At 49.2% G+C, this 280,435-nt stretch overlaps 12 protein-coding genes, 1 long non-coding RNA gene and 1 pseudogene across 31 annotated transcripts; 8 read left to right on the plus strand and 6 right to left on the minus strand.

Moving 5' to 3' along the window:
• The first annotated feature begins 14,660 nt into the window (after positions 1–14,660).
• On the plus strand, positions 14,661–76,207 carry ITGAE (integrin subunit alpha E). The gene is made up of 31 exons (XM_036341288.1): positions 14,661–15,218; positions 32,153–32,273; positions 39,173–39,264; positions 40,758–40,825; positions 41,138–41,255; positions 41,457–41,651; positions 42,058–42,173; positions 42,766–42,917; positions 44,378–44,531; positions 45,099–45,249; positions 45,718–45,785; positions 46,500–46,635; positions 47,179–47,321; positions 47,627–47,767; positions 48,388–48,612; positions 49,879–50,009; positions 51,345–51,475; positions 52,737–52,900; positions 54,412–54,540; positions 58,485–58,555; positions 60,967–61,099; positions 62,763–62,861; positions 63,353–63,432; positions 64,312–64,389; positions 64,898–64,961; positions 65,038–65,145; positions 68,548–68,604; positions 68,807–68,902; positions 70,689–70,784; positions 74,743–74,853; positions 75,801–76,207. Exons 1-31 carry the CDS (start codon positions 15,185–15,187, stop codon positions 75,930–75,932), a joined length of 3,594 nt encoding a protein of 1,197 aa, XP_036197181.1. The 5' UTR covers positions 14,661–15,184; the 3' UTR covers positions 75,933–76,207.
• On the minus strand, positions 28,709–28,812 carry LOC118672592 (annotated as a pseudogene).
• Positions 56,132–68,811, minus strand: HASPIN (histone H3 associated protein kinase). 2 transcript variants are annotated; one of them, XM_036341291.1, is made up of 2 exons: positions 66,011–68,811; positions 56,132–57,569 (listed from the first exon to the last, which is right to left on the minus strand). In XM_036341291.1, the coding sequence occupies exons 1-2, from the start codon at positions 68,323–68,325 to the stop codon at positions 57,560–57,562; spliced, it is 2,325 nt and encodes a 774-aa protein (XP_036197184.1). In that variant the 5' UTR covers positions 68,326–68,811; the 3' UTR covers positions 56,132–57,559. The 2 variants fall into 2 exon arrangements, with proteins under 2 accessions (XP_036197184.1, XP_036197183.1); XM_036341290.1 differs by lacking the exon at positions 56,132–57,569 and adding an exon at positions 63,898–64,620.
• Positions 76,208–87,238: 11,031 nt separating the features above from the next.
• Positions 87,239–101,457, plus strand: P2RX5 (purinergic receptor P2X 5). Of its 3 annotated transcripts, none has more exons than XM_036341310.1 (12): positions 87,239–87,701; positions 91,397–91,547; positions 92,103–92,174; positions 92,492–92,567; positions 92,648–92,744; positions 93,048–93,128; positions 93,402–93,540; positions 94,022–94,158; positions 94,621–94,714; positions 94,835–94,900; positions 97,091–97,173; positions 99,329–101,457. In XM_036341310.1, exons 1-12 carry the CDS (start codon positions 87,679–87,681, stop codon positions 99,399–99,401), a joined length of 1,092 nt encoding a protein of 363 aa, XP_036197203.1. In that variant the 5' UTR covers positions 87,239–87,678; the 3' UTR covers positions 99,402–101,457. The 3 variants fall into 3 exon arrangements, with proteins under 3 accessions (XP_036197203.1, XP_036197201.1, XP_036197202.1); XM_036341308.1 differs by having other exon boundaries at positions 87,241–87,754; XM_036341309.1 differs by having other exon boundaries at positions 87,244–87,754; positions 99,373–101,457.
• A 2,243-nt stretch (positions 101,458–103,700) lies between these two features.
• On the minus strand, positions 103,701–105,414 carry EMC6 (ER membrane protein complex subunit 6). Its single transcript, XM_036341322.1, has 2 exons — positions 105,261–105,414; positions 103,701–105,098 (listed from the first exon to the last, which is right to left on the minus strand). Exon 2 carries the CDS (start codon positions 105,059–105,061, stop codon positions 104,729–104,731), a length of 333 nt encoding a protein of 110 aa, XP_036197215.1. The 5' UTR covers positions 105,062–105,098; positions 105,261–105,414; the 3' UTR covers positions 103,701–104,728.
• Positions 105,415–105,489: 75 nt separating this feature from the next.
• Positions 105,490–110,931, plus strand: TAX1BP3 (Tax1 binding protein 3). The gene is made up of 4 exons (XM_036341321.1): positions 105,490–105,668; positions 108,544–108,663; positions 109,081–109,158; positions 109,461–110,931. Exons 1-4 carry the CDS (start codon positions 105,630–105,632, stop codon positions 109,596–109,598), a joined length of 375 nt encoding a protein of 124 aa, XP_036197214.1. The 5' UTR covers positions 105,490–105,629; the 3' UTR covers positions 109,599–110,931.
• A 348-nt stretch (positions 110,932–111,279) lies between these two features.
• On the minus strand, positions 111,280–128,244 carry CTNS (cystinosin, lysosomal cystine transporter). Of its 8 annotated transcripts, none has more exons than XM_036341312.1 (13): positions 127,904–128,243; positions 127,555–127,627; positions 126,865–126,944; positions 122,377–122,455; positions 120,875–120,959; positions 119,545–119,648; positions 119,310–119,441; positions 116,008–116,107; positions 115,801–115,920; positions 114,642–114,812; positions 112,813–112,930; positions 112,491–112,605; positions 111,280–112,160 (listed from the first exon to the last, which is right to left on the minus strand). In XM_036341312.1, exons 3-13 carry the CDS (start codon positions 126,923–126,925, stop codon positions 112,046–112,048), a joined length of 1,200 nt encoding a protein of 399 aa, XP_036197205.1. In that variant the 5' UTR covers positions 126,926–126,944; positions 127,555–127,627; positions 127,904–128,243; the 3' UTR covers positions 111,280–112,045. The 8 variants fall into 8 exon arrangements, with proteins under 8 accessions (XP_036197205.1, XP_036197206.1, XP_036197204.1 ...); XM_036341313.1 differs by lacking the exon at positions 127,904–128,243 and adding an exon at positions 127,727–127,889; XM_036341311.1 differs by lacking the exon at positions 127,555–127,627 and having other exon boundaries at positions 127,904–128,242.
• Positions 128,245–128,452: 208 nt separating this feature from the next.
• On the plus strand, positions 128,453–147,670 carry SHPK (sedoheptulokinase). Its single transcript, XM_036341306.1, has 7 exons — positions 128,453–128,680; positions 132,348–132,489; positions 137,670–137,853; positions 138,293–138,445; positions 139,370–139,545; positions 143,008–143,208; positions 146,902–147,670. Exons 1-7 carry the CDS (start codon positions 128,510–128,512, stop codon positions 147,312–147,314), a joined length of 1,440 nt encoding a protein of 479 aa, XP_036197199.1. The 5' UTR covers positions 128,453–128,509; the 3' UTR covers positions 147,315–147,670.
• Positions 147,671–156,170: 8,500 nt separating this feature from the next.
• On the plus strand, positions 156,171–180,397 carry TRPV1 (transient receptor potential cation channel subfamily V member 1). 2 transcript variants are annotated; one of them, XM_036341062.1, is made up of 16 exons: positions 156,171–156,457; positions 157,494–157,660; positions 157,733–157,885; positions 158,345–158,485; positions 158,635–158,933; positions 160,874–161,053; positions 162,798–162,956; positions 164,025–164,120; positions 165,308–165,378; positions 166,848–167,013; positions 167,417–167,483; positions 170,753–171,072; positions 172,019–172,146; positions 172,730–172,845; positions 176,566–176,587; positions 179,684–180,397. In XM_036341062.1, the coding sequence occupies exons 1-15, from the start codon at positions 156,171–156,173 to the stop codon at positions 176,571–176,573; spliced, it is 2,358 nt and encodes a 785-aa protein (XP_036196955.1). In that variant the 3' UTR covers positions 176,574–176,587; positions 179,684–180,397. The 2 variants fall into 2 exon arrangements, with proteins under 2 accessions (XP_036196955.1, XP_036196954.1); XM_036341061.1 differs by lacking the exon at positions 176,566–176,587.
• Positions 180,398–185,428: 5,031 nt separating this feature from the next.
• Positions 185,429–223,119, plus strand: TRPV3 (transient receptor potential cation channel subfamily V member 3). 8 transcript variants are annotated; one of them, XR_004972959.1, is made up of 20 exons: positions 185,435–185,619; positions 188,324–188,444; positions 195,381–195,485; positions 195,646–195,732; positions 196,476–196,630; positions 197,381–197,557; positions 201,523–201,663; positions 203,264–203,544; positions 205,917–206,093; positions 207,031–207,189; positions 207,860–207,961; positions 208,266–208,412; positions 209,142–209,215; positions 211,239–211,404; positions 213,368–213,434; positions 214,713–214,987; positions 218,169–218,281; positions 219,357–219,436; positions 219,714–220,075; positions 220,630–223,119. XR_004972959.1 is itself a non-coding variant. In XM_036341323.1 (19 exons), exons 2-19 carry the CDS (start codon positions 188,326–188,328, stop codon positions 219,809–219,811), a joined length of 2,523 nt encoding a protein of 840 aa, XP_036197216.1. In that variant the 5' UTR covers positions 185,435–185,619; positions 188,324–188,325; the 3' UTR covers positions 219,812–223,119. The 8 variants fall into 8 exon arrangements, 7 of the variants coding, with proteins under 7 accessions (XP_036197223.1, XP_036197222.1, XP_036197216.1 ...); XM_036341323.1 differs by having other exon boundaries at positions 219,714–223,119; XM_036341324.1 differs by having other exon boundaries at positions 185,439–185,619; positions 219,717–223,119.
• On the minus strand, positions 194,645–202,404 carry LOC118672021. Its single transcript, XR_004972960.1, has 3 exons — positions 202,203–202,404; positions 199,125–199,197; positions 194,645–194,944 (listed from the first exon to the last, which is right to left on the minus strand). It is a non-coding gene; the product is annotated as an uncharacterized LOC118672021 (long non-coding RNA).
• A 3,859-nt stretch (positions 223,120–226,978) lies between the features above and the next one.
• On the minus strand, positions 226,979–242,850 carry ASPA (aspartoacylase). Its single transcript, XM_036342055.1, has 6 exons — positions 242,480–242,850; positions 239,535–239,730; positions 235,388–235,481; positions 233,300–233,407; positions 228,769–228,878; positions 226,979–227,760 (listed from the first exon to the last, which is right to left on the minus strand). The coding sequence occupies exons 1-6, from the start codon at positions 242,710–242,712 to the stop codon at positions 227,563–227,565; spliced, it is 939 nt and encodes a 312-aa protein (XP_036197948.1). The 5' UTR covers positions 242,713–242,850; the 3' UTR covers positions 226,979–227,562.
• Positions 242,851–248,559: 5,709 nt separating this feature from the next.
• SPATA22 (spermatogenesis associated 22) lies at positions 248,560–261,575 on the plus strand. Its single transcript, XM_036342032.1, has 7 exons — positions 248,560–249,075; positions 251,863–251,991; positions 253,962–254,022; positions 254,146–254,241; positions 256,209–256,551; positions 258,929–259,058; positions 260,921–261,575. The coding sequence occupies exons 1-7, from the start codon at positions 249,027–249,029 to the stop codon at positions 261,082–261,084; spliced, it is 972 nt and encodes a 323-aa protein (XP_036197925.1). The 5' UTR covers positions 248,560–249,026; the 3' UTR covers positions 261,085–261,575.
• An 11,705-nt stretch (positions 261,576–273,280) lies between these two features.
• On the plus strand, positions 273,281–274,225 carry LOC118672382 (olfactory receptor 1E2-like). The gene has a single exon (XM_036342033.1). It carries the CDS (start codon positions 273,281–273,283, stop codon positions 274,223–274,225), a length of 945 nt encoding a protein of 314 aa, XP_036197926.1.
• Positions 274,226–280,435: the final 6,210 nt, after the last annotated feature.

Consider the following 280,435-nt stretch of genomic DNA (forward strand, 5'->3'; position numbering starts at 1 on the left):
CGTTTTTCATTCCCCCCAGCAATATACAAGGGTTCCAGTTTTTCTACATCTTTGACAGCAACTTATTTTCTGATATAAATTGGTATCTTGTGGTTTTGATTTGCATTTCCCTGATGACTACAGATGTCGGCTATCTTTTCATGTGCTTCGGGATGAACTTTCTGTTATTTCTCTGCTTAAGACCTTTTCCAAAGCGTCGCCATTGCCCTTGGAATAAATCCCAAACTCCTCTGATACTCACACGGCTGGTCGAGACCTATTCTCTGGCACTGTTTCTGGCCTGTTGGCCTGCCCTCCCCTGCCCTCTGCTCACTACTTCCCTGGGCTCATCGTTATCTTCCCAGCCTCCCAGGCTCTGCTCAGTGCTATCCTCCCGCACTGGCACCCCCTGGCCCTGTCCCCTCCTGCCTGGCCTTCTCAAGGACTTAGCGACCCCTCCACGGGGCTATCCCAGCTCCCAGAGCCAGAGTCTGGGTCCCTGCTTTGTGCCCCACGGGACTGCCACATGGAAGTCTTGGCTTACTCCCAGGTTAGAGTAGAATATCATACCCAGGTAAACACTGAGTGTAACCACAGTTCCTCCTGGAAACCCTGAGGACCAGCATCAGGAGGCCCATGATGAGTGCATTGCTCCTGCCCGTGTGGCACAGGTCACAGTGTCTGTGGTTGAGCACCAGGGGAAGTGTCAGGTCTGCGCTGACGGGCCATAGTCCCACTCAGGTGAGAAGAGGCGCTTGGTGGCTGAGAGGCCACAGGAGCAGCAGAGCTTGAGCTCGCCACCAGCCCTCCTGCCCTCTGCTGGGTGAAGGGAGGGCAGGCGGAATGGGCCAAACGATTTAAAGTTATTTCCCTTTTTCCTTGTCTCTTTTTCCCCAGACAAATGCCACAGTGTTTTCCTAAGTGAAGTGTATGATAACCAAAGCTCTCTCTTCTCCCAAGCCTGCCCCCTTTACACTGGATTGTAGTTCCCGGTTCCTAGTTTGTCTTTTTGCTAGACTGTAAGCTCCGTGAGAGCAGGGACATGTCTGGCTTGTTCCTGGGGTTTCCCCAGTCCTGGCACCATGCCTGGCACCTGACAGGCCCCCCACGGACAGGTGCTGGGTGTGCACAACCCCCACTGCAGGAGCATCTCCCTCCGCTGAGGCCTGGCTAGTCCTTGTTTTCCTGCCTTGTACCCACCACACTTCATCTTTGTTTTACTGTCCCTGCCAGCCTGCGAGCTCTCAGTGAGCAGGTGTCTTCCTGTTGTCTCCTCTGTGTCTTCCCAACATGCTAGAGTAAGTGGCGCCTAAAGAGTGTTTGGTAAACGGACTGTGGTACCTTTGTCTCCACGTCAGTCTACTTTTAGTAAAGACCACCAGATTCAGAGGAAGGTTGCTCAGCAGTGCATACTTGTATAACAGAAACATCTCATTAAAACCTTGATAAAATTCCCATTTTGGTGATCTGGCCATAGCTGAGCAGAAACTTACCCAGCTCTTTGAAGAGTTTGCTAGAGAATTACGTAAGCAAGAAGGCAGGAGAGCCAGACAGGAAGAGGGCAGGTGGACGGAACCCATAGAAGGACTGCTGGGACGGCCTAGCCTTTGGTCCTGTTGGGGAGGAATGGGACGCAGCCCAGAGAAGGCGAAAGGAAGCAGCTCTCTCCGCAGCAGCCCTTTGCCTCCAGCAGCATTCCAGATCTCACACGGAGCGTTCTTAAAATGATGGCGAAATGCTGACAGACTCTGTGGGCTAAAGTTAACAGCAACTCGTGGCTTCACAGATTCATTAATTGCTACACAAATAAACTTGATGTATGATTATTTGCATTTAAACCTTATATAATAAGAAGTAAATTAGAAGTTAAACCATTTTTTCTTTTAAGAACTAAAAAGACCAAATTTTTTTTTATAATCTTGAGAATAGCACACTTCAAGGCAGATTGCTATTATGTAATCTCACCGCCAATAACCTAGAACTTTTCTTACATGTTTATAAAGTGAGTCTTAGAAGAAAAACTACTGTAGCATTTTTAAAAAATGAAATTTATGAACATTTCACAGACTTTTGATGTTTCAGGAGCAATTAGGGAAATGCCAACTCCAAGCCTGTTTTAAATAGTTGTGAGGCATCGAAGTGGGATTTTGCTGTGGTATAAGTAAAACTCCAGAGTGTGGTTAGTGTTTAATCTACCAGTCATACCCTGCCTGGGGCTCTTAGTTGTTTTGTCTGAGCAATTCCAGAGGCCCTAGACCAGTGTAGGTTAGTGAGGGCAAAAGGCCCACACAGTTGGCAGGAGAGAAGACGTGGCCTTCCCATCTCTTCCTGGGGTTGTGTGTGTTTAATCCTGTGATGTGTCCTTCTTGTCATTGGTAAGGGTTCCTCAGGGGGCCTGTGAGCAGGATGCAGCACTCCTGGCTCAGGTAGAGTGTCTTTGGGGCAGAGTCCAATAGTATGGAGGCTACAGCTGGTGCTGGAGCCCAGGGAACTCCCTTCGTCCCATGTACAGATAGGAAAAGACGAAGCAAGTCCCTTCACCTCTTGGGACCTCAAGTTCCCCATCTGTCACATGAAGGGATCTCCAGTTTTAGTGTTAATGTGAGTTGTGAGCCCTTTGCTGTACTTTCCCAGGGAGCATCAGGACTGTAAGCTGGACAGGAAGGAGGTGGGGGCAAGCAGGAGGTCTAAGACCTTGGACCCTTGGTTCCATGACTCAAGTGCAACCCCCAACCCCCTCTCCCAGCCCCTCAGTTATGAAAAGCCAAGAAGATCCTCTCTCTTGCTCCCTCTCCACTAAGCCCCCCTTCCCCAACACACACCATTCAGTGTGTTATTTGGGAGGTATTTTTAGGAGGTGGCCCAGTATATTAGCTTGAGCTGTCATAGCAAGAGGTGGTGGCTTCAACAACAAATTTATTTGCTCACAATCTGGAGGCCAAGATCAGGGTGCCAGCATGGTTGGGTTCTGGTGAGGCCTCTCTTCCTGGCTTACAGAGAGCCGCCTTCTCATGTGTCCTCACATGGCTTTTCCCTGCTGCCTGCACTTGGGGAGAGGGATCACTTTCTCTTCTAAGCCTGTTGGATTAGGGCCCTACCTTTATGACCTTAAATATCTCCTAAAGGCCCTATCCCCAAATATAGTCAAATTAGGTGTTATGGCTTCAACATATTAATTTGGGGGCTCAGGGGGACACAGTTCAGTGCATGGCACCCAGTGATGCAAGTATCCCAGCATGTTTGTGGAATGAGGTCCCTGCTTTTTAATAGCTCATGATAGACCCTTGGGTCTGAAGGCACCAGCTTTTACTGGTTCAGAGTCCTGGGTCTGGAGAAGATAGACCTGGTTGAGTCCCAACTCTGCTACTTACTAGCCATTTGCCTTGGGCAAGTTCCTTCACCACCTTCTCTGAGCCAGCACCCTCGTTGGTGAAGTCGGATGACCCAGCAGGGTGCCTGTGAGGACCCCATGGGGGCTCCACGGAAGGCCCTTGACACTGAGTCTGCGGCTTCCTCCTGAGTGCCCGTTCAACGGGGGTGGTGACTGCTGCTCTCCAGTCATCCCCCAGCCCCCTTCGCCAGCCCTGGCCTCCACTGCAGTCCTCTCTAGTCTCAGTAACATCCTCACTCTTCCAAATGCTCTCCCAGGACTCAGAAGGCAAGCGGGGATTGGACACATTTCCTGAGGCTGGGGCTCTGAGGCAGGGCTGTGGGAACACCCTCATCCGCTGGTGCTTGGACTCTCAAGACAGAGTAGCTAGTCCTTCTACGTCATGCTGAACACGGCCCTCCAGCCCTAAAGCTGAACACGGACCCTCCAGCCCTAAAACTTTTCGTTTGAAATTACAGAACAGTTTCAAGGGTAGAATAAAGAACATTTTGCCACATTTTCTCATTCTTTCCCTGCCTCTCCCCCTTCTTCCCTCTCTGAACTATGAACTATTTGAGGGTTACTTACACAGTCGTGTCCCTTACTCTCTAAATATTTTAGTGAACATTTCCTGAGAACAAAGATATTCTCTCATAGTTATGAGAGAATAATATAGTATAGTTATCAAATTCTAATTTGATAAATATATAATTTTATCTAACCAGTACAGTAGTATCTAATCGGTAGTTCATGTTTCAATTTTGTCAACTGTTCCAATAATGTGGTTTCCCAATGTGTTTTTATTTTTCCTTCTTTTTCTTTTTTAAAATATATTTTCATTGATTTCAGAGAGGAAGGGAGAGGGAGAGGTGTTATGCCCAGATTTCAAGATTCCCAAGAGCCCACCAGGGAGCCAGCGAGTCCGATGCAAAAGCAAAGAGTCCTTTATTTCAAACCTAGGTCTGGCTCCCCCACCCTCCTTACTGACACAGCAGCAGGTGGCAGAGAGAGGCCTAGCCCGATGGAACGAGTTTTATAGGGGGGTGGAGTAAGGGGTGGAGAGGTGACTGTGGGTCCTGCCGATTGACCAGGCGCAAGTCGGTACACAGGATGTGGTCATATTGATGGCGTGCACTTCCCTTGATTATCATTGGTTAGTCCAGAGAAATCCTGGGTGTGGCCAGCAGAGGCTTGGGCTTCCGGGAAGAAGCCTTGCCGAGCACATGGCTCTGCCCAAAAATGGAGGACCCAGGGTAAGATGGAGGGCGTAGTCCTTGCCCTTTCATTCCCCCCTTGTCTTGGAACTTTCGGCTCAATCATAAGACGGACTGCATTTCTATTCCACCGTTGCTAGAGGCCCCATACTGGGCACACAGAACTATCAACTGAACTATCCCTATAAGCTTAACAAATGGTCCGGTGGAAGGGAAAGAAACCATTTTAGATTTAACGACTTCTATTGAAATAGGATTTTCTTAAAATTCCTCCATGGCTATCAAAAAGCCAAATCAAGATTAATTTATCTACTGTACTATTTGCCTTGAGGAGGCTTAAGCATTCCTGTTTGTTAGGCTAGATTTAAATTTAGAGTCTGTTAAACTAAGCCTTCGTTTTTCTGGGTACCATTTTCAGCTGGACCAAGTCTCTTCTGTTATTTGGTTCCTGATCTGGGCTGGGCATGGGAAGCAGGAAGCAGCCATGGGGACAGGAGACCTTCCTCAAAAGGGGCGAGTGTTCAAGCCCCTGCACCATTGGGGGGGTGAGGATCTGTGCCCCACCTCTGTTGAACTCCCAAGTTTTCTCCTACTGGCCCCTGGCAGTGCCTGTCTTAGGTTGCCCCACCCTGTGGGGTCTTACCCGTCATTGACTACCAACCATCTCTGGGCCAAGTAGGGTGATGTGAGGTTCAGTTCTGTCTCCTTGTTAACCTATGTCCCTCTGGCCTCCATGCCCAGCAACTGCCTTTGGATCCCCTCGTCTGCTGGCGGGGCCCCGGCATTGATCATGGGGAACCCAGGTTTCTTCTCCAGAGAGGACCCAGCTTACGCCATTGGGCAAGAGACAGATCCATGGTACCAGCTTTTCATTAACCCAGCTTGAATGGAGAGCTCAGACAACAGCTGTAGACAATTGGAATCCTCTTGGCAAGAGAGGTCAATACAGAATGCTTAAGTGCCTTCCCAGGAGGGAACAAATCCCTTCATGTATTGCCATGACTTATTTAGCATTGCCAGATTTCGGAGGAATTACATTAGGAGAAAAACATACTGATCTACTCTAAGATTTTCTGACTTTCCTTGCTAATTCCTTTTCATGGATTTAAAACAAAACAATAACTGTTGGTATAAAACCTTCTTTCTATGCATAACAATGCCTCAGACCTTCTATTCTAAACAGGCTTTTTCCAGCTTTACTACCCCGGACATGGGCATGGTGACTCAGGCCTGCAAGACAGTATTACAGGCTGCCAACTGTTAGCTGTCTCTCAACAGAGACCAAAACCTGATGGGCACCCTTCCCTGCCCAGTTGGGCACCTGCCCTCTTGGCAGCTAGACACCCTTTACTTTTGGGGGTCACCCCACAGAGCTCCCTTCCAGGACAGCCAACATACATTCAAACCTGCAAAAGAATCAAAGGTTAATATAACATATCAATACAATGAAACATAATATTGGCATCATGGCCGCTTCAGGCAGCCAAATCTTCTGCTCCTATAAATTGTCCTTGTCTCTTTGGAGCCATGTCCATGAAGATGCAGGCATTATCTAAGTCTATTACACAGTATTGTGGGGGCTCCTGGTGACAGGAGTGATCGCGAGCCATGTTACCAGCATCAGGCAGGTCGAGCACGCCATAGCTTGAGCTTGAGTGGGTTGCGTTGATCTTGATCGATGCTCCATTTGGTGATGAAGTCTTTCTGGGTCATGGATGGATCCGCTGACCGGACGTGAGTGTGATGGACCCAGGTCGCGACGCCGTCTACCTTGAGAGCGGTGGGGGTCGTCAGCACCACAGTGTAGGGACCCTTCCAACGTGGCTCTAGGGTCTCCCGGCGGTGCCTTCTGACGTAGACCCAATCTCCTGGTCTGTGCTGATGAGGAGTTGGAGTTGGGCTGGTCTCGTAGATGGCGCGGAGGCGCGGCCAAATGTCCTCATGTGCCTTCTGAAGCCCTCTCAAGGAAAGAGATAGTTCTTGATTTTCAAATTCAGCAAGAAGGTCAGCTTTAAGGTTAGGAATGATAGGGGGTGGCCTGCCAAACATGATTTCATAGGGAGTAAAGCCCAGGGTGTATGGGGAGTTCCTTACCCGGTAAAGGGCATACGGTAGGAGAGCCACCCATTCCCCACCAGTCTCCATGGTTAATTTGGTAAGGGTCTCTTAGAGTTCTGTTCATCCTTTCTACCTGACCTGAACTCTGGGGCCTATAAGCACAATGTAATTTCCAATTTGCCCCAATAGCCCTGGTTACTACCTGTGTTATCTGTGAAATAAAGGCTGGCCCGTTGTCGGACCCTATCATAGCAGGAAAACCATACCTGGGTAAGATGTCTTCCAGCAGCTTCTTGGCCACCATCTGAGCTGTTTCATGCTTGGTTGGGTATGCCTCTACCCAGCCAGAGAAGGTATCTATAAATACTAAAAGATATTTATAACCATACTTCCCTGGTTTAATTTCAGTGAAGTTGACCTCCCATTGTGCTCCCGGTTTGGTGCCTCTGAGCCTGGTCCCTTTTTCATTTGATCTGACTCTCGTGTTCGTGAGTTGACAGGTTTTGCAGGCAGACACAACCTGATCTATCTTGGTATTCTGCTGGTGAATCTTGATCCTGGCATGTCGGACTAAGTCCTTCATTTTCCAGGTTCCCAGGTGAGTGGACCGGTGCATATGTTCTAATACCGTGTCCCCGAGCCAGTCTGGCAGTATAAGTTCCCCTTCTAGTGTATGCCATCATCCCTTTATTTCCTGGGCTCTGGGGAGCTTTCTGATACATTGCAATTCTTCCTGGGAGTACTTGGGCTGGTCTGGTAAGACTGGGTCCCCTGGGTCTGGGGGTTGTAAGGCCATGGTAGGGACCGAGGTAAGGGCTGCTGCCTTCGCAGCCTGGTCAGCCTTTTGGTTACCTCTTGCTACCGGGTCATCGGCTTTCTGGTGCCCCTGGTAGTGGATTATGGCTAACTTGGCAGGAAGCCATAAGGCCGCAAGCAGATCGAGAATCTCCTGCTTATTTTTTATTGTCCGTCCCTCTGCTGTCAGTAGCCCTCTCTCCTGATAGATTGCCCTGTGGACATGAGCTGTAGCAAATGCATAACGACTGTCTGTGTAAACGTTTAGCCGTTTCCCAGCCCCCAGCGTCAGTGCCTTAGTAAGGGCGGTGAGTTCTGCTCGCTGGGCTGACGTCCCGGAGGGCAGGGCCTCCGCCCACACAGTGTCCATGTCAGTGACCACCGCTGCACCCGCGTACCTGCACCTGTCCCGCACGAAGCTGCTTCCATCCGTGAACCAGGTGGCCTCTGCATCAGGGAGGGGCTGGTCGGTCAAGTCCTTCCGGAGTCCATGTACCTGCTCTAGAGTTCCCGCACAGTCGTGTAGTGGGGCATCTAAGTCAGGGTCGGGCAGCAAAGTAGCAGGATTGAGGGCCGCACTGGGGTAGAACCGCACTCTTGGAGGGTTGAGTAGGAGGCTCTGGTAATGGGTTATACGTGCGTTACTCATCCATCTATCAGGAGGCTGCTTCAGGACTCCCTCAATGGCATGTGGGGTTGTAATCCAGATTTCCTGCCCCAGGGTCAGTTTGTCAGCGTCTTTGACTAAGAGCGTGGTTGCCGCGATAATTCTCAAGCACGGTGGCCAGCCGGCAGCTACAGGATCTAACTTCTTAGACAAGTAAGCCACTGGGCGGCTCCAGGGGCCTAAAGCTTGAGTCAAGACCCCTTTCGCTATCCCTTTGTGTTTATCTACAAAGAGGTGAAAGGGCTTCGTAATATCTGGCAGGCCCAGGGCTGGAGCACCTAGAAGGGCCTTCTTTAACTGCCTAAAGGCAGCTTCATCTTTCTCAGTCCAGTCAAACACCCTTCCCTCTTTGGTAGCTTCATATAGGGGCCTGGCGATTTCGGCAAAACCCGGTATCCAGAGGCGGCGGTAGCCGGCCGATCCTAGGAATTCCCTTACTTCTCTTCGAGAGGTGGGAGTAGGGATTTTCAAAACAGTCTCTTTTCTGGCATCCGATAACCGCCGCTGCCCGCCCTCTAGGATGTATCCCAGGTAACTCACCCTTTCTCGGCATAACTGAGCCTTCCTCGCGGACGCCTGGTACCCTAAGGCCCCCAGGGTGGCCAATAGATCTTGGGTCCCCCGCTCACAGTCCTTGGCTGTGTCGGCAGCAATCAGGATGTCATCTACGTACTGGAGGAGGGTGAGGTTGGGTGTTCCCTTCTGTACTCACCCAGGTCCTCGTGCAGCGCCTCGTCGAAGATGGTGGGCGAGTTTTTGAACCCCTGGGGTAGGCGTGTCCAGGTCAGCTGTCCACTGAAGCCCTCCTCTGGGTCATGCCACTCGAAGGCGAACAGGGGCTGACTTTGAGGTGCTAGCGGTAGACTGAAGAAGGCATCTTTCAGATCTAATACCGTGTACCAGTCTTTAGAGGGCGCCAAGGAGCTCAAGAGAGTGTACGGGTTTGGGACTGTTGGGTGTATGTCCATAACTCTTTTATTTACTTCTCGGAGGTCCTGTACTGGCCTGTAGTCGTTTGGGGCTTCTTTTTTTTTTTTAAGTATATTTTATTGATTTTTTACAGAGAGGAAGGGAGAGAGATAGAGAGTTAGAAACATCAATGAGAGAGAAACATCGATCAGCTGCCTCCTGCACATCTCCTACTGGGGATACGCCCGCAACCCAGGTACATGCCCTTGACCGGAATCGAACCTGGGACCTTTCAGTCCGCAGGCCGACGCTCTATCTACTGAGCCAAACCGGTTTTGGCTGTCTGGGGCTTTTTAACCGGCAGTAGGGGAGTGTTCCACGCAGACTGGCAGGGAACTAACACCCCCAAGCTCTTCAGTCTCCTGATATGAGGCTGAATTTTCTTCTGTGCCTCCTGAGGCACAGGGTACTGCTTGATTCTTACTGGACCTTCTGGTTTTAGTTCTACCAGGACTGGGGCCCTGTGGGCGGCCAGCCCCACCCTCTCGTCACTGCCCAAGCTGTTGGGAATTCTTGTAGCCATTTATCCATACTGCCCTCTACTGGGGAAGCCTTCTGGTAGAGGCGATACTCATCCTCTAGCCTCATGGTCAGGACCTGAATGGGGCGGCCCTTCCCATCGGTGACCTGAGGCCCCCCTTGTCTGAAAGTTATTTGAGCTCCAATTTTGGTCAGTAGGTCCCGTCCCAATAGTGGGTAGGGGCATTCCAGTATCATCATGAAAGAGTGGGATACCCGGCCCATTCCTAAATCTACTGTTCTTCGGGTAGTCCATGAATACTGGCTCATACCAGTTGCCCCTTGCACCCAGGACTTTTTGTTCGCCAGTTTTCCTTGCGGGGTGCTGAGGACCGAATGTTGTGCCCCGGTGTCAACAAGGAAGTTAACAGGAGTCCCCTCCACTCTGAATTATCCTGGGCTCAGGGAGGGGGTCCGAACCCTGACTCCCCTAATCACTCAGTTCACCCAGCTCTAAGACCTTAACTCGGTCAGTCCTGTCTCCCTTCTCACCGGCCTTCTTCGGACATTCTTGAGCCCAGTGCCCTATTTCCATGCAAAATCTACACTGACCCTTCTGCAGCCCCCGCCTCCCCTCTCAGGTGGTCTGCTTACCTCTTCCTTTATTGCTTGCAAGCTGTCGGAGGTGACGGTCTTGCTCCTTGGGGGAGTCCATGGTCGTAGCCAGCAGGACCCTAGCCAGGTCCCGAGCTTGCCTACTGCTGGTGGCAGCCACAACGCGAGCCTGCCTGTCTTCTGGAGACTCTCGGTTATTGTACACCTTCTCTGCCACTGCCAGTAAATCCTGTAAACTCTTCTCTCCCAACCTATCTACTTTTTGTAGTTTCTTTTTAATATCCATGGCTGATGGGTTTACAAAGCTTATGATCACAGCTGCCTTGTTTTCAGGAGCTTCTGGATTCATGGGGGTGTAGGTGCGGTAAGCCTCCATGATCCGTTCTAAAAAGGCAGCTGGAGACTCATCCCTTTCCTGCTGAACATTCCCCACCTTGGCCAAATTAGTTGGCTTTCTAGCAGCCATTCTGAGACCCCTCATTAGAGTCTGGCGGTAGACCGAAAGCCTCTCCTTACCTTCTGCCGTGTTGAAATCCCATTCAGGCCTAGTTAAGGGAAAAGAGACATCTATCTGGGACTGGTTGGCAGTTGGGTTTCCGTCCACACCTGGAACCACTTTCCGGGCCTCATTGAGGATCCTTTCTCTCTCTTCCGTCGTGAACAGAACCTGTAAAAGCTGCTGACAGTCGTCCCATGTGGGCTGATGGGTGAAAAGAACAGAATCTAGCAAGTCAATAAGTCCCCCGGCTTCTCAGAAAACTTAGGGTTTTGTGCCTTCCAGTTATAGAGATCGCTTGTTGAGAAAGGCCAATAATGATGGGGCTGGTTGCCGTCTGCATCCCGGGGTCCAGCGGCCCGGAAGGTCAGGGTCTTGATAGTGGAGTCGGGTGCTGCGGCAGACAGTTCCCGCTGAGCTCTCTGCCGGGTGAGAGGCGGGCCTCCTACTGGAACCGTGGCCACTCCCAGAACTCCGCCCCCAGCCACTCCCAGAACTCCTCCCCAGCCACTCCCAGAACTCCGCCCCCCAGCCACTCCTGGCGTGGAAGGATCGCCCCCCCGTGGGCTATATGGGGGAGGAAAGATTAGTTCTTTATTTCCCCCCTGCAGGACAGGGTGGGGGGGCCGAAGGCTGGGTGAGATTCTTCTTTTTCTCCTCCTTTTCCGTTCTCTGCAAGGCAAGAATGGGCTTTGGCCCAGGAGGGCGTGGAGGTAGGAAGGGCCTGAGCCAAGATGGCGGGTCTTCCACGAGGTCCTGCCAAGTAACAATGTAAAAGAGTTGACCAGGATGTCCCCCCCTAAGTTTGGAGACGACATCCCTGACCCGGCGGATGGTGGGGAGGTCAAAAGTCCCCTCTGGCGGCCATCCGATGTTAAAAGTCGGCCACTCCCTGGAACAAAAAGTCTGCCACCGGTCTTTCCGAACTTCCGCACTGAGGTTGCTGGCTCTTTCCCTTACCTCTTTAAAATGATCGACCATAATGCTTAAAGGAGTAGTTTGAGTCTGTCTCATAATGTCCGTCCAGTAAGTCCACAAAATAAAACCGAAAAAACACAAACACAAACAACAAACGGGCCCAAAAATACAGTCTTCCAACTCCATGGAAGCAGAACCAAAACAGGCTTCCAACTCCATGGAAGCCAAACCCGAAAGCTAGACAATGGCCTTACGCCAAACCGGCGGGAGCAACCCGCCTCGTCTCAAATCCGAGAGGGGCATACTCATCCCTCGTGAGGGGCATATCCATCCCTCCTGGGGAGCGGAACGTCCTCCAACTCTCCCCCGATCCGCGAGGGGCATACTCATCCCTCCTGGGGAGCGGAACGTCCTCCAGCTCTCCCCCGATCTGCGAGGGGCATACTCATCCCTCCTGGGGAGCGGAACGTCTTCCAACTCTCACCCGCCTGTGGTCTTTCACGGTGCATCCACCTAGACCCCTCAGGCACTTACAGATTCCAGAAACGAGCTCGCACAGAACAGAACACACAACAACACAGACACCTACCGCGGTCAGTCAGACTCTTCAGATCGGGGGTCCCTCGATGGTCTTGGGAATCCCGGACGAGCCCCCAAATGTTATGCCCAGATTTCAAGATTCCCAAGAGCCCACCAGGGAGCCAGTGAGTCCGATGCAAAAGCAAAGAGTCCTTTATTTCAAACCTAGGTCTGGCTCCCCCACCCTCCTTACTGACACAGCAGCAGGTGGCAGAGAGAGGCCTAGCCCGATGGAACGAGTTTTATAGGGGGGTGGAGTAAGGGGTGGAGAGGTGACTGTGGGTCCTGCCGATTGGCCAGGCGCAAGTCGGTACACAGGATGTGGTCATATTGATGGTGTGCACTTCCCTTGATTATCATTGGTTAGTCCAGAGAAATCCTGGGTGTGGCCAGCAGAGGCTTGGGCTTCCGGGAAGAAGCCTTGCCGAGCACATGGCTCTGCCCAAAAATGGAGGACCCAGGGTAAGATGGAGGGCGTAGTCCTTGCCCTTTCAGAGGGAGAAGGAGAAAGAAATAGAATCATCAATGATGAAAGAGAATCATTGATTGGCTGCCTCCTGCATGCCCCATACTGGGGACCAAGCCACAACTCGGGCATGTGCCCTCGACTGGAATCGAACTGTGACCTCCTGGTTCATAGGTCACACTCAACCACTGAGCCATGCCAGCCAGGCCCCAATGCTTTCAATGAAAATAAATTTCAGCTAGAGTTGATGCCTTCTGTGTAACTCTCCACAGTCATACCCTTCACCTCTCATCTTTCTGCCCATAACCAGAGACTGGACTTTCTGGTTATCATTCCCAGGAATGGTATGTTTTGCTAAATTAATAATGTTTTTTAAAGCAAATTGTTTTTGTTTTTGGTCTCGGATGCAATCCAGTGTCGTGCACTACATTTATTCTTCTTTAATCTGGAACAATTCATTAGCCTTTCTTTGTCTTTTATGATATTAATATATTTGAAGAGTTCAGTCCATTTGTGTTGTGGAATATCCCTTGAGTTGGCCCTCTAACAGTTGTTTAAAGTCTTTTTCACATTCCTTTTGGATACGTATGTACTTGCTGAACAGCCAGGTTTGTACACAGTCCTTGGGACCTTAAGTTGTGTTTGTGGGGACAGCGACGCTGTCAGATGGGTTTGAAGGGCCCCTGTGTACGCTCATGCTTAGGGCTCTGCCATGCTGGCATCAGCAAGCTTGGATGAATCCTCATTCTAAACATCACCAAAGATGCAGAAAACGGCCCTGTGCCTGGTCCAGCATCCAGGCACAAACCTCGCCTGGCCTCCTGCGGTGCCCAAAGGTCACACTGCAGATGTGAAGTCCTGCCTCCCAGAAGTCTGGAGCAGGCTGCAGTCCTGGGGTCCAGCCTGCCCTGCTGCTGGTCTGCTCCGGCTCGGTGTGCAGAGGGGCCTCCTGTGGCTCTGCCAGGTGCCCCTGATCCTCCAAGCAGGGGCACTGTGGTGTGGAGACGGGCCAGGCCTCCCCTATCACATGGGTAATTTGATAAATGTATAATTTTATCTAATCATTACAGTAGTATCTAATCTGTAGTTCATATTTAAATTTTGTCAACTATCCCAATAACGTGGTTTCCCACTGTTTTTATTTTTCCATTTTCTTTTTTAAAATATGTTTTTATTGATTTCAGAGAGAAAGGGAGAGGGAGAAAGAGATAGAATCGTCAGTGATGAGAGAGAATCATTGATTGGCTGCCTCCTGCACACCCCACACTGGGGACCGAGCTGTGATGGCTGGTCTTGATCGTGGTCCGGGAGGGAGATCATCAGACCTGGAGCTTTGCTTTCTGAGCTGTTTAACTTCTTTGTTTGATGGCATGTGGTTGTGGTGTGAAAATGATGAATTGTCATCTGTGTAATAGCCATGTAACATCAGGGAACTATCTTACTAGTCGGTGTTTGGTCAGACCAAAGCAGACAATGCAAAATGTTTTAAGTGTCACCAAACTTTACAAGACTTTGGCAAAGTGAGCTTTTAATGTGAGAAACTAAATAAAATTGATTTTCACCGTCATGAAGTCAACACCATTGTCCTCTGTGCTTTAACACTTATATCCACACTTCAGAGTACTCTTCCTCGAGATACAGTCTTTCCTATGAGAAGAAATATCGAGTCCCCTGCCTTTTTGAATGTAAATTAATTAAAATTAAATAAAATTTAAAAGTCCGGTCCTTGGTGGCACTGGTGACGGGGCAGGGCTCAGGTGCCACCTGTGGCTGGTGACGGCCATAGGACTGAGCACAGAACGCCGCGGGGGACAGCGCTGCTCCGCACGGCAGCCTGGGACTCGGGGCGAGAAGCTTCCTTCCACAACAGACCACAGACGTCACACGGAGAACCTGGAGTTGGCGTTAAACTGTGACTGCAGGCTGCTGGCTGTGTCCTCCGGGTGCTGGGGCGGGTCAGAGAGCTGGGGGATCGATGGGATCTTACATGTGCTGTTCTGCCAGCCCAGCGCTCTGGTGAACTGCTCTGGCATCATGGCGTGGTGGCCAGAATTTACTAGCAAAGAGCAGCCACAGCTGAATTGAGGAAGTGATTGCAGCCAGGGGCTGGATCTTTCCCCTCACCTGGCCCTCCATGGCCAGGGCCGGAGTGCGGGGCTGGTGCAGGAGCCCAGCTTTGCTGTGAAGGCACTTCCTGTCGCCCAGGAACCATCACCAAGGGCCCCGAGGGAGTGCTGGGCTGAGGTGTCCTGGAGGTGTGTCTGAGGCAGGGGCTGGGACTCACATGGATGATAAACAGCAGTCGGGTGAGCACTGCTCCTGGCTGAGGACACCGGAGCTGTTTCCAGGCCTCGGCTCAGCTCACCACTGCAGGAAATGTGGTGACAGGTGTGTCTCAGCTCCCAGGACTCAGCCACCACTGCCCAGGAAGCCAGGCCACCAGCCGGTACCAGTGGGAGCGCCTGTGTGTGCTTGAAAACACCTGTCTGCCTGTGGGTCCTTGCCTGTGTCTGTGTGTCTGTCCCCGCCTCCTGGCGCCCCGCCGAGGAGGGGAAGCTGAGCTGGCCCAGGCACACTCCGCGCCGCAGCCTCAGCTAGGATGTGGCTCCTCCGCACTCTGCTCTGCGTGACCAGTAAGTCAGCCTCGCCCCTGCCCGGAGGGCTGCTGTGCCCTCTGCAGCCTGTCTGTCCTCTGTCCTCTGTCTGATGGGCTAAGTCAGAGCCAGGGGCTGGAGAAAGTGGGAGACTGTCTCCATGGAGATGCTCTTCCTCCGAGGGTGAGGGTCCCCGGCTTCCTCTGTAGGACACTGGGGGCTCAGGGGCAGTGCTGACAGCCTGTGGCTTCGGACTCCAGAGCTCTGCTGCCCCGTCCCTTTTCCACCCAGCCTGTCCCCACCCAGGCTCCCTCCCCACCCAGCCTCTCCCCACCCAGGCCCTCTCCCCACCCAGCCCCTCACCCCACTCAGCCTCCCTCCCCACCCAGCCTCCGTCCCTACCCAGCCCCTCTCCCCACCCACCTCCCTCCCCACCCAGCCCCTCTCCCCACCCAGCCTCCCTTCCCACCCAGCCCCTCTCCCCACCCAGTCTCCCTCCCACCCAGCCTCCCTCCCCACCCAGCCTCCCTCTTCACCCAGCCCCTCTCCCCACCCAGCCTCTCCCCACCCGGCCCCTCTCCCCACCAGCCCCTCTCCCCACCAGCCCCTCTCCCCACCCAGCCCCTCTCCCCACCCAGCCTCCCTCCCCCCCGCAGGCCTTCTCCCTATGGCACCGACTCTGGGCAGGTCCTCGGGTCTGGGCCGAGTTTGGTCTCAGAGTGGAGGCACTGTCAGGTACCTCCCTTCCCCCAGCAGAGCACCCATCTACAGACCAGGGGTTCCGCTGGTGAGGTGAGGGCCCTGTGAGGATGTGTTGACCAGAGACTGGGGTCGTGTCTGCATGGCAGAGCTGACTGCATTGGGGAGTCACCTTCCTGTAACTGCTGTTGGGGCCAGGATGGGAGCATGTGTGCGTGGTGGGGGAGCGGGACTTCCTCTTCCCACTCCCTGGAAGTCCCGTTCTGGCCTTTAAGCCTCCCAGGGAAGCCACCTGGGGCAAGCCGAGCCCTGAGCCTGCACCTGCCCGCAGGCCGCAGGGATGGGACTGAGCACAGTCAGCCCCTGGAGACTGCTCGGGCCACGCGTGAGGCTGGGGTGGTCCTGCCTGGTGATCGGGCGGGCATCCTGGGGTCTCCTGCTCTGGGCAGCAGCTTGACAGGAGAATGAGATGGACACCAGGCAGAAGCAGTTCCCCCTGAGGGACCGGCCGGGGCTGCAAGTGAGCCCCAGTGTCTGAGTGCTGAGTCCACGCTTGGAGGGGCTCAGGATGAGCGCCCACCACGGGCCGAGCACCCAGAAGCAGGCCAAGCCTGTGCAAGGCACCAGCGAAGCAAGTATTTTGGGACATGTTTTAATACAGTATTACGAAAACATCAAAGCCATGGAAAGGTCAGAACTTGGTTGGACTTTCTTTTCCTTATATTACAGTTTACACTTTTATTTTCAGTTTTATATGGTGTCAGAGAGGCTCTCCCTCTTCATAGCTTATGGCTTTGACCCTCCATCACCAAGAATGTCCGGAGAAGATCTTAGATTCTGGTTCTCCCCCTCCCCCCACCCCCCACCCCCACCCCACCCGCCCAGTGTGGAGGAGGTAACTGAGGCCCAGAGGAGCTGTGACCGTCCAGGGTTACAAGCAAGTAGTGGAAACGAGGGTCCAGCTCAGGCCTCTTGTCCTGCCTCCCAGCTCTAGAATACCCCATGGCCTGGGGCCTTTTTCAGACATGTCAATCCAGATGACATTTATCGAACCCTCCTGAGGCCCAGCCACTCCCCAAGCTGACGGACAGCAGAGAGCAGGAGGGAGTGGGCTTGCTTGAGATTACGGAGCCCACAACTCGGCTACGTTATGGGAAGGATGTGGGAGCAGGGTCCCAGCAGCTCCAATTTGGGTGGGGGAAATGAAATTGTGACAGTTCTACTCTAAGCTATGATGTCCTGAGATAGGATGGACTAATCCTGGAGAGCTTCCTGGAGGAGGTGAAACTAGCCCTGAGCCTAGAGCAGCGCTTCTCAACCTGTGGGTCGCGACCCCTTTGGGGGTCAGACGGCCCTTTCACAGGGGTCGCCTGAATACATCCTGCATATCAGATATTTACATGATGATTCATAGCAGTAGCAACATTACAGTTATGAAGTAGCAACGAAAATAATTTTATGGTTGGGGGTCACCACAACATAGGAAGGTTGGGAACCACTGGTCTAGAGGATTGGGAAAAGTCTGAGAAAGTGACAAGGAGGTGCTGGGGAGGGTGGGAGGAACCCCCTCAGACCACCACCCCAGGCTCAGGGCCCTGAATCCTGTGCCTGGCTGGGCCTCCCTAGGCCACTGGCCTGACCTTGACCTTCCACTCTTCCCAGGCCACCCACTGTGGGGATGCCCACTTCTCATCTGTGGGAGCCAATGAGATGGCATTAATTGTCTGAGAGGTTTCGAGTCAGGCGCAGATGCCAGACATACTGCAGCTGCTCATACCCCCGCTTCTAGCCCCAGCTCAGGCTGCTCCCCAATGGCCTGCTGACCCCAGGTCACTCCATCCCTGACTCGCTCTGTGGCCACAGCTGCTCACTGTTCCTCCTGGGGCCTGAGGTTGAGTCTACATCCCTCATGTCGAGAAGGGAACTCTGCTGTCAGCCTACAAAGCCTTCCCAGTGGCAAAGGAGCCAGAGTGCGGGCGCTCCTGCCTTCTCGCTCCTCTGTGGTGGTGACCTTCAGCCTGGGCCCCTCCGGGGAGAGGAGGCTGCAGACCCGGCTCTGTCTAGGGGGTGGGGTGGGGGGGCTCTCTGTGTAGGAAAAATGGTATGGACAAAGAGGTGGGTGTGAGGAGTCTAGGAAAGTGCAGGGTTAGGTGTGAGTGGTAGCAGAAAGCTGTCCGCTCTGATGTTGCCTGTCCCCCCACAACCAGGACATGGTGCAGTCCCTGTCCTGGAGCCTCTGTGTGAAAAGAAAGCAGGACACACCACACACACACACACACACACACACACACACACACACACACACACCCCTTCGCCCCTCTAGCCCCAGGCCAGGGGTGGGCAAACTTTTTGACTAGAGGGCCACAATGGGTTCTTAAACTGGACCGGAGGGCCGGAACAAAAGCATGAATGGAGTGTTTGTGTGAACTAATATAAATTCAAAGTAAACATCATTACATAAAAGGGTACGGTCTTTTTTTTTTTTTTTAGTTTTATTCAATTCAAACGGGCCAGATCCGGCCCGTGGGCAGTAGTTTGCCCACGGCTGCCCCAGGCCGAAGGCCCCTGAGGCTGCCTTCAGGCCTCACATGAGGGAGAGGAAGGACCTTGCAGGCAGAGGTAAAATGTCAGAGACGTGCATGCCTGTGGGCAAGACAGGTGGGGAGTGCAGGCCCTGTAGGACCTGGAGTCTCCCACCGTCTCTGGGGGGTTGTCTTGTAGGCTGCGTATGGGGGGCATGTGGGTGGCCACAGGGCCAGGCTGAGGGAGCTGGGACCTGGCCTGGGGCAGTGGGAGGCCACGGGGCAGCGCTGAGGGGTAGTGACAGTGAGACTGGCGTGCTGTGTGAGCCGGAGTCCTGGGGAAAGGGCCGGCCGGCAGGACAGTGCTGCTGGCGGGACGATGCTGGATGCTGCCAGGGCAGGTCCAGGGGTGCTGGGCAGGCAAGCGTGTGGAGGAGGAGCCACTCATGAGAAATAGGAGGAAAATCGGAAAATCCCCAAGCACTGAACACGGTGCTGGCACAGTGAGCGCCCCAGGCCTGATGGCCACTGTTAGGTGGACTGATGGTGTCTGAGGCCTGGGAAGACCAAGGTGGGTGGGCCGAGGGGTGAGCTGCACCTGATGGGCACCCTGCAGGCGCCTCTGAGGCATAACCTCCCCCGAAGCCCACCGGGGTGTTCTGGGTGGGTGTCCGCACACCTGAGTCTAGTCCCAGGTCCACAACTGGTTCCTTGTATACATTGGGGCAGACCATGCCCCCCGGACCTCAGTTTGCTAAAGCAGAAATGGGGCTGCGAGACGTATATTTAAAATGCCCAGCCCTAATCGGTGTGGCTCAGTGGATAGAGAGTCGGCCTGCAGACTGAAGGGTCCCAGGTTCGATTCTGGTCAAGGGCATGTACCTTGGTTGTGGGCACATCCCCAGTAGGAGGTGTGCAGGAGGCAGCTGATCGATGTTTCTCTCTCATCGATGTTTCTAACTCTCTATCCTCTCCCTTCCTCTCTGTAAAAAGTCAATAAAATATATAAAAATAAAATAAAATAAAAAAATAAAATGCCCATGTGGGGGGAGATCCGGGCGGAGGGGGCGGGCAGTGGTGGCTGACAGGATGGAGGGGGTCGCAGTCTGACTCAGCAGGTCCCTGCGGCTGGGAACAGCGTGGGGGCGGCAGCCTGTGGGTGGTGTGGTGACAGACACCGTGCAGCTGGGCTCACGGCTGACAGCCGCGGGGGGCTTAGGCGGAGGGCGAGGCTGTCAGAGGCCTCCCTGTGGTTACAGCGCTGGAGCATCGCACCCACATGCCGTGCGCCTAGCTCGGTGTCTGATGCTGGGCCAGGCGTTGCCTCATTGGGTCTGCACAGCCCCCCCGTCACGGATGGGGAAACTGAGGCGGACAGGCCTGATGCCCTTCAGCAATTCCATGGCAAAGTCAGTATTTGAACCCAGGACCGTCTCCCTTGGGGACCGATGCCATTTTTCCTGAGCCCCAGTGGGCAGTGAGAAGGGAAGAGGCCACCTGAGCAAAGGTTGTCAGGGGCTTGGGAGGGATCTACTTTGGCAAATGACTCACCCCTGGCAGAGCCTGGCATGGAGGGGCTGGCGGCTGGTGCCTGGGAGAGCTCAGCAAATACGGGGACCCCCCCCCAACACACACACACACACACACACACACACACACACACACACACACACAGGTCCTCGCTGACCTACTTACCAGCCTCTAAAGCAGAGCTCTGCCCTGGCTCGGTGAGCTGCTGGCACAACTGGGGGCCATGCCCAGCGCCGGGGCTCCTGTGACCTGCTCTTGGATTCCATCCCTCAAGCTTTTAATGAGGCTTTGGACTCAGGCAGACCTGGGCCCAGACACAAATATTTAATTCCCCCACGGACCACCTTCGAGACAGCAGGACTGGGAGACGGTGGGCCTGGGAGAGGGTGGGCCTGGGAGACGGTGGGCCTGGGAGAGCTGTGCTTGTCCACTCCCGGTTCCGCCCTCCGGTCTTGCATCAAGTTCCCTCGGTTGAACAAAGTGAAAATGGGGTCGAACGGGATGGAGGGGGCGGGGATCCGGATCGGCCCGCTGATATTTCCTGACACCACTCTGGGCCTGACTCTGCTGAGCTGGCTCTTCGCCGCAGTGGGCGTGGGGGTTGTCATGGGTGACTCAGAGCAGATCACCGTTTGAGGGACACAGACTTAATCACAGATCGCTCTGACCCAGACAGGACTTAGTCAGAGCCAGACGGAGACACCACAGGATCCCAGGGGCTAGGAAGGGGAGCCCACTCACCCCCCGCAGTGAATGACTCTGGCTGGGGATCTGGGTTGGCTCCTGGCGCCAGGGTGCCTGAGCGGGCCCCCAGGGGTGGCAGAGTGGGCGGGTGCTGAGGACGGTGGCTGGGTGTGGACCCGCTTGTGCAGAGACCCAGAGGTGGGAAGGGTGAGATGGTGTTCAGGGAGGGGGTGTAAAGGAGCTGGGCAGGGCAGTGCCATGGATGCCCGGGCAAGGACCCTGGACTATCTCAGGGGTTTAAGTCATGTCTCAGTTACACAGTAAGAAGTGTGCCGACGTCTACTCTCACCGGCCTGGCTGACCTGGAGGCACAGGGCTGGGCACAGGCCAAGGAGTCCCAATTCCCTGTGGACTTCCTTGATCCAAACTGTTCACAGAGGACAGGGCGCCCCCTTCCCCACTTGGGGTCTTGCTCTGGAGCCCTTGAGGGTAATGGATAGGCCACAGGGAATCTGTGAGGCCCCTTCACCCGCCCAACACCTGGCCACAGTCTGGGCCCTCGGGGATCCCTGGTGGTGGGGGAACAGTCACAGGCAGTGCGTACGCAAGAGATGAGCAGGTCGTTTCCTGCTGGAGAAAGGCTGGCGGGGCACCGAGTGGCCAGGCGGGGGCCTGGGGGTCAGGGCGGCTTCTGCAAGGAGGTGCATGCTGAGGATGTGGAGGGGCCGGGGCCAGCCTCCAAGCAGAGCCCTCGGGAGGCCAAGATTTGTGCAAATGTGCATTTGAGGGGCTGGGAGGGTTCTGATGCTCCCCTCAAGTCTGCAAAGGGATGCAAGGCCCCAAACGGAAGAGCTCACGGTTGCATTGTCTGCATTCTACTTTGGGGCACGGTGGGAGGACATGAATACCAGGCCCGGGAAACGTGGGGTGCAGGTTTGTTCACTCGTGTCTTTTTTTCTTCCACCCCACCCTGTCCCAGTTCATTCAATGTCCTTTTTTAAAAAATTTCTTTATTAATTAAGGTATCATTCAATGTTCTTGCTAAGAGAAATTGTTTTCTGTCATTTTCTGCTACACTAGAATAGCTTTTGAGTTTTCTGCCCCAGTTTTGTGGATGCTGTGAATGACATAACTGATCATTTTAGTCCTTATGTTGAGTTCGAGAAAGTTCAATTATTTATGCATTTATTCCACAAATAATTGCATTACGTGCCTACCGTGTGCCGTGCGGTGTGCAGAGGCGAGCGCTGGCCCATCATAGAAAGTGCTGGCTCTTTGCTACACAGGTTAGTTCTCTCTTCCTTCTGTTTTGATTGGCTCCCTTCTTTTTTTTTTTTTTTTTTTTTACTTTTTTCTATTGATTATTTCCCTTCTGTCCTTTTTCTAAAATTCCACCTGCCCCATTATTTTAAAACACACTTTACCTTCGTGTAGGGTGTCTCTGATGAGCCACCACAAGCCATGCGGGGGAAGGCAGAGGTGCGGAGGGAAGGGTGAGGTCCAGGTGCCCCTTTGTGCCGGCTCAGGAAGAGATCCGCCCCCAGGCCCTCTCACACTGCCTCCTTCCTGAGCCTTTGGAAGGTTGGTTTTTAATAACAAATTTTAAGGATGTACCAAAGAAAACAACAATGATTAGCCCAATATACCCATCACACAGGTGGCATTGTTATCAAGCGTTTGCTACTCTTGTTGCATGTATTTCAATGTCTCCTGTTGTTTCTTTTACCAAAGCAGTTTTTTAAAAAAATTGATTTCGGGGGGGTGGGGGGGTGGGGGGAGAGGGAGAGAGAGAAAGAGAGAAACATCAATGTGAGAGAAATATCAATCAGTTGCCTCCCGTACATGACTCGATTGAGACCCAAACCCACTGCCCGGGCAAGTGCCCTGACGGGAATCGAACTGACGACCTTACAGGGCACGGGATGACGCCCAGTCGCTGAGCAACACCGGCCAGGGCTCGCCAAAGGTTTTAAGGCCTTGCTGCTCAAAACCTGGTGTGGGGACCAGCACATGGCATCCCTTAGGGCAGGGATGGCGAACCTATGACACGCGTGTCAGAGGTGACACGCGAACTCATTTTTTTGGTTGATTTTTCTTTGTTAAATGGCATTTAAATATATAAAATAAATATCAAAAATATAAGTCTTTGTTTTACTATGGTTGCAAAGATAAAAAAAATTTCTCTATGTGACACGGCACCGGAGTTAAGTTAGGGTTTTTCAAAATGCTGACACGCCGAGCTCAAAAGGTTCGCCATCACTGGCCTAGGAGCTGGTTCGCCCCATGCCCTGACCCACTAACGCGGGAGCTGCATGCCAACAGGAGGCCTGGGTGAGTCGTCTGCACATGAATGTTTCGGAAGCATGACTTAAAAACAAATCCCAGCACCCGTCCTTTCCCCCCACAGCCTTCGGTACACATTTCTGTCATGTGCGGCTGTTCTGTGGTAGAGCTGCAACGTTCCTGCCGCCTCACCAATGGCCAGCCGCTCCGCGGCCTCGTTTACTGCCCGTCCCGACGCAGATCCTCCTGTCGTCCTTTGACGGTTAGTTGGTTCAAGTGAAGGTCCAGAGGGGCCGCCTCGCCCAGCCCATCGTGTGGCCCGTGTGCCTTCTCTAAGTCCTGGCTTTCCGGTAGGGCTCGGTACTTGTCCTAGACGTAGACCATCTCCTTCAGGGTTTGCATGTTGGCTTCCCCTTGGTGTGGTTTGTTCTTCTATCCCTAAACATCCCCAGACCTGGAAGTTGGAGCTAATGACTTCAATTAAATTCAAGGTAAACCCTTTTGGCAAGCGTACGCTAACAGTCCTGAGGATTTTGCCATCCCTCCTGCTTCTTTTTGTTTCCTTCGCCAAAGTATTTGACACACTCGCTACTCAAAATGTGGCCTGATGACCAGCTGCATGGGTGTCATTGAGCACTTGTTAGAAATGTAGCCTTGGTCTCTGTGCCTTTCCTGGGGTGTCACACCAGGAGGCACACATGCTGGGGACCCATCTGGGGACACTAAGGTTTACTAGTGGTCTGGGCGGGGGGGGGGGGGGGGGGGACGGGATGGGATGTCGGCCTAATTGTCAAGTGCTCAACCAAACTCGTCAGTAGCTTCATCTGCTGATGATCATGGCCCGAGTTAATGATATAATGGCTTGCAAAATTGTGTTTTGTGATTTTATTATGCCTCCCACATTCATTAGTAATAATTCTTCTGTAAAGAACTTTTTCTCATCAGCTAAGACTATTTGGTGACCGTAAGATGCAGCTCATAGGAAAGGCAAGAAAATTGCTTAGTACTTTCCTTTTAATAGTCAATTTTCAGAATAAGGGATGGTTCCCTCATTACTTCCAACGCAGCGTTTTGATTTATTCTCTCTCTCTGGGGGTGGGTGGCTCTGGGGAGAGAGCTGAGAGGACAGCTGCCAGGGTCCCTGTGCTGAGTCATGCCCCCACAATACAGAAGCCCCCCACAGTTTTGATTTGTCATATCTTAATTCTCTTTCAGTTCAAGATATTTTAGAATTTCTGTTGTGATTTCATCTTGGAACCTAGATTATTTAAAGTGCATTAATTTATAAAACACTCAGATTTTTAAAATTTTGTTATTGATTTCTAGTTTAATTCCAGTAGAGACTGAGAATATATTCTGAATTATTTCAAACTATTGCAATTTATTGAGGCTAGCATGTGGTCAGTTTGGGTAAGTGTTTTACGTGTATGTCAAAAACTGTTTATTTTACCATTGTCAGGTAGAGTGTTCTGTTAGTCAATTAACCCAAGCTTGTTAATTGTATTGTTCAGATCTTTTATATCCTTACTGGTTTTTTGTCTGCTTTTAGAGCTACTATGAAAGACTTGTTAAAACATTAAAGTGTCCTATATTCATTGTTGATTTTTATATTTTCCTTTTAATTCAGTCGATTTTTGCTATGCATATTTTAAAGCAATGTTATTGGTTATATACATATTTTAAATCGTTATAACTTCTTGATGGATGAAGAACAACATGTTTGTATGTGTATATTTCCTTCTCTTATGTAAAATACTAGAGGCCCAGTGCACAGATTCATGCACTGGTGGGGTCCCTCAGCCTGGCCTGCGCCTTCTCAAAATCTGGGACCCCTGGGGGGATGTAGTAGTGCGCAAAGGGGCAGGCAGCTGGGGGCTGTGCCACTCCCACTCATCCTGGCCCTGCTGTGCCTGCACCGCCACTGCTCTGTAGCTTGCTGCCACTGAGGCGGGAGAGGATCACGCTGCAGCTGCACTTGCTAGCAGTGAGCCCGGCGTCTGGCGCCCGTCAGTCAGCTTAGTGCCGCTCCCGCTGTGGGAGCACACTGACCACCAGGGGGCAGCTTCTGCATTGAGCGTCTACCCCCTAGTGATCAGTGCACGTTATAGTGACCGGTCGACCGGTCGTTTGGTCATTTGTTTGCTTAGGCTTTTATATATATAGATAGCATAGTCTATAAACCTGTACAGTGGGGCCTTGACTTATGAGTTTAATTCGTTCTGAGACTGAGCTCGTTAAGGAGCTCATTAAGGAGCTCGTTAACTCAAATTACTCTCTCAACTCAATGCAAAAAATCGGCCCAGAGGCAGCTGGTATCTCAAAAAACTCGTTAGTCAGGACACTCGTAAGTCAAGGCCCCACTGTACTTTGCTTACTTACTTTTATTTGTGCCTAAAACTCTACTGCTAAGTGAAAAGCTATTCTTTGAAAAACATACTTCCTTCAATTTCAGTGAAAAATTGTGGTGCAGTCCATCCAACCCAATAGCCAAACAATTTTTACTGATGGGAAATTTTATTAACTGACCAATAAATCAAGTTTATATTTTTAAAAACTCAGTAATACAAGTATAAAGATACAGTTTATATATAAAACTTACTGTACTGAAGGTTTATTGTGCCCATTAAAGGAGTAATGAAGGCTTTTAACATGGGTGGTGAAAGATGGCTGTGAGGGAATCGTTACTGAGAAGGTGCATAGTTCTCTCGACACCATTTCTTCACTGTTTTTCAACCACCTGGAGACTTACGGCTATCTTACAAATTTCTACTTAAAAATGAAGTTATAGCACAGAAAAATGTCTTGAGGGCAAAGGAAGCCCTTTGAAACACATGGAAATAGCTTGTGTACTCAACAGAGCACAGACTGTGGAAGCCGCCTCTGCAGCCCTCCGATGGGCATGTGCAAAACAAAGCACATGGGATTTACCCGAACCCGGCAAGCAAGGCAGGTTTGTTCCCTAGGCCAGTGGTTGGCAAGCTGCGGCTCGCGAGCCACACGCGGCTCTTTGGGCTCTTGAGTGTGGCTCTTCCACAAAATACTGACTTCTGCGCATGGGCCGCGAAGTTTCAATCGCACTGTACATGCGCGCCTGCACGTGGTATTTTGTGGAAGAGCCACACTCAAGGGCCAAAGAGCCGCATGTGGCTCCCGAGCCGCAATTTGCCGACCACTGCCCTAGGCCATCACTGGGCTAGAAACGGTTAGATTCTGACACCCCTGAAAGTGTGCTGTCAGAATGTCACTCGTTATGGCATGTTTATTTGGTACATTCAGGGAAGAAAAAATCATTATACTATAGTGGTATTGTTACAGAAAAACTGGAGAAGAACCAAGCAACGCTTAGAGAGATGGAGTTACATTTATTATTATTACGCGCAGGCCCAGAGGAAAATGCCTCTCAAATCTGGGCGAAATCACACAGGAAGTTTCCTGTATTTATACCATTTTACCTTCTTTGTCTCCCAAATATGGGGTTTTTCCGGTTCCCTTTGCAAGTTCTTAAAGAGCCCCTATGTGCTGGCGCTTTGAGACCTCGACCAAAGGCTTGGCCTGATGCCAGTCCTGATAACTTCGTCTGGAGAAGGTTTAATGGCCTCTCTGAAATGGGGGTAGTCTTATTTTCCTTATTATTTAAGCCAGCAAGCATCTACAGAAGCCAGAAGTAGCAGGGTTAAAATTTCAAACAGCAGTTTTTATATAAGATGGATGCTTCAGTATAAGTTTTTTAAGAGTTATTATGGCAAAAAGTTAATTGAACAGATAAGTCTATAGACTGAACTTTACCTGCCTTTTTCTATGTACATGGAAAGTTTTGAACAGCGGAGTAGCATGGCCAGACCATGATTTTTAAGAATTCTTTCTGGCAAGCCCTGGCTGGGCAGCTCAGCTGGTTAGAGCATTGTCCCATACAACAAGGTTGCGGGTTCGATCTCCAGTCAAGGCACATGTGGAAACTAACCAATGAATGCATAAATGGTGGGACAACAAATCGATGTCTCTCCCCGCCCCTACCCCGCTTCTTCTCTTTCCTTTCTCTTTCTCTCTCTCTCTCAAAAAAAAAAAAATCTGTCTGGCAGCTGGTTGAGAGAGGATGTAGCCAGAGGGACAAGTCTTAGAAGAGAAAGGTCAGGGCACTAATGAACGTGTCCAAGTAAGAAACAATGCGGTCAGTTGGGCAGAACTGAGTCCCGACAGAGGCCCAAACGCGTATGAGGATTCTGAGAACGAGAGAGGTTGTGTTTCAAATCTGTGGGAATTATGTTGAGATCATTTCATTTGGGGGAAGAAAAGGTCAAGGTGAATCTCTGTTTCAATCTACACACAAAAATAAAACCCAGATGAATCAAAGGTAATAATAAGAAATGAAACAAAATATCAAAGAAAACATTGAGTGAATTGAAAAAAACAAACCTCTGAGTGGGGAAGCATGACACAAATTTCAAGAGTCAGAAAGGAAAAAAAATTGACTCCATAAGACGTGTAGACGTGGAAAACATATAATATGCTAGTCAAAGGGCTAAGTGAGAAACACTGTTACACTGACTATTTCTTTTGGATTCAAAAAACTGTAATGAATGAGAAAACAATAAATGCCTCATAAAAATAGATAACGTATATGAATAGGCTTTAAATGAGCTGACAAGAGGCTTGACCTCACTCACAATTAAAAAATAGTTTTTTGCCCCACTGGCTTTGCTCAGTGGTTGAGCGTCGACCTATGAAACAGGAGGTCAGGGCACATGCCCCGGATGTGGTCTCAATCCCCAGTGTAGGGTGTGCAGGAGGCAGCTGATCAATGATTCTCTCATTATTCTCTTCCTCTCTGATATCAATAAAGATATATTTAAAAAAAAAAAAGTTTTGGGCCCAGCCAGCCTGGCTCAGTGGTTGAGCATCAACCTATGAACCAGGAGGGCACAGTTTGATTCCTGGTCAGGGCACATGCCTGGGTTACAGGCTTGATCCCCACTGTGGGGTGTGCAGGAGGCAGCTGATCAATGATTCTCTCTCATCATTGATGTTTCCATCTCTTTCTCCCTCTCCCTTCCTCTCTGAAATCAATAAAAAAGTTTTGGAACAAAATAACGAGATGCTCCTTTAAAACAAGAACGACAAGGTTGCACACAGCCAGCTGAAGCAGTGCTGGGCGGAAGCAGGCCTCCCACTCTGTCGTCGGAGTATGAACCAGCACAGCCTCTTTGGGGGGCAATCTGGATATATCAATTTTCCCTTCAAACTTTTTTTTTTTATTTAAATCTTTATTGTTCAGATTATTACATTTGTTCCTCTTTTTTTTCCCCCCATAACTCCCCTCCTCCCAGTTCCCGCCCCACCCTCCGCCCTCACTCCCCACCCACTGTCCTCATCCATAGGTGCACGATTTTTGTCCAGTCTCTTCCCGAATCTCCCACACCCCTTCCCCCCCAGGAATAGTCAGTCCATTCCCTTTCTATGTCCCTGATTCTATTATGATCACCAGTATTCTGTCATCAGTTTTCACTTGATTCTTAGATTCACTTGTTGATAGATGCATATTTGTTGTTCATAATTTGTATCTTTACCTTTTTCTTCCTCTTCCTCTTCTTAAAGGATACCTTTCAGCATTTCATATAATCCTGGTTTGGTGGTGATGAACTCCTTTAGCTTTTCCTTATCTGTGAAGCTCTTTATCTGACCTTCAATTCTGAATGATAGCTTTGCTGGATAAAGTAATCTTGGTTGTAGGTTCTTGGTATTCATCACTTTGAATATTTCTTGCCACTCCCTTCTGGCCTGCAAAGTTTCTGTTGAGAAATCAGCTGACAGTCGTATGGGTATTCCCTTGTAGGTAACTGAGTTTCTTTCTCTTGCTGTTTTTAAACTGATAAGAACAGATACTACACTTGATCTTAGCCAAAAGGCCGAGAAGCGATGTCTCTTGCTGTTTTTAAGATTCTCTCTTTATCTTTTGCTCTTGGCATTTTAATTATGATGTGTCTTGGTGTGGTCCTCTTTGGATTCCTTTTGTTTGGGGTTCTCCGAGCTTCTTGGACCTGTAAGTCCATTTCTTTCACCAGGTGGGGGAAGTTTTCTGTCATTATTTCTTCAAATAGGTTTTCAATATCTTGCTCTCTCTCATCTTCTGGCACCCCTATAATTCTGATGTTGGTACGCTTGAAGCTGTCCCAGAGGCTCCTTACACTATCCTCGCATTTTTGGATTCTTTTTTCATTTTGCTTTTCCGGTTGGGTGTTTTTTGCTTCCTCGCATTTCAAATCATTGACTTGATTCTTGCGCTCCTCTGGTCTGCTGTCGGGAGTCTGTATAATATTCGTTATTTCAGTCCGTGTATGCTTAACTTCTAGTTGGTTCCCCAATATAAGATCGAGGGTCTCATTAGTTTTCTTGTAGATCTCATTAAGTTTATCGGCGGCTTCTAAACAGTTCTTGAGAGACCTTAAAAGTGTGGTTCTGAACTCTATATCTTCCATTGACAATTTTGTCCTGTTTCTTTGTCTCCGCATTTTGTTATGCTTCCTTGGTGCACCCCCTAGTGGTCTTTGTTCGCAGTCTTATAGTTAAATCTTGATTGTTGTAGCTAATTCCAGGGAGGGTTTGACCTCCAGGCCAAGTGGCTATGAGAATCAGCTGTGTCAGCAGTGAGAGAACTTCTGTCCTCTAGGGAGGTGCTAATCTGGCGTTTGCCTGAGGCTATCCGGCAAATGCCTGTGTGCGGGGCTTGGGCGGGTTGGGTCGCACAGGATCAACAGGGTGGGCCGGAGAGAGCAGTTATGGCGGCTCTCAGTCCTGTCCCCAGGGGCTCTGCCTCTCTGAGTCCCAGCACCCGCTGCAAAGCTCAGAGAGAAAGCTGCACTCGCTCTGACCGAAGCCAGACAGTCCCGCTTCTCCCATTTGAGTCTGGGTCCCTAGAGACTTGCCCGGATCTGGAGCTCAGAGTCTGCGACTCCCTCCCGATTGAAAACGCCAACTGCGCCCTCCGGCGCCAGCCCGCTCCGCGCACTCCGCACCTCAGAATTTGACTTCAGCACTGCGCCTCCTCTGAGTGTCCGTATGCGTTTCTCTTTCCTCCTAGTTGTACGACTTCCACTCAGCCAGCGTTCCTGTGGTTCTGGGTGATGTCCCTTCCGTTTTTTGGTTTCACTTTTGAAGTAGTTGTTCAAAGCAGCAAACTCCGGCGTTAACCTATGCCGCCATCTTGGTTCTCCCCAATTTTCCCTTCAAACTTTTAATGACAAGTTTCAAACATAGAAAACTTGAAAAAATTATATAGTGAACAACCACACATCACACTTAGATTTTACAATGGTCAACATTTTATTTTTTCACGATCACACATAGTATATATAGTATATGTAGGGTCTCAAAAATGTATACACACTTGAACAGTTGACAACTCACTTAATTTTCATTCCTTTTTAGGTTTAAATGACTTGAAATAATGGGTGAAGCCAGACTAAGCTTGGAACAAAGAACATTTATCCTAAAGCACCACTAGACATTTTTATGGGATACATTAAAGATAAAGTTTATAGGACAAAACTGGCAACAGTAGATGAACTGAGGGCACACAAATATCAAATGAAATGATTCTTGATGTTTTTGATTCCATTGCTTCACGTTATCAGCGGTGCCTGGACCAGAACGGTCATCAGTTTGAAAACAGGCATTGACAAAAAATTTATTCATTTATGTATATTCCTTTAAATTTTGAAAATGAATGTGTATTAATAAACACTGACTTTATAATTATTCAAAGTGCTTATACATTTTTGGGGAACACCCCATATATATATTATTTTTTTTGAAAAAAGTAATTTTAGAGAGAAAGAGGAAGGAGAGAGAGAAAGGAGGGAGGGAGAAAGAGAGAAATATTGATTTGCAGTTCTGCTTATTTATGCATTCATTATGCCCTGTATGTGCCTTGACCGGAGATCAAACCTGCAACCTTGGTGTATTAGGACGACGCTCTAACCAGCTCTGCTACCCAGCCAGGGCTATATTTATGTTTATATATTTATATTATATATTACATAAAACATATATGTATATACTAGTATATATCCACCCATATATGTATCTGTATCCATCTATCCATCCATCAACTATCTTATATTTCAGCGTATATATCAACTAGAGTTCAATATTTACAAAGGGTTGTTTTTTCAGGTAAAATTCACACAGATTTTAAGTGGACGACTCAATGTGTTTCTGACAAATGCACACACCTTTGTAATCCAAACTCTCCAATAAGATATACACTATTTCCATCACTCCACCAAGTTCCTTCCTGTCCCATTCCTGCTAATCCCTACAGGCTATTTTTTTAAAGATATGTTTTAATTGATGTCAGAGAGAGAGAGAGAGAGAGAGAGAGAGAGAGAGAGAGAAACATCAGTGGTGAGAGAGAATTATTGATCAGCTGCCTCCTGCACACCCTCTACTGGGGATCACGCCCACAACCCAGACATGTGCCCTGACCGGGATCAAACTGTGGTTCATGGGTAGATACTCAACCACTGAGCCACACCAGCTGGGCAATATCTTTTACTATAGGTTCGTTTTGCTGGTCCTAGAACATTATGCGAGCGGAATCATACGGGAGATACTCTTTAATGTTAGGCTTCTGTCACTCGGCGTAATGATGTCTGTGACTCACCCACTGCTGTGTGTGTCAGTTGTCCACTCCTTTGCACTCCCAGGTAGTGTTCCATGGTGTGGGTAGACCACGGGTACTTTATCCCTTCCCTCAGGGACGGGCATCTGGGTGGTTCCCAGTTTGGGACTGTTACAAATAAAGCCGCTATAAACACTCTTGTGCAGGTATTTTTGAGGACATGCTTTCTCTTGAGTCACTTGGGGTACATAGCCTGAATGTATGCAGACCCTCACCCTGGGACTTACTATTTTCACTTCGGTACAAAGACTCGGTGATGAGCGTGTGCTATGTGACAGGTACAGGAAGTGCGTGGTGAGAAGTGTGAGAAGTGTTTCTGGGGGGGCCCGGGGAAGGCCCCCTGGAGAAGGGACCCTGGTGCGGACACGGCGGGGTTCAGGAGGAGGATCAGGGCCCTGGTCAGACACACCTGTTCCAGTCCTGTTCCCCTGGGCGGGGGAGTCCCCGGGAGTCTTGCTTTTCTCATCTGTGTGGTGGGGATGATGACACGGCAGGGCTTGATGGGATAACTGGCGAAAAGGCCCCGCCATGGCTTCACCGGGTGCCTGTTTTGTTAAATATTTCTTTTTTCTTCATAGGCCTGGTTCCTCTGGGGGCCTTCAACGTGGATGAGAACTGGATCCGGGTGACGCCGGAGGAACACGGGCCGTATGTGCTCAGCTCCCTTTTGCACCAAGACCCCAGCAGCAACCAGACCTGGTGAGTGGGGCCCGGCACAGGCAGCCTGAGGACCGAGGGGGCCCCAGAGAAGGCCTTGGCAAACCCCCCTCCCCCGTCCAAGGCTGGGGAGAGCCTCCGTGCACTTCCCCAGGGGGTGGAGGAGAGGGGGAAGGAGAGGCTGTGAGCCCCAGGCCCCCCTGGCCCCCCGCCCTGGCCCTCTCCTCACCTGGCCCCTCTTTTCTTCATTGCTGAGGTGAGGAGGGGGGAGGGCCTTCAAAACTATTTTAAAATAAGGGTTTTTAAGGTTCCTTTGTCTCTTACAAAAATACCACATGCTCAGTGTAGGAATTTTGGACAGTGACAAAAATATTTTTAAAAAAATGGAAATTCTGGCCTGTCCGGTGTGGCTCCGTGGTTGAACGTCGACCCACGAACCAAGAGCTCGCTGGTTCAATTCCAGGTTGGGGCACGTGGCCAGCTTGCAGGCGCGATCCCCAGTAGGGGGCGTGCAGGAGGCAGCCGACCGATGTTTCTCTCTCATTATTGATGTTTCTATCTCTCTATCCCTCTCTCTTTTCTCTCTCTACAACCAGTCTAAACATAATTTTAAAAAATAAAATAAAAATGGAAATTCTGAGGCAGGAGGGGGTGGTGGCTAAGAGGCAGCTATGGGTCTGGTGGCAGCTTCACTCTGTTTCTGTAGCGACGTCTCCCCCACAGCCTCACTTCTCGTCTCTCCAACGGGGCAGGGTTCGTTCGCCTGCCTCCCAGGGCTGATGCAAAGACTGCTGAGTTCACGCACATTTTAAAGGGTTTAGCATAGTTTCTGGCCAAATTAAAGCTCAATCACGGTATCTTATCTTTTGAAAATCTCATCTGTACCCACTCATTAGACGAGCAAAAACCTAAATCTGATGACATTCTGTTGGTAAGGATGTGGCTGTACAGAAACTTGCGAGGACGTAAACTGGTGAAACCGCCCTGGAGAACAAGGTTGCCACGTGTGGTCAGACTGACGATGCCTGTGGCCTTGGGCTCAGCGATGCCACTCCCAGATGCCAGCCCTGAGGATTCTCGTCGGGGCAGGGTGTCTATGGTAGCCCTGCTGGGAGTGGCGACAGACAGGCATGCTCATTGTTCCGAAAATGGAAGAAATACGCTGTGAATCATGCGATCGGCACTAGCAGCAGGTCAAATGAATGAGATGTGTGCAGTGGCTATTTTTTATTTTTTTTAAATATATTTTTTTGTTGATTTCAGAGAAGGAAGGAGAGGGAGAGAGAGAGAGAAACATCAGTGATAAGAGAGAATCATGGATCGGCTGCCTCCTGCACGCCCCACACTGGAGATCCAGCCTGCAACCCAGGCATGTGCCCTGACCAGGAATGGAACCCCGACTTCCTGGTTCACAGGTCGACGCTCAACCTCTGAGCCACTCCAGCTGGGCAGTCCTGCTTGTTTTTTAAAAAAATATATTTTATTGATTTTTTACAGAGAGGAAGGGAGAGGGATAGAGAGTTAGAAACATCCATGAGAGAGAAACATCCATCAGCTGCCTCCTGCACGCCCCCTACTGGGGATGTGCCCGCGACCAAGGTACATGCCCTTGGCCGGAATCGAACCTGTGGGACTCTTCAGTCCACAGGCCGACGCTCTAGCCACTGAGCCAAACTGGTCAGGGCTTTGAAGGTATTATAAACCAGGCACACAGTAGGTGCACTATTATGTTAGGCGTCTCTCCCTCCACATAGCCTGTGACTTCCCCCAGGGGCTTGCCTGAGGCTGGGGCCTCATTCTCGTTGCTAGAATTGGCCCATGTGACCAGGGCTGATGGAGGCATTTGGGCTGTCCCCTGGGCTGTATGAGTGGCAGGGCCGGGCCCTTTCTCCCAGTGGACCCGTGCCCCTCCCTCCCTCCAGCACGTGCCCAGCACTGGAGTTGCTGGATCAGGCTAATGCGCTGGCCTCGAATTCAGTTTCTCAAACTTCGCAGTGCTTCTGACCGGGTGTCAGTCTGAGTGATGGATGCCCATCGCCCCCTGGGTCCCCTTGCACCAATGCCTGGGCGGGCCCCCCCCTCCCCAGCTCCTGGCCTGGCAGGCGTAGGGCTCCCTCCCTCCGCAGCTGAAAGGCCTCTTCGGAGGAGGGGAGTTGGAAGCCTGGGACAGGAGCTCTGAGCCCACCCAGGGCTGGGGCCCATGAAGGCCCTGCACACCTGCTGAGGTGGAGGGGCTCACGGAGGATGTGGTGGGAGGTGGTCCTGGGTTCCTGCCACAATGACAACAGAGCCAGAGACCACCGCTGCGGGGGCAGGAAGTGCCCCGTGGGCCACCAGGCCGCAGAGAGAGGAGCAGGCCTCCCTGCCCTGCGTGGGAGGCCAGGGCCCCTCTCCCTCATGCTGCGTCTCCCTAAAACATAGCAGCCAGGCTGGCAGCACCACGGGCGTGGCTGCCACAGTGGGGATGCGGTGGGACAGAAGGAAGGCCTTCTGGGGGGCCGGGGAGGGGGTGTGGGAATAGGCTGAGATGAGAGACAGGTTCCAGTTGGGTGAATCCGTCAGGTGGGTTGTCAGCCGATGGCAGGTTCAGTTATGGCTTAGTTAGTTAATCAGTTACTCAGTCAGCAAACCTGGAGACCCAGAGGCCACCCACCGTGGTGGGGCGATAAGGAGGTGGGCGGCAGAGGCAGCTCAGACTGAGCCCCGGGCCCCAGCCTTGCGTGCCTGATGCGAATGGCCACCTTGCCCCTGGTGGTCCCGGTGGGAACAGAGCCAGGGGTGGGATGGGTTCCAGTAGTCAGGCCCCTGGCCGGCTTGGAGGTCACCTTGCTCCTTCTTTGGGGAAGGCTTCCTGAGGAGCTGGTGGGAATGACTCGGCAGGAAGAGGGAGGGGAGGGCACTGCAGGCAGAGCAGGCAGCTGGGCAAAGGCTGCCGGAGGAAGGCTCGCACCTGCCCCACCAAAGCATGGCCGGGGCAGAGCGCAGTCCCGAGGCTCAGGCTGGGGAGGAGCCTGGGGAGGGAGAGAGGCAGGGATGCGGAACAGGTGACCTAATTTGGGGGCTCAGCTGCAGAGCCTGCAGAGTTCAGCTGCACCCACTCTCTACCCCTCAGCCCCGCCCAAGATTAGTCCCCTCACCTGCTGCCTGGGCTGTCATTTCGTCGTCACTCGGCAAATACTTACTGAGCCCTTGCTCTGCGCCAGGCACTGTTCCAGACCCTGGGAATAAAGAGCTAGACAAGATCCTTGGGGAAGTGCCAGGCCGCTGGGAGGGACAGACAGAAGCATGTAAACATGTAAACAGGATACTACAGAGGGGACAGGCTCCGAAGGAAATAAAACAGGGGGTGCCCTGACTGGTTTGGCTCAGTGGATAGAGCGTCGGCCTGCGGACTGAAAGGTCCCAGGTTCAATTCCGGTCAAGGGCATGTACCTGGGTTGTGGGCACATCCCCAGTAGGGAGTGTGCAGGAGGCAGCTGATTGATGTTTCTCTCTCATCGATGTTTCTAACTCTCTATCCCTCTCCCTTCCTCTCTGTAAAAAATCAATAAAATATATTTTTAAAAAACAAAAACGAAAACAACAGTTAGGATGGTATTACCACAGATCAGGCGGGAGGATGGTGGTCAGGATGGTGGCTGGGGAGGGAGAGAAGGAACGCGCTCTGTTGCTGCTGCTCACCAGGTTCCCATCTCTAAACACACGTCCCGGTCTCTCCTAGACGCTGGGATTCTGACCCACCAAACATGGGTTTTTTTGGTTGGTTGCTTGTTCTGTTTGGTTTCTGCAACAGCCTCACCATTTTTAATTTGTTTTTGTTTTAAAATATACCCCCATATCTCGTATTTTCCACTTTCTTTTTGTTCGTTTTCAAAGTGTACAATATTTCTGGACTTAAAATTTTCCGCTTAAATGTTAGGAAAAATGTCACATTTTCAAAAAATTCTGACTGGTGTTTGTTAAAATAAATTTGTAATATTGACAGATTGAAAAATGAATAGAGAAATGCTCTCTAGATGTAGGCTGGAGAAAGAACCCACAGGCCTTACGCGTGGATCTGATGTGGGGCGAGTGAAAGGTGAAGCGAGGACGCCCCGGCTCGGGGGCCTGGACTGTGGTGGCTGCTGGGGAAGGCGGACAGGGCAGGCTTGGAGGTCAAGACCCTGTGTTCTGCTTTGGACATTTCCAGTTTGCAGTGCCTGTTAGACAACGGGCAGTTGGCTGTTGTATTCGTTTCCTGTTGCTACTGCAGCAAGTTATAAAACATTTACTAGCTTCAAACAATACAGATTTATTACCTTTCCGTTCTGAAGGTCAAAGTCTCCAAAATGGCCACAAAGTAGTCATGGGGATGTGAAGTACGACATAGGAATTATAGTCAATAATATTGTAATAACTATGTGTGGTGCCAGGTGAATACTTGAAACATCAGGGAATCACTTTGTAGAAGTGCATGATTGTCTAACCACTATGCTGTCCACCGGAAACTAATCTCTCTATATAAAAGCCTAAGCCACCAACCAAGCAAACGACTGGTCACTATGATGCACATTGACCACCAGGGGGCAGACACTCAATGCAGAGGCTGCCCCCTGGTGGTCAGTACGCTCCCACAGCCAACCTCCCGCGGCCCCTCCCCCTGGCTGGCCAACCTCCTTGGCCCCGATCACAGGGCAGGCAGAGGGACCCCACCCGTGCATGAATTCGTGCACTGGGCCTCTCATACAGGATAACATTGAATGTAAACTGTAATTGAAAAATAACCTTTAGCCCTGGCCAGTGTGGTTCAGTAGTTAGAGTGTGGGCCTGCCCACTGAAGGGTCATGGGTTCGATTCCCAGTCCCTGTTGGGGTGTGTGTGGAGGCAACCAATTGATGTCTCTCTCTCTGTCTCTCTCTCTCTCTCTCTCCCTCTTTTCAAAAATATCAATGGAAAAAATATCCTCCCGTGAGGATTAACAAAAAATAAAAAATAATAATAAAAAAGACAAAGTTTTGGTCAAACATAAAAATTAAGACATTCCTCAAAATAAAACATTTAAAAAAAGAAGAAAAATAAACTTTAAATTAAAAAAAATCCAGGATAATCTTCCCATAAGACCCTTAACTTAACCAAGTCCACAAAGTCACTTTGACAATGAAAAGTAGCATAGTCCCAGGGTCTGGAGATTAGGACGCCGACATCTGGCGGGGAGGTGGGGCGGGGCGGTGGATATTATTCTGCTTTCTACGGCCAGGCTAGTCTGCCTCGTGCTGGAAGGATGCTAGGCCTGCAGGTGCCGAGGTGGGAATCTCAGCATTTGTGGGTGGATGGGAGCCGTGGGGCGGCGGGGGGCCCCTGGGGAAGCTGTGCTGGCAAGGAGGCAAGACCAAGCCTCAGGACTCCGGTCAGAGGTCAGACAGCGATGGAGCCAGCGAAGGGGCCTGGGGAGGTCAGGAGAGAGGTCGGAGGACGTCAAGGAGAAAGGGCAGCAGGAGGAGATTGTCACTTCTGCCCAGGCTGCTGAGAGGGTGAGGAAGATGACGACAGAAAGGTGTCCATTGGCTCTGGCCATGTGGGGACCACTGGGGACCTCGGGCGGAAGTCAGCTTGGGGTGGGTTAAGCTGGCGGGGCACACACACCGGTGTAGATGCTATTATTGTCCTATCAACCGTGGAGATGGGTGAAGGATGTATTTACACTTCCTTAAATTTAATAAAGTTCATTCTTCACAATGTGCAGCTGGGGCGTCCCCACCCTCGGTGTTTCTGGTACATGACTTGAGCTTTGTGCTTTGAAGCTAGGTTAGTCAGTCCTTACTAAGGAGCCCCTAGGGCTGTCCTGGCCCAGGAACTGGGGGTCTCCAGTCTCTCAGAGACAACAGCTGGGGTCACGATAGGCCTATAGTTGGGAACTTCCTTACACGGCTTGTCGTGTGTTGCTTTGTCAAACAAGACTGGTTATTGAGCTTGCCCCGAGCCTTGCCTTTGGACCATCCTTCCTTCTGGCCTTGCCCCAGATTTGTTCACTGGGTCTTTGTCTTTCTTGGCCGACTTCCCAGCATCTTTCTTCTTCTTCTTGTCGTCCTTGGGCGGCGTAGAGGCACTTGAAGAGCAGCTGCTACCACTGCTGCCTGGATAAGGTGTCGGACAAAAGGGCCATTTTATAATTTTAAAAGATGTAGATCGATGGGAGGTGAGGAAGTGGAGACAGTACCTCCTTCCTGCCCTCCCCCCAACCCACTATAGCCTCATTATGACCTTTCAAGCCGTAGACTAATTTTGTTCTTCCCTTTTATAAAGCCCTCTGTGGCTTCCTACTGCTGTTCGCTGTTACCAAGCCCAGCCTCAGGGCCGCTGCCCCAGCACCCCTCCCTCACAGCCCTAGGATGGGGAGCCCACTCCCTGTCTCAGGCAGCATGGGCAGTGAATAGGTTTAGGTGGGTGGGTGGGTTGCGGGGCAAAGTTTGCTGTTGGGCCTCACATCTTCTGAGGCTTAATCAGGCTGAGGCGCCCACCCCCGACCTCTAATTCTGACTGACTCATAGGATAGGGGCACCAGCTGGGGCAGCCACTGAAAAGCCGGCACTGCCCCCGGTATAACCACGGTGCTGCTGGTGGCTTCCTGGGTCCCCCCACGGCCACCACCCCCACCACCCACCGAAGAGCACAGTCCTTGTTTACCAGCACTATCACCCTCTCGGGCAGGGTGGGCCATTAACCATTTCCTGCCTGGAGCTGTGCAAAGGTAGAGGCTGAGCCATGGCTTCCACGTAATGTGGTGCCTGCCACCCTGGGCGGGGAGGCTGCCGGCCTTTCCCAGGTCTGTGCCCGCTCCGTGGTTTTCCAGGCGCGGAGCCTGGGAGCCCGGGGGCCTGGGGTGGGCAGGCAGGGCGTGGGCGGGCAGGGGGGAGGAAGGTATCAGCAAGCGGCTCAACTCTGCGGTCTGCCCTCCCCCTCAGGCTCCTGGTCACCAGCCCCAGAACCAACAGGACAGCGGGGCCCCTGCATCAGTGTTCCCTCACCCGGGATGAGCTCCTTTGCCAGCCTGTAGGTAAGTCAGGCCCAGCTCCAGGGAATGCTCCCAGGACCCTTTTCTAGGAGTCCCACTCATCCAGCCCAAACCATTCCAACCCCAGCCCCATCTAACCAGCCCCTCCCCCCAGGCTTCACCTCCCCCCCCCCCCCCCCATGGCTCACTTTCTATCCCAGTGCCCAATCCCATCCCAACCCAACCCTCATCCCCGCCCACCTCTCCTGACCCAATCCTAACAGCAAAAATCTACCTAACATGTATTGCGTGCTCCTAAGTACTTCTCCATCCGCTTTTAACCCTCAAAACTGTACCATTTGACCGAAGGGGAACCTCCAGCTCAGGGAAGTCCTCTGGTTACCAGTATGACTAAGGCCACACAAATAGCATTGGGGGCACCACAGATGCAAACCCAACTTGACCTGGTTCCAAAACCTCACCTGTCCCAACTGGTCACACCGCAGTGGCATCCATCCCTCCCCGCCCCATCTAACCGTGGCCACCCCAACATCCAGCACATATTAGGTGCGCAGTAAATGCTGTTTGAATAAATGAACGAACAAAGGAATGGGCCATATTCATTTATTAACCAAACTCTGCCCATCCCACTCAGTCCGACACACGGCACACACTCGCTGGTGGCCCCTCGGCTGTGTATGGCAGAACCCTTGTCTCTGTGAGGCACCGTGTTGAACAGCCTCAGAGGGGGACACAGTCCAGCAGGGTGACAGGGTGATCCAGTGGTTCAAAATGAGACCGTGTCCCCAGGCCCACATTGGGAAGGGAGAGGACGGAGCGACCGCATCTGCCCCTGGGGCAGTAAGGTTCCCCAGAGACGGCCTTTGAGACTGGAGGGTCCATCGTTCCTATAGCCAGTGCCTCAGCATCCTGCACACCTCCCCCGCGCTGCACACACTCACTCCTGCTTCTCTACCCATCTGCCCCGTCACACTGGGAGCCCTGGAGGAAAGCCCCAGTTGTGCCGGGCCAGCACAGCCAAGGGTTCGGTGAGCCTGAGGGGGGTGGGGGGTGGGGCGGGGGCAGTGAAAGATGTAGAAAAGACAGACAAAGAGAATAAGCTGGGTCTAGCAGGATCTCCTGTGCCTGGCTGAGGCCACAGAGAGAGAGACCCAGAAGGCAAGCTGAGGCTTTATTTTATAGCTAAAGGTAAACAAGGTCGTGGTCACCATAGTTACAATGTTCTTGGGAGTTTCACTTGTTTTGGCAGCACTTGCTGCACCTCCCACAGCCCATTAGCTTCCCAGGAAGGATCTAGGGAGCGTCATAAGGTCAAGCCTAATTATGCTAAGAGGGCTGTGCCCTCTAAGCTGGGACTTGTTTGTGGCTTTGCCAACAGGTCAGTCCGAGGCTTAACCCTATAGCCGCTCTACACCCCGTCTCAGTTATTTCTAAGTCCCCATCACCATCTGGCCAAGCCCTGTGTCCTCTCTGACCTGGGCTCCACGGCGGCCTTCCTGTGTCCCTCCCACCTTACCTGGACTTCACTGTTTCAGAGCATGTCCCCATCCCGAAGGGGAGGCACCGGGGCGTGACCGTTGCCCGGAACCACCACGGTGTTTTGGTGAGTGTGCGTGGGCAGGGGGCTGGAAGGCCTCAGGAGGCGGGCAATGACCCCTGTGGCAAACCCGTGTTCATGCCAGTCCTGACTGGCATGCTCTTCTCAGGGCCAAGGCCAGGTGTCTCCCTGGTGCCAACTCCAGGGCTGATCTCAGCTCTGACCCTGGCACCAACGTCTGCCCCTGGTGAGCGGTGAGCAAGCTGTTCCTGCATTCCCTGCCTGGTTGAGGCATGTGGTTCTGGGCAGCTGTGACTCAGGGGCCTGGGCTGGGGGTGACCCAGACTTTCCCTCTCCCTTACTCCCTCTCTCCCCCAGATCTGCATTCAGGTGGTGGCCCGGCGGCCCCACAGCCTCAGCTCAGAACTCACAGGCACCTGCAGCCTGCTGGCCTCCAACCTCAGTCACCAGGCCCTGGTCCCTTTCAACGACATTGGTAAGGATACTCGCTGGCCTTGGGCAGCTCTAAGGAGGTTTCCTTGAGTCTCCAAGAAGGGGCACCTGCCCATGGCAGATACGGAAGGACACAGGCCCAGAGAGGGCAAGTTGGGCCTAGGCCCGCCGTGGGCTGTGAGCTTGCCCCGAGGTGAACAAGGAGGCTGTCTGACTCTGAGCTCTTTCATGTGTATTTTTAAAGAAAATCTCCTGGTTCCTGAGGCACATGCGGATGCTGGAGACTGCTACAGGAACAAAAAAGGCAGCACTGAGAATACAGCCAGGCAGCGCCGGGCTCTGAAGGCCAAAGAGGAGGAGGAGGAAGAGGAGGAGGAGGAAGAGGAGGAGGAGGAAGAGGAGGAGGAGGAGGAGGAAGAAGAGGAGGAGGAGGGAGCTGGTGAGAAGAGGCAGATCTGGGTTGCTCTCTGAGGCTCTCAGAGCTGACGCCTAGGCTGGCAACTCCAGGGGTGAGAGCTGCCTAGGTCTGGGAGATGGGGAACAGTGGCTGGATTCTACAGGCCTGACCACCCCCAGCTCTGCCCCCCTCCATCTTACCGATGGGGAAACTGAGGCCCAGAGAGTGGGAGTGATGGGAGTGGCTCGCAGAGTCAGAGCCTGAGTAAGTCCTGGCTTTCTGGCAGCCTCTGAGACAAGGCTTCGCTGTTGGGAGCTTCACCAACTTCTTCCCTGAACGGAGCCCTTGGGGCTTGAATGGGGTGGGTGTCCTATAGGGCAGGGCATGCCACCCTCACTCCTGCCCCAGTTGCATGCCCACTCCGGACCTGCTCCCCGTCTTGGCCCAGGCACCGAGATCGCCATCGTCCTGGATGGCTCGGGAAGCATTGATCCCCCCGACTTCCAGAGAGCCAAAGACTTCATCTCCAACATGATGAGGAAGATCTATGAGAAGTGCTTTGAGGTGGGCTTCCCTAGAAGCTAGGCGCACACAGTCTGTTGCCGTCTATCGCTATGAACAAACCACCTCGAAACAGCTACCACTGATCTGCTCACAGTTCTATGGGTCAGCTATTTGGGCTGGGCTCAGCGGGGCGGTTCTTCTGCTGCTGGTCTTGCCTGAATGTTTTCCTGGAGCTGCAGGTGTCTGGTTACTTGACTGGAACTGGTTGGCCTCACTTGTCTGGCCATGTGTGGTCAGACAGCAGGTCAGCCCAACATTTTCATGGCTGCAACATTCCAAGAGGGCAAGACCTAATGCACACAAGCACTTTTCATGTCTCTGATTGTATCCCATTTGCTGATATCCCAAAGGCCAAAGAAAGTCACATGATGAATAGGAAGGGGAGAGGGCGTACACAAGGACATGGGTTCAGGGAGAAGTCTGCGATCCACTGGGAGCCGTCACTGTCACATCTCCCTCTGCTTTAGCACCTCCTCTTGCCTTCAATAAGGAGGAATGAGTGGATTCTTCCTCAGCATCCAGGGGGAGCCATTCAAGGGCTTTGGGCATGGCGACCCTGCCAACCTCCTCCTCCCTCTGCCCCTCCCTGCAGTGCAGCTTTGCCCTGGTGCAGTACGGAGGCGTGATCCAGACTGAGTTTGACCTTCGGTACAGCCAGGATGTGATGGCCTCCCTCAGCAAAGTCCAGAACATCACTCAAGTGAAGGAAGTCACCAAGACAGCCTCTGCCATGCAGCATGTCCTGTGAGTGTGAGGGCAGCGGGAATTACCTGAACACCTACTGGGTGCTGGCTGGCATCCCTGCCCAGAGGCTTTGAGGTGTCATGCCTGGAGAGGTGGCAGGACAGAACGGTAAAGAGGAGAGGATCAGGGTTCTAGCTCCTCCTCGGTTGAGAGGAGAACGTGAGGTCTTTCAATCCAGCCTTGGCTGATGAATGACACCCCAGGACAGTCCTCCAGAGAGCCTTCTGTGCTCCTCTTGAGGGGGGCAGTGGAGCACAGTGCAGACAGTAGGGGCCTCAGTGGCCGGGCTGCCTGGGTCCACATCCCAGCGCCAGTCTGTACTTGGAGACCTGGGTGCCTGACCTCTCCCTGCTTGGTTCTCGCGTGTAAAATGGGAATAATAATAGCCCTTGCCTTAGAGCAGTGGTCGGCAAACCGCGGCTCGAGAGCCACATGCGGCTCTTTGGCCCCTTGGGTGTGGCTCCTCCACAAAATACCACGTGCGGGCGCGCACACGTACAGTGTGAAGTTGACTTAAAACTGTAAGTAAAGTTTATTAAGTTAATTTTAGGTTACGTTGTGGAGTGAAAGAAGATGTAGTGTCAAGGACTGTGAAAGGTATGTTGAGATAGTTTGGACATACAGAGAGGATGAACGAAAGGAGATAGACAAAACAAGTATACAAGATGAGTGTGGATGGGAGAGTTGGAAGGGGTCGACCTCATCGAACGTACCTCAATCAGATTGAGGATGTTTTTAGCAAAGGCCAGCTTAGGAGTACCCTAATTAAGTTAATAACAATGTACCTACCTATATAGTTTAAGTTTAAAAAATTTGGCTCTCAAAAGAAATTTCAATCGTACTGTTGATATTTGGCTCTGTTGACTAATGAGTTTGCTGACCACTGCCTTAGAGGATTCTGTGAGGATTAAATAGGTTAAAAACGCATACAGGGCCTATAGCAGCACCTGGCACATAAGTGCTTTGTAAATATTAGCCACTGTTCTTTTTTTAAAAAAATATATTTTATTGATTTTTTACAGAGAGGAAGGGAGAGGGATAGAGTTAGAAACATCGATGAGAGAGAAACATCGATCAGCTGCCTCCTGCACACCCCCTACTGGGGATGTGCCCGCAACCAAGGTACATGCCCTTGCCCTTGACCGGAATCGAACCTGCGACCCTTGAATCCGCAGGCTGACGCTCTATCCACTGAGCCAAGCCGGTGAGGGCGCCACTGTTCTTAATGTCATTGTTATTCCCACACACATTTATTCCCTGTGCTGTCCAGCACCTTTCTGTTGGGAGCAGGTGCCCCGCCCCCACCCAGCCCTGCTGTCCCCACCCCTCCTTGGGCCTTTGTTCCCCTGGGAGGGCACCTTAACCCTCTCCAATTCTAAAACAGGTTTGTGAATAAAATCTCCCCAAGCTCAGCCGTCTCCCTGGCCAAGTCCTCCGCTTCCTTTACTCTCCCTACTTAGAGACAACATCTTCTCACCAAGCCACGGCTCCAGAAAAGAGGCCTCCAAGGTCATGGTGGTGCTCACCGATGGGGAGATATTCATGGACCCCCTCAACCTCACGACTGTCCTCAACTCCACAAAGATGCAAGGTGTTGAGCGCTTTGCCATTGGGGTAAGAGCCGGGAGCAGGGGGCGCCTCCTAAGTCTCTGTAGGGGAGGAGCCAGGGTTCCTGGGAGGGGCTTCTGTAAGCAGCTTACCAAACCCTGTGCTGTGCACACTCACCAACTTCTTTTCTCCCGCCTCACGCCCAGGCAGCACACCCCTCCCACAGAGGCTCATTTCCCCAGCATGGTCAGAGCTCACTTGCTCAGAAGTGATGGGGAGAGCAGTGGCAACCCAGGGAGCCCACATGGGGGTGGGGTGGGGGGGTGGTCCTAGAGGAGCTGGTGGTGGGCTGAGCCTTGGAGGACAGACAGGAGTAACTGGCCGAGGGTCCAGGGGAGGAGGGGAGCGCGCTGCAGGCAGAGGGAACAGCGTGTGCAGAGGTGAGAAGGAGCCTGTGTGTTCAGGACAACACATGTAGACTGGTAAGACGACGGTGTGTGTTTGGGGGAGAACAGGGAGCAGGAAAAGTAGGGGGCAGGAGGCCGGCCCTCTGCTTGGGCCTGGAGAGGCCTCGGGGTTCAGGAAGCAGCCAGCCCTCAGGTGTGGATCCACTGATCTGGGGCCTCTGTGCAGGTGGGAGAGGCATTTACGAAGCCTAAGACTGAGAAGGAGCTGAAGCTGATCGCCTCGCACCCCCCGGAGACCCATGCCTTCAAGGTGACCAACTACGCGGCGCTGGATGGGCTGCTGAGCCAACTGCAGCAAAGTATCGTTCCCATGGAAGGTGAGGGCTCCAGGGCCTCGCCACCCTGTGGCTGCCCCCTCGGCATTCAGCTGGAGGTCCGAGGCCTGCCCTCCAGCCCCACCCCGGGGCTCCCTCCTTGTGACACTCAGGGCAACTCCCATCACCTCTATGAGCCTCGGCTGTTCCACCTCTAAAAGGGCGACCGTATCCCCAGGCCTCTGCCCTTCCCTGAGTCTCCACGCAGCTCTGATGAGCTGACCTGGTGCTGGAGAAAGAAGGATGACTGGGGCGTGGAGACCCAGGCCCCGAAGGAGGGAGGGAACTGCCCAGGCTCTCGTCCGGTAGCTGCTAAAGCAGGACCCACATCTCTGCTCTCAGCTTGGTTCTGTTCCCATCACACCAAACGCAGTTCCGTCTGGGAGTGAGGCCAGGCTGGACCCTTCCCTGGCTTGGTTGCTCCCTCCACCTTGCCCAGCGCAGTGTCTCACTGGGTGTCGTGGCTTCCAGGCACGGTCGGAGAAGCCCTCCACTTCCAGCTGGCACAGGTCGGGTTCAGCGCCCAGATCCTGAATGAGGTACGTGGCCAACTCAGCATGAGACAGGCTCGCCATGGAGGAGGGCCCAGCAACACCCAAGGACTAGGGGCCCTGGGCACAGAGCAGCTCTGCCTCCTGGTCCTGCCTCTGAAGGAGCCATGTTAGGATAACGGAAAACTTCTGCTTGCTCGCCCTCTTCTGGGACCCTGAGGTAGACAAAAGAATGGCCGTATTCATCCCGGGGGTCGTCTTGTTCTGTGTGCTCCAGGATTGAGCTGTTCTTAAAATACACACTGGAGCAGGCTTTGGCCTGGGCCAGCTCGCCAAGTTGCCTACTTCTCCCCACCAGAGGCACTGTTCCCACAGGTGGGCCGAGATGCAGGCACGGAGGGCAGGGCGTGGCCCTCGCGTGGTAGAAGCACGGTTAGGACTGTCTCTCAGCCCAGGCTGGGCGACCTGGGAGGAAGGAGACAGCACTCTCTTCTCTGTCTCCTTTTAGTGCTTCCTTCACGCCTGGGCCAGGATGGCTTCTGCTCTGGGGTTGGTATTAGAGGGAAGGGTCATGGGTTCAAGGCAGGAACCAGTGTTTGCCATCTCACCTTCCTCCTGCATGGCTGGCCAGGTGGGCCTGGGGCCACGGAACACCCCTGTTTCCCCCACAGCACAAGGTTCGCTGTGCTGGCAGTAGACCCGAGGTCACAGCGGCTGACCCCGGGGCACCTCCAGTTCAAATGGCCTCCTCGTTCCCTGCAGGGGCAGCTGCTGCTCGGTGCTGTTGGGGCCTTTGATTGGTCCGGGGGCGTGTTGCTCTATGACAGGCACAGCTGCCGGGGCCGCTTCCTGAACCAGACGGTGGTGGACAGCAAGGCTGGGAAGCACAGCTACCTGGGTGAGGGCGGGGCACGGAGACCCCCTGGGTGAGGGTGGAGCCAGAGACCACCTGGATGAGGGCAGGGACACTGAGGTTTCACCTTATGCTGCACTAGGCTTCCATGGACAGAAGGATGGACCCTGGTTAGGGATCTGGAAGCTGAAAATTAGGGCTCCTGGGAGGCGACAGGGCCTGCTCAGTACCGGATTCAAGGGGTGGTCCTGGATGGCTGCCTAGGGAAGGCGGGGCCTCCCTCCACCCCTCACCTCAGTCCTTACGTACCGGGTGTGCGGATGTGTGTATTTAGAGCAGAGCTGCATACATGATGATGTGTGTATGTCACATCTGTGTGGTGGGCAGGAGTGTGTGACCAGCAACAGTGGGTAAGTGGGAGAGCTCCCTGATGCCAATTTTAAGACGATGAGACTGACAGTCTCCTTTTTGTCTTCCTGCGCGGGGCCACTTCGAAGGCCTGGCTGGGAAGGTGGTGGGGGAGGGGGTGGGGGGCAAAGGCGTGGCCCGTGGAAGCCTCTGATCACAGCCACACCACCCCTGCCCCAGGTTACTCGCTGGCCGAGCTGCACAAGGCCAGTGGCTCCTCCTACGTGGCGGGGGCTCCCCGGCACAAGCATCGAGGGGCCGTGTTTGAGTTCCCGAAGGAGGGCGGAGAGAACGACTTCGTGCCAGTGCTGGAGGGAGAGCAGGTGCCTGCCGGGGAGGGACCGCGGACCCTCCATTACAGATGGGGATCGGAGGCCCGAGGGAAAGGGATGGGCTCCAGGGCACACCGTGGGTGGGGGGCCCAGCCTGGGCAGACCTCAGCGCCTCTGCCCTGGCCCGGCGTGTCCGACTGCCAGCGGTGCCCGCATGGGGGTCGGGCTGCTCTCCCAGGCTCCTGTGTTCCCCTGGAGAGCAGATCCATCTGGAATGACCCAGAGTTGGTGGCCTTGCTGAGGGGCGGGGGCGGGGCCTCCCGCCGCCCGGTCAGCGAGCTCTCCCTGGGCCATAGATGGGGTCCTACTTTGGCTCTGAGCTGTGTCCTGTGGACATCGACATGGATGGAACCACGGACCTCTTGCTGGTGGCGGCTCCGTTTTACCACGTTCGCGGACAGGAAGGCAGAGTCTACGTGTACCGCCTGAACGAGCAGGTGGGAGAGTCTCCGTCTTCGCACGCTTGTGCAGGCTGCGGCCACTGGCCTGGCCCAGGGGTGGCAGAGGTGGAATCACCCTGACCGCACTCTTGCCTGGGAAGGCAGTGATGGAGAGGTGCTCAGGGTGGACAGCGGCTCACTCCCCCACCCCCGTACCCCACTTCCTCATTTTCCCCACCTCATCATCTCCTATTGGTGGTGACAACACCCGAGTGGCAGCAGCTGGTAAAGCATAAAGCAGGCTTTGCCTATTAGCTCGCCTGTTTCTCTGGCACCTGGAGGTAGCTGTCACTCACACCTTACAGGTGAGGAAGCGGAGGCCCAGTGATGCTAAAACTTGTCCAAGTTCACATACAAGTGTGGGGAAGAGCCAAGACCAGAACCCCGGCCTCCCAACGGCCAGGCCAGTGCTGCCAACTGCGGGAGCAGAGGGCACAGGACCCGGCTCTACCACTCGCCCACTGTGCCAGCTTGGGAAGGCCCCTGCCTTTTCTGAGCCTCAGACTCCCTGCCAGGGACTCTGCGTTGACAAGCCCAGGGAGCAGGCCTCCCGGGTGGCGATGGGCTGGGCCCCTGCGTGCCCGTCTGGAGGGCTGAGCTGCCTGCTTGCTTTGCAGGGCGGTTCCTTCTCCTTGGCACGCACGCTGAGTGGGCAGCCTGGGTTCCCTGATGCCCGATTTGGCTTTGCCATGGCAACAGTGGGGGACATCAGTCAGGATAAGCTCACGGACGTGGCCATCGGCGCCCCCCTGGAGGGTTGGGGGGCAGGTGATGGCGCCAGCTTTGGCAGTGTGTACATTTACAACGGATGCCCGGACGGCCTCTCTACCAGCCCCTCGCAGGTAACCCGCAGGGCTCTCTCCTGCCTCTCCTCTGGGACAGTGACCCCCCCCCCCCCCAGATGTAATGGCCTGAGCCCCAAGTCAGCTCCAGGTCTAAGTGCCAGGCAGTCCCACGGGGTTGGGGGTCCCCAGTGCAGGGCAGAAGTCACTCAGGCTGGTGGGAGGTTCCCGGCGCATCCGGGGGGGCAAGAGCTTGTGGCAACATCTGACTACCCTGACCTGTACCTCCCTTCCTTGGCATTCCCGGCTGGGCCTGCCTCAGCCCCTCCTCCCTCTCCGGCTGGCCCTTCTCTGGCTCCTAACCCCGCCCAACCCTCCGTGCCTGAGCGCTCACCCCCAGGGCTCTGTTGCCAACCTCTCATGCTATATCTTTTTTAAGTAAAATGATAGACACATACTTGTTTTTTAAAAATATATTTTTATTGATTTCAGAGAGGAAGGAAGAGGGAGAGAGAGAGAAACATCCATGATGAGAGAGAATCATGGATGTGCTGCCTCCTGCAAGTCCCCCACTGGGGATTGAGCCCACAACCCGGGCATGTGCCCTTGACCGGAACCGAACCTGGGACCCTTCAGTCCTCAGGCCGATGCTCTATCCACTGAGCAAAACCGGCCAGGCTCATGCTGTATCTTTTATGGCACTTTCACCCCCTCCAACTGGCTTCTCTCCTCAGCTTCAGTCCCATCTGTCCAGCTGCCTCTTGGGCACCTCGCCTGGGCGGCTCTGAAGCAGGTAACTCTCCTGCTGCCCAACAGAAAGCAGCCTCTTCCCCTGAGACCTGCGGCTCCTCTGCCCCCCCCCCCCCCCCCAGACACCCAGATAATCCCAGGCGCCCACACTGGGCACAGTCTGTCAGCCCCGTGTGCATCCCAACATTCCAGCTCTCTCCCAAGCCTGCCCTCCTGCCTCCTCCTCATCTCCTGCCTCCTCCTCATCTCCTGCCCTGTATGTGATTAGACACCCCCAGCCCCACATCAAGCCTCCTTGCACCCAACTCCCCTCTTGTTCCCAGCACTGGCCCCCAGCTGTTTCCTTAGGCCACCCTGCTTGGCCACGCCTCTTCCTGCACCTCCCCTGTCCAGTCCCACACGCCCTTCCCGGCTCCATCCAAACGCCTCTTCCCTGGGAGACCCTGCCCTGCTCTTTCCAGCTTCTACATAATCGAGGGGTCCCCTTGAGAGGTGGGGACTGATGCTGATTTGCTGATTGAGTCACATCCAAAGGACTCTTTTCCCTCCCCATGCCTTGCGTCTCTCCCTCCACAGCACATCAGAGCCGCAGCGGTCGCCCCCCGACTCTACTACTTCGGCATGTCTGTGGACGGTGGCCTGGATGTGACCGGCGATGGCCTTGCTGACATCACCGTGGGCACCCTTGGTCGGGCGGCTGTGCTCCGGTAAGGGTCTGCCCTGCCTTCTGGGGTCCCAGGCCCCTGCCTCACCCACCTGCTCTGCCCTACGGGATCCCATGAAGATGCCAGGCACTGATGGAAGAGAGTAGGTGGTTAGGGGCCGGGCTCTGGAGTCTGCCCATCTGGGTTTGAACCTCCGCTCTCCCTTCACGCTGTGTGCTTGGGCAGTTGGTGAATTCTAAGTCCCAACTTTCTCATCTATAAATGGGAATAATAGTAGCACCTACCTCACGGAGTTATGAGGCTCCATTGAGAGAATCCATGCCCAGTATTTAGCACAGTGCCCCATGGTGCCTGCCATTATTGTTATTGTGAATGTCAGCGCTCCTGTGCCCGTCCCTGAGCGAATGACCAAGTACCATGGCGACAAATAAGCTGACGGGGCACGATCTGCCCTGTGCTCTCCACTGAGCCCCAGACGTGGCTCTCAACTCAACACCCTCGTGTTGTTGCTCGCAGGCATCTCAGAGTCAACATGTCTACAGCGGCCCTCGTCTTCTTAGTCTCCCCCAACCAGCCCCTCCCTGGGCTGCCCATCGCAGCAAATGACACCATTTGTTCAGGACAGAAACCCAGGAGTCATCCCTGATTCTTCTTTTCCCTCCCCTGCCGCCCGTCAACACGTTTTTGCTGTCCCTGCCTCGCAAATACCTCCCCCTACAACACACTGTCACCTCTCGCCTGGATCGCCGCCACGGCGTTCTCCCCTGCCCCCCTCCCTGTGCTCCATTCTCCACGCAGCAGCCAGCGATCCCTTCATTCTGCTGCTTAAAACCCCTCAATGGCTCCCACTTAGAGTGAAACCCAAATTCCCTACCACGGCCTGCGAAGTTCTCCACAACCTGCCCTGCCCCTCCTCCCTCCCCGTCTCTTGATACCCTCTGTCTCACTAGCTGCTCCTGTCATGCTGACCCCTGTGTTCCTCAAACCCGGCTCCTTCCTACCGCAGGCCCTTTGCACTAGCTGTGCCTCCTGCCTGGATCTTTACATAGCTGGCTCTCTCAGATCTCAACTTAGATGTCTCCCCATTAGTGAGGCTGCCCTGACTACCCAACCTAAGGAGCCCCCAGTCTCCATGACCTTATCCTCTTTTATTTTTATCATAGTCTTACCTGAACATAGTATTTTACTGTTTCTTCTTGTTTATTTGCTTGTTGTCTATTTTCCCACTAGAGCAGGGATTTGTCTCTTTCCCTGAAGACTCAGAACAGCAGTGGCCCATGAGAGTTGCTCGATAGTATCCATTGAAGGAATGAATGAGCCAGCACTGATACAGAAGACTGCGGTCACTTCTCACGGTCCTCTTTGTGTCTCGTTTAGCTCAAGACCTGTGGTGCGCCTGGCGGTGTCCGTCTCCTTCACCCCGGAGGCGCTGCCCATTGGCTTCAACAGCAGCGTGAACGTGAATTTGTGTTTTGAAATCAGCTCTGGGACCACAGCTGCCACGTCAGGTAACAGGCAGCCTAGCTGGCCCACCCAGTGCTGGGGTCATTCCTTGTTGGCTTCGGGGCAGGGAAAGAGGATGGGGTGGGTGGGGCTATGTGAGTGATGAGGTTCTGGGGTTTGAAATCCCTCTCTTTGGAGCTTAGCTCCTTTGACATTAGGTTCCGTTCAGGGTGAAGTGCCCTAGAAAAGGGTGACCTGCTGGGGAGTCCGCACTCTGCAGGGGTGTCTCTGACCCCATTGGGAAGAAGGACCTTGGAGCCCTTCCTCAGGTGTGAAGGGTTGAGTTTCTGAAAAAAGATTCAGGAAAGGGCAGCCGTTTCTCCATCCCCATCCACGGTGCCCACGGGTGTGCAGGGGACCCTGAGAAGGGCCCTTCCTCTTCCTCTCTGATTTACACCTTCGCCCCTGCCCTCCTCGCTATGTCTCCCTGGCCCAGGTGGGATGGGATGACCTGCCGGAGGTGGAGGCCTGGCCTCTCTTCCCATCCCTTCCTGGCACTGGTTGGGAGATTGCTTCCAGGAGGCAGAGGGTGGGCCCGGCTTTCGCAGCCCAGGAACTTCCTGGCAGCCCCAGAGCTCCTCTCCAGAGCCACCCATCAGCAAGAGTCCCCAAGGTGTTGAGACTCAGCAGCAGTCCCTGAATGTCTCTGGTTCCTGCAAATAAGAAAGCCCTCTCGGGGTGGGTGGCTTTCCTGCAGAAGGAGGCCGTTATCACATGCGGAGAGGAAATGACGGGCCTATCGGGTCCAGCTGTACAGGCGGAACGATTCAGGCCGCGGAGCCCGCACGGCTGCTGCTGAGCAGCTGTGTGACATAGGCAGGTGTCTTTCCCTCTCTGGTCCTGGTTTCTGTTCTGTACAGTAAAGGAGTTGGCCCAGGTAATCTGTAAGGTGCTTCCAGCTCTGCTGTCCAGGTGTTACTCTCTGGTTTCTCTCCCCATTCCGTGCTGTTTCCTCTCCTCCTCCATTTCTCCCCGAATCCCAGCCTCCTTCCTGAGTCCTCCCTCTCCTAGGGAAGAAAGCCCCCGCCCTGGGAATGTGCTGCTCTGGGTTGGGGGTTGGGACACGGAGGGACGCTAGCCAGGTGCCAGGAGACCATGAGAAAAGACCCTTCGAAGTGAAGAAACTCAGAAGTCCAGCCCCAGGGAAGCACCTGGGCGGGGCCACACGCTGGAGGGGCTCCCGGGGAGCCTCAGGCGGGCTGGGGGTGCTGTGTCTGGAGCTGGCCCCTCCCAGCCTCATCGGGAAGGTCTGGTCTTCACTCCCAGGCCTCAGAGGGACGTCTCTGAATTTCACGTTGGACGTGGATGTGTTGAAGGAGAGGAAGAGGCTGCAGTGCGCGGACCAGAGAACTTGTCAGAGCTGCCTTCGGGAGTGGGGCAGTGGGCCCCGTCTCTGTGAGTCCCGCCTGCTCAGCCCCACAGAGGGAGAGGTGAGTGAGGGGTTTAGGAAAGTCCAGAGGGGTCTGTGCTCTGATACAAGAACTGAGGGGTGTGCAATGAAGGGTATGTATCCGTCCACACAAACTAGACAATTAACATAACAGCCCAGCCAGTGTGGCTCAGTGGTTGAGCATTGACCTATGAATCAGGAGGTCATGGTTAGACTCCCGGTCAGGGCACCTGCCCAGGTTGCAGGCTTGATCCCCAGTAGGGGGTGTGCAGGAGGTAGCTGATCAAAGATTCTCTCCTATCATTGATGTTTCTATCTCTCTCTTCCTCTCCTTTACTCTCTGAAATCAATTTAAAAATATTTTAAAATATATATATATTTTTTAAAAATGATAGATCAGGAACCACATAATAGCAATGGGTGATGAAGTTAATTATGTTAGAAATCCAGATTAAAGAAATGTGCTGAAATTGAACACTAACTATATCTCTGAGCTTCCTAGCATCTGAACAGAAAGAGAAATATTCTAATTGCTGTTTATTCCTTTCCCCTGTCAGCTGACTTAAGAGTGGGGCTGAGGGTCCTTCTTCAAATCATTATCAGAAAAACTGAATGAGAGAAAGTAGAAATAGAAGACAAAAGTTATCATTTACGAAGGTTTCCACCTGACAAAGGTGTCTACAAACACTCACAGAAAATGTATGTCAGGACCCAGGGCCTGACTGGCCCTAGAACTTTGGACCTATAAGGATCATTTATTCCAACAACCTCATACGTTATGCTTCTAACCACACATCTGTCCCCACATCTGTTCCAGTTGTTACTAGGAAAGAGTTTCCAGTGAATCTGTGGCCTCTTTAAATAAAAGCATAACTACTCCTTCCACCGGGAGTCATGCTCACCTACTCTTCCTGGCTCGAAGCTTCTACCATGGCTCACATACAGAGAAGGGCAAATGCCATCCCCTCTAATATGTCCTTCATGCTGTTCTGTAAACACAGGTGTGACCATGAGTCATCCCTCAGTGCCTCCCGTTTGCTCTCTGAATAAAATCATCAAGTTTTTAAAGAATATATTGTTTTCTTAACATATATTTTTATTGATTTCAGAGAAGGGAGAGGGAGAGATAGAAACATGTATGATGAGAGAGAACCAGTGATCGGTTGCCTCCTGCACACCTCTCACCAGGGATCAAGCCCTGAGCATGTGCCTTGACCGGAAATTGAACTGCCACCTCCTGGTTCCTAGGTCAATGCTCAACCACTGAGCCACACAGGCTGGGCAAAGTTGTCAGTTTTTAACTCCTTAGGATTGGGGTGGAAACCAGAAGGAGTTATGAGATTTGAGAGCAGATCCAGGGATTTTTCTAATGCTCTTGGCAGCTTGGTTCAATGACAGCTTCCCTTCAGCCTGGCTTGTTGGGAAGAGGCTTAGGACTTCTGGCTCTCCACTGTCACGGTTTATTTCATGACTACACCGAAGTTAAAGGCATTCTCCTTGTCATCTTCTGCCCCACATCCGACTGCAACTCCACCTTCCTGGTGACTGCAGCTCTGTGAAGAGGACTGCTTCTCCAACATTACTGTCAAGGTCAGCTACCACCTCCAGAACTCCAAGGACCAGAGGAGCCATTCCCAGCCTGTCCTGGACATCTACAGTGAGCCCTCCGCCATCTTCCAGGTGACTGTACCCACAGCTGGGACCAGACCCTCCGGGGCACCATCCTCCAAAGCACCTGCTCCCCTAACTTCAAAGAATGTTAGAATTGGGAGGGTCTTCAGGCAGCATTTGGGCCCCTTATTGCACCCAAGGGCCTCCCTGGTGGGTAACCACGTCTCCAAACTAGTTCCTTTGTGTTCAGAGTGCTTGCTACATAATTAATGAAGCATTTGAACACACTGCCTGACTTGGCAAGGGTGTCTGATGACCGGGCGGTGGGGTCCCATGTGGGGACTGGACTGGAGCCACCCTGTCCTGCTGGGAGAGAGGATGCCCTTTGGCACAGCTGTCTACCCAGGTCCCACCTAATTTGCCCCTAACGGGAAGGTAGTGTCACAAGAAACTTTTCTCATTACTAAGGGAAACCAGAGAGGGAAAGCAAACAGTCATATTTCCTGACTCTATGATATCTAAGGTGATTTTTGCTTGTATCCAGGCTCTGGAATATTCTATCTGTCTACATTTAGAGAGTGTTACGGGGTATAGAAACGTCAGCAGGATCAAAGAAGTGACAACGTGAGCCTTAAAGAGTAATAATTACAGTCAGTTGGGATGAGTTGAGTCTCCAAAATTTGAACTATAAAGCCAACAGCTTTTCTGTTCATGTGGGCACAGAAAAGCTCAGGTAACTTAGTTCTAGGTAATCATAGGACAGTCCAGACTGTCCAGTATTTTTTACCCAAATGCTCTGTTAATTAAATTATATAAGATTTTAGCTCCAGTTTTGGTCAATAACTAATGTATTAATCACAAATAGTAAATAGAGCCCTGCCTGGGTAGTTTAGCTGCTTAGAGAGTCATTGTGATACTCCAAGTTTGCGGGTTCGATCCCTGGTCAGGGCATATACAAGAATCAACAAATTGATGTCTCTCTCTCTCTCAAAACAAAACAAAACAAAATAGTAAATAGAAATAAAAGAGTAACACAATCAGGGTGACTGTTTTCACTGCTCATCTGCCCAGGAATAGAGGGAATCAGGTTTGTCTATGAACAAAGACTGACATCTTAATTTTTTAGGCAAGAGACTTTATTTTAAATTTATAATAGTATATTTATTTTGTAAAGAATTAAAAATTTTTAATGTGTTTTTATGGATTTCAGAGAGGAAGTGAGAGGGAGATATAGAAACATCAATGATGGGAGAGAATCACTGATCGGCTGCCTCCTGCAGGCCCCAGTGTCCCTGATGCGGAATTGAACCGTGACCTCCTGGTTCATAGGTCCATGCTCAACCACTGAGCCATGCCGATCAGGCTAAATAATTTTTAAAAAAATTGGTATTGACAGCCCTGACCGGTTTGGCTCAGTAGATAGAGCGTCGGCCTGCGGATTGAGGGGTCCCAGGTTCAATTCTGGTCAAGGGCATGTACCTTGGTTTTGGGCACATCCCCAGTAGGGGGTGTGCAGGAGGAGGCTGATCGATGTTTCTCTCTCATCGATGTTTCTAACTCTCTATCCCTCTCCCTTCCTCTCTGTAAAAAATCAATAAAATATATTTTTTAAAAAGACAGCAAGTTAGATGAAAAAAAGATTGGGAGAATTAATGTAATAAAGTTTTGTCAATAAGCAGATGATCACTAATTATATATATATTTTAAAAATCTTTATTTTGGATTAAGTTGGTTTACTATAAAGTTATAAGCACACTCCAAAATAATCCCCATGCATTCTTTTTAAAAATATATATTTTTTATGGATTTCAGAGAGGGAGGGGTAAGGAGAGAGATAGAAACATCATTGGTGAGAGAGAATCATTGATCAGCTGCCTCTTGCACGCCCCACACTGAGGATCCAGCCTGCAACCCGGGCATGTGCCCTGACCAGGAATCGAACCATGACCTCCTGGTTCATGAGTTGATGCTCAACCACTGAATCATGCTGGCCGGGCTCCCCATACATTCTTTATCCAGATTTCCAAAATGTTAACATCTGCACGTCTTGTTATTCACATTGCTTTACCATTCTTTCTCAATATATATAGACAGTACATATACATATATACAAATTACACACATATATACATTTATATTTCTGAACCGTTTGAGAGTAAGTTATAGATTTGATGCCTTCCCCTCCAGTATTCAGTATCTACTTCCTAAAATCAAGGACATTCTCTTACAAAACCTCAGTACAATGATCAAAATCAGGAAATAATAATAAAATACTATTACCTAATTTATTTAAATCTTATCAGTTGTCCTATTAATGTCCTTTATTGCAAAAGAAAAAACTTTTTCTGCCGGTCCGGCATCATTTATTGCATTTTGTCATCACTTATCTTTGCTCTCCTTTAATTTGGAGCAGTTTCTCAGTCTTTAATGACTTCAACATTTCCGAAGGATACAGGCCCCAGTTATTTTGTAGAATGTTTCTCAACTTGAATTTGTCTGATGTTTCCTCACGATTAGATTAGATTGTGCATTTTGGGCAAGAATATCATAGAAGTGAAGTTGGTCCTTCTAGGTGTCATGTCAGGGGCACACTGCTTTGTCACACCACTGGTGCCGTTTCCCCTGGTCATGAATAAGTATCTTATAGGCGATGCTTGGCGATTATGAATGTATCCTGTTTAACATCCATTCATGATTCTTACCTGAATCAATGATTACTTTGATGGTTTGGCAAAGACATTTTTTACTCCACTGATAAAATGGACGAGGAGGCGTGATTTGGTATTAGTTTAAGCACACAGATGTTTTCAGAGAATGAGTTCTAGCTGGGAGCTTAAGGTAGTTTAACCTTGCTCACGCTCACTGGGTTTGGGTGAAAGAGAGCAGGCTACTTGTCTATATTAAAAACAAAACTAGAGAAAATCCAAAAAACTTTGCCCCAAACTATTGACCCAGTCGGAGTGTCAAGCTCTGACTTCTGCAAATTGCATCTCCAGTCTCCAGGAAGTGGGAGGTTTCCTTTGTAACTCTGGCTCCATTCCCGCTTCAGGCCCTGGGCAGAGAGTCCTTGCGTAAGCTGCTGATGCGGTCACTGGCTGCTGGGGAGAGAAATGCAGAGATTTCCCAGTTAAGGAGCTGGCTGTGTTTCCTCATAATAAAAAATGAACCCACCCCTAGCTGGTCTGGCTCAATGGATAGAGTGTCGGCCTACGGATTGAAGGGTCCCGGGTTCGATACCAATCAAGGGCACATGCCCAGGTTGCAGTCTCCATCCCCAGTGGGGGGCCTGCAGGAGGCAGCCAATCAATGATTCTCTCTCATTATTGATGTTTCTCTCTCTCTCTCCCTCTCAGAAATCAATAAAACAAACAAACAAACAAAAACACCCGGATTCTTTAGAAACTTTGATTTTCAACCTGTATAGGGCTTTTCAACTTTGACTGGGCCTGTGGACCCTCTGTGACTCTCTGAATTAGTTTGGTTTAGTGTCGGAATGATTGCAAGGGGAATATTTAACCCCCAGAGACTACTCACGGAATCAGAGGGTGTGCAGGACTGGATCTTGACAATATCTAATTAGGCGTCTTCCATTTGTGCCCCTGCGGTTCCTTACCTCTACTTGAAAGGACTAAGAAAACTCTTCTTCATATAGGTTTTCCTCCCCAAAATTTCAAAGTACACAGTGAGTTGTGAGTGTTGGAGCTTCATTCTGCTGATAGAAATGTGACAGGCTCTCCCACCATTCCATGGAGGTCACCCCATTTTTTACCTTGGCCAGAGACCTGACTCATGGTGTACCTGTGTTGTAGGACCGAGCACACCCCCTACCTGACAGGCTGTCACTTGCCATCTGTTACCTGACTGTTCCTCCTACCGCTGCCAGAGCAAGGACTGTCACAGTCACAGCCATGTGGACGCAGCCCAGCCTGTCCAGCATGTCCTGCGGAGATCACCAGGGAAGGCTGCGGGGATGGTGGGGTCCCTGGGCTAATCCTGCCCCCGTCTCGTTACAGCTGCCCTACGAGAAGGCCTGCAAGAATAAGCTGTTTTGTGTTGCTGAGTTACAGCTGGCCACCACCTCTCCGTGAGTCGGATCCAGTCATCACAGTTTCTGTAGTAAACTTCCTCCTGACTTACCTGCACCGACCATTCCCTCTCCTTCCCCTCATGGCCCACAAATGGCTTTGCATTTATTATCTCATTGCTTCCCCAGCCATCCCATAAGGGAGGCAACACAGAGATCTGCTTTCCCATTTTACAGATTAGAGAACAGAATCAGTAGTTGGGAGCCCGCGTGGGGTCACAGGGGTCACCTCGTAGACTTGAACCCAGGTCTCCGACATCCTGGGAAATGCTGTTTTCATAAGCCTGTGTCAGTTAGAGGCAACCTCTTCCCCGACTCACCTCTTAATCAAATTACTTAATTCAGTAAATGTTTATGGAGCGTCTACTCTGTGCCAAGCACTCCAGGCGCTGCAGATACAGCAGTGAACAACACAAAGAGCCCTGCCTTCCTGCTGCTTTTAGGGGGAGAAGATAACAAATAAGTAAATATTATGTTGTCAAGATGTACTATGAAGATAAGGTAGGGAAGGCGGGAGGGAGTACGGGCTGGAGGTGGGGTGGCAGTTTTGAACAGAGTGGTCAGGCAAGGGCTCGCTGAGGAGGCTTTTTGGTACACCCAGGAGGTCGAGGAATGACTATGTGGGTATTGGATGGAAGAGCAAGTGCCAATACCCTGGATGGGAGGAATGGCCAGGACCTAGCAGTGGTTGCAGTAGCATGAGGAGAGAGAGGCAATGTGTGGGCAGGGGACGGTCACCCCGGGCTGCACAGGCCTTCTTCCATGGGGCTGTTACTGGGAGCTGGGAAGCCAGAGGAATGGATGATCTTTCATTTGTCACCGGGTCATTCTTGCTGCTGTGTTGAGAATAGACTGTAGGAGCAAAGGTGGAAGCAGGGAGCTAGCAAGGAGCTCTTACAATAACTCAGGGGAGAAGGGATGGTGCCTTGGGCCAGGGTGGTAGCAGTGAAGGTGTTATGTTCTGAAGTTAAAGCCCATAGGATTTGATGACATAGTGGAGGTGGGGAGTGAGGGAAAGAGAGGGGTCTAAGAAATCTTTCAAGGCTTCAGCCTGAGCATCTAGAACTGTGCTGTCCAATTTTAATTTAAATTAAATAAAATTAAAATTTTAGCCCCTCAGTTGTACTGTGCACATTTCAGGTGCTCAGTACCCACGTATGGCTAGTGATACGGCACAGCACAGCAATAACCACTCCCATGACCGCAACAGTTCTAGGACGGCAGTGATGCCAAGAACTGAACTGGGGAAGCCTTTGGAAGAATGACTTTGGAAGGCAGGGTGGGGAGGAAGAGATCACGAGTTTGGTTTGGGACGTATGGTGGTCTTAAGTGCCCTCCCAGCTACCAGTGCTGCGTATATAACATGGTACTGATGGCCAGTGCCTAGACGTTTGCAAGACTTGTGTTTCAGATGTGCATGGCTTAGTGCTGCCCATCTCAGTTGATAAGGATCCAATTCAAGACGTCTGAGTGCTTTGGAATCCAGCCTAACAAGCAGACACAGCTGCTTCCAACAGGGAATTAATGAAACCAAGCACTGCCCTCTTAGCCAATGTGTGTGAACTAGAGACACAGCACACACAGCTGGCCCTACATCACCCCCTAGTGTACATATGTAGCAAGCAGCCTCTTTGTTTTTCAAAAGTATTATTAAGCCTAATCTTTAGCATCCAAACACTTTAGTGGTTTTTGACCTTGAGGACATAGATCACCCAAAGAATCTAAGGCAGTGGTCCGCAAACTGCGGCTCGCGAGCCACACTCGGCTCTTTGGCCCCTTGAGTGTGGCTCTTCCACAAAATACCGACTTCTACACATGGGCCACGAAGTTTCAATCGCACTGTACGAGCACGCCCGCACGTGGTATTTTGTCTGTCTCATACCCACTGTCACTTTAGTGTTGTGAGTGAGGGAATCTGGCACAGGGAAGCTACTCCATAAATAGATATGAAATGGGTGGATTTGTGTAAGGGAGTGCCTTGCCTATGGTCACAGAGAATTGGTAACAGAAAGAGGATTTAGATCCAATTCTCCCAATTCCTTTTTGAGGTTGTTAGATCTCAGGCAAATTAGTGAGCCTCTTTTGGCTTCTGTTTCCTTCTCTATAAGATGAAGAATAACTGTCCTATTTCATAGGGTTATTATGAGGATACACTGAGCATGTGAAGCATTTAGCACAGTCCCTGGCACATGGAAAGGACTAAATAAATGGTAGTCATTATTATTATCTCACGCAGCAACTGAGGTGGGTGTGGAGGTCCAGGTGTTTGCTTATGTTAAGGGGAAGAAAATCTAGGCTAAATATATCCTTTAGGCAATTTACCTAAGAAGTGAGTTGAATGTGTTATTGCACTGCATCGAGGTTTTTACAGAATGAACTGGTAACACTTATCTATTTGCTACCCTGTGCAGGACGGAATTGGTGGTGGGTGTCACAAAGGAGCTGACAATGAACATCAGCCTAACTAACTCTGGGGAAGATTCCTACATGACAAACATGGCTTTGACTTACCCCAGAAACTTACAGTTTAAGAGGATACAAAAGGTAACTATGACAGCAGTTTGGGAAACATGCCACTCATGGCTTTTCCTCCCTGCATACTCTCTTTTTCTATGGCAACCTCCAAACTGCCTCCAGCTTCATCTTGGTCCATTCAACAAATGATTTAAATCAACGGGAGTGGCTCAGTGGTTGAGTGTCAACCTATGAACCAGGAGGTCATGGTTCGATTCCCAGTCAGGGCACATGCCCGGGTTGTGGGCTTGATCCCCAGTAGGGGGTGTGCAGGAGGCAGCGGATCAATGATTCTCTTTCATCATTGATGTTTCGCTCTCCCTCTCCCTTCCTCTTGGAAATCAATACAAATATATTAAAAAATAAATTAAGTGGATGAAGCCCCTCCAACCAACTACATGTCATGGATCCAGTCATGCCATTCTGTCTCACAAACCTTCAATGGTGCCATTTGCCGCACAATCACTCCTCCCTGCCGCAGCCTTTCCTAACCCAGGTTCTGAGAGAGAAGTAATCTCTAATAACTTAGCTGGGACTAAAATGTAAAGTCTGCCCTGCCATTCATCAGCCTGGGATTGCAGATAGGAAGCCAGCTGCAAGATATTAGGAAATGGTATTTTTCCCAAGGACACCCTGCAGCTATATATAAAGTATCATAACATTGAGCAACTGTGTTCTCTAAAGTCTTTGGAAATCAGAATCTTTGCTGTTTGAAGTTGTATCTGTAATTATGAAACCGCCTCACGCTTGCCTGGAGAATCTAAGTCACTTTGACAAAGAGAAGCAGCCTGTATCGTCCTGAGGTACAGAGCTGCACATATAGCATTTCTGGACAAAACTTTTCACATCCATCCGAATAGTTCCCAAGGACATGGGTCCCTGGCTCCACTCCGCAGTGCAGACCTGATGTTGAGTGACCCTTTACACACAGCCCTGCTTTATTTTTAACCTATCAAAACACTGCTTCATTGACATCTCACCTCACCACCACCCTTCCCCAGAGTCCTTCAGTAACTGTCTTTTCCTTTGTTTGGTAAGACACACCAATGAAGTTTTCCTCTATAATGAATCAATAAACCCAGCTTTGTCAGACTAGTCTGTCCCTGAAGGTCTTAGTCTATTTGGCCTAAGACAGCATCCATTATATGGAAAGAATGAAATGATCTCCTGAGCATCCAGAATGGAACTGGTGATGCACCCTCCTTGGAGAATTAAGAAAATAGTAGTTAAAAAAAAAAAAAAAAAGCAGATGCTCAAATTATTCTCTGTATTCAGTGGTCCCAATGAGGAACCATGATTGAAAAAGGCAGCGTGGTGGTGCTGGGGCTCATGCTAGCCTTCTAGTCCATCTGTTATGTTAAACTTGCATTGGCCCGAGGCCCAATTCAAATGTCTCCTTCCCTAGGAAGACTTTCATTCATCCAAGTTGAAATTCATCTTCCTCTACTGCTGTTCTCTGTACCTCTCTCACAGAACCACTCCTTAGGCCTAGTATTTAAATTCCTCAACCATCTACCACTGAGCCCTCCTGCCCAGCTTGCGAGGAAGACAGGGACCAAGTCTGATTTGTGTCCTCAGCTCTGGGCAAGGTGTCTTGAATGAGGAAAAAAAATGAGCAAGTGATGCTAAATTGGTGTGAGAAAACTGCTTTTTCTTTTTTACCTTTTAAGAACAGTCTTTTCTGTGTTAACAGCCTCCTTCCCCAGATATTCAGTGTGATGACCCTAAGCCAGCTGCTTCTGTCCTGGTCATGAAGTGCAAGATTGGTCACCCCATATTCAGGAGGGCATCTGTGAGTGTTTTGATTGGCTGACTTGTCTCACTACCCTAGAGCTGGTGTCTTCTACTTTCCTGTCTCACTGGAATCTCAGTTGTGGTCCCATGCTTCCCTTCACTGTACAGTCAATCCATAGCTGTGCTTAGAACTGCCAAGTCGGCTCTGAAAGTAGGGAGAGGTGGGTGGGGGAATACAGCCAGACAAATTGTTGGCTCACTACAGAGTGAAATAGCCCGTAGTATGGAAGGGTCATCAGACCCGAAGTTGTTAGTCCTGAGGTGAGTCCCTGATGTGCCACGGAGGATCTCTGTGCTGTGAGAATCTCTGATATGTTTGCTCAGTTGTAAAGGGGAATAAGAAGGTGACATGGAATAGCAAATGTGGAAGCCTATGATACAAAAATGTGAGCAATATAAATTATTTCCCAGGTCTGTCTCGTTAGTAGGAAATAGTTTGAATTGTGAGTGGTATAGAGAAGTGACTTTTTTTTCTTTTTTTCAAAATAGGCAAACTTTTCAGTAGTTTGGCAGCTAGAGGAGAGTGCCTTCCCAAACAGGACAGCTGACATCACTGTGACAATCACAAAGTAAGTAGTGTCTGTGCCACAGCAGGCCCAGGCTATGGCCCTGGAAGAAATCTTCCTCCCACGTGCCCGAGAAGGGGACTTCAGTGAGCCCAGAGAAGGCACCTGTGTCCCCATGGTTATCAAATATATTTAAACATTCTTTTATTGACACACAAAGTAAAACTATGGTATAGTGTGGAAAAATGAGCCTTGGACTGGAGTTCTAATTCTGGTTCATTTAATTTTGGGGAAGCTTTCCCCTGCAAAACCTCTATGTTTGGGGGTAGGATAGGATATGGTGTTGGGAAAGGGTTCTTGAATACAGGTGATACTGTCCCTCAGGGGCAATTCCTGAAGATATATATTTAAAAAAATATTTTTATTGATTTCAGAGAGGAAGAGAAACATCAGTGATGAGAGAGAAACATTGATTGGCTGCCTCCTGCACACCCCACACTGGGGATTGAGTCCGCAGCAACCCAGGCATGTGCCCTGACCAGGAATTGAACCGTGCCGTCCTGGCTCATAGGTCGACGCTCAACAACTGAGCCACGCCGGCAGGGCTACGTGAAGATATTTTTGACTGACACGACATGGGGGGGTGGGGAGGGGTCCTACTGATATCTAGTGGGTAGAGACCAGGGAAGCTCTAAACACCTTACAATATACAGGACAGCCTCTCACAGTGGATTATCTGGCCCAAAATGTTAATATTGTTGAGGTTGAGAAACCCTTCTAAATCAATTTCTCCAAGTCTGGACTTCTAGCAACTCTTCTGCACTCTGCTTATTTCCAAGAGTCTTTTCTTATCTGACCCCTGATGACCCTGGGAAGCCAAGGTATAGAAGCAGCCATATGTACAAAGCAGGTGTGCTGTGCACTGACACTCTTATTTCTTAGTGCCAATGGAAGAAGCTCTTTGGTCAGAGAGACCCACAGACTTCACTTCAAGCATGCCTTCATTGCAGTTCTTCCCAAGTAAGCACCTCCAAGGGGCCAACACCTGGGGGACAGTTTGGAGCATTCTCTCTTGTGGGTGGAACTGGTGGGCAGGCTGGAAATGGGGACTGCCTTTCTTTGAGAAGAGGCTGCTTAAAACCCAGGCTCCCATCGATCTCTAGGACACTAACAGAGGTTCCTAGAAGCCCATGGTAGTAATCAAAGTAGTACTGTCAACTGGTCTTGCTTCAAAAGGGTCCTGACATGATGCTAAGAAGGGAAGAAGAGAGGGGTTATGGGATTGAAAAGGAAGGAGAAAAGTAAGGCAACTCTGAAGAATGATAATTAGATAAAGAACCAGCCCAAATATATACTACTCAAATATTCTGCCCGCTCCCAACTGCCCTACCACCAATTTACATGTTAATATTTAGCTTTGATTCCTCTTAAGGATCCGGTGCTCTGTCCTAATGTACCCAACTAATAGCATTCAGGTTCACTTAAAACAAGGGGGCCTTGAGGCTAACACATGTCCTCTCAATTGCAGACCAGCAGTGATGTACATGAACACAAGCCAGGGGCTTTCTGACCACAAAGAATTCTCCTTCAATGTAAGTGCTTAGTACTTATTATTGCAAAGCTACAAGTGGCAAAGCAACACCAACTCTGACTTCCTACTCTTTGCAGATCCATGGAGAAAACTTCTTTGGAGCCGAATTCCAGCTGCAAATCTGTGTTCCAATTAAAATACAAGGGCTCCGGCTTATAAGAGTGAAGAACCTGACAAAGACACAGGTACTCAGAGGCGGTTCTTGACTCTATCACAATTGTATCTCTTTTCAGAGTGACTACAGATTTTTAAAGGTATAAAAACTAGAGTTCTAGAAAAAGAGTAAAAACAAGACTAGTTAACCTGAGAACACATTAGGAGTAAATTATCAAAGTCATGTTCAGAAGGATTATCAACCACCCACCTCTTAAAGCAATATTTGTTTACTTCCTTTGATAAAAAATAAGCAAAAACTCAAAACTTCTTTAGTAGCCATGGAGACATTTATTTTCCTATTGAAAATTGTTAAATCCTACTTCTCTGTGACTGGCAAATGAGCTTGATAAATATGTGGCATTTCTTGCATGTCTCCTATAAACTGTCTTACCATCTTCCTTTTCTCTCTCCCTCCAGTCTGTCTGTCTTGGTCTCTGCTTTGCTACTGCCTCTTTGCCCTCGGTTGACTCCTGAGCTATAGAATGGTTCCCAAAGCCAGCCTGCCAATACCTATCGGCTCTGATTAGTATGACAGCTGAGACCTTGGGCTTTCCTGAATTTTTTCCCCCCTTAGGGTACATAAAGTGTCAAGGCTCAAAAATGAAAAAGTGGAGAGAAACCTACAGAATAGACTCTGCTGGCAGAAAGAGGGCTTAAAAGTTGTAAACACTGGTTCTCACATATAGTTCATTTTTAAAGAATGTTTGTTGTTTAAAGATTTCCACAAACATTTCAGTTTCCACTTGGAAACAAAATTCTTGTTTGAAAAGCTGATTAGAATAGGAATTTCACCCTCCCCTGGGGATAGAGATCGAAAATAACAATGCAGGCTTTGCGGACTTTCAAGGCTAGTGGTCTCTCTCCCTTTCGGGCGGTAAGGCACCTTTGACTTACTTAAATAGACTGTGTTGGCAGAGCAGGTCAGTGGCAGAGCTGAAGTTCAGCATTGTCCCATGGAAATGTACGATGTCTTTCTTTATTTGCTTCAAGGCAGGGGTGTTACATTTCCTCTTGAAGACCATTTCCTTCAGAATCTTATCTGTGAGGTAATGTAGCCAGAGCACATTACTGTAAGGGTGATATTCACCCCAGCAGTTGTTGTTCTCCTTCTTCATTAGCCTGTAGATCTCAAACTGGTAGTCACCTTCACCTGTAAAAAGGTCCTCATCCTTGGAAATGTCACAGAAAACCACGACCCCATCCCGCTCCAAGCGCGACAGGGTGTAGTCAATGATGTTGACTTGCAGCCCACAGGTGGGGATAGTACCTGTCTTCCCGCTGAGAGTGTAGTGGACTTCCTTGAGGCTGGTTTTCTTTAACAGCACATTCCCCCAGTGTAAGTCTCGGTGCTCAAAGTGCAGCGATGCCTCTGCAACGGCAAGGGATGCGGTGAGCTGGTGCAGAATGCTCTTTGCAGTAGCTATGGAGGACAACGTCTTTCTCCTTTGCTCTAAATCAGTTCCTCCAAATTCAAATTCAAGCACAATGAAGAGCTGGTCTTGGTCGAAAAAGTCAGGCCGGTCATTTGCAGACCCTCTGGTTGAGTTATAGTGATCCCAGGCTTTGAGGAGCAAGGGAGGGTAAGGTCCACGAACACAGTGCACTGAGTTCAGCCCAATGAAGCCATCTGTGCGGTGGCATGCAGCATCAGACAGGAGGCTCAACTCTTTGGAGATGATGATCTCGGGGAGGATTTCCTCAAAAGTTTTCTGGTGGGCTCCATTGACTAACTCCGGTCCTTCAATAGCAATGATTTTTAGGGCTACTGGTGTACAATTAGCAGTTGTTTGAAACACTTCCCCAAACACTCCTTCCCCAATCTTCTCACAGCTTTCCAGTTCCTCCGTGGAAAGGCAAGCGCTAAAGGGGATAGGACCCTCCTGGTCGCATTCCCTATAAACCTTTTCAGCATCAGATGCCTTTTGGTCTGCGACATGCAATGTCTTTAAGGGGGTGAGCAAATACATGGAAGAGGAGTGCCAAGGGGACGGGGCACTGCTTGTTGTTTTGTTCAGGACAGGAGGGTTTGAATATTCGGACAGGAAGGACCCTGGGGGAGAACTGGTAGTGGCGTTGTTGCTCACTTCTGACACAGCGGTCACGATCTTTTTCTTATGGAAACTGAAGGAAGCCCTGGCTTTGGTCCAAGAGCAGTCATTCTGTAATGGAGTCAGGTCCTGGGTAAGGAGTGAATCTCTGCCCGGCCTGTGGCCCTTTTTAAACTGGTGGTGATGGAGGAGGGAGGTTTCTACTGCCTCCCGATGTTTCCTTTTCTGGCCTGGCCCAGTTCTCTCAGGCCTGTTGGTGTTCCCGGGTCCTTTGCAGCTCCAGCAACCACTGGCCTCCCCACCTTCTGTCTGGACAGCCCCTTGAGCCCCAGTCTCTCGACAAGAGTCCTTGTCTGTGGCCCTCTTCCTCCGCCTGCTTGACAAAGCTGGGCTCTCCAGCCTCTTCCCCATCAGTTCCCTTGCACAGCGGGACTCCCGCATATCCTTCCCGCCGGTCCCAAACTCAGAATCCTCAGGGTTCCCCGAGTCCGTAAGGCTAAAGAGAGCTGACGGGAGTCTTGCACGAGCGTGGCGGGCCAAGCTGGTGAACCCGCCTCCTCCTGTTGCTGCTTCCTGGGAGCAGGAATGAGGTGCGTGGTCCCGAGAGGTGGCATCCAGAGAGGTAGAGGGGCCGGTAGCTATGACACTGTCTCCCGGCGCTGGGGATCCGGGGCCGGGGCCGGGAGAGGCTGGGGAGCTAAACAGGGAGGCGCTGGTGCCCAGCTGGCCGCCGTCGCTGGGCTGGCTGCACACACTGAGGTCCGGGCTGAGGCGGCCCGGGGTGCTGCTGGGGAAGGGAGGCGGCCCGAGTGGGCTGCAGGGCGTGCTGCACTTCCGCGGCGGCCGCGCTCGCAGCCTCAGGCGTCTCGGAGTCATGATCAGGCTCGGCGGGGCCTTGGAGGTTCGCCCGCCAGCTCGCCTCCGCCGCGGACCCACCTCGCTGCAGAAGTCGGGGTCGTCAGAGTCGTCGGAGGCGGCGGGCGGCGAGGGGTCGTCACTGCTGGCGTTGCTGCTGCTGGTGCTGCTGAAGAAACGCTTTGAATCTTGAGGCGCGAACCACTGCGCGCCGGCCCGGCCCGACCGCCACCGCGGCCCCCCGCCGCCCACAGCCCCATACGTTCGTAAGAGCCGGTTCCGGGGTCGCGGGACTGGCTCCGCCATGGCTCTCACCCGCCAAACTGTTCAAATGCAAACATCGCGAGACTTCCGGAGGACGCTGGCGTGGACGTAGACACGCCCCCCCGGCCGGCCGGCACGTCGGGTCCTAGCGCCCCCCCCCTCCTGCGCGCATGCGTATCACCCCGGGCTCGCGGGTTTGGCAGGGGGCGCTTTCTCACGGCGGTTTCGCGTCCTCATTCGTCGCGGCGATGGCTCTCGTTCCAGGCGCACACCGTGTGCACCCAGCGTCCGGAGCGCGCTTGTGGGAGCGAGGCGCTTCAGGTGAGCGCGGCGGCGCCGAGAGGCCAGGGAGGGAGGAGGGTCTGAAGCGGGTGACGGGAAGGGCCCGGATACAACTTGCCCGCAGTTTACCCCGAAAGCACGTGCAGGGCGGCCCCAGCGCCCTCCTCGGTCTCTTCCCCGGGTCTCGTGTGCCGAGGGTGACAGTGACAGGGATGGTGCTCACCCGCCTTTCCGTCCCCAGCCCGTGGAGGAGTGGCATTCGGTGCGCTGTGCCATCGCTTCCGACAGAGAAAACGTGACGGTGGCAGCGGAGCTCGCCGCGAGTCAGTCTGAGCAGGTACTTGAGGCCGCGAAATGCCCCAGATGGGCTGGTCCTGCAGCTCCCGGCACCTGTCTCCCCTAGAAAGAGCCGTGGCTGGACCGCGCATCTCCAGTATCACATGCCCTTGGCCCCCCTTCTGCCCCAGCCCGCTCCTTACCCCGTTACTCAGGGCAGCTCACCTCCCCAGTTACTTTCTAGGAACTTCTTGGGCCTCCTCCCTTTCTTACTGGCGCATGTCTGTTCCCACAGCAAACTCTCATTCCACCTCCAAACTACATTCTAAGTCCGTTCACTCCTGCTTGGCCGCTGCTACCCTGTCGTCCAGGCTGCCCTCTTTGGCCCAGACTGCTGCCCCAGCCTTCTGTCTGCTCTTCTCGCCTCTGCTCTTGCCATGCCCTGCTCCGAACATTCCTCACAGCCACCTTTTATTTTGTATTTATTTTTATTCTTTGTTAATCCTCCCCCTAGGATATTTTTCCATTGATTTTTAGAGAAAGTGGAAGAGAGAGGGAAAGACAGAGAGAAATACTGATGTGAGAGAAACGCATTGATTGGTTGGCTCCTGCACGCGCCCTGACCAGGGCCTCGGCCAGGGAGGAGCCCTTGATCAGAATCGGTCCCCAGGCCGACGCTCTATCCACTGAGCCAAACTGGCTAGGGCAACAGCTACCTTTTAAAAACAAACATGCTTTTTTATACATTTGTCCTAAAATTCATACCTTTTCAGTAGTCTGCAAGGCCCTGCGTGATCTGGTCTCCGATTTCTTCTTCGACTTCATCTCCTCGTACTCTCCTCTGCCCAGCTTCTTATGCTCCAGCGGTTCTGTCCTTTCTGTGCCTCCATATTGTTCCGTGTTGTTCTGGCCACAGGCCCTTTGTACTTGCTCTTCCTTCTCCGTGACCTTCTTCTTCTCCCAGATCTTCATGTGCGTGGTTTCTTGTATTTAGCTCACATGTAACCTTCTTGGAGAGGCCTTCCTCGAATACTCATTCGAAAGTGGGAACTACAGCCCAGTGTAACGTCTTGCAGTGACCCAGATGACTGATGAGATCGAAACTGAAGAAATAGCTATGGGAATGGAGGCAAAGGGACAGGTGCAAGAGAGGCTCAAAAAAGGAAAAAGGGCCCTGGCCAGTGTGGCTCAGTGCATAGAGCCCATGCATCAAAAGGGTGGCAGGTTTGATTCCTGGTCAAGGGCACATACTGGGTTGCAGGTCCAATCCCGAGCCCCAGTCTCTCTCACATTAATGTTTCTCTCCTTCTCTCCCTTCTTCCCCCACTTTCCCTCCCGCGCCTCCTTCACTCCCTTCTACTCTCTAAAAATCAATGGGAAAGATACCTTCGGGTGAGGATTAACCAATAAATAAATAAATAAATGAATGAATGAATGAATGAGGATTAACCAATAAATGAATGAATGAATGAAAGAAAGAAAGAGAGAGAGAGAAAAGGAAGGGAAGGGAAGGGAAAGGAAAGAAGGAGGGAGGGAGGGAGGGAGGAAGGAAGGAAGGAAGGAAGGAAGGAAGGAAGGAAGGAAGGAAGGAAGGAAGGAAAGAAAGAAAAGGAAAAATGGTCAAGAAAACTGACTTGGGCGGGGTGGGTGAGGGTGTGACATGAGGTAAAGGGGAAAGTTGCGGAATAACCACAGGTTTTTTGTTTGGGTAACTTTGTGGTTGCTGAGCTCATTAACTAAGCTAAGGAATACATAGGATGGAACACATAAAAGAAGGGATGGTGAATGCTGTACAGAAACAGTAAGTCCACGTCTAAAACATGTTTTCTCCCCCTCTGCCCTTATAGTTCCTAAGAGATGTAACTGAACTGCAGATCCTTGGTGAAATTTCTTTCAACAAATCTCTGTATGAGGGTCTGAATGCAGAGAACCACAGAACGAAGGTAAGCCCTGTCTTCGGGGTGGTGCCCTAGGAGAACTGCTCAGCCTTAATGTACTCTGCTGTGACCCTGTTCCTGTTTTCAGTCTTATCACCTCTGATCTTGACTCTGCCACCAACTGCCTCTGTGACCTTGAGCTAGTCAGCTTCTGCCTCAGTTTTTCCATCTGTGAAATGAGGCAATTACATAAGAGGCTTAAGCTGAGGATGTCTAAACTGTGAAATAACTAAGCTGGAACCATAAGCTACAGATGCTATGATTTGAAAAGGTATTTAAAATTTTTTTCCCAAAGTGAGAAATTATTGTTTGTATGCATGAACTCTCTAGTGTGTAGTGTCAGAGTTTAATTATAATATTAAGCAGTTACAATACTCAGAGTGCGCACTTCTTTGACAGGCCTTAGACTCAGTACTGGAGCTCCTGGGGTTTGTGTTGCTGAAGTCTGACCACAGGTCAAACGGATGTCTGTGATCTGTGGGCCAGATGGAGTGTGTGCTCCCCTGAGCTGTCATTCTTGTTGACACTCACCTAGATGTGCTGCTGGCTTTCGAGATGCTCCATCTGTGAGCTGGTAGTTCGGCATGGTTCATTATTAGGAGGAATGTTAAGAGAGAGACTGGATTGCTAAATATTGGGTCCTCTGATTTTCTTCTGGAGGAGGACGAGAAAGGAACAGTTCTCTAGACGTGTCAGGAATAACATTTCCCTTTATTTTTAGGCATTTCTAATACAGAAAATGATACGAAGAAAGAGAAGTGCCCCGTTATCCCACTGCCCAGATTTTTAAAAAATCCAGTAATGCTTAGAAGAAAATCCAAGGCTTATAGAAAGATACCAAATGAAAAATGATGAGTCCTTTACTTCCCCTCTTCCCACATCCCAACTTCCTCTTCCCAAAGGGAGGTTATGTTAACAATTTCTGATAAGCATATTCTTAAATTATTTAGGTACTTCTTCCTCTTACTGATATTTTTATTCTACAGTATAGATTCCTTATAATTATTTTCTTTAAATTTGATACTGTAAGCAAAGTATTAAGTAGTTCCTGACAATAAGCCCCTGACTTACAGTGAATCTATGAGTATAAGTAGCAGTATATCCAAGTGCATGTCAGCTGCAGTACCATAAAAGGAGGGAGGCAGACCAGGGTCAGTGGTCTGGCTCCTTTGTCTCATTGGCAAAGGGGGCAACTAGTCTTTGTCTTGATTAGCTTAGACCAGTCATGGTTCTGAACAAAATCTGAAAGGAGAGAATGGCTGTGCAGGAGGCCCCCATCGGCATTTGCTACAAGCAGTGGTGTCCTGTGTCCTGCTTCTCCCTTCACCTCCACGGGCAGCCCTGGGGCACGTTGGAAACCTGTGGGTTTGGGAGAGGAAAAGGGAAGAGACTTAGAGAAATAGGAGCGTTTCGTCCACTCAGGTCTGGTCTGGTTGGGGCTTCCTTTCATCGCTTTCCTTGTCCTTCCCCCTTCGCTTCCACAGAAGGAAAAACAAGCTCCCTTCCTGGTCTTCCTCCCTCTCTGTTGCTTTGCTCCCCGCTCACTGTCAAGGCCGAGAACTAATCCTTGTAAGGCCGGTGTGTACATAGTGCCTGGAGGGTCAGCCCTGGGAAGTAACCACCGTCTGTAGCTCTATAGGAGGAGGCTCACAGATAAATCCGTCCAGCCTCCACCCCGTACAGAATTTCCCTCCGAAGCATTGCTGACCTGGGGGCTTAAACACTTGTGTGAAAGGAGCTCACTGTTTTGGGCAGGCAAAGCTGGTTTTTTTCCTGTCTGTTTGTTTTATATGGTTTTTTAAAAAATTGATTTTAGAGGGAGAAAGAGAGAGAGAGAAACATCAATCTGTTGCCTCCATCCGTGCCCGGACCGATAACGGAACCCACAGCCTTTCGGTGCATGGCATGTTGCTCCAAACAGCTGAGCTCCCTGGCTGGGGCCAGGCAGAGAAGCTTGGCTGGCCCTTGGCCCCCCTCAAGTCCTGGGACCATGGTGTGGTGTGTGCTGGCCACACCTTGGGACGCTCCTGTCTGGGTCTCACTTGGGAAGCACATCCCTAAGCTCCCAGCTGAGTCTTGTTTGTGAAAAGACAGCTTAGACTCTGAAGTTGAGACAGCAGTGCTGGGGACGGCTTCCATAGGAAGAGCTCTACAGGCTGTACACGTGGTGCTGTTTTGCGTTATTTTCCCGTCTCAAAGTAACATATACTCTAGTCTGGTGAGGAGCAGAACAGTGTGTTTGTCTTATATTTCGGGTGAGGGAAAGTGTATTACCAGACTTTAGGGATTTGTGGAAGCTCAGAAAGAGCTGTCAGAACAGAGCTGGAATGCCCTAACCAGTCTGGCTCAGTGGATAAAGCATCGGCCTACAGGCTGAAGGGTCACAGGTTCGATTCCGGTCAAGGGCATGTACCTTGGTTTTGGGCACATCCCCAGTAGGGGGTGTGCAGGAGGCAGCTGATTGATGTTTCTCTCTCATCGATGTTTCTAACGATCCCTCTCCCTTCCTCTCTGTAAAAAGTCAATAAAAATATTATTTAAAAAAACAGAGCTGGAAGATCATTTACAAAAAGTCATCATTTTGAAGGTGAAACTTGGGGATCAAGGATGTATAATGGCATAGCTGGGTGTAGAATCTTAATTTTCGGTCAGTCTTTAAAACCTGAAGACCTCAATCCCGTGGGACCCTCTGTTAAACTGTCAGAGAATCCTTAACAGGAGGTCACAGTCTCCTGACAGACTTAGCTCTATTTCTGCATTACAAATCAAAATAGTTTCTATAAAGTATTTTGGTCATTAGATCATGTTACTGCGCTCTTTTTTCCCCTTCAGTTTTTGTTCTGTTTGCTTTTTGAGGATTCTATTGATTATCTAGCTCAGAGGTTCTTTGCTTAGCCAAGTTCTGTCTACAAATGAGCCATCAAAGGCATTCTTCATTTTTGTTACAGTGTTTTATCTTGAGCATTTCTTTTTGGTTCTTGGGATTTCCACCTTTCCACTTCCATTGCCTGTCTATTCTTTATCTTTGTTCTTATGTGCTGTCTGCTTTATCCATTAGAGGCCTTAGCATATTGATCATAGCTGTGTTAAATTCCCCATCTGATAATTCTAACATCCTTGCTATGTCTAGTTCTCATGCTTGCTCTTGTCTCTTCAAGTTGTGTATTTTGCCTTTAGGAACTGCTGTAAATAGGCCTTTAGTAATGTGGTGAGGTATGGGGGAAGGTGAGTGTATATCATCCTATAAGTAGGTCTCAGTCTGTTAGTGAGCCGATGTTCTGCTCTCACATTGATGTTTCTCTCTCTCCCCCTCTCCCTTCCTCTCTAAAAATCAATAAATTATCAAACATGAGTAATGTTGCTTAAAAAAAATAACAGTGCTCTGGTGTATTTCAAAATGGCATATTTCCTGTTGGGAAGCCAAGAGATTTTTCTCCAGTCCTTACTGTGGGAACCTGGTCAAGCTCCTGGAGGTAAATCTCACTGTGGGGGGGGCCCCCTTATGACTGGGTTTCCTGGCGTTTTTAACTCTGAGTTGTCCACACTGAGCCTCCAGCAGTTCATCAATTATAGTTCAGGTTTTCTTTCCCCCCTTTTTTTTTTTAAATCCTCATTCAAGGATATTTTTTCCATTAATTTTTAGAGAGAGTGGAAGAGAGAGGGAAAGACAAAGAGAAATATTCATGTGAGAGAAATACTTCGATTGGTTGCCTCCTACACGAGCCCCAACCAGGGCCTGGGGTGGGGAGGACGCTGCAACCAAGATACGTGCCCTTGACCGGAATCGAACCCGGGACCCTTCTGTCTGCAGGTTGTCACTCTATCCCCTGAGCCAAACCGGCTAGGGCGTAGTTCAGGTTTCCTATCCCAGCACTGTAAGCTTCTACTCATATTTTGCTCCTTAAAATAATGTGTGGCACTTTTTCTCATTTGCTTGACCTGATACAACTTTGTCTTGTTCTAGATCATGGTCATCTTCCTGAAAGAGGAGGGGTACCTTCCTTTGCCTCTCATCATCGGAAGCAGTGTCGCTGGCTTTCTGGTTTTGATAGTGATTATAGTCGTGCTATTCAAGGTCAGTTCTATCGTGTTTATACAGGCCCTGGGGTTGGGCGCAGTACTTTCGGGGACAGCCAGCCCCTGACTTAGAACAGCTGCCTGGCTGTGTGGCCCCTTTACCCTCTTCCTTCCAACACACATCTGTAGGCAAATGAGTGAGACAGTTTCTGTCTGAAAAAAATACAAACCGAATTGAACTATTGGAGTAAAGAGAGATTTTCCTGAAACAGATTGGTGGTGGTTCCCTGTTTAAATCCTTCCCTTCCCTTCCCTTCCCTTCCCCTCTTTTAATATTCAAACTTTATCTGCTGTTCAGGATTCTCACTCCCCGGCTTCTACCCGCTCACCCTAAGTCTTGCTTTTTTCTCCAGAGTTGAACTAAATAGGCTTGTGTCTTTGTGCTGGCAGTTAAGCTGTCCACCCCACCCCCAGGCTGTTTTTCACGGTTTCACCGTGCTCACACTCTTCCCTTAAAACCCAGCCCAGGGAGGGACTCCGGAGTCCTCTGAGCTGAGGTGGAGCTTTTCCTGTGAGCTCCCGGCTGGGACCCCAGAAGTGGCACTGTGTGTCAGTGACTTCTCGTTCTACTAGATGGTGCGTTTCTTGCTGTGGGCACTGTACTTGATCACCTAGCCTCAGCATAGTGGGCTGAGCACTTTTACAAAATAAGATCCAGCACAGCCCAAACTGTAATACTTTGCACAATTAAAAGTTAAAAAGGTTAAAGAGCTCCGTGGTTTCAGGGAAAGGTCAAAAGTCACTTCTGACTGGGGAGTGAGCACCAGGAAGGCTGTGGAAAGGCAGCATTTAGGACGCTCTTGGCAGACTGGGAACTGGGAGAGATTCAGGGGAGCCTGAGAAGCCAAGGAGTGTGGGGGCTCTTTTGGCAACAACCAGGTAAATGGTTTTCTGGGGCAGATGGGTATCTTCGGTCTGAAATTGGGCTTTCCCCCTTTGTTTTAGTGTGGCTTTTTTAAAAGAAAATACCGACAACTGAACTTGGAGAGCATAAGGAAGGCCCAGCTGAAATCAGAGAATCAGCTCACAGAAGGTGAGGACCAGCCTTCTCGTCCACTGGGAGAGAATGTCAGCTAGTGCTCAACTCCTGGAGACTTGGTGTCGTACGGATGACCTGGTCTTGTAGGAGGGTGCAGGGCAGAATCTGATAAATTGTCAATACAATATTGTTTTTCAATAATACATCGTCTCAAGAGTGCCTGTGCATGTGCAAAAATGAACTTGGGAAAGATTTGGTGTTTATTTAACTGTTTGGTGTTAAACTGTTTTCTTTACAAAAGCGTTTTGAATATACACATATAATATATTTTGAATTCTTTTTTCCTCCCAAGAAATTATATAGCATTTCTCAACTTTGTGTAAAAATGCATTTTTCTCGTCATTACTGTTGATATCTCCAAAATCGTGTCCTATGAAGTTTATCCTGCAGGGACAGTGGTTGAAAGCGGTTCCTAGTCTGGTATTTCAACATCCTCAGCTCTTGCCTGTTATTTCAATTCAGGCCACAAAAAGCCTCCCAGAACAAATGAAAAAGTATAAAAACAAAAGTCATCAAAACAGGCACTAGGAGGAGAGGCAAAGACAAGACTAGGATTTTATTCTGTAGCTTCATTTTTAAAAAAATATATTTTATTAATTTTTTACAGAGAGGAAGAGAGAGGGATAGAGAGTTAGAAACATCGATGAGAGAGAAACATTGATCAGCTGCCTCCTGCACACCCCCTACTGAGGATGTGCCCGAAACCAAGGTACATGCCCTTGACCGGAATCGAACCTGGGACCCTTCAGTCCACAGGCTGACGCTCTATCCACTGAGCCAAACCGGTTAGGGCTGTAGCTTCATTTTTATTGTATGTATGAACATGTCTATTTACTAACATGGCCAATCCTTTACCTGGCTTCCTACTTAGGGAATTGCTCAGAGAGACTTCATTCCTTAGTAAATACTGTCACCAGAAGAAAGCACTGGTCCACAGGGGATGGAACCTGGCCTGGGAGAGGGTGGGGGCACAGAGATTAGGCCGTGATTATAGGCTAGCCTTGCTCTTAGTAGCTTATTTTATTGTTATGGCTGTTAAAGCTTGACCACATTTTTCCACTTCTAAAAACATTGTTTTCATGAATTATAAAATTATTGCAAAAATGTAAACAGTGCAGAAGTATATAATGTAGAAAGTAATTTGTATGACCCTCACTAGTCTTCTTTGTCTAATTGAGATGATTTCATTATTATTCCTTTTAAATTTTAACTTTTTTTCTGACATCTATGAGTTTATAAGGTGTGAATTGAGGATTTAACCCGAGTATGTTTTTCCCAGAAGCATAAGTGATTTCACAGCATCACTTACTGAAGTACCTATCCACTTCCTCTGCTTATCCACGTTCTCCCAGAATCACAGGGCCCAGAAGGCTTTAAACGTCTGAACTCCCTGGCAGTGGGTTTCTAGTTCAGGTTTTCCCAGTGAGAACCCACTGGGAGTGGGCAGATGGGGGAAGCCTTTCTCCTGGTTCTGCAAGCAGTGGCAGCAGCAGATGGGCACAGGCCTCTGAGCAGCAGCATGACAGCGTGGGCTCCCATGGTGGTGGCTTCCTGCAACCCCTGACCTCTGGGTGACACTCCTTTTATTTTCCAGCCCTTTCGACAAACTTGAAACTTAGCTCTCTGTGTTAAATCTCTTTCTGCTTGAAATACCTAGAGTGGTTTCTGACAACCTTGAATCTGTTATTTCCAAATGATTAACAACTTGTTTTTAATCATTTGTTGAAAATGCTCACTGCTGATTTGAGATTCTGCTGTTATCATTTATGCAATTCCAATATATGCTCATATATGAAGTCTAGAAATTAAGTTTTGTTTCATGGATCTCTTTGTTCCTGTATCAGTACCACGATTGAAGGAACAATTTTTTTTTATTCCAGTAATAAACTCAAAACAGCACAAAGGTATCTAAACAATGAAAAGTTCCCCTTTCCTCTCCCACTTTAATCTCTTTTTCCAAAAGCAACCACTGTTAATAGTTTCAGACATTTAAAAAAAATATTTCTGTGTGTATCAGCATAAACTTTTTAAATGTGCAAGTGGGATTAGATTATTTATAGTGTTCTGCCCATAGTTTTTTTCATCTAATGGACTTAGTCATCTTTAAGTAGCAACATCTGAAGACCTACCCCATTCTTTTAACAGATCTATAATATACTCTATGTTATAAGTGGATGTGTCAGAATTTACGTAACAAGCCTTATAGGTGGATAGTTAGGTTATTCTCATTTATTTTTTTTTATTACAAAGAAAAGATGTGATAAACATCTTTAAACGTGTGCTGAGATGCTTTTCAGGTATATTGATGGTTAAGTCCTAGCGCAATTACTGGCTCAAAGGTTATGGGCATTTACAATTTTGATAGATGATGGCAACTTGACCTTGAAAATGTTTTTACCAGTTTACACTCCCACTTAGAATATGTTTAAGTGCCACTCTGTGCCCTGAGCACCACCAGATTAAGTATTTTGCTAATCTAATCAGTATGATAACTAGTATTCTGTTTTGGATACCAGCTTTCATTTGTAACTTTGCAGCCCAGGTATATGCCTTTGACTGGGAAGAGACCCTTTGGTCTGCAGGCTGATTCTCTAACCATTGAGCCAAGCCAGTCAGGGCTGGGTATTCTATTTTTTTAAAAAAATATATTTCTTTATTGATTTAAGAGAGGGAGGAAGAGATAGAAACATCAATGATGAGAGAGAATCACTGATTGGCTGCCTCCTGTGTGGCCCCTACTGGGGACCAAGCCCGCAACCGGGCACGTGCCCTTCGCCAAAATCGAACCTGGGACCTTTCATTCCACAGGCCAACACTCAATCCACTGAGCCAAACCGGCTAGGGCTATTCTAATTTTTAAATATGTTTTTATTGATTTCAGGGTGGAAGAGAAAGGAAGAGAGAGAAACATCAATGATGAAAGAGAAGCATTGATTGGCTGCCTCCTGCATGACCCCTACTAGGGATCAAGCCTGCAACCTAGGCAAACGCCCAGACTGGGAATCGAACCATGACCTCCTGGTTCATAGGTTAACACTCAAACACTGAGTCACATTGGCCTGGCTACTCTGCCAGACTTTAATGGGAGCTTTGCATACCCTCCTCTGTCTGCCTCACAACCTGCCCTTGGCCCTAGCCCCTTTGGGAAGTTTCTCCCTCCCTCTTGCTCTCTCTCCCTCTTCCTCTCTCTAATCATGTCCTACGAGGTGAGGATTTAAAAAAAAGTCAAGTTAACTGAAGTGTGTGTATGTGTATCCTATATGATAAAAGGGTAATGTGCAAATTGACCCCAATAGTGGAATGATTGGGAACAACCGGTTGCTATGACACAGACTCACCACCAGGGGGAAGACGCTCAACACAGGAGCTGCCCCCTGGTAGTCAGTGCGCTTCCACAGGAGGAGCTCTGTTCAGCCACAAGCCGTGCTGATGGCTGTGGTGGCAGGAGCCTCTCCCACCTCCTCCACAGTGCTAAGAATGTCCAACTGACAGCTTAGGCCAGCTCCTTGGTGGGCCTAAGCTGTCAGTGGATATTCCCCAAGTGCTCCTGGACTGCTAGAGGGATGTCTGACTGCCAGGTGAGGCCCAATCCCCTGGGGAGCAGGCCTAAGCTGGCAGTGGACATCCCCTGAGAGGTCCTGGACTGCGAGAGGGTGCAGGCCGGGCTGAGGGACCCCCACGCCCCCAGTACATGAATTTTCGTGCATCAGGCCCCTAGTATACACACACACACACACACACACACACACTACATACGTACACAACACTTTTTTTATTTTGGTTTTTTAAGGATCATATGTTCTACCATTTGTGACCTTTATCAAGGAATGATTTCAGAAAAAAATGGGTGAGAGTGGGATAGGGAGAGGTAGTATCTTGGGCTAACATGTCTATGGGGAATTAATAAATTTGTACAGCTCTTCACCATTTGTAAAGAAGCCCTTTCAGCTTTTTCCAAAAGTGGACTGAAAGGTATTTTTGTAATCGCTATGCTGTGCCAAATAGCTTTCCAGAAGGACCAAACCACAAAAGATAGGTATCAGCCACAAGAACATGTCCTGGGACCTCCGTTTCACTTCGCTTGTTTTTTAATGGGTATGTGATCATAGCTTTGATTGACAGCGAGACCGTGTACCTTCCTATGAAATAAGATGACAATTTTTTTGCTTGGGACTTTACTTTTTCTGTCTTGTCCAGTTAAAATGTGGCTTTGGCTTTTTCTCAGCTCTTTCTGAACTGGGTCATCTGGCGTAGAAGTGCATTTTTCCTTTTGAACTTCAGAGCCTCTGGGCAAGTAAGGGATTTGGCCTAAGTAGAATCAGAGAGCGATGCGCCCTCCAGGATGGGGGATTCTGGCAGATGTGCTGGTGGGCATGAGGAAGCAGTGGGTGTGGTTTCTGTCCAGGCCTGGGCAGCCCTGCCCAGAGCTCTGGCAGGTGTTCTTAGGCTCCGGTTAGCATCCTACCCTGGGGAATCTTTCCTCTAGAGCCCTGAGGTCTGTGACTAAGGTTGGAATGTTGGAGGGAGAAAACAGCCCATGTGGGTGCTGCTAGCTTTCCTCGCCTAGGAGAGGGCTACCAGCCTAATTCCTGGAATTCCACACTGCGGCTTGGGGCCCTCTGCCTCCTGGATGAAGGCTCCTGGTGGACTGGTTAGCTTGTTAGGGCCACTCGTACCTCTAAGTGAGGGGTTTCTAACTCGTGTGTGTGCCATAGGCCCCTTTGGTGGTCTGGTGAAGCCTAGGGAGCCCTTCTCATGATTTCCCAACATTGTGCTATGAAAACGTCCAAATATACAGAAGAGTCGAATTTTATGGTGAAGACCTGTCTACCCACCACCTGGTTTCTTCCATTAACATTTTACTATGCTTGCTTTATCGCATATTTTCCCATCTAGTCATCCATCAGCTTGTTTTTAAATATATGGAAGTTTACAAAGAACCAATTATATTGAACACAATGATCAGAATATTAAAAAAAATTATGATATGGAGATACATGTGTTTCTTCATTACTGCACTAAGCAGCAGGTCTAGTAACTATGCTGCTTTCAAATCATGATGACCTTAAAGTGTGTTTTGAGGTATTTACCTGTAAGGTGATGGGAAAATACCTGAATTTCTATTGATGTTAAGTATAGGTACTGCTAATCCTACACTGTTGCCTACACTTTTAATTGAGGAAATGTTAAGTTTCAGTTAAATGTTAAGTTTCAGTAAACCAAAGAAGGAACATTTTTTCCATCCAACTTCACAGACTTCCTTCTGTACATACTCAGGTCCATTTAATAAAAGCATATGTCCTGCCCGGACTTTGTACTTTTGTGGCAGATCTTGGTCACTGCGGGCAGTATTCCCTCTGTTTCATAGAGGAGGAAACCACTTGCCAAGGCCACAGGGCTTGGTAGAAGGCAGAGCCATCTTCCAGTAGGAAGTCTTTGGATCTCCAGGTCTAACGGCTTTTCCACAGCAGCCGTGTTACACACTGGGCAAGGCGGAGCTGACGGAGTGTGGTGGTTCTCAGGCTTCGCTGGGCAGGAGAGTCAGAGCGGAGCCGAGCTCTTCAGGTTCCCTGGCCTCACACACTAAGGATGCTGATGCTCAAGCCTGGCCTGGCCCGGGCACCTACTCTTTTGGCAAGCACATGAGGTGACTGATGCACGAGCACACCCTGTGAGGTGCTAGCTATGAGATTATGCTTGAAGTCTTGGTGACTAAGAAGCTGCTTCAGGTGACAAATGTAACTTCATTCTCTGGTAGAATTATCTCTTAAAATCTTATATGAATACTAGAGGCCCAATGCACAAATTTTCATGCACTGGGGCGGGGGGTCCCTCAGCCTGGCCTGCGCCCTCTCACAGTCCAGGAGCCCCTGGGGAATGTCCGACTGACGGTGTAGCTTGGGAGCAGGTCTAAGCCGCAGTCTGGCCTCCCTCTGTGGGAGGTGACTGGTGGGCCTATCACGGGACAGCACTGGCTGGTGAGCGGCTGGCCCCACTCCCCATGCTGCCCCTCTCCCCCCCACATTGCCGTCCCCTCCCTCTGCCTGCTGCCACCCGCCTTGGCTGGCCTGGTGCCACCCGCTTGCTGGTCCTGCCTCCCCATCTACTGGTCTCCCCCCTTTAGTCAATTTGCATATTAGGCTTTTATTATATAGGATACTCGCAAAAATAAAGGCTTAGTCACCCTACCCCAGACACTTTAAATACTCAGGCTAGTGGCAGAGGTAGGGTGATCGGAAATCAATCCATCCTCCCTTCCTCTCCTCCTTCCCCTTCCTATCTCCGTCCTCTTTTCCTCCCTCCCTCCTCTTATTCTACAAGCTTCCCCGACTGCCTGCTTCAGGGTCCTTTGGCAGAGTGGTAAAGCCCTTTCCTGCCCTCATGGCCCTAAACAACCCGTCAGAACATACCCAACTGTAACTGTAAATCACACAGATCCTGTCCTTTAGAGATTTAGAAAAAGAGACCCAGGAGGCTTTCATGGAGATAGACCCCTGAAAGCTGAGCCTCGAAGCCATGAAGGGCTGAGGGGAGACCAGCCGGTGCAAAGGCACGGAGGCTGGGAAGGGAAGGATGTGATAAAGCTGGTGAGCCAGGCTCTGAGCCACGTGTGTGTTCCGGGGCATGTGGCTGAAGGGCAGGGGGGAACAGAAATTGCAATGGAAAATGAGCATCTACAGAACTGTGTACAGGAATTATGGCCACACCACTTGCAGTGTTTATGTGGAGATTTCCTGCTCATTCTTGTTTCATTACCACCAGAGTCCTGTGGACTTGAGAGTGGAGAGGAGGGGATGGGTGGGAGGAATTTCACGAGGTCTGGTAGGAAACTACAAGAAGCAGGAGGAAGAACAAGGTGAGCTTGCGCTGGGGTGTCCATGGTTGCTACTCTGTGGGTGTGATGGCCTGAGTTTGAATCTTTATCCTTTTCAGAGGCCAGTGGAGAAGCAATCTTTACTCTTCAAGTGTTTGCAACCTCAGTAGTTTTTCCCCTGGTGGAGCGAGAACTAAGGAATGAGTAACAACCCGTCAATTAAGATGGGTCACGGGTGCTTTGATGGGCTTGGGAATGCGTCCCAGAGAGGAGCTTTTCTTTTTCCTGTTGACTGTATCGAAACGACATTAATAATGCATCTGCTACTTCTTAAGTGGACCAGTAATGTCTATTAATGGAATGTGTTTATCGTAGCAGGACTGCCAGAGCAGAAGAAAAATTAAAGGGTAATTTGTGAAACCCTTTCCACACCTTGCCTTTCCCACTCTTGTCCCTCTGGGCCACCCAGGATACTTAGGACTGTGAAGGAGTGCGGCTCTGTGCCTGGTCCTCGAAGGCCTGTGATGGTCTCCTTGTGTGGCCGGGAACAGATTCAGTTCCTCCCTCCAGGCCTTGCACGAACCCTCCTTTAAGGTGGAAATAGAGGCACAGTCACTGTGTCAGTAACATCTTAACCTCTATCCCAAGAACCACAGTATTTGATGGGATTTATGGGGTTTCTGTGTCCTTCATTTTGCTTCCTTTAGTTATTGGAGGACCTTTTTTGAATTGTTAGCTCTCAGGCTAAGGGAAAGGCTTTAGTACCAGGGGAAGTCCTTACGGGCTGAAGGAGGAACTCCTGTGTCTTTGGAGGATGCAGGGTGACCAAGTGCCACCTCCAAGCTGCTTATGGAAACACAACGATGCCATTGGCCATTATCCTATAACCAACAGGTTCCCTCTTGGAAACTTCCTCTCATCCCCTAGAGCAGTGGTTCTCAACCTGTGGGTTGTGACCCTTTTGGGGGTTGAACGACCCTTTCACAGGAGTCGCCTAAATACATCCTGCATATCAGATACTTACATTACGATTCATAACAGTAGCAACATTACAGTTATGAAGTAGCAATGAAAATAATTTTATGGTTGGGGGTCACGACAACATGAGGAACTGTATTAAAGGGTCGTGGCATTAGGAAGGTTGAGAACCACTGCCCTAGAGAGTGGGGATTGAAGGAGTGATCTTATGATTCTCCTGCCTCCAAAGGCTCACCCCATTGCACTATATTTCCTCCTTTGAAATCTATAAAATTAATAAAACGAACAGAATGGTATGGGGGGAAGGTTGGAGTCAGAGGCAGCAGGGTCTGTTTCCCCCAAGTAGACCTGCAGCACGTTAGAGGGGGCGGAGGGGTAGAGACCCTGGAGGATCCACCATGGTTCTTCCTAGGACTGTCCCAGGACCCAGAGCACACCTAGTTGGCCCTCGAAGTGTATCCAAACCACACAGAACAACAGACTTAGAATGTTGGCAAATCTTAGGAGCAAGTCAGATAAGAGAGGAACACCCTTTCTAAGTTTATTTCATAACTAGAGGCCTGGTGCATGAAATTCATGCACTGGGGGGGGGGGGGGTGGAGTCCCTCAGCCCGGCCTGTATCCTCTCGCAGTATGGGAGCCCTTGGGGGATGTCCGACTGATGGCTTATAACCTACTAGTCCAGCTTCTCAGATGACCTCAGCCTCCTTCCACCCAGTGAAATGGACGGGACAGCTACATCTCCGGCTGGGTTCACAGAGTGAGTCAGCTAGGTGACGTGGAAACTGAGGCACTGTGCCCGGCTGGAGTGGCCCAGTTGCTTGAGCATCATCCCATGAATCGAAAAGTTACCGGTTTGATTCCTGGTCAGGCACATGCCTGGGTTATGAGCTTGATCCTTGGCCCGCAGGGTGCAGCAGATAGATATTTCTCTCTCACATTGATGTTTCTCTCCCACTCTCTCTAAAACCAATAAAAACATTTTAAAAGAAGTTACTAAGGCAGTGTGCTCATAGTGAGCACAGAGAGGATTGCTTAGCTGGGGAGCCAGATGCTCACCAGTGGTGTGATCACAGACACATCTAACCTCTTAGGGGAAAATCAGGGTGATAATTGTACCAGCCACGTAGGGCTGTGATGAATGAATGAGTCAGTGCTTGGCAAGTGGTAAGTACTGATGAGTGCTCGCCATGGTAATGGTGGGGAAGGTCCCTTGGACAGTGCCTCGGGCTCTGAGACTGCTGAGAGGGGGTTAGGTAGAAACTGGAGAAACCACTCAAAAGCAGCTGGCAATTTTCTCTCACGGGGAATTATCTCATTTGGTTTTAGGAACATCTCTTCCTTGGACTTTAAATAATGCAAATGTAAAAGCAAACGCCCCTTCTCCTGTGGGTATAGTGGATGTTGGACCTGACCTTGTGGGGTGATGAGCTGGCCCCAGCCATGTGGAAGTAGATTGCAGATATGGGGGTTTGCAACTTGTGAGAAGTATTATTCATGTTGCTTTGACCATGACCCACAGAAATATATTCCACATAATGATGTCACTGTACACACTCATACATCAAACAAGTTTCACAAAACCATGACCACCCTCACTTTCTTAAATGCACCCTGATGTTTCTCTCTCTCATCCCCCTCCCACCCCCCCCATATGTTGGTTGTAACTCAGTAAATTGACATCATGATGCAGCAATGGATCTGGACCTGGTAGTCTAAGAAGCTGTGCTGTGAGGGAGCCCAGGAGGATCTAGCCCAGCCTGACAACAGCTTTCCCTCTGGCCACCCCTCATGGGTCTCTAAAGCCTGGGGTGGTTCAGGAGGGGCTGCCTACACTTGAGGGCAAATGAGAGCCCCTTCTCTAAGGCCAGAGGGGCAGTTAACAAGCCACAGGGCAGGGAGCCTGGCCTTTCAGCATCTCCAGCAGCACACAGTAGGTGCTCAGTAAAGGTTTAAGCCACAGCAAGAACAGGGGAGAGTGCCCTGGACTGGGGCTAGTCATATGCTCTCCCCTGTGGCCCGGGGCCTCAGTTACTCCACCTGCAAAATGAAGGCCTGGTCTCTGGGGGATCCCCAGCAGAATAGACGGCCAAGCCTGGGACTCCCTTGGGGAGCGGACACCCAATGTGGCACCATCGTACATGCTGCCCGTGCAACGCGGGGGCCCAGCCTGAGCTCTTCCCCAGGCCGGACCGCAAGATCCTGAAAGGCCACCGTCCGCCCTAGGCTCAGCTTGGGGGCGTCTTCATACATGTCACTCCATTGAGGCTGCAACTCCTCAGTGCGGGAGAACCATGTGAGGGAGGCTGAGGAAGAGGCTGCAGGAGAGCGAGGAGGGGCGTCTGGCGACAGTTCCCGAGCCTCTCGTCCAGGATGACCTCAGCTTCTAAAATCCTCGTCATGACAGGGATGGATGGCAGCTCCCAGTCCTGCCCTTATTTAAGAGTTGGGCCTGAGCTTGTTCACTCAACAAATGCGTCCTAAACTATTGTATGGCAGGCACAGCAGTGGGCACGGAAGCAGAGGTGTCCGGAGGGGAGGTGGCCGCCCTCCCGGAGCTCTATGTGAGCTTAGTGGTGGGTGGGGAGTCAACAGGTAAAGGAGATCATATGTGACGTGCTCTGAGGGAGCGATAATGAGATAGAAAGTGACTGGGGGGAAATGGCATTTGAGTTGAAATAGATGAAAAGGTACAAGGATCTGTGCTTCCAAAATGTCAGTTGAGAGCAAAATACAGATTTCTAGGCCCTATTTAGCAAATAAAGACATTAGGGCCCAGGAATCTGCATTTTCCTCCCAAACGATTCCAATCTACACTGAAACTGGAGGCCTTCTGCCTTCCAGAGAGGACCATACCTGGTGGGCTTCAGGGTTCCTTTCGACTCCCAGAGCCCATGGCGGGCTAGGGAGAGGAAGCTCTCAGTGCGTGCACGTGTGTGTGTGGGGGGGGGGGGGGGGAGGGTAGGGGAAGCTAGGGAGAGGGGCAGGGTTCCGGTTGGGTGGCAGGAGGCATTAAATGAGCACGCACAGCTCCTCACGCAAAGGGAGAGCTCCCCAGGGCCCCCCTCTCTGCGGTGGCCTCCCTCATCCCTGCCCCACTCCCTCAGTTAATCAGGGCCATGAGGGTGCAGTCTTGGCAGCCTAGGCTAGGTCTAGCTCGTGCTTTGGGGACGTTTCAAACGGCTGGCACAGGCCCTCTCTGAGGCCCTCTCTGCAGATGACCCTGGGCCTTGGTTGCCGGTGCCTCCACCCCAGCCCACCTGCCCCAGGTGGGTGCAGAGATGCAGGCTGCAGGCACTGCGACCTGCCCAGCGACAGCCGCCCTGGGAGGGGGTTACAACCTGCCACAGCGGCCACAGGAGCGCCCACTGGGTACCAGCAGGCGCGTTTGTCAAATCTTCCTTCTCTCCCAGCCCGTAGTGGGCCCGGGCTCTCCCCGGGAGCAAGAAACACCTGTTGTGTTCACCTGCACGTGCTCTTTCTCCCTCTTCACATCCGCTTCCTGTGCAGCAGGTCCCTCCTCCAGGCCTCCGTTTCCCCATCCATCCCCGGGAGGAGCCGCGGGACTCCTTGCGGAGCGGGGGGGGCGGGGGGGAGGTTTGCTTCGGAAGAGCCCTCCCCCTCTCGCCCCGCGACTCCTCACTCCTCCCGACGCCTCCGGACGGTCCAGCCGCTGGTGTCGCCGTGTCAGGCCAGGGGAGGAGGTGGCGGTAAGGTCGCAGTCCCGCCGGCGCCGCCCCCGCCCGCTCCGAGTGCTTCCAGCCCCACGCGTCACCCGCGGCCTGCGCTCCCGCAGCTCCGGCGCCGCAGCGGGGAGCGGGCGCCCAGGGCGAGGGGCCGGGCGGAGGCGGAGGCGCGGACGCGGGCGCGGGCGGCTCCCATGAGACACGCGCGTGGCGGCGCGGTCCCCAGGCCCAGGTGAGCCGGCGCCATGGGGCAGGCGAGCTGCAAGGGGCTCTACCAGTCGCTGTTCGACTACAAGACCGAGAAGTATGTCATCGCCAAGAACAAGAAGGTGGGCCTGCTCTACCGGCTGCTGCAGGTCTCCATCCTGACCTACCTGGTGGTGTGAGTGCGGGCCCGCGGGGGGCGGGGCCGGGCGGGGCCTCCCCGGGGTCGGGAATCGGCCTGGGTCACAGAGTGTCTCCTGGGGTGGGGGTGGGGGTCAGGGTGGGCGTAAGGAGGGAGCCCCTCCTCCCGGGACCCCGGCTCCGGAGGTGAGATGCGGCAGGGGATCTAGGAGGCTTTCCGGGGCAGCTCCCTCCTCCAGGCCTGGAGCCCCCGGCGCTGGGCGGTGGGAAGGGGCCAGCGTGCAGGGGGCTGGGCTGCAGCTGTCGCCCCGGAGCCTCCCACACAGGGAGGTTATTTATAATCACTGAGCTCAGAGCCGAGCCTCCGGCGGGGGCCGCTCATGAGGCTGGCATGTCCCTCTGGTCAACTCACCCCACCGTGGCAGGCCTCTCCGGCATCCAGCTGGGGGACCTGCCCAGTGGGCCCCCCACATCTCCCTCCCACCTGGCAGAAGCTGGTGCCAGCAGCAGAGGGGCAGCTCCTTGGGGCGGCTCCGCCGGGCAATGCCCAGAACCCTCGCCCCTGAGTAGGGAGGGGGCAGGTGGAGGGAGGGCATGACCGTGGAGGACTGGGATGCAGGTGCGTCTCTCCTACTCCTCCAGTAAATGCGGTTTGTCCCTCCCATTTCCTGACTCGGGAGGAGGCCCTGATCCACCTGGCATTTCCCCAGCTTCGCCCTCATGGCTCCTGCCTGCGGGCCTTTGAACTCGCTGTTGCTCAGCCAGGGGTTCCTCCTCCACTTGGGCAGTGTCTGCTCACCTCCTTCCGACCTGGGACCTCCCACAACTCCCTCTGCTTTCCTCCCGCGTCACACAATTCCCCACAATGTAATTACATGCTTGTTTAGAGGCTCCTTTGCTTAATGTCTGTGTCTGACTCCCCATCAGGCTGGAACATCATGAGCAATGGTTCTCAGCCTTGGCTGCACATTAGAATCACCTGGGAATCTTTTTAAAATCCTGAGTTCTGGGCCTCATCCTCTGGAAATTCTGTTTCTTTGTTACTAATGTTGTGGCCCCACCCCATAACAAAGAAACAGAATTTCCGGAGGATGAGGCCCAGAAATCAGGATTTTAAAGATTCCCAGGTGATTCTAATGTGCAGCCAAGGTTGAGAACCGCTGATCATGAGGAAGGGTCCTGGCGTCACCTAACCCAGTGGTCGGCAAACTCATTAGTCAGCAGAGCCAAATATCAACAGTACAACGATTGAAATTTCTTTTGAGAGCCAAATTTTTTAAAAAACTATATAGGTAGGTACATTGTTATTAACTTAATTAGGGTACTCCTAAGGCTTAGGAAGTGCCACACTCAAGGGGCCAAAGAGCCACATGTGGCTCACGAGCCGCAGTTTGCCGACCACGGAGTCCTAACCACTCGGGCAATGGGTGTGAAATGAATGAGTGAATGAATGTTCCTTGAGTATTTGCTGGATGTTTCTGTCCAGGTGGAGCCCAGTGTGTCCCTTCCCAAACGGCTGGTTGGCTCAAGGGTCACAGCCCTCTGAGTTCCTTAGCGACAGGCCAGTCTACGGCCCAGGACACGCCAGCTCTGCCCCCAGAGATGAAGATGACCCCAGCAATGCAGAGAACCCTTACTGGCCCCCTGGCAGGTGCAGGGCATCCCACACACTACTGCATGACCTCTCCTGGCTCAGTTTCCCCAGCTTTCCCAGGGTTCAATGAACCTGCACAGCCTCTAATATTAACAGTAACACCAGCAATAAACTGATGACTTGTATTCAGTGAGCTCTTCCTCTGTGCCAGGCACTCTTCTGTGCTAAGCAATTTACATGCACCATCTCAGTCCTTAATATTTTTTTTGTATTTTGACATAATTTTAGAAAAGTTACAAGTAGTAAAAATGCTTTTTAAATGCCCTTCAGCTAGATTCTCCAAATGTTATTTTACTACATTTGTGTTGTCTCCATATATATAGGCATTATTTTCTGTTTGAGTAGCTGGCAAACACAGTCCCTCTTTGCTTCTGTATACTTCATTGTATATTTCTTAAAAATAAGGAATTATCTTATTTAACCAAGTACAAGGAGGAAATTAGCATAGAAATGATACTGTTTAAGCTATTGGCCTTTTGTAAATTGTCCCAATAATGTGCGCTCACGCCTTGCACTCACTGTCATGTCCCCTTCGGCTCCTATCTGGAATTGTTCCTGAGTCTTTCTCTGTGTTTCATGACACTGCCAATTTTTTAAGAATACAGAATTTTTTATAAATCATTATTAAATTCAGGTAAAATATACATAGTATATAATCCACCATTTTAATAATTTAAAATTATACAATTAAGTGGTTTTTAGTATATTCACAATGTTGTACAACCATCACTACTACCTAATTCCAGCACATTTCTATCATCCCCCCCCTCAGTCCCCCCTGCAAAGAAACCTGCATCTATTAACAGTCAGTCATCATTCTCCCCTACCCCTAATCCCTTGGCAACCACAAATCTACTTTTTGCCTCTATATATTTGCCCATTCTGGCCAATTCTTAGATATCAAATCATACACTATGTGGCTTTTCCTTGTCTGACTTATTTGGCATAACGTGGTCAAGGTTCATCCATGTTGAAGCATGTGTCAGTACTTCAATCCTTTTATGACTGAATGACATTCCATTGTATGGATATACCACATTTTGTTCATCTACCCATTGGTTGATTGGCATTTGGACTGTTTCTACTTTTGACTACTATGAATAATGGTGCTAAGAATATTCATGTGCTCATTTTTGTGTAAACATGTTTTCAATTCTCTTGAGTTTACACTTAGGAGTAGCATTGCTGGGTCATAAGTAACCTTTTTGAGGAACTGCCAAACTGTTTTCCACAGCAGCGACACCATTTTACATTCCCAGCACCAGTACCAGTTTCTCCACATTCTCACCATTTGCTATTTTCCATTTTTTTATTATAGCCATTTTATTGGGTGTGAAGTGATATCTCATTGTGGTTTGTATTTGCATTTCCCTAATGACTAATGATGTTAAGCATCTTTTCATGTGCTTATTGGCTGCTTGTATATCTTTTTGGAGAAATGCCTATTCATATCCTCGGCACATTTTTAAACTGGGTTGTCTTCTGGTGTGTTGAATTTTAAGACTTCTTTATATATTCTGGGGTCTAGGTCCTTACTAGTTATATAATTCACAAATGTTTCTCCCATCTTGTGAATTATCTTTTCACTTTCTTGATAGTGCATTTTGATGCATAAAAGTTCTTAATTTTGGTAAAGTCCAACTTACCTAGTTTTTCATGCTCTCGAATTTTATGGACTGCCCCTTTTGGGTTTGACTGAGGTCCCCCCATGATTGGTTCAGGTTATGCACCATGACCTTTAACCCTCCTCACACCTGGAGGGAGGCGCTGTTATCCTGTTACCCCGAGCTCAGTGGCTTGCTGGAGGTCCTATAGCCAGTTCCAGGGTGAGCAGGTTTCATCCAAGCCCCACTGAGAGCAGCGCACTATTACCTGGGGTTGTCACCTCTGCTGCTTGCAGGATGGGGCTCCAGGCAGCAGTGGGAGTTGTGACCCAGTCCAGGAGCTGGAGGGCAGGGTGGAGCCTAAGCCCGCCCCCGCCCCTCCCACCCTGGGCTGATGCCCACTTTGTTGGCCCTTGCGCAGTTGGGTGTTCCTAGTGAAGAAGAGTTACCAAGACACCGACACCTCCCTGCAGAGCAGCATCATCACCAAAGTCAAGGGCGTGATCTTCACCAACACCTCGGAGCTGGGGGAGCGGCTCTGGGATGTTGCTGACTACGTCATCCCGCCCCAGGTCTGCACCCCGGCTGCCCGGGCTGGGACCCAGGGACCTCCATTCATTGTCTCCCGTGGCCCAGAACAGCTGCCAGGGTTTGTACATAGAGATCCTACATAGATCCTCCCCCCAAGTCCAACTCCTGCCCTCCTTCCTTTTCGGTGCCTCATGGAACTGCTCTGCTCCCAGCAAACCCTGAGCCTATTGAGACCAATGGGGCTCAGGGAATTTCCAAGTTGGTGTGAATCCCTTAGATCAGCGTCCTAGCTTGATCACAGTCTCCCTGGGCCAGGGCGGAGCTGCCCATTACTGCTCCTCTCCTCCCAGATCTGTGCTTGGACACCAGGGGCTGAGGTCAAAATAGGGATTTGTGGGGCAGGGGTGATTTGTGGGTGTGGGTCTGCGAGGAACTTATTAAAGGACTTAGGACAGTGGGCAGATGGGACCCACTGATTTTATGGCTCCACTGTCCTCAATACCCATGCCGAGGCCCCGCGCCCTGCCAGGCAGCCCTGGGAAGGAGGGTTCCAAGAGAGCAGAAGGAGGTTCCTTAACTCCTCTCTGGTTTCTCAGGGGGAGAACGTCTTCTTCGTCATCACCAACCTGGTTGTGACCCCCAACCAGCGCCAGGAAACCTGTGCTGAGGTTTGCTTTGGTGCCAGAGCTGGGAGGCGGTGGAAGACCCCAGCACGGGGTGGGGGGAGGGAGGGGTTGGGCTTTTCCCATCTCCAGAAGCAGTTCTGTCCCCTCCAGGGCCCTTGGCGGGGGTGAGGGGGGGGGGGGGAGGCGGGGGCGGGAGGTACACAAGTGCATGTACCTGTACTCTTTCAGGGAGAACCAGGTTCTCAAAGGGTGTGTGGCCCCAGGCAGGGGAGGAGCTTTGTCCTACCCCTGTGGTGGGACCAGCTGAGCTGGGAACCTGCAGGGGAGCCCTTACACAGGCGCCCCTTCTCTCCTGGCAGAATGAAAGCATTCCTGACGCTGTGTGCTCCGAGGACAGTGACTGTCCTCCTGGGGAGCCTGTCGTGACTGGAAATGGTGAGGCCTGGATGGCCAGGACTAGGGGGTTGAGGGGCTGGGGCCTGGAGGCTCCTGGCACTACTACTGTCCCCCTGCAGGCGTGAGGACTGGCCGCTGCCTGCGGGCAGAGAACATGCAAAGGGGCACCTGCGAGATCTTCGCCTGGTGCCCAGTGGAAACAAGGTCCAGGCCAGAGTACGTGGCTGTGGTTTGGGACCCCAAGGGGTTTCCCAGTCCTGGGCAGCGGGTCCAAGTCTGATGGTAGAGACAGGCCACTCCCGGACCCTCATCCCAAGGACACCCACAAAGGCCTGAACTCCCCACCATGAACGAGTTAACTGTCCTTGGCAGAGGCTCCAGGGGACCCTGGGAGCAGCAGGCCTTGGCCCACCACAGGCCTGGGGGTGGGGGTGGGTGGGTGGGTGGTGAGGGTGGTGGGGGTGGGGGGGTGTGTGGAGGGCGGGCTTCCTAAACAGGCTGTCCTGGCTGGGTTTTCAGGAAGCCCCTCCTGGGCAAGGCTGAAGACTTCACCATTTACATAAAGAACTTCATTCGTTTCCCTAAATTCAACTTCTCCAAGTATGTGGGGCTCTGCTATGGGGACCCAGGGCTGGGGCCATGGCTGGCCCTCCTGGTGGCTGTGCATAGGCCCCTGTGTATATGTGTGTGTGAATGGACCGCAGGGGGATGCTGGGCACCCCTCCCTGCTGTGGGGTGGGGGTCTGTTCTTGAATGCGGTGGGATGTTCTCGTGGATGTGGTTGGGGCTCCGGCCTAGGGCTAAAGTCAGGGACTAAGCCTGGAAACAGCGGGTCTACCTTCATTTCATTGTCTGTTCACGGCTGCCCCTCAGGACCAATGTGCTGGACACCAAAGACAGAGCTTACCTGAGGTCCTGTCGGTTTGGCCCCAAGGACCCCTATTGCCCCATCTTCCGACTGGGGTCTGTGGTCAGCTGGACGGGGAGCGACTTCCAGGAGATAGCCCTGCAGGTGGGTGGCGTGCCCTCAGGGAGCCTTCCTGGGGCCTCAGGGGTCTGAACGGGGAGGGGTGTGTGGGGGGGCCCATGGGGTGGGGGTGGCCCTGCAAAGTCACCTGCCCCAGGGACTTCCTGTTTTCAGAATTCGCTGACAGCCGGCTGTGCCTGCGCTCGGACCTGGCACTCAGTGAGGGCACTCAGCATAGTCGCTGGGCAGCAGCGGAAACTGAACCAAAAGGAGCCCCACGGGCGCATCCTGGCTGTGTAAGGTGCCTGCCCATAGTGTAGTCGGTGCTCACCGGGGAGTTCTCGTCTTCTCTGAAGCAGGAGGCCGGAGGCGGCGGGGGCTGGGGGCTGTCGGCAACACTTTCCCCAGCCCCTCCTGGGCCTTCCACCTCCCAGGACGCTCCAGCCAGGTCTACCCCTGGCCTCAAGGCATCCCCAGTCTTGTCCAGCTGTCCATCTCCCAGACACGATTCCTCTTTCCCATCCAGGGCGGTGTGATAGGGATCCAGATCGAGTGGGACTGTGATCTTGACAAAGCTCCTTCTGAATGCAACCCTCGCTATTACTTTAGCCGCCTGGACCGCAGGTTTCCTGGAAACTCTGTCTCCTCCGGGTATAACTTCAGGTAACAGACTGGGCCTGCTGCCTATGACTCTGTCCATGTTTCGTGTCCTTCCCTGGGTGCCAGCACTGTGACACCCCTTCCAGGGGTGTCAGAGGAGGTACAGGGAGAGACAGCTGGGGAGAGAGGGATGGCCTCTGGGAGGGGAGAGAGGGTGGGTCATCGCCCTGGGCTCCCGGCGAAGCTGAGGCCTGACTTCTCAGCTGGCTGAGCTCTATCCGTTCTCTGGTGGCCCCAGGTTGGCCCAGTGTGCAGTGGGAAAGGCCCTGCCTCTTGGGGATGTCTGACAAGGACTCAAAGATCTGGATGAATCTTAGGCATGTCAGCAAGAGGGTCTGCAACCTCTCCCGGGGCTGCTGTGAGCGAGGTCCTGGGATGCTTATAAATCTCAAAAGCAGCTGAGTCTGTTGCCAAACAGGGAAGGCCCAGGAAGGCTGAGGTCTCCCCTGGGCTGTGTCTCCCCAGGTTTGCCAAATATTACCGCGATGAAGCCGGGGTGGAGTTCCGCACCCTGATCAAAGCCTACGGGATCCGCTTTGATGTCCTGGTGAATGGCAGGGTGCGTGAGCTGCGTCTCCCCTTGGGAGGCTGGGCAGGGCCAGGGCGGGGCAGGCATGTTGGGAGGGACCCTGCTATCCACCTGCTCCCTCACCCTGCCTTGTCTCTCTCTGTGCTTCAGGCAGGGAAGTTCAACATCATCCCCACAATCATCAACGTGGGCTCAGGGGTGGCACTCATGGGTGTTGTGAGTACCTCTCCCCTCCTTCCCCTTTACCCTCTGCACACTGGTGGGGGGAGGGGGAGTTGTCCATATGCCCCAGAAACAAAGAACTGACAGGTCAGCGCAGGTGCCAGTAAAGAGGGCTTTCTGGGACTTCACGCCCCTCCAGTGGCCCCAGGGGGCAGAGAACTGCCTGAATTTCTCTTTCTAGAGCCAGAGGCATCTGCCTATTTCTCCGGAGCTGGGGGTTCTCTGGGATACAGGATTAGCCCCTGAATTTTATTTATTTTTTATTAATGACAGTTACAGATGTCCCTGTACTCCCTGCCATTTGCCCATCTCCAGCCAGCCCCCACCACCCCTCCCTCTGGCCTTCACCCTACTGCTGCCTGTGTCCATGGGTTATGCATATGTGTTCTTTGGCTAATCTCTTCACCTTCTTTCATCTAGTCTCTCCCACTACCCTTCCCTCTGACACCTGTCAGTCTGCTCCATGTATCCATGCCTGTGGTTCTATTTTGTTCATCAGTGTATTTTGTTCATTAGATTCCACATATAAGTGAGACCATATGGTATTTGTCTTTCTCTGACTGGCTTACTTTGCTTAGCATAATGCTCTCCAGGTCCATCCATGCTGTCGAAGAGGGTAAGAGTTCCTTCTTTCTTAGAGCTGCATCGTATTCCATGGGGTAAATATACAACAGCTGGATTAGCCCCTGAACTTTTAAATTCTAAAAAGAGGTAGGGTCCACCTATGACTCTGTGGAACAAGAGATTGATAAAAAAGCATTTCTAGCCCTGATCGGTTTGGCTCAGTGGATGGAGCGTCGGCCTGTGGACTGAAGGGTCTCAGGTTTGATTCCGGTCAAGGGCATGTACCTTGGTTGCCGGTACATCCCCGGTTGGGGGTGCGCAGGAGGCAGCTGATCGATCTTTCTAACTCTCTATCCCTCTCCCTTCCTCTTTGTAAAAAAAATCAATAAAATATATTTAAAAAACACACAACATTTCTAGCATCTGGGGAGAGAAAAAAAAAAAGGTGTGCAGAGCCCAGGGTCAGAGGACTAGGTTCACCTGTGGCCCATCCATCAACTCTTCCCACCCTCCACCCTTATTCTGGAAACCGGCTGTGTTGAGGTGGATTCGCCCTCTGGTGGAAGAGACAGGTGTTGCACCACACACTTTTGCCTGAAGTGTATGTGCTCAGGTGTCAGCAGGTCCCAGCTGGGTTAGCACAGTTGCCTCATCTTTCCTTGGCCATCGCTGCAGCATCTATTCAGATCCCCTACCACCCATCTCTCACACTGATTCCCAGAGGGATCTTTTCAAAATGCTGCAGTTCTGTGTTCTGCCCTATTCAACGCCCTCAGTGCTGCCGAGAGGATGAGAACCAGTGCCTTGAAGACATTTCAGGAAGCGTCACAGGCTGGCCCCACCCAGCTCTCCAGAAGTGTCTTTCCTCTTCCCCACAGCCTTGTGGGATTTCCCAGGCATGACGAGCTTGTTCCTGCTGCTGCAATGCCCTTCCTGAGTTTTTGTATTAATTCCTATTTAGCCCTCAAGACTCAACCCAGACTGAGTCAAGTCCTGCCTTCGCTCTCCTTGCTCCTCCCTCTCCCCATCATAAGACACATCGCCGTGTGTCATAAGTTGCATGCCTGTCTCTTGCACCAGAGAGGGAGAGTCCTCAGAGGGTCTCATTGCCTTAGTCCTCCCTGCACCCCAGGGCAGTACCTGGCACGTGTGAATGCTCAGCAAATGTTTGTTAAACATGATTAGATGGACTTCAGGCTCACCGGGGCTCTACTGTGGACCAGCTTTGTGACCTTAAAGGTCCCTTAAAAAAAAAAAATAGATATAGTAGAATATATATATATATTTTTGAGAGGAAGGGAGAGGGAGAGAGAGAAACATCAATGATGAGAGAGAATCATGGATCGGCTGCCTCCTGCACGCCCCTCACTGGGTATCGAGCCCGCAACCCAGGCATGTACCCTTGGCTGGAATTGAACCTGGGACCCTTCAGTCTGAGGCCGATGCTCTATCAATTGATCCAAACCAGCTAGGGCAAAAGGCACCTCTTTCTGATCTGTTTCCCCATCTATGAAATGGGACGATGCACGCTTCTGGGATTGTTACAGGATCAAACAGGATACTTCTGTCGGCTCTCCAGAAGTCTAGGGTCTGAGTCAGGGACCCCCAACTCTTTTGCAGGGGTCTTTCTTCTGCGACCTGATACTCATCTACTTCATCAAAAAGAGCCACTTTTACCGCAACAAGAAATTCGAGGAAGTACGGTCAGTTATGCTTCCTCCCCAGTGGTCCCACGGGAACCGTGTGGAGCCAGCCTCTCCCTCTCTGTCTTAGGACCTTTACCCTGGGTGGAGGCTGTGCCTGGTGGGTGGAGGCAGGGGTGAACATGGGGAGCCGCCCCGGAAGGGAGGGAAGATGGACTGTTCTGAGTACATGCTCTACAGAACCAGACTCCTCCTCAGAGCAGCTGGCAGAGGGAAAAGCCACCACATACCTGGTGGGCAGAACTGGTTTCCAGGTCTCCTTGGGCCTCAATTTCTCTCTTTGCAAAATGAGAGAATTGGTTTATATACAGTGACTTGTTGCAGTTACAATTTAGTATTCTTGGACTTGGTGGTCCTGGGCTGGGGTTGAGGGAGGCTGGAGTGGTAAGGGAAGAAAAAAATGGATTTCCTTTTTTTTTTTTTACTACAGGAGCCTATTTCCAGGCTCTCCTGGCTGTGGGCTTGTTGGCTGTGTGTGTCTGTGGGCGGGACGGAAGGGGCAGGGGCTCTGGCCCAGCCGTTGGGAAGGCTCCCTGGAGGAGCTGGGATTAGAATGGGGAATTTCAAAGTGGTGATCCCTCAGTCCCATCACAACCTGAGACAGCAGGTGGCCAGCTCGTATCATTCACCTGGCTTGAACCCCAGCCTGGTTCATAGGCTGAGCCCTGAGCCCTGACGGCTCCTGCCACCCCAACTGAGCTGCTGGAGGAAGAGGGGCACCGTCGGCAGGGCCTGCCCCACCAGTCCTTGGGGAGGCCAGGCTGTGCAGGCCAGGTTAACGGCAAGTCCTGCCCAAGTGCCTAGACATCCTTGCCCTGTGGGCAGAGTCCTAGCAGCAGAACAGGGTCACAGAGACTGAAGGAAGAGGGGCCTGGGTGGCTGGGCACAGGACGAAGGTGGCCAGAATGGCAGAGCATGCTGGCACCTCCTGGAGCAGGCTGCTGTGGTCCCTGCCCTGTGGTGACCTGTGCATAAGGCAGGACCCAGGAGCACCCAACCAAGCTGGACTCTGGGGGGAGAGGTGCTGGTGGTGCTTTAGCCCCTCCATGACCCTCATTAGCTGCCCTAAGCAACCACAAGGCAGTCTGCTTGCTGTGCTATCCCAGCGTTAAGACAACAGTGCTGTCATTTACTCAGGCTCACTCTCTGCCCAGCACGGCTCTGAGGAATTTGTATATGTAAACTCACATCAGCAACTTTAATGAGCTGGGCACTAACATTCTCTATTCCACTAATGAGGAAACAGAGGCACAGAAAGGTTAAGTAAGTTAAGTCATACAGCTAATAAATGGCAGAGCTGGGGTTTGAATCCAGGCAGTGTGTCTAGAATCAGTTCTTTTCCATCAGGTTATTCTGCTTTACCAAGCCCCCCACCCCCTCACCCAGTGCCTCTCAGTGGAAATGCTGCAGCTGCCCTAGGCTCGGAAGGGTGGTGGCTGTGCTGACAGGTGGTCCTTCCCTGGGCAGCATGGTTGGTTCTGCAGATGAAACCTCAACCTGGTGCAGGAGGTGGCCTTCAGGTCCGCCCGGCCCCTCTGCCTTGCTTTGTGCCTTTGAGCAGGGGCGTGGCCCTTTCTGGGCCTGCCTCCCTCCCCCTATTTTTTTCCCAGTGGGGGCTGCACAGAGGAGCCCCCATGTTCAGTCAGGCTAGGATTCTGTGACTCTCTCTTGTAAACCACATCCCAGGAGGAGTTCACTGGCCTGGGTGGACTTTCCTCCCACCCCAGCTTTCATTCTTGGCCAACTCAGGAGTTGGCAGCCTCCAATCAGAAGCTGGGCCTGGGCAGGGAAAGGACAGAGAGGAAGGGCAGAGGATGGAGAGGAGTGAAGAGAGGTTGTAGGGACTGCAGCAGCTGCAGCCAGGAGGCAGTGGAGGCTGGGGATCTGGTGGGGTGGCTGGGCACCCAGCAGCCCCCACATGCTCCCTGAGCTGACTGTCACTTCTTGGGTGCTTGCCTGAGCTCCTTAGCCTGTGAGAGGGAAGAATGGCCACCATGCTGGTCATGGGGTGGCTGCTGTCATTGCTGGGGCAGCTCCAGAGGCCTCGGCCTGAGCATCTGAGTGCCTGGACTGCAGCAGGGACCCTGGCACTGCCCCTCTCTGCGGATTCTCTGCCTGCAGTGCTGCCTGTGCGAAGCTGTCCCTGTCCCCACAGGGTTCCCAACTACCTTCTGTGTGCCCCTCACCACCCACACGCAGGTCTGGCCACCCAGGGAATGGAAAGGTGACCGTGGAGCAGCTGCAGAACCTGCAGACAGTGGAAGCGTAGCCAGAGGCGGCTGAGAGCAGATTTAGTGAAGACGTCGGGCGGAACTGGCTGAAGCTCTGAACGGGAAGAGCGAGGAGCCTCTGTGTCTGCATGGATTGGGGCTTCCAGGAGCCACCATCCCTCCTGCACTTTGGGATCTTACTACAAACTTTTTGTTGTGTGTGGGGGAGGGGCAGGCCAGGGTGTAAATGATACTAGGTGTTTTCATGTTTTCTGAGAACCTAGATGGACATTCATTCACTCATTTATTCATACATGCAGTAAACTTTTTTTGCTGTGGGCTGGGCCCTATCTAAGAGATGCTTAAATGAGACCCTGACCTGGCCCTCAGGGAGCAGAGCAACTGTGTAATTCCCTCTAGAGACAACAGACTCACAGCCAGGCTCAGCCATTCTGGCCTTCCTCCAGCCTCTAGCTGACTTTCACAGAGGGGATGCAGGGAGGCCTCACTCCAGTCTGACCTGCCCAGCCTGGGAGGCTCTGGGCATAGCATCTCATGGGAGACACTGTGGTTTGGCTCTTGCTGTTCTGTGGGTTGGGTGTCCTTGCTCAGCTCCCCTTCCTCTCTCCTCAAAGGCTGGCTGGGTCTGAAGGGGTAAGGACAGGGTGCTCGCTCAGCAGGTGGGAGCAGTTGGTAGGGAGGCCCTCACCCCTCACCCTCCTTCCCCACCCCACCCTGCTGCTCCCTCCCTTACTGTCTGTAGAGCTTCTCTCCTCAAGGTGTAGTCCCTGGACCAGCAGCCTTGGCATCACCGGGGAGCTTGTTAGCCCTTCCCTTCCTCCTAAATCAGGGCCTGTGTTGCAATGGGGCTCCCAGGGGATTCGCGTGCTCCTTACACTCAGAAGCCCTGCAAGGGTGGGGAGCTCTGCAAAGCCTGGTTCTGAGGGAGGAAAGAGCCAGCTTCGGTGGGTGGCACCAATTTCCAGGCCAAACTTACTAGTACACACATTCTCCCTTGAAACTACAGGACCCCCCTTCCTGCCCAGGGAAAGGAACATTACACTCAATTCATTTAAATCAAAATATTTTAACTAGGCAACACTTGCTTCCCTCCCACCTGTTCTTGAGGCCACCTGTGTTACCAATTCCAAGAGGCTCCCTCGTTTTCAAACTGAGAATCCACTTGTTACTCAGGACGTGAACTTTTCCTCATGCCTGCAGCATCAGACCACGTCTCCTGTCAGAAAGGGACACGATGGAATGGGCTGGGAGCCAGAGAGCTTGCTTCTCCCTCCCCGTGTCTGGGAGCCCCTGTGTAAACCCAGGGGGAGAGGCCTAGAACTCTGCTTCAACTATGGCCGCAAAGGCCTGCAGTGCCCGTTGAACAGCTGCCAGGACACTGGGGAGCTCCTCTCTGGAAGTGCTCCCTCGGGTCTTTGGAGAGGGTCAGAAGGGGCTGGAAGGTTTCTGGTGAGGCTCCACCACCAGGGCAGAAGGTTGTGGTCCCTGCAACAGGAACCCTTTTGGAGCAAGCAGCTCCCTCCCCGTGGGCTGCCTGGTAACCAGTCCACAGCCCACCTGCTCTCTGAATAGAAAGTGAAAAATCGCCCTGACCGGTTTGGCTCAGTAGAGAGAGCATCGGCCTGCAGACTAAAGGGTCCCAGGTTGGATTCCAGTCAAGGGCATGTACCTTGGTTGCAGGCACATCCCCTAGTAGGGGGTGTGCAGGAGGCAGCTGATCGATGTTTCTAACTATCCCTCGCCCTTCCTCTCTAAAAAAAAAAAAAAAAAATTTTTTTTTTTTTTAAAAGTGAAAAATTGGGCGATCCATTATGATGTTTCACTTCATCACTAAAGCCAACTCTTGGACTGGGTAATCTAGCCTCTTTTATGTTTAGCAGGAAGTAACAAGGGCAGGGGCATGGCTGCTCAGGGTTGATCTGGTTTCTCTTAACCTATTTTTGGAATTGCTTGGCAGGAGCCATAAAACATAGCAACAGTTGTACTGTTTATTTTATATTGGAATGAAAATGTCCTCCTACACTATTCCGTCAGTAAATATTTATTGAATACCTACTGTGTCAAGTGTTGGATTAAATGCTAGCGACACAGTGGCAGGCAACACGGAGTCCCTGCTGGAGTGTTTCTAGTCCTGGAGCTAAACCTTAATAACCGGTAGTCACACACACCACAGACTGAACTGAATTTTCGGTGGAGTGGCCAGAGTTTCCCCCAAAAGGCGACTTATAAGCTCACATCTGAATGGCTAGTAGCAGTCTAAGTAGGTGACGGAGGACGCGTTCCACGTAAGGAACGGGATGAAGACTGTGATTGGAGCTGTGAGTCTTTCTTTTCAACTTACTTTAAGCGCTGCCCCAATAAACTTCACTGCCATAGAGGACCTGCTCAACCTAATTATTTCTTCAAGTCCAGAAAAGCTGTCTAGGTGACCTTCCTACCACCTGTCAAGGACACCATGCTCAGAAAAGCCAGTGACCCCATCACAGCACTGGACAGCTGCACACTGCCCACATCCCCTTGCTGCTTCTGTGTTTTTATTCCACGCCTCGGGAGTGCCATGCTACAGCTCAAAAATAAATCTGTAAATTGGGTGCCATCAATATGACATCACAGGGACCAGCCAGGAAAGGGCTCAGTGCACTCCACTCCCGAAGCAGGGGCCATCAGGACTGACCAATCACAGCTGCCTTTTCCCCTGCTACCCCATCAGTTCTTTCTTAGTGGCTGACTGCCAACTGGGGGACCAGCTGTGAAGGGGGAATGTGACTTCCTCCAGGAGTCTCTAAGCACCAGGTTAAGGACTACAGTGCTCTGCTTAGGGACTACAGAGTCGCTAAGTCATTCCACTTGGATTGGCATCTGGTATATCTGGAAAAGGGCTCCACTTGGTTCCAACCCACCCCCTGCACCCAAGTGATGCACCTTTCCTCAGAGCACTCTCCAGTGGACACAAGAATGCTCTCCCCCTAAGGCACACCTTTCTTCCAGCTGTGGGTTTCCCCTCAGGCCTATACCAGAACCAAAGGGAGGGGGAGGGAGCTGGCACATTTTCTGGGACGGCCCAGTGTTTGGATTCTCTGACATTTTAATTTGGTTATAAAACAACACAAAGGTTAACTTTAGATGTGTCGTGATTTTTCCCCCTTCACGTCTCCATGGTCATCCATGTTTTAGATTAAAATGTAAGGAGAAAGTGAGCCCAAAAGAGGCAGACACAGAAAGCACTAGTGGACAATATATTATGTTCCTTATTATCTTGCAAAGAAATTAAAATGAAAGTAAGGAAACTCTTTAAATGAGCAAACATTAAGACTAAGAAGGCCCCGATAAAACTGGCACTTTTCATTCAACGCGTAATCTGGTAATACTCTGGAAAGCATTTGAAATTGTTTTAATCTTCTGCTCTAGCCTATTCTCAAAACAATAAAGATATGTAGACATTCACTGCAGTATTTTTATAATAGTGAACATTTCAAACAACCTTACTGCCTAACAATAGAGGAATGGTTAGGTAAATCAGCTCATTTACCTCCCCTCCATCCTACTCCCCCAAGTAGGACCCACTGCTTCTTCCTCCTTAGCCCACATCAGGAATGAATTCCCCCTTCCCACTCAGAGAAGGCCCCGAGAGGATTGGGGATGCAAACCATTAAAGCAAATATCTTCAGTGGTGGACGGAGGGGGTTCAGAGGAAGCCACTGGGGGAGAGGGAGGCGAAGCGGTGGCCTCAGCTTCTTGGCTTCCAGTGCAAGCACATAGCCTGGGGATTCAGGCAGCCTGAGGCCCAGACCCATTTCCATTATTGGCCATGGCCCAATACTGTCTGCAAAAGGGGACTTGGGTTCAAGCTATTTCCCTTCTGATATAAAATTGATTAAAAAATCCAAATCTGATCACATAACTCTGGGCTAAAACTCCTAAAGACTTCCCTCAGTTGCTCTTACAATCAAAGCCACTCTCCACCATGTTCTTTCTGGTCCAGCTCTACCTCAGCTTCAGATACAGGCCAAACCCCTTCCTGCCCAATGGCCCTCACACACGTGCTTTCTTCCAAATACCCTTCTCCACATTTGGCTGTTATTCAGCCTTCGGTTCTCTAATGTGATTTCCTCAAAGAAGACTTTCTTGACCCCCACTCCCCACCTGCATTCAGTCTGGAGTGCCTATGTGGTCTCTTCGTAGCACTTACCATCATTCAGACATTTGTGAAATTAGGTAATGCTGGTCTTCCCAGTTACGACTGTAAATTCCATGAGCAACATGTTCACTACTATAACTTTAACGCAATACTTATCCCTCAATTAAAATATGAATTTTATTATAAGATTCCTCCTGACAAGAAGGAATCACCGATTAGCATACAGAGGCACTGACCCTCTAGACAAGCCCACAGATTAGTTTACAAACATCCAATCTGTCTAACCTTCATGAGACATATTTTAGAAGACAGCTTGAATTAATTTTTTTAAGTGGAAATGACAGCTGGCTGTAACGAGGTGAAACGGAAGTGACAGGACACCACTCACACCTGAAAGCAGTGGGTAGTGGAAGGGAAAGCGGGGCTGGAAAAGGTACACTCAGCCAATACAGCAAGAGCAATTAGGAGACCTACCCGAGGCCCAGCCGGGGCGGCTCAGGGTTCGAGAGTGGACCTATGAACCGGGAGGGCACATGCCCAGGTTGTGGCTGATCCCCAGTAGGGAGCATGTAGGAAGCAGCCAATCAGTGATTCTCATCATTGATGTTTCTCTCTCTCTCCCTTCCTCTCTGAAATCAAGAAAAATATATTGGGGTGGAGAAGAGACCTCCATGTGAATCCAGGCTCTGTCCTTCGGAGCTGTGCCGCCTCTGGAGCCTTAGGTGCACCAATGGCGACAAGGGTCACATCTACTCCATGAGGACATTGCTAGAATCAAACGAGATCACGGGCGTCAAACCCACGCGGCATCACGCCTGGTATGCAGGGCACACACTACACACCCACCGTTACTGGTTCTGCAGGTGTGAACGGTAAGTCCCCTCCGTTACCGACGGCCAAGCCCCACTCCCAGCCCTCCAGGAGCATCAACACCTGGGGCTTTTGCACCCACGACAGACTGGGGGTTGGGGGTGTGGGCGAGGGCGGGGAGGGTGCGCTCAGGCAGGAAGCACTCCGTCGGGCGGCTCACGCTTCATTTAATCGGAGGGCTATCACAGGCTCTCCGTCCTCCGGTCTAAGTCATAACGTTACAGAACAAGCAGTGAATCCAAACACTTAAAAACGAAGTCGGTCTACACGCGGTCACCGTCCGCTTCTCTCCGAGAGCCGGGGCGCCGGCCCCGCGTCAGTAGACGTGCACCATGCCGTAGAGGAACGTCCAGAACAGCACGTAGGTGAAGAGGCCTCCGACCAGGCCGCCCGTGAAGAGGGGCCTCCGGGACTTAAAGTATTTGTTCCACCTCCTGCCCGCCTTGAGGATGAGCAGCAGGGAGAGCAGGACGGAGGCGAGCAGGTAGAAGATGAAGCCGTAGAGGCCGGTGAGGCCGAGGATGCCGGCCGTGGCCCCCGACAGCGCCGACACCGAGGTGCGGCAGTAATCCAGGACCGCGGCGTTGCCTCGCACGGCGGCCTCGCTGATGAACGGCGGCCCTTCCCGCTTGGCCACCACCGCGGCCATCGCGCCCCTGGCGCTCGGCCTCTGCTTTCCCGCGGAGCTGCGGAGGAAACCGAGGGGCAAGTGGCGCCGGGAGCGTGGCGAGCGGGGTTCACGCCGCTCCTCCCCCCGGGGGCTTCACCTTCCCGCGGCCTGAGGAGGCCAGCCGGGGGTCGAGGAGCGGCAGCACGTCTGCATCCCCCGCCCAGGCTCGCCCGCTTACCTGGAACAGGGTCGCCGTCCCTCGGCGTCCCCTCAGACAGTCGGCGGTGCAGGCCCCCGCGGCGCCATCTTGCCCCAGAGCCTGCTGGGAGGTCCCGGGCTGCGCACGCGTCCAGACCCCGCGCCCGCCCTCTCGCGCATGCGCCGCGGGGCGCCCAGGCAGGTTCCGCCTCCTCCCCGCTTTACTACTCACCCCCTGGGACTTCCGAAAGCGGAACAGCGACCCGACGGGTGATTGGCTGGAGGCTTGTTAACTATTCATGAGGGGGCGGGCCGAGCCGGGCGGCCTTTGTTAACCAGAGGGCGCGGTCGCCGGGATTTTCACCGCGGGCTTCGCTGAGCGGGACTTGGCTGCCAGATTGGGGTCGACATGTCCTACATCCCGGGCCAGCCGGTCACGGCCGTGGTGGTGAGTGCTCTCGCGGGGGCTCCTCCTCCCCTTGGCTTGCTCCCACTTTGCAGAGCGGTAAACTGACACCCCATACAGGTTGGCAAAGCGGCGAACCCCGGGCTCCTGCAAACCCGCGGCTAGAGGTTCGGTCCTGGTTTCGACCGCGGGCTCCACAGCCATAACAGGGAAGGCTGGGACCCAGGAGCCTCAGATCCTGGACCTGGCCAGTCCCCGGCCGCCGCCGCGTTGGACTCCTTTCAGCCGGCCCGGCGGAGGACGGAGGAGAAAGGCCGGGTTGCGGGGACCTAGTCAAGCACCCAGGGCCTTCCCGAACCTGTGATCTCAGCTGGGTAGCCGCGGGGGGCGGGCACCGGCCCGGACATCCGTGAGTCGCAGCCTCTGGAATGAGGAAGTGCTTCCTCCACGCCAGGGGCGCCGCCGCCCCTTACCCCTCCTCACGTCCAGCCTTGCTTCCTCGGACTCGCCACCGCCCAGTCCAGAGTGAAGGCTCATACAACTGGCTCGGTCCCGCTCGGAACGTTCCCTGGATCCCCAGCTCTCGGGGCAAAGTCCAGGTCCCTTGCCTGGCACTCGGGGCCTGAGAGACCCTTTGGGGCCAGCTCAGGCCCCAGGCCCCCCACTTCTCCCCTCCCCCTGGCTTGTCTTGGGTGTTCAGGTGCAATTAGAATCATCCAAGGAAGGGAGGGAGGCTGGGACATTAGACCTAGATGTCAGTGCCACAGCTGGATGGGACCTGCAGGCCAGGAGGTGGGGACGTGAGTCCCAGGGAGGTCTGGTCATGGCCAGCCCCAAAAAGAAGCCCTCAGGACGGACCCGGATCTCTGAGAAGAAATGCCTGTTGGGAAGGCATTGGGTCAGGTGGAAGTCCCCGCTCCGGGGTCATGATCTCAGATGGGTGTGCTGGGAGTCAGGTGGTGTGGTGTGAAGTCACTGATAAGGTGAGCAGCAGCCCAGGCCTGGGCCAGGAGGAAACATTGCTGGGCTTGCCTAGGGCCGCCCTAACCTTCAGCCTGCTACACCAGCCTGACTTCCAGATCCCTCGCTGCCCAGAGAGGAGGAGGGGCCAGGTTTGCTCCTTACCTGGAAAAAAAGGGGTGACAGTAACTGGCCTGATTTCACCCAACTCAGTGACAGGGCCTGTCTCCCAGCCCAAGGGCCTGCACTTATTTTTTTTCTGTACTTTTTTACCTTGAAGGTGGGTCAAAGGTATGTATTGGAGCAGGCCTGGAGGACCTAGGGCATGAGGATCTAGGCCTGGTGGGCCTCAGGGGTTATGCTCTTGCTCCCCCCTCTAACATGTCATGGCTGGTCCCTGGGCCTTCCTCCAAGCTGTAGGACCATGACCTCCCAATTCTTCTAACACATGTCTGGACATGGTGGGTGGGGTTTGGCCTCTCGTGTGTTTGACTAGGGATGGGTGGGAGAGGCTTCCTCCCTCGCCCTTGTCATCTTCCATGTAGTTATCTTATTTTTTTTTTTTAATATATTTTTTATTTCAGAGAGGAAGGAAAGGGAGAGCGAGATAGAAACATCAACGATGAGAAAGAATCCTTGATCGGCTGCCTCCCGACACCCCACACTGGGGATCGAGCCCACAACCCGGGCATGTGCCCTGACTGGGAATGGAACCCTGACCTCCTGGTTGATAGGTCGATGCTCAACCACTGAGCCACGCCGGCCAGGTGTAGTTAACATCTTGAGAATATTGAAACCATTTTGGCCCCTGGGAACTTTGGCTCCACAGGCCCATCTGCCTTCTGGATACCTGCCTGAATGGCTCCTGGCACTCAAACTCAACATGAGATGGTTATATTCTGCCAGGCCAGGTGGCCAGAGGCTCCTCTTGACTCCTCTGTGCTATGAACAGCCCTCAAGCCTGCTGATGTCACTTTACAAGTAGTTCATGTCCCCTGGCCTCTACATCCCACCTCTAAGAGGAATCCATTCCCTACTACCCAAGTGGTCATTCTAGCATCTAACCCGATCACAACCGGCCCTACTTCCCAACTCTTGGGCGCTCCAGTGGGCCCAGAATGAAGATCAGGTCTCAGTGACCTGGTCACTCCCTCAGGTCCAGATCACTTGTGGAGTGGGGTGATCTGATCTGATTCCAGTATTTGGTGACTGGAGCATGTCTGTTGAGGGCTGTGAAAGGAGCCTGGCACAGTTGGGGACCACAGCCCCAGATATGGTAGGAGACCCCTAGGACTCTCCTCTACCTCCTCCACTGCACAAGAGCAGGGCCTGGGGCTGAGGGAAAAGAACCCTCCCTGGGGCCCAGTCTCCAGGGCCTTCCTGTCTGGCCCCAGCCTCTTAGCCTCTCCTCACCTCCCAGTTCCGGTCCTGCGCTGTACACCCTGGTTTCATGGACCTTTATGTATGGCACCTTCAAGCCTCTGCTCCTATGCCCTTGGCCAGGACAGCCCCTCCTCTCCTTTCTGTGTGAGTTTGATCTCCACTTCTCCTGAGCATCCTCTGTCTTGCCCTTACTTGGGCTGCCTCGGCAATCTGCCTGCAGTTTTTTTAGGGCCTGACCCCTTCTGCCCTGAGTGATCCCTCCCCTGGGATATAGCCCCCCATCCATAGCAACCATAGCAACTGGGGCTTAGAGCACCTGTTGACTAAGGCTGATGCCTGAGACAGAGGAAGGGGAGAGAGGTTGGGACAGAGTGTTATGTGGGAGAGTTGATGTGGCTGAGTCGAGTCTCAACCTGCCAGCCTCCCAGGCTGGTGACCAGCTGGATTTCTGCAGAGGGCCCTGGTCCCCACCCTCCTGGCATGGCTGAGCTGTTCCAGCAGCCTAGGGTGGGTGCGGGAGATACAGACCAGATTTGTTCTCTACTCACCCCCAACTCATTCTTTTCTTTACCAGCAAAGAGTTGAAATTCATAAGCTGCGTCAAGGTGAGAATTTAATCCTGGGCTTCAGCATTGGAGGTGGAATTGACCAGGATCCCTCCCAGAATCCTTTCTCAGAAGACAAGACGGATAAGGTGAGGACCAGAGTCCTGGGGCCTCTCCGTGCAGCGGAGGCCTGAGATGGTGGGTCTCTGCTTCCTGAGCCTCTTGGGAAGGAGCAGACCTAATCTCTCGCCAGCAGTCCCCTCTAAGAAGGTCTCAGATGTGATCTGGTGGGAATAAACAGGGGTGGGGGTGAGGAGTGGGCTGCCCAGCCCTAGGAAGACCCGTTTAGACAGAGCCCAGGAGCAGCAGGGGCTGGAGCATCCCTGGGCAGCCAGCTGTCCCCTTGGCTGTCTTGGCACAGCCTGTTCCTGGGGGTGGGGGCTGGAGGGAGGCTCAGTGCAAGGATAGACAGATGGACAGCTGGGCGTATGCCTACTGGACTTTGCTCTTTGGATAAGGGGCCAGTCCAGTGAACCCAGGGCTTGACGTGGGCTGTCTGTTTCCAGGGCATCTATGTCACACGGGTATCGGAAGGAGGCCCTGCTGAAATTGCTGGGCTACAGATTGGAGACAAGATCATGCAGGTAACAGAAGTGCCAACGGAGGAAAACAAGGCTTGGGTTGGAGGGGCTGAAGCATGTGGGAGTGGGGCTGAGGCTGCCCCTGCCTCCTGGGAGACTCACCCCAGCCATGTTGGAGCCCACGCTGGCCTTGCCCCAGAGGAAGCTGGCTCTCTTCTGTGTGTGGCAACTGGTGCTTGGCATCCCCTATCCAGGGGTCACCCGCCTGGGGCCTGCTTGGGTAAGCCAGGATCCCCAGAGCCCATCCTACTTCCAGATCCCAGAGGGTGGGGAGCTCAGGTGGCTGTATTTTCTCCCTGGGGCAGGTGAACGGCTGGGACATGACCATGGTCACACACGACCAGGCCCGGAAGCGGCTCACCAAGCGCTCGGAGGAGGTGGTGCGCCTGCTGGTGACGCGGCAGTCGCTGCAGAAGGCTGTGCAGCAGTCCATGCTGTCCTAGCAGCCCGCCGAGGTCCCAACGCGTGCCTGCCGCCTCCTTGTACAGTGACACTACTTCCACAGTCTGCCCCTTGTCCTGGCTCCTGCTGAGTGCTGGCCCCCCACTCCGAAGGCAAGAGCTGGTCCCAGAGACCTGACTGGCCTGCCTTCCCCTCACCAGTGGCCTGAGGCTCTGGGACCAGCCCTCCCTTGGACACCGAGGACTGGAAACAATGGCCTGGAGCCGAGTTGTAGTCAGTCTGTAGTGACCACAAGCTCAGCCCCCAGACCCTGCTGCCTGGTCTCAGCAATGCCCAGGGGAGCAGGGCCCCCACTTCCTGAGAGCGGCCGCAAAACAGAACGACGCCTGGTGGGCCAGCCCTGCCCTCTGTCTCAGCGCCAAAGTGCCTGTGTCCCACGCATTCCCGCTGCTCAGAGGGGATTCGACACTTCAGAGGCGGAAGTCTGCCAGCATGGAAGCCAGCGGGCTCAGTGCACCCATCGCCCCCCACTCCTCCGGGGGGCGCTAGCCTTCCAGGGTTCACCAGCTTACCAGATTTAGACGAGGTTTGAGGCCGACTTTTGAGGGCATTTTTCAAGATTGCCAATCTCCTCTATGCCTGTTTAACTTTTGTACTTTTTTAATCACTTTGATACAAAGGGTTTTTATCTTACTATTTGGAGATGCCAGTTCTACTTTGAATTTAGCTTACTAATTCAATCTGGGAATGACTCAGCAAATTAGAAAACCTTATTTTGGTTACTGTGGAAATGGGGCAGTATGACCCCCCCTCCCTCCCCCCGACACACACACCTTGTGCCCAATAAACAGAGCTGGGATTCACTGGGGTCTGTGCTAAGGTGCAGGCAGGGCTGGGGTACTTGGGGGTGGATTATGGGGACAGCTTTGTTTGTAAGGTCGGTGGACCTGGCCCTGGCTGCTCGGGGAAGAAGCCCCACTGTTCCTAGGCCCACGGGACATGGGCTTGGCCTGGCCACATCCACCTTCACCCAACTTCCCTTGTGAATCGGGTCTCAGTCCCCACCCAGGAGCCTCATGGTGACCAAGGGGTTCATGGGAAAAATACCCTCCCCCTATGGCTCTTAAGAACACTCAGTTGATCACAGCCAGGGATGCAACCCCAAACGTTTCCAGAGGCTGCCACCTGACAAAATGGGGTGACTGGAGCCCTCCAGGTCTCTGGCTGGCCCACCATGGGCTGCATCACCAGCTCTGGGAATTGTTGCCAACTCATGGACCCACTGACAAATCAGATTTTTGAAATCTCCCACTTTTAAAGTGTGGCACATGGTAACATACTGGGTGGCCCAAATAAAACAGGTGTGCATACTTGGTCAGGCTGCAATCTCTGCTTTGGGGAAATAAAAGCCTAAATTACTTGGTATTTTTACACCTAGATTGATGAAGAATCTGGAAAGATCAGACATCCCTCCACTCCCAGTGGTGGTGTGCCCTTTAAGACCTCACCCAACCCCTGCTCACCACCACAGCTTGAGCAGCGTGCCCCTGGGAACACAGGCGTGGGACCCGTGGGACCTACCTGGCCCTGAGCAGGCAGGCGTCTGGCACTACCCAAGCGGGGTCCCCTGATGAAGTGCCAGGTCGGCACGCGGTCACCTTGGGAGGCCATCTCCCTAAGCCCCAAGGACTTGGTTCTGAAGCCAACACATCTGGCAAATGCTCGGCGCACAAAAGGAAACAGGTTTTAATCCAGGATACAGGCCCCTCATTGAACTTGTAGTAAAAAGTTGGAGAGTGGATAGACAATCTCAAGGCACGTACAAGGCATGTTTCCAGAGGCTGCCATCTGGTGTCAACTGGTTGGGTTTGGAGGGAAGGGGATTTGGGATCACGGTTGGCCCATGGGTCTTATGTGAGGTGGTCTCAAGTCCTTCTCCGAGGCTACTGAACAGCCCAAAATTGGCGAGTCTCAGGTCTGGGGGAAGTGAGGGGAGCTCACCATTTGGCGGGTCCAACAGGCCTCTCAGGCACGGAGTGAGTGAGTGTGTGTGTGTCCTGTATCCAGACACAGGGGAAGGAGCAGCTGAGGGTTTCACGCGGGCCTGACTGGAAAGTGGAGGTAGGCAGACAGCCACTCACTTCCAAAACATCCCTCCCAAAAAGCCAAAAGGGGTGTTAGTGTGATAAAGAGCCACAGGCTGTTGGGAGTGAGCCCAGTTCAGAACCACAGGGTGCTGGCACCTCAAGACCCAGAAATACTGTTTCTTTACTAGGCGCTGGCCCAGGCCCCCTGTGCCTGCAGTCGTGGAAGCTGGGTTATGTAGAATAAGTGTCAGGAAGGTGGGTGTTCAGACTCAGAGAAGGGACCCAAGGCCTAACCCCAAAGTCCCAGCCCCTCTGCCACCAGCACAGCACCCCTCAGTCCACTGGCCACAGCACCTGGCTGCTTGGTCTCTGGGAACAGCAGTGGCACCAAAGCTGCAAGTTCAGTCCTTCAAGCTGCTCCCAGAAACACTGGTTGCTTGAGGCAAGGCCTGCTCCCAGCTCCGCGTCCAGTCCTGCTTGGCATGGCTCTCAGTACCTGTGGGTGCTGCCTGAAGCCTTAAAGAAAATAGAAATGGCAGCATCAAGTCGCAGGGGGGGCCAGGTGACTGCCAGTAAGACCCAAGGGGCCGCCAGCAGCCAGCCTTTTAATCTCGCAGCAGAGTCAGGCGTCTGTCTCAGAGGGAGGTTTCTCCCCGGCCCTGGAAAGTCCTGGACGAAGGCAGGCTGGTTCACGTTTAAGGTGTTGGGCCCTGAGGAAGAGAACGCTTCTCCGATGTTGCACACCGAGCCAGCCCTGCACTCCAGGCTGCTCTCCAGCCTCCTGATTGGGCACAGGGCCCGGGCCACTGACACTGGTGTCCTAGGTGCTAGTTCACCTGCTCATACCCGGGTTTCCTTCTGTACAAGCAGAAGTGCTGGATGAAGAAGACAATGTCGAAGAAGATGGAGAAGATGCCGAGTCCAAACTTGGTTGGGTCTCCAAAGACCAGTGTCCAGTGGTCTGTTAGCCAGAGGGGACAGAATCTGGTTTTAGGCTGGCAGCTCCCGGGGCTGTGGAGGGTGGGGGTCCTCACCTGTCCAGGAAACCACCAACCCTGCCCTTGCAGATGCCCCTGGGGGGACCTAGGGGCTGGGACTGCTTGGATTCCCAAGCCGTGGGGCAGGCTTGGGGGGTGGGGCTTGCCCGGCCCACCGCTGATAGACTCACCATTGTTGTAGGACTGGAGGAACATCTGGAGGAGGCTGAAGCAGCCCCCAGTGAAGTCCAGAAGCACGTTGCCAATGCTCCAGCCCTCGGTGCTTTTGTAGACAAAGTTCATGTAGGCCTGGGCAGCCAGACAAAGACACGGAGGGCGGTGAGGGGGCTGGGTGGCTGCCTCATGAGCCTCCTGACGGCCACTCCAAACAAGAGCGGCTCTAATTCCTCCCACTCGTGTGCTCCGGCCTCGGCTCCAAAGAACACAGTGACCTTTGGGCTCTGACAAGGCGTGGCGGAGAACAGCTTGGGTGGTCCTGGGGTCTCATCCGCACGCACAGTGAGCAGGGCCCTCTGCCTCCCCCCCTGCACCGCACAGCCCCGATGGAGGGAGGCTGGCATGCTGCTTCTCCATCTTCTTCCCCCTCCCTGTTCCAGGACAAAGCCCTCTTGTGGTTTTCCAGCCACTCGGATTTCCTCCTCATCTCCCATGAAGACTCCCCCCTTAGCCTGGACTCCATGCTGTGCTTGCGACCCGGGCTCGGGGAACCGCCTGGTCTGGAACACCAGCTCCACCACTGGCGCCCGGTGCCTGGGGCGTTCTCCTAGCCTTGGTTTCTCCAGCTGTAGAGTGGGCTTACCTCCCGCCTCAGCCCTGCTTGGGCACCGGGGTCTCTGGCTCAGGCTTCCCAGGTCTAGTGGGCGGATCTACCGGACACCCCCTCCTGCTGCTGCCAGTGCCGCACCTCCTCCCTCCAACGCCAGCACCCTCCGGGTTCCTCTGCTAGGCCTGGGGTCTTCTCCCAGTCAGCCATCAGCCAGGCCCCCTTTTCTGTCCTCTCGCACCCTCTCCATACTTGCTGCCACCTCTCCAGTCTTGGACAGTTTCAAACGTCTCCAAGTTGGGACTCCTGCCTCCCAGGTTTCCCAGCCCCAAGCTTTCCCACAGTCAGGAACCCAGGCCCCACTTCCCCCAAGACCTGCCCCCACCCCAAAGCCTTCTTCCCAAGCCCCTGGTGCCTGGCCCCACCTTCCTTTTGCTCAACACTGCTCGGCCTGCCAGGTGTCCTTGCTGCCTCCACGCTTTCCGGCCTGCGGGCTGTGTAAGCTGCCCCCAGCCTGGAATTCCCCCTCCTCTTCTGTCCACAGAACTGAGTCTTGTTTATCCTTAGGGACTGGCTGTTTCAGGCCCCCCAGGAGACTGGCCTTGACTCTGGCCAAAACGTTCTCCTTCCTGAGCCCACAGGCATGAGGTTCCCTGTGCTGGGGAAGCTGAAAAGGGCTTCTCCACAGAGAACAAGGTGAGAACGAGGCCTCCACTTGTAAGTGGAGTCTGCAGTTGGCACTTATGTCACAAGCGATGCTGTCCCCGGCCACTCCAACAACGGGGCAGGCATGCTTGACTCTAAGTCCCTGGGTCTGCATAGGCCTGTCTGAGTGCTCAAAGGAGGCTGCTGAAGGTCCGCAAGGAAGGCCTGGATGGGAGTGGAGATCACAGTGGTGGATTCCCTCCTCCCACCTGATCTTTCAGGGCTGTTGGCTGTGGTAATGGGGCAGAACTGAAGCTGCTAGGAAAGTTGGGATGGAGAGACCTGCACCACCCCTGACTCTCAGCTGAGTGTGAGCTCAGTCTCCGCTGAAGTCTTCGTGAGATTTTGGCGCCAGGGAAGAGCAGGTGGCGGTGTGGCCAGCTTTCACCTGGTCCCGTCCTGCTGGGCCCATGGCTTCCACTGCGGCTTCCCATGCCTGGTCCTCGCCCCAGCCAGGACAGGGCCAGGGGCCTGTATCTCACCCCCTTACCCCGGTGGCCACATGGAAGGGAAGGAGGGCCCCAGAAGTACCTGCGGAAAGTACTTGACCAGTGTCACCGCGAGCTTGATGTAGGAGAAGCAGAAGAGAAACTGCAGCCACGTGATTACCCCGACTGCGGCCAAAATCATGATGATGAGCGCGAAGAGCCACGAGAGCACCAGGAAGCCGATGGCGGGCCAGGACACCCGCTGGTCGCCGCGCTGGGATGAGAGGGGGAAAGGGGTGGGAGGTGGGCGTGGGTGGGGGCAATGCCCTTGTCACTATCGGGGTCTCTAGTTCAGTCCTTCTTGGACTTTCCAGAGCCCAACTGCTTCTTGTTTCCACAATGCAGAACTGGGTGCCTCTCAGAGCTCCCCAGGAGCGAAGGATGTTGGGGATGGAACCCAACACCATCCCAGCCCAGGACTGTTCATTCCATGATGCAGAGGGAGCCTGACCACTCTGGAATCTGTCCCCACCCTTCCCCTTCCCCTTTGCCCAAAGAAGGCTCCTTCGCCCAAGCTCCACAGCAAAGAGTAAGAAAACCTGGAAGGTTCGTGAAGGCGGGGCCCAAGCAGCGTGGCTGGCCTTGCGTGTATGAAGGGAACTCTGTGAGGGAAGTGGTGCGCCCACGGGGAAGTGAAAGAAAACACCACGTCAGCGACCAGACACATGGCCCAACGCGGCCGAGTCCAGACCCCCCAGGACCTCTCGGGGCCCTCGTGAGCCTCCTCCTCACACTGAACCCCAGCTACCTCCACCGGCTCATGGTGGCTCTCACTGCCCCTTGGCCTTCACAGTCAGTGCCCCAGCTGGGGGTGCCCCGCCCTGGCCCTCTTCCCCATGGCCACAAGAACGTTACTCGCCCCACGGACTACACTAAACACCAATTCCTGATGCCCTCCTTCCCCCTCCTTGCTGGCTGGGCCATGCTCTCCCGTCCCCTCAGCTCTCCGCCTGCTGGGTCACCATCATGCCTTTCTGTCCCGCACTCCAGACCTGGAGGAGGGGCAAGAACTTGGGCTCGTGGTGTGGTCCCTGTGCCTGGCCTATTATCTTGGCCCAATAATCAATCAGATGCTGAGCGATCCAACACGTGTCCTTTCTGAGGGCCTCTGTGTCTTTAGAGTGAAACAGCAGGTGTGGGCAGCAGGTGGTGGTGGGTGCTGCCTGGCAGCCACAGGGAGCAGGTGCCATTCCCTCTCTCACCTCGTACAGGAGGCACTGCACCAGGACCACCAGGGTGAGGGCCACGGCGTGCAGGCTGAAGAAGATGTCGTTAATGGCCACAGGGTTCACTCCATTCGGGTATTTGAGGAAAAACTGCTCCTGTTGAGGGGGGTGACGAAGCTGAGTGAGGGGCAGCCAGGCCAGGAACTGCTTGGGCTGGGCTGTGGTGGGCGGGCAGGGCCATACCTTGATGTGTGGCATCCAGAAGAGGCCAACGTTGAACACGCTGTAGGCCACGAAGCCCGTCAGGTTCAGGGTAACGAAGTCGAAGCTCAGACCAACAACACTGCGGGAGGGGAGATGGAGACGGGGCAGGTGAGCCGGCCGGTGAAGGCAGGGGTGGGGTGGGGGGGCGGGGAGGGGAAAGAGCTCCCAGCACGCGGGAAGGAGGGCCCGGCGGAGCACTGGCCTTGGGCCCCCCTTCATGCCACCGTCGATGCCACTCAATCCCACCCTCTTGGGAACCAGGTTCCTCCTGCCTCAAGTCCTGGCCCCCGAGGGAAGCTTGGGGCCCCCTGCAGAAAGGAGGTGCCTCCCCTCCCTGGCTCCCTGCTCAGCAGCTCTGCAGGAGGCCCACATGGCGAGGTGATTGTGGGAAAGCTTGTGTCCTTGCTGCATGAAGACGCAATCGCAGGCCCACTTTGTCCTTCTTTCCTCCCAGGGATGTATAACTGTCACACAATATCCTTTTCATTTCAGAAATACACCATAGTGATTTGTTATTTATATACATTACAAAATGATCCCCACAATAGGTTGTTACCACCTGTCACTATACAAAGTTATTACAATATTATTGACTATATTCCCTGTGCTATACCTCACATCCTCATGAGTTATTCCTTTCACACCTGGAAGTTTGTACCTCTTCATCCCGTTCACCTATGGCACCTACTCCCCAGTGTCTCCCCACCACCCCGCTCTGGTAACCACCAGTTTGTTACCTATACCAATGAGTCTGTTTTGTTTTTAGATTTCATATTATAAATAAAATCATCCAATATTTATTTTTTCTATTTCACTTGGCATACACCTTCTAGGTCCATCCACGCTGTTGAAAATGGCACGATTTCATTCTTTATTATGGCCGAGTGATGTTCCATTGTATATATGTACCACATCTTCTTTACCCATTTGTCTATCAATGGACACTCAGGTTGCTTCCATATTGCAAATAATGCTGCACTGAACCCAGGGGTGCATATATTTTTTCAAATTAGTGTTTCTGTCATCTTTGGATAAATACCCAGAATTGCTGGATCACATGGTGGTCCTATGTTTAATGTTTTGAGGACCCTCCATACTGTTTCCCACAGTGGCTTCATCATTTTAAACTGCCACCAGTGTATGAGGGTTCCCTCTTCTCCACATCCTTTACAACACTTACTTTTTGACTTTTGAATGATAGCCATTCTCACAGGTGTGAGGTACTATCTTGGGGTTTTGAACTGCATTTCCCTGGTAGTGATGTTGCACATCTTTTCATGTGCCTGTTGGCCATCTGAATGCCTTCTTTTGAAAAAAGGTCTGTTCAAGTCCTCTACCCACTTTTTAATCGAGTAGCTTACTTATTTTGATACTTACTTATACAAGTTCTTTGTACATTTTGGTTATTAACCTCTTTTCAGATATATGACTTGCAAATATCGTCTCCCATTCAGTAGGCTGCCTTTTTGTTTTGTTGGTTTCCTTTGCTATGCAAAAAGCTTTTTAGTTTGATGGAATTCCATTTGTTTATTTTTGCGTTTGTTGCCCTAGTCTGAGAAGACATATCCAAAAAAAATGTTAAGACTGTTATCAAAGAGCTTCATGCCCATGTTTTCTTCTAGTTTTATGGTTTCAGGTCTTACATTCAAGTCTTTAATCAAAATGGTGTAAGATAGTGTCCAGTTTCATTCTTTTGCAGGCAGCTGTCCAGTTTCCCCAACGTCATTTATTGAAGAGACTGTCTTTACCCCATTTTATATTCTTAACTCCCTTGTTATAGATTGACTGTGTATGTGTGGGTTTATTTCTGGGCTCTCTATTCTATTCCATTGATCTCTGTGTCTGTTTTTGTGCCAGGACCATGCTGTTTTGATTACTACAGTCTTGTGGTATAGTTTGATATCAGGGAATGTGATACCTCTTTTTTTTCAAGATTGCTTTGGCTATTTGGGGTCTTTGTGGTTTTATACCAATTTTAGGATTCTTTGTTGTAGTTCTGTGAAAAATGCCTTTGGTAATTTGATGGGGATTGCATCGAATCTGCGATTGCTTTGGGTAAGTGTGAACATTTAAACAATATTAATTCTCCCAATCTGTGAGCATCGTATATCTTTCTAGTATTTGTATCTTTGTCAATTTCTTTCTTGATGTCTGTTTTCAGAATACAGGTCTTTCACCTCCTTGGTTAAATTTATTCCTAGGTATTTTAATTTCTTAGATGCAGCTGTAAATAGGATTTTCTTAATTTCTTTTTCTGAAACATTGTTATTCGTGTATAGAAATGCAATTTAAATGTATTTCCTCCACATATAGTCTAGGTGCCTTTAAAACGAGTTTTGCTGTGCCCCAGGGTGGGTGAGTCCTCACACAGGGCCCTCGTAACATCCCTCTCTGCTACAGGCCTCCGTGTGGGAGATGGGATGCCCTTCGTTACCATGTCTCCATCTCTCCTACCCTTCTGTATGTGGTCCCTCTATCCTTTGTTGTGCAGAAGCTGTTCAATAGGACCTCAGTTCTCTCTCTCTTTTTTTTAACATATTCTTATTGATTTCAGAGAGGAAGGGAGAGGGAGAGATAGAAACATCAAAGATGAGAGAGAATCACTGATGGGCTGCCTCCTGCACACCCCCTACTGGGGACAGTGCTCGAAACCAAGCATGTGCCCTTGACCGGAATTGAACCCCGGACCCTTCAGTCCACAGGCCAACGCTTTGTCCACCGAGTCAAACCGGCTAAGGCTAGGCCCTCAGTTTTTTTTAGCAGGAACTGCTCTATATGTAACGTAACATATATTCGTATATTCATATATTCCGAGTATGTCTGTGGGAGGAGGTGAGTTCAGGGTCTTCCTACACCCATATCCTGCCCTCGCCTCCCTCTTTGTTTTTATAATCAAGGTGGGAAGGTTTAATCTCCAAGGCCGAAGGATCCACCTCCGGTACTGTAGCATAGCTTGACTTTCATTCCTCCAGGGCTGGACGGACCGAGATAAGAGAATATTTGGGTGGACGTCGCCCCCACTCAGCCCGTTCTCCGCTTCACTGAGAAGTCCCATTGTGTTGCTTTCACAGGGAGGAGCTAAACTGGGCAAAAGACCAACTGCCCAGCAGTACAAGTGCCACCACAGGCTCTTAGAGCTCTCACCTCAACAGCTTTCTAGAAAGGGCAGGAAAGGAGATAAGCAGAGGAGGGAAGGGCTGAACCTGTGCTACCTACTGCCTCGTGGGAATGCCCGTCATACGGGCACCAAACGACCCTGAGCATACAGCTCAGCAGATTACCTTTTCCGCCTCCAGTTCATGATCACCTGCGGGTAGAAGGAGATGGACCAGGCGGCAAAGTAGATCCAGCCAACCACCTGGTTTATGACACTGACGACGTTGCTGCGGATCACCAAGAAGCGTATCCTTGGGCTGGAAAGGATTTGGAGACCAGGATGAGCTGAAATGGGGCTCCCGAGAGAAACCCCCACGGGCCGGCACTGCCTTTCTTCTCACCACTTAAACCCCAGCTTACCCGATTTGGCTGGAATGATTTTTGTGCAGAAAAACAGTAATTTGTCCCACATTTCGAGATGTCACTTGAAAAGAGGACTCTGTCGCTCCAGGAGGCACCACAACCTATAGGAAAACTGCATTCGATCCAGTGCCATGTATTTGTTGGGACCTGAGTGTCCTGCTGCAGACCATGCACTAGGAGATGTGGGGGCAGATCACACAGGGTCCCGGCCTTCCGGGAGCTTACTAACAAAAGGGAGAAACACGACCAACCAGCCAACTGGAACCCCCATACACCGATGTGTTATGCTAGACTCTCTGAGCAGAACGTGGTTCTGCCCTTGGGCCTACCCTTGGCTCATCTCTGAGGGAAGGTGGGACGGCTCCCTTCCTCTCACCAGTCAGCGATCTGTGGATCAAGCCACACCTCAGACAGCTGACCGCCAGGACCTGCTGTTAGAACCACTGGCTTTTCTTCGCCCGCAGCAGGCCTGACACCTGGGGCAGGAGAAGCTGCGTCTAATGATGTGTGATGCTCACTATGGGATGAGCTGAGATTCCCTTCTCACAGGAAGCCCAGGCTTCCACACGGTCTGCTTGCCAAGGGGCTCAGGGCCAGTTTGCAGCCCATTTCTACAACCACACAGGGCCTCGCGGCATGCCTCACGGTCCTCAATTTCATCCCTGTATTCGTCTTGTCTGTTTCTTGTTAAAACCCTCGTTTACTTTATACTGCCTCCCCTATTGATGTTTTTTATCTAATTTATCAGTAATTGGCTCAAATCCTTACTAAGGCCGAAGCAGGGTGTATACTAACAGACAAAGGCATAAGGGCTATGAATAGTTATCGCTGTAATACCAGACAGACTCTGGCACTGGGTTTTGGAAATAACACTCAACCAGTGGGATCTCAGAACAGTGCTTGGCAAACCTTAATGTGGACTCAAATCATCCAGGGATCATGCTCATGTGCAGATTTTGCATCAGTGGATCTGGCACGGGGCCTGGGAGTCTGCATTTCTAAAAAGTTTCCAGCAGGGACAATGCTGCTAGGCCTTGAACACCCTTTGAGTAGCGAAGTCCTAGAAAACTATCTTAAGAATGTCTTCTACATTCACAGAACCATTTTCTGCCTTACATTTCTTACCATCGCCTTCCTAATTCCGTCTATACAGCATAAGACGCCCCCTCAAGGAGACCAACAAAGCCAAAATCAGAGATTTCTAGAGGGATGGGACGGGGGCAGCCCACAGCCTATAAACCAGGTGGCCCACTTCCAGAAGCACTCAATTAAAATGTGTTTTGTTACCCAGCAGTTCTCTACCCACCAGTTAAGGTTCATTACTTACTTCATCTGGCAGCTCAAGGATAGTGATATTTTTTGAATGAAATGTGATTTCAAAAGTGATCACCAAGGTTGCATTTAGGGGATGCCTGTGGGGGACAAGAGTCTGATTACTACTGCGGAGTGGGACTCTGTGTGATCTCAACTCACCTTTGGACTTCCCACGGGGCCTGTCATTTCTCAAGCAGTTAGGGTGAGGAAGTGCTATGTGCTCAATCTGAGGGGAGAGAAGGTGGGCTCCCTGCTCCTTAGGAGTTTTCTATCCTTTTAAAAAATATTTATTTTTATTGATTTCAGAGAGGAAGGGAGAGGGAGAGAGAGATACAAACATCAATGATGAGAATCATTGACAGGCCACCTCCTGCACACCCCCTACGAGGGATGGAGCCCACAAACCAGGCATCGAACCATGACTACCTGGTTCATAGGTCAATGCTCAACCACCGAGCCATACCGGCCAGGCAGGAGCTCTCTATCTTTATCAGAGGAAAAGATGTCCTACTGGGGCTGATTGAGACCACAAGAAGGTGTGAAACTGGCTGTGAATGCCAAATAAGGTGTCCAGAGGCCGACTGGGCGATGACACCTGCTCTGGTGGGAAAGGCTTCGGAGAGGCTGAGCAGGAAGCACTGTGTCCCCAGAAAGCCATGAGGCATGTCTGGGCAGCCCAGGGGGGCTCAGGTCTGCACTGAGAGGCCTGGCGTTAGTTTAGAAGGCAGTGGAAAGCCACTCCAGGGTTCTGGAGAGGGGAGAGCTGTGGTGAGGGGATGACATGTCAGATTCACCAGGTGTCCAGGTACAAGCGGCCGGGCTATAGACAGAATGTAGGTCTGTTGGGGAACCTTGGTACCAAAGCTGTGGTTTGAGAACAGACTTCCCGGGAGGGGTGAGGAAAGGGAGAGGGGGAGAGATAAAGGACAGGGCTCCAGACCTTCCTCTACAGGATCCATGTGGCCGGGAGGCAGGTGCAGGGGGAAGCAGTGAAGGGTGCAGAAGAGGGAGGCTCTCAGCACAGTCTGAACTGGGTCGGCACCCTCATGCCTGATCCAGCAGAGGTCAGCAAGACAGACTCTCAGTGGAGGCTAAGTGTGAGGGTCTCACAAACGGGATCCACAGATGGAGTCCCTTCTGCTTTAGGAAGTGATCTAACGAGTGCTCAGCTCCTTACCCATGACCTCAGGGCTCTCCTCAAATACTTAGAGCCTGGGGAAGGGCCACTCTGAAGTCTGGCATCAACTGCTGGCCACTCAAGGACTCTTCTCGGCTGGGGAAAAGGCTCCATGACTGGGGAGAAGCCTCCTTCCTGCTCCTCACCCCGGAAACAAGGGTTCTGTGAGTGGGGGAAGAGAGACTCTGGGACCTTGGTCTGCAGCCCAGGGCTGGTGCCTCTCTTCCTCTGGCTGCTCTGAAAGTGAGGAGGCATGAGCATCACACTTGAAATATGAAGGGCCGGAGCCGGTGGGGCGACGAGGGGGGCCGAGGGCAGCTCTGGGCCTAGGCACTTACTGAAGGGCGATGCGGACATTGGCTGAGCTCCCATTTTCCAGCTTCACCGTGGGAGGAACAGCAAGGTTGACCGTCGACTCTGGAAGGACCCGAATCAGTGGCATTAGTCATGAGGTCAGAGACGTAGGCCCACAAGGAGAGACGGAGCAGGGCCCCTGCCATCTGAACTCAGGAACTATGTCCCATGATGACCCCTATCTTCTAGGAGAAGACATGGACGTTCTGAGGGACTCGGTGATGCGACTGGAAACCAAAGCCCTCATTGTGCTCTCTCACCTCCCGCTGCCATTGGAGGGAGACACAGGCCTGAGCGGGAGACGCTGCCGCTTCCTCCTCCCCAGCATCGCGGGCTCTGAGGGTGTGCAGCCGAGTTATCGGAGACAGTTTTACAAACTAAAGGCATTCAAGCCACAACCCGGGACTGGAAAACGCGGACTTGAACCACCTCTTCAGATGGAAGGCACAGGAGTCTCCTCTGTTTGTGGAGCTTCAGTGGCCCCGCAGAATGGGTCCGGCCTCTCCTTGAGCATTTCTTTGATTATTGTCAGCTGAGTCCAGTGGTGTTGGCAGAGCCACGTCCTAGAGACAGGGCTCAGGTGCCAGGGGGTGGGTTTCATTATCTAAGTTCAGCCAGGCGCAAGGAACGGACGCAGTTATCCGGGCTCAGCCAGAAGTGACAATTACAATGAAGCCACAAGAATGAAGAATTACAGGTTGATCTTTAACCATGATTTCACATAATTTCCTTTGTCTTAAACTCTGGTAAAACTTCCTGGAATCATACTGTATAAAATACATGTGCTGCACCAGAGGGCCAGCTGTCCCACTTGGTCCCAGCTTTCCCTACTGTCTGTGTCTGTCTCTTTCTTTTTCTCAATCCCCCATCGCCCCTTCTCAGGACTCGTGTCTGCTCTCTAGCAGTGCTGGTCGAGGTCCAGGAGAGAAATACTTATACTCAGACACATGGGCCCAGCTAACCTGTTTCTCAAAAAACCCTGTTGGGTTCCCATATGAACCTGAACCCAGCTCAACCCATTCACTGATCCCCCTTCCTGAGGCCAACTCTGCTGGGGACTGCGAGGGGAGACTGATTGCCTCTTGGCTTTGAGGTGGTAGCTTAGGATGAGGTAGACAAACAGGCGCCCGGGGTGAGGGGGGAAGCAGGTGTGGGAGGCGAAACACCCCAGGGCAACTTGGCTACAGAACATGAGTGAGCCAGCCTCTCTGGCCTCTTCCCGTGTTCTTAGGGCAGCACCTCCCGCCCCCCATCCCAGGTATGCTCACAGATCCAGGCACCTGTCCACCGCCCCTCCCTCACCTCCAGGCCTTCAGGATGACGCACAGCATAAGGTATGGGCATGAATCTGGAATGGAAGTGGAAGGGGCCCACAATGGGAAAGCAAGTGCTCAACTTGATGAAGACGGTCCTTGTTGGGGTAGTGGCCGCAGGCAGGGCCCAGGTCTCCCTGTCCCCAGACCATGAAAGGCAGAAGGCAAAGAACTGAGTTTAGGCGCCCAGGTGGGAAGGGCATTTAGAGGTTCTCCACTGTCTGATCGCCCTTCTCAATACCCCTACCTGGCAGTTTCCCTTCCTCTGCCTGGACACCCAGAAGGAGTAACCCCATCTCCTCCAACGGAAGGGCCAGCCTGGAACTTACACTCCTGGGCCTGGCTCTGCTACCCGGGACCTCTCAGACCCTATCTGAGCCACGTTCCTCATGCTGACCCTGCACGTGTGAATGCAGAGGCAGACTTTGTCCCATGTCTGCAAGTCTCCAGGTGCAGCTGACTCCACCAGGGTCGCTCTGAGTGGCACTCCCCCCCCCCCTCCGCCCCCTCCCCCCGCCCCCCACCCTTGCAGAGGCCAAGCTGCATAGAGTAGGAAAGTCCCTCCCTTACGTGTAGCCTTGGGGCCTGGAGGTAGCTTTGACAACTCCACCTCTCCTTTTTCACTCACTGCGCCCATTGACAACCCGTGGCTTTGTTCTGGGCTTGCACAGCTGGGGTAGGTCCTTGCTGTTACTTTCCATCTAGAGCTGAGGACCATACCGGATGAGCAAGACTGTGACAAGATGGTACCCAGGACAGGGACACTGAAAGTGATGCCAGGCAGCCACCAACACCGCTGGGTCCCCAGGGCTCCGCCGGGACTGTGATCAGGGTGAGTGGGAGATCCCCAAGGCCTCTGCTCTTCCACCGTCTTTCTATTTCAAAAGCGGAGTCTGGACGCTCAAAGAACCAGATCAAGGGATGTTTACTTCCCTCTCAGTGCTCAGCAGTCGAGAGACTGGGCTCTGAGGTCAGACAGATCCATTCTGGCTCTGTCGCCCCCTAGCTGTGTGACCCTGGGTGTACGTAAGCCTGTTTCCTCCCCGGTAACATGGGGAGAATAGTACTACCCACCTCACAGGGCTTTGTAAAGAGAAAGCGATGTCTGCGACTTTCCACACTGAGTGCTGAACCATTGCTGCTGACTATTCTTAACACCATGTAACCAAGGCAGGGCATTTTTTTTTTTTTTTTTTAAGTGGGAGGCAGTTAGAAAACTGGCATCCTATCCTGGGAAAGCACACTTTAAAGTTTGCCCTGGGGCAGGAGTCTCCGGATACAACATTGGAATTACCAAATGAATCTTAATGAGACCACCCCAAGTTACCTCTAAGGAGTCTGTTTTCATCTCTCTCTCTCTCTCTCTCTCTCTCTCTCTCTCTCTCTATATATATATATATATATATATATATATGTTTTTATTGATTTCAGAGAGAGGAAGGGAGAGGGAGAAAGAGATAGAAACATCAATGATGAAAGAGAAGCATCTATCGGCTCTCCTGCATGCCCCCTACCAGGGATCCAGCCTACAAGCCAGGCATGTGTCCTGACTGGGAATCGAAAAGGGGCCTCCTGGTTCATGGGTCAATGCTCAACCACTGAGCCAACTTAAGGGCCCTGACGATCACTCCCTAAAGCAAGGAGAAGACAGGCCCGCCAGACTGAGGTCAGAAAGCCAATTCCAGTTATTGATTTTATGGTGGTTTCCACTGTGTATGACACTCAGGAAAGGAGGCAGAATGGTAAAATGGAATAGGGACCCTACTCAGGTCCCATCTTAGTTACTGTCTAGCTCTGTGACTTTGGGGAGGACCTTTATCCTCTCTGGGCCTAAATTTCCCCTCTGTATAATTGAGGTGGGTTTGCTGTTCTTCTCTAGAGCAATGCATTAGCATTACGAATGGAGCTTCATGTAAAGCCTACCAATGCCCGTGTGTATATGCATACCAGGGCCTTAGTCCCAGAGAATGTGACCCAGCAGGTCTGGAGTGGGGCTCTGGCATCTGTACCAAGAAACACCAGGCTGCACGCGGAAACTGCTTATCCACAAGGTGTGACTGTAAAGTAACACGGCTGATTTTTTAACAAACCTGAAAGAGCTGGTCAGGTACTTATGTTCTCAGAGATTTAAGAGGCCGGATAACTGTGATGGTAGACAGCAACTGCGCCGGGCTCTTGACAAGCTTGCATAGGATGTGTACTGTTTGAATAAGGTTGATTTGAAATCTTTGGTCAGGGATTTTAAGATCTGTCTGATTTTTGACAGTGGCCAGAATAATGGGTCTGGGGTCCTAGAAGTGCTCAGCACAAATTCCTTCTGTGGAAGGAATCTCAGCCGTGTTTTGGGCAGTGGGAGAATTAATAGAATGATACAGGCCTCTAAGAGCCCTGCACTAAAAGTCACGCCCTGTAAGGATGTACAGACCCTGGTGTGTTTTTTGGACAACGAGCCAGTGTTCTGCGAGGCCCCCCTGGCCCTGTTCCTCAGTCCCTCTTGAAGGGAACGGTTTTCTCATCTTATGAGGGGATGCTGGGCAGACTCTTTAGGACTTTGTGGCCTGGCAGATCCAGGCTCAAGAAGGTGGCCACATCATGCGTCTGTAGCATCTCCCAGAGCCCATACCTCCCTCCGTGAGGTCCACAGGGCAGGAACACAAGCCTTTCTTTACAGATATTATCCCAGATTGTTGGGGACCCACAGTTTGATTTTGGTAATACAGATAACGTAATAGGGACCCCAGCACAGAAGGCCGATTAGTTATTTATTATTTAGAAAAGCACACAAGGATGTATTGCCGGCAATAAAAACATATTTAGGAAACTGAAACAGGGGCCATTTCTCCCCTGATTGCAGGTCTCATGGTGTCCTTAGAAGTTAGGGGATATGTGCTTATCGGGGAGAGAGAGTGGGAAGGGAATAGCCCGGGTGTGCTCCCTGAAGGGAGAGCGCCAGAAGGCCAACTATTTATGGAATCATCTGACTCCTTGTAAAACTCCTGGACCCCAGACCTGGGTCTGCTCCACCACCCTGTGGCTGCTTGACCAAGGGTCCGGCAAGCCCACACAGCCTGGACAGTCCTAAATCCTTGGCTACAAACAGGTCAGGCTCCTTACTCTATCTCCCTCTTTACAAAGTTGATGACCCATTTCTAAACTTACCACATTTCTCTATGAGCGTCAGGGGGAAAAGGATAAAAACAATCAGCCAACTCCTTATCATGTTCCTCAATTTCAAAGAGCTAGTGAGAAAAACAAAGAGCAAGAGAAGTTCGGGTTAAAGTTGAGTCAGCTCAGCAACAATGTGTCCCGTGGGGTAGTGGCCACAGAAGTGCCATAGGCCGCCTGGACAATATGCCCTCTGGAACCATGGCAGGAACTGTTCATCGAACACTTTCACTTCACGCCTGTGGCCTCATGGGCTTTGCCTCACCAGCTTGGAGAACAGGACTCCAGGGAGGGCTTATCTTTAATATAATAGCGAAATGGGCTCAGAGAGACTAAGTGGGTTGTGTAAGGACCCACTCTGAGGAAGTAGGCAAATACTGAATTTTCTCCTCTTCGACTGCTTCTTGCAACTTAACACAAAGAATGCAGTTTTACTGGTTTAGAGTTCTTTTTTCCCAAAATTATTAAAACTGTGGTCAGATATTTGACTTTGTGAACCTACAAACCTCAAGGAAATTGACTTCATTCCCTATCTTGGGATAAGAGCCTAAGGGTTATTTTCCTCCAAACTGTCAAAAAAGGCAAAGCCCAGCTGTTCTTCCTTTCTTCAGCCTGAAAGCCCCCGGAGGGCGGGGCCGGCTCCTGCCCACAGCCCTGGAGCCCAGCCCAGAGCTCAGCACTTACTTCCACCGGAGTTTCGGAAGGGTCCCCTTCTCCAAAGCAACCGGTAAACTCCGCGATCAGATTCAGGCGGCAACTAAGCGGGAGGCGGGGAAGGGGCTCGGACCACCCCCATCATCTTGACAGCACGGTGAGCGAGCCCTACCTCCGCCCACCTCCACCCGGGCCCTCGCACCTGGGGAATGTCCGGTGTCGCCAGGACGGGACAAGTGGCCAGGGATGGAACCCCGGCGCCGCTGAGCAGGGCTGGATTGCGGCGGGCTGCCGACCGGCTTGCCGCACCAGCCCCAGGGTCCCAGGGGCTCCACTTGGGGAAGGGGGAGGAGGCTGTCGGGGCCGCGCCGGATCTCACCTGAGATCCTCGGAGGCTCTGGGACCGACCCACGAGACGTAGGAGATGCTTCGGGCAGTACCCGCTTCCCCGGTCCGGCCAGGTCTGCTGGAGGACGGGCCCGAAGTCACCTGACCCCAGTCACCTGACTCGCGGAGTCGCTAGGTTCCCGCGATGCACTCTGGGAGCGGTAGTTTTGACGAGTCTGAAGCCGGGCTGGGGCTGAGCGGAGGCACCTTGGCAGGGATGGAGGCTCGGTGTGAGGGAGTCTTCAGACACTTTTAGGGACGCAGAGGCTCTCCGAGCCCCGAGCGCCTGTCCGCGGACTCTGCAGTCGTTTTGAGGGCGAGGCAGAGGCTGTCCGGCGGGGGTAGTTGCCGCCACAGTCCTGGATCGCAGCCCGACAGGGCGGTGCCCTCCAGGTCCCGCCTTCCGCCGTCTCTCCGCCTATCGCCGGGCCCGCCGCGCGGCTCCCCCTTCCTCGGCCAATGGGAAGACGATCAGCCTTCAGTTGGCGTGTGGCTGACAGCTTGGCCGGCGAGGCCCCGCCCCCGCGCCTCGGTCCTGGGTTTAGGGTGCAGGAGGGAGCCCCGCCCAGCGGACAAAACCTACGCTGGTCCCACGGCCATGGCTGCACCGTCGTCGGTCGTGCTCGGCATCGACCTGGGCACCACGTCTGTGAAGGCGGCCGTGGTGGAGGCGGCGCCCGACGACCCATCGGGGTTCGTGGTCCTGGCCAGCTGTGTCCGGGCCGCGCGGGCCGAGGCGGCGGCCCAGAGCGCGGCGGCCGGGCCCCAGGTGAGGCTGTGTCCCGGAGCTGCGCCGCCTCCAGGGCCCCCTGACCACCCTCTTCCTCCTCTAGGGGGCCGCCCCAACACCCCCGTCCTCGGAGAAGTCTCCCTGACTGCCCCAGCCTGCCTGCCCTCCACCTGCCTGTTGCACACCCCCCTCCCACCCCCAGTTGGCACCGATCGCCCCACTCTCTGGCCTCCTCTAGGGCTTGTCCTCAGTGCTTACCCCGTGCGCTCTGCCCTCCACTTTCTGTACCTGACCCGCGGGGAATTCCTCTCCTTGGGTAATTCTCCGCGTACCTGCCTGTGTCCTCAAGTTCAGGATTCAGTTTGTTCCCCAGGGCAGAGTTTGGGTTTTCCTCCGGAAATCAGATGCAGAATCAGGCCTAACAGAGCAAAATGTGGACTGAACAACTCAAACACCTGGTCCACAAAAGTCACCCCCCCTCCACCCCCCACCCCTACCCCATCCCAAGGCCCCAAAGGCTGAGTGAGACACTTTGGAGGAAAAACAGATAGAAGGACAGATAGAAAGACTTTGGAAGAAAGACAGACCGACAGAAAGATATTGAAAGACCCGTCATTAGAAAGTTCAGATTGATGATGGTACCCTACAACGTTTATCTTGTGAAATGTAATAATGCACTACAACCAGTCTTGTCAAAGCTGCAAGAGAGAATTGGAGGGTTTCACCACAGTGGGCTCTGTTGTGAGACGTGGGTTCAGAAAAGGTCAATCCTCAGAGCTGGATTCCATTAATTCCCTGAAAAAGGTGGCTCTATGTTTAGTTAATTGACAACAGAAATTAATACCAGGGAACTCTGAGTAACCTTTTTTTTGGATCTCAGCTTGTTCTTCTCCGACTTGAAGTAGGTGGCCTCTGGCCCCATCTAGCCACAAGCCTCCATTTCCGAGCCAAACACCACTCCCAGGAGCTGTCTTCCCAACTCTTGCCACATATCTGGACTCAGTTCATTAGGGTTCAGAGTCCGTCTTGCTCAGAAGCATTTCAGAGGATTAAGATTTCAGGAACACTTTGCATTTTCATAGAGGCTTTCAAAGTCAGGTTGGCTGGGGCATCAGGGCATTTTAGAACAATTATTTCACCTCAGGACTCTGGCTCTGTGGGAGTGAGCTGCAGAGCCGGGATCACAGGGAGCGGGTGTAGGCAGTGCCCTATTCTGAAATAGGCCATTTCTTCAGCATTACTTTCCCCACTCCCCCCCAGTGTTGCAGGCACCTCTGTGTTTACAGACACACCCAGTGCACCACACCTGCCTATTGAGGGGTTTAGGGGAGGCCAGTGATAGCCCCCCTGGCAAACCCCACATGTGTGCTGTGCTCTGGGACAAACAGCATTCCTATAATTTCATCTATGGCAGGACTCCTCAACCTTGGCACTGTGGATTTTTTTGAGCTGGGTGATTCTTCGTTGTTGGGGCTCTGTCCTGTGCCTTGTAGGATGTTGAGCAGCATCCCTGGCCTCGACACGCTAGCAGAATTTTCCTCCCCAGTTGTGATACCCCCAAAACATTCCCATATGGCCATGTGTCCCCCAGGGGACAGAAATCACTGGGGTGAGAACCACTGATGGATAGAATAGCTGATGGTTCTGTTCTTCCCTCATGACCATACTTCTTAGTCTTTAGAAGTGTTGTGTACACTATGGTCAAGCTTGGCAGCTATGTGGAAGGTCAGGCTTTTCAGTATTTGCAACTAGGGTTTTTGAGGGAAGCTCTGTGACCCTTTCTGCATTATTAATTTTTTCTCTCTGGGCCTCAGTTTCCTCACTTGTAAAAAGAGGCGTAAAGGAGGAGGGTTGACTGAGTTTCCAGGTTAGTTTTTCAACTCTGAAGTTCTAGGCTTTGATCTGGATGCAGACCAGTTGATAATCTGAGCCAAGGAATGGGGAGAGTGCCTATCCTGTCACACGTGGGCATACCCATTGTCTGTTCCCCATCGCACCCTACAGCTGCAACCAACTGCTTGCTGAACCCTGTCTCCTTGTTTTCACTGCCATCTGGCCCGTTTCCCTCCTCCACGGTCCCCACCCACACAGCTCACCTGCCCTGGGCCCATTTTAAACAGCAGCTCCTCTGTCCTGGGTTGATTCTCCATCTGATTGCCATGTGTGAACTCTTTAAACCAGGGCTGTCCAATAGAAATTTGAGCCACAAATGTGAGCGACACCTGTAATTTTCTTTTTTTAAATTAAATTTTATCTTTTAAATTTTTTTTATTGTTGATAGTATTGCAGATATCTCCCATTCCTCCCCTCCTTCTCCTCCTGACACCTGTAATTTTAAATTTTCTAGTACACATATTTTAAAAAGTACAAAATAACAGGTGCAATGGTGTTTTTAAATTGAATTATTGGATAAAATTGATTAATCGTGCTCTGTTAACCGTGATTGCCTTATTCTGGTTAAAGAAAGAACATTTTAGCCTGGCTTGGAGTTGTATGCCCTGGGACCTGGGAGTCTACCTTGGACCTGGGAGTCAACCTTGGGATTCGGTCCATTCTCATTCAAGAACTGCCTGTTGCCCAGGCTGGTATGGCTCAGAGGTTGAGCATCAACCTATGAACCAGGAGATCACGGTTTGATTCCCAGTCAGGGCACATGCCTGAGTTGCGGACTCGATCCATGGTGGGGCAGCCTATAGGAGGCAGCCAATCTATGATTCTTTCTCATCATTGATAAGTCTATCTCTCTCCCTCTCCATTCCTTTCTGAAATCAATAAAAATATATAAAAAGAAAAAAAGAACTGCCTAATCTCATGGAAAGATGAACAACCGTGTTGCCCAAACAGTGGCGTTCCACCCCAGCCTGCGTAGCCTACCTCCCCATGCCTGTAATCTCTACTTCCCCACGCAATCTTTATCCTACTCCATGTAAGCAGCTGGCTTATGGTGGGGTACAGGGCAGATTTTCATGGATGACCTGCTGCTCTCCCATACTACCGGCAGTACTGGAATGAATGCTCATGTGTGATTCAATCCTGTGTCTGCTGAATTGGCTCAAGTAGTGACAGGCAGCCTGGACCCATTGGAAGAGCCCCTTACCCTGGGCTTGAAGCCCACTGATTGGGTCCCAGCCTCTCTTTTCCAGCCTCACCACCCACCACCCCCTTGCATAGCCTATTCCCCTGGTTTTGTACCAGGTCTTCCCTGGCCTTCCTCATGCCTGCCTTCTCTAGGTGGGTTTTTGTTTCCAAGTCCAGGGCCTGGCCCTCAGGGCACTTAGGAAATGTTCCTCGCTGCTGTGTTTCATCCTTCTCGTACTCCAACACTCTGTGCATTGGGAGAGACCCTTACTTCATTCCTCCTGACAGCCTGGTCTGTCTTGTGCTTTCCTGCCCTTCCTGCTAGATTGTAAGTTCTTGTAGGGCAGGGGCAGTGCTCTCCTCAGCTCACTGCACCCACAGTGAAGGGGCGGGCAGGGCCTGGGCCATTTGCCCAGCTTCGTCTGCAGCTGTGCCTCATCGTAAAGGGAGGAAGTGCAACCTTGCCCACCACATTCCTGCTCCAAGTCAGGGGGAAGTGGGGAGAACCCTCAGTCTCGCATCTCTTCCCCGCGGCCGGTCTGCACGGGACCCCAGTGGAATTATCTGGGCAGCCACCGCCCAGGAAATCCCTGCAGGCCCTGGCCCTATGTGTCTGTTCTGTTTCCAGGCGCGGGAGCAGGATGTGAGTAGAATCATCCAAGCCCTAAACGAGTGCCTTGCTGCTCTTCCCCGGCAGCAGCTCCGCAAAGTCGGTGGCATCGGAGTGTCAGGACAGATGCATGGAGTCCTGTTTTGGAAAACAGGCCAAGGTATGTGGGGCTCCGGGGGTGACCACACGCTCTGAAGGGTCACCGTGGAACGAGAAAGCGCTGCCAAGGGCTGCCTAGAGGGTCAGCGGTGGGGATGCAGTGGCACACGCTGCCCCGTGTTTTGTGTACGTCCTGACTTGTACAGATGTGTTAATGAATCCGAACTATCCATTCATTCGACATCATCAGCCCATCAGTCAGGAACAGGAGAGGGAGTTCTCTCGGATTCCCTGTAGGATTCCGCGCCGTGGGTTTTCCGTAGCTTTCTCTGTATGTCAGTGTCTCAGAGCGTCACTGCTGGCAGCCAGGAGGTTGTATCGCTGTAGGAGATGCCAAGACACAGAGGAAACTCTTCTGTTTTTAAAAAATTACTATTAATATAATCACAGATGTTTGTGATTTTGAAATTCCAGGGTGTGTCCTTTCCATGGGCTCAGTTGCTAGCGAGGCATTACTTAGTCGATCATCATATATCAGGAGGTCTGCCTAGTGCCAGGGTGGGTGACTTGTTCTGTTTGGCCTCCAGGAGGAGAATTAAGCCAGCGAAGGAGCATTGAGCAATTTACATGCCAAGTGCTAGGCAAAGGATGCTACCTGCATGATCTCATCGAACTTTCCCAACACCCTGTGACATAAGCTACATTACTGCCCCCGCTGTGGAGGTGAAAAGTTGAGATTCTGAGAGATTAAAATAATATGCTTGGGGCCCTGGCTGGTTTGGCTCACTGGCTAGAGTGTCTGCCTGCGGACTGAAAGGGTCCCAGGTTGGATTCCAGTCAAGGGCACATGCCCGGGTTGCAGGCTCGATCCCCAGTGGGGGTGTGCAGGAGGCAGCCGATCCATGATTCTCTCTCATCATGGATGTTTCTGTCTCTTTCTCCCTCTCCCTTGCTCTCTGAAATCAATAGAAGTATATTTAAATATATATATATATATATGTATATGTGTATATATATATATATATATATACATATATATATGCTTGGGGTCATATGGAAGCAAATGGGGACTCCAGCTTTTTTTTTTTTAATTAATTAATTAATTAATTAATTAATTTTTACTGCTTAAAGTATTACAAAGAGTATTACATATGTCTCCTTTTTTTCCCCTGCCCTTGACAATCCCCTGGCCTCCCCTACCCCCCAGTGTCTTATGTCCATTGGTTATGCTTATATGTGCTGGGGTCCAACCCCAGCAGGTCCAGGGGTCCCCAAAGGTGTGGACGGAGTCGGCGAAGAAGGAATGACACGGAGACAGCGTTCATTGATCAGCAGCCTAGCCAGGATCTCTAGCCAAGTTCTGGTCAGGATCTCCAGCGAAGTTCTGGTTAGGCTCTCCAGCCAGGTTCTGTAGCCATGTTCCCTCGCTAGGTTCTCCAGCCAGGTTCAGTCACCAGGTTCTAGTCAGGTTCTCTTGCCATGTTCTATCCAGATTCTGTAGCCAGGTTCTGTCTCTAGGTTCTTCAGCCAGGTTCTCTCGCTAGGTTCTGTCTCTAGGTTCTGGTCTGGATCTCCAGTTTCTGTCCAGGATCTTTTGCCATGTTCTCTCCAGCGAAGTTCTTCTGCCTCTAGGTTCTGTGTAGGTTCTGTGTCTAGGTTCTGTGTCGACTCCAGCTTTTGAACCCAGGAATGTCTGAGTACAGACGCTGAACTTTTAAAGGCCTCTGGGAGGACCTGAGCCACAGGGGGCACAACAGCTTAATGAGGGGAGAGCTTCCCAACAGCATGTCCCGGGAGGGATTAGACTCCATAGGAAGTTGTGTGCTCCCGGTTATGGCAAGCATTGAAAATACTTTGGCGATTATAAAAAATTCTATATTGATGTAAAAGTAAGGAGAATAGTATTAGGGACCAATACACCCATCACCCAGCTTTAAAAATGCCAACATTTTACTGCAGGTGTCCTAAGCAGAGGATGGATGGCCACTTTGGGGGGGCTGTAGTTAAGGGCATTTGAACGTTGGATTCACCCCAGAGTCAGCGATTCTGATTCCCCGGGGCCAAGTGAGTGTGACTTGCTTCTCAGCAGCGTGACTGGCATCTAGGGCTGCATCCTTGGATGGGCTGGGTGCCCGGATGAGCCAGTGCAGGCTCCCTCCATCCTTCCTCCCTCTCAGCTGCCTGTTGTGGGGACAGCTGGGACCACAGGTGCTGCTTGGCTCCCGTCGGTAGCAGGAGCAGAGGCCGGTTAGGGTGTTAGAACTGACCTCTCAGAGGGAGTCTAGGTTGTAAAAGCTTTTTAAACTCCTTAATTTTGCATTAACGAGAATAAATGCCCTTTTAATACTAAAACCCTTTCCGAAGAGGACAGCAGAGATCTGATGATTGTGGTCTGGTCCCACGCCTGCCTTTCTGCCCGTCTCCTGGACTCTCACAGCCGCACAAGCCATCGCTCTCGTTGGAGAGGCTGTTGAATATTTCATGGAGCCAGCCGCATGCCTTTCTGTCTTGTTTTCTGTTTCTGGGAAGGAGGAAAGCCACTGTTGGGCGGTGATGGTGCCTGCTCAGCAGAGCTGGGTGAAATCAATTTGGGATCAGGCTGTCCCGCTTTTAACGATGGCTGGAATTCAGTTTGGGTTTAGTACCTACAATATACGGAGTATAAGGCTCTGTGCTGGGCCCCGCGGGAGCCACAGAAAGGAATGGATGAAGCCCTCACTTTCCAGGGCACACTCGAGGCAGTCAACGTAGATGGGGACCAGTAACCGGCGCAGAGAGCTTCTAAGTGCCTCCACGAGGGTACAGTTGAGGCAGCTGGAGGAGTGGGAGGGAGTGACCAGCGTCTTCTGAGAGGCCTGTGGTTACGCCTGTTTCCAGACTCCATTTTCAGGCGCAGAAACATCAGGAGAGAAGTGGGGACCATAAAACCAAGCCAAGAGCCAGGCAGCAGACGGGGAGGAAAGATTTGCTGGTGCATAGTAGACAGAGGACGCATATGGGTCCATATAAAGAACAAATAACAGAAAGGACAGTGTCATTAGTAATTAGGGGAAGCGCCGATGAAAACAACCGTGAGAAATCATTTTCCACCCACTGGGCCACAAGATATCAAAATGCCAAGAGTTGGCAAAGGGGTGGAAAATTGGTTCTTTTAAATACCGCTGTTGGGAGTGTCAATTAGCAGAGCTGTTTTGACGGACAGTGTGGCGGGGCCTATTAAAAACAAGGTAGCTTCTACTAAAAGGAAGAATAAATAAGACAGCTGCTATCAATCCACAGCGCTCCTACTTGGGAATCTATTCAGGAAAAGTACTTTAACACACATGTGTGCGTGGGGAGGCATAATCACGGCCGCCCACTGCATCCTTGTTTATGGTAGTGAACACTGTGGCACTTCATCACAGGGGAACGGTTGAATAATGCTCGGATGCCCACGCTGTAGGGTGACGCGCAGTAGTTTGAAAAGAATAAGGCCCTTTCAGGTGTACGGACATGAAAAGAACTCCAGAGCATGTTGTTGGGTGATAAACACAACCCCTGGAAAAATAAATGCAGCAGAGTGCTATTTTTTAAAAAAATAGACAAAAACAAAATAAAACCCCAAATCCAACTCAAACCAACCAAACCAACCAAACCATGCGTGAGCGTAAACCTTGGGCAGTTACCCGGCAAGTGCTGACAGTGACAGGAAGGGGGCTGGACTCCGGGGGCGTCACCAAGCCGGCCTTTTGCTTCATCTGTAATGTTTGAACATTTTATATTGAGAATGCATTCACTTGGCGTGTGTGTAATAATTAAAATATCAATTCTTTACAAAAGAAAAGAAAACAAAGAAAGAACAAACAGGAAAGAGTGTCGGTCAGGCCAGATTCTGTACTGAAACAGGCTACGGCTCTACCGCGTAGGTGAACATTGGCAAATGATTTTTAACTTCTCTGCTCTTCGTTTTTCTTATGTGTAAAGTGAGGCTAATTATCACATCTATGTTATAAGGCTATTATGTCTATTAAATGAATTGATATTTTTAAAGTGCTTTGAATAATACCGGGTACTTGGTAAGGACTCCGTATTTGTTTCATAATACAAAGAAAATAAATGTGATAGTCTAAAAAGAAAAATGCCAAGAGAATTTCGGAAGCAGATAGCGGGGTTGAAGAAAAGCCGCAGAGATCCAGCTTTAGGGCTGGACAAGAACCCAGAGTTAGGTTGAGGTAGGAATGTGTTGTGAGGGTAGATGGCTCTGAGGAGGAGCCACCCATCCCCCAGGAGAAGCGTGCTGTGCTTCAGGTGCGGGCATCTGTAACACGCTCCCTGGTCTTCTGGGCACTGGCCAGGGAGACCAACCAGAGACTGACAGAACCCTCAGAGTTCCGTCTATCTGTCACACGCATCCCCAGATATTCTTCTTCTTCTTCTTTCTTTTCTTTTTTTTTTTTTTTTTAAATATGCTTTTATTGATTTGTTTAGAGCAGGGGTCCTCAAACTACGGCCTGCGGGCCACATGCGGCCCGCCGAAAACATTTGTTTTTTTACTTCAAAATAAGATATGTGCAGTGTGCATAGGAATTTGTTCATAGTTTTTTTTTTTAAACTATAGTCCGGCCCTCCAACGGTCTGAGGGACAGTGAACTGGCCCCCTGTTTAAAAAGTTTGAGGACCCCTGGTTTAGAGAGTACAAAAGGGAGAGGGAGCGAGAGAAACATTGATGCCTCCCACACACACTCCAACTGGGGGCCAAACGAGCAACCTGGGCACGTGCCCTCACTGGGAATCAAACCAACTGAGCCACGCCTTTTACCCTGCTGTATATTTTTCATAGCAACTAAAAGTACCTGGTATTGTGTATTTGCTGCTTATGGTCTGTATCCCTAGCATACAAGTCTAGATAATCTCACTATGATGCAGGTTCAAAGGACAGAGGTTAGGGGACATGAGAGTGTGCTACACTTCTTTTCTTACCTACGGCGGGAGGGGTTATAATAGCAACTTTAAAAAATGAATAAAAAGGAACTTAGGAAAAGTGGGACAAATGGAGGGAGGGAGTGACTTGCCCAGAGTCCCATAGATGTTGATGGGGAGCCGGGTGCTGACCCCAGGTGCCCTGATGGGACCATGTGTACGAGTGGAGCGATCTCATGGGTGACACGGTCTGCTGGCACCTCACTGGCAGAGCATCTCAAGGACAGGCTGCTGCTGGTCAGTTGCCCTTTTCTCTGACTTTGCTACTCTCCTTTGTTCCAGGCTGTGAATGGACAGAGGGAGGGGCTGCCCCCGCCTTCACACCCAGAGCTGTGAGCCACCTGGTCACGTGGCAGGATGGCCGATGTGGCAGTGAGTTCCTGGCTTCTCTTCCCCGGCCAGAGTCCCATCTCAGTGTGGCCACGGGGTTTGGCTGTGCAACCATCTTCTGGCTTTTGAAAAATAGGTACAGACAACAGTTCTCTGCATCGGGTGCTGTATTTCCCGGGGGCTGCTCCTCCAGCTGGTCAGCATCCCTCCATCCCTCAGTGATGTGACCTAGACTTGGTCTAGAGCTGCTTCGCTTCCCTGAGGGCTCTCTGTTGGTTGCCCTGTTCTAACCAGCGGGGAGAGAAGGGGCTAAGAGGACAAGGGACTTGCCAAGGGTCATGTGGTGAGTTCATGGTGGGGTCAGGGCTGCAGAGAATGGTTGATGTCCCCTCCCCTAAAGGCAGCTTTGCTTGGAGGGCCACACCTCAGGAGGTCCATTTGGGAGAGCCACACACGTGGGGTTCCGGCTGCCACTCAGCTCTGCCATGTCTGGTCCACACTGCCCACCGCTAGGTGCAGCCCAGGCTTTTAAGTCACCGATAGACCATGTTGAATTATTTTTGGTATGAAAACAGCCCCGAGTTCCTGAAGTCCTACGATGCAGCTGGCACCATCCATGACTATGTGGTTGCCATGCTGTGTGGCTTGCCAAGGCCCCTGATGTCTGACCAGAATGCCGCCAGCTGGGGATATTTCAACACCCAGAGCCAAAGCTGGAATGTGGAGATGTGAGTATAGCCTTGCGGGCTGGCTCCAGCCAAAGGGCGGGACCCCAGAGCGGAGAGTCATTGGGCTCTGGGAACAGTGGGCATTCCAGGCGCTGGGCATGGGTGGGCCGGGTGGTAAGTGAAGCCCTTGGAGAGGGCTGCCCTGCTTCCCCACAGTCCCCAATACCTAGGGTGGTCTCCCCGGTTCTCTGTGACCCAGCCCAACCTACAGATTTCAAAGAACAACTTTCACTCTAGAATATATTTTAAAATAAGGTTAAGAAATGGAAGCAGTAGGTGTGAGAGATGCCTTTTAAGTTCTGTTTAAACAATCATTTGCCTTTCAGGTCCAGAAGTCCAGTGCCCTATAAGTCCACTTCCTTCAGGGCCCCCATTCTGAGCTCTGTAATAAAACACAAAGCACCTGGTAGTTCAGGTAAAGGACTTTCTAGCATGCTTCATAACACTGACAGCCCCGCTCACTAACCCCGAGTGATGAGTGCATTTGGTATTCAGGAGGTGACTGAAGGGTTTGACTTTGGTGTGGCCCGTGCTAACCGACCGTGACTTTGCACTGAAATTCCCTTTGCAGGGTATTTGTGTTCCCTTCAGACACAGGGGCCGGATGCCAATGCCGCCTGCTCTTACCTAAACCTTCCTGTCGCCCTCGACTGGGGATCCAGCCTGCAACCAGGCGTGTGACCTCCTGGTTCATAGGTCGATATTCAACCACTGAGCCACACCAGCCGGGCCAATGTTCACTCTTTAAAAAAATCCCAGCCTATGTCTCATAGTTTTCAAAAAGCCAGAGAGACCCCTGTGCAAACACTGGCTTCTCCCCTCCCTTCTCCGACTTGTAGCACTTTCCTTTGTTGAGTTTTCTGGAAACAACAAATAGCAGAAAACCAGGCACTGGTCAATGTGCTGTCCACTTCTCGTTTGCAGACTGAGGGCCTCCGGCTTTCCTGTGTACCTGCTCCCCGACATCACCGAGCCCGCCAGCGTGGCAGGCAGAACGGCCCATGCGTGGTTTGAAATCCCGAAGGGCACCCGGGTAGGCGTGGCCCTGGGTGACTTACAGGCCTCCGTCTATTCCTGTATGGCCCAGAGGACAGATGCAGGTAAGTCTTCTGCCCTCTCCTCAGACTTCTGCTCGGGGTGAGGGTCCAAGAGGCACACACACCGGGAAGCCTCAGCTGCCTTCCACCGTTATTCTGTGAACGTGAGAACACCCTCCCCCTGCAGGTGAAGCCCCCGCTCAGGGAGCCTACACTTCAGCAGGCCCAGCTCTGCCCTGACCCCGGTCTGTGCCTTTCCTCCCGAGGGCCAGGGCAGGGGATGGCTCCCGAGTTGGCTGGTTTCTGTGTAACTCCATGACCAAGAAAATAGATGAGGAGACGAGGGTTTTTGACTTCCTGTGTTTGTCAGGTGGAGTTTCGTCTCATCTGATTAAAAGCCTAGAGTCCTTTCTGCGTTTGGTGTCCGAGAGCCACAGGGAGGTGCAGGCAGCAGTGTAGGGCCGGGGTTGGCAAACCCTTCCTGCCAAGGGCCAGATTGCAAATACGTTAGGCTTCGTGGCCCATGTAGTTTCTGCTGTTGGGGCGTGAAAGCAGCCGCAGCCGTTCATAAACGAATGGGCGTGGCTGTGCTCCAATAAAACTCGTTATCGACACCGAGATGTGAATGTCATGTAATTTTCATATGTCATGAAATCTTCTTTTGATTTCTTTTCAACCATTTGAAAATGTAAGCACATGCTTCTGGGATCGTAAAATAGCGCAGCCCCTTTGGAAAACAGTCTAAAACGTGTACATGAATGTCGCTAGCAGCGTTATTCATACTAGGCAAAAAGGAGAAACGACCCAAATGCCCATCAACTGATGAACGGATTTAAAAAATGTGGTCCATCCACACAGCTAAAATGCCACAACATGTGCGTGAAAGTGAAGGAAAGAAAGAAACTCGTCACAGAAGGCCTCCCATTGTATGATTCCATGCCTGTGAAATGTCCAGGATAGACAAATCCACAGGGACAGGAAGGAGTTAATGGTTGGCAGGGCTGATTGCTGACAGGTATGGGGTACCTTTCTGGAGTGATGAAAATGTTCCAAAAGTAGATTGTGGTGATGGTTGTACCACTCTGTGAATATTCGAAAAACCCCTGGACTGTGTGCTTTAAAGGGGTCTATTTTATGGCGAATTTATGTGAGTGACATATCAATAAAGCTACTCTCACACACAAAAAAGGGAAAAGCTGTTCTTATCTCCTGGGCCCTACCAGAACAGCTGGTGTCTACCCTGGGCTAGGGTGGGACTTGGGGCTGCCTGCCGAGCAGGGTGGTTGCAGGATGAGTGTTTCCGTTGATCCTGGGGGCAGCCTGGCTGAGCTAGTCCTGGTTGGGAGCCCCTCCTGGTTATCGAGGGGGACAGAGAATTCCTTCATCTTACCCAGGCTCTCTTCGTCCTCACATCTTTTATTCCCTCCACCAGTTAGAACTATTACAATTCAACTCTGAGTTTAAAAAGTCTGACCGGCACTAGCCTCTGTGTAGTAGTTTATTCACCATTTCATTACATTTTTAAGAAATAATTTCAAGTGACTGGTTTTGGTAATAATTCCTATCAATTCAAGATTAGCTGAGCAGGAAAGGTGAAATTCTGTCCATTTTGTTTGTGATAAAAATCACTTAAGGTCAAAAAGTTCAAACACCTTTTTCTCCCCAATTTTCAACTAAAATCAATGCCCCAGGAAAGCATGCTGAGTTTATTCTGTGACTTAATTTTTCCCAGTACACCATCTCTCTCCGTATATCCCTCCATCTCAAAGCGTGGATGGCAGGGAATGCAGTGGGCTTTGGAGTCCAGAATGCCAGCCGCTCTGGGTGACCTGGGCAGGCTGCTTTTCCTCCTGGTTCCTTGTCATCACCCCTGGCGAGGGTGTCGGTGCCTTCCCCCCGGGCAGTTGTGAGGCATTGGGGTGGTGCCTACAAAGGCCTGGTTCTTTCCTCCCACCTTTCAAATATCAGGCTGTTCCCTCCACAGAGGGGTGGATGCCGGCGAGCTTGCTGTGTGGTGAGTGCGGGGCTTGTGGATGGGAAGAAGGTGAGGTTTGGGCTCCGCCTTCACTGAGCGGGTTGTAGTCTCTGGCTGCAGATGGGCTGCTAGCCTGTGCTCAGCTGTGCCATACTCACAGGCTAAGTTGGTCGGCCCCCATTGTGGACATGGCCATCAGAGGGGACAGGCGGAGGGCACGTTGCTTCTGGCTTCTGGTGATGGTGGGAGGCTTGATGTGGCAGGAAGTAGGCGTTACTGGCTTTCTGAGGTTTGTTTTTGCTCTCCTCGCTTCTGACCCCCCTCCCCCCAGGTGCGGGGGAACGTGGGCTGCTGCCTCAGTTAGTCTGGCCCCCAGCAGATGCAGAAGAACAGGCCTTTTGGTCAGGTCTTATGAGAAGTGAAGAGACTCCTGGAGCATCTGCAGGCCTGGCCTTGAGCTAGAGGAGGAAGTCGGCCCCTCTGTGCTGGGTCTGGGCGTTTCCCCTGCTCGTGGGGAGGTTAAGAAAAACGCCTTGGAAATGAGCGGAAGGAGAACTGGCTGAACATGAGCGAGACCTCCGCAGAGAATAGCACGTTTCGGCTGAAGTTTTACTCTCTAAATAGTTGTCTACTGCTGTGTAGCAAATCACCCATGGCGTTTTGTAGCCTAAAAACACCAAACGTTTCTTATCTCACACATGTTCCTTTACGTGTGTTGTGTGTGTGTGTGTGTGTGTGCGCGCGCATGCATGCACGTGTGTGCGTGTGTGTACCTGCATTTGAAATTATTTTGTAAACGTCTGTGTTTAATACAGGTGAAATGGTTCCTGAGAGTCAGGAGTGTGGGTGTGGCTGGAGCGTCTGGCTCAGGCTTCCTCGTGCCATTGCAGTTAAGCTTTTGGTGGCCTGGGACCACCCTCATCTGAAGGCTTGACCGGGCTGGAGGGTCCCCTTCTCAGCTCCCTCAGGTGGCTGTTAGCAGGGGGCTCAGCTCCTTGCTGCATGGGCCTCCTCACAGCACCGCTCACAGCACTGCCTGCTCCTCCCAGAGCGAGCCATCCGCGGCAGAAGCTGCGTGCTTTTTGCGACCTGTTCTCCATAGTCACACACTGTCACTTCTGCTTTATTCTCCCACTAGAAGCAAGTCACCGAGTCCAGCCCACACTCAGAGGGAGGGCATTTAGGCTCTACCTCCTGAAGGAAAGAAATAGTATCAAAGAATTTTGGACCTTTAAAAAAATATATTTTTTTATTGATTTCAGACAGGAAGGGAGGGGGAGAAAGAGATAGAAACAGCAACGATGAGAAAGAATCATTGGTTGGCTGCCTCCTGCACGGCCCCTATTAGGGATCAAGCCTGCAACCCGGGCATATGTCCTGACCAGGAATCTAATCGTGACCTCCTGGTTCATAGGTCGATGCTCAACCGCTGAGCCACGCCCGCTAGGCTGGGTGTGTTTTTCAAACCAGCACACTCTCCCCTGCCTGGTTGTGACTGTGACCGCCAAGTTAGCCCGACAGACCTAACCTTTGCTTTTCTTGGGCCCCAGTTCTCAACATCAGCACTTCGGTTCAGTTGGCAGCCTCCATGCCGTCAGGGTTCCAGCCAGCGCCGACTCCAGACCCTGCAGCTCCGGTCGCCTACTTCCCGTACTTCGACAGAACCTACCTGGCGGTGGCAGCCTCCCTCAATGGGGGCAATGTGCTCGCCACGTTCGTCCAGATGCTGGTCCAGTGGATGGCGGATCTTGGTAAGATGTGCCCACACAGCTCTGCCTCTCTGCTTGTCCTTCCATCACGCCAGTGAACGTGCTGTTGAAGCTTCTAGATTCACGTCTCAGACCCAGAACTTCTCTTCCTTCCTTAGGAATCTGAGCCTCTAGCTTTCCTCTCATCTCCTGAGCTGCCACCCCCTGCTCTCTCCTGACCTTGACTGTGGAGTGTCAGAGAGTCTCCCAGTTCTCCCCTGCCCTGCTCTCTTACTTTCTTTGTCAGTGAGCCCCTGGGTCCCTTGCAGTTGGGGTTTTCCTTCTGATGACTACAGGCAGTTGAAAATAAAAGGATCAAACACGGACGAGTGAAAAATCTGGTATTTTACAGTATTATAAAATCTTCACAGACTTAATCCTGAGTCCCTGTCTCAGGAGGGTCCCTGGAGACTCTGGAGTCCTCCTGCTCTCGTCTCCAGTTTTCAGGGTAGAGTTGGTTCGGCTTTTCCTCTGCTCTGCACTCACAGGGAAACATGAAACCTCTCCAACCACTTAAGGTAGAAATGAAATTTCCAGTCTAGGGAAATCATGTTGATCAGACTCACTGGTTACCAGTAGGAGCTCAAAATCAGGCCATTCCCAGAATCAGGCATCCAACACGGTCACAGGGGGAGTCCAGGCAGCAGGGAGCAGCGAGGCTTTTACCTTCAGTCACCAGACAGTGCGTGGGTCTCCGGGAGGTCGGGGTTGCGGGGAGCTCTGGCCCCTTGGCTGGGGTCTTCTCAGGATGGCTTCATTTAAACGACAGGACTTGGATTTTGTTTTACCTGCACCAGGGGAGGTTTTCAAGATGCAGAACCAGTTCTGAGAACTGTCCGGCCAGCCCTTTATCTAGGCACTAGTTTAACTGGATTGGGTCTCTCAGTTGTTTACTGACTTGGGCCAGTGTTTCTCTTTCTACAGAAGTGACACTTCTCCTTGCCCCTGAAAGACTTGGGAATATTCACTTTCCCTGTAAGATCCTTTAAAAAAGTCTTTTTGCCTTTTCTTGGTTCTTATTTTGAGAAAATGAGTGTTTTGAAGGTTCATGTATTCCATGTAACTTAACCTTTTATGAAAATGTTACAATTATGTCATTTTATTAAAAAACATATACATGCAAATACAATCACATGTACTTAGATAAAAGACCCATTTATTAACCAGAAATGGAAATGTTTCAGCATAAGGCACTAAAATAAAACTCTTGCTGTATTCAGAATACCCTGAATTTGCATTTTGTTCCCGAGGTTAGAATATAGGGTTCTACACTTGGGTGGTAGTTTAGAGCAGGACCCTGGGGCTGGTGGCCTGGGGCTGGTGGCCTGGGTCTGAATCTCAGCTCTGCCGCCTCCTGCGTGCCTCTGGGAAGGTTACTTACCTCCTCTGTGCTTTACTTCCCTTATCTGAAAATGGGGGTCATCCTAGGACTGTGAGGATTCGGTGAGTCAATGTTGTGAACACTTAGAACAGCGTCTGGCCCGTAGTGGTAGTGAGTGTGATATGACACTTATTAAATAAGGTTTGTGTGGCGGGTTCAACCCAGGGGTGTGACCTCGGTTCCCTGCTCTGTCTCCAGGTCACCATGTGGCCTTGGACGTCCCTTCCCTTCTCTGTCTTCCCAGCTCCGATGTTCTATGATTCTAAGCCCGTGGTGTGGACATTTGGCAACTCACAGCAGTTAATCTCACCAGTAGATTCGGCTGAGGCGGTGAGCCAAGGCACACAGAAACGGGCTAGAAGCCGGATCTCCCAGGCCTCCAGCTGTGAACACCTTCCTGCAGGTTCCACAAGGCCTGTGCAGGGCCTGGGTGTTGGCCAGTGAGGAATAATGCTGTAACGGCCCTAGCTGGTGGGGCTCAGTTGGTTGGAGTGTTGTCCCATAAACTGAGAGGTCGAGGGGTCCATTCCTGGTCAGGGCACATACCCAGGTTGTGGGTTTAGGGCGTGTATGGGGGACAACTGGTCAATGTTTCTGGGTGTTTTTCTCCCACCCCCCCTCCTCTCCCTTCCTCTCTTTCTAGAATCAATAAACATATCTTCAGGTGAGGCTTCAAAAGAAGTTTTGAGAATGTGCTATTGTGACAAAGATAGCAATAAAAACATTTTTTTGAGTTCTTATTAAAGAAATACACATTATTATTTTTAAACTGTAGATTTTATTTGTGTTTCAGTGATTTTTCTACGAATGCCCTTTTCCTGTTCCAGGACTCAATCCAGGATACACATTGCATTTAGTCGTCACATCTCCTTAGTCTCTCTGTCTTCTACTTGACTGGTCTGTTTTTCTTTATCTCCTTTCCCTTTCCCCCCATTAGTTGATGGCTTTACATTTATATCTGTGCTTCTAGAAGTTTCCAGCACAGTCTGTTGGCTAGGACATGGAGAGACTCGCTCTGATGTGTTGCTGTGCAGTGTAAATTGATACAGCTTCTAGGGAGGGAGTGTCATGTGCATATCTTTGGACCTAGCAGTTCCCCTCCAAGGACTCAGACCTACAGATGTACATGCTTGGACACCTGTAATAGGTTACCCACCAAGTATGTGAGTTTTCTGACATTTTAGTAGAATATCTAGAGGAAAGACACGTACTTATTCAGCAGAGCTTAACCAGAGTCCTGCTGATCAAATTTTGACTGTGCAAATTCAAGGTATTCTGAATACAGCAAGAGTTTTATTTTTGTACTTTATGCTGTAATATTTCCATTTCTGGTTAATAAGTGCGTCTTTTATCTAAATACATGTGATTGTATTTGCATTTATATGTTTTTCAATAAAATGACATAATTGTAAAATTTTCATAAAAGGTTAAGTTACATGGAATCCACGAACCTTCAAAACACTCTTTGTTTCCTCAGAATAAGAACCATGAAAATGCAAAAAGACTTTTTTAAAAGGATCTCTCTCTCTCTAGTTCCTGAACATGGACAATATAGTTTTTTTTAAAAAAATAATTTTGATTTCAGAAAGGAAGGAAAAGGGAGAGAGAGATAGAAACATCAATGATGAGAGAGAGAGTCATTGATTGGCTGCCTCTTGGGTGTCCCCTACTGGAGATCGAGCCTGCAACCCAGACATGTGTCCTTGACTGGAATCGAACCCGGGATCCTTCAGTTTGCAGGCCGATGCTTTTATCCACTGAGCCAAACCAGCTAGGCTATAGTGGAGTTTGTATAAGTTAAATGTGCTGATGATTTTACTCTAGGTTTACTTCCCTTATCTGGACATTGTAATTTTAATAAGATCCCTCCATGATTCCTATGCATAGTCAAATGTGAGAAGCACCGGTCTAGACTGGTGGTTCTCCACTTCTGCAGGGGATGGCTAGACCATGCTCAGCCCTGGGATCCTGGGATTCTGTGACTCTGCTAATAAGTCTGGTGGAGCTGTGATGGTACTTATTGATCAGTACGTGCATGATGGCCCCTTGGGGCCAAGGTCTCATAGCTGGTTAGGACTCGCATAACAACCTTTATATGACCTCTCCCTGAAGTCTGGGCTGGGTCTGCAGTGAGAGAGCTGGCTGAGATCTGGGGCAGAGCATGGCTAGTCAGGTTATGTGAGTCCCTGAGCAGGAAGCAGCCAGCCACATTGAGAAGAAGCAGGTAGTAGACCTCTCCTGCCCAGGGAATGCTGTACTGTCTCATCCTGCAGCGAGGGGTGCATGAGCTCACACGTCTTCTCTGTTCCTGGCAGGCGTGGAGGTCGAAGAATCCACTGTGTATTCACGCATGATCCAGGCAGCTGCAGAGCAGAGAGACACCTGCCTCACCATCACGCCAACAGTGTTGGGCGAGAGGCATCTGCCAGACCAGCTGGCCTCCGTGACCAGGATCTCCTCCGCGGCCCTCTCGCTGGGGCACGTGACACGGGCGCTGTGCAGAGGCATCGTTCAGAACCTGCACTCGATGCTCCCGTCCCAGCAGCTCAGGGAGTGGGGCGTGGAGCGGGTGGTCAGCAGTGGGAGTGCGCTGTCCAGGAACGAGGTGCTGAAGCAGGAGGTGCAGCGGGCTTTCCCTTTCCCAGTGTCCTTTGGGCGGGATGTGGACGCAGCCGTGGGGGCAGCACTGGTCACGCTCCAGCGAAACTTCCGCCAGGAGGAGTCTTAGTGCGCACACTCTTTGGCCAAAGCCCTGTTGCCGATTTTATCTAATTAACATTCCGATGTGATCCTGGAGTCATCCTTTTCCTGGACAGCTCTGTGGGCAGCTTTTAAGCAATGTTTGTTCTCAGGCCACCATCCTGACCAATGACTTTCCTCTAGGGCACACTCTACTAATGCAGCCGGGAGTCAGCCACCAGGTCCCCAGTCAGTGCCTCTGACTGAGACTCACCTGGGAGCTGGCTGCCAATGTAAAGGTGGAAAAAAGGAAAAGAGACAAGTAACCCAGCATCACAGTCAGCAGGCTCACCTGTGATTCACGTGTAGACAAAGAGAAAATAAATGTGGACTTCAGACACCAAACACGCCTGGTGGCTGTGGCTCCCAGTCCGAAGAGAAGACCCGCCCTCCACCCCGCCTCCAGCTTACGGATTGGTTGTTTCCAGGGATAGGCAGCTCTGATGCGGGTCACATTACTGTCAGAAGAGTCCTTCCCCCTGGACTGGACCACATGAGCCCTTTCCAGTCTCAATCTCCCCTGGCCACGGCTGGTTGTGTGGGGCAGGCGGGCTGAGGTGAAGATGCAGGGGTCTGTGCCTGCCTTCTTGCCATGGACTCCCCCCCAAGGAGAGGATGCTGTGCTGGGGCGGCCCCAGATCCTCACAACACAGCTGGCCCGAGGGCAGGGAACAGGGAAGGAGAGTCGGACAGCATGGCCGGCAGGGGGTGGGTGCTGTGTGGCCCCACCACTCACATTGTTCCCATGAGACTGACCAGCCCCCACAGGACCCTTTCCCGGGAGTGTGTGCAGCAGTGTGTTTTTGCCTCTGCACAACCTTGGAAGCCTTCAGGCAGCCTCTGAGGCACCCAGGCATGCTCCCCCCAGACAGGTGGCCGAGTTAACCAGAGAGGACCCCTTATCCCCGAGGCCCCAGCTCTTCTTTCTGTTGGCGTGGACCTGACTCCCACTGGAGTCAGCACAGAGCCTTACAGGGACCCCGGAGCATCTTAAACCTTCCCGTGGTCGGCGGGGATGACCATGGCGTGGCTCCCAGGAGAAGGCCGCCATCGCTGTGTCTGCTTCCAGACTCCCCAGGGCCATCCCAGCCTCGGGCAGACGCCAAGGCACCCAGGCAGCTATGTGTTGGGGAAGCAGTCATGCCGTCTGTTTGTAAATGTCACTTTGTGAATTACATGATTGTCTGACACTCTTAGGTGCCTCTGCCTGGCTGTGCTGATTGAACTTCAGATACTAAAACTCATTCTTCTCCAGCCTTGTCGTTGTCGCTTGAATGAAAACACCTCTCTGCTTTGGGGAGACGGATCACTCAGGAAAGCTGTATAATTTTTCTCTCAGCCAGAGTGAGGTCATCTTGGAGCCCCTGGGGGAGAAGGCCCCCCAGGAGAAGCCGAAGGACAGCTGACAGCCCTGTGGTCAGGGGAGCTGGCTTCTGACTTCCATTGCCAGGGGGCTGTGGATGGAGCTTGTAAATATAAGATTGGGAGCGGATGGTGTCCTGCAAGCCCAGGCAGCCCAGCCCAACGTCCAGTGTGGTCGCTTCCCACTCTACCCCTGAGGGCTGAGCTTCCTGTGGCCCAGGCTTGTCCGAGAACAGTCCTGCCGCTGTTTCTATTGCTCGTGGCTGGAGCCTCTGCAGGGTGCCGAGTACCCTCACGCCCCTGCCCTCTGCCACATACAGCCTTCCCTGGGAACTGCTCTACCCACATCATGTTTATGTGGCTTTCATGTTCTCCATTTTCTTTTCAAGTGGACTGAAAAGCTCCATGAGGGCAGGGTCCCTGTTAGGGGTTCTCTGCCCTGCCCTCTTCCTACATTTAACCTGGGCTGGGGCCCATCTTTGGAACGTTCTCCTCACAAGGCAGGACCCTGCCCCGCCCGAGGCCCAGTTCAACGCCATCGCCTGCTGCAGTCTCCCTGGCAGCACATTTGCCGCTGCATCACAGTGGCCGCTGGCATCCTGCGGGCCCCTGGCTTGTCCCTGTTTCAGGGAGCCCCGTTCTGTAAGCATCACCTGCCTTTCTCACCCATCCTGGCCTCCTTAAAGGCAGAGACCATCTCATTTACCCCACTCACTACCATGTGCTCGCAACGTGCACAGTGGGCCCGCAGGAAAGAGGGCCGGTGGCACTGACCTCTTTGCAGCCACAGTTACAGACAGGCTAATCCGAAAGAGAGATATTCGTGCTATGGAGATGCTCACTGGGTGACTCAGAAAACATTAAGCAAATTTTTTAAAATTAAAAAACAATTAGTCCCAACCTCAAGCTAATGGCCGGATAAGCGCCACAGCCAGCAGATGTGGTTCTCATGCTGAAATAATGAGGATGAGAGCAACCCTCCTGCCTGCCTGGAGCTCTGCCGCTCAGAGCCCGTTCACACCCCGTGTCCTCGTTAATCCCCAGCAAAGCCCCGAAAAGCGGGCAGGGCAGGCACTCCCCGTTGGTGTGGATTAAGGAGCAGGCCCAGAGCTTCAGCCGCCGCCCAGTTCATGCAGCCAGTGTCTGGCACGGCCCGGCCTTTTCTCCCACTTCCATTCGCTGCCCACAACCTTGACCGTGCAGCGGCTCCTCGCTCTTGCTCCAGTCCCTGCCCTGGGTCCCAGCTCTGCAGAGCAGGCTCGGCTGTCAGGTGCAGAGTCAGGTGCTGAGCGGATGCCTGCCCCCCAGCACAGCCCTGAGCCTCTACCCACTTTCGGAGCGTGCCGAACCCTCTGTAGAGCCCTGCCCATCGCGGGAGCTGGTCTTTCAGACTCAGTGACACCTGGTGACACTCCTGCACAGGCCAAGTGCAGAAAGGAAAGTAAGTTGCTTTCAGGGTTGTAGTTTGTCATCTGGACCTGGGACCCCGGAAGCCATTCCAAATCTGGGAGGCAAGACACAGAAGTCAGGAAGTTAAAACAAGATTTAGAAAGCTCGAGACCAGACTAGCAGAGTTGTCACTGCCCTTGGGTGGGTGACAGGGACCTGCCAGTGGTGCCTTAATTACTCTCCCTGGGGCTGGGGCTGGCAGCGCCCGGGTCCTGCCCTCCTGGAGGTGCCAGGATGACGGTTCCCGGCTGTGGTAATCAGGCTTTTCCTGCACATGGGAGTTTGCAGGTTGCTAACTGTGCCAGAAAGTCTGGCTTCAAATCTGTGAGGAGCCCGGGTAGATGAAGAAAATGAATTAGGGCTCCTATTGCCAGGTTGAGAGCTCAGTGCAAGTCAGTGTGCCCGCTGGTGGTACACGAAGTGGGAGAACTGGCCCTTCACGATATTAGCAGTTTTAACGGAGGTCACATAAGACTTGGCCCACCCTGCCCTGGCCGGTGTGGCTCAGTTTGTTGGAGGGTTGTCCCGTGCACTGGGAGGTCATGGGTTCGATTCTGCTCAGGACACATACCTGGGTTGTGGGTTTGATGCCTGGAGTGTGAACGGGAGGAAACTTCTCTCTTCTCTCTCTCTCTCTCTCTCTCTCTCTCTCTCTCTCTCTCTCTCTCTCTTCTGTCTCTCTCTCTGTCTCCTTCTTCTCTCCCTTCCTGCCTCTCTAAAATCAATAAAAATGTTATTACACAAAAAGACTTGGCCCACCCACCTGCACTGCTTCTTGTCCCCATCACACACGAGCTTGGCGAAGCACCCCCTACTGGAAGTCATTATTAAAACATAATCTATTTACAAGGAATTTTAATGGGTACATCATTACATAAACTCAAGAACACCCTGTTCAAATCATGACCCAGAAAACCACACGGACGGCGGCGAGACCCAGCCCTGTGGTCTTGTCCCCTCCGCCATCTCATGAGTCTTAGCAGAACGGCCGCTCGGTGTCAGTGCCACTCAGAGCTGGTCAGCATGCTCCTTGGCAAGGCACGGGCAAGGCTTTGAGAGGGGAAATGGAGGGTCTGGAGCCATTAAAATCTGTGAAGCAAGATAGGAACATCAGAGAAATAAGAACTCAATGCAAGCTTTAGGAAGCTCCAGGCGAGATCGGTACGCTTACCACTGTCCTTGGGGCAAAATGGGGGCAGAGTTTCTCTCATGAAACTCTGTGAGGGCGGATGAGATGGCGCAGATGAAGTGCTACCCCAGAACCCGCACACTGCATGGGCCCGGGGAGAGCTCACTGCCATTATCGTTGTCATTGGGATCACAGGCACCAATGGCCACGGGAAGGCACAGTTGAGGTTTCTGCAGGAATGGGGAGGTGAGCATTTCAGGCCAGGTCCGCGGGGGTGACGGGAGGCTATTTGAAGGAGGTGAGATTTGAATGACTGAATCTCAGCTTCCATCGGTCTCACCTGTCACCTGGCCTTACAGATGGGCTGGGGCACTGCCTTGTTGAGCTGTTTCTTCAGGACCCCCTGCCTGTGGAGTGGTGGCTTTGGGAGGCCTGAGCAGCGCCCTCCTTCCCTGAGAGCTGAGGTCACAGCTCTGGCTGGTCTGGGCTGTGTGTGGCTAAGTGCACTGCAGCCCTGGCCTGGTGGGAGGAGGGGCAACGGCTAAGTGGTTTCTGAAAAAGGGCAAAAATGATGGGAAAGGCTTTGGGATCCTCTGGGAATCAGAGCTGCGGCAACAGCAGCTGCTACCATCGCTGGAAGCGTTTTTCCTTGAGTGCCAGAGCGCGCCCACAGCCCGTCCCTGCCAGAGCGGAGCAGCGCGGCCCACGGAGGGGCCCGGGACCCTCGGAGGCAGGGGAGGCAGCTCTCCCCACACCGCCCAACTCTCCCTTCAAGTAGCAGCGGCCTGGAGCTCATCGCGCCCCGCTGTTAGAGGGGTGTGCCTGCGTCTAGCTGGTGAGTCCCCTTTTGTTATTTGGTGGCCAACGCAGCTGTTAGCTGTGGAATGGCATCGTGAGCTGCCCGAAGCTGGCCCCTGCCATTTGCCAGCTGTGTGACTATGGGCAGTTCAGCTAGCCTCTCAGCGCCTCAGTGATCGCATCTGAAAACTGGGAGAATAACAGCGTCTGCCTCAAAGGTGGCTTGAGGCGTAAGGGAAGCTGTAGCTGCGGTGCACTCAGCCTGGCTAATCGCAGGCGCTTGGTAAGTGATAGCGGAGGTCGCTGTTACCCACGGGCTGTGTTTGCACCAGAGACATCTGGGCGAAGAGCCCGCGGCCGCTGCCAGGGCCAGCGGTTTGTGGCTGGAGGTTTCAGGGGTTGCTCTCTCTGGAGTGAAGGCGGGCAGGGGTCCTGGGTTCTTGTCCTGGCTCCATCCTCTCTTTCGGGATTTGGCAGAGTCCCTCTGGCTCTTCGTCCGTGGGTTGTGAAGCGCCCAGCTCTCCATCTCTCTTTAGGAGGCCAGGGGGACAAGAATGACCAGAGCCTGCAGGGAGCGGGGGGCAGCGGGAGAGCCACGCCCTAGGACGGCTCACTTGGATTGGGGAGAGAAGCACGGAGGCTTCTCCCGGGGGCTGGGCAGTGTCCTTCCAGTCTTTGCTGGGCAGGGTGCTTCTGTTGGGACTGGCCTTTAGTTCAAATGGTGAGTTTGTGAATCTGGTATAAAGCAGAACAACCATCTCCTTCAGACACCCCAAGTCGCTGTTGGAATGCCCCCATCACTGTAGAAGGTTTGACAGTGACAGGGGGGTTGCCAGTGGGTCTCACCTGCTGGACGCATCCCAGGCCTGGCAGTGACAGACTATCCTGTCCCTGTCCACCTTCCCCGCCCAGAGCAAATGGCCCCTCAGTCCCTACCCTGCTCTCTGGGAGAAGCTTGGTTTTTGCAGGGAACCAGGTGCAGGGCGTGCAGAACAGATCCAGGGTTTGTTGACGGACTGAATGAGGGACTGTGTGGGTTGCTTCATATTTACTGGGTTGGGTTAGATTTGGGTTGATCAGAGGAAGAAGAAGAAGAGGGGAAGCTGTTAAGAAGGATCATTGCCAGAACGTCGGTAGGTGCTCTCTTGTTGGACTGTTAAGAGCTGCTAGCCAGGCAGCAGGCTTATTCTTGGTTTTGTGACCAGCCTTATTCAAGGGGAGACATTCCTGGGAGAGCCAGTCCTGGCGTAGGGCCTGGGTGTTATTTATACTTCATTTGGGTTTTGAACTTCCTGGGACACTTGTTTGAGCAAGAGGGTGGCGCAGGTTTGGGGCTTCGGAGTGGAAAGGTATTGTCCCCAGCCGCCTGGCCCCAGAGCTGGGGGTCTGATTGGCCCCCAGGCTCTGGTGTGAGGTCTGGGGCTGAGTTTCCTGGCTGAGAAGGAACCCCAAACCTTCCCGAGAGCTGGTGGAGAGCTGGAGATGCTCTGGAGCCAGGCTGCCGGGGAGCCAACGCAGGTCTGTTTCTTACTGTGTGACCTCGAACAAATGATGTAACCATTCCGTGCCTCAGTGTCCTTCTTTGTAAAATATGTGCCTCCTTGACTGTGAGAATGAAGTGAGTGAGGCCTGTGCAGGGTTAGAACAGTGCTCACCTTTGCACAGCATGTGCTCAAGCACATCAGTTATTTTCATTCTTTCTAGTCACCTGTGCCTGTTATTTTTATAAAAATATATATTTTTGTTGCCCTGGCCGTGGTCTCAGTGGTTAGAGCATTGGCCCGCACACCAAAGGGTTTCAGGTTTGATTCTCAGACAAGGGCACATAACTGAGTAGCAGGTTTGATCCCCAGCTCCAGTCTGGGCATGTGCAGGAGACAGCCAGTCGATGTGTCTCTCTCACATGGATGTTTCTCTCAATCTCTCTCTCGCCCTTCCTCCCTCCTTCCTACTTTCTCTAAAAAAAGAAATAAAACAATGGGAAAAATATCCTCAGATGAAGAGTAACAACAACAAATAAAGGTTTTTTATTGACTTTTAGAGAGAGAGAAAAGGAGAGGGAGAGGGAGAGAAACATCCATGTGAGAGCAAAACATGATCTGAGCACAACCAATGGAGCCACACTGGCCAGAGCCTCCTGTGCCTATTACATGGTGACAGGCTCCCTGTACAATGAACAGTCCTTGACAGGAAGTTATCTTCTGGAAGCACAGACTAGTGACCAGTGCCAGCCTTCTGGAGCTTTTCATGGCTTCCTACCATCCACACAATAATACCCACATCCTGTGGCCTTGGCATTCAAGGCCAACAGCCATCTGGTTCTGACCTGGCTGCTGATCCTCCAGTCCCACTGGCTTTCTCTGCATTGGCTTCTCCAGGGGTCCCCTCCCTCTCCCCCAGGCCTAGCCCAACCCTACTCCCCTCCAGGCCCAGTTCATCGGCCACCTCCTCCCTGCAGCCTTCTTCAGCACCCTGGCCCCTCCTACCATCCCCACACCCGAGCCACACCTGGTTTCTGTCTCAGATGGGGTCTGAGTCCTCTGGGTTTCCCCAGCACAGGGCCAGGCACTCTGCAGGACTCAGTAGGTGGGTGCTGAGTGATGGCTGAATGAGTGTGTGAGTGGTTGCAAGTGGGGCTTCCTGTGGCCAGGAGCACTTCCTGCTGCAAGGTTTCCACCTGATGGATGAATCAGAGAAAGACTCTGGTCCTCCGGGAAGTAGAATAACAGGCAGGAGGGGAAATGGGCCGGCAGCCAGCTGTCTGTCCTGTTCACGGGAACAGAGCTATGAGACTGCCTCACTCCCCCCAGGGATCGGGGCATTGGATCACAGCTGATTTATTGCAGGACCCCGCCATGTGCTCTGGGATTTACTGCCTGAAATTTCACTGGAAAATGCATGTCTCGACAGTGAGAGCTGGAGGTGGGATTTGAATCAGGATAAGTGTGGTTTCAAGGCTTGTAGTCATATTTGTCCCCTTCTTCAACATACTGCAAGTAAAAAAAAAAAAAAAGAAAGAAAGAAAATGCATGTCTCGAGACCTAGACCCTAGGAAGTGGGAAGCAGAAGGGACCGTGCGAAGAGGGCCTTCAGGGACCGAGGGCCAACAAGCCGGGCCACTCTGGAGGGGGCGGAGCATGACCAGTGCAGGGATTAGGGGGTGTGGAGGAGACAGGACCCCAAGGGAGGTGGCATCTGAAGAAAAAGAGGAGAAGCACCCCAAGGAGAGGCACAGCAGGAGCAAAGGCCATGGAGATGTGGGCAGTCCTGGGCCCAGGGTGTGGGGATGCCCAGCCAGGTGGAGGGAAGAGCAGGAGGTGAGGTTAGGAAGGGAGTGAAAAACAGCATCTACACACATTTTCGGCCCCACATCTTGGCCCTCACTGCCAGCTCAGCTCCAGGTGCCCAGGCCCAAAGGCTCACCAGCCCCTCAAGGTAGGAAGGTTCAGGACAAGGATGCTTGGCCTATTATAATTTCACAAAAAAAAAACACGACCAAAGCAAAGCAAAACAAAAAACAAACGCAAAAAACCCTTTACAAACTGAATGGTTGCAGCAGCCAGGTGGAAGAGCCAAGGCAGGGGAGGGCGTGGTGAGGATGGGATGCCTGGGGCAGGAGGGCCTGTGCCGACTGGAATGTGAACATGTCCGCCAGCTACCCTGTTTCCATGACAAGACTGCTCGGCATTTTGGGATTGAGCTGGCCCTCTGGCCTAAAGAGCTGGCCCTCTGGCCTGAACGCACAGCCAGAGACAGCCACTCCCCTTGTTTCCCTTATCTGATCTTGGAGGGATGCAGAGCAGTGGTATCATCTGCATTCAGAGTGACCCATCCAGTCCCTCAGAGCCTGCTGCCTCCAAGCTGGGGCCCGTCCACTCCCAGAGGCTGACGCCCCTGGGGCTGTTACTGGGTCTCTGGGGTGGGAGGTACAGCACCTCTGAGAGCTTCCATTCTGGGGGCCCGGGGCAGCCGCGTTGGACCTCTGGGATGCCCTGCTTCACGGGGGGCCTTTGCAAGGAGGGTCGTTAGGGGGTAGCGTCCTACAGTCCTTGAGCTGGGAACAAACCCGATCTTGGTGGTTGCCCGCAGGCTGCCTCTTGGACAAGGATGAAGAAATGGGGGAGTTCAGACTCAGGGGAGTCTGAGGACCTGCCACAAGAAGACTCCCACCCAAAACCCCTGGAGGGAGACCCCAACTCCAGGCCAGCTCCGGCCAAGCCCAGCATCTTCCCCACGGCCAAGAGCCGCAGCCGGCTCTTTGGGAAGTGTGACTCGGAGGAGGCCTCTCCTATGGACTGCTCTTACGAGGAAGGGCAGCCAGCCTCCTGCCCGGCCATCACAGTCAGTCCTGTGGTCGTTGTCCAGAAGACTGGGGATGGCCCCACCTGTGCCAGGTAAGCAGCACCTGGAGCCCGGCTCCCTCCCCACCAGGAGCCAACTGGCTCAGCTGCTCAGGCCCCAACCCTGGAGACACCACGTGGTGCTCCAGGTAATGGGCTGAGCGCCATAGAGCTGGGGAGCCTGGGAGCCTTCAGAGGTCGTCTATTCCAGCATCTGTGCTCCTAGGACAGTGATGGCGAACCTTTTGAGCTCGGCGTGTCAGCTTTTGAAAAACCCTAACTTAACTCTGGTGCCGTGTCACATAGAGAAATTTTTTTTATCTTTGCAACCATAGTAAAACAAAGACTTATATTTTTGATATTTATTTTATATATTTAAATGCCATTTAACAAAGAAAAATCAACCAAAAAAATGAGTTCGCGTGTCACCTCTGACACGCGTGTCATAGGTTCGCCATCACTGTCCTAGGACCTTGAGTGGTCACCAAGGGGTGTTGGCATATATGCGGATCCCTAGCTGCCAGCTGATCTCAGGGGTCCAGGCCTGGAATGCTCACTAGCCCAGACACCTGGATTTCTAGCCAGAAAGCTTAAGGACGGGATATGCTTTTAGACAGTACAAAACAGCTCCAGCGAGGGGCCCACTAGCCCTCCAGCCTCCTCCAAGGCCAGCGTGAGGACGATTTTTGAGTTAGCTGGAGCCAGCCACACCCTGCGTCTAGCCCCTCTAGGCGACTGCCTTCTAAGCCCCAGCTCCCGAGCAGGCAGAGAAGCGAGGGGCCTGCCTGTTGGAGGAAGTGGTGGCAGCAAAGACGTTTCAGATCAAGCATGTCACACCCGCGGCCAGTGGGCCACAGGCCGTGAGTTTGACATGCTTGTAGATGGTGCCTACAGGCAGGGTGGGGACAGAATGGGGGCTCGTGCACCCCCTGTTCCCTGTTACACCGCTTCCTGAACAGTCACCTCGATGGAGGGGTGGGTTTACTAGTATATCATATGTCTTCTCCTTTTGGAGTGCCTTGGGGTTTCATCCTGCCTCAGGCCACAGGGGTGCCCAGTGTAGGAGATCAGGGTGTGTTCTGGCCCACAGGCAGTCGTCCCAGGACTCCGTCCCAGCTGGCACCGAGCGGAAGCTCAAGCTCTATGACCGCAGGAAGATCTTCGAAGCTGTCGCCCAGAATAACTGCGAGGAGCTGGAGAGCCTGCTGCTCTTCCTGCAGAAGAGCAAGAAGCACCTTATGGACAGCGAGTTCAAAGGTGGGCCCGGAGGCGCTGGGTTCCGGGCGCACCCCCGCTGCCACCTGCTCTGACCCTCACTTTGTCTTGCAGACCCAGAGACGGGGAAGACCTGTCTGCTGAAGGCCATGCTCAACCTGCACGACGGGCAGAACAGCACCATCCCCCTGCTCCTGGAGATTGCCCGGCAGACGGACAGCCTGACGGAGCTGGTCAACGCCAGCTACACAGACAGCTACTACAAGGGTGAGGGGCGGGGCGGCTCAGCTCCCACCAGCCCTCCTGGGGCCAGGAGGGTGCCGGTGAGCCTCAGCAGGCCTCTGAGCAGCTTACTCCCTGTCCCAGCCACCAAGCCGGCATCTCCTGGTCCTGGGGTCCCTGCCCCCCAGCTGCTGGCTTGGTTCCTCCTGGTGCTCAGGGTCCCACCCTCCCCTCGGTGGGCCTGCTGCTCCTGACCTCTGGACCTGGTGGCTTCCTCCTCTGCTGCTGTTCCTCATCCTTGGGCAGTTGTGACTCTTTCAGCTTCCAGTCTGGTGTCCCCATTCCTGAAGGTCCTGCCTCAGGGGATCCCTCAGGGGCGCCTGGCCTGGCTTCCTCTACTGGGGGGGCAGGCATCTGCCACTCTCTGCCCAGGCCTCCCCAGCACCTGTCTGGGCACCCCCTACAGGACATGAGCACAAAGCCAACAGCACGAATCCTCCACAGGCCAGACAGCGCTGCACATCGCCATCGAGAGGCGGAACATGGCGCTGGTGACCCTCCTGGTGGAGAACGGGGCAGACGTCCAGGCTGCAGCCAATGGGGACTTCTTTAAGAAAACCAAAGGGCGGCCTGGCTTCTACTTTGGTAGGGAGACCAGGTGGCAGACCCGTGACTTAGTGATGATTATTGAGGGGGCGGGGGTTGGGGTGGAGACAGAGGGAGAGGCAGGCTGGATGGTGCAGGGCCCAGGCTGTCTATTCCCGAGGCCCACTGTGTGCCTGTGTTGGCTGCAGGCGAGCTGCCCCTCTCCCTGGCCGCGTGCACCAACCAGCTGGGCATCGTGAAGTTCCTGCTGCAGAACTCCTGGCAGCCGGCAGACATCAGTGCCCGGGACTCGGTGGGCAACACAGTGCTGCACGCGCTGGTGGAAGTGGCCGACAACACGGCCGACAATACCAAGTTTGTGACGAGCATGTACAACGAGATTCTGATCCTGGGGGCCAAGCTCCACCCGACGCTGAAGCTGGAGGAGCTCACCAACAAGAAGGGGCTGACGCCTCTGGCCTTGGCCGCCAGCAGCGGGAAGATTGGGGTAGGGAGGGCTTCGCACGGAGCTGGGGGTGCTGTGGGAGCGGACTGCCTGCCTCGCTGTGCATGCCTGTGGTCACACACTGCACTGTCACAGCAGCCGGTAGGGTGGGGGTATGCTGGGGTCCAGCCCCAGTGGGTCCAGGGGTTCCCAAAGGTGTGGACGGAGTCGGTGAAGAATGAATGACAGGAGGCAGTGTTCAGGTGATCATCATAGCCAGGTTCTTCTCTTTATTGTCATCTAGCATCTGTATATATACGATTTGGTCCCAATCCTATCCATTCTATACAAAGGCCAGGGGGCTTCCCATCTCCATTCCAAGGTTACTCTATTGTTCCACTAAGCTACGAGGAAGTAACTGAAGGAGGTCTCTCCAAGCAAAGATCAAAGCGACCAACCACCCCTCTGACACTCAGTTAAAGGGTTTACTGATAAAAATCCTCACCTGGGGAAACAACCTTTCTTCTCCTAGCCAGGTTCCTCCCCCTACTGTCCTCTTACATCTGCATTTATCCTATTTGATCTTAATCCCATCCATTCCATTCCAAAGGCTAGGGTGTTTCTCATCTCCATTTCAAGGTCCCTTGAAACATCCCTGCAGAGACTGCCTCAAGCAGCCAGGGTGGATCGGCTTCCAGCAGGGGTAGAGTAGGCCAGGGGAAATGTGAGAGCCAAGCAGCACCCAGCATTGCACACATGGCCATTTAATTCATTTTTTTAATGGGTTTAAATCAACTTTATTGAGCTGTGATTTACATCAAACAAATGGAAACATTTAAAGTATTTGGTCTGGCCCTAGCTGGTTTGGCTCAGTGGATAGAGCCTCGGCCTGCGAACTGAAGGGCGTGTGTGGGAGGCAATCGATCGATGTGTCTCTCTCACATCGATGTTTCTCTCTCTGTCTCTCCCCCACTCTCCCACTCTATCTAAAAATCAATAGAAAAATATACTTGGATGAGGATTAACCACAACAACAACATAAAGTACTCGGTCTGATGAGTTTTGATGTGTATACAGCTGCAACCACCACCCCAATCACCATGCAGAGCACCGCTGTTGCCCAGTAGTTCTCGCTTGCTCTTTGCAGTTAGTCTTCCTGTCCCTTTGCCCTCCCCACTCCACACAGCTACTAATTTGCCTTCTCTCACTGCAAATGGTTTTTAAAAAAAAAAGAAGTTCTCCATTCTTAGACTCATTTGCTGTCTCACGGAAGCAAACCTAAATGTAAACATAAACATTTAATCTAATTATCACAAGAGATGCTTTTATTTGTTTAAACTACTGGCTCTTGTGAACTTTATTTATGTTTTTAAATTGATTTTTTTGGGGTGACATTGGCTAATAAAGTTATATAGGTTTCAGGTGTACAATTAATTCTATAATATCTCCTCTGTATGTTGTATTGTGTGTTTACCAACCCAAGTCCACATGTGGCCATTTCTTTTTTCTTTAATCCTCATTTGGGACATTTATCATTGATTTTTTAGACAGAGGGGAAGAGAGAGAGAGAGGGAGAGAGAGAGAGAAATATCGATGTGAGAGAGAAACATGCCCCAACGGGGTATCGAACCTGCAGCCTAGGTATTGCCCTGCCTGGAATCAAACCCATGTCCTTTCAGTGTACAGGATGACACTCCTACCAATTGAGCCACACCAGCCAGGGCACCATTTCTGATTTCTAACTCTGAGTATCACCAACAAGACACGGGGAGAGGGTGGGGTGCTGGGACCTGGGCATCGGGGGTAAAATGGATGTGATCAGCCAGGTGTGATCACTTGATATGGCTGCAGGAGGCTGGTGGAAGGGGGTAGGTGCTTGGGTGGGGTCTCCAGCTGGGCTGGGAAGCAGGATTATTCCTGAAGCAGAGCTGGTGGCCAGTGGGGACACAGCCTGTGGCGGGCACCAGGCTGGTCTCTAACAGGCTCTTATACTCCCATGGCAGGTCTTGGCTTATATTCTCCAGAGGGAGATCCAGGAGCCGGAGTGCAGGCACCTGTCGCGGAAGTTCACCGAATGGGCCTATGGGCCCGTGCACTCCTCCCTCTACGACCTGTCCTGCATCGACACCTGCGAGAAGAACTCGGTGCTGGAGGTGATCGCCTACAGCAGCAGTGAGACCCCTGTGAGTGGGCCAGGGCTGGGACCAGGGAGGCTTCCGGTCTCACCACATACCTGCCCTCGGCCCGCCCTGGGGCGGCTCCCTGTGTTCTCATCAATGAAAACCCGCTGCCCGGGGGTCTAGGCCCTGCAGCCTCATCAACCCATTCATTCCCCCTGAATGTTTTCCTTCATCACCAAACACTATACAGTGATATTCCCCTAACAAGGTAAATCAGAAGCACACAGACAGAAAGAATCCTCCTTTTATCCCATACAGACAGTCAACTTCATTTTGTTTACACAAATGGGGTCATGCTATACATGATGTAGAGCAACCAATATTTTCACTAACTGATGTGTCTCGCAGACAATTTCATATCAGTCCACATGGGTCTGCATTTAAAAACAGGGCTGCATAGTATTCCACAGCAGGGATGGGGAGACATGTCCTTAGAAGGACATTCGAGTTATTTCCAGTTTTTGCTACTACGATGCCTACAGGCCACTTGGCATGGGTTTGAGATTTTTTCTATGGATATCTGGAGTTGGAATTGCCAATTCAAAAAGTATGTACATTTTAATATTTTAATAGCTACTGTGAAATTGTCCTCCAAAAAAACTTTTTCAATGCATTTGGCCACCATCAATAGGTACACAGCTGCCCTTAGCCCTGCCGACCTGGGTATTGTCAATCTTTTTATTGTTTTAAGACTACTTCAAGTGAATGGGGCAAAAAATGCTCTCTCATTGATGTAATTTTTAAAATTGAATTTATTGGGGTGACACAGGCTTCTTGAGGAAGCAAAGAGCTTCCCATTCCCAAAGTCACTCAAGAAGTCACTGAACAAGGATCTCTTAGGAGGAGCTCAAGTTAGGGCTGGGGGGTTGGGTTCAATAGTCTGACGAGGCTGGGATGACCTGATTTTGGCTCCTCCACCCGGGGATATTTGAATTTGAACAGAGATCTCCTGGGTACCAGACTTTTGCCCCAAAGCACATGTGTAATGATGATGTCCCAGGCACAGCCCCACCCACTGCAGCAAAGACTGTCTAGTTCAGCGGTTCTCAACCTGTGGGTTGCGACCCCTTTGGCGGTCGAACGACCCTTTCACAGGGATCGCCTAAGACCATCCTGCATATCAGATATTTACATTACGATTCATAACAGTAGCAACGTTACAGTGATGAAGTAGCAACGAAAATAATTTTATGGTTGGGTCACAACACGAGGAACTGTATTTAAAGGGCCAGAAGGTTGAGAACCGCTGGTCTAGTTGCCTTCAGTCTCATGCATCGGTCATTACCACTTCTGCCTGGATAGCCCGCCTGACCCAAGCCTGGGAATGTGAGAACCCAGATGCCTCTTCATACCTGCCCTCAGCCCCTCCCCGAGCAGCCTCGTGCCAGACTCTGCCTGTGCCAGCCTCTTCCCATGATTGTGGGAATAATAAGGATGTAGGCGCTCAGAAGTGAGTTATTAAAGGTAATGGGCATGGAATGTCGGGCAACACTTGCTAGTTCTTGGGTGTCAGGGGCACTTAGGGTCATGTGAGCAGTTTCCCCCCTCACTCACTGTACACACAGGAGCACGAGGCCCAGAGGGGCCGGCCGGGTCAGGTCTGTGACCCTCAGCGGCTCTGTGGGCCGAGGGCGTGATCATGGTGGGCCCTGTGCAGAGGTGTGGGTATGAGGAGCGCCTTCGGCTGATGAAGGCTCGAGGTGGCTCCTGGTGGGGAGTGAGCCTCACCTCTCTTTGCTTCCCTTAGAATCGCCATGACATGCTCTTGGTGGAGCCGCTGAACCGACTCCTGCAGGACAAGTGGGACAGATTTGTCAAGCGCATCTTCTACTTCAACTTTTTCGTCTACTGCTTGTACATGATCATCTTCACCACGGCCGCCTACTACAGGCCTGTGGACGGCTTGGTGCGGCCTGGGCTCGGGCCTCGGCGTGGGGTGTGGGGAGAGGGGATGGGCGTTCCTATATGACCCTCAGGACCCCAGACCCAGGCTGGGCCCTGCACTCCTCTCCTGCTCTCCGGGATGCCCTGGAAACCTGCCCTCTCTCCTGTTCCCTGCTGCTCCCTCAGCCTCCTGGTTCTGTGCGGCTGAGGTCCCTCCCTGATTGCACAGGGGGAGTCCTAGGTTAGAAAGGATGCAGGAATTAGGGCTCAGGAAGTAGCTCATTATCCATTCCCTAGGCATATACCTTTGAGCACTTCTTCTGTGCCAGGCCCTGGGCCATCCATCAGGTCAGCTTAAGACCAGATTTTTTTCCCTCTTGCAGGAAACATAGACTCCCTTGAGTTTCTGAATTAATACCCAAACACTTAATTTTGTTGCTTTTATTTCCAGGGTCCCTTGCTTGCAAATTTGATTTAGAAACTCAGCTTCCTAGTTGGGTGAAACCTGATCTCTATCTACCTATTAAGGCCATTTAATGACTTCATTTTAAGAGAAAAGAGGAGTGAAAATAAGATAGACTAGTGAACCAGCGCTTATGAAACATTGATGGGAGGCTAAGAGGAAATGGTGGCTGAAACACAAGGATGACACACCCCTGGGGGATGTCTCCACCTTCCTTGGGAAACCTTGACAGTTCTGGGAGACCAGGGCTCACCGCAGTCCTCGGCAGGGGCGGGAAGCTGGTGGCATTGTGTCCATAAGAGTGCCTCCACCTCTGCCATCACCCTCCTCCCAGCGGGACTCTGGGCTGCGACTTGTCTGAGAGACAGCACGGCACTGTAAGGACGCTCTGCTTGGCACCTGGAGCCGCCACTTAGGGAATCAGGTTCCACAGAGGAGCGTCCATATGGGTGTCCCCAGAATAGTGTATTGTTTTTATTCGTGTCTCTCCTGATGGAGGCTGAGCCTCTCAGGCAGGGGCTGGGTTTTAATCACAGAGCTTGGCACCTGGTAAATGTTTGTCGAATGAATGAATGAGTGAATGAGTGAATGAGTGAATGGAGTCACTAACTTCTCTGCACCTTGCAGCCTCCCTTTAAGCTGCGATACACTGTTGGCGACTATTTCCGAGTCACTGGAGAGATTCTTTCTGTATCAGGGGGAGTCTACTTTTTTTTCCGAGGGGTAAGCATTCTTTTCCACACTGTGAATGTCCATTGTCACCAAAACAAAAAGCCAGGAGAACCACTCAGTGCTCCCTCACTGCTTAATTCCTCGGACAGGAAATGGCCCTGCTTGCGGAGCCCAAGGATGCAGAGGTGAAGATAAAAGCTGACCAGGCACTGAGGGCTCCAGGCATTCAGGGCTGGAGGGTGGGCATCCATAGGTGGGTCCCCGCAGGCCGTCAGTCTTGGATACAGACAGTCAGGGATCGCTACCGAATGTAATATTTAATTACAGAAGTAGAGGGGGAACCTCTTAAGAGATAGAGCACAGTTGGTAGTTGCTTAATTAATCAAAACAGTCCATTAAAGCTCAGAACCATGAAAAAAATCTACGGGTATACTGGAACCATTTTATTTTAACTGAAAACTGACAGATGCACATTCCTTGGCCATTCTTTGATTATATGAGCAGTCTTTTCTTTGAATGCAGGATCACTGTCACATGTACAAAGAATTTGATATTATTGTGATTTTTCCCCCTTAATTAAGCTACATCCATTTTTTTTTAAGTAACCTTTAAAGAATCTTTCCAAATCGCCAGACTCTGTCTTCACGGAAACAATTACCTTTATTTTCACTCTCATAGTTTATATTAGAATAAAATAAAAGCCACTGCAGTAGCTTTTTTTTTTTGCAACAGGCAAAAAGCACTCGTGGCAAACCCGGGATCAACAGGTGGGAGGGTAGGGAGTGGAGAGGGTCTCCTAGAGCCACCAGCATTCAGCAGGGCCGTGGGCATCAGTCATGTTTTCAGGGAGGGGAGAGCACTGGTTAATCTGCTTAAAGAAATTTTACTGTAATGCATACTTAAAGAAAATTAGGAAAAAAGCACAAATTAAAAAAGAAGAAAAAAATTGCCCAATCTCATCACTCAAGCACTACAATTGATAACTTTTGGTGATGTTCCTTCCTGTCTCTACTTCTAGCTATAGCTGTCATTGCACTCTCTATTTGTGCAACTCTCTCCTGACCGAGTCACGTAACATCACCCCATTCGCCTGACCCATGCTCTCCCCCTCCCTCGAAAACCTCTGCTTGGACACGTTCCCACGGTCCATGTGGTGCCATTTGGGAAGCAGTCTGGGTGCTCACCACTGAGCCACAGCTAACCTTTCCTGGGACCTTACTCTGTCTATTTACCTGCAGATTCAATATTTCCTGCAGAGGCGGCCGTCACTGAAGTCCTTGTTTGTGGACAGCTACAGTGAGATACTTTTGTAAGTGACCCCTTGGCTCTAATGCCTCAGTAGCAGACAACATCTTTTGGCCCAGTCCTGAGGTGACAGCAATCAGCTCTCACTCATTCTCTCGCATGCACTCAGCCTGGAACATAGTAGGGCCTCACAATCTGTTGAATGAATGATGGAAGGCACTTAATAAATGCTTTGGGGTGAATGAATACCGAGGGTCCACTCTGTGCCAGGTATGGACCAGGTGCTAGGGGATGCCAGACCTGTTTCATGGGCTCATGTGGTTTATAGTCTGAGTTAGATGCACCCTTGTTCATTTTTCCCATCCTTTTGCTTTCACTGGTATTTGATTAAATTGCATCCAAAAACCCTCTCTTTGGCAACAAAAGCTCCACTCTTTCTTATTTTAGGTACCTTATCACCTCCCCTCCAGAGGCCCCTAAGCTTTTTGAGGCTCGTTGGTTAAAAGAGTTGGCTCTCAGCTTTCACTATGATTCAGACTTGGCTTTCTTGGTCCACTAAGTGAGTTTCCATTTGTCCACTGCCTCCCGGCTTCCAAAATCCATATATGGGGACTCTGTGTTCCACCTGAGGCAACCCTTTCCCTACTTCAGCTGGCACCTGCTCTTATTTGGCCAAGGTTCTGCAAATGCAGGGGTTTCTCTTTTCGACAGACCTTCAATTGATGGGCCTGTTTATTGACATCCGTTTTTAATGACTTCCCTCGGGACAGTGGCAGCTTTCTGCTGGGTTCCCTCACACAGTGGGAGTGAGGTGGTCATTGTGGCCTACGGTGTTAGTGCAGCCGGGGGAGCTCTCAGAAGGAGGCCATGATGAGCAAGGAAGCCTGGGACGAATAGGGAAAGAAGGGACCACTGAGCAGATTCTGCCATAGGATCATCCAGACGTCCACCCTGTCCTGGGCTCTGACGTGGGCACTCCCACTAGCCTAAGGGGGCTGGGGGACGTTTTCCCTGGCTCTGCTCTTGTGTTTGAGGGTGTGACCATCAGACTCTACCTGTGGTGTCCCAGGAGAGCATGGCCTGTCCTTTCTTATGGGCGTAGGAACCTCCTAGGTTCTGTTATCCATGAGGCTGTTTTCCTGGGGACTGGGCAGGAAGGTTGTTGGGGCTAAAGCAGTGTTTCTCAACCTTTTTAGATAATACTTTTTACAATTGCCCCTCCCATAAAATTTTAATCCCAGAAATATACTGTATGGTGGCTTACGTACTCTATCTATATCTGTGCTTTATGTATAAAGAGCATACGATTTCACTCCCCAACCCACCCCAAACCAACATTTGTCCCCGTCAGGGCAATACTGCCCCCACTGAGAACCATGCACTAAAGGAGGCAGGACAGCCAGGCTACCTCCCACCATGGCCTGTGCTTTGTGCCTCCGAGGAGAGACCCAGGCAGCTGAGGTCTTCCTGTCTGTGGGGGTGCCAGGCATCCTGGGTGCCCCTAGACAGCGCTTCCTGTCGCTCCACCCTCAGCTTTGTGCAGTCACTGTTCATGCTGGGGACTGTGGTGCTGTACTTCTGCCGTCGCAAGGAGTACGTGGCCTCCATGGTGTTCTCCTTGGCCATGGGCTGGACCAATATGCTCTACTACACCCGTGGCTTCCAGCAGATGGGCATCTATGCCGTCATGATTGAGAAGGTGGGTGCCAGGGCCCGAGGGGGTTCTCCACAGAGCCCGTTTCCCTCATGGGTATGGGGGACCCGCTCCCACAAACTTCATCCATCCTCTCTGTATTGTCGGAGGAGATGCTGGTTTGGCTGAAGACCTCCTTCCCCAGCTAATTACACCCCAATCAGGCAATCTGGACTTGACCCGGGTTTGGGAGCGTCCCTGAAACTTGACCCTCTGCCTACCAGACAGACCCCCTTTGCTGCCAGAACAAAGGCCAGGTGTGGGGAGCTGTGGATGATGCCAAATGACCCCTGAGCTACAACCCACCAAACACACTTCCTGCACGTGCGCGGGTTCCACTTGGGCTGAACATTAACCCCCGGCCCTGCCTGGGCCTGGACTCCGCCTGACAAGCTGCTCTCTCCTGCAGATGATCCTGAGAGACCTGTGTCGCTTCATGTTTGTCTACCTTGTTTTCTTGTTCGGGTTTTCCACAGGTAACAGGCTTGGTCAGGGCTGGTGGGGGAAGGGACTCTGCTCACCTCAGCTCCTTGAGGACTCTGCAGGGGCTGGGAGGGAGGGGCCCTCTGGGATGTGTGTTTACAGATGGCAGAGTGGATGGACAAAGAACACACTGAAATGAGCAGGAGAACCTGGAAATGTTATTCCTAAAATGTTTAAGTAATTTTTGAGGTAGCAAGTGCTACTTGCTTGTAGGATAGCTACATTTTGGCTAAGTTTTTTTTTTTTTAAGGAAAATAAGTTTTTTTTTTTTTTAAAAGAATAGTGCAAATAACACTCTACACTCTATCCTGATTTCTCAAAATGTGCCACTCTTTTTATCACTTTCTCTCCCTGCCACACACACACACACACACACCCCACACACCACTTAAAAAAATTGAGAGCAAGTTTTTTATGATCAGACAAGATCAGCCTTTACCTCAAAATAGTATTTCCTAAACAACAGGACATTCTCTTCTCTAAGCACAGTATAATGATCAAAATCAGGAAATGAACATTGCTACAGTCCTATTAGCTAATCTACTAACCTTGTTCAGATTTCACTAATTTGCGTTAATTACGTCTTTCACAGGAATGGAAATCCCAGATCATGCACTCCATTCAGTTGTCGTGCCTCTTTAGTCTCCTTCAATCTGCGGCACTTCCTCAGATCTCCCTTGTCTTGTGTGACCTTAGCATTTTTGACGAGTCAAGGCCAGTTTTTACAATGGCTCCCGATTGGGGTCTGTCTGACATTTCCTCGTGGTCAGATCCAGGGGTGCATTCTTGGTCAGCCTCTCAAGGAAGTGAGGCGTGTCTTCCTCTGCCTTGTATTGGGGGTCCCACGGTGTCTGCGTGTCCCATTCCTGGTGATGTTAGCCTAGATTGTTTTGTTTTGGTGGGTCTGCCAGATTCTCCCATGGTCAGGTTCTTATCTTTCCCCTTGTGATTGATAAGTTATTTTCGAGGCGGGGCTTTGAGGCTATGTAAATATTCTCATCAAACTTTCATCCAATTCTTTTAGCATCCACTGATTTATTCACACCCGAGTCAACTAATCCCAATGATTGTCAAAATAATGGTTTCCCAACTCCATCATTCCTTCCACATTTATTTGCTGGTATAAGGGAGAACTTCCCATTTACATACGTTTATTTATTTACCTAAATATAGCCTCATAGAATAGATTCTTCTTTTTATGGGTTCTCACTTTTTTAAAATGGCTTATAACTCCTTACTATCATCATCTAGTTTGATGCTCAAATTGTCTGAGAAATTGTCATTGGGAGCCCCTTCAAGCTGGTTCCTCTGCCCTTTGACACACCCACATGATTTTTTGATCCTCATCTGAGTCCCGCTATTACATGGTTCACACGTAACTGTCCCTGTCCTGCAGCCCATGTTGAAATCTTTGCCTGGGAGTCATGGGCAGCTTTATTATTATTATTTTATTTATTTACATTTAAATCCTCACTCGAGGATATTTTTCCATTGATTTTTAGAGAGAGGGAAAGACAGAGAGAAATATCAATGTGAGAGAAACACATCGATTGGTTGCCTCCTGCATGCACCCTGACCAGGGCCCAGGGAGGAGCCTGCAACCGTGGTACATGCCCTTGACTGGAATCGAACCTGGGACCCTTCAGCCTGCAGGCCGATGCTCTGTGCACTGAACCAAAAGAGCTAGGGCCATGGGCAGCTTTAACTAGGAGCTTGGACTGAGAGGGAATGGTGTGGGCTCCTGGCCCTGATCTGAAGGCCCTGTTTTCTGTAGCCTCAGTAGGGGATGAAGCCATGTGGGTCAGATATAGGTTATGGGTCAGATACTGGTTATAGGTTAGATAGTGGTTATGGGTCAGATACTGGTTATGGGTCAGATACTGCTTATAGGTCAGATACTGGTTATAGGTTAGATACTGGTTATGGGTCAGATACTGGTTATGGGTTAGATAGTGGTTATGCAGTAACCACGGGCACAGCTGCAACAAAAGCTCTCGGGCTCTGGACTACAGTTCCCAGAGGAGTGCAGAGTGTGGCTGCTTAGCCTGTGGTTCTGGCCCAGGTGGCTCTGGCCCTCTCAGAGGTGCAGGCAGATGGTGTGACTGAGACAGTGGGTGTGGGTCCAGGGCTGCCATGTCAGGTTCAGCAGGCAGTGCACTGAACAAAGCTGACTGTATTTACATTGTACAGATAGATTTGTATATTTATTTTAAAAATGTTTTCATAGCAGATGATCGAGTTCTTTAAAAAAGTTTATTATTGATTTTAGAGAGAGAGAGAGAGGAAGGGAGAAACATTGATTTGTTCCACTTTTTATGAATTCATTGGTTGCTTCTTGTACGTGTCCTGACCGGGAATTGAACCCAAAACCTTGGCATATTGGTAGGACACTCTAGCCAACTGAGCTACCCGACCAGGGTAATAAAGTTCTTATTATAACCAAATAGTATTATGACCATTTTCTGATAGTTTTGAAGAAGGGAGTGCTTTTTAAAACATTTAAACAAAGGTGTGTGCCTGGTCAGTGTGGCTTAGCAGTTGAGCATTGACCCAGTAACAAAGAGGTCACCTGGTAATTAGAGACCGAACCATGCTCAACTGGTTCGATTCCTGGTCAGGGCACATGCTCAGGTTTCGGCCTGGATCCCCAGTAGGGGGCATGCAAGAGGCATCCGATCGATGATCCCTCTAAAATATATATGTATATATATGTATTCTAGAGGCCTGGCACACGAAATCGTGCATGGGTAGGGTTCCTAGGCCTGGCCTGCGATCAGAGCTGATCTTCCCCGGCTGCTGGAAGCCAGCTCTGCCCCCTGCCACCGTTGCTGTGGTTGCCCTCTATGTGTGGGGCGACTGGCAAGGCTATTGGGGCCCAGTGTCACCCCCATCAGCCGCCACTCATCCCCAATTCCCGGTTCCTGGTTCCCCACTGGGCAATCGGGGTCTGTGGGCTGGGAGCAGCTCCTGCATTGAGCGTCTGCCCCTGGTGGTCAATGTGCATCATAGCCGACTGGTCATTCCGCATCTAGTCGATTTGCATATTATGCATCTATCTATCTATCTATCTATCTATCTATCTATCTATCTATCTATCTATCTATTCATCTATCATCTACCAAAACAAACAAAGCAGACAAAGGTGTGCTGCATAGCCAGTGTCCCAGCTGCAGACCCACCCGGGGAAGTCGGTGTGTGTGTTGGGGGGGCCTGAGGTCTGGGCTCCCATTCAGCTGCACCCCTCCCTCCCCATGACCTACAGCGGTGGTGACACTGATTGAAGACGGAAAGAACGACTCTGTGGCTGAGACCACATCGCACAGGTGGCGGGGGCCTGGCTGCCGGCCGCCCGACAGCTCCTACAACAGCCTCTACTCCACGTGTCTGGAGCTGTTCAAGTTCACCATCGGGATGGGCGACCTGGAATTCACCGAGAACTACGACTTCAAGGCCGTCTTCATCATCCTGCTGCTGGCCTACGTGATTCTCACCTACATCCTCCTGCTCAACATGCTCATCGCCCTCATGGGGGAGACCGTCAACAAGATCGCGCAGGAGAGCAAGAACATCTGGAAGCTGCAGGTGGGCAGGTTGGTGGGGTGTGTGCAGCAGGCGGGCGTCAGCTGGGCGCATGGGCCCTGCAGGTTTTGAGGAGGAGCAGAAAGCTCAGCCAGGTCCCCGGATCGGGCGGCAGCCTCTCCCTCAGTCACCTCCCTCTGGTTCCTCCTCGGGGCTCCCCTGCCCCGTGTCATTAGCCTGTGTTCATAGACTCGGTGTTTACTGTGGGCTGGGGGGGCCCTGAGGGAAGGAGACAGAGGGCTCAGCCCCATCCATAGGTGCCCATCTCAGGGGAACTTGGCTGAGGGTGGGCACCAGAGATCATAGTCTGGCGGAGCAGCTACTATGGGGCAGGCCCCAACAGCGACACTTTTGAGACCCTGGGTCCACGCTTGCCTTCCCACTAATGATAACAGCATCATTCTTATTCAGTAGCCTGGACTCTGCGCCGGGCACTTACATGCTCCCGTTTAATCCTCACAGCAATGCTCTGAAGTGGGTGCTCACTGCCCCCACGTTTTGGATGAAGGCATGAGGCACAGAGAAGTTAGGGCTTTGTGTCCAGGGCAACTAGTAAGTAGCCCAGGCAGGAGCCAGCCCGGCCAGGAGCCAGCCCGGCCAGGAGCCAGCCCAACAGTCTCTCACTCAAGGCTCTGCTCTTAGCCTCTACTATGCTGCCCCTTGCGGGCCCGGGCTCCGCAGGGCAGGGTCTGGGGCTGGGCCACTCTGCCTCACTCATGGCCTCAGCACTCACTAGCAGGGCCCGACAGGGTGGGGGCTGGGCGGGCTGAACTCCTTCCGTGGAGGGGCAACCACAAGGCTTTGGAAACAAGCCTGTGCAGAGGGCACAGGTCCTGCTCTGAGGTGCCGGGCCTGGGAGAGACCTGGGGGAGGCTGACCTTGGCAGCACCGGCAGCCGGCATGGCCCCTGGACGAGCCTCTGCCCCTCTGCCCTTGTGTCTTCCTGCAGAGAGCCATCACCATCCTGGACACGGAGAAGAGCTTCCTTAAGTGTATGCGGAAGGCCTTCCGCTCAGGCAAGCTGTTGCAGGTGGGGTACACGCCTGACGGCAAGGATGACTACAGGTGGTGTTTCAGGTAAAGCCCAGGCAGGAACCACAGCCTGGGAGGCTCAGACCAGCTATGGATTTTGGGGACCGCCCAGAGCCAGCTATGGGTACAGGGCTAAAGAGGCCTGCTTGGAGCTCACCTGTGGGCATGGGGGCTCACCCAGAGCCAGCTGTGGGTACAGGGGTATAGAGGCCTGCTTCAGGGCTCACCTGTGGGCATGGGGGCTCACCCAGAGCCAGCTATGGGTCCAGGAGCTGCCCCTGTGCTCAGCTGTGGGCATAGTGGGCCCACCTTAGATCTCAGCTGGTGAGACCCAGGTATTAAATCTTGGAAAATGAGGTGTCCAGAAGGAGTCACCTGGTAATTACAGACCGAACCAAGAATCCAATATTTAAAGTCCCTGGAGCCCATGGTGTGGTCTGAGAACATATCTCCAGGGTGGTGCCCAAAAGGCAGATCTGTCTCCCCTCCCTCCCCGACCAGCTATGTCTCCCCATCCTGATTGCTGGGCTTCTTGGGTTTGGCCTGTGGGCCCAAGCCCTCGACCTGGAAAGCTGGCCAATGCCCTCAGGCCGCCAGCTCCCTGCTCTCCCATCTCCTCGCCCTGCAGGGTGGACGAGGTGAATTGGACCACCTGGAACACCAACGTGGGCATCATCAATGAAGACCCGGGCAACTGCGAGGGCATCAAGCGCACCCTGAGCTTCTCCCTGCGCTCGGGCAGAGGTGTGTGTGTGGGGGTGCTGGGCATGCTGGGTAGGTGGAGCCTTGGCTGCCCCCACTCTTTGCAGGCCTTCCTCACCCCACAGGCCAGGCGCTGGAATCGCCCCAAGTGTCAATCACCCTCATACTCCGTCACAGGTGCTTTTTCGTGCTCTCACATGCACCTGCACCTCCGACTGCTCCCCATGCCCAGGAACCCACCTAGGCACCTGTCCTCAGGCACCTGGATGGCTGGCCTCGCTGTGGGCTGTCCTGTCTTTTCTGGCCCATGCCTCACCCCCAGGGTCTGCACTCAGCTCTGTGAGGCCTATGGGCACCAACAGGGCCACGCGAACACTCACCTTGTGTGGCCACATCCAGGCAGGCAGGGGAGGGAAGGATAGCCCTTGAGCAGAAAATCACTACCAGAAAAAAGTCCTTTGACAGTTAATGGTAGACATTTAACAGTAGACGTTAAAGGTCTAATTGAATATACTTACTTTAAAAGGAAGCGAACTTACCTTACATTGAGCACATTTTGAGTTATAAGTACAACCCCTCACTAATTCTTTGTTTTTAGTTTTTTTAAAAAATTGTGAGATAGATTACATATATATATATATATATATATATATATATATATATATATATAAAATAAAATTTGCCATTGTTACTATTTTAAGAAGTGTACAATTAGGTGCTAATAATGATATCTATAATGTTGTGCAACCATCACCACTATATATATTTCCAGAACTTTTTTATTATCCCAAATAGCAGCTTTGTACCCATTAAGCAATTACTCCCATGTACACCCCTCTCTCATCCTTGGTAACCTCTTTTCTGCTTCTGTTTCAGTGAATTGGCCCATTCTAGGTACCTTATATAATTGGAATTATAGCATATATGCCTGACTGAATAATACTCCATTGTATGTATATGGTATACCATATTTTATTTGTCCATTTATTTGTTGGTGGACATTAGGATTGTTTCAACCTTTTTGGCTATTGTGAATAATGCTATGAATAGCGGTGCATACATTTTTAGTTTTTATTTATTTATTTATTTATTTTATTATTATTATTATTATTTTTAAAAATATATTTTATTGAATTTTTACAGAGAAGAAGGGAGAGGGATAGAGAGTTAGAAACATCAATGAAAGAGAAACATCGATCAGCTGCCTCCTGTACACCTCCTACTGGGGATGTGCCCGCAACCAAGGTACATGCCCCTGACCAGAGTCGAACCTGGGACCCTTCAGTCCACAAGCCTATGCTCTATCCACTGAGCCAAACCGGCCAGGGCTTATTATTATTATTGACAGTATTATAGATGTCTCCCATTTTTTTCCTTTTTTGCTCCCCTCCACCAAAACCTGCCCCACCTCAGGCCTTCCCCATGCTGTTGTCTGTGTCCTGTGGGTTATGCACACATATATATGTATGTATATATATATATATATATATATATATATATTTTTTTTTTTTCCTTTGGTTAATCTTCTCCTGTCCCCACTCTCTCCCCACTGAGATCTGTTATTCTGTTCCATGCATCCATACCTCTGGACCTATTTTGTTTGTCACTTTATTTTGTTCATTAGATTCTACATATAAGTGAGATCATGTGATATTTCTCTGACTGGCTTATTTTGCTTAGCATAATAGTCTCCAGGTCCATCCAAACTGTCTCAAAGGGCAAGAGCTCCTTATTTTATTTTATTTTATTTTTTATTTTTTTTTAGAGCTGTATAGTGTTCCATTGTGTAAATGTACCACAGCTTTTAAGAAATATAGATTTTTATTGATTTAAGAGGGGAAGGGGGAGAGAGAGAGAGAGAGAGACATCAACGATGAGAGAGAATCATTGATCAGTTGCCTCCTGCAAACTCCACACTGGGGATCGAGCCTGCAGCCTGAGCATGTGCTTTGACTGGGAATCGAACCATGACCTCCTGGTCCATAGGTCCATGCTCAACCACTGAGCCACGCCGGCAGGGTTGTACCACAGCTTTTTTATCCACTCATCTACTGATGGGCACTTGGGCTGTTTCCAGATCTTAGCTATTGTAAATAATGTTGCCATGAACAGGGGGGTGCATATAGTCTTCCTGGTTGATGTTTTGAGATTCTTAGGATATACGAATATTCCCAGAAGTGCGATCTCTGGGTCAAATAGCAGTTTCATTTTTAATTTTTTGAGGAACCTTCATTCTGTTTTCCACAGCGGCTGCCCTAGTCTGCATTCCCACCAGCAATGTACTAGGGTTCCCTTTTCTCTAAATCCTTGCCAGCACTTGTCATTTGTTGATTTATTGATGGCAGCCATCCTGACAGGTGTGAGCTGATACCTCATTGTAATTTTAATTTGCATCTCGCTGATGATTAGTGATGTTGAGCATTTTTTTTTATATGTCTATAGGCCATCTGTATGTCCTCTTTGAAGAAATATCTTTCAAGTCCTTTGCCCATTTTTAATTGGATTGTTTGTCTTTCTGGTGTTGAGTTGTATGAGTTCTTTGTATATTTTGGAAATTAACCCTTTATCAGATGTATCATTTCGAATATGTTCTCTCATATAGTAGGTTCCCCTTTCAGTTTGTTGATGGTTTCTTTTGTTGTGCAGAAGCTTTTTAGTTTGATGTAGTCCCATTTGTTTATTTTTTTCCTTTGTTTCCCTTGCCCTAGGTGATGTATCGGTGAAAATACTGCTACGTGAGATGTCTGAGATTTTTCTTGGTGTATACGTTTTTGTTTGAATCGTTGCTTTTAATTCTTTTGGGTAGGAGTGTGGAATTGCTGGATTATATGATAACTCTATGTTTACCTTTTTGAGGAACTGCCAAACTATTTTCCAAAGCAGCTATGTCTTTTATATTCCCACCAGCAATGCATGAAGGTTCCACATCCTTACCAACATTTCTTGCCTTTTTTTTTTTTAGTTATAGCCATCCCAATGGATGTGAAGTAGTGTTTCACTGCACTTTTGATTTGCATTTCTCTAATTACTAATGGATTTGAACATCTTGTCATGTTCTTATTTGCCATTTATAGATATTCTTTGGAGAAATGCCTACTCAAGCCCTTTGCTCATTTAAAAAATTGTGTTTTATTGTTGTTGAATTATAGGAACTTTTTTTAACCTATTCAGGATATTAATCCTTTATTAGCTATATGATTTTCAAATATTTTCTCCTATTCTGTGAGTTTTCTTTTTTACTCTCTCAATAGAATCCTTTGATGTGCGAAAGTTTTAAATTTTGACGAAGCACAATTTATCTATCTTTTTATTTTGTTGCCTGTTATTTTGATGTCATATCCAAGAAATTATTGCCAAACCCAGTATTATAGGAACTTAACTTTTATATATGTATATCAATTAGCCTATGGTAAAATTGTTTTCATTATATGTTGTTTCACTTAAAGTCACAGAACCTATTGATGACCATGTTAAGTGAGGACTTACTGTATAGATTAGTTTTATATCAGCTTTTATTTAGCTGAAAATGTCAATTTCATCATTACGTTTGAAAGATATTTTCACTGGGTATAGAGTTCTGGGGTAACAGTTTCTTTTTTCTTTTGAACATTAGAATACTTTAAGTATGTTTCTCTTCTTTAGTCTGGCCGCCATTGTTTCTGATGAAAAGTCATCCATTATTTGCATTGTTATTCTCCTGCTGTAATGTGTCATGTTTCCTCTGGCTGCTTTCAAAATACTCTTTTAATTTTTGGTTTTCAGAAGTTTGATAAGGTGTGTTTAGGTATTTTTTTTGTTTTATCTTGCTCAGGGTTTGCTGAGATTCTTGGATCTGTACATCAATGTTTCATCACAGTGGGGAACTATATATATGTTGCTTTATCCTCTCCATCTTCTCCTTTTGGGATTCTAATTATATGTATGTTTTGATATAGTCGCATAGGAGTTTGAGGCTTTGTTCATTTTTTCTCTTTTTTCCCCTGTTTCTCAAATCTGATAAACAGTTCTGTCTTCGCGTTCACTGACCCTTTCCTCAGCCATCTTCAAACTGCTGTTAAGCCTGTTCAATGAATATTGCATTCCAAATATTGTGCTATTTGGTTTTAGAATTTCTATTTGGTTCTTTTTTATAGTTTCAATTTCTCTCCTGAGATTCCTTAACTGTTCCCTCATTCATACCATATTTTTCTTTGCTTCTTTGAGCATATCTATACAGGGTGAGGCAAAAGTGGATTTATAGTTAGTTGTGAGTATGTGAAACACAGTTTATTCTTGTATTATTCTTTATTAATTATTGTATTATTTTCCATATGAACAACTGTAAACCTACTTTTGCCAACTGTGAGTCACATTTCCCTGTATCTTTCTTTTTAAATCCTTACCCGAGGATGGGAGAGAGAGAGAGAGAGAGAGAGAGAGAGAGAGAGAGAGAGAGGGAGAGAGGAACCTCAATGTGAGAGAGAAACATTGATCAGTTGCCTCTTGTACACGTGTCATCTGGGGATTGAATCTGCAAGCTAGGTATGTGCACTGGTGGAGAATTGAACCCCCAACCTTTTTGGTGTATAGGATGATGCTCCAACCAACTGAGCCACCTGGCCAGGGCTCCCTGTCTCTTTTTATATCTAGTAACCTTTAATTGTATACTGGGTACTGCAGATGATATGTTGTAGAGACTTATGATTGGATTTTTGTTCTAGTTGGCAGTTCAGTTACTCATGAATCACCTTGAATTTTTGTAGGTTTAGATATGAGGACACTCACGGTTTTTTCCAATTCCATAAATCTTGTGGGACTGGACATCCAAGCTTTCCACTGAGGAGCTTGTAAGGGCTTGGTTTTGGCTTTGTTGGGTGGGTCTTGAGTAGACCCTGCTCTATAGGTCATGTAGAGTAAGTAGGGTATTTCTGGTATTTTAGCTCAAGTCTCAGAGTAGAGAAGGGGTGTTGAGGAGGTCTCTCCACTCTGGCTGGGCTGGACCTCCACTATCCCTTAGTACTGCTCAGCTTCTAGCGTCCCTGTCCCACTTTCAACCTCATATTGGTACTCTCTGTTAGACCACTGCAATCTCACCCTGTGCAATCACAACTCAGCTCGAAGCCAAGGACTATGGCCCTCCACACCCAAGTTCCCTTCTTCCTCTTTGCCTTACCCTGCCCCACAGATTCTAGCTGCTTCAGCTCAGAGGCACTGCCCTGCTCTGCTTGGACTCCAACTCACTGTACCACAGTCAGAGAACTTGTCCCTAAGCAAAATGTCATGGTAATCATGGGGCTCACCTTGTGAATTTCTTTTCTCTCAGTATTGCAGTTTTTCACTTCTGCTGTCCAATGCATGACTGAAAACATAAGGCATGCATTTGCTGCATCTATTTTGTCCAGTTTTATGGCTGTTTACAACAGGATGGCTGGCTCAGAACTAGACACAATCAGAACAAGAAGTGGAAATCATATTATCAAGAGACTTACTTTTGGAAAACTACTCAAGGGCTTCCTCAGTTTTCCCAAGGGCCTCCTGCAGTCCTGTAATTTCCCCATGAGTCTCATTGGAAGCACTCCCTGTGCCACTTCATAATACTTGATGATCTTGTCTTCAATTTTTTAAAAAAGTATAGTTTATTGATTTCAGAGAGGAAGGGAGAAGGAGAGAGAGAGAGAGAAACATCAACGATGAGAGGGAATCATTGATTGGCTGCCTCCTGCATGTCCCACACTGGGGATTGACCCCATAACCCAAGCATATGCCCTGACTGTGGATTGAACCATGACCTCCTGGTTCATAGGTCGATGCTCAACCATTGAGCTACACCAGCCAGGCTTGTCTTTAATTGTTAATTGGTCTATTCGTTACAGAGGCAGGGAACTGAGCTAGTAACTGAGCTAGGGCGAGCACATGAGGGGGTCTTGGCATCAGGACTGTGGGAAGTGGGCACCGGAAACCCATACCTCCTTTGAGGGCCCTGGAGCTGGAGCTGGGCCAAGCAGTCCCTGAGGCAGGGTCTCCCTACCACCTAGTCAGCCAGAAGGTGGTGTCTCAGTGAGCATCTGGCCTATCTCCCAATAATGCTCTCTTGCTTCTATCCCTGGGTTCCCCAAGGGATTGTCTCTCAGCGATTGGTGCTTAGTGTCAAACTGGGGTTCAGAGACAGACCTGTGGCAGCCAGTGGGACCTGAAGTATTAAGCTGGAGTAGTCACAAAAGGCCCAGCCTCCAGCATTCCTGATGCCTTTGAGATGTGGCCAGTGTTGGACTCCAGCAGAAGGACCTGAGTCGTGGTCTGGGGGTGGGAGGTGTGGCCACCCGAGGGCTTGGCTGACCAGGGCTCTGGCAGGTGGAAGGAGTGCACACACAGCTTTCTCTCCTGCCTGTCATTTCTCGGAGGTGGCGGAGCTGGAGATGGCTATGAGGGTGGGTCCTCTTCCGGAGCTTCCTGGAATTACAGGCCGCATGTGAGATCCCCGCGTGAGGCCCAGTGTCACGTTGGTTCCCTTGGCATTGTTCCCAATCTGCCATGGCCAGGTGGAGCCTCGACCAAACCTTGATTCTTTGGCTGGTGTTTATCACCCTATACCTGACCTGGTGTGGAGCAGGTCGTGGGGCAGGCCCCAGCATTGCTCTGTGGAGATCTGCTTTCCCTCCCACATGGGCAGGAAGGAGAGTGGACACTCATGAAGCAAGTCAGGGTGGGGCGGAGGGAGCGAGTTTAAGGAGCCGCCGGAGAGGATGAGGCCCCTTGAGCAGCTGAGGCAAGAGGAACTGGCTCTGATTCAGGTGCCTCAGGAGGCACCGGCACGCCTGGGCCCTTTATCTGGAGATTGGTAATCATTGGTTTATTATGGTTTTGCTGCATCCAAGGCAATAATGATGCTTTTACCCTTTAGTTTCAGGGAGACACTGGAAGAACTTTGCCCTGGTCCCCCTTTTAAGAGATGCAAGCACTCGAGAAAGGCAGCCTGCTCAGCACGAGGAGGTCCATCTGAGGCACTTTGCAGGGTCCCTCAAGCCAGAAGATGCGGAGGTCTTCAAGGATCCTGCTGTTTTCGGGGAAAAGTGAGGGACCCCTAAGGCTCTCAACGCTGGGCCATAGGATGGCACACGGTCGCTGGGGTGTGTGTGGGGGACACCTGTGCCCTCTCAGCAGCCTGGCCCCTCTGCGCCTGCCCAGGCTCCTTCCTCGGCTGCACTGGATGAGCTGAGTGAAGCGCTGCTGGGTGCGTGGGAAGAGATACCCATCCAACCCTCCCCGTCCCCAAGTGGATCTCCTAACAGGAAGGGATCTTGCTTTCAAGGTTTTGCTGACTTTGTTAAACATCACGCGTGACGAACCTCTTGGACATATGTGGCGCCCTGTTTTCTCTGATCTTGTGTTACTGCGAGTAAAGGTCGATGAAGCCCAGACAAACACCTTTTAGAGCAAAATGCTTCCCTTGGTGTAAAATGCCGACTCTGCTTCGTGCTTTCTATCTCCCCCCGTCCCGCGTGGTCTGGGGTCATGTCATTTACTCTTCCTCAGAGAAGGTGGGGAAGGCTGGTCCCATTCCCAGCTCTGCCAGAATCAGGTTTCTTTCAGAGTGACTTCATCTTGCATTGGCACATCCCAGTTCCAAACCTATTAGCTCTATTGCTGTTCAAATGAAAGTGAAGAACCACGTCCTAACGCCATGTGGCAAGAAATTTTTAATGATCTTCCTTTTGTAGTGATCTTAATCCTGCCTCCTGCATTCGTACGTCCTTCCACCTCCACCCCTCCTGTCACCCATCAAATCAATAAACATATAGCAAGTGTGCACTTCATGCCAGTCATCGGCTCTGTGCAGTTTGTGTGTGTATGTGCGTGCATGCACATGTGTATGTGTGTGTTCTCTGTGTGCATGTGTTTACCTCATTATTACCCATGGGTGAGGGCACACCTTCATGCATACAACTACCATGCGCAGCAAACCATGGGCCGTGGGCCAAATCCAGCCTGCCAGCCGTTTTTGTAAACAAACTTCTATTGGGACACAGCATGGCCATTCACTTCTGTGCTGTCGGTGGCGGCTTTTAATGCAGGACGGAGCAGTTGCAACAGAGACCAAATAGGCTGCAAACCTGAAATATTTACCTTCTGGTCCTCTGCCTGGAAGTTTGCTGACTCCTGCTTTTACGAAAGAGAACTCAGCAAACAGTGATCCAGAGGAGCTGCCCCCGTTGGCGGGGTGGTAGTAATGTCTGTGGGGTGTGGGGTGAGCTGCCCAGGCATCGAATTGTCGGACGTCAGTTCATGAAAACAGGGCTGGCATCAGCTGAGGCTGGGGCTTCCGCTCCTGTGAGAGAGGTATCTGGAGGAAACAATGAGATTCTCCAGCGTCATATCTGTCTCCACATATGAGGCCCGACAGAGGTGCAGGACGGCTGCTGACAAGGTATGAGGTGAGCCATGGCCTGACCGTGGCAAATGGACATAGAGGAGGGACACTGGCGGCCAGCACGTATTGAGTGTTTACACAAAGTACATTAGCCTTCAAGTTTCCTAACAGCCTGTGAAAAGCTATCATTAGCTCCACTTTATAGATGAGAACAACGAGGCTGGGACAGTTAGTAAAATTACACACCCAGGAAACAGCATTGCCTGGGTCTGAGCCCGGGCAGTCTGACTCCAAAGCCCAGAACTGAACTGCGGAGCTGGGCTGCCTGGCAGGGCAGGAGAGGGGGCGTGCGGGCCACGTGAGGGCTTCTCACTTCCTGTTGTGGGCCTGGGACCTCCTGCTTCACCTGTAGGCCTTCCTCGGAACATGTCGTGTAGATGTGAACTATCCACACATTTTTGCAAATTGGATAACTTTTGAACTGCCTTGTGGGTATTCTTTTGTAAAATGAAGGCTCACAACCTTTTGCTGTGAAGCTGGGCGGTTTGCGGAGGACACACCTGCAGCTAGCCATTTTGTGTGTGGTTTTTTTTTTTTTAAATCTGTTGCTGTCTCTTTTATAATTAAATTTTTTTTCAATTACACTTTACATTCAATATTATTTTCTGTTAGTTTCAGGTGTGTAGCATAATGGTTAGATAACCACATACTTACAGTGTCCCCCCATATTTCCAGGACCCACCTGGCCCCATCCATAGTTATCGCAACATCATTGACTCTATTCCCTAAGCCAGTGATGGCGAACCTATGACACGCATGTCAGAGGTGACACGCGAACTCATTTTTTTTTGGTTGATTTTTCTTTGTTAAATGGCATTTAAATATATAAAATAAATATCAAAAATATACATCTTTGTTTTACTATGGTTGCAAAGATCAAAAATTTCTATGTGTGACACGGCACCAGAGTTAAGTTAGGGTTTTTCAAAATGCTGACACGCCGAGCTCAAAAGGTTCGCCATCACTACCCTAAGCTGTACTTCACATCCTCATGACTATTCTGTAACCACCAATCTGTACTTCTGAACCCCTTCACCTTTCCCACCCCGTCTTCCAACCTCCCTCTTCTCTGGCAACCATCAGGCTGTTCTCTGTATCTATAGTCTATTTCTGTTCTGTTTGTTCCTGTCGCTGTCTCTTTATCTCTCTGTCCCCACGTGCCCCCCTCCATCACGTGGAGGCAGGATGAGCCACAGCTCAAAATCAGCGATAGGGAGGCTGCCCTGCTCAGCCCAAGGGCAGCTGGGGCTGCCAGGACGCAGACAGACCCTCTGCTGACCACCGGGGAGTGGGCCCAAGGCTGTCGGGTGGAGCTCTGTCTGGTCTCTTCCTCACGGCACCAAGTGGGCTGTTTCCTAGAGTGTGTCAAGGGGTCAGCCTCCCTGGCTGCACCCACCCACAGAAACCTCTTCTCTCATTCCTCCCTCTTTGGGGGGATCTTGTGGACCTGCCTGGGGCCCGATGACTGTAAGACAGGAGGTGCGGGGAGGGGGAGGGGCATCTGTCTGTGGGCATTTAAATTCCCACTTCTGCTGGGAATTTGCAGACATACACCTGCCCACTGAGGCTTCCGCTCTGATCTCAGCCTGGAGAGGAGGAGGCGGCACGGGGTGTGCTGGCAGATGTCTAGGGCCGCCTGAAATCCAGGTCTCTGGGTTCGGGGGGAGGAGCGGACTGGGTCAGGAATACACAGAGGCAGCCCCTTTCCTCTCGCAGCCTGCCTCCCACCCCGGCCTCTGGCCCCCTGTTCCCTGATGTTTCGCTCCACGCTCCACGGGCACAGTCGGTTTGAAAGGTCCCTCCTGGGACCGTATCTCAGAGAGGGAGCGCAGGTCACTGATGAAGGGTATGCTCAGCATGGCTCACAGCTGCACCCAGAAATGAGGAGCTGGATCGTGGGGCAGCTTGTTACTCCTCCCCCCCCGCCCCCCAAGGCTCCCTCGTTCCCAGGTGCTGGGCTGCTGTGAATGAGCATTCGAGGGCACCCACATGGCACAGTGAAGGCAGAGCGGGCAAAACTCGCTTCTGCGGGGGGTCCAGGCTCGGTAGAAAGAGGCAGGACTCCAGGCTCCACAGTCCCCCTAACACAGGTCAGGAGTCCCACTGGGCAGGCAGCAGCTGGCGTCTAGATGGGCAGAGGCACTGCCTTTGGTATGAGGTGCTGGCTCAGCCCGGCTGGTCAGTTCCCTGCCAGGCCACGTTGGTGATCGCATCCCCAGCAGGGTCTTGTGCCCCGTGCCCTGTAAGGCTAGGCCAGCCCAGCCCTTTGTGACAGGGGCCAGGGCTGACCTGGTGGCCTGGGGTCACTCCGTGGGCTGCAGCTGGACTGGGCAGAGCATCTCTGACACCCCACCGAGTTCAAATGTCGCCCAGGCTCGTCAACCACTCCTCAAACGTCTGTGGTCTCTGGCCTCCGAGTCCCTGCTCCTGTGGCTCTCCCTGTGGAGACTGTCCTCCCTCCTTCCACACCCAACCCAAATGCCCCCTCTCTCCTGAACCCGCCTCCCACCTCCCCATCAGAGCGACTTCATCCCTCCTCGTGCCTGAGTCCTTTTGTCCTTACAACCTGCCGGGTGGGGTGAGGGCTCCACATTCCTGGAGGGAGACCACCTTCTCCATTCTGAATCCCACCCTGGCCCCTGGCTTCCCTGCCTTGCCTGTCCCCCTGGGCTGTCGCCGTGTGTGGGATTACATGGGGTTGAGTGTAGACAGCCCAAGGGCTGGAGCTGCTGGCTCCATGTGCTTGAGGTGGGCGTGGGGACATGGCTCTGTCTCTGGCTGGGACGTGGCCCCTGCTCCCGCCCCCAGCAGAGCGCGTTGGCCTCACTCCTGGCTGAGCACAGTGCATGCCTTTTGGGTGGGTGACGGGGCCTTTTTAACCAGTTCCAGCCTGGCCTTTGGGAAATGTGCTGACACCAGGCAAAGCATAAACACTGACATTTGGTGACGGCCTTGCCCCCAGGGTTCTCAGGCAGACAGAAGCCGGCCAGGAGGGATGAGGGACTCCGTCAGGAGGGGCAATTAACTGAGTAATAGAGGGAGGACTAGGCTTGGTCCAAGACGGAGCTTTCATGTGGAATTCCAGGCGGCGATGAGGTTTTGAATTGTGCGCATGGGAACCCGAGACCCCCTTTGACTTAAACAACGAAAGCAGCCCCTACATCACGCACACCGGAGGCCTGCTGGCCCCAAGCCAGGCTTCCTGCTCCTTCCTGGGCACGGGGCCTGCTGTCCCATGTCAGAAGCTTGACCCCGCCTCCTGCCCCTCCCCAGGCTGGCGGGTGGTGATGATGAGGGATCAAGGGGAAGTCCCCGCTGCATCCGTCACCAGTGCTATCCCTGTCACCAGAGACTTCCTGCTCCATCCCAGTTCCATCTCGCCTGTGGGAACAGGTGTGTAATTCCCGAGAGACGTGGAGACAGGCAGGGCCAGCCAGCCTTGCTCCGCCCCCGTCACAGCTGCGGCCAGAGCGCGGGGGGGTGGGGGGGGGGGTGGGGGGGGGGGTGGGCAGGAGTCTTCCCAGATGCTCTGGCCTGGGAGGCTGGTGTCCGGCGCAGTTGCTGGGAGAATGGATCAGCATGACAAAACCAATCATGGCTAATAGCTGTCAGCACTTATGGAGTTCTTTCTGTTCTCTCTGGGCCTTGTTTTTTGTGGCCTCCCATTTAATCCCCACAGGAACTCAGTGACTTGGGAAGGTGCTTTATTATGCACATTTCACAGGCGAGGAAACAGGCTGGGGAGAGTGACTTGTCGGGTCACACAGTAAGAAATGGGTGAGGTTGTCTGACACCAAGGTCTGTGGTGCATAACTTCTGGTGGGAGCACTGAACGGGGACTTCTGTCTCTCAGGGGACCTGGCTCCAGACTTTGAAGGACTGATACCAAGCCTTGGGGCTGGCCACCTTGAGGTCACTCAGGCCAGCCCTCAGCTGTGGCCTTGCCTGGAGGGGTCAGGACAGAGCACTTGACTGTGCATTAGGCCCTCCCGCCGGCAGAGTCTCACTCCTCACAGCATCCTTGGGAAGGAGGCAGGATGGCTCCTATTTCTCAGATGGGGAAACGGAGGCTTCTGATGGGAAGAGTTGGGACCAGAACTTTGGCCTTGACACCTGCTGCCTCCTCACCTTCTCCTGGGTCAGGGTGAGGCTGCCGTGTGGGCGTGGAGGTGACTCAGGCATGGCACGTGGGCGGGCGGGCACTGCAGCTGTGGCTGGTGGGTGTGGCCTGCCTGGCGCCGAGGGCAGGTGGCCCAGCCAGTTCTGCCTCTGAAGCCTCATTCCAGCCATCTCTCTACCTGTGATGAGAGCCTCCCGCCGCCTCAGCCAGTGCCCCACCGGGGGGCCTTGGGCCCCGGGCATGCGGTGATCTCAGAGCAAGGGCAGCCACCACCACCCGACCTCACCAGGTGAGTGGCCACACAGGCAGCCAGTGCCCTTCAAAGCCCGGGGGAGTCCAGGGGGAACCCAGTGAGAGGGCCTAAGGGGTCCTCTGGGCCATGTCCACCCTTTGTTGCTAGGCCTCAGGCAAGTGTTGGAGGGAGTGTGAGCCTCTAGCAGGGGGAACAAAGCCAGACTTGGGCTGAGCTCTTGGCCCTGGGGCGTGTGCCAGAGCACAGGGTCTGATGGAGCCTGGAGCCTTTCCCCGATTTCCCCGAGGGCTGGGGATCTGGGGAGGGAGAACCTCACAGCTCTCAGGGCCAAGATGAGGTGCCTGTCTTTCCAGCAGGCCCAGGGATGCGGCTCTGTGGGCAGGAGTGATGGGACTTCAGGAGGGGGGAGGCGGCTCTGAGCGGAGAGGGACAGGGCCCAGGCATTCATTCCACAGGTGCCGGGCCAGAGGCGAGGGGCTCCCTGGGCCTGTGGACAGTGCCCGGGCTGGGGAGACAGCCTCCTACCTCCCAGGTGGAAGCCTGATCCAGAGAGAGGGATGCTGCGGCATCGAGAGTCTGGCTGGTGAGAACGCAGGGCCTCCTGGGTGACTCAGGGAGCTAATTACAGCTGCCGATGTCCCAGTCCGAGTTTTCCTGAGCCACTTTGCCCAGCTGCCCAGTGCTGCCCACACCCATGGGCGGGCCCAGGGGAGAGAGGATGGAGCAGACGGCTGCATGCAGAGAGATACAGGGCCCTTGGGGACCATTCAGCCCATTTCTCAGAGTAGAAAACAGAGGCTCAAGGAGGCGTGAGAAACAGGCCTTTCATCCCTCTTCTTTACTCTTGGCCTTCACTTCCGTGCATCTGGCCGCTTACAATGGTCTCTCAATGGGCTGCTGCACCTGGTTGGCCTTAAGGCGCTTCCTCTGAGCTCCCTGCCCCGAGGTGCCCATACTTCTGGTCAAAGGCCTCGGTGAAGACTCCTCCTCTCCCCAGGTTGCTCACCTTTAGTGTGTGTGTGTGTGTGTGTGTGTGTAGGGGCTGTGACATTTGTAAACCGCACTCCAGTCTGACAACAGCCTGCTCCAGACACCTCCTCCAGGAAGCTCTCTTATTTGGGGCAGGATCACCAGTGGCCTCAGTTCCACTCCGCCCAACGGGGCTCTTACAGAAACCTGTCCCTCACCCCCACCTCCCTGACTCCGAGGGAGTTCCCTCAGTGCTGCTCGAGCTGAGAATGGCCCCCATTAACTACAGAGTCACCTCCTGTCCACACAACCCTTTCCCATGGCCAGCCCACCCTTCCCATCCTGATGGCCCCCACAGCAGCCTCCCCTGGCCCCCGCCTCTGGTTTCCCCGTCCCACACGCAGCCTGCTCTCTCCAAGGTGGCTGTCTCCTATGTACCCCGGGGCCTTCCCATGTTCCCCGTTGCCCTGGGGCTCTGCCACAGCACCTGGCTGGCGTCCAGTCCTCACAACTTGACCCATCCTGCTCCCAAGCCTCTTGCTATCGGGGCTCCCCATGAACAACCACACCAGCTCCTTACCACTCGCTCAACTTTTTGACCCCTGGCCTTGGCATTGTCCTTCCTCCAGTCTCCTTAGAAGATGCATCGGTCCCTCTTTCCAGCATCTCCCTCCCACCAGCGCGCAATCCAGCCACACTGACTGTCAATAAAGCAGGTCTGGACGGAGAGGCTGCCTCCTCAGTTGCTCCCTCCACGCGAACAGACAGACACAAGGCTGGTTGCACTGTGCTTTGTGTGGGCAAGAGAGAGCTGGTCAGTGTGTTAGCTACAGAGACCACCAGGTGCTGAGAAATCCAGAAACCAGAGGGGCTGAAGCTGTGTCATTAGGAGCACACTAGAGCAGCGGTTCTCAACCTTCCTAATGCCGCGACCCTTTAATACAGTTCCTCATATTGTGGTGACCCCCAATTTCATTGTGACAAATTGAACATAATGAAAGCATAGTGATTAATCACAAAAACAATATGTAATTATATATGTGTTTTCCGATGGTCTTAGGCGACCCCTGTGAAAGGGTCGTTCGACCCCCAAAGGGGTCTCGACCCACAGGTTGAGAACTGCTGGTCTAGAGCAAAGGAGGTAACAAGTCCTGTTCTGTCATGGAGAGCTCTGAACACAAAATCCGAGATGAGCATTGAGAAAACAGCATTTGGCCTGGCTGGTGTTTCTCAGTGGTTAGCGCATTGGCCTGTCAAGAGAATGTACCTGAGTTGCAGATTTGATCCCCAGCCTCGGTCGGAGCACGAGCTGGAGGCAACCAGTCAATGTGTCTCTCACATTGATGTTTCTCTCTCTCTCTCTCTCTCTCTCTCTCTCTCTCTCTCTCTCGCTCTCCTCTCCCTCCCTCCCTTCCACTCTGTCTAAAAAAATCAATGGAAAAACATCTTCGGGTGAGGCTGAGCAAACAAACAAACAAGAGAAAGCAGAACTTATTCTCAACAATCCACCGGGAGATTGGCGGGGCTGGAGCAGGGAGCAGGGGGCAGGGAGCAGGGGGCAGGGAGCAGGGAGTAGGGAGCAGGGGGCAGGGAGCAGGGGCAGCTTCAGGGACAGTCTCCCTGTCCCTGAGAGCGGTTGGTGGCCTGGGAAGGGAGCGAGTGAGCTCCCCATCCTAGGGGTATAAGCAAGGGCCCCAGGGAGTCTGAAGCCCCCGAAGCTCCTCCATGCCCCTGAGTCAACCCGAGCATCTGTGCTGTGATTGTGTTCTAGCCATGAATGCCCACCCCAAGGAGATGGTGCCCCTCATGGGCAGAAAAGCCACCGTCACCAGTGGGAACCAAGTCGTCCTACAGGAGAAGCGGCCAGCGGAGATCACCCCCACTAAGAAGAGGTAGGACGGGCAGGCTTGGGCCTGGGTGCTGTGCGGGAGTCCTGGTGCTCACTCTCAGGGAGCCCTTGCCTGGGCTGGACCGGAGAGGTTCAGCCTCATCTGCAGTGGCCTGGTGCCCAACGAAGTATAACCGGGTGGGCGGGGAAACCATGTCATAGACCAGTGATGGCGAACCTTTTGAGCTCGGCGTGTCAGCATTTTGAAAAACCCTAACTTAACTCTGGTGCTGTGTCACATATAGAAATTTTTTGATCTTTGCAACCATAGTAAAACAAAGACTTATATTTTAGATATTTATTTTATATACTTAAATGCCCTTTAACAAAGAAAAATCAACCAAAAAAATGATTTCGCGTGTCATAGGTTCGCCATCACTGTCGTAGACTCAGGGGTCCGAGCCAGGGAGGTCAGTGTGACTGGAATCATCAAGGGCGTGTCTGGAGGCACTGAGGCAGGAACCTATAGGAAGACTCCTGGGGAAGGTAAGGGATTGCTGGAGCCATCTGGAGACAAGGGGAAAAAGGTGGGTTGACATTACAGGTGGTCAGGACCCCATACTGGGTACTATTTTCATGCACATCCATTGTGTGCCCAGCCAGGTCACTCACCCTAACGCCACCTGTGTAATGGGGACACCAGCAATGGCACCAACTCATAGGATGATGGTTAATTGGGATCGTGCCATCCAAGTACTCAGCCCGGTGCCTGACCCGCAGTCAGTGTCTAGCCCAGCCGTGGGCAAACTACGGCCCGCGGGCCAGATCCGGCCCATTTGAAATGAATAAAACAAATAAACAAAAAAAGACCGTACCCTTTTATGTAATGATGTTTACTTTGAATTTATATTAGTTCACACAAACACTCCATCCATGCTTTTGTTCCGGCCCTCCGGTCCAGTTTAAGAACCCATTGTGGCCCTCGAGTCAAAAAGTTTGCCCACCCCTGCTCTAGCACATGTTGGCATTGATAGTATTTTTGTAACCTTGAGCTTCATTGTCATCAACACTCCACAGGACCCTTGGGAACGGGGCAGGGCTAGGATGTTTTGACCACTTCCCAGCTGGGAACATGGAGCAGGGAAAGTACTTTTCCAGGGTCACACCTGGCCCCTGAGCTGCCTCCACTGTTGTCCCCCGACCCCCTCAGCCTATTTGTTGCCCCTCAAACCTGAATGCCCCTCCTCCACCCCAGCTGTGCTTCCCCTGGCCCTGGGGTGGGCCGACTGGTCTAGGCTGGCCCATTTGCCTTGCCTCCTTTGCCCCTGTCCCAGGCCCACTCTTGGCCAGAGGTGAGCTTGGTGCTTTCCCTTATATTGGTTGGAGTAATAATCACTGAGGTCTTCTATGTATCAGGTCTGAGGCAGGGACCAGTGAGGAGTCCCATGTGGTTGAAGTGCTGGATGGGTGGGGGAGTTTGAGGAGATGAGTTCCATTGGGGCTGGGCCTTGGTGGTGGGTTAAGGAGAGTGGACAAAACTAAGTGGGGAGCCACAGAGGGTTTGGTGTGAAAGGAAGGGCATGGTGAAATTTGCATTTTGGAAAGGATACTCTGGGTGATCTGCATGGATGACGGATTGGAGGAGAGACTGTTGGGAAGTCCAGGTGGTGAGGTCTGAGCCTGGGTGGTTAGGGGTAGAGAAAAGGGGACCGATCAGAGAGGTATTATGATCATGGGGTCCACGGGATCAACTATGGATGGGGAGGGAGAATGAGAAACAAAAGACATCCCCTTCTTCTGATGGGGGGACCTGGAGGGATGATGGGACCATCTCTGATGGGCATGTCAGAGGAGAAGGGGCAAGATCAGGAGGAATAAGCCAAGTTCAGGTGTGAAATGTTGGCTGAGAGAGGCCCATGGGACATCCAGATGGAAGCTCCATCCCGGAGCACAGGAGAGAAAATTCAGAGGTCAAACATGGAGATCAGATAGGTCTCAGTAGGTCCATGGGGCAGCTTGGATCTCGGTGAGCTTGTCTGAGTAAGAGCAGAGAGATCCTTGAGCCAAGCCCCAAACCATCACCCTCCTGCCTCTCTTCCCCTCCCCCTCCCTCTCATGTTCCCAGAGGAGGTTTGAGTCTCAGGATTGAGGACAGGTTTTCAGGAAAATCCCAGGTTCTTCCAGCAGTCAAGCTGTGATTTTGAGCCCATGCCTGTTCGTGAACTTAACTCTAGGCTCTGCTCTGCCTATGGCCTTAATCAGCCAAGGGCCTGGGTGTGGGATGTGACCTTTTTCTCAGGACGTGGTGGCCCCTTCTCCTTCTGGAAGGCCTTTTAAGAGCCGTTATGTGTGCCGGCTTCTCCCAAGACCCTGAAAATGTGGGCATCTCCCTCAAAACTGAGGATAGAGCTCCTCAGGTCTAGAAAGAAAAAGAAAAGAAAAATTATATGTAAATAACGATGGCAATTGTGACCACTAAGGAAACATGAACTAAGTGGTGGAATTGAAGGCATCAAGAAATCTAGATCAGGGAGAGATTTTTTCCTGAACCAGCATGCCACTCCTGTGAGTAGCTGGCACGGTGACCATCTTACTGGGCAAGGTGATGCCCAGGGACAGCGATGAGGCTGATAAAGGCTGTGGAGGAGTTGGCCTCCTGGCGCTCAGAGCACTTGGGCATTTATTGGGACAAAGCAGGGAGACAGGCTCCTCCCTAGCCCTGGGGCTGCTTGAGGGAGCAGCTCTTTGCCTTCAAAGAGGCAGAAATGCAGGAGAAATAATGCAGAGCTGCCTGCTTACCTGTATGAACAACATCCAGGTGCTGCCCTTTGGTCTGGGCCGAAGGTAGAAGTAAGCAAGCAGCACCTGCTGCAGATCAGGAGCCAGGATGTCACAAGACCTTGCCATCTGCTGGTGATGGAGGGTGAGAGGTGGCCTGTGAGGTGGCAAGTAGGATAGGCCTGGGACAGGCCTTCATGGTCCAGCAGCTCCCTGCCCCAGGAGTTAGATCCTTGCCCACTGTTGGGTCCTCTCCACCCTGACTCTTACCACCCTCCTTTCAAGCCCCCAAAGACTTCATTTTTCAGAAATTCGTACCATTTGCAACAGCATGGATGGAACTAGAGAGAATTATGCTAAGTGAAATAAGCCAGTCAGTGAAAGAAAAATACCACATGATCTCACTCATTTATGGATATTAAAGAACATTATAAACTGATGAACAAAAATAGATACAGAGGCAGAGCTGCCTCGAACAGACTGTCAAACTACAGTGGGAATGCTGGGAGGGTTGGGGTGGGGGAGGTAAGAGATCAATCGAAGGACTTGTATGCACGCATATAAGCATAACCAATGGATGCAAGACACTGGGGTGGGGGGTGAGGGCATGTGCGGGGGGGGGGGGGGGGGAGGGGGGGTGTGAGGGGGTGAGGTAGGGGAGGCCAGGGGAAGGTCAATGGGGAAAAAAAGGAGACATATGTACTACTATTTGTAATACTTTAAACAATAAAATACAATTTACAAATTAAAAAAAAAGACTTCCTTTCTCAAACACAGCCCCTACCTCCCTTCCAGGTGCTTCTCTCATGCTGCTCTTTCTGCTTCCAGGGCTTTTCTCAAACCACAGGCCCATTTCAAGATCCTGCCCAAATCTCACCCAACAGATCACAGAACCTTCCCCATCCCTGTCCTCAACTGGGAGGACCTTCTCCTCCCCTGAGCTCATATAGTCTCTCTGAACAGGTAGCACAGTTAGTTATTAGGACAATGTCTTAGCTCTGGTTGAGATCTCTGAGGTCAGCGCCTCTCGAGAGGTCATCTCTTCCCTTCCTGCCCCCAGGTTTCCTATGCAGAGCATACTCATAGTTATGGAGTAAGTGGGTGAGTCAGTGAAGGAGCAGGCAAGACAAGGAGAGGAGTGGGTGGGTTGATGAGTAAGTAGCCTGTTGGCTCAGCACAGTCCCTCAGCATCAGTGAGAACACCTCACGGCGAGATGAGGACACACTCCTTCCCTGCCCTCGGGCCCTCAGTCTCCAGGCCTGGAGTGGATAGATACTTTCATGATTTGGTTTTCTGGAGCGTTCTTAAGACCCCTGTGGGCTCTGGGAGGAGGCCCTGAGAAGGAGGAGGAGTGGAGGAGAGCCAAAGGACCTCTCCCCAGCTTCTTGTGTAAAACTGAGAATGAGAGGTGAGGACTTCCGGCAACTGAGAGCCTAGTGGGAGTCACTTGAGGGTTGCAACCTCCAAACAGCATTTGCAGGGTAAGGTTGTGTTGGTCTGTTTGCTTATTAGTCCAGCTCACCAGTCTCTCTATTCACATATTTATGCACCCAACTAAGTCCTCAGCCTCCTTCCCTTCCTTCCTTCCTTCCTTCTTTCCCTCCTTCCTTCCTTCCTTCTTTCCTTCCTTCCTTCCTCCCTCCTTTCCTTCCTTTTTAACTTCCTTCCTTTCTTCCCTCCTTCCCTTTTCCTTTCCTTTCCTTTTCCTTCCTTCCTTCTTTCCTTCCTTCCTTTATTCCTCCCTCCCTTTCTCCCTCCCTCCCTTTCATCCATTCATGAATTCAGCATCTATCCATCTATTCATTCATCCACTCATCTGTCCATCTATTCCACCAGCCATTCTTCTTTTCATTCATTTATCTTTCACTCATTGCCTATCTATCTCCCTGTTCATCCATTTAGTTTCTTCTGAGTGTCAGGACCAGTGTTGGGTTCTGGTGAATCAAGGATAAAACAACTGTAGTTTCTGCATTGAGAAACTTGTAGCTGAAGGATAGTGCATTATTTAGATCAAGGAAAGCAATGGCTGCCTGGTTGGTGTTGCCCAGTGGTTAAGCGTTGGCCCATGAACCAAGAGGTCGCCACTTTGATTCCTAGGCAGGGAATATACCTGGGTTGCGGGCCTGATCCCTGGTGGGAGGCTTGTAGGAGGCAGGCAATCGATGTTTCTCTCCCATCAATGTTTCTATCTCTTTATCCCTCTCCCCTCCTTTCTAAAAGTCAATTAAAAAAGAAAAGCAATGGCCTCATTGTGCTGTGCCCTGGCCTGATCATTGGGGTCAGTTTTGGCCAACCTACTAGAACAGTGACTCTGTGAGGAGAGAGATTTTGCACAAGTGTTCACCACTATATCCCCAGTTCCTAGAACAGTGCCTGGCACATTATAGGTGCTCAACAAATATTTGTTGAGTAAATGTATTGCTGAGGAGCCCAGACAGGCAGGGATAGCTTTGGGGTGGCTATTGTGGTGGCACTGCAGGGGGCAGGGGAATGGTGCTTGGACTCGATGACCTCTGATGCCCATTTCACCTGGACAGTCCCTAAGTGATTACCCCAGCGTTCTCCTGATCCAGAATCCAAGCCCTGAGGGGTCATCTGACCCGGCCATTCTCTACCCAGGTGAGGACACTTGGCCCTGCGATGGCAAGAGACCACCTGGGGTCACATAGGAGGCAGAGGCAAAAGCAGAGGCAGAGGCAGAGGCAGAGCCAGAATAGAACCCAGGCCTTAGGATCCCAGCCAGGGGTTTACTCCTTCCTTTGTCTTCTCTTTTGGAAGAAGGATATGATTTTAGGTCAGACCAGAAGGTTCCTCTTGGTGGGCAGGAGACAGGAAGGTGAGGGCCAATGTATCAACCGACACTGCCCCCACCCCACTTATGCCCATTTCTGGATTAGTTGAGCCTTCCAGACTTGTCTGTGGCTGGAGGAAAGGAGAGGAAAGGGATTCCCCAGGCTAGGCCTGGGTCTCCCTCCTGCCTGCCCCACCCCAGGGGTAGCTGTGTTGGGTGCCTCCCTCTGCAGCTAATTCCTGGAGCTGGTTTAGTGGGAAGCAGACCCGGAGGGCTGAGGGGAGAGCAGAGCAGCATGGAGAGTGGCATGAGCCCGAGGCTGGACGTGAGGAGTCAGGTTCTCTGACTAACTTGGCTTTTATGCTCAGGGGTGACTGTGGATGAGTGGCTTCTCCATGCTGGGCCTTGGTTCCCCCTTCTGTAGAATGGGGCCACCATCCCTCCTCTGCTCTCCTCCCTTGAACTTGGTATGACTGGGACTGTACTTTGGGAGCTCTTCTGTGGTCTTGGGTATTGATCCTCTAGGCCTGGGAGGGAGGCAGGCAGCAAAGATGCTTAGGAGAGAGGCCACCTCGTCAGGAGGCCCAGTCCAGGCCAGGGCACGGAGCCAGGGCACAGCCAGCACTTGCACTGCAGCGGCCATGGGTGGGGGTGTTGCTGCCACCGAGGTCATCCTCAGCCCGATCCTCACCATCCTGGTTGTCACGAGAAGGCGTGTCTCTGAGTGTGGGATTGTGGGTTCTGAGAGCATGCGTGTCTGCATTTGTGGGTGTGTCTGAAGGCGGGCCCCTCCCTCACCCTCCACTGCTCCTCACCTCCACTTCCAAAGTGCTTTCCTGAGTTTTCCTTCCTGACAAGGATTCCCAGCATGAGAGATGATAGAAGGGGGTGGAGTGTGGGGTGGGGACTGTCCCTGAGCAGCCAGTGTAACGCCAAGAAAGGCCCCTGTACATCTCAGGGTCTTGGGACTTCTCCGGAAGGTTCAGCTTCAGACCTGAGGTGGGCGGGGCAATGGGGGGTGGGGGCTAATGGGTGGGGATGGAGGAATTAGTTCCCATTGGCATGTTCCCCATCCCTGCTGCGTCCTTTGCACCTGGAGGCAGCTGCAGACAGGAAAACCCCCCTTAGGTGGCAGGCCACCCCAGCAGAGACCACTGGATTCATCCAGCCAGTGTTTCTAGTGAGAAGTCACCCAGAGCAGCTTTGAATCCAGGCTCTGCCACCTACCAGCTGTGTGATGCCAGAGCCCCCACATGCCCACCTATGAAATGCGGCTGAGAGGACAAGACCCACCTCTCAGGGCTGCTGTGAGGCCCTGAGTCCAGCATGGAGCTGGTGGAGAGGGCCGCACCCTTGGCAGCAGGGTTGCGGGACCCGCAGGGGAAAGGCCCCGCCCCCGCTCTAATGGCCTTGCTTGGTTGTCCCCCTAGCGCGCACTTCTTCCTGGAGATTGAAGGGTTTGAGCCCAACCCCACAGTCGCCAAGACCTCTCCCCCCATCTTCTCCAAGCCGATGGATTCCAACATCCGGCAGTGGTGAGTACCACCCGCTGCCCAGCCTCCTGCCCCGGCTGGCCCTCAGCTCCAGAGGAAGGCAGTGACTGGCCCTAGCCACATGGCCGGGCCTGGCTGTGGCGTGCTAACATGGTTCGTCTTTAAAGTCACCCCCTTTCCTTCTCTTCCCTCTCCCCTCCAGCCTCTCTGGCAACTGTGATGACATGGACTCCCCGCAATCCCCTCAGGATGATGCGACAGAGACCCCATCCAATCCCAACAGCCCCAGGTGAGCCTGCCCTTCCCCTCCTCCCAGTGTCCACCAGGCAGATGCCAGGAGGACAGGCACTGGAACCCTGAAGGAAAGAGAAAAAAGCCACCATTCTTGGGGCCAGGGACAAATGCCTGGGCCCATGGCTGTGATGTGTAGGAAATTTATTGGGGGAGGGGAGTGTTACACTTGATAAGCTGTAAAAGTAATACCCATCCATTACAGCAGGCAGCGCAAGGGGAACTTCATGCAATACCATGTATGCAAATTTAAAATGCATGGTCTGCCTATGGCCTGGAGGATGGTGGTGAAACACCAAACAAGTGTACGTTTTGCAAGAACACACACACACACAAAGGATACCCGTCAACGAGTTACCATGGTTGCCTATTTGGAGTGTGGGGGCGGGGAGGGGTAGATAAAAACATTCAAACAACACAAAATATGAAAATGAAATGTTCCTTCCCCTAATCCCATACTTTCAAGGTATTTACAGGTACCCTTCCTAGTCATTACTGTGTGTTTCCAAATACGCATTTTGATAAATGTGGTTGCATTTGGATTAGAAGGGGAGACTGCGTAGATGCCTTGGATCCCAGGGGCCTGGAGTGCGAATGGAGGGGTTACCAGGCACTGTGACAGCACGCGGAGATGTTGGGGGTGCAGTTGGGGGTGTAGGCACGGCAGCTCTGGTGGGAAACGAGGAGAGGGTAGGGGTGGGGGTGCACGTGTGGTGAGTTGGAAACCTTTTCTGGCCTCAGTGCAAACCTGGCCAAAGAAGAGCAGAGGCGGAAAAAGAAGCGGCTGAAGAAGTGCCTCTTTGCGGCTGTGTCCGAGGGCTGCGTGGAGGAGCTGGTGCAGCTGCTGGTGGAGCTGCAGGAGCTTTGCAAGAGGCGCCGCAACCTGGACGTGCCCGGTCAGTGCCAGGCCCTGGCAGAGGGTGCGGGGCTGGGGTCCCTGCTTGGCTCCTGCTGTCCACCTTCCCTCCCACCGTCCCGTGGGGCTGGCGTGTGAGGAGCCTTGAGTGCTGTGTTAGGGACTTTGAACCTGACTCTGAGGGCAATGGGGAGCCATGGAGGGGCTTAGACAGGTGAGGGTCATGGTCTGGCTACTGCCTGGAGGATGGGGGTGAAGCTGGAGGAGGCTGCTGTCCAGGTGGAGTTAGGACCCCAGCGGAGGGCTGAGGGAGGGGAACAGCATTTGGGCAGCGACGCTGGCAGGACTCAAAGATGTGGACAGTGAGGGAGAGGAAGGAGTCGGGTGGTGCCATTGGTGACTTGGTGGATGGTGCAGCCCAAGCTGTCTAGGGGACTAGGGGAGTAGCAGTTTAGGGCGAGTCGTTGAGCTCTATTTGTAGGCTACCAGGAGCGGCAGGCTGGAGACTTCAGGATGTTTGTCTACTTCTAGACAGTGGGAAGCCATGGGTACTGGTAAGATTGCCTCCTGCCAGGGAGAGGGTGAAGAAGCCAAAGAATGAAAGATGAGGCTCTCCTGGGCCTCTGGGAAGGAGGAGCCAGCAAAGGAGCTGGAGAGTGGGGTGTGTAGGCTCCGGGAGGCTAGCAGGGGCCATGCACAAGGTCTAGAGGTCTGAGGCTGCTTCTCCTACACCCTGGGCTCCCCTCCTATGGGCCCCTCCTGCAGCTCCACCCTGTGATCTTGCCTGCAGACTTCCTCATGCACAAGCTGACGGCCTCAGACACAGGGAAGACCTGCCTGATGAAGGCCTTGCTGAACATCAACCCCAACACCAAGGAGATCGTGCGGATCCTGCTCGCCTTTGCCGATGAGAACGACATTCTGGACAGGTTCATCAACGCCGAGTATACCGAGGAGGCCTACGAAGGTACCTGCCTGGGGGAGGGGTGTGCAGACAGTGGGTGACGGCCAGGCCACACAGATCATTGAAAGCCCAAAGCACATGGCGTGGCACTCGGCACTCTTCCTTCCTTCATTTGGCAAATAATTTTGAGCACCGACCACATGCCAGGCATTGTTTTTGGCACCGGGGTGCAGTGGCGAACATGACAGATGAAGGCCATGGCTCTACAGAAGGTAATTTTATATGGAAAATGCTTTGAAAATAAAATGAAAGAGGTTAATGTGACCGAAAGTAACTGGGGATGGGCAACTTTAGGGCGGATGGTCAGAGAGGTGACCTTTGACCCGAGGTCTGTCCGATGAGAGGGATCCAGACCAAGGCAAGGGCACTGGCTCGAGATAGGAAGGAACTAGGTACATTGGAGTGATGGAGAAAGAAAGCTGGAGATGAGGTTAGAGAGCTGGGCGGGGCCAACACATGGCAACTATTAGTATCATCACTGTCATTATTATCAACTGCCCCAGTTGGGTCTCAATTTTGTGGTTTCTCTCTCAGATGGACCAGGGAGGAACAAGGAGACCCCCTGGGGCAGTGTTTCCTTGCCCAGGAAATATGTTGTGAATAATCAGTAAGGTGGATCCTCATTTGAATCTTTGGAGTCAGTAAACATCCCGTTAGGATCTAATGAGATGCTTGTGGCAAAAATGTTGGGCTCAAGGATTACGGATGCTGCCTTACTGATATGCCAGGGGCACGAAACGTCTCAGCTTTTTGCAGGTGGGAGTCTAGGTTGGGCCCTTACCTTTTCTCATGGGATAAAGTCATTATTTATTTATTTATTTAAACTCTGCACAGTTTCATAAGAGTTTTTGTTACATAAAAAAAGTCAAGGATTATGAAAAACTAAAAGCTATCAATTTGGAAGAGAGGAAAGTCAGGGAATATTGTTGCAACTGAGTGCAGAACTGCACATTGAGTTCCCTGGTAGCCACAGCAAAGAGAGAAAGGGAATGCGCTATATAATGTTTCAGCCTGTCACTAGGGAGTTGATACTAGCCCTGTAGCCAAGGAGGGTTAGGCCAGTGCCTCAAGCTTCTCTGTCCTGAATCGTCTCCCTTTTCAGGCCCTCTTTTCTTCTTGTCAGTCTTGTAGGGACGTACAGACTCCTACTTCTAGCAGCATGTTCTCCTTGAGGGCAGGGATGGACTTTGCCTTCCCCATAGTGGATCCTCTGATGCCCTTGGGGTCTCACATCAGAGGTCCTTGATAAATACGTTTTGAATGAGTGACTACATGAAGATTAGTTTCTCTATTAAGGCTTTGCTGTCCTGGCTGCAAATCCTGCCTCTCTCCTTTCTCAGCCTCCCCTTGTCCTTTCCTTCTGTCGCGAATCTATGTCTTGCTGGTGGGTTGGTGGGGGGCTGTGGGCACCCAGTCTTTCTCTGCATGGTGGGAAGAACCATTTACCCCTGTCTTCCCAGACACAACCCTCTCCCCTACTCTTCCTCCTGATGGTAGCTGCTGATACCTTCCCTCCCCTGTTCTAGGCACTTCTTGCATCAGGGACTGCAACAGTAGCACTTTTCCTTACCTTGGGCATCAACTGGCCTTTCTGAGCCGCAGTTTCCCCATCTGGCAGAGGCTGATATTTCCTCTCTATACTGCTAAGAGGATACAATGACATCTTTTAAAATATTATTTTTAGCATTTTATCAGAGGCCTTCAGGGACTTACTTTTTAAAAAACGATTTAATTAAATTTTTTATTGAAAAATTTAAGCATACTTTTGAAATATTAGCATAATGAACCTCTAGATATTCATCAGTGAGATTCAGCATAGCAATTTATTTTTAATTGCATAAATAGTACGTGAATAGAATTTCATTGTAAAACATTCGAATATTTTAATTAAGTTAAAGAGGAACGCTTTGCTTGTTTCTCACTCTCTTCTCCAGAGATGATTAGTATGGGGTGTATGCTTTGAGGACGTTCCTAGGTTTTTGACATATGTGTGTATGTGCACATACAAATAGATAACTATTTATTCATTTATCTACTTATTTAACGCAGAGCAGTGATAAATAAGTTGTACTGTTCTACAACTTACTTTTTTGGGGGTTAACTATACATCTTTGACACCTTCTCATGCCAGAATATGAAAGTCTGCCTCCTCTTTACCTGCTTAGTCTGAGTATAACTGTATTGTGGCTAATTTCACCCTTTTCCCGTGGACAGACATCCAGGTCGTTTCCAATATTTTGTTATGAGAACGTCTCGATGCACACTCTTCTCTATGACCTGTGCACAGCGAACACGAGTTTTAGGGAAAGACTGTGAACTGGCCTTTCTGGGTCCAGAGGCATTCACATTAAAATTAGAATGGTTACTGCCCTGGCCAGTGTGGCTCAATTGATTGGGTGTCATCCTGTGCACTGAAAGGTTACTGGCTCGACTTCTAGTCAGGGCACATGCTTGAGTTTCGGGCTCGATCCCTGGTAAAGGGCGTGCAGAAGGCAGCCAATCTATGTTTTGCTCTCACACGAATGTTTCTATCTCTCTCGCCCTCTCCCTTCCTCTCTCTCTAAAAAAAAAAAAAAAAAAAAAATTAGAATACTTGACAAATTTGACACCAAAAAGTATTACTCTCTCCTCACAAAAGAATACAAAGGTTCTCCTTCTCCATACTCTTCACTAATCCTTTTTTAAAAAGTCTTTAACGCATTAGGCTCAAATAGAATTCATTAGGTTCAAATTTTCATTTTCCTGATTACCAGTGATTCTGAATATCTTTCAGTTTCTTTATTGCCTATGTGTATTTTCTTCTCTGAGGGGTTCTTAATATTCTTTTCTTGTTTCCTTTTAGGTTGTTTGTCTTTTTATTGATTTGCAGAGCTCTTATTATGGACTTTAAAAAAATACATGGTCTCTTTTATATGTCTCAAATATTTTCCCTGGCCTACCAGTTGCCTTTCAACTTTCTTTAAGATGTCTTTCAAAATACAGAAACATTTAATTTTTATGTAAGCAAACATGTCAGTTTTTTATTTATGGTTTCTGCATTTTGGATCTTGCTTAAGAAGGTTTTCTGTACCAATGGGTTAGTTATAAACAAATTTTCCAATTTAAAAAAAAAAAAAGCTTAGTTCTTTAACCCACCAGGAATTTATTTTTATGTACGGCAAGACAGCAGCTCTTTGGGAAATGCTGTTTCTGGTGGGACATTCTGAGATACAGCGCGCACACACACACACACACACACACACACACACACACACACGAGGGTTCTGAAGGCTCTACCAACAGGGTTAATGTCCCTTCTCCACCTCCCTGCTCCTGAGCCCTGTTCCCTTCCTCAGTCACCAGCACCAGTCACCCAGCTCCCAGGCCAGACACCCGGACCTAACCTGAGACACCCCTTCGTCCCCAAGCCCCACAGACCACCTGAGGGCTCTTTCTCTTAGGGTTCTTGGCTCCACCGAGCAGAGTTCCACATAAGTCTGGGATCTTGTTAAGACCTCCTCCAGTTTTGCAGCCAGAGTGGTCTAAAAATGCACACGTCCTAAACCCCAAACTCGGGTCATGTCACTTCCCTGCTTCCACACCTGCTGACTCCCCTGGCCCTTAGGCTCAGGTTCTAAGGGTCACCCGGCTTAGCAGGCCTTGAGCTGGCCCCACCAGCCTTGCTAAACTCACCCGATGGGCCTACAGGCCACTCTGGGAAGGCCCTCAGCGCGGGGACTGGAGGCAGAGCCCCTGCCCCGGTCCTGGAGCGCCCCCTCCTGGGTGGTAGCGAGACTGTGCTGCCGCGGAACGAGAAGCAAAACTGCATCCCGCGGGCACTGTGCCCCCAGCTGGCGACACCAACACCAGACAGGCGGCTTACTTCGCCACAGTTCCGTGGAGGGTGGGAAGGAGGCCAGGCAGGGTGTCACCAGGGTCTCAGCCGCTGAGCGCCCCCCGACCCCCACCCCACCCCACCCTGTCCGCAGGGCAGACGGCGCTGAATATCGCCATCGAGCGGCGGCAGCGAGACATCACAGCGCTGCTCATCGCGGCCGGCGCCGACGTCAACGCCCACGCCAAGGGGGTCTTCTTCAACCCCAAGTACCAGCACGAGGGCTTCTACTTCGGTGGGTGCCGCCGCCGGGCTGGGGCTGGGGCTTGGGGTCCGGAAGGAGGGCGGAGGGAGAGGCGCTAGGGGCTGGGGGCTGGAGGCCGGCTCTGAGCTGTCCCGAGAGCAGAACCTGGTCCAGAGTGGGGGCAGGGGCGACCCTTCTGAATTGGGCCAGAGAGGGCGGGCTGGGAGGTGGCGAGCCTGCAGTCGGGGAGAGTCTAAGAAGGCACCCCGGGGAGGGAGAGCAAGCAGATCCCTGGGTCCCAGGCGCAGAGAAGGCTCTGGGCGGGGGAATGAGCTGCCCAGGGTAGGAGGACTGGTGTGGGCGTCCTGGCTGCCCGCTCAGCCTCTGTGCCCTGTGCTCAGTCCTCAGGACTGCAAGCGGAGTCAACAGTGAGAGTATGAAAAATTCTCCCACTGTCCACAAATGCATACCGCCAGGCTAGCGCCGGAAACAAACAGCTCCGTCACACCAAGAATTGTCCTGGTACAATTGTCCTGTAGTCAACCTTGCTTCTCACCCCACCCAGCCCTGACTGACTGACAACCACTGACCTGTTTCCTCTTCTGGGTGGTTCCTGCATCAGCCGGGCTAGATGGGTCTGGGTGGCCTTGAGGGCAGGTCTTGTCCAGTCCGTTGCCCAGTATCAGGTCTGGCTGACGCCGGTGTTGGGGAACATTTGGGGGGTGGGATGAAGAAAGGGGACAGGACGGAGTTTGGGAGGTGAGCCGCAGGAGACCTGCTATCCCGCCCTGGTTCTGCCCCGGGCTTGCGGTGTGACCAGGTGTGAGTCACCTGCCTTCGTTCTTGAATATTTCTCGAGCACTCACTGTACAGAAGGTACTGTTCTAGGTGTTTGAAATGTATCAGTGAGCAAAACTAAGGTCCCTCCCCTCATGGAACTTACATTCTAGATGGGAAAGAGAACATCAATAATAAACACAGTAAATAACGTTAATTAACATGTTAGAATATGATAAATGCCATCGAAAAATAACAAGTAAAGCAGGAGAAGTGGAAACCGAGTTCTAGGGCAGGAAGGAGGTGGATTTCAATTTTATTTATTTATTTTTATGATTTCAGAGAGGAAGGGAGGGGGAAAGAGATGAGAGAGAATCATTGATTGGCTGCCTCCTGCACATCCCCTACTAGGGATCAAGCCTGCAACCCAGGCATGTGCCCTTGACTGGAATCGAACCCGGGACCCTTTAGTCTGCAGGCTGATGTTCTAGCCATTGAGCCAAACCAGCTAGGGCGAGTTCAATTTTAAATAGGACAGTTAGGGTGACTCATTGAAAAGGTGACATTTGAACAAGGACTTGAAGGAAGTGAGGGAGGGAGTGATGCAGATATCTGAGAAACAGCATTAAAGGTAGAGAGAACAGCCTGTGCAAAGGCCCTGAGGTAGGAAAATGCCTGGTGTGTTTAATAAAAGGGGTTATTGCAATGATCTAGCTTCAGTTTCTTCCCATCCAAGGGGAGCTGGGGAGAGGGACAGGAAGCCTCAGGGGTCGATCCTACTGAGCTGGTCAGGATATGGGCTTCAGTCCTGGGACCTGGGGAACACCACTCTGTTCCATGAGAGAACTGAGCCCCAGTGTTCTCCCTCCCCCAGGCGAGACACCCCTTGCCTTGGCAGCATGTACCAACCAGCCCGAGATCGTGCAGCTGCTGATGGAGAACGAGCAGACAGACATCACCTCGCAGGACTCACGGGGCAACAACATCCTACATGCGCTGGTGACGGTGGCCGAAGACTTTAAGACACAGAATGACTTCGTTAAGCGCATGTATGACATGATCTTGCTGAGGAGTGGCAACTGGGAGCTGGAGACCATGCGCAACAATGACGGCCTCACCCCGCTGCAGCTGGCCGCCAAGATGGGCAAGGCCGAGGTGGGGCTTGGGGGCAGGTGGGAGGGTAGGAGGCACTCTACCATCCGCCAGCCTGGGGCCCCGTAGGCCACACCTTGGCAGGGGAACTTCTTAGGTTCGGAAGTACAATTGTGGCCCGAGCTGGGTTCGTTCTGATGACCACCCAGAGCCACTGAGATGCAGTGCGCGGGCCCACCCTCTGGAGTTCAGTCCCTCATACTCCATGCTTCTTCTATCTCCTGCTCTGGGAGCCCCCTCTCTGGGGCCAGCGTGGGGGAGCCTCAAGGCTGTAGGACACAATATCAGATGCCTGTGGCTGAGGATTCCTGGGTGGCAGGTGCTGAGTGTGGCTGAGTGTCTGACCCTTGGGGGCCTTCAGCCTCTCAGGAGGACGGGAGCCCCAGAATGGCTGCTCTGGGTCCAGAGCCAATGGGCTGCTAGTCCCGCTCTGGAGACATCCCAGCCTGTCCCTCAGGTTGAAACTCAGAGCCAAGAGCCCAGCAGAGCACGTGACTGCTCTGGCCTTTGTGCTCGTGATGCGGCCGTGAAACTCGAGGCTTGCCCGGGAGCCTTGGTGGAGCCCCGAGCTGGGGCGGGCTCACATCTCCTGGTGCCTGGAGCCACGCTTGGTCTGAGATCAAGGTGGGGGGTGGGGAGCGGGTGCCCCGAGGGCCGTGGGTCCTGGTGCAGTGGTCAGGGCTGGTCCCACAAGGGACCTTTTCATTGTCTTGTTGGGGGAGGAGGGAATGGAGAACAGCTTTGACAAAGGAGGAATTGTGTCTTTCCCCCCTCTCCCCTTCCCTCCCACCCCCCCCGCTTCCTCTGTTTCTGTGCTTAAGACACAGACACTGACTTTGGGGAGACCTGTCCTGTCCCTAGTGAAGCAGGGGTCTCTCGGGGGTGAGGACGACGGAGCCCCAACACACTAGGGCGTCTGCATGCACGACTCCGGGGACCAGGTTCAGTGACGCAGATCCATTTTATTGTGAAACTACAGGGGTATATATAGCATGAGGGGACCTATCAGAGGGAGACACGTTGCTATAGGCAACCAATGGCTGAAAGTCTGGGGCACTGTGCATGTGGCTCTAGGAGTTAGTTCAGGCGGGTTGCTACTTCCTGGTGTGCCGAGGAAGCATGTCATGGTGGAGTGTGCTCACACCATTGCATCAGCCACAGCGCTGAGACATACTTCCCGAGCTCTACTACACCTAGGAGCTCTCTGCCTGGGCTGTGCAGACAAGGCTCCCGCGTGAGATGAGATGGGAACCCCACTGTCTCACGTGAGATCAGGGCTCTGACACTGTCCTCTTTAACAGGTCCCTCCTCCTGGGCCTTGGGTTGGTGCCTTGGGAAGCCCTGGCCCCCAGGGTACTAGGGTACCCCTAAAACTCAGCTTTTGGGGAGTAGTGAGCTGGAGAGCAGGCTACCCATCTGGCCTGCCCTTTGGAACCACCCAGGAAGCTTTACAAGCTACAGATGCCTGGGCTTCCTCCAGAGATTTGGATTGAGTCAGTCAGCAGTGTGGGACTATGTATGTATTTGTTTATTTACTAGAGGCCTGATGCACGAAATTCATGCAAGAGTAGGCCTTCCTTCCCCCGGCTGTGGGCACCAGCTTCCTTCCGGCACCTGGGACCCGGGCTTCCCTGGTAGAGGGAGGCCCTGCCCACCTGCTGCACCCCTTGGGTCAGTGGCCTGGGCCTCCCTCTGTGGGCGATCATGGGGCAATGGCCAGGCCCCCAACCAATCATATTGCGCCTGCCTTGGCTGGCCTGGCGCCAGTGGGTGTCATAGTGTGGTCCCGGATGGTTGTCTGGATGGTCGATTTGCATATTATGCTTTTATTATATAGGTTTTTGGAGAGAGTGGGAGGGGGAGAGACAGAGAGAGAGAAACATCAATGTGAGAGAGACACATTGATTGGGAGCCTCCCAACCGGGCCAGGGATTGAGCCTGCAACTGAGGTATGTGCCCTCGACCGGAATCGAACCCGGGACCCTTCAGTCCTCAGGCCGATGCTCTATCCACTGAGCTAAACCAGCCAGGGTGGAGTGGGACTTTTTAATGTTCCCCAGTGACCTAATATGCAGCAGAGTTTGAGGATCACTGACTTAGAGGGGGTACCCCGCCTTTCTGTAAGGCTGGTGTCTTGCATCTCCATGTGTCTGACCAGAGCAGAGAGCCTCAGCTGGCAGGTCTTGATTGAGGGTGGGATGGGGAAGCTGGAAAAACTTCTCGTTTCTTCTCAGATCCAGGCCAAACAGAAATTATCTCTCATAATTGTCAGTTCTCAGATTCTTCACTGAACTGGGTTTTAAGAGCCTCTTTCTGGCTCTCTGGGCCCCAAGCTCCATCCTGTGGCTGACAGTTGTCCCACTTCCTGTCCCCAGATCCTGAAGTACATCCTCAGTCGTGAGATCAAGGAGAAGCGACTCCGGAGCTTGTCCAGGAAGTTCACCGACTGGGCATATGGGCCCGTATCATCCTCGCTCTATGACCTCACCAACGTAGATACCACAACAGACAACTCGGTGCTGGAAATCATTGTCTACAATACCAACATTGATGTGGGTCTCCCAGGGGGCTGGGGAAGGGCATGGGGGGAGGGTGGGCTCTGGGCACACTGGGAAGACCAGTAGCTGGACATGTCTGCAATCCCCCACTTCTTTACCTTATGGACAGAATTGGCACAATATGGCAGGGCCTGTGTGGGGTTCACTTGTTCCCAGGGTTCCTTGGGTGAGGGTTTCCTGGCCCCAGAATCCTGGGCAGTGTGGATATGGTGGTGGGAGTAGGGAGGTTGGTGTTGATCTTCTCCTCCACCACCCTACTCATTCTCTATGGCCGTGCTTAGAATTCCTTTTTCCCCCAAACCTGGCCCCAAGTGAGGGACAGGGAGTGCATGGTTGCAGCAATCAGGGAGGCCTCCCTGGAGGAGGCAAGAAGGGGCGGTGAGGGGAAGAGAGAGGATCAGCAGTGAGAAGTTTTTGGCTTTGGGGGGACATGAAGCAGCAGACTGGATCTTCACTCTTTACATTTTATCAAGAATCATGCTTCCCAGAGCTTGCCTTGTCTGGGTTCTTCATGGACCTTCCAGGCAGCCTAGAGGGCAGGGCAGTTTGATTGATGTCAGTTGTATAGATGAGGAGGTGCAGGACCAGAGAGGCTCGGGAGCTTTCCTAAGGTTACACAGTGAAGAGGGGCTAAGTTGGAGCCAGACCCCCAGTCACACTCCTTCTCCCTCCCAGCCCTTGCTTCCCACGGAGCAGCAGGTGCTCCTGCTGGGAGCCCAGCTCCTGTGGCATTTGGCTGCCGCCTGGGCCCACTGGCAAGGAGCCCCGGGAGCTGGAAATTACTCTCCTGACATTTCCTGCCGAACCAGCCCATTGGACGTAATGACTGCCCCCTGCAGGGCAGCGCTGTCTCAGCACTTCCTTTGAAATGGGGGCCTTTGACTGTGGTTCCTCTCCCCGCCTCCGTGGTGACGGTGGTGTGTACCCCCAGAACCGGCACGAGATGCTGACCCTGGAGCCCCTGCACACGCTGCTGCGTATAAAGTGGAAGAAGTTTGCCAAGTACATGTTCTTCCTGTCCTTCTTCTTTTATTTCTTCTACAACATCACCCTGACGCTCATCTCTTACTACCGACCCCGGGAGGAGGAGGTACGTGGGCCCCTTGATCAGGGGTGGGGTGGGTAATGGGGTGGTCAGGGCTGCAGGAGCTTGGAGCCGTCCTGTGTGCAGATGGGGAAACGGAGGCTCAGAGAGACCGAGATTTTCCTCGGCTTCCCTAATTGTTGTCCCTCACGTTTCTAGGGAACCGAATATGTCTCCGGAGCTTAGCTGGGCTAAGCCCCAGGTGCTCAGCCTCAGGCTGACCCATGTTGGGAGGAGAACTAGAGAATTAGGAGACCCAGAGCCCAGGCTCTGTCTAAATCTAGAGCTAATTGTGTGTTTCTGATGTGAGGGCCACAGGATATGGGAGTGGGACAGTGAGGGGGCCTTAGTTTCCATGCATTTCCCGGGCACAGAGTTTCAGCTTTATTTGAGGACTGTGATGAGATCCTGTGAGTGTCCTGTGAGTGAATATGGATGGTTCCTGTAAGGAGGCCTGAGGGCTGTTAGCATGTTCCTGTGGAGATCTGGATTCCCAGCGTGGGTGGGGAAGGCAGGGGTGGGGGCTGCCATTCCTCCTCTAGCCCTGTACAGAGATCGGGCTCCCTGCTGGCTTCTGGCCCAGGCTGAGGGTTCTGCAAGGTCCCTCCAGAGCCGGCACTACCCCTGCCCTCCTCACCCCCCATCCTGCACCATCCATTCCTCCCCTTCTTCTCAGGCCCTGCCGCACCCCCTGGCCCTGACGCACAAGATGGGGTGGCTGCAGCTCCTGGGGAGGATGTTCGTGCTCATCTGGGCCATGTGCATTTCTGTGAAGGAGGTGAGTGGGCCGCTAGACCCTCCGGACTGGCCTGCGATGCAGGCAGGTGACAGCAGGCTTGGTTTTGATCCCACCCTGCTCGGCCATTACTGCTGGGGGCTCTGGGGAGCCATTCCCCTTCTAAGCTTCAGATTTCTTAGTTACAAAGTGGAAATAAATAAGCAGGTCTATCTTACCTACTTCATCTAAGTACCCCTCCATCCATCTGTCCTTCTATTTGCCATTTATCCACCCATCCCAGCCACTCAGTAACCCATCTTCCTCTCCTCTCTGTCCGCCCATTCAATCACCTGCCCTCTCTCAGCGACCCAGCCACTCATTCATCCATCTGAATACCCATTCATCCTTACCCTCATCCTTCCATCCTTCCATCTATTTATCAGTTGATCACTTGATTGGTCCATCCATCCATCCATCCATCCATCCATCCATCCATCCAATGAGTCAACAGGTAGATTTGGAACATCATCTCATGTGGGGCCCTGGGGGAGGTGGTAAGGAGGGAAAGTTGTCCTCTTTGAGCTCACAGTCCGGTAGGGGATTTCAGAGGGACCAAACTTCTAGACTTTGCGATAGACTGTGAAAAGGCCCTCCATTGGGTTCAGACCAGTGCTCAGAGGAAAAGAGATGACCTTTACTGGGGGCAGGGGAAGGAGGGAAGGCTTGAGTGCAGAGATGGCACTTACCGTGGTAGGAGTGGGCCTGAGGACATGGGGGAGAAGGCCATTACTGAGCGGGCGTGGGGAACAGTATGAACTAAGGCTCCAAGGTGGAAGCTAGACTATACAGGGGCGGGCAAATGTAGGACCACAGTTGTGAGTACTTGAAACACAGCTGATTCTTGTATCATTATTTATTGATTATTGTATTCTTTATTATTATTCTCCTACTTTTGCCATCCCTGTATTTGGGGGATGGCAGGTAGCTACATGTTGTGCTGCCTTGCAGGTTCTGGGGTGAGCGTGAGGGTGAGGGTGAGAGTGAGAGATACACAAAGATCGGAGGAGCCTGCACCTGGGCTCACCTGTCCTCCAGCCACAGGGCCCCTCAGTAGCCCCCACCTGGGCTCTGGCTGGGCCTTCACACACTGAGTCTCAGTCCTGGGGAGACACCCCCTTCCTCAGACCCCCCACTGAGAGGCAGGAGGAGGCTGAAGCCTTTCTTTGCTTTCTGGCCTCAGGGCATCGCGATCTTCCTGCTGAGACCCTCAGATCTGCAGTCCATCCTCTCGGATGCCTGGTTTCACTTTGTCTTGTAAGTAGGTCCGTCCCCTCCGTCGCCACCTCACAGGCAGGGCTGAGGTCCTATCTGGTGGTTGCTGTGTCCCTCTGAAACAATTGCCCTACTGTGCCACCCTGTCCCAGCCATTCTGCTATACCCCCGTGGTGAGGGGCCGCCTCTCTCACTTCTGGTAAGAGAGACACATAGATGCCCAGAGAGAGGCCCAGAAAACAAGAGGACAGTGCCCATCATCTGGCTGCAGAGATGGTGACTCCACCCTGCCACAGAGCCCCAGGCGGCAGGCAGCTGGGAGACGCTCAGCCCTGCTGTTTACCTTCTTGTGGAGGCTTCCAGCCCAGTGCCTCCAAGTTGCATGGGGCCTAGACGTACCATCTTGTACCCTGGCAGATGGGAGCTGGAAAGTATTTGAGGATCATTGAGTCTCACCTGCTGGTATGGAAACTGAGGCCCAGAGCAGGGAAGTGAGTCCCTCACAGTCACTCGGAAGCCAGTCCCAGCTTCTCCATCATCTTCTCCTCATGCCAGTGCAGGCTTGGCTACCATTGGGCTCTTGCCAGAAAGCCTAGCCCAGACCTGTCTGAAGGAGGTCGTGTGCGGCTGACCTCAGAGGTCCTGTCTCTGATTGAGCAGAGGCTGATTAAACCTGCAGCGAGCATTGAAGAATGTTGGCTTCCTCACTGCGCGGATGCCCCTGAAGTTCCTGCTCTGAGTTCTTCGGGACGGTGGGTCTATAGGACCTGGAAGCTTGGCCCGATGTTTCCAACTGCCTAGGTGTTTCATTCAGGATGTACCTGCCTGCCAGAGGCGTGAACCGGATTCTCCATCCCTGTGGGCAGGTGGGGCCCCCAGACACTGCAGTGAAGGATGGCCGGGGGGCGGCGCTGCCCCCCCCACCCCCATGCAAGTCACATGAGAGTTTGTCCCCTTTGGAAAGTATGGTGATTCCAGAGAAAAACCATTTAGGCAGCCAATGGTGCCAGTGCAGACAAAAGGCACCAGTGCATGGCCATGCTTTTCTGCTTGTTGGTTGTTTTGTTAGCGTAGGCAAAGGTGTGGATGTGCTTCCTCCCTTCAGCGCCAAAGGCACCACCCATCACCCAAACACTTGCTTTTCACTGCACGAGAAAAACAAGGCTGCCCGTGTCCTAGCTTTAACCGGTCATTTTCCAACGGTGCGGACTGATGTTCTAAGCGAGAGAAGGCTTTTACCCAGATGTCCGAGTTACTGATGGTGCACACTGCTTAGGAGTGGGCTTTGCTCTTGTACATTTGGGATATGTGATGCTTCAAACATTTTACGTTGTGGGACAATACACATAGCATAAAAGTTACCACCTTAACCATTTTTGAGTGACCACACGCTGTGCAGCCAATCTCTAGATTTCTTTTCATCTGGCAAAACTGACACTACACGCATTAAACAACAGCTCCCCATTGCCCTCCCCCAGTCCTTGGTGACCTCCATTCTACTTTCTGTCTCTATGGATGTGACCACCCTAAGGACATCGTATCAGTGAAATCACACAGTATTTATTTTTTTGTGACTGGCTTATTTCACTTAGCATAATCATCTCCAGGTTGGTCCATGCTGTTAAAGAAAAAAAAAAAAGTAGGTTTGAGGATACGTTTGTTATGATTGGCTTATAAGTATAGATGTTGTCAGCTTTTATCATTTTGATTATAAATGCAATTATCCATTGCACCCTTTCGCTATGAATCTGTGTGAGGATCATAGAGGGGTTTAACAAAGAAATCATGTGGTGGTTTCGACACGTACAGCCTCCGGGGCTGCTCTCCAGGTCTTCTGAACCAGGGTCTGGTGGGGCCTGGGGGATCTGTGCTTTTAAAAGTCCGTCGCTCCAGCCCCCGCTGGCCCCACACTGCCCAGTCTGACGGGTCTGGGCAGCCTTATCCATCTCCTCAGCATCAGCCCCCAGGGTGCCGGTTCAGGGTTTAAAGGGAGGTGGGGGGGTTGCCTACCTGCCCTGATGCTGAGCAGTAAGTAAGGCCCTTGTCTCCTGTGTCTCCTGAACAGTTTTGTCCAGGCTGTGCTTGTGATACTGTCTGTCTTCTTGTACTTGTTTGCCTACAAAGAGTACCTTGCCTGCCTCGTGCTGGCCATGGCCCTGGGCTGGGCGAACATGCTCTACTACACGCGGGGGTTCCAGTCCATGGGCATGTACAGCGTCATGATCCAGAAGGTTCGTCTGGGGCCTCCGAGGGTCAGAGATGTGCAGGCTGGGAGGGCCCTCAGAGGATGGTCGCTCCTCAGATGGGGACACTGAGGCCTAGAGAGCAAAGGGGGCTTGCCCACGGGCAGACTGCTGCTCTCTATTCTGGATGCCACCGTCTCCATTTGCCTTTGGTCAGCTGTAAGTGTCCAGATCCTAAAACGCCTGGGCTTGCTGGGCATTGAGAAGGGATGCACTTTGGGAAGGAATGTGCTCAGCTCCAGGCAGGGGTGTGCTGGTAAGTATTTAACAGCTGGCTCTCTGGGAGACACACACACACACAGACACACAGACACACACACATACACACACAGACACATACACAGACACATACACACACAGACACACAGACACATACACACATACACACACAGACACATACACACACAGAGAGACACACATACACATACACACACAGACACACACACAGACACATACACACACAGATACATATACACACACAGACACATACAGACACATACACAGACACATACACACACAGAGAGACACACAGACACATACACACACAGACACACACACGCAGATACATAGATGTTTATTATAAAATTTACTATTTAAAGGCTGTAGTACACAGTTTCCTTCCTAATAAAACATACAATACTCTCTATAGTAAATTCCACATAGCTAGTTGAGTCTCACTGAGTAGTTGTTGATTTTTGTTGAACGCCTCTATCTGTTGCTAACCAATGGTTTCAACTGACAAACGAGTGTTCTTCCAACACAAGTGTTGGTTGATATTTTTCTTTAAGGGATAACACGAAGGTGAAAATGAAGACATGGCGGAACTTCAGTTGTTTGTCAATGATGTGAGCCACTTCTTTGCTGAGTTGGATAATAGTGTTCAAATACTAGAAGACGATTTCATTATCATTGTCTTATTCCCAATGTGGCAGCTCCAGATAGGACACGTTTTTAAGTTTAATTTGCTTTAACATTTTCTCCATTGCTGTCTTACATCTAGATCTAGGCAATCAACAAAACAATGGGTCAATCTCTGATTTATAGCATTTACCAATTTCTTTAAAAAATATATTTTTATTGATTTTAGAGAGAGGAAGGGAGAGGGAGAGAGGCATAGAAATATCAATGATGAGAGAGAATCATTGATCCGCTGCCTCCCACACACAATCGAGACTACAACCTGGACATGTGCCATGACCAGGGATCGAATCATGACTTCCTAGTTCATGAGTCGATGTGAAACCACTGAGCAACACCGGCCGGGCACATTTACCAATTTCTATGGTATAACTACTCCCACCCTAGCGGTTCCAGCTACCAACATGACCTCTTTGAACACGGAGCTGGGAAGAGATGCACAGTAACACTACTAATAGTATTTCCACCATATAGCTACAATAGATGTAAATAACCCTGAGAGCATAAATAACTCTAAAATGTAGTAAAATAACTAAGAAGTGATGAGTTTTGACTATTATCTCTATTTTTCATATAATATATTTACTTATAAGTTGATATGATTTAATTTGTATTAGTGGCCATGTTTAACAACCAGCTCACACAATTCAGGAAATGGTAGTAGTCAGCTCTGGTGAGCTGGTATGAGCTGGCTCCAGCACACCACTGCCCCAGGAAGAGGGAGGATCCCAGATGCGAGACTGTGAAGAGAGGTGCTCATGGACAGGGCGAATCCGCAGGGACAGAGGCCGACTGTCTTCCAGGAGGGAGCGGGGAGGAGGGAGGAGAGCAGGAGCAGGAGGCTTCTTGGAGAAGGTGGGGTCCACAGCTGAGCTTTGGAGCACCAGGGGGACGTGGCCAAGGGCAACGGAGAACGGCCTGAGTTGAGGCCATGGTTAGGGTGGGAGCCTGGGAGAGCGTGGGAAGCCGCGAGATCGGTGTACGGTTATTCCGTCCTCAGCTCTTACCTCAAATCATTCTTTTTTCTTTGTAGGTCATTTTGCATGATGTTCTGAAGTTCTTGTTTGTATATATCGTGTTCTTACTCGGATTCGGAGTAGGTAATCGATTTATAAATAATAGTAACTCCCACTTTTGTAAAGCACTTTATACAGATGTCAGAATGACAGAGCACATAGCAGCCTCAGCAGCAAGTACATCAGCTACCAACAGAGCCTGCTGTGCTTAGCATTTTCCAGTCATCATCTTCTTACTTCTCCCGCATCTCAGTCAAGGGGGAATCGTCATCCCTGATCATAAGGCGACTGAGGCTTAGACTCTAGGATTCGACCAGGCCCGTTACTCTTACCCATCCCCACTGTGGGGTATGCCTCCCACTTTCACATCCACCCATGTGACCCTCACAGCCTGAGAGAGGCCGGGCAGGTGTTTTGGGCCCCATTTTACAGATGGGGAAATGAACTCACAGAATCACAGGCCTTTGAAAACTAGGAGGGAAGTAATGAACTAAGGTAATCCCCGTTGGCCCTCCATTATGTTATCTCAGGGTTCGCTTCAGACAGACCTGGGAGGGCCTTTGGTCTGCTGGGGACCAGGGATGGGGAGCCTCCTCTTAAAACCTCTCCTTCTACAACAGATGGGAACAGCACAACCTGGTCCTATGGCTGACCTCTGCATGGGGAGATGAGGTTTTATGTTTCCATGCCGTTTTTTCCTCCCAGTGGTCATTGGCATTTGAAGTTAAGCATCTGTTTTCATCTGCCTGATACCCTTTCTGTGTCATAATTTGCCTATTTATTTGATCTTTCATTATCTTGTTTATTCATTCATCTATTTACTCACTCATTAATTTGACCATCCACCCACCCACCCACCCACCCACCCACCCAGCCATCCAGCCAGCAAAGAGCCACTGCTGTAGTGTGTTGGAAAGAAGAGAAGAAGGGGCGTCAGGCTTTGGCCAGGAGAATCTCACTACAGAGCATTGGGAGGACACTCAGGACCTCACAGTCTGGGGGAGATGACCTGGGCTACAGGAAGTCGGGAGCTCAAATCCTGGATGGGGAGCCAGGGCCACACAGAGATTATAATTAGCAACTCTGCAAGGCTGTGAGCGATCAAGGGCCGGACGGTAGGGCAAAGGAGGCACAGAAGGGTATGGGCTTTGTTAGGCAAGAAGGGCTTTCTGCAGCGAATTAGCCTGATGAGGCTTCTGGAAGAGCTGGGGCTGGAGATGGAACTGAAAGAGCCAGAGGAAGCCGGCAGGAGGCAGGCCTGCCGTGTGTGGGGGCGTGTGTGTACCTGCAAGTAGGCATGAGCTTGTTGGGTAATTAACCAGGCCCAGAGGCTGACGAGAGCACCCTGTGATGTCCTCCCAGCCCTGGCCTCGCTGATTGAGAAGTGTCCCAAGGACCACAAGGACTGCAGCTCCTATGGCAGCTTCAGCGATGCTGTGCTGGAACTCTTCAAACTCACCATAGGCCTGGGTGACCTGAACATCCAGCAGAACTCCAAGTACCCCATCCTCTTCCTGTTCCTGCTCATCACCTACGTCATCCTCACCTTCGTCCTCCTCCTCAACATGCTCATCGCCCTCATGGGAGAGACGGTTGAGAACGTCTCCAAGGAGAGTGAGCGCATCTGGCGCCTGCAGGTGAGCCTGGTGGAGACCCTGGTGTGGGAGCCTTCACGGGGACTCAGTTCACTACATGCTATTGGCCATCAGCACTTGGTGGACCTGGGGCGGGGCCTGGGAATCTGCATAAGGTCCCTGTGCTTGGCCAGGTTTGAGGAAGCATTTGCCTAGGTTCCTTGAGTATAGGGTCAACGGCAGGTGTGAGAGCAACTCAGGCTTATGGGGGTGCTCGGCTCAGAGTCATGGTGTGATATGTGGATGTTGAAATGTGACCTTAGGTTACATCAAGAGGAGTATAAGGGTATAGCACAATGGAGGTGTCAATTCTGCTCTCCTCCATCCTGGCCTCAACAGTCCTCACCTACGGTGGGCCTTCCATGCTGAGGACACCACTACAGTAATGGCCAGAGGTGGTGAGCAGGCTTTGCAGAGGCCGGGAAACCATGCCTTACAAGAAATGGCACTGAAGCTAGGCTTGACGAAGGTGATATCTCTTCAGGTACCTGCAGAGCTACTTTTGAAAGAGGGAGCAACTTCCCTCTATGACCCCAGAAGGCAGAACTGAAGTATATGGGGCAACTACAAGAAAAAAAAAGCTTTGATTTGACGCAAGGAAATTTCTAGTGACTAGGGCCTTCTTAATAGGCTTGTCAATAATATTTAGGAGCGATTGGACAAATTGTTGCCAGGAAAACTGCCGAGGGGATTCCAAGCCCGGGATGGAAATGGGACCACGTGACGCTGGCACTTCCCGTCACTGTGGGACCCAGGATCCTAACACTTTCAGTTAGGAAGCGCCTGGACTTGCAGAAACATTGTTTATGCCATGTTTAAAGCAATTTGGACATCTTCCCCAAGCTTTCTGGTTTTTCTTTTTCTTTTTTTTTTTTTTAAATTAAATCTTTATTGTTCAGATTATTACATTTGTTCCTCTTTTTTTTCCCACATAACTCCCCTCCTCCCAGTTCCCGCCCCACCCTCCGCCCTCACTCCCCACCCACTGTCCTCATCCATAGGTGCACGATTTTTGTCCAGTCTCTTCCCGCATCTCCCACACCCCTTTCCCCCCCAGGAATAGTCAGTCCATTCCCTTTCTATGTCCCTGATTCTATTATAATCAACAGTTCATTCTGTTCATCAGATTATTTATTCACTTGATTCTTAGATTCACTTGTTGATAGATGCATATTTGTTGTTCATAATTTGTATCTTTACCTTTTTCTTCCTCTTCCTCTTCTTAAAGGATACCTTTCAGCATTTCATAGAATACTGGTTTGGTGGTGATGAACTCTTTTAGCTTTTCCTTATCTGTGAAGCTCTTTATCTGACCTTCAATTCTGAATGATAGCTTTGCTGGATAAAGTAATCTTGGTTGTAGGTTCTTGGTATTCATCACTTTGAATATTTCTTGCCACTCCCTTCTGGCCTGCAAAGTTTCTGTTGAGAAATCAGCTGACAGTCATATGGGTATTCCCTTGTAGGTAACTGAGTTTCTTTCTCTTGCTGTTTTTAAGATTCTCTATCTTTTGCTCTTGGCATTTTAATTATGATGTGTCTTGGTGTGGTCCTCTTTGGATTCCTTTTGTTTGGGGTTCTCCGCGCTTCTTGGACCTGTAAGTCCATTTCTTTCACCAGGTGGGGGAAGTTTTCTGTCATTATTTCTTCAAATAGGTTTTCAATATCTTGCTCTCTCTCATCTTCTGGCACCCCTATAATTCTGATGTTGGTATGCTTGAAGCTGTCCCAGAGGCTCCTTACACTATCCTCGCATTTTTGGATTCTTTTTTCATTTTGCTTTTCCGGTTGGGTGTTTTTTGCTTCCTCGCATTTCAAATCATTGACTTGATTCTTGCGCTCCTCTGGTCTGCTGTCGGGAGTCTGTATAATATTCGTTATTTCAGTCCGTGTATGCTTAATTTCTAGTTGGTTCCCCAATATAAGATCGAGGGTCTCATTAGTTTTCTTGTAGATCTCATTAAGTTTATCGGCGGCTTCTAAACAGTTCTTGAGAGACCTTAAAAGTGTGGTTCTGAACTCTATATCTTCCATTGACAATTTTGTCCTGTTTCTTTGTCTCCGCATTTTGTTATGCTTCCTTGGTGCACCCCCTAGTGGTCTTTGTTCGCAGTCTTATAGTTAAATCTTGATTGTTGTAGCTAATTCCAGGGAGGGTTTGACCTCCAGGCCAAGTGGCTATGAGAATCAGCTGTGTCAGCAGTGAGAGAACTTCTGTCCTCTAGGAAGGTGCTAATCTAGCCTTTGCCTGAGGCTATCCGGCAAATGCCTGTGTGCAGGGCTTGGGCGGGGCGGGTCGAACAGGATCAACAGGGTGGGCCGGAGAGAGCAGCCATGGCGGCTCTCAGTCCTGTCTCCAGGGGCTCCGCCTCCCCGAGTCCCAGCACCTGCTGCAAAGCTCGGAGAGAAAGCTGCACTCGCTCTGACCGAAGCCAGACAGTCCCGCTTCTCCCGTTTGAGTCTGGGTCCCTAAAGACTCGCCCGGATCTGGAGCTCAGATTCTGCGACTCCCTCCCGATTGAAAACGCCAACCGCGCCCTCCGCCGCCAGCCCGCTCCGCGCACTCCGCACCTCAGAACTTGACTTCAGCACTGTGCCTCCTCTGAGTGTCCGCATGTGTTTCTCTTTCCTCCTAGTTGTAGGACTTCCACTCAGCCAGCGTTCCTGTGGTTCTGGGTGATGTCCCTTCCGCTTTTTGGTTTCACTCCTGAAGTAGTTGTTCAAAGCAGCAAACTCCGGCGCCAACCTATGCCGCCATCTTGGTTCTCCTCCAAGCTTTCTGGTTTTTCATTTTTGAATTCTGTAGATTAGCTGAACCTCAGGATCTATGCACTAAGCTTCCAGTGGGGTGGAGTGGGCTGTTTGGTGGTGTGTGCACGTGCACTTGTGTGTATACGTGCATGCACTTGTGGGTATGTACTTAGTGTGTATATGTATGCATGCACTTATGTGTATATGTACTTGTGTGTGTGTACTTTGTGTGCGTGCTTATGTATGCATGCACTTGTGTGTGATGTGTACATGTACTTGTGTGTGTGTACTTTGTGTGCGTGCTTATGTATGCATGCACTTATGTGTGATGTGTACATGTACTTGTGTGTGTGTACTTTGTGTGTACACAAAGTACAACTGTGCTCCTGGGCTGGCTCCTCAGCGACGTGCTTAGGCTGGTTTCTGTCCCCAGAGAGCCAGGACGATCTTGGAGTTTGAGAAGATGCTGCCAGAATGGCTGAGGAGCAGGTTCCGGACGGGGGAGCTGTGTAAAGTGGCAGAGGAAGATTTCCGGCTGTGTCTGCGGTAACAGAGGGAGAGGGCCCTTTGGGGTGGTCTTTGGTGGGTCAGGAGGCCGGGTGGTGAATGCTAGAGAAGCAGTGCTGCCCCTGCGTGCCGCCCACAGCCACGCTCTGTTCTGGACCCTCCCGAAGGCGAATGTGCCCTCCGGGGTCACTGGCCTGGGACGAGGCTTCCTGAGCTGCAGGAGGACAGGAAGGCTCTGCTGCCTCGGTCCCCTCTCTGTGGGGGTGGAGGGGCCCCCACAGCCTCTCCCTTTCCAGTGTCTGGTTTAGGGAAGGCTTTCCAAGGGGCACTCTGTCCTTCTGTCCACCCTGTGGCTTCAGTGACACTAGGGGACAGAGGCACACTGTCCCTGGCGATGGAAATGAGGCAGCTGCCTTTGACAAATACCACGTTTTTTGATTTTAAAAAAGTGCTTGCACCTGCCATGGCTGTCTTTCCTGCTCAGTCCACCTCTTCCCACCCCATCTGACTGCCTGACCCTGCAGACCACCTTCCTTTCTATTTCTCTGGCTGAGATAGCCCCCTGCCCCCCCGCCCCTGCCATCATTTCCGACTGTAATTGTCTCTGATTCTGACATATTCACTCTAGAGATGGCCTCTGAGTGTGAACTTTAGCCAAACCGCCGCCGCCAGTTGTGATCCAACACCGTAGACACTGCTCACTCTTTAGGGGTTCGAATCCCAACCACCTTCTAGTGCCACCTTAACAACTAGGGTTAACCTAGTCTATGCTTTTTATCCTCCCACCCTCGCATCCTCTCAGCTGGGGCCCTAATCCCCTCCCCCCTCCCTCCTCCTCTCCTCCCCTCCCTCCTTCCCCAGGAACCGCCCTCACCAGTCAGGCACACTGCTGCTGTCTGAAGAGGTCCCCGTGATGCCTCTCTGAGTTTTGGGGTCTCACACACTGGGAGGAGACTGAGCCCCGGAGGCCTGGGAAAATGGGGACTTGGGCAGGTTTCAAACCCTGATCCCTGGGACAGACAGAGGGGAGCTGTCTAGGACCCCCAAAGGCCATGCTATTTGTGTTTAATGAGGTGCAGTTGTGAAATAGTGCGAATGATTCTTACACTCGCAGGATCAACGAGGTGAAGTGGACTGAATGGAAAACACACGTCTCCTTCCTCAACGAAGATCCCGGGTCCGTGAGGCGGACAGGTAGGACGTGTGACAGCCATTCCTGCCTGACCATGCGACCTTGGGCAGACTGAGTCTGAGGGCCCTGATTTTCCCCATCTGTGAAATGGGAGGATTGAATTAAATTGGTTCTCAGGTCCCTTCCAATTCTGATGTTTTAGAACTCTAGTTGGAATAACTTCTAAAAATCAGGCAGCGGCAAACTGGGTGGTGCAGTGAGGCATGGAATTACCGACCTTGCAGACTGCTGTATTTCTAAAATAGTGTTTGTTTGTTTGTTTGTTTGTTTGTTTTAAAGCAGATTTCAACAAAATCCAAGATTCTTCCAGGAGCAACAGCAAAACCACCCTCAATGCGTTCGAAGAAATAGATGAGTTTCCGGAAACTTCAGTGTAGCAGCAGAATCCGGAACTGGTGTGCGCATGGGTGCTGCAGGCTGGTCTGGGACTGCGTGCTGAGGGCTTTGCCTCGTGATGGAGCCTGGCCCTGCCCGCCTGGAAGCAGAAAGCACCCTTGGGCTGAACTGAGAGGCGGTTGTCAGTGTTCTGCATGGAAAAGACCCTGGATTTTGTTACTTGGTGAAGAGTTTGTGTGGACGGATGGCCAGCAGTCCTGAACCTGGGGTTCCTGAAATCCCTGGGTTCACCAGCTGGTGACCAGGTCAGCTCGGCTGGGAGAGGAGCCGTAGGGAAGGGGCGGGGCCCGAGGAGCAGGACTTTCTTCCTGCCAACATGTCCTTGGGAGCCGCAGCCGCAGCCCACACATCCCTCCTCTTCCCTGCTGTGACTGGGGCTTCTGAATTGAAGGGACTCTTGGTCCCATCCCAGAACATACAGAGGACTGAGCAAGTCCAATCTCCTGGGGGAGGGGGGTGTGAGTTATGGAAATGCCCTTCCAGAACCTTCAGGGAACAGGAAACTACCCTTGGAATGAGTGCCCACTGGCACCCCAAGGCTCAAACTGTCTCAAAGTGAGAGACTTTTCGTAGTGTAATTAACACTGTTTATTATTATTATTATTATTATTATTATTATTATTTTATTTTCAAAAGAAAAAGGACATTTCAGTTTTAAATGAAAAACACTTCAGATGAAGTCCATGACTTTAAAAGTGGAGAAGTAGACGTGAGGATTTGTGACTGGATGGAAGTATTGTGTACTAGGCCTCAGGGTGGCGGGGGCAAAAACAAAAAGCTTTTCTTTGCGCGCACAAAGGTCCAGATGAGACGTGCACAGTGTGAGGCGGCCCCGGCACTTGCAGGGGACTCCGGAGCCAGCTGGACGCTGTGATGGGGCGAGAGAGCCTGGCTCTCCTCCTCGCCCCGGCCCTGCAGTAGTGCCCGCCTCCGAGCTGGGTCCCAGCTTCGTCCGAAACAGAAATAGCAGCTGATCTATTTATATGGCCTGACATCCCAGAGGTGACTCTCATACATCAGTGTTTCTCATCAGAGGAATTCAACAGAATACCTGAAACGCTCTGGCACTAAATATTCTTGTTAACTGTGAGTTTGGAAGCTGAGGAAAAGGTTGAGAAAGGCGCATTTGCCAAGATGAGTGGCTTGCTTTTAGAGCCTCATCCTGATTTCCTCCCCCTGAAATCACACGGAGCCAGTCTGGGGGCAGAAATGAAGTAGAGAGGGAAGAAATGTCCCAGATGTCTGGAGCCGCTCCGCCTCGGTTGTCTGGTAAAGGGATTCATGTGGGAATTGTTGAGGCGGAATGACAAGTATATTAACCACGAATTTAATTTGAAATGCCGCAAAAATGAATTTGGCCTTTAGGCCACATGGAAATTGGCTGGTTGACTTGAGGCCAATGGGGAAGTGCAAACCAAGCAGCCACTCTGGGCTGTTTCTCGGCTCTGGGCTGTTCTGTGTGCCAGCACCTGGGTGAGTGGAAACTTGGCCTTTGTGCCCCTGATGGGCCGGGTCAGGGAGAGATGGGATGGGTCAAGGATGCAGCCTGAGAGTCACACAATCTGCAGCAGCCCGTGCCCTTCCAGCTGACCCAGGCGCCAACCACGCTCTGCACCGCAGTGGTCAGACCAGGCTCAGGTGTGAGCAGGGACTAGGCATGTCCTCTGGGAAAGGGAAGGCCTGTCACGGAGGCGGGAGGAGCAGATGTGTGCCAGATGTGGGCAGCACTAGTGCCAAAGGTGGGAAATTTCAGGGGAAAGATTTTGGTTCCATTCAGTCCTACAGCTGTTCTAGATATTGGAGATGTTTAAGCGGAAGCTGGTTGAGGACCTATTAGGGATGATGTTAAAGATCACAGTCAGTTGAACTTTAAGGTCCTTTTAGCCTGCAGATCGGCATCCTGTACCTAGAGTTACCTGTTTACATACATCGAGAACAGATGTCTTGGTTTGAAGGGCAGCCATTTGGGTCCATGGCGCCGTGCTCTACACATTGGAGCTGGGAATTCCAGAATTGCTTTGACTCCCATATGCATGGATAAAGCCATTTCCATTTCTTGGGAGGTTAGGGAAGTAGAAATCAGTAATGAGATCTTTGTCTTCTCACGTGTACGGAAAGCTGTGGGGCTGGATAGAATTTGCTGTACTGGATAGTCATCCCCAGAAGGCGTTCAGCCTGGCTAGTCTGAGCCTAGATGGGTTTCTCAGGTGAAGGCAAGCAGTGGGCCAAAGAGCATCAGGTTAAAAGGACGAGTCCCCTTATTTTACACCTAAGACTAAAGCTCAGAAAGGAAAGCACACTTACTCATAGTCAGGCAGGAAGTCATAGCAGAGCTGTTGAAATTGGAGTGTTCAGATTTCTGGGCCACAAATGCCCCCCTGCACCATCATTTTAAAAAGCAGTTACTCAGTAAATTTGAGTCTGCCTTTGTGGTTGGCATATGTCAGCCGGCTATGGCTTCCTGCTCAGGTGATTCATATTGACGGTCTACATGGTCCCTATGATCTTATGACAGATTTGAAACTCAAGTGTGCACACAGATGTGCATAAAATAACACACACACACACACACACACATACACACACACACACACACCAGGCCACACTAAATCCGTGGGCATACACAAACAAACACACACCAGGCCACACTAAATCCATGGGCATATTAGGGCATGTTAAAACGCCATGATTTACATTTCAGCAATTTAAGGGGAAGGCATTTTCCAGGGATAGAATCTCCCACGCTCAGGTAATGATTTGAGCTGGAAATTTTCTTTTAGCTAAACTCTGCCTCAGGAAGAATCCATTATTCTAGACATCATGTGATGAATCTATTTGGAATAAAAATGGTGCTTACCTTCCTCCCTGGGGTGTGGGAGAAGGTATGCGAGGTTGTACTGTGAAGTCATTAAGCTCTTAGAAGGCTCCTGCCCGAGAGAGCCCAGTGTTATTGACGTTCCTTTCCTTCCTCAAGGCCCGGAGAGCTGTGTCCTGTTGCTTTGGGCGGGACCCAGGCAGCGGGGCCATCATCCTGGCCTGTAAGCCATACTTGATTTCTGCATTGGTTTACATGTTCTTTACTGTGATCTCGGTTCCAAATGCAGAATTATCATCTTGTTCTCATTGAATGTGCCTTATCCTTGTAAATTCTAATTTACATACTTGTTCTTAGTTTTGTGTGTGTGAGACTCGATGTTCAAGAAAGAAGTCATAAATAGAGTAAGAACATTTTAGTGTCCTTGAAGAAATGCTTTTATGATTTCTAATAAATATTTATTTTGCCTTGTTATAATTGTGTTTTCTTGTATTAAGGGTGCCAATATAAAGACCTACTAGGAATCCTGGAGTGTTACTCAACATGAGTGGATAAAGGGAAAGCCACCTCTTGGACCTGAAGCATTATTATTGGTCCCAGCTCAGGGACAGAGCCAGCACAATAACACAGGTCATCTTTGTACAGTGTTGACCTCTCAGAGTGCATTCACCTCCAGTACCCCATTGAAACCCCTCAACAACTCTGGAAGGAGTTTGAGTAAAATGAGACCCAGGAGTTGAATGACATGCCCAAGAAGTCACAGCCAGAAAACGTTGTGGTTCAGGACGTATGACCCCCAGGCTGTGTTCTACCCATCATGCCCTGCTGGCCCCCCCACTGGCTCTCAACTTATTTTGCAAGAATAGAAAACCATGGCTCCACCTGGAGACCAGAAAGTATAAATCTCTTCTTTCTACCTCACAGGACCTTTGTGAGGAGGCAATGAGGAAATTGTTATGAAAGAGCTGATGTTATTACCACCATTATTACCCAACTCATATGTATTTGCTCCTTTTCATAACGATGACAGTTCTCAATTTAAATGCCAAGACACTGCTGTGTCTTGATAGGTTGCAGAACTTCCAAACACTTTATTAATAAGTGAAATGCTGCATTTGGTGAATTATTTACTTAATTCGAATTATTCCCAGAATAACATCTTTTAATGGAATGTGTTTTCTTTAGTGGCAAGAAATGGAATTGTACATAATCCACATCCTAGATCAAATAGGCTTTAGCTATAATCTAGGAATGGATGTGCCATCTATGGGAACATTCTGGATGGACTGATTTAAAAAAGAGTGGAAATCCCTGTTATTGGATATATTCTGAAAGTGTGATGCCTAAATCAACGAGTGTGAACAGTTTTATAGCTCTTGATATTATGAAAAATTACCTTCCGAAGGTATTTTGCAATTTTTTTTAGCCTTTGATATTGTATGATTCCCATTTATAAAACTGAAGTTCACTGGTGCTAGTCTAATAGTGTCAGTGAGCTTGTATAACACATTTAAGAATAAGTGTCATTGCCCTGGCAATGACAACCTACAGCTCCAGTCGGGGCACATACAGAAGGTAACCAACCAATGTTTCTCTCTTGCATGGATGTCTCTCTCTCTCCCTCTCCCTTCCTCTCTCTAAAAATCGATAAAAAAGAGTGTCATACAGGTAAAAGGAGTGCGGGTAAAGGGAGTGTGGGGGTGGAATAAGGTTTCAAGAAGAGGAAATAATATGGGTAAAGACCCCAGAGTAGTAGGGAGCTCAGGGTAGTTGAGGATGGAGAACTCTGTGTGGCCAAATTGCTTGGAGCAAGGGGGCAAGTGACATGAAATTGGGCTGGAGAGGAGGGTAGAGGCCAGAACACAAAAGACCTGTCTGGCCTAGGTGAGGTCTTGAGATTTCATATCAAGGGTTAGGGGAAGCCACTAAAAGTTTTTGTATAGGGGGAATTATTGAATGTTAATATTTATCTGTTTTTGTATGGGGTTGCAGGCTGAAAAGAGTGTGTTTTCCTGTCTGCCATTCTTTGGGACAAAGTAACAGTCTGAAGGGTGTGGAATGGAGTGAATTTCACTTGGGAGATGGGAGAGGTCAGGAAGTGACTGAGAAAGAAAAGAAGGCGAAGAGAAGCACAGACATGGGTGTAATAGGAAGATTTTTCAGTAGAGAAGGGATGTTAGAGCACACTCATTTATTCAACTAAACTTCATTTAGCACTTATTAGATTGCACACACCAAAAAAGACACTGGTTATATCTTCGAGATGGGATGGAAGCAGAGAGAGGAAAGGAGCAAGCCAAGAAGGCTTTATGGATGAAATGAGATTGAGTTGCTTATCTATCATCTATCTATCTATCTATCTATCTATCTATCTATCTATCTATCTATCTATCATCTATCTATGTTAATCCTCACCCCAGGGCATTTTCCCATTGATTTTTAGAGAGAGTGGAAGGGAGGGGGAAGGAGAGAGAAAAGAGAAAGAGAGAGAGAAAGAGAGAGAGAGAGAAAGTGAGAGAGACACATCAATTGGTTGCATCCCACATGCACCCTGGGGATCGAGCCTGCACCCGAGGTACATGACTTTGACTGGGATCGAACTCAAGACCCTTCAGTCCACAGACCAACACTCTATCCACTGAGTCAAACCCTGCTAGGGTGAGTTGAGTTGCATTTTCAAGGAAAAATAAGAATTAGCTAGAGTGATGTCTGAAGGGGGGCGGGGGTTGGGAGGGATGGAGAAAGGGGGAAGAAAATTCGAGGTGGAAGGACCATCTTCTGTGAAGGAATAAGAAATAAATGACACAAAGCAGTCTGGAACAGAGAGGACCTGAAGGGAGATGAGTCTAGAGAGATGGTGGGGGAAGGAGGGGCTGATCATAAAGGGCCTTTTGTGTTAGATATTTGAACTTGAATAATTTATTATTCTGTGCTAGGCACTGTGCTAAGTGCTTATATGCATTAGCTCACTTATTCTTCACAACGACCCTATGAGAGGGGCATTGATATTATGATTATCCCCATTTCATAAATGAGAAAACCAAGTCTGCAGACTTAGAAATAACCAAAATACTAAAGTGGCTAAAGCCACACAGCAATATGTAATAGATTTTTTAAAAAAATCACACTTAATTAGAAACTCTGAAGACTATAAGCTTTCAGTCAGAGAAAATTAGACTTGTTAGAAATAATCAGTACAAAACTGAAACCACAGTGGCTTACACTGGACCTTGCATTTTTTTTAAAAAATATTAAGTCCTAATTTCTTTCTTTCTTTTTAAAATCTTTATTGTTGAAAGTATTACATATGTCCCCTTTTCCCCCATTTATCCCCTCCAGTCTACCCCCGCCCCCTGCCCCAGACCTTCACCACCCTATTGTCTGTGTCCATGGGTAATGCATATATATATATGCATACAGTGAGCCTTGTAAATTTTATAAGTAACTAAATTTGATGGAAGAATAAGGTATTCTTGGTAAAATTTACACCTGGACAAAACTGACCCAGGAAAATTGGACTCAGACATAAAACACAAAGGAACATTCACAGTGGGAGAAGGAAGCTTGGTATGTAAAAAAACTGATAGGTAAGTTGAAGTTTTACTAAAGAATTCAGAAGGAAGAAAGTTTATTCCAATGAAAAGGATTTTGTTAAAGTGCAAAAATAAATGTGGAAAAAATTAAAGGTTGTGCTCTATTCCATTACGTATGGAATGAAATTGGCTTAATGGAATTTGCTCTGGAAGAATGAAAATGATTATGTATATACGCTCCACATAATGTTAGTACGATTTTTTTAAAATACATTTGAAACCGTAAACATGGGTTCCGTTGGGTCCAAATCTTGGGATAACAATGTTCTTTACTTTGCTGCTGTGACTAAGGGCAGAGAGAGGGGAGGCTTCTGGAGGGGCTGGAGAGGGAGGGAGGCAGCATTCCAGCTGGAAGATCTTTGAAAAGACGAATCATGTAAGGTGAGGGATGTGGGCACTTAGGACGAGGACAATTTCTTGAAAGAATGCATTTAAGAACCAGAGACCTGGGTCTGGGCACATTTCCACTAGTGTCCACTGTTCGCTGCTATTTCTGTCTTTACTGCCTATGCTGTGGGGACCCAAAGACTTCCTCGTATGTTGGTTGCAAATGAGGGCAAGTGCGTTCTTTCAAAAGGAGAAGTGACAGCTGTGAGGAATGTGCCTCTCCCGACTTTCCCAAATTGGGAAGGAACCTTAGCTTCTCAAGAAGGAGGCTCTCAGTTCCCTGAGGTCAGCGCAGAACAAGTGGACAGGCCTGAGCAGCGACGCTTTGTGAGGGTTACTGTCTGTGGACAAAGGGCATTCAGAGATTTTTATTTATTCATAATGTCACTTTTACAATCAGCCCTCATTTCTCATTCGCATGTAATCTTCAAAAGAGCATTTAAAAATCTCTTGATATTACAACTAAAGTTCATAGGTTAGATTATCATTCGTCCAACTATGTAAAATTTAAAAACTGTAAGTCTACATCATTGGTTTCTGGTAGCATTACACATTACTTGAAAATATATTTAATTTTATGCTCAAGTTAATAAGTTTTTGTATATAGTACCTATTTCAACTTAAAAATTTGAATTTAAAAACTTTATTAAGAATGTTAAACAATCAAAGTATAATGTATAAAAAGCTTTACAGAAATAAGAAATACACCTCTTTGAATAAGCTATGTACACAATATCTACCTTTAAAAGATATCCATTAATTAATTTATTCATTCATTCAAGAATGTGCCCAAATGCCCACTGTGTGCAAGGCCCCGAAGGAGGTGCTGGGGATATGAATAAGGCACATTAAATCCAGCGCAACCCTACCCTTTGGGGGCTTACAGACTAGCGGAGCTTTTCAAGATACTGCCTAACAAGTGAACCAGAAGTGATGTCTAATGTAAAGAGGAGCGAATACTTTTTGCCTTGAGTGTTAGTATAGTTGTCTTGGCAAAAGCTTCTTTCTTTTCATAATACGCAGCCTCATTTACAAACGTCGGGTACACAGTACAGTCTCCACCTAATGGGATTGTCTCTCCATCAAGAGTTAAAAACACAGGATCCTCAGGGCGCAGTGGTTTCCAGTCTTGATCCTCTCAGGAAACAAAATACACAAATTACATTCGGTTTCTCTCCTACTTTCAACATTTTTGTGTGAGGCTGTAGACAACTGAAACATTTAGCACCGGATTCTGTCAAAAGAGATACAAACCTCCTACACTCTGCCAAGAGCCCCCCTCCCCCCTTTCACTATGCTGTTATTGATCAAACCAGACAAGCAGCAGATATTAGGGACCTGAGGAGAGTCAGGAAACGGCAGAAAACATTCCAAAGAAAGAGGCTTTGATTGTTGTGCTCTAACTTACTCAGCGGTGATCGCAGGGAGGTGGCAGCAGTGTGGTGAACTGCAGAGAACATTAGCTCTGGATCTGCCACTGATAGCTCGATGGCTGTGGGGAAGATCTAACTTCTGAGCTTCTGCTTTCTTATGCTAAAATGAATATAATCATTCCTCCCACTTGGCAGGAATTTTACCTTCTTTGACAGCTCCTGTCTGACCACCCCTTCCTGCCTCATTATTCTCTTAGAGCATCTGGTTTTCTTTATTTTAACATACACTTTAGACTTTAGTCTATCTAGACTAGTGGTTCTCAACCTTCTGGCCCTTTAAATACAGTTCCTCATGTTGTGACCCAACCATAAAATTATTTTCGTTGCTACTTCATAACTCTAATGTCGCTACTGTTATGAATCGTAATGTAAATATCTGATATGCAGGATGGTCTTAGGCGACCCCTGTGAAAGGGTCGTTTGACCGCCAAAGGGGTCGCGACCCACAGGTTGAGAACCACTGCTCTAGACTGTGACTTCCACAAGAATATACTAGTAGACCATGTTCAATGATGTATCCTACAGCCAGCACAGGATGCACTCAGTAAATATTTATCACATGAAGGTATGCACACCTTGCTTACACTGCAGTGTGTTTGAGAATACAACAAATGAGCCAACATATGTAAGATCCTTCATGAACTATAAAACTACTCACTGGGGGCGGGGGGCTCATATTTTGAATATCTTAAAGAAACAGCAAATGTTACCTGCAGATTAGGGTGGATAATAGCAGCAATTTCTCCATTTTCATTCCTGGGATAATCAACTTTCTCCATTATTTTATAGACTTCAATAGCACAAGGGGGAAATTCTTTCCCTAAGGCAAAAACAAAATGTATAAAATGGCAACTGAAAAAAGGAAGTTCATACTTTAAGGGAAGAACAATAACCAAAAAGTGAAGACATACAGTTGCGGATTGAATGTCACATGTAATTGGAAAAAAAAAGAAGACAGTCACAGGGAGCACGCACAATGTCAGCTGAGGATGTTCATAAATAACATGAAGCCAAAAGATGTTCTCAAATTATTCCTGTCAACACACGTTCACAAGTACATTGCTGGACAGCCGAAGAAAACACCTTAAAAAGCCAGTGTGAGAGAAAGAGCCTGGGGCAGGGAGTCAGGACTCCCGGGCTCTAATCTCCTCACTGTGTAACCCCGAGCAAGAGGCGTAACTTCTGCGGGCTCATGTTCTTTACCTGTCAAAGGAAGGTTTGGATCAGCTGGTCTTGGAGCTGCCGTCTAGCTCTGACACTCTATGCCTGCATATGCTCAGGAGACTTCTAGCAGGTTAGGTGACTTCAGCATCATGCTCCTTCTCTTAACTAAGTACATTAACCACTGGACAGATCTTGGGATGCAGGCAGTCTGCCACCAGTGGAGTCCAACTTCCAAAGATGTAGCAACACGAAGCAACCCAACGCCCAGAAACTTGAAAAAGGAATAGTTTACATGCACCAGGCAATCTCTGAGCAAACAGGATGAACTTCCATCAAATGTAGAGCCCACAGTGAGCTATGGTTGCAACTCAAAGGAAAACCTTCCTTTGCCCTTAGAGCAGAAAGTACAGCCAGGGTTGGGAGGTGGATATCCTGTGGTCACTTCTGTATCAGTTAGATTTGGCTGCTTAACACACTATCCCAAAACTTCGTGGCGTAGAACCATGATCCTTTAATTTATCTCATGACTCTGTGGGTTGGTTGGGCAGCTCCTCTGGTTTAGGCAGGCTGGGCTGATTTCTAATTGGCTTGCTCATGCATTTGTGGTGAGCTGGCAGGTCAGCTGGAGGCTGGGTGATCTAAGATGGCCTTCCTCTCACGTCTGGCATTTGACAGGCAACAGCTGGAGCTGCAGGACTACTGGCTGGGGTGTCAGAGTCAGCTACTTCTCAGCTTCCCATTGTCCAGAAGCATAGGGCAGACTGATTCACATAATGGCAGTGCGGGGTTCCCAAGGGCAGCAAGAGAGCAAGCCTCAAGGTGCAAGTCTGTTTCAAGCCTCTTCTGTGACACAAAATAAGTCACGTGGCCAAGCCAAATTCAGGGGGAAGAGAAATTGACTCCATCTCTTGGTAGAAGGATTTAAAACATCACACTGCAAGGGCATGGATGCAGGGAAGGAAATAATTTGTGGCCATTTTTACAATCTATCAAACCTGTCAAGGTGAAGATGGAAACTTATCAGATGTCACCTTTTTAAACCAGAAGCTCCATTGGGAGGAAAGGAAAAAGAGGTAGGATACAAAGGAGTATGTTTGTTGCTACTTAGGTTAGAAGGAGCCTCAAATGCCTGACTTCATCGATGCTTGGGTATTCTCCATATCTTTCAGGCCAAGTGTGGTCCATTCCACTGCTGGTCAGCTTTATTAATTGGAAATTTCTGTCTCCAGTTAACTTGATCCCACTGATTCTATTCTTCCCTCTGAATCACAGAAATCGTGTCTAACGGCTCTCCAATATAACACTTCTGAAGCTCTAAAATAAAATCACCCTTAAGCCTTCTTTCGGCCAGTCTCAGCATTCTGAGTTCTATCAATCACTACTCATATGTGGCAGGTCCATGAGAATATATGTGAAGGTACTCTGTAAACTGAAGTTCTATGTGCATCTGAGGGATTACTTTTATCATGGTTTTCAAACTCTTCAACATTCTCAACTTTCTCCTTGGCTAACCTCTACTTTATAGACATTCCTCCTGAAATATGGACTCCAATTTATCCACAATTTATCCACAATTCTCCAGGTGCTGTTTATCCAAGGCAAAAAAGAGACCATCACTGCCCTCATCCTTGGATTTAAAAAAACAACAACATAAAAGCAAAACTTTGTTCCTGATGTATTTAACCTAAAACATCTGGTTTAGACAATTGTTAAAGATTGTCAGGACTTTTTGGTTCCACCTTCTGAATGGGTATTTTCTTGCAGGCTTCCTGCCACCTATCACTTATATAAAGGCGTGTCTCATCCAAGTCACTGATAATAATGTTGAGTAGCACAGAGCCAAGGATGGAGCTCTTCTGCACATTTCCAGAGACTTTTCTCCAGGTGGTTATGATCAGCATTCTTTGGATAATGGCACTCTTCCCACATTAGGTAAAAATCCACCAAGATGGATAGTCTAAATTAATAGTGGCTTAAAATGTTCGAATCACAGAATCCTTTGCTTAAAAGAAATGTTACAGGGTAAGAGCAAAAGATCAGATAGAAGAACTGCTCTGGTTAAAGGGCAGGGGTTTGGCTGCCATGGAGCTACTAGGACAACTACTAGATCCCACCCCTCTGATAGGAATCTATGGACTATGATTTGAAAACCATGTTTTCCCACTCAGGTTTGTTGCCTTCTACACAGGGGATCACTTCTTAGCATACTATATCCCACACTTACTATTTGAAGGTGTGATTAAGTGGTGACTTTTCCAATACCAGGCCCATTAGACGTATAGAACCTGTTCTCAGACAAAGGTGGTGACAAGCTAATTTTCAGTCTTTATGACTTTGGAGTCAAAGGATTCCCAAGCACAGAAAAAAATGCCAGTGATTGCAGTAAGGTGCACAGTCTGAACTTAAGGAATTATATTCCCCACAGACACTGAACTATTCACCAGCTTTGTCACTGTAATGACCAATTCCTCAACAACAATTTGAATTCAGCCTGTTGGAATAATTATTTACATAGGATGTCTTTTTAATTTTATTTTTATTATTATTTAAAAAAATTTAAAGTAAACTTATTCTAAAAAATAATTAATAGACTACTTGTTTTTGCTTAGTTTTAGATTTACTGAATATATGAATAGATAGTACATAAAATTTCATATATCTACCCATTAAATTATTTCTTTTTTATATTTTTTAATTGATTTGAGAGCGGAAGGGAGAGAAAGAGAGAGATAGAAACATCAATGATGACAGAGAATCATTGATAGGCTGCCTCCTGCGCATCCCACACTGGGCATCAAGCCCACAACCCCAGGATGTGCCCTGACCGGGAATCGAACCGTGACTTCCTGGTTCATAGGTCGACGCTTAACCACTGAGCCACATCAGCTGGTCTTATTTCTTAATTACAACACATAATTCTTCTTGGAAACAATTAAAACAAATTTAACTTGTTTTTCCTCCTCCTCCTCTCCTCAATAATCACAGTTTGGTGTGTTTTCTTTAAAGACTTTCCCTGTACATTAACATATATATGTATACATATTCTAGCAAGTGTTTATTATTATTTTGGGGAAATTGGTATACTGCATGTTTTGGTCTGCAACTTGCTTTCTTTAATTAACAATGTATTTTGAAGCTCCTTCCATGGTGTGTGACTGTTAACCAACTGATGGATACTCAGGTTGTTTCTATTGTTTTGTTGGCACAAGCAATGCTATGGAAGCCACCCTTATAGATGACATATTGGGTGTGCATGTGTTTGTGTTTCTTTGAGATGTGGAATTGCTGCATCATAGGATTTGTGCATTTTCAAAAGTGGATACTGTAAAATTATTCTTTAGCATGTCTTTCCCATCCCCCTTTCCTACGCCCTTACCAACACAATATTATCAGGTTTTAATATTTTCCTCCTCTAATGGGAGAAAATACTTTCTCATTTTAATTTGCATTTCTCTAATTACTAGTAATATTGGACATCTGTTCATATGCTTTTTGGACATTTGTATTTCTTAGTATATCGTTGTTTTTTAAAAATGGGGTTAATAGGAAAATTAGGAGAGATTTAATTGGTAGTGGCTTTTCTTGAATGTGTCTATTCTTGTCATTGAGGAATGGCTGAAGTGAATAAACTTTTAAAAGACACCTAATATCCTGAGCATGGCAAATTTGACGTAGGCAACAATTGCTATTTCAGTGTTTAGTGGTGAAGTTAGCATGTGTGCTCAACTCATCTACCTTTTCTAATATATATATATATATATATATATAGTTGATTTCATAGATGAAGAGAGAGGGAGAGAGAGATAGAAACATCAATGATGAGAATCATTGATTCGCTGCCTCATGCACACCCCCTACTGGGCATCTAGCCCACAACCAGGGCATATGCCCCTGACCGGAATCGAACCTGGGACCTTTCAGTCCGCAGGCTGACGCTCTATCCATTGAGCCAAATTGGCTAGGGCCCATCTCCCTTTTCTGATATATTTACACACACACACACACACACACACACACACACACACACGCACGCACACAAGCTAACCATTAAGGTAACAACTCCCGCCTACTACTTACCTTCATTGAAATTATGTATAAAATCAAGAGCATATTTAATCATTTTCCTCATTTGATCCAAAATATCAGCTCTCAGAACCCCTTGAGGCTGGGGACCAACTTCTATACCTAGGTACAGAACAGGAGATAGTCACATTTATGTATTAGAGTATAAAATTAAGCATTTTAATATATCAAGGTATAGACTTCCAATCAGGAAAAATTGGTACAAAGTTAGGCCATGTAGCATCAAGAAAAATTATTTGAGACATAATGTTGGGCAAAAACTAAAGCCAAACATTTACATGTACAAGTTCTATGCAAAGTGAATGAAGACTAGGAGGGAACATGAAAAAATCAGTTATGTTACAGTTGCAAGATCTTGGGGTTTTTTTCTCTTTAAATTTCATTCAACATTGCCAAAATTAAAAAAAATCATAATATAGTCAAAGGGATGGGCAAATATATACTGCCATATAAAAAGCTGCTAAACATATCAGTAGATATGTATTCTAGCTAAGAGCAGCATTGCCCCACAGACATCATACACCAAGATTGCTCTTTCAATCTTTGGGAATCATATGCTTTATTTGGTGTCACAGAGAAACAGGTTTTCTATCCCTTATTGTTAAGCATTAATTTGTTTCAAATAATTACCTAGACTTGCTCCAACTGATCCCTTGATTATGCACCAAAAGTACCACTGATTAAGTAAGCAAAATGATTTTAAATTTGCTTACATTGTTTGACAACTTTTTTTATTATATACTAGAGGTTTTTGCATGGCTAGGGTTCCTAGGCCTGGCAGGCAATCAGGGCTGATAGGGTCCTTCTGGCAGCCAGCCAGAGCCTTCCTTCGTTCCACACCACACCTTTGTGGTCAGCACACATCATAGCAAGCGATAGAACTCCCAGTCTCCTAGTCAAACTCCTGCAGGGACACTTTGCATACTAGCCTTTTATATACATAGATTTTTATTGATTTCAGAAAGAAAGGGAGAGGGAAAGAGAGACAGAAACATCTATGACAGTAATGGTGAACCGTTTGAGCTCGGCGTGTCAGCATTTTGAAAAACCCTAACTTAACTCTGATGCCATGTAACATATAGAAATTTTTTGATATTTGCAACCATAGTAAGACAAAGATTTATATTTTTGATATTTATTTTATATATTTAAATGCCATTTAGCAAAGTAAAATCAACCACAAAAATGAGTTCGCGTGTCACCTCTGACATGCGTGTCATAGGTTTGCCATCACTGATCTATGATGAGAAAGAATCATTGATTGGCTACATCTGAACATCTCCCACTAGGGATTGAGCCAGCAACCCAGGCATATGCCCTTAACTGGAATCAGACCCGGGACTCTAGTCCACAGGGCGATGGTCTATCCACTGAGCCAAACCAGCTAGGGTGACAACTTGTTTTGAAATTAAATTGCTCTTGGTAAAATTGTGACAGCCATTTTAATGATTATAGTGTAGTCTGCCAACCGTTATGCTAATAGGGCATTTAGGAAAGAGAATGGAATATAGAAAAAGAGGCTCTCTGTGTGAGAGGGTTATGAGAGTGCTTGCTTGCATGCTGGAAGTTCTGAAAAGTAAAGATGAGTTCACAGCCCAGTAACTGATAGGGCGAACACGTGAATGGATAATAGCTTATGGGGCACTCTACTGCAAGGAAGGGGCTAAGTGGGATGTTCGGAGAAGATTTTCCATGGATCTTTTGTGTTTCTGCACATCTTACCAGCAAATCGCTGACTGCCTTGGTTCCAAATTATTTTTCAAGAACGTTTGTATAGTGAACAGTATTGAAAAACAGGGATGATATCTTCCTTGGAGCAAAGGGCAGGCGTGTTTATTGTACATTATAAAAGACTCAAGTTCTCCCAGCTTACTGTTTCCTGCATGAAATGCAGAAAGTTGCTCAGTGAAACTGAGGAAATTTTATATAGTTTGGACCTGCCCAGAGTGAGTTTGCTTACTACTTGATTATAAGTCCCAGTGATGAGTTAAGGTAGCTATAAATATTTTTTAAAAATAATTTTCTCAGAGTTTCATGTAGGACATATTTTGTTTAGTTGTGACAATGTGAAATATGACTTACCAACAGGATACTTGGCTATAGAACGAGTGGTTGCATATTTAAGGGAAGGATGCTCAATAAGATAAATATAGCAGGGTAACGGAGCCAAAGAAGTCTGAAATGAATTGAAAACATCTTTCTTATTATGTCAAGACCATATGTTTTGTTTTCTTTGCTGCTAGAGAGTCAATAATGCCTTCAATATGTTTTACTGTATCAACTAAAATTAGTAAGACAGCTTTATAAAACACACTCTAAAATCCAATATTGTTCTTAAAGCTTTGAAAACATAAATAAACTACATATAAATTGAATGATGCATAGCTTCCTGGGTAAAATGTATATTAAATTCTCAAGAACCATGATTAAGAAATATGAAATAAATTTTCCTTCAGAATGGATTTGGTTATTTCTTTTTTTAAATCAGTGGTTACACTTACTGTTTAGCTTAGTATTGCTCTTAAAGAATGTTGTTTCTAACCCTGTAGTCCAGGTCTTTGAATGAGAATTCAAGACAGGCCTCTCAGTTTTGATAACAATGTCAGCTATGCTGCTTCCATGCCTGGCAATCAAAGCATTCAGCTTTCCTTCAATGAGCAATGAAGAATAGCTACATTATGATCTCCTACTAAAACTACCTTTGAGTCAAAAACTCAAAGGAAACAAAAATAATAGTTAATATTTACTGTCTTCCAGATATTAGGCTAAATACTTTAAATACTTTATCTCGTTTAAGGTTTTAAACAGCCATATAAGTAAATGTTACTATGTCAACTTTATCAAATGAGGAAAGCAATGTATCTTGTCCAAGGTTAGTGAATGAGAAAGCCAGGATTTGAACCCAGGTTCTCCTGGGTACATGGGACAAACTCTTTCCATTAAATCATACCAGCTCTCTGGAAAGAACGAAGGGTATTTATTACACAATAATAGGCAAATAGATGATTATTTGTGTTTTTGCTTGGTTGTTATTTCCCAGCAATTTTTCTCTAGCTACATGCACTGTATTGCTAAATTTTTCATCTTATAGATTTCTGAGCTTTCAAATGATTAGCTATATGAAATATTGAAAGATCAGATGTGTGCTGGAGTATCTGAATGAAATGGAGAGAAGGACAGACTAAAGAGAGACAATATTTTTATCGTTGGTCAATAGCAGTGATGGTGAACCTTTTGAGCTCGGCGTGTCAGCATTTTGAAAAACCCTAACTTGAGGGAAACTAAGATGGCAGCATAGATAAACACCGGGAAATTGCTGCTTCCCACAACAATCGATAAATGCATCAAAAACACAAGGTGGACATCATCCAGAACTACAGGAGGGCTGGCTGAGTGTAAATTCTACAACTAGAAGGAAAGAAAAGCACACTGCCAGTGGGAGGAGCTGCGGAGGTGGAGTGCAGAGGTACGGAGGCTCGTGCGCGCGGAAAGGGTCTGGCACCTGAGGACGCAGCTGTCTTTTTGAATCCGGAGGGAGACACAAGCTCCCGACGGCTCTGAAATCCGGTTCCGGGAAGTCTCTGGGGACCCAGGACTCATACGGGGAGATACTAGACTGTCTGGCAGCGGGCGAGCTTGAGAGTGGCTTTCCCTCAGAGGTGCTTGCAGCCATTGCCGGGACACTGGGACTCGCGACTCCTTAGGGCGGGGCTGAGGCTCCGCCATAGCTGCTTTCTCCGCCCTTTGATTTCTTGAGACCCCGCCCCGCCCAGGCTGCGGCAGAGGCTTTTGCATATGAATGCCCCGGCCATTTGCAACCTGTAATTACCTAACCGCAGCCGGGCCAGATAGACCCAGAGCTTCCAAGAGAAGGCCCAAGGCCCCACAGCGGCTTACATTGCTACACAGCTGAGCATCATCAGGGCACTTCCAAACTCCAAAAAAAAGGAAGGGGAATCTGCAGTTCTCTTTGTAGTTCCTGCTGTGTAACCTCAGGCAGAGGCTAAATTAGCACCTCCTTAGATCCAAGAGCCACTGTACCCAGTGGTCAGAGGGGAACCATCCAGATCACAACTCCTCAGAACCATAAGGGACACACTCAGGGTGCAGTCTCAGTGAGCACCAAAGCCCCACTGAAGCAAGTCTTGCCCCAGAAGGGTGTCTCCAGCACAGAAGTTCTCCCACTGCAGACACAGCTGATTCTCGCTGCCAATTGCCCTGGAGGTCAATTCCTCCCAGTGATCCTACAACAACCAAGGCATAGCTACAACAAGACTGTGCACAAAGCCCACGAGGGGGTGCACACCAAGAGTGTCCACCTCAGGTAACTGGGGAGGCTGAGCCACTGGGCCCTACAGGACACCTAGCACACAAAGCCACTCTATCAACACAGGGAAGCAGCCAAAATGCGGAGACAAAGAAACAGGTCACAAATGGCAGAAATGGAGGAAAGCAAACGACTGGATATTGAGTTCAAGGCCACGTTTATAAGGTTTTTCAAGAATTTTATGGAAACCGCCGATAAATTTAATGAGTCCCTCAATAAGTATAGTGAGACCATGGAGGACATGAAAAAGGACCAACTAGAAATTAAGCATACACTGACTGAAATAAAGAATAATCTACAGAGATCCAACAGCAGACAAGAGGATCCCAAAAATCAAGTCAAAGATTTGAAATACAAAGAAACAAAAAATACCCAACTGAAAAAGAAAAAAGAAAAGAGATTCCAAAAATATGAAGATAGTGTAAGGAGCCTCTGGGACAACTTCAAGCGTACCAACATCAGAATTATAGGGGTTCCAGAAGAAGAGAGAGGGCAAGATATTGAAAACCTATTTGAAGAAATAATGACAGAAAACTTCCCCCACCTGGTGAAAGAAATAGACTTCCAAGTCCAGGAAGCGCAGAGAACCCCAAACAAAAGGAATCCAAAGAGGACCACACCAAGACACATCATCATTAAAATGCCAAGAGCAAAAGACAAAGAGAGAATCTTAAAAGCAGCAAGAGAAAGAAACTCAGTTACCTACAAGGGAGTACCCATACGACTGTCAGCTGATTTCTCAACAGAAACCATGCAGGCCAGAAGGGAGTGGCAAGAAATATTCAAAGTGATGAATAGCATGAACCTGCAACCAAGATTACTTTATCCAGCAAAGCTATCATTCAGAATAGAAGGTCAGAGAAAGAGCTTCACGGATAAGAAAAAGCTAAAGGAGTTCATCACCACCAAAGCAGCATTATATGAAATGCTGAAAGGTATTCTTTAAGAAGAGGAAGAAGAAAAAGGAACTCTTACCATTTGCCACAGCATGGATGGAACTGGAGAGCGGATAAATACCACATGATCTCACTCATTTGTGGAATATAATGAACAACATAAACTGATGAACAAGGACTGATCCAGAGACGGAGAGGCATTGATTGGACTGTCGGGCTTTGGAGGGAGGGGAGGGGAGGGTGGGGGTAAGGGGGAAAGATCAACCAAAGGACTTACATGCAGGCATATAGGCCTAACCAATGGACATGGACAACTGGGGGGGGGGGTGAGGGCATGAGCGGGGGGTGGGGGGGTAGAGGGTAACATGGGGACAAGGACACATATGTAATATCTTAATCAATAAAAATATATTAAAAAAAAAACAAAAAAACCCCCCTAACTTAACTCTGGTGCCGTGTCACATATAGAAATTTTTTGTTACTTGCAACCATAGTAAAACAAAGACTTATATTTTTGATATTTATTTTATATATTTAAATGCCATTTAACAAAGAAAAATCAACCAAAAAAATGAGTTCGCGTGTCACCTCTGACATGCGTGTCATAGGTTCGCCATCACTGGTCTATAGTCAACATTAGATAACTATTTTTGGAGCTTCCTAAAACTGTAATTGAACTACTTCCACCACACCATTTTAAAGTTTGGTATTAATTTTACCAAATAGCCTATGATTTGACAGCTGTCTGGATAAAAGATTTATAATTTTATAGACAGAAGAATCTATAAATGTTTTATGATTTTATTCACTGTATTTATCATGTGACTCATTTCCTCTCCCTTTTCTCCTGCTTGTCACCACAACCTCCATTCTGATGCTCCTCCCACTTCCCCATCTCTCTTAGACCACCTCCCCCTCCTGACACTTTTCTGGTTGTTTTATATTTATAACTGACTTAAAAGTACAGGTCTTATGATAAGTTATAAATTAGTAACATTGACATTACCTTAATGTAATGAAACATCTGAATTAAAAAGTCATTCCGGGAATCTTCAAGAATAAGAGTGCATCCCATGTTAGAAGTAGTATTGTGAAGGTCAAAAATGATGTCATAGGAATCTTCGCTGTCTTTTGGACCAAATAAATGATTTATTTCTTGAGCCCTTCTCACTTCATATGGCAAATCCTCTGACATTCTTTTGCTGTTATTAACAAAAAGAAAAAGATTAAAAATATCTGTGGCTAATATAACACAAATATACAATAAGAACACAGTGTATAAGGAACCAGTTGACAAACTTTAATATGAAAAACCTGTGAGGGAAGTGGAAACTTATTTGAAAACTTTAAAAATGAAAAATTACAATTTTTCTTTATTTGATTCTATGTACTGTTGCATCGGCATGATTGCAAATAATATTTCATTATGTGGCTGTCAAAGGAAGGACATTTCAAACAGAATTTACCACTTGACTTCAACTTCAAACAAAATATAATCATTGATTTAATCAACAATTTCTTAGTAGTTATGTGCACTGAGATATTCTGGGCCTAGTCTAGGGGTGGGGAACTTTTTTCTGCCAAGGGCCATTTGGATATTTATAGCATCATTTGCAGACCATACAAAATTATCAACTTAAAAATTAGCCTGCTATATTTGGTTAAACATTTAGTTACTTCACCCCTAATGCCTTGGCAGGGCCAGACCAAATGATTTCCCAGGCCTTATACAGCCCACAGGCCGGATGTTCCCCATCCCTGAGATAGACAATCAGATGGAATTGTTTTTGTCCTACAGCTAATTCCAGTGCATAAAAATAGTTAAACTTAGATAATGTTCACATTCTTAATTGAGGTCTGGGAACCACTAGTGATCTAGGGATAAGCTTTATAGACAAGTTTGTAAAACCTGAGAAAATGCAAAACTTTTGCAGGTATATGCATATTTTTTTTCTGGGATAAAGCGCTTAATAGTTTTTATTGAATTCTGAATTGAGTCTCTACCTGTCCCTTCTCCCCTCCAGTAATGGTTAGGATATATTTTCCTGCATTAAACCAACCATTTCTCTATAATTCCATCTATGTATTTCAATTTCCTGACTATTTTTGCTACTATCTTCAAGAGACTTTGCATCTGGATAATTCCTGCCTGGAATGCTATCAAGAAGGTGGAGCAGCTGTGCTTTGGCTAGAAAGCAAAAACTCTGAGGACAAAAGTGCATGCTAAGGATGGTGCAGTGGGAAGATGAGAAGAACCTGTGGCATTTATGATATAATTGAGCCACTGCATCTCTGGATTTATTATTTGTGAAAAAGAAAATCTTACTTGTTTAAGCCACTGTCTTTATGTTTCTATTGTATATAACCAAACATAGTTCCTAATGAATATATACAGTGTAAAGATGATGTGTTGTGGAATTGTGCACCTAAAATCTGCATAATTTGTTAACCAGTGTCACCCCAATAAATTCAATAAAAGGGAAAAAAATAACAAAAAGTTAATTCATGCCCTGGTTGGCATGGCTCAGTGGTTTGAACAATGGCCTGCATACCAGGGAGTTGTGGGTTTGATTCTGGTCAAGGGCATGTACCTGCGTTACAGGTCTGATCCCTGCCCCTGGTCAGGGTGTCTGTAGGAGGCAACCAGTTGATGTGTTTCTGTGACACTGACTTTTCTTTCTCTATCCTTTCTCTCCCCCCATTCCCTTTCACTCTTTCTAGAAATCAATGGGAAAAATACCCTTGGGTGAGGATTAAAAAAGTTAGCTCACGAAACATCTCCATTAGATCCTTCCACTCTCACCTGATTTGCTTCTAATTCTCCCACCCAGTTGCTCAGAGTCAAGGCTTGAAGTTTTATGCCTCGAGCCTGAAGGTCAGGTCCTCAGGAAGAGTCCCAGAGGAGGAAGCTGAAAGAACAGGCAGGGGAAGATCCTAAAGGGTGCAGTCAAACTCTTACTAACATCTATCCTGGGTAAGAGATTTGTGACATCTGACATGAAGATAAAGCATTTTTGAAGTTAAAATTTTAGGATTGGATATACAAAGTATGACTAATGTCTAATTGCCCTGGAAAAAAAATATTTTCCATAAAGTGAGGCATATTTGTACTAAAATTCGTAACCAACTTTTGATCTGAGGTGATATTAAACTTAAGTAACCTTCTAAACTCAAATGAGCATTTATTAGAAAATGAGTACATTAGCAGTGCTGTGTTAGTTGTTCCTGGCCCCATCTTATATCTTAGCTACTCGACTATGAACTCCGTAAGGGTAGAAACCATGTTTGCACATAGCTTTGTACTTCCACAGTACCTGGCAAAGTGCCCGTGAAAAGTAGGTGTTTAATAATATTTTTAGGTAAATGAAAGAAGTGGTAAAAAGAAAACCCTTAGGAGCCTACATATCTACAATAGTAGCTATAATAACATAAACAGAGGCAAAAATAACTAATCAAAACATACCTGGAGTGTTATGGTTGAATACTTTCATTAAACAAATATTAATCAAAACATAACATTTTTCTTAACTAGAACTTTATGTACTATCATAAATATAGTAGCATGAAAACATAGCAGTGAATCACTTAGAAAGCTAACAGATACATATGTACCCAAGTACAGTGACCAACCACTAATTTAATGTAAAAGACTATTAATTGTGTTCTTTTAAAGATAGATTTAAAAATAAAACTGTTGCTATTTATCTCCGTCTGGACAGAATACATTTAAAAAATTAGTGAAGGATAGTCTGATGCTTAACAAGGTTTATGAAAGAGCATGTGAATGCCCAGTTTAGAGAAATGAATAATTCGTAATGGAGCGTGATTAAAGTGAAAGTGATCTTAGTTGCAATAGCCACTATATGTATAGACATGAATAGCACACACACGCTTTTTCCCACATATACCACTTTTCACATACACACATGCATTCACAATATATAGTCTTACCCAAGATTTCCAGGGTCAAAAACTCGATTCAGGTCACAGTCAATATATCTGGTACACTTCTTCACTGCTCTTGGGTTGGTGATAAATGGCTTTACCTCCAGTCCTGTTCTCTGAATCTCAGCGCCATTCTCTAGCCAGTGCTTAACCAGAAATACTCCTGTTAGCTCATTCCCGTGAGTTCCTCCAAAGATAGCAACCTTTTTTATGGGATCTTCAACAACATGATAAGTCATTTTATCAAGTAATTTTTATCTGATTTCTGCAATTCGGAAGAAAGAAGAGCAAAGAAAACTTACTTCCTTAAGAAAAGTTTAGAAATCTAAACGTGAATGAGACTTTTGCCAAAGTGCAAAGTACAGAGTTCTCTTGAGTGGAGTGTATTTTAATTTTCTGTTGCAAATCTGAGCCCTGTTTATTATAGGGCACTCCCTGCTTTAGCCCTGCCCTTTACCATATTTGGATCAAAATATGCAGAGATTAACTAAAGTTACAGCTATTTACTTTAACTTCTAACTCCCTCAAATGGTTGGTAGATCTAAGTGCAGTGATAAATTAGTATCTCATAATAAGACAAAAATTGTGTTTTCTCTTCAGCTAGAATGCCATCTAATGGTGCTGTCATGGCCATTTGTAGTTATAAAAAGTTTATACTTTTCTAAATATAAAACTATAATATGCATATTATTATTCAATATTTATAATTTCTACTTGTATTTAAAAAGATTTCTTCTCTGAAATGAGTTCAGGTACAGCTCATCTGAGAGCATCTGAATCTTAGCTCTCTAAACAGTTTCAAAGGCCGGTCCTCAGAGACCTCCTCTGGAACTGCATCCTTTCCTTCAGAATTCCTTTTTATTGTCAGACACACAAGAACCAAATCAATGACCACCGGGACTTAAAAAGCTACTTTGAAACATGCCTTTAATTTATTTCTCATAAAGTTTTTGGTAATTCTGTGTCAACTTCTTTAGGAATCTTTCTTTCTTTTTTGGCTCAATGCTCACTTTTTTTTGGCTCAATGCTCAAGAAAAAGTAACTGTTAGCAATTTTCAAGACTTTGTCATGCCTGAAAAAGTCTTGGGGCGTGCTACATGTGCTAACCAGATTGTATGAGTTTATGTAGACACAGCCAGCTCAATTTACTGGCAGCAGAGGCTCTCCACTGGACTGTGTTACTCAAGAGGGGTCTTATTAGGGGAGACTAGCCAGAACACAAAGATGGTTACATTCCTTTGGAGATATGGTTCTGAACCAAATCTGATTTGATTTCATGCTCAACCATCCAGAAAGTCAAATGTGATCAAGTACTGGAAACACTGTGTGTACTAGTGATGCCAGACTGTTTGCTAGGGGTGCAACAAGAGGAATCCATTACTGCAGAGCAGTTTAATCTGTCTTGTTTTTCTGAATATGTTATCTCAGTTTATTCATGTATCCACTTTTTAAATAGGGTGTGGTAGGTACTGACACTCCATTACAGGGGTAAAGGAAAGATAACTTAAGCAACTTGATTAAGGTTCCTCAGCTGCCAGTAGACAACCAGGCCTGGGACCCAGGTTTTCTGATTTTAAGTTTAACTTCAGTGTTTTCCCAGAACAACAGGGTGCTTCCTGTTAATTTTGGCCTTCCCCAAAGTTCTAATTTTGCTCCTCTGGAATTCACGTAAACAGTCACTCCAGTGTGCCTCAGAAACAAGCAAGCATACAAACAAAATACAAGATAGAAATATAAAATGTGAAAACTTCAAAACATTTATTCAACCAATTCCTGTGTGCTTTCTTTAAAAGATTATAACCTAGAGATAGTGAAAGCAAAACAGTGAAACCTAAATTTACATATTAAAATGACTGTCCTACCCTAACTCAAAGCCCCCGTAGCTTTTGATTTTCTACCCACGTCACTGTACATTTGAACACTTCAGTGTGGAGAGGCTGAAAACGAGCATAAGTACAAACAGATGGTAGTTCTATTGTGTAGCTACTTTGGTTTTAAGAGCAGTAACTATGGTGAATTATTAACACTTGCTTATATTTTGTTTGGGCTTCTGACGATTTGGGGTTAGTTGTGTCCTCTGCCCTAGTCTCTCTGGAAGTGCTGCTGCAGTTACTTACTCATGGCTGGCACAGATGACTGGTATTTGGAGACTTGTTTCATGGAATTTTAACAGGTCAGCACTTTGAAGCCCATTTAACATTCATAAGTAAAGTTTCCCTTACATACAAAATGAGTAACTTTTTTTGATAGTTAATAAATCCCTGTAAATCTGTCCCATCCTTACCTTGTTTATTGTTAGAGTCTGTCTTCTGTGGAAAGCTTTATTAGAGAAAAGGAGAGCATTTCCTTAGAGCTAGAGCAAGCGGCTTTTCATACTCATACCCAGTTAACTTCCGAAAGATTTTAACTCCCTGTTTCCCAAAGCACACTAAATTTTAGAGCCCCCCAAAAACCACTTAAAGAAATTAGTCTAGCCCTAGCCGGTTTGGCTCAGTGTATGTGTCAGCCTGCAGACTGAAGGGTCCCGGGTTCGATTCCGGTCAAGGGCATGTACTCGGTTGCAGGCTTAATTCCCGGCCCCGGTGAGGGCATGTGCAGAAGGCAACCAGTCGATGTCTCTCTCTCATATCGATATTTCTGTCTCTATGTATTTCCCTCTCTCTTTCACTTTCTCTAAAAATCAGTGAAAAAATACCCTCTGGTGACGATTAAAAAATATTAGTCTAGTTTTTTGAAAGTTCAGAGAACCAAGAGTATACAAAGTGGAACCCTTTCTAGTTGTCACAATCTCATTATTGGGTTGAATATTTAATGTTTGAAGTACTTAAAAGAATAAGCCTAATAACTTCCAGCACTACAAATGTTTTGTGTGTGTGTGTGGTGGTGGTGTCTGATTTATTGGTAAAATAATGTAGTTTAAAGCAAAGGGAGAGTAAACTTTTTATAGTCATGGCTGTCCAATAGATCAATGCCAGAAATTTTGTGGGAATCAAATTTCAGGTGGGATTGTTTTTAAAATAGTATATTTAAAAAATAAAGAGGATCTTTTCTCCAATATTATATGTAAGGTGTCTCATATATAATGTGGTAGTCCAGCAGTCATGTAACCAAACTATTCTACTTTTTCTTCTTCCCCTAGGGCCATATTGCTGTCACCATCCTGAACAACTTTCTAGGTGGAAATAAATGATAACCAGGACAAGATAGGGATAAGGTAGATAAGTCTGTAAGCTGCTATCAAAGATTGCACATTGCTCATGCGTATAATTCCTTACAGATATAGTACAGGATGTTGTTTATAGTGGGTTTACAGTTTTCCTTTTTAATTTTTTTTTTTTTTTTAAAAAACGATTTTAGAGGGAGAGGAAGGGAGAGGGAGAGAGAAACACACCGATTGGCTGCCTCCCACATGCTCCCCACTGGGGATTGAGTCTGAAACCCGGGCATGTGCCCTGGCCGGAATCGAACTGGCGACCTCTTGGTGCATGGGGGGATGCTAAACCGACTGCGCCACACTGGCCAGGGCTATAGTTTTCTTTTTAATGAGATCTCTATTTTGCCAGGGATAGGTGGGCAGTGTGTGTATATGTATATATTATGTAGATATGTACGTATCAGGTTAAAATTGGCTTCCTTGAAGCTTCTACTCATTTTTTTTTTTTTTTAAAGTCTCCTCTCTGGAACCATGACGAGTAACAAGTCTTTTTAGACACTTTGTTTAAAGTCTTTTTTTTCCAGATTAAAAGAAGACTCTGTTGCTTCAGACTGTTTCTGCAGTTTAGCGTTCAAGGTTCCATATTAGCCGGTCTCAAGCCCACCTCGAATCCTATCTCCCCGCACCCTCCTCTGTTGGACCTAATCTTCAAAGAAACCGCTCTTGGTCCCATGGTGCCCTAGTCCCAGGCTTTAACTCACAACCTTCCCTGCACCTCTGCGCTCTCTACACCTCCTCCTTCACCCATTCCAGGCCTCGAATGGCTGGAACGCATGGTAACCCCAAAACATGGTCTTGGAACCCAGACAGAAGGAGAATCACTGGCCCCGGCCTTTAGTGCGCACTCAGTAACTGGCAGCTTGCTATACATAAGGGCTAACAGTTAGAGAGCATTTTCTGGTTTAGGATTTTGAGGACAATTAAGTTAATATTGTTTTGCTGTTCACTAAGCGGGAAATGCAGGTCTAAAGGGGGTAAGTAACTTGCCCGAGGTCACCGGTCTGGAAGCAGCCGCCTGGAGTGGGAGGTCAGCGTTAGGGTCACGGCTCCATCCCGCTCCTTCCGGCCTGGCCTGGGAGGCGCGCGTGCTCCCCTCTCCGAGCTCCTGCAGCCCTGGCCCTGCCCTGGCGGCCGCTCCCCACCTGCAGGGCTGTCTCCTGGACCCAGGCCTCAGCTCTCGCACCAGCCAGGCCGGCCTCCTGTGGCCGGTGCCCTGATGGCTGTGCCTGGGAAACGCAGCCCGACCAAGGAGACCCTGGACCTGCTTCCGAAGGCCGGCGGCCTTGGACTCATTCTCTTCGAGGCACACGCGGTTGCCACCAGCATCGTATGGACTGACGTCCAGAACCGAAGAAATGACCCCGGGGGTGGGCAGGGGGCAGGGCGACTGGCCCTCGCACAGATTCTGACAAATCTGGGGCAGAAACCGGCTGGGCAGATCTGCCATCGTCTCACCCGTGACTAGAACACAGTCTTTCTTCTCTGGGCAGAACTCTAAAGAGGTAGCGCCCTCCCTGCACCTCGTACATGACAGTGTGAGGACACAAGGGGAGGCGTGTCAACGTCATGGTTCCTGGGAGAGGCGGTATTTGTCCACCTCAGCAGAGGGCCCCGCGCCATTGTGTGCTCACTCCCAAGGTGGTGGCCTCTGCGCCTGCGCGGGGGGTGGGGTGGGGGGAGCAGGGGAGGCCAGATGGGAGGGCAGCGTGGTCTGAGGTGCGCCTGCGCAGACTTGAGGCACGCCTGGCAGTGGTGGTCTGAGCTGCGCCTGCGCAGACTTGAGGCATGCCTGGCAGCGGTGGTCTGAGGTGCGCCTGCGCAGGTTCCTGCACGCCTGTGCCTGCGCCTGCGCAGGGCTCGACTTCCCGCGCTTTTTAGGAGGTCCGGGGTCGTGGACTGGGCAGTCTCCGCGGCGACAGTTGACTGTGGCGACCGTTGACCGTGGCGGCGAAACCTGCGGGTAAAAGTTGCGTATGGCGCGGGTTGGAGAGCCAAGAAGGGAAAGCCCGTTTTGTCGCTAGTTACCAAACTACCCCATTTCCTGTGTGAGGAGGGGATGTTGGAAGAGAGCATGAGCCCTGACTGGAACGCCTCTCCCACGAGGGGTCAAACTAGGCCTCCTGGCCTCTCCCTGAGGCAGTGGGCTTTGGGGGTGCGGTGTGTGTGGGTGCGCGCTCGGGTTTGTAAATTGAGCAAACTTTCTGCTTGTCCTCTTGGCCGGCCACATTAATGCCGGTTGGAAGCTGGGGCCCTGGCCCAGGGTCAGTGGTCCCGGGGTTGATGTTGCAGGTTTATTCTGTTTGCGTGAAACTCGGAACCGTCATAGCCCTTGTCCCACCACCCTCCGGGTTCGGGTGTGCGTTGCGTTGGTATTTCTGGGCTGAGAAAAAGCCTCATAACCGCCGATTGGGTTCCTAGATTGGCATCAGGAATATGTTTCTGGGATCCGGCTTCACGTCCAAGTTAGGAAACAAAGCGGAGGCAGTCCCCGCCCTTACGGTTCCCCGGTTTCATGTCTGTGTTTGGAAATTAACATTTACCTCAGAACGATTCGCCATGACGTAGTTGCGTTCCTGTCTGTCTGCCTCACTGGGTCATGAACGTTGGTATCTTGCCTTTTCACATGATAGGGAAGCGTTTGTTGAATTCGGTTGGGGTTGAAATGTATTAGGGAGGCTAAATATGGGGAAAAAATTATAGCGGAAATTCTGTTGTCAAAGCAAGCAAGCAGAGAAATGTGTTTGTCTTGTTGAAATTCTGGAAACGCTGAGTGGAAACATCTTTTCGGTTATTCTGGGTATTAAGTGAGGCCGCAGTCTTTGTGGTTACGTAGCCCAGAGACCTCGGGCTCGGGACGGGGAGGGGACCGCCATGGTGTGCTGTGAGGAGACCTGTCCCTTCCCGCCCGGCCAGGGCCGTGGCCGGTGCTGCCTCCCGGCCTTCGAGGCACAGAGCTGGCCAGTGCTGTGGCCCGTTCTGCTGTCAGACCTGGTTCGGAGTTATCCTATCTGTGGGTCATGAGTTCTAAAGTTGCTTACAGAGGCTTGTGTGACATGGCCTCACTGAGGAGGCGAGGTTACAGTCACCCTGGTCCTCGCTGATTTGGAAGAGAGCCGAGGAAACGGTTCACGTCGTTCATTCTCAGTCAGAGATGAAAGACTCCACAAAGCGTTACCAGGATCAGGTTTGAAAGGATAGTTTTTAAACCTTGATTTCAGTAATTACTAGGCTAAGAATTTGATTTTGTTGTTGACACGGTATAAGTTATAAGTCTCTTCCTTTGAAGGTTTAGTCCAATAACTTCATGTGCTAAAGACAAAGGTATTGACTTGGATATTGATGGAAATGAAGAGAAACCTAAATGAAAATTCAACCCGAAGTACAGCAGGTAGGAACAACTTTTATTTTAAAATTTTCTATATTTTGCATATACTATGTAAAGCTTGTGTAATTTATAGATGGAGCATTTTGGAGGAATTTTTGAAAAAATGAACATGTAGTCTAGCTTCTTTACTATTTAGGTACAAGGAAATAAAATAATTTAAGGGAGAACATTTAGTGGCTGAAGTGGTAGTAAAATCATACTTCCCTGGGTTTATGAGTGGTCTTCCTACAAACCCTATGTGTTTCAGTTCTGTTTTTATTTGTATTTATGACTTATTTAAATTTCCAGAAGCACTGCTGTCTCCCTAAAAGCTTTCCTTACTATTTCTGCTTCCCGATTTATTAATTAGAGGATAAGAATGAAGAGAACCAGGTAAATGATGAGAATGGACAATGAACATAATAATAGCTATTATTTATTGTGAATGTACTGTATTTCTAGGCATTTAGTTTTAAGTAGTAAAATATTTAATTCTTACACCAATCCTTTGAGATGGGCATTATCATCCTTGTTTTCCAGGTGAGAAACTAAGGCACAAAGAGGTTGTTAAAAAGTGAATTAGGAAGTGGCAGAACCAGGATTTGAACCTTGAAATCTGGCTCTAGAGTTCATACTCTTAATCATTGTATTATCCTGCCTGTTAGTATGTCCTGTTGGCACAATGAGTTTAAGAAAATTGCCCAAGTTTATACTTTGAAGTTGTATGTAATTCCACCCTACTTTTAAGTCGTAATTCAAACTCAGGAAGTTTGATGCCAGAGCCCATATCACTTCATCAGTTATCACAGAATCTAACTGTTTATTTATTTATTTTTTTAAAATATATTTTATTGGTTTTTTACAGAGAGGAAGGGAGAGAGATAGAGAGTTAGAAACATCGATGAGAGAGAAACATCGATCAGCTGCCTCCTGCACATCTCCCACTGGGGATGTGCCCGCAACCCAGGTACATGCCCTTGACCGGAATCGAACCTGGGACCCTTCAGTCCGCAGGCCGACGCTCTATCCACTGAGCCAAACCGGTTTCGGCAAACTGTTTATTTCTTAATAAACTCTCCTGCAGTATAAGTTTTGATGGACCAGCTAGAGCAGTGGTTCTCAATCTGTGGGTCGTGACCCTTTGGGGGTCAAACGACCCTTTCACAGGGGTCGCCTAAGACCATCGAAAAACACATATATAATTGCATATTGTTTTTGTGATTAATCACTATGCTTTCATTATGTTCAATTTGTAACAATGAAAATACATCCTGCATATCAGATATTTAACTGACGATTCCTAACAGTAGCAAAATTACAGTTATGAAGTAACAACGAAAATAATTTTATGGTTGGGGGTCACACAACATGAGGAACTGTATTAAAGGGTCACGGCATTAGGAAGGATGAGAACCACGGAGCTAGAGTATGGTACAGAGGCAAGATGTGTAAATTGAGACTGAGGAAGCTTAGGTTCTATCTAGGTTCTCCCCTGTGGCAATGTGCAAGCTTTTAGGACCTATTTTCCTCTGAGATCCTTTCTAGTTTTACTGTTTATGAACTCTGACTTTTGGCTTGACTTGAGATCCCAGTTCTTTTATCTGGAGGGTGTGGGGGTAGTGTTTGTTCTCATTTGGATTGGATATTATCACTCTAATGCATTGTCAACATGATCCACAGAAAATATGCATTCCAGATACCTGGAGTGCTTATTAAAATTTCAGAGTTTCTATTGAAATAAAACCTACGAGAGTAGGGTCTAGGAACTGGCATGTTAAGCATAATTCCAGCGAAATCTTAGTCAAACTAAAGTTTGAGAACCATGGCACTAAAGGGTATGCTACCATAGTCCAAAGAGTGGTTAGGGTTTTTGAAAACATGGTTCAATGTCTGGTTCTCCTTTACCCCTTTTGTACTTGAAGGGTCCCCTCTAGTTGATATGGTAATAGGCAAGCATAGGTGGGAAATAAGTAAAAAAAAAGTAGATTTGGGAAGGGTTGGGGTGGAGAGGGGGGGCGGGATGAGATGGGAAGTACTTCCAAAGAAGAGGAAATAAGGCAGTGGTAACCTAGAACAGTGGTCGGCAAACTGGGGCTCGCGAGCCACATGCGGCTCTTTGGCCCCTTGAGTGTGGCTCTTCCACAAAATACCGGACTTATGCGCATGGGCCACGAAGTTCCAATCGCACTGTACATGCGCGCCTGCACGCGGTATTTTGTGGAAGATCCACAATCAAGGGGCCAAAGAGCCGCATGTGGCTCGCGAGCCGCAGTTTGCCAGCCACTGACCTAGAACAAGAAAGGAGTTTTTACAAAATAGAAACAGACTCCTAGATTCAGACAACAGACTGATGGTTGCCAGAGGAAAGGGAGTTTGGGGGAACCAGGTAAAAAGGTGAAGGGATTAAAAAGTACCAATTGGTAGTTACAAAACAGTCACAGGGATGGAAAGTACAGTGTAGAGAATATAGTCAATAATATTTTAATTACTATGTATGGTGCCAGGTGGGTACTTGAAATAGCAGGAGGATTACTGGATAAAAAATATGATTGTCTAACCACTATGCTGCACACTGACACCTGAAACTAATAAAGTTGAATGTAAGCTGCACTTGAAAATAAAATGTTAAAAAAGGAGATTTTAGAGAAACAAATGAGGCTATTTAGGATCTTAAAAAGAATGTAAGAATCAGTCAAAGCTATAAACTATGTTTATAATAAATATACAATTAAGATATAGCAGTAGACAAGTTATTCTATGACTAGATCTATTTTCCTAATATATACTAATTTATTGGAACATTCAATTTAGGCTGCTTGCCTGTACCTTTGTTCAATCAGAAAAAGAGGACTAGACAGCCATTAACTTCCAATCCACTTAAAAATGATCCCGGTATCAGTACTACTTCCGACAGTTATGATTTCCCTCCTCTACCAACAGGTAAGAAAATAAGTTGCAAACTTTTAGAAAATAAGAACTAAGATTATAGAAAATTACCATTTCTATTTTATGTTTTTCTTCTTTCCATTATCCAAATATAGGGATTACTTGACTCTTTCTGAGCATTCCAGTACAGTAGTTTGAGTTTCCTTGTCTATAAGGGTGGCTTAGAATTTTAAATGGAGTATCTAAGTTCTGGAGCCTTTCTTTTAATGAAGTGGTAACCTATATTGTAAATAATTTTCTTTTCTTTTTCATGATACACATGGATATTGTGGTTTAGACCAGCAGTCGGCAACTGTGGTCCGTGAGGTCCAAAGCTTTGGCGACTGCTGCTTTAGACATTTGGTGCTAAAGAATGAAGAAACTCAAGTTGCCTCAAGAATAAAGCGTGTATGGGAACACAGGACGGGTAGAAGACCTTAGGAAGGGTAGAAGCCCAGGAATTTCTAGTGTTTAGCCTCAGTCTTTTTTTCTCCTATAGCATTTTTATCTTTATTTTGTTGGCTTCCTATAGTTTCAACAAGTACGTTAACTAAATTGCCTTGGCTAAGAATTGAGATAACCTTTTAAGTCTAGTTTTCAGAGCCCATATTGATCTCCTAATGTATCTCTTTTTTCAAATTCTAGACCCTGGGAGGTCTTAAACTTTACTGACATTTTACTTATCTTCAGAAAGAAGGCACGGACAGAAAGACATTCTGAAATATATTTGGTGCATGCTGATTATATACGCTTACATTTTTCTTAAAAAATAATAGACTCTTATGCAATTAGAATTTTAAAATCAACTAATCAGTCTCTTTCTCAATACTTGTATTGTTAATTTTATCCACTGTTGAACCATAGACCTTAATCTACTTCTAAATTTATATTTTTCCACATTTGAGGAATTTGAAGTACGGATTTCATATTTTCCCATTTTTATCGATAAAATATTCACATGAATATGCATAAATGGGTATTTGTCTGGTTATTCAATGCCATTTAAAAAAATTAAGACTCTGACATTTAAAAAATTTTGGCTTAGCAGGTAGAGACTTGGCCTGCAGACTGAGGGCTCTCAGGTTCAATTCCTGGTGAAAGGCATGTACCTTGGTTGCAGGCTCGATCCCCAGGCCCAATCAGGGTTTGTGTGGGAGGCAACCATAGATGTGTCTCTCTCACATCGATGCTTCTGTCTCTCCCCCTCCCTTCCATTCTCTCTAAAAATTAATGAAAGAATATCCTGGTGTGAGGATTAACAAAAATAAAAAATAAAAAATCCTCTACCCGTTAAAATATTTTTATAAGTAGCATAATGTTGACCTTATATATTAACAAAAATTTGAGCTGCTCCATAGAGAAATTTGTATCCTCCTAAAATACTGAACTCTACAGGCTCTGATCAGGATAACTTTCAGAGATATGAAATTCTTATATTGGGTGAGAGAGAGGACTAGATCAGTGTTTTTGAAATTTTGAAAGATAGGTTGGGAAACAATCTTTAAAAAAAAAAAAATAGAAGAGAGTAGAGTAGAATAGGAAATACCAGACTGTATCACACATAGTAAGAATAAGAATTGGTGAAATTTTATGTTTTTTCTCCCCCTGCTCAATACCCACACATGCACACCACACATAAGTATGTTCTGAGCTATGATGTATTTCTTGCGGTGGATTGGAATAAAAAAGTTTAAGAAACATTGATTACATTGAATTCATGTAACACAGTACAAGGTACTATACTGAGACTGATTGGGGAAAAGATACAGATAAACCTATTACCTTTGCATGAAACACAGTGGGGAGAAAGACATCTATAAAAATTAGTAAGGCACGCTGTGAGAGATTCCTCAACAAAGTGCTGTTGAACAACAAGTCCATATCTTTAAGTTCTTTTCTTCAAGCTTTCAACCGTCAAATAAGTATGAAATAATTATTATTTTTAAATGCTACCTACTTTACTTTTCTTTCTGTTTACTTTTGAGATTGGGCCTGGGAAGCAATGAATCCAGAGTTGCCCCCTTTAACGAAAACAATCAACACAGGGTATGTGGGAACATACATCAGTGAATGTGTGTCTCTTATTGATGTTTTTCTTCTATGTATATTTCACATTTTTAAATTTGGAAACAAACTATTAATATTTAATAAGATATGTTTCCTTGAAAGGCAAATACCACATTCAGTTTCTCATCCCTTGAGAAGTCAAGATTCTGTGTCTAAGTCTATTGAACCAAACACTGAAAGGAGCAAGAGTGGTTGGAGGTGAGTCTACCTAAGATTTCTTTCTTTTTCTATTCCTTCTCCTCCCCCTCTCTCCCTCTCTTCTTTATGTCTTCCTCCTTTCTTAGACAGAATTACATTTAGGAAATTTCTCTGCTTAACAACAACTATAGCAATAATAGTTACATTTTATAAAAGAAGTTAAAAAGACTTTAGGTAAATTTGGCAGTGATTATATTTCCAAAGATTTCTTCATGTTTTAATGAAATTTCTGCCAATATTGATCACTGTGAGTTTATGATTTTTCTATAGATTATTAGTGATCTAGTTGAAAAAAGGCAGAGTCAGAAATAACTGTATTAATATTGGAAATAATTTGGGAACAAAGTATTGGAAAAAGAGCATCAAACATATATATTAGTAATTATTTAGTGCTTTGATATGCTATTTTAATGCTGACAACCACCTTATGAAGTTAATATTACCCTGACTTTTATTAAAGATATATTTTTTAAAAGGGGAAACTTAATAAAGTTATTAATAAATACATCAAAACAATATTTTCACTTTTAAAAAATGAGTTTTGATTTTATTATTATGCTAATTTCCTCAGGACCATTCAGTTACTTTCTTCAGGACTAGGGCTTGAAACTAGGCCTATTAATAGTTTTGAGATGGTTTTTGGAGGCCTAGTTTCAGCTGCAGGTGCTAGGAGAAAGTCTATTGTGATAGGCATTAGACTGAGAATTAGGTAATAGGTTGTAATCTGGACAGTCACCCAATATTAGATAATCCAGTTTGAAATAATAGGTAATTTGTCAGACAGTTGGAATAAAACAACAGAAAATCCAGGAACAGAAAACATTTGAAAACTCAACTAGGCAGTTCATAACCTGCTGAAGATCTTTTAACTGGTTCTATGTTTAGGTTCAGAGTCTACTAGGCTTTACCTTCACATCCATCTGCCCCCAACAACAGCCTGTTTTGGGGGATCGTATTGACCTCTTGGACCCTATCTTTGTCTCTGAAGAGAAGAATCTGAGTGGGACACTGCTCCCTGCCCTGCTCAGGAGCCACTACAACTTAGGCCTCATGGTGTAGTTGGGATATTGAGGATCTGGCTAGGCTGGATTGGCTACTGAAGCGGGCTTGTCCAGGCTAGGAGTACCTCCTGAGCAAAAATGTTGGAGGAAGTTGCAGATGTGCTATTACCAGTAAGGAATTGTGAAGCTGAAAGAAACTTTTCCAAACTATGAATAATAAAAGTAATTTCCACATCCATAGAGAGAGAAGACAAAATTATTTTTGTTCTTTTCTTGAAAATAAAATTGCTATTATATGAAGAGGTGATCAGTGTACGAAAAATGTCTTATTGAGATATATCAGGTAATTAATCATAATACTAACAATATTTTTCCTGAATATTGTGATGTTTGTGGTTTTTATTACCTTTTAAAATTTTGAAATTATTTTTTATTTATTTTCTCATTATTTTCATACCTAATTTTGTACTTATTTTTCTTAAGAAGGCTCCCCAAAGTATACAAACTTCAGATCTCATACAATTTGTATTTATATCTGGTTACAAATTATTTTCATAAAAGAGATGAGTTGTATTATTTGCCCTCTTGTGACATTTCCAGGAAAATTATCCTGTATAATAAAAGCCTATGCTAAATGTCTGACAGTTCGTTCAACCATTCGACCACTCACTATGACATGCACTGGACACCAGAGGGCAGATGGTCTGACCTGTAGGTTAGCTTGCTGCTGGGGTCCGGCCCATCTGGACTGGGCGAGATGGGCTGGACGTGCCCTGGAGCTCTCCCGCCGTCCCTCCCCAGCCGGCCGCTGGCCTCCTCTCCCCCATCAGCCAGGCTGAGGGACCCCACCGGTGCACAGATTCGTTGGTCCTCTAGTTCAGAAATAAGAATTACGTATTAATTTTTAAATTAAGAAAATGTAAATGGAAACAAAAACTAATACTAATTTTAAAAAAACTATTACAGCTACAGAGATGGCAACAAAAATACCAGCTTCAAAACTTGGGAGAGAAGTGATTTTAGGCCTCAATGCAAAAGAACCAACCTAGCGGCAAATGATGGAATAAATTTTTCTCCAGTGAGTTTGGGAGTGCAACAACAGAAACAGCTAAGAGTATCTCAGCCTCCTAACTTACCTCACCAAGGAGAATGTGAAGTACTCGGACAAGCACACTCTTCAAAAACACCTGGCTCCACAATGAGAGGCCTAGGAAAAAACAGTACAGTACAGGCATTTAAGCCCAGTATGCAACAAAATCAATTCAAGACAAAAACATTAGGAGATATTCCAGAAGAAAACGCTCTCAAGGTAAATTTTAAAGTGTGAATTATTTACATTTTTGTATTTACATGCAAAAATATGAGATAAATAAGTATTTAGAAAATTAGAGATAGGAACATTTGAAGTCAATCTCATGGCATGCAGGTCAATTGGAGTGAATGAATGTTTCTCAAATATTTCCGTAGAGGTTGTGAACGGCTGTTCCTTTTCATAGTTGCTTTAGAGCAGGGGTGGGCAAACTTTTTGACTCGAAGGCCACAATGGGTTCTTAAACTGGACCGGAGGGCCGGAACAAAAGCATGGATGGAGTGTTTGTGTGAACTAATATAAATTCAAAGTAAACATCATTACATAAAAGGGTACGGTGTTTTTTTTTTTTTTTTAGGTTTATTCATTTCAAACGGGCCGGATCCGGCCCGCGGGCCGTAGTTTGCCCACGGCTGCTTTAGAGTGTCCTACTGGGTTCTGAATTTCACTGTTTACTAATAATTGAGACGATGGCTGTTTATCCATTGCTTGCAGAAGTTCTCCAAGCTCTTCATATGTCAGTCAAAGTAACAAGGGTCAGCAAACTTTTTCTTTAAAGGACCAGAGGGTAAATACAGTATTGTTTGTTTATGAGCCTCATGGTCTCTCTTGCAACTGCTCAGCTGTACCACTCAGCTCTGCCATTGTAGCTTAAAAGCAGCCATAGACAATACGTAAATGGATGAGTGTGGCATGTTCCAATAAAAATTTACAAAAACACAGCAGGTTAGATATGGACTACAAGCTATAGTTTGCTGACCTTTGCTCTATAATCTGGTTTTATTTTACCTTTAACCTCATGTTTCAGATTCCACTAATTCTGCAATGCACTTGCCATTTTCAGATATTCACAATTCTCTAAACATGATATACATGATAATATGACTCTGCTTTGGCTTATGTTCTTCCTATATTTGTACTTCCTTCAGCCTTACTTCCTGTTTCTATTCTTTGCTGTGATTGTTCTTTGCAAATGTCTATACTATATAGCAGGTTTGCTGTCTTCCCTCCCTGTCCCCTGGCCCAGTGGATTGTTTACCCTCTATCCTCTGGAAAGCTGAATTGTACTGCATAGTGCATCATCTTAGGATCCCTTAGCTGACTTCTGTTAAGGGTCAGCCAGTGGGAGTCACTGGCAGGACATCAAAGGCTGAGGAGAGAGGTTGGGTTTTTCTATGCCCTCCCTGCTTAAATGTAGTGTCACAGGCAGTAGCTGTGTCCCGGCATCATGTAGTCCCTTCGAGAGTCTAGCTTTCACAGGTTTGGTAATTTCATTTCCTCCCCTTGTCCTTTCAGCCTACGAGTGGGAGAAGTTTTGTATTGTTGTTAGTTTTTGAGTGCTTAAGTGCCTTAGATTAGTTCTGCCCACACGTCTGTGAGCAGTCTTTTCATCTGAGGTAAATTCTTTTTCCTTCCTGGAAATCTAACTAAAATAGCATGTTTCATAGCGGTTCTCAACCTTAGGTTTCCTTATACATAAGAATGATACAACGTAGTCACCTTAATAAAAGTGTTTCATTATGGCAGCTTTCCTCTATAGGAGACATTCATAACTTAGTTAAGAGGGGGAGAGGGAGGAAAGGTAATTATAGTTGGAAAACAATGTCCCATCACGTGTTCTTAGATATGCCTTGCCTTCACAAAGGAAAGTGCCACCACCACCCCCTAAAAATTAGTACCTTAACACATTGTATTCTTAGTTGATCTTTAAAAATGTCAAACACATTCCATCTCAGGGCCTTTTACACTTTCTATTCCCATAGTCCTTACTCAACAACCTATTTAAAATAATTATCTGTCTCTCTTTAGCCTTTTATACTGTTTTTCAAATGTATAAGATATGTAAATTTCTAACATTCTATTATATATTTATTGTTTATTTTCTGAATTTCCCACTGGATGTCAAAATTTATGAGGGTATATCTTGTCTGTTTTGTTCACTGTTGTTTCCTCATTAGCTATGTTTGGCACATAGTAGGTACCAATATGTACTTTTTGAGTGAGCGAATGAATGAATGATTCCCCTCCTAGAGGATGAGAACATTAAGGAAAAGAATTGTGTTCTTTTCACCTATATTTATCACAGGTTTGGTACATGACATTTAAAAAAATATTCAACAAATGAATGAACCAATGGATGGCCATAGAAATAATTTTCTTCTTGATTGTCTCCAAGTGTATCCTAGTTTCTCCTCCTATAAAGTGCTAATGATGCCTTTAATTTATGGGAGTAACTGTACTAAAATTTTCAATAGTTCTCTTACATATTTTTCACATGTGCCTATTATAAACACCTAGAATCCTTACAAAGAAAGTGAAAGAGTATGATGGAAAATATGACTGTTTTTCTAATACTATCATTGTATGTTTTCAAAAGGATGCCTCACTGTATGAGTTAAAGCTTAAGGAAAAAGATAATTCTTTAAGAATTGTATCAGCAGTTATTGAAAGCATGAAGTACTGGCGTGAACATGCCCCCAAAACTGTACTTCTTTTTGAAATATTGGGTAGGTATAATACTTCAAAAATACTTACGTAGTACTATTAGATAATAGTGTTCAATGTCAATAGGAATACCTAGGAGATCTTAAAGAAATAAAATTTTGCAAAAGGAGATACTAGTTAATTAGGATTTTTTTTAGTTCCTGGATCTGTCATTGATTTGTGACTTGATGTATTTGATTATTTATGCAGTGTTCTTCTGATTCATAATGTTAAAACTGAAAAGATTATTACAAGTAATCTAACTCAACTCTTGAAGTTTGTGAGGAAATGGGGCAAATAAAATAGACTTGACTGAAATCACAAAGCTAGTCGAGAGCAAAAATGGATCTAAGTTCTTTATTCTCAATCTAGTGTTATTTCTACTATACTTGACTACATCCAGTAGTAATTTTGTGTATAAATTCAATCATATTTTAACTACTCTGAAAGAACGTTTGTAAAGACCCTTTACTGATATGAACACCCTATAATTAATGTTTTCTAAATTAATATTTAAAAGTGGAAGAGTTCAATAGAGTGTTTCTGGAATTTGATTTTACTAGAATGAAGAGATAAACAAGTAAAAGAGATTCAGAACAGACTTCTTTCAATAGTTTAAGTAAAATAAATATTTAATTTAAATTATGAAATATTCTAAATGTACAGAAAAATATAGAGAATACCCATATTCCCACGTTATAGATGTCAAACTCCTGTCCATTTTTCCTCTCTAGAGATAATCACTGTGGCATCTTTCCTGTCCATGCTTTTATAATATTACTATATACATCTGATTTCATAAATTTATGTGGACTTTTAATTGATGTTTGTGTTTTAAAATACACAGGTTGCATTTTCAGCCAGCATTATGTTTTTGGATTTAGCCATTTTCTGTTCTGCCACAATACTGTCTTTATCTTGGAGCTCCAACTGTGGCCTGTTCAGCAGCTTCTGACTGTTTCCTTTTGGCATTAAGCTGCTTATCAAAGTTGTTTATACCACCCATCCTTATACCACAGTGCCACATACATCAATGATTTCTTTTGGTTGGTCTTTTCCAGGGGCTAGCAAATGACCTGCTGCATATAATTTTCTGACTGGTAGCAAGTCCATCACCTAAACCCTGTCTGTGGTCTGAAGCTGGGGAATGGGACACACTAATTGGTTTAAGTCCATCTCAGCTGACTCCTGCATTTGTGGTTGGGGACAAATTCAATTCAAATTATATGGCTAAGAATGGCATAGGCAAGGTTTTCTAAAGGAAAATCTAGGTATTAATAGGGGAAATGGAGGCTGACCTCAAAATAACAAATGTTCATTATCAGTTTTCAGTAGGTAGCTGTTAAAGGAAAAATGCTCTCATTGGATACTTTCTTGAGATAAACATAATTATTTGCATTTTATAGATAAGACAGATTTGAAAGAGTTTAAAACAATTTTCTCAATTTAGTACGTGGAAGAACTGGGACTGAAATGCATGCCTTTTGATTTTAATTCAGTGTTTATTTTTTTTCATTAAACCACCATGCTTATTAGTTATATGTGTGTATTTCATTATTATTATGTAATAGACTCATCTGGGGATTTACCATTCTATAGACTACATTCTAAGAAAAAGGTTCAGATGGCCAGCTATTGTCAGTTGCATGAACTTTGGCATATGAACTGTTCCTTAGTTGGAGAAGGCCAGAAATTTTCTTTCTGTTAGTATAAAACAGTTTCAGAAATATCTTTTCCTCTTTAAATGTCTTCTTTATTATTTTATAAATAAAACTTTGAGAGCATTGGTATGGGAATAGTTATTTAAATATCAACTTCTCTTTGTTAAATTTTATTTGCATTTACCATCAATGATTCCCCCCTACCCTTTTTTAATGTTACTTAGGTGTTCTGGATTCAGCTGTTACACCTGGACCATATTATTCAAAGACTTTTCTTATGAGAGATGGGAAAAATACTTTACCTTGTGTATTTTATGAAATAGTGAGTATTTGTCTAAGTATTCTTTGCAAAGCCTATGCCAACAAAACATACAAATGTAGACTGTAATTCCATTGTAGTAGAAATGATGTTAACACTTTAGTTGTACTTTCAACATTTTGTTTGGTTTTAGTTATGATTGTAAAATTATCTGTTTAACTAATGTGGAGAGGCTACTATGTGCCTGGCCCTGTGCTAGATGCAAAAGATACAAATTGGAATATGAATGGTAAATGGCTCTTTCGAAGAGATGGTAATCTCAGTAAAAGACGGTTATATAAATGTTGCATTGTGGTATGATAAATGGTATGCTAGAGATATGTGCAGGGTGCTATAAAAGTGGATGGGAAGATCAGGAAATGATTAAAAGAATGTAGTAACCTTATTTTATATATTTAAGGACTAAATAACCAAAGTGTGTTTGGGAAAAGGAGAGGTAGGGAGGAAAGCACGCTAAATTGAGAGAGCAGCATATTCAAAGACAAGAAGCTAAGAGAGAGCCTGGATTGTATAGGAAATTGCAAGTAGTTTATAGTTATCAGAGTGTAGAGTTCGTAAGTGATGGGGGTTAAGGTAGTAGTCCTGAGGTTGGGGGAAGGCAAAGAGTGGGGTGGGATATAAGGAAGAGGCTTGGTGATGAAGAATGGGGTGACAGAGGAAGTCTGGAGGCCTTATATGACTTACATACTTTGTGAGTTTGGCATTAATTCTGAAATTGACTGTAATTCTGAAATCAGACCTGGATTCTAGTTTTTATTCCACCGTTTACTAAGTAAGCTACTTAAACTTTCTGAGCTTCAGTTATTTTATCTGTAAAGTGAGGAGACTAGTTTTTACTTTGAATAGTTGTTTTGGAGCTTAGATAATAATACATGAATATATAGCATTTCTGACAGATAGTAGATGATCAAGAAAAAGTAATTGTCAGGTTATTAATTTCTAAAATATCTTGAGTGTTTATTATTTTCTAGTCTTAAGGCTTTTTAAAATGAAAGTCTTTATACAACAAAGTGCACAACTCATAACTGTACAATTCTGTGACGTAGCACAAAGTGAATATTACCAGGTTAAGAAATAGAACATTGTTATTACTCCATGCATCCTTGTGCTTCCTCCCCTTCACTACATCCTATCTCCTAACTTTTAATGTCATAAGTTAATTCTGCCTCTATTAAAGCTTTATATAAATAGTATCACCTGGTATGTTTTCTTTTATGTCTGATTTCTTTCACTGAACACAATGTAAGATTCATCTTTATTTTTGTATGTAGCTATAGTTCATTTATTTATATTTATATGTACAATTTTCTGTTGTCTGAATATACCATGGTTTAGTTTACCATCCTACTATTGATTGGCATCTGGATTATTTCCAGATTTCTTGCTATTATGAGTAAGGCTCTATGAACATTTTTGTATATGTCTCTTGTGCATATGCATGCATTTCTGTTGGGTATATATATATACCTAGGAGTAAAATTGCTGCACCATAGTGCATGTGTATGGTCTAATACAGTAATTACTGCTAAAGAATTTTCCAAAGGGTTGTGCCAATTTACACACTTACAATCAGTAAAGGTGAGTGTAGTTTCTTTCATTCTTTTCAACATTTAGTATGCCACTCTTCTTTATTTTAGCTGTTCTAGTGAGTGTTTAGTGCTATCTCATTTCTCTACAGTTCCCAGTGACTAATGAAGTTGAGCATCTTATATACTTACTGGCCATTTAGATACCTTCTTTTGTAAAGCCTGTTCAGGCCTCATGTTCTTTTCTTTTCTTTTCTTTTCTTTTCTTTTCTTTTCTTTTCTTTTCTTTTCTTTTCTTTTCTTTTCTTTTCTTTTCTTTTCTTTTCTTTTCTTTTCTTTCTTTCTTTTCTTTTCTTTTCTTTTCTTTTCTTTTCTTTTCTTTTCTTTTCTTTTCTTTTCTTTTCTTTTCTTTTCTTTTCTTTCTTTTATTTTCCTCTCCTCCCCTCCCCTCCCCTCCCCCCCCTTCCCTTTCTTTTCTCTTTTCTCTTCTTTCTTTTCTTCCTTTTCTATCTTTTGTTGTTGTTAATCTTCACCCGAGGATATTTTTCCATTGATATTTAGGGAGAGTAGGTGAGAGAGGGAAAGACAGATACGCATCAGTGTGAGAGAAACACATTGATTGGTTGCCTCCTGCATGTGCCCTGACCAGGGCCAGGGCCAGGGAGGAGTCTGCCCTTGACTAGAATTGAACCCAGGGACCCTTTGGTCTGCAGGTGGTGTTCTACTGAGCCAAATCGGCTAGGGCTCATGTTTTTGTTTTTTTCTATTGAATTATTTGTCTTTTTGTTATTGATTTATAGGAGATTTTAAAAAATACTATTCTTGGTACAAGTTCTTTGTCCATTATGTACATTGCAAACATTTTCTTATACTTCATGGTTTGCTTTTTAACCTTTAATGGTGGCTTTTGAGGAACAGAAATTCTTCACTTTAATATAGCTCTTTTAGCAGTAATCAGCATCTTTGCTTATAGGTAATGCTTTTTATGACAATTTAGTGAAAGCAGTCCCAGAATAGTTTAAATATACTCATGATCAAGAGGCTTTGATGCTGGATGATCTTTTTCTGGTTTGTTAGTCCCATTAAGGCATAGCCCTTTTGGTTCCCAATCCTAAGTCTGGGGTGGGATGGGGGTGGTTACCAGAATCTCTTTTTCTTAGGAGCCTCTGATTCTAATTTTTTCCCCCTAGCCCTATGAAGCTCTGCTCAGTTTCTTAGACTTCACAGCCTTGACTATGATTGATAGATACCTCAAGGGGAAAGCATCCCCAAATATCAGGCCCCATTCTGGACTCCTCTCCTTTCTCAGATGGAGTCTGTAATTCCTCATTGCCTTAGTATCTGTCTGAAATCTATGAGGAGATTTTTAAGTATTTCATCCAGCTATTCCAGTTGTTCTTGGAGAGTTGGTATGAACTACCTTTCTGCCACCTGCTGAAAGTAGAACTCTGGCAGTCTTATAGAAGTGAGTAATTCATGTGCCATTACATTGATAATCAGTCAGTGTTTTAAGGAGTAGCAGTTTGCTAGCTTGTAAGAAGCCCTACCCAAGTAAAGGTCTTTGCTCTGTGACAGGGCACTCATATATGCCCAGCTGTCATGGTCTTGTCAGCAGTGGGGCCCTAAATCAGGTAAGAGAGTATAGCATTTTGGGTTATTCATATTTAGTTGGTCACATAGTTTCAAACAGTTGAAATTTAGATGAAGTAATAAATGACTATTGATATTTATCTTTTCAAAAACAGGACCGTGAACTTCCAAGACTGATTAGAGGCCGAGTTCATAGGTGTGTTGGAAACTATGACCAGAAAAATAATATTTTCAAATGTGTTTCTGTCAGACCAGCATCTGTTTCTGAACAAAAATCTTTTCAAGCATTTGTCAAAATTGTAGATTCTGAGATGAGATATTATGCCAATGTAATGAATGAAATTTAAATAGTGAAGTTTAAGTACTATAACTTAAAGCACTTTTCTGTTATTGTTTAAATTAGCATCTGCACAGTTTTATAGCTATTGCTTTTCTGTATTTCAGTTGTTGAACTAAAATATTTAAATGCTTTCACATGTGTAAAGAGTTTTTGAAAAAATAATGTTACTGTCTTTCATAAAAAGAGCACATTTGCTAAAATTCAATAACTATTTCAGATAAAAATGTTCAGTATAGTGGAAATAGATACTTGCTTAACATGAGATAACAATACATTTGAATTAGCCCCAAATCCAACATCAAACTTAATGGGGAAATATAGAGACATTCCCACTCATGTCAGGAACAAGATGACAAGGGTGCCCACTATTAGTACTGTTAACTAAGCACTGTACTGGAGCTGCTAGTTTATGCAGTTTATTTAATTACTTCACTTATTTAGTGAGCACATACTCTGTGCCAAGCAGTGTTTCAAGTGCTGGAGACAAAGAGCAAAGTAACAAAAATCTCTGAACTCATGGAATTTATAATCTGGGTCCCAGAGAATACTTTAGATAAAAAAAAATTGAGATGTAAGAATTTTTGCTACTGGCAGATGATATAATTGTATACATGGAAAACCTAAGAAAATCAACTGAGAAACTACTGCAAAAAATGAGATAATTTAATAAACTTAATATGCATAAATCATTAGATAGTTTTTAAGTGACCCATAAACATTAGAGTGTAAAATGGATAAAAATACCATTTAAAATAGAAAAAATTCCAATACTAATTAAGACTAAATGATAAATATGGAAAATATATGAATAAAACTTTAAAATATTAATGAAGTACAGAAGAAAAGACTTGGACAAATGGAAAAATAATTTTCTTGGATAGAAATAAAATATGTTTTTCTCAAATTAATTTGTAGCATGTAATTTCCTCTATGTACACACACACACACACACACACACACACATACACGCACACACGCCAAGCTGATGATAAAGATTGTGGGAAAAAAAAAAGAAATTGTCTAGAAAACTCCAAAAACAACAATAGACAATAATTTTGTTGTATATTATAAAGCCTTAAATATATTATTTATTGCTGCCTAGCCAATTATCCCCACACCCCCAAATTAGTGGCTTAAAACAATAAGTATTCTTCTCACACTTTCAGTGGGCCAGCATTTCAGAGTAACTTGGCTGGGCAGTTCTGGCATGTGGTCTCTTCGGAGGACCCACTTCTGAGGTGGCTGATGCAAATGACTGCCAAGGAGGTGCTTTCTGTTGGAAGGAGGCCTGTTTCTTACTATGTGGACCTTTACAAAGGGCTGCTTGAGTGTCCTCATGACATGGTAGCTGGCTTCCCTAGGGTGAGTGAGCTAGTAGTTATCCAGGTGGAAGCTATCCTTTTTATGATCTAGCCTTGGAAGTCACATCAGTGTACTACAGTCTGTTTGTGAGAAGTGCATCTGTAAGTATTGACCACATTTAAGAAGAGGGGAATTAGGCTCCACCATTTGAAGGAAAGAGTTCAAAGAAATGACAGACATTTTAAAATCAGCATGTATTAAAGCATATTTGTTCATGAAAAGTACGGTACTGGTTTATGAGTAGACAGATCAATAGAACAGAATTTAAAGTAGGAAAATAGCCTCAAGTATATAGAGAACTTAGTGATAAAGATAGCATCTGAAATCAGTGGGAAAGAGAGACCATTCAATAAGTGATACTGGAAATGATATGGAAAATATTTAAACAGTTTTTTATGCTAAAGTTTTTATTTTTTCTAATCCTATTTGACATATTTTGCTTTTTCATTCATTTATTTTTTGTTAATCCTCACCTGAGGATCTTTTTTTTTCATCTATTTAGAAGTTACCTTTATGTAGATTGCAAACATAGAGGTTTAACTTTCTTTTTTCCCCCCAAATAGGTGGCTAATTATTTCAACACCATATCTTGAATAGTACATCATTTTCATGTTGATTTGAAATACCATGTTTATTATAAAATCAAATGTGCAAGCATGTCTATTTTAAACACTTTTTGATTGATTTCTTAGGGATTCTTACAGGTATCTCCCTAAAGTCTTTAAAAAATCCTGTTGGACACCAGATATTTAACTCCCTTTACCCTTTACTGCCCCACCTCCCCTCCCTCTGGTAACACCATACTGTTGTCTATGTCTATGAATTTTTGTTTTTCATTTGTTGCTTTCAGTTTTATATCCCACATAAGAGTAAAATAATGTGTTTCTTAACTTTTTCTGTCTGACTTATTTTGCTTAGCATGATAGTTCCAAAATCCATCCATGTCACAAATGGCAGTATTTCATCTTTTCTTATGGCTGAGTAGTTTTCCATTATATATACGTAGCACATCTTTATCCAATGATGAAAGATTTGATTTTGGGTGATGAGCACACAATGCAATATACAGATGATGTATCAGAATTGTACACCTCAAAACCTATGTAATCCTATTAACCATTACCCCAATAAATTTAATAAAAGCAGCCCTGCTGAATTTTGATTAGGATTGCATCAAATTTATAAATTACACTGGGGAGAGTGGACAAAGTTTTAATAGTAAATCTTCCCATTGAGGAGTATTTCATTTCTATTTACTTAGATTTTAGTCTTTTAGTAAAGTTTTATAAATTTGTTCATTAAAATCTTGCACATTTCACCCTAACCGGTTTGGCTCAGTGGATAGAGCGTAAGCCTGCGGACTGAAAGGTCCCAGGTTCGATTCCGGTCAAGGGCATGTACCTTGGTTGTGGGCACATCCCCAGTAGGGAGTGTGCAGGAGGCAGCTGATGGATGTTTCTCTCTCATCGATGTTTCTAACTCTCTATCCCTCTCCCTTCCTCTCTGTAAAAAAATCAATAAAATATATTAAAAAATAAAATCTTGCACATTTCTTGTTATCTATAATAAAAGCTTAATATGCTAATTAGGCCAGATAGCCAAACGACCTTCTGGATGTCCTTCCGTACGACGTTCCACATCCAGATGAAGCTGGGGCTGTGTGGCCCAAGCCCCTGGCATGAATTTCATGCATTGGGCCTCTAGTGTGTATATATGTGCATAATTTCCTTAATTCTCTATTTCCCCAGCCTTGTTCTTCTGAAACATATCTGCACTCTGGCTTTTCCTCTGTACATTCTCTTTCTGCCCTCATTCATTAAATCTCTGTTGCTCACCGTTCTGTGCATCAACCAAGTACAATCAAGGTGGATGGATCCCCTGGAAGGTGCATGAAAGGAGGATGCAGAGGATGATAGCATGTTCTTTTCTAGCTTTACAGCTACTGCCTATACAAAGGTTTAGTTGTGGTGACAGCTGGGAGATTTCATCCAGAAAGATTGGTGTGAAGTCCTATAGAATATGGTATATACTTTGAACCAGGAACCCATATATGATGCTCTTTCTCCCATAGCCATGATTCATGAATCTGGGAATTAAGGAATGTGGTAGCAGGACCAATTTCTGTCATCAGATCAAGTAATATACTCACAGAATTTTTGCTTCCCACCCTCACAATTTTGGGCTCTCCTGTTTTAGAGATCATAGATTCTGTCATAGCTTGGGTTGCCCAAAAAGCAGAGACTGAGATAAAGTCTTATTTGCTAGTAGTTTATTTGGGAATATTCTCTCATGTGAGAAGTGACAGTAGAGGCGGTAAGTAGGAAGAAGGGAGAACCAATAGTGGGGTGGCTTACTGAGTTGGCCACCAGCAGGAAGGAAAAGCCTTGATGAAATGCATGATAGGACCATCCACCGAAGTGAAAACAGGAGAAGCATATATTCAACATCTCTCAGCGTCTGTTACTTAAGGTGGATGGGAAGAGATTAACCAAAGAATTCATATGCATAACCCATGGACACAGACAATAGTGTGGGCTAGAAGGGGTCAATTGGGAAAAAAAGGAACATCTGTAATACTTTATTGTCATACAATAAAGATAAATTAACACCCTTACACTTACAGGTTGCGTGTGTATGAGTGTTAAGCTGACCTCCCATGATATTCTACTCCAGGGAATCAGAGAAACCCTATGGTAGGAATGGCAGGACAAAAGAAGCAGGTAGAGCAGGCCTGAGGTAATGCTGTCAAGTTGTATCTCTGTGAAGCTGGTTGAATCTGAAGAACTGGCTGGAATAAAAATTATGTCAGGGAATGTGAAGTGGTACACAAGAAGCATCTGATGCAGCTCCCGAGGGAAGAACACTTGTACAGACTGCTCCAGTGACTCTTTTACTGGAAGCTGAGATGGTCACTTGGCCATTGGGTCACTGAACCAACAGGCAAACAAAGGAGTTACTGTACTGTCCGGCTAATTCAATCCAAATTAACAAAAAACTCCCACAAAAACTGGGTTTCTCTACAGGAGAAAAGGAAAGACCATGTTGGATACCTAGGAGTTTCTTTGGGGTACCACTTAGTAAAAGTTAATTTAAAAACTATAACAACTCAAAGGCAATAACATTGAGGATTCAGATTGCCAAGGAATGAAGGTTGAATGTAAATAACCCCATTCAGCTGAGGTGATGACAAAGTGAACATGGAATAGGTATGGAAGAAGGTTATACCCTTAGCTATGGCCTTGTGATCAACTGCAGGGTAAGGAGGAGCTGGAATGAGGTAATCTGACACACCTGCAAAGTAGTAGAGATAATGGTAGTGGTGGGGTGCTGTTAAGGTTTTCCTAGAGGGGTAAGAAGCTAGATGTGCCTAAATGGAATACAAATCTGAGTTTCCCTTCTATCTTGGCCTGAGGAAGATTGAGCATGATCTGGGAGAGTGTATCTTATTCTTGTCCTTTCCATGTGTCTGCATATGGTTAAGTAATAGAAGTCAAATCCTTGTTAGCCGCAGATGTATCTCTCCCCTTGGGTATATTCATGGGAAATTGGATTATAGTAACAGATTCTTCCACCTTGGGAATCTTTCCAAAATGTGTCTTTAATGGCACTTTGATTACTCACCAGGCAAAGGCTCCTACACTCCTAAGATATTTTAGGATATTTATACTCTGGTCCCTGCTAGTTGGCTTCTCCAACCATTTTCCTTCACCTCTGAAAATGTAGGCTCCAGACCTACATTCCTAATGTCCATTATACAGATAGTGTTTAATTGTCCATACATGAGCTTCTCTCCATCCTTACCTTCCCCCCAACTATAGTCAGGTATGATCAGTGACTATAACCAGCCACTGTTCCAGGACTCTGAGAGCGTTGTGCTAGAGCAGTCCTACATAATTACTTTGTCTTTAATGAGTTCCTCTAGGATCTAGCCTCCTCTGGGATGCAGGGCCCCTTAGGTCCACAGATGTGAAGATGGGAGAAGTGAGAAGGGATGTTGCAGACACCGGTGATGACTACAGAGGCTGTAACTTCACGTGCCTTAGTGAATAAAAGGGAGCAGAATCTCAGGCCAGGGTCCTGTCATCACCCTCAGACAGACTGGGTAAGTTGGACAAAGGATGAATGAGCTGGTCTTGTAGGGTCCTTCTAATCAGAGGTCTCGTGTTGTTCTGCAGGATAGGTGTTCAAGTGTAATAATCATTCTCCACATCTCAGCATTTCAAGATTTGTTTTTATTCTAGAAATATTTTGACTGATGTTCACCAGTTTTAATGATAGCATTCATAAATGTTACTAGTTGTATCTCTTAAGATTGTATCATTTCAACAACAGACATCTGTGTGAGGCAAGCATTTCAATACAGAGGTTCTTTTTTTTTTTTTTTTTAATATTTTATTGATTTTTTACAGAGAGGAAGGGAGAGAGATAGAGAGTTAGAAACATCGATGAGAGAGAAACATCGATCAGCTGCCTCCTGCACATCTCCTACTGGGGATGTGCCTGCAACCCAGGTACATGCCCTTGACCGGAATCGAACCTGGGACCCTTCAGTCCGCAGGCCGACGCTCTATCCACTGAGCCAAACCGGTTTCGGCAATACAGAGGTTCTTAATCTTTGACTGACTGACTATATATATGGATGTGTGTATATATATATATATATACATATATATATATATATATATGGTCCCCAAAATTCATACATACACTTTGAATAATTGTAAAGGCAGTGTTTATTAAAATACATTTCATTTTCATAGTTGAACTATCAGCTGTTAAAGTGTGTATATAAATTTTTGGGACGCCTTGTATTTGAATTACATAAGGAATTAAGATATTTTAGATTGGCTCTCCTTTCCCAGAGATTCTGACTACATTTTTGGGGGAGGGTGCAGTAATCTGTATTTTAAAATGTGTTGCATGTTCTCGCTACTCAGAGTGTTGTGCACAGGCCAGCAGAATTGGCCTCACCAAATATAAAATTTGTGGTTATAAAATGTAGAATTTTAGGCACCACCACAGACTCACTAAATCAAAACCAGCTTTTAACAGGTAGTTTACATGCATACTACATTTTCAGAACCACTACTCTCATGTGCAGTTAACTACTGCTTCACCAGGTTAGGAGGACAAGGCATCATTGATTGAGCAGCCGAAGCTCAGAAGCCCGATCGGTGGCAGCAGCTTGCAAGTGCTTGGCTCTCTGGCTTGCGGTTCCTAGTGAAACTCTTGACACCAGAGGTGGGTCCCACTTGTTTTACAGGCTGTAAAATTCTGAGACACAAGGTATATGAAACTCCTCTTGATGATTTTCTCTATTGCGAAGCCAACACATTATGTCTACCTTTAAAATACTAGTAATGTGGCTCAATTAAACAGCGCCCACAGGATGGAAATCCCAGCAGTTCGACTCAGCCATATCCCTTAATGTGCCTCGGCTTCATTAGCTCTGAGGCACATCCTGAGGTATGGATATCTGGAGAACTAGAGGTCCCCAAGGTAGAAATTATCTTTATCCCTTCATTCTCTCCCCTGTCCCCTCCCCCCGCCCAATTACAAAACATCTCCATCAGGTTTACTTTTCACAGCAATGGCATCATGTCCTGTGGATATCAGCACAAGCAGGGAGTGACTGTGGATGTATATACTGGGTTCTCTATTCCTGATAAAGAGTAGTGTGGTTGAAGTAGTCTAATATTTTCTAGAAGTCCCAGATTACATCTGGGAATTCTGTAATAAAGTGCCAAAAACTATTCAGCTCTTGTTCTGAAAGGATTTAGTGGGAGTAGGTATTCTAACTTAACAGGGGTTTTCTGTCTTTATGTTGGAGGGATGCACGTCTCAGATTGAAGCATAGCCAATAAATATTTATGAAACACTAGCTACATCGAGGCACTGTGCCAGGTGCTGGCCCTGCTGCAGTTTATGGCCTTTCCTGCAAGGAGTTTATGATCCAGTAGGGAAGACAGCGATAAGCAAATAATCCCAATGGGACTGAGTGCTGTGGGGACTTAGCAGTGGTTCTCACCTTATCTGGGGAGACTTGGGAGGTTGATGACTTGGGTCTGAATTTCTTTTACTGAGATGTGAGAGACCTGGACGAGTGGGTCGGGAGAGGGGCAGGGTGAGATGATGAATTTCATTTGGGACCTGTTGAGCTGAAGATGCTTGTGCTATTACATCGGGAGATAATCACTAAACAATTGATGATGCAGTTCTGAACGTGACAGTATTTTACCCATGAGATTTATATGGCAATTGATGCCATGGGATATGCAAGCTCTTCAGGGCTGTATATGGAGACTTAGAAAAGAATAGTGTTTAAGAAAAAGCCCAAGGAAACACCAATATATAGTACATTTACACAATGGAATACTTCATGGCTATAAAAGAAGGAGTTCTTTTGCAATAGCATGGATGGACCTGGAGAGCATTATGCTAAACAAAATAAGCCATTCAGAGAAAGATAAAAAACATGTGACCTCACTTATATGTGGAATCTAATGAACAAAATACACTGATGAACAAAATAGAACCAGAGGCATGGATACATGGAATAGACTGACAGCTGTCAGAGGGAAGGTGGGTGAGGGAGGGACTGGATGAAAGAAGGTGAGGAGATTAGCCAAAGTATATATATGCATAGCTCATGGACATAGGCAACAGTGTGGTGATGGCCGGAGAGAAGGGGGAGCCAGGGCTGGGGGAAGGTGGGTAAAAAGGGGGAGGTGAGGGACATCTGTAATAGTGTCAACAATAAAAATAAAAAGACTAATGTTCTCAATAGAAAAAAAAGACTGTTAGAGCCCTAGCCAATGTGGCTTCATGGATAGAGCATCGACCTGTGGACTGAGGGGTCCTTGGTTCGATTCTGGTCAAGGGCACGTACCTCGGTTTCAGGCTCGATCCCTGGCTTCTGGTCGGGGTGCGTGCGGGAGGCAACTAATTGATGGGTCTCTCTCACACCAATGTTTCCTTCTCTCCGTCTCTTCCTTTCCCATCCACTTCTCTCTCTCTCTCTCTCTCTCTCTCTCTCTCTCTCTCTCTCTCTCTCTCTCTCTCTTAAATATATATATATATATTCTTAGATGAGGATTAACAAAAACAAACACAAAAAACAAAACCTGTTAGAGTAATAACCAATCAAGCTTTTGAGAATAAGTGCCCAGGGAAGTATCTGAAGAATCAGTGTGATCACATAGAAGGTAAGAGATTAGAATGGAGGAATATTTTTACATGTTAATAAATGAAAAATAAGAAAATAAGTTTGAAAAGTGGCTTAGATTTGGTGATATATCTGTGGTAACAGAGAGTGATGTTACAAATAATGAGAATGAAATAAATTATTGCAGAAGAGCTAACACCATATATCATAGAAATATGTACATTTTCATTCATATTTTTAATGGACACTGTTATTTTTTCCTAAAGGTACTGGACACAGAACATGACAGGAAGAAATCAAACTGTCATCTCATACTTCTTCCTCCAGGGCCTGCCGGTTGAGCCAGAGCAACAAAACCTATTCTTTGCCCTGTTCCTGGCCATGTATCTTACCACCGTCCTGGGGAATCTCCTCATCATTTTCCTGATTCGCCTGGACTCTCAACTCCACACGCCCATGTATTTGTTTCTCAGCAATTTGTCTCTGTCTGATATCTGTTTCTCTTCAGTGACCATCCCCAAATTGTTGCACAACATGCAGAGCCAAGACCCATCCATCCCCTATGCAGGCTGCCTGACCCAGATGTACTTCTACCTATTTTTTGCAGACCTGGAGAGCTTCCTCCTTGTGGCCATGGCCTATGACCGCTATGTGGCCATCTGCTTCCCCCTGCACTACACCACCATCATGGGCCCCAAGCTCTGTCTCTCCCTGGTGGCTCTGTCCTGGGGGCTGACCATGTTGCATGCCATGTTACACACTCTGCTCATGGCCATGTTGTGTTTTTGTGCCGACAATGTGATTCCTCACTTTTTCTGTGACATGTCTGCTCTGCTGAAGCTGTCCTGCTCTGACACTCAAGTTAATGAGTTGGTGATATTTATCATGGGAGGGCTCGTTCTTGTCATCCCGTTCCTACTCATCATCCTGTCCTATGCACGAATTGTGTCATCTATTCTCAAGGTCCCTTCTGCTAGAGGTATGCGCAAGGCCTTCTCCACCTGTGGCTCCCACCTGGCTGTGGTGTCACTGTTTTATGGGACAGTTATTGTTCTCTATTTATGCCCATCAGCTGATAAATCTCCTGTGAAGGAGATAGTCATGGCTATGATGTACACTGTGGTGACACCCATGCTGAACCCGTTCATCTACAGCCTGAGGAACAGAGACATGAAGGGAGCCCTGGGAAGAGTCCTTTGTAAAAAGAAAACTTCCTTCTTTATATGATGGTGAAACTTGAATTTTTATATATTTATTAAATTTATTGGAGTGCCATTGGTTAATAAGATTTTATAGATTTCAAGTGTACATTTCTATGATCCATGAAACAAGATGAAATACTGCCATTTGCCACAGTATAGATGGACCTTGAGAATATCATGCTAAGTGAAATATGTTAGACAGAAAAAGTTAAGAACCACGATTTCTTTCATATGTGGGATGTAAAATGGAATTCTTGTACAATTATATCCAGTGACATAATATTAATATTATTATTGGGATATTAACTATGCTCCTTTTTTAATATTGATCTTTTAAAAATAATCTTTATTGTTGACATTATTACATATGTCCCCCACCTTCCCCCGTTATCCCCTTCCACCCGGTTCCTGCCCTGCCATGGGCCTTCACCACCCTATTGTCTGTGTCCATAGGTAATGCATATCTCTACTAATACAAGCCTAGGTGGCCCTTGCCTGCGATGTCATCACAAGATTGGCACCACAAGATGGCCGCCACAAAGATGGCCACCACAAGATGGCCGCATGCACAGCTGAGGCGGGGCCTGGCGGCTGCTTCGTGCAGTAAGGCCTGGGGGTCCCATGGCTCCACGCGGCAAGGAGGAGGCAGGTCCTGGCAGAGGAGGCGGGTCGCGGCAGGGGAGGGCAGTTGTGGGTGATCAGGCTGGCAAGGGAGGGCAGTTGGGAGTGATCGGGCCTGCATGGGAGTGGTTAGGCGTCAATCAGGTTGGCAGGGGAGTGGTTAGGGGGCAATCAGGTTGGTAGGCAGAAATGGTTAGGGGCAATCAGGCAGGCAGGCAGGCAAGCAGTTAGGAGCCGGATTGTGAGAGGGATGTCCGACTGCCAGTTTGGACATCCCCCTAGGGGGTCCCAGATTGGAGAGGGTGCAGGCTGGGCTGAGGGACACCAACCCCCCACCCCTTTGCATGAATTTTGTGCACTGGGCCACTAGTATGCATATAAATTCTTTGGTTAATCTCTTCCTGTTCCCCTTCCCTCTTGAGATTCGTCAGTCAGTTCCATGGTCTCATGCCTCTGGTTTTATTTTATTGATCACATTATTTTCATTAGATCCCTTGTTCATTTATCTTGATTTATAGATTCAATTGTTGATAGATATATTAATTGCCATTTTATTGAAGAACTAGCTGTTAGTTTAATTGTTTTATTTTTCTTCTGTTGTTTTCTGGCTCTATTTCACTTATTTCTGCTCTGATTTTGGCTGTTTCCTTACTTTTCTCACTCTGGATTTAGTTGGTTTCTTTCTTTCTTTCTATTTTTAAAAATATATTTTATTGATTTTTTACAGAGAGGAAGGGAGAGAGATAGAGAGTTAGAAACATTGATGAGAGAGAAACATCCATCAGCTGCCCCCTGCACATCTCCCCCTGGGGATGTGCCCGCAACCCAGGTACATGCCCTTGACTGGAATCGAACCTGGGACCTTCCAGTCCACAGGCCGACGCTCCATCCACTGAGCCAAACTGGCTTCGGCTCTTTTTTTTAAAATATATTATATTGATTTTTTTACAGAGAAGAAGGGAGAGAAATAGAGAGTTAGAAACATCGATGAGAGAGAAACATCGATCAGCTGCCTCCTGCACACTCCGCACTGGGGATGTGCCCGCAACCAAGGTACATGCCCTTGACCGGAATCGAACCTGGGACCCTTGAGTTCGTAGGCTGATGCTCTAACCACTGAGCCAAACCGGTTAGGGCTATTGGTTTCTTTATTATGTTTAGATATATTTGATGAGATTTTTATTACTTTTATTTTGTAATCCTCATCCGAGGATATTTTTCCATTGATTTTTTAGAGAAAGTGGAAGGGAGAGGGAAAAACAGAGAGAAATATTGATGTGAGAGAAACACATCGATTGATTGCCTCCCGCATGCGATAGGGTAGTGAAGGCTTGAGGCAGGGCCTGGGTCTGGGGGAGTCTGCAACTGAGGTATATGCCCTTGACCAGAATCGAACCCGGGACCCTTTGGTCCACTGGCTGATGCTCTATCCACTGTGCCAAAACAGCTAGGACTGATGAGAGGTTTTTTTTTTTTTTAATTTTCCCTTTATTGATTAAGATATTACAAATGTGTCCTTATCCCCCCAATGTCCACTCATCCCCCCAATCCTGCCCTCACCATCACCCCCTGTTGTCCACATTCATCGCTTATGCTTATATGCATGCATACAAGTCCTTTGGTTGATCTCTCCCCCTCACCCCCACCCTTCCCTAACTTCCCTATGAGTTTTGAGCATCTGATCGATGATTTTCTGTCTCTATGTCTGTTTTTGTTCATCAGTTTATGTTGTTCATTATAATCCACAAATGAGTGAGAGCATGTGATATTTATCTTTCTCTGAGTGACTTATTTCACTTAGCATAATGCTCTCCAGCTCCATCCATGCTGTTGCAAATGGTAGGAGTTCCTTCCTTTTTACAGCAGCATAGTATTTCATTGTGTAGATGTGTCAAAGTTTTTTAATCCATTCATCTGCTTATGGGCACTTAGGCTGATTCCAAATCTTAGCTATTGTAAGTTGTGCTGCTATGAACATAGGGGTGCATATATCCTTTCTGATTGGTGTTTCTGGTTTTTGGGATATATTCCTAGAAGTGGGATCACTGGGTCAAATGGAAGTTCCATTTTTAGTTTTTTGAGGAAACTCCATACTGTTCTCCACAGTGGCTGCACCAGTTTGCATTCCCACCAGCAGTGAATGAGGGTTCCTTTTTCTCTGCATCCTCCCTAGCATTTGTCATTTGTAGATTTATTGATGATAGCCATTCTGACAGGTATGAGATGGTACCTCGTTGTTTTGATTTGCATCTCTCAGATGATTAGTGATTTTGAGCATGTTTTCATATGTCTCTCAGCCTTATGTATGTTCTCTTTCAAAAAGTGTCTGTTTAGGTCCGTTGCCCATTTTTTGATTGAGTTGTTTATCTTCCTTTTGTTAAGTTGTATGAGTTCCCTGTAAATGTTGGAAATTAAACCTTTATCAGAGATATCATTGGCAAATATGTTCTCCCATGCAGTGGGTTTCTTCTTGTTGTTGTTGTTGTTTTAAATAAATCTTTAATGACAATGAGGTTTCACCTCACACCTGTCAGGATGGCTACCATCAAAAATCAACAAATAACAAGTGCTGGTGAGGATGTGGAGAAAAGAAAATCCTGGTACAGTGCTGGTGGGAATGCAAACTGGTGCAGCCGTTATGAAAAAAAGTATGGCGTTTCTACAAAAAATTTAAAATGGAACTGCACTTTGACCCAGTGATCCCACCTCTAGGAATATATAGTAAGAAACCCAGAAGAAACAACAATCAGAAAGAATATATGTACCTCTATGTTCATAGCAGCACAATTTACTATAGCTAAGATTGGGAAACAACCCAAGTGCCCATCAGTAGATGAGTAGATAAAAATGCTGTGGTACATTTATACCATGGGATACTATGCAGAAAAAAAAAGAAAAGAAAAAAGAAAAAGAAGAATCTTTTTCCCATTGTGACAGCATGGAAGGACCTGGAGAATATCATGCTAAATGAAATAAGTCAGTCAGAGAAAGAGAAGTATCACATGATCTCACTCATATGTGGAATCTAATTAACAAAATAAACTGATGAATGGAGTGAATCCAGAGACATAGAAACATGGAACAGAGTTTGGAATCTTGGAGGGAAGGCCACAGAAGGTGGGTGGGTGGGAGGTAATCAACCAAGGACTTTGTATACCTATATGCATAACCCATGGACACAGACAATAGGATGGTGAAGGCCTGGGAAGGGGAGTGCGGGGGGCGGGGGGCAAGGACAGGCTGGAGGGAGTCAATGGGGGGAAAAAGTGACATATGTAATGCTTTCTACAATAAAGAAGTATTTAAACAAAAAATAAATAAATAAATCTTTATTGTTCAGATTATTACAGTTGTTCCTCCCCCCCCCCATAGCTCCCCTCCACCCAGTTCCTACCTCACCCTCTCCCCTTACCACCCCCCCACTGTCCTCATCCATAGGTGTACGATTTTTGTCCAGACTCTTCCTGCACCCCCACACCCTCCCCCCCAAGAATTGTCAGTCCATTCCCTTTCTATGCCCCTGATTTTATTATATTCACCAGTTTACTCTGTTCATCAGATTTTTTATTCACTTTATTTTTAGAATCACTTGTTGATAGATACGTATTTGTTGTTCATAATTTTTATCTTTACCTTTTTCTTCTTCTTCCTCTTTTTAAAGAATACCTTTCAGCATTTCATATAATACTGGTTTGGTGGTGATGAACTCCTTTAGCTTTTTCTTATCAGTGGAGCTCTTTATCTGACCTTCAATTCTGAATGATAGCTTTGCTGGATAAAGTAATCTTGGTTGTAGGTTCTTGGTATTCATCACTTTGAATATTTCTTGCCACTCCCTTCTGGCCTGCATAGTTTCTGTTGAGAAATCAGCTGACAGTCCTGTGGGTACTCCCTTGTAGGTAACTGACTTTTTTCTCTTGCTGCTTTTAAGATACTCTCTTTGTCTCTTGCCCTTGGCATTTTATTTTTATTTTTTTAAAATATATTTTATTGATTTTTCACAGAGAGGAAGGGAGAGGAATAGAGAGTTAGAAACATCGATGAGAGAGAAACATCGATCAGCTGCCTCCTGCACACCTCCCACTGGGGATGTTCCCGCAACCAAGGTACATGCCCTTGGCTGGAATCGAACCTGGGACCCTTCAGTCCGCAGGCCGACGCTCTATCCACTGAGCCAAACCGGTTAGGGCAAGCCCTTGGCATTTTAATTATGATGTGTCTTGGTGTGGTCCTCTTTGAATTCCTTTTGTTATGGTTCTTTGTGCTTCCTGGACTTGTAAGTCTATTTCTTTCACCAGGTAGGGGAAGTTTTCTGTCACTATATCTTCAAATAAGTTTTCAATATCTTGCTTTCTCTCTTCTTCTGGCACCCCCATAATTCGGATGTTGGTACGCTTGAAGTTGTCCCAGAGGCTCCTTACACTATCTTGATATTTTTGGATTCTTTTTCTTTTTGCTTTTCCGGTTGAGTATTTTTTGCTTCTTCGCATTTCAAATCTTTGACTTGATTCTTGGGATCCTCATGTCTGCTGTTTGATCTCTGTATATTATTCTTTATTTCAGTCAGTGTATGTTTAATTTCTAGTTGGTCCTTTTTCATATCCTCGAGGGTTTCACTAAATTTATCGGCGGTTTCTAGAAAATTCTTGAAAAACCTTATAACCATGGTTTTGAACTCTATATCCAGTAGTTTGCTTTCCTTTATTTCTGTCATTTGTGATCTGTTTCTTTGTCTCTGCATTTTGGCTACTTCCCTGTGTTGATAGAGTGGCTTTGTGTGCTAGGTGTCCTATAGGGCCCAGTGGCTCAGCCTCCCCAATTACTTGAGGTGGACACTCTTTGTGCACCCCTTTGTGGGCTGTGTGCACAGTCTTGTTGTAGTTAAGCCTTGATTGCTGTACGTATCACTGGGAGGAATTGACCTCCAGGCCAATTGTCTGAGAATCAGCTGTGTCTACAGTGAGAGAACTTCTGTGCTGGAGACACCCTTCTGGGGCAAGACTTGCTTCAGTGGGGCTTTGGTGCTCACTGAGTCTTCCCTCTGAGTATGTCCCTTATGGATCTGAGGAGTTGTAATCTGGATGGTCCCAATCTGACCACTGGGTACACGGGCTCTTGGATCTCTAAGGAGGTGCTAATTTAGCCTCTGCCTGAGGCTACCCAGTAGGAGCTATGGAAGATCTGCAGATTCCTCTTCCTTGTTTGGGCTTTGGAGGTGCCTAGATGAGTTCCAGCTGTGAAGCAATGAAAGCTGCTGTGGGGCCTTGGGCCTTCTTTTGGATGTTCTGGGTCTCTCTGATCCAGCTGCAGTTTGTTAGGTAATTTTCAGATTGCAAAGAGCCAGGCCTTTCATATGCAAAAGCCTCTGCTAGCAGCTTGGGTGGGCGTGGTCTCAGGGAATCAACAGGGCAGAGCAAGTAGCTATGGCTGCTCCTCAGTCCTACCCTAAGAGGCCCCGCATCTCAGTGTCCCGGTAGTCACTTCAAGCACCTCTGAGAGAAGGTGGCCCTCGAGTTCCTACCGATGCCAGACAGTCCAGTTTCTCCCCATATGAGTCTGGGTCCCCAGAGACTCACCCGGAACTGGAGTCAGAGCAGTTGGGAGCTTGAGACTC

This window comes from Myotis myotis, unplaced genomic scaffold (assembly GCF_014108235.1).
Source record: "Myotis myotis isolate mMyoMyo1 unplaced genomic scaffold, mMyoMyo1.p scaffold_m19_p_17, whole genome shotgun sequence".
In the NCBI taxonomy this organism is placed as follows: domain Eukaryota; kingdom Metazoa; phylum Chordata; class Mammalia; order Chiroptera; family Vespertilionidae; genus Myotis; species Myotis myotis.

Coding starts and splice junctions, on each gene's coding strand:
- SHPK (XM_036341306.1), top strand. CDS start 128,510: ATGGCTGCACCGTCGTCGGTCGTGCTCGGCATCGACCTGGGCACCACG. Junction 138,446..139,369: donor CAAAGCTGGAATGTGGAGAT/GTGAGTATAGCC, acceptor TCTCGTTTGCAG/ACTGAGGGCCTCCGGCTTTC. Junction 143,209..146,901: donor CCAGTGGATGGCGGATCTTG/GTAAGATGTGCC, acceptor TGTTCCTGGCAG/GCGTGGAGGTCGAAGAATCC.
- P2RX5 (XM_036341308.1), top strand. CDS start 87,618: ATGGGGCAGGCGAGCTGCAAGGGGCTCTACCAGTCGCTGTTCGACTAC. Junction 91,548..92,102: donor ACTACGTCATCCCGCCCCAG/GTCTGCACCCCG, acceptor CTGGTTTCTCAG/GGGGAGAACGTCTTCTTCGT. Junction 97,174..99,328: donor AAGAAATTCGAGGAAGTACG/GTCAGTTATGCT, acceptor CTGTCCCCACAG/GGTTCCCAACTACCTTCTGT.
- ASPA (XM_036342055.1), bottom strand. CDS start 242,712: ATGACTTATCATGTTGTTGAAGATCCCATAAAAAAGGTTGCTATCTTT. Junction 233,408..235,387: donor TATAGCCAAGTATCCTGTTG/GTAAGTCATATT, acceptor TTCTGTACCTAG/GTATAGAAGTTGGTCCCCAG. Junction 227,761..228,768: donor TTATCCACCCTAATCTGCAG/GTAACATTTGCT, acceptor GTTTCCTGAGAG/GATCAAGACTGGAAACCACT.
- CTNS (XM_036341312.1), bottom strand. CDS start 126,925: ATGATAAGGAGTTGGCTGATTGTTTTTATCCTTTTCCCCCTGACGCTC. Junction 119,649..120,874: donor TCCTTGAGCTGCCAGATGAA/GTAAGTAATGAA, acceptor GTTTTCCTATAG/GTTGTGGTGCCTCCTGGAGC. Junction 119,442..119,544: donor AATCATTCCAGCCAAATCGG/GTAAGCTGGGGT, acceptor AATCCTTTCCAG/CCCAAGGATACGCTTCTTGG.
- TAX1BP3 (XM_036341321.1), top strand. CDS start 105,630: ATGTCCTACATCCCGGGCCAGCCGGTCACGGCCGTGGTG. Junction 105,669..108,543: donor AGCCGGTCACGGCCGTGGTG/GTGAGTGCTCTC, acceptor TTTCTTTACCAG/CAAAGAGTTGAAATTCATAA. Junction 108,664..109,080: donor CAGAAGACAAGACGGATAAG/GTGAGGACCAGA, acceptor GTCTGTTTCCAG/GGCATCTATGTCACACGGGT.
- LOC118672382 (XM_036342033.1), top strand. CDS start 273,281: ATGACAGGAAGAAATCAAACTGTCATCTCATACTTCTTCCTCCAGGGC.
- TRPV3 (XM_036341323.1), top strand. CDS start 188,326: ATGAATGCCCACCCCAAGGAGATGGTGCCCCTCATGGGCAGAAAAGCC. Junction 195,733..196,475: donor TCCAATCCCAACAGCCCCAG/GTGAGCCTGCCC, acceptor TTCTGGCCTCAG/TGCAAACCTGGCCAAAGAAG. Junction 206,094..207,030: donor TCTACAATACCAACATTGAT/GTGGGTCTCCCA, acceptor GTGTACCCCCAG/AACCGGCACGAGATGCTGAC.
- TRPV1 (XM_036341061.1), top strand. CDS start 156,171: ATGAAGAAATGGGGGAGTTCAGACTCAGGGGAGTCTGAGGACCTGCCA. Junction 158,486..158,634: donor GCGGCCTGGCTTCTACTTTG/GTAGGGAGACCA, acceptor TGTTGGCTGCAG/GCGAGCTGCCCCTCTCCCTG. Junction 164,121..165,307: donor TCTACTTTTTTTTCCGAGGG/GTAAGCATTCTT, acceptor ATTTACCTGCAG/ATTCAATATTTCCTGCAGAG.
- HASPIN (XM_036341290.1), bottom strand. CDS start 68,325: ATGGCGGAGCCAGTCCCGCGACCCCGGAACCGGCTCTTACGAACGTAT. Junction 64,621..66,010: donor TGCCAACACAGTCTATTTAA/GTAAGTCAAAGG, acceptor TTCCCTTCTTAG/CATCATGTCAGGACCCTTTT.
- ITGAE (XM_036341288.1), top strand. CDS start 15,185: ATGTGGCTCCTCCGCACTCTGCTCTGCGTGACCA. Junction 32,274..39,172: donor CCCAGCAGCAACCAGACCTG/GTGAGTGGGGCC, acceptor CCTCCCCCTCAG/GCTCCTGGTCACCAGCCCCA. Junction 47,768..48,387: donor TGTACCGCCTGAACGAGCAG/GTGGGAGAGTCT, acceptor CTTGCTTTGCAG/GGCGGTTCCTTCTCCTTGGC.
- SPATA22 (XM_036342032.1), top strand. CDS start 249,027: ATGGAAATGAAGAGAAACCTAAATGAAAATTCAACCCGAAGTACAGCA. Junction 254,023..254,145: donor ACGAAAACAATCAACACAGG/GTATGTGGGAAC, acceptor TTTCCTTGAAAG/GCAAATACCACATTCAGTTT. Junction 256,552..258,928: donor CAGAAGAAAACGCTCTCAAG/GTAAATTTTAAA, acceptor TGTTTTCAAAAG/GATGCCTCACTGTATGAGTT.
- EMC6 (XM_036341322.1), bottom strand. CDS start 105,061: ATGGCCGCGGTGGTGGCCAAGCGGGAAGGGCCGCCGTTCATCAGCGAG.